The sequence below is a fragment of the Anabrus simplex genome, chromosome 5 (genome assembly GCF_040414725.1).
Source record: "Anabrus simplex isolate iqAnaSimp1 chromosome 5, ASM4041472v1, whole genome shotgun sequence".
NCBI classification, from domain to species: domain Eukaryota; kingdom Metazoa; phylum Arthropoda; class Insecta; order Orthoptera; family Tettigoniidae; genus Anabrus; species Anabrus simplex.
The window spans coordinates 358,931,322-359,219,679 of record NC_090269.1 but is presented as its reverse complement, the minus strand read 5'-3'; the positions used below and the strand labels follow the sequence as shown (position 1 = coordinate 359,219,679).

The 288,358-nt window shown below is 41.4% G+C and overlaps 1 protein-coding gene and 1 long non-coding RNA gene across 2 annotated transcripts; one reads left to right on the top strand and one right to left on the bottom strand.

The window, feature by feature from the left end:
* Positions 1 to 51,682: 51,682 nt before the first annotated feature.
* Positions 51,683 to 52,983, bottom strand: LOC137501050 (uncharacterized). The gene is made up of 3 exons (XR_011018316.1): positions 52,812 to 52,983; positions 52,333 to 52,491; positions 51,683 to 52,045 (listed from the first exon to the last, which is right to left on the bottom strand). It is a non-coding gene; the product is annotated as an uncharacterized lncRNA (long non-coding RNA).
* A 65,992-nt stretch (positions 52,984 to 118,975) lies between these two features.
* LOC136874538 (uncharacterized) lies at positions 118,976 to 268,018 on the top strand. The gene is made up of 14 exons (XM_068227835.1): positions 118,976 to 119,171; positions 126,357 to 126,563; positions 151,196 to 151,423; positions 156,898 to 157,098; positions 161,369 to 161,602; positions 181,154 to 181,354; positions 195,139 to 195,381; positions 202,181 to 202,378; positions 210,367 to 210,517; positions 219,801 to 220,018; positions 237,192 to 237,401; positions 239,972 to 239,995; positions 253,214 to 253,379; positions 267,884 to 268,018. The coding sequence occupies exons 1-13, from the start codon at positions 118,976 to 118,978 to the stop codon at positions 253,375 to 253,377; spliced, it is 2,475 nt and encodes an 824-aa protein (XP_068083936.1). The 3' UTR covers positions 253,378 to 253,379; positions 267,884 to 268,018.
* The last annotated feature ends 20,340 nt before the right edge of the window (positions 268,019 to 288,358 follow it).

Genomic DNA, 288,358 nt, shown 5'->3' with positions numbered 1-288,358 from the left:
ATATGAATAATTACTAGATATACTGCTTAAATTGAGAGGTGGAGGAAAGAAGAAGAAGAAGAAGAAGAAGAAGAAGAAGAAGAACCACTTTTTGTGATAGTAACTGAAAGCAAGGTATAATCTATCTGCTTTTATTTCGCCGTAGGATTTGTTTAGTGAGGAAGTGTAAACTTTATTTTGGCAAAAAATATAGCTTAAACTGTATTCGAGGTGCATTTATTGACTATATACTACTGCGCTTCAGTCATCCACTTCCGTCACTCCACCGAATTCTTCTTCTCCGATCCATCGACCTGTCGGCGTAAGGATCAAAACAGATCTGTAGTTCAATGACTTAATAGTTCACTGAATAAAATAATACTTTAATAAAGGAAAACATATGATGTACTTACAAGGCTGTGATACTTCATGTCCTGTGAACAGAACAAAGATATCTGATTAATTAAAATCAATGTCCTTACTTAATTTATGGGTTTGCGAGACCGTAGGAATGTACCTATTGAGCTGATTGTAAGTACAAAACGGTGGTATTTATGTGAATATCTGCTATTAGAGGCAACAGTATTGAAGGAGGTGTCCTGGCACTTGAAACAGCAGCTTCTCTGAACGAGAAAGAGTTTTGATGGTTTCAAGACTTTTTTTTTGCTAGTTGCTTTACGTCGCACCGACACATACAGGTCTTATGGCGACGATGGGACAGAAAAGGCCTAGGAGTTAGAAGGAAGCGGCCGTGGCCTTAATTAAGGTACAGCCCCAGCATTTGCCTGGTGTGAAAATGGGAAACCACGGAAAACCATCTTCAGGGCTGCCGACAGTGGCGTTCGAACCCACGGTCTCCCGGGTGCAAGCTCACAGCCGCGCGCCTCTAGGCGCACGGCCAACTCGCCCGGTGGTTCCAAGACTGAGCGTACGGCTAAACGAAGGGAAGGGCCATATAAAGGCAGAACAAAAAACATTCCCTAGGTCTCGCAAACCTAATACCGTTAGAGTATGAGAGTACTAGATCTAATTCAGGGAGTCAGGTAGGAAAGATGGATGAGGTTATATTTTTAACATTGCATTAGATCGAAACGTTTCCGGTGATTGTGGGAATGTAAAAACCATAATCAATCGCGGCTCGTCATTTAAGGTTCTAAAGCGGAACCTCCCCTGCAATTATTTTTTTAAATATTTTAATAAAAGTGTGTAGAATTTAAATATACTAGAAACTTTCTAATTAGTTTGTCTAGTCGGTACTATCAATACATTTGGAAACATGCAGGTGTTTGATGTTTTCTATCAGGAGGGTAAACCAATAATGCAAACCTTAAATCAAATCCATGATTAATGACATTAATCCTTAGTAAATTTCAGGTAAGTATGTCCTATTCGACCCATTATATTCACCCAGGCGACACGTCGGTGTAACAGGCTCTGACAGCTAGAGCTTTCAACATACGGTAGTTACCAACCTTTCAAATTTTAACACCCGTGAAATCACAAACTTTAGATCAGGGCCTCTCAAACGCCCAAAATCTCACGCGTGCAAACTGAGGAGCAGAGGTCCTGTGCACAGTGCATCGGTCCCACTCGGCTCGGCTCGGACCAGCGCGTCGTCTCAGGGCGACTCGGCTAAGCTCGGCTCAACTCGTCTCGGATTTGGAGTGCTACGGAGCAAGCGAGGAAGAGTGGTACAGGCGTGGGGAAAGAGAGAGACAGCGCTATTTCTCCAAATCGAGGAGTGGGGTCTGCACTTTGGTCAACCAAGCGAAGTCGCCTTTTGCATTGTACACCGCGCAATGCACTGGTGCGTGCACCCTGAGAGGCCCTGCTTTAGAGTAATGACAAAGGGTTGATGAAATCCTAATACTAAAGCTCTGACTTGAAACATTCTCTCATAATATATATTAACTAGAACAATTAATTAATTGTCAAATGACACCTGCCTTTGCAAACATTTTGCAATATTTTCTGTAGGGAGCAGCACTACACCGTGCTAGCGTTTCAGTCGTAAAAACCATCTAGCGAGATCTTGAATAGCACGAGTGTCAAACGGGGGAAGTTGACGATGATAAGCTTCCATTCAACATTCCTCCGGAATATTACGTGATTTACCCCTTGATGACATGTTTATTACTGCTTACCTTTTTATGCAACAGTTCTACAATGTTGAAAGTTCTTATGGTAATTGTTTCTTCATAAAGTAGTAAAGTTTAATTTTATGTAATTTGTCATCTTGCCCCGTGCCCGGGGTAAGTTGACTAACGTATTGGGCATTCTTCTCAAGTGTTTCAACACGGAACTTCACCGAAATTTTTTACAGGAGCACACTATCAAAACTTGAAGGAACTTAGTTTTAATTAAGTACTACACAAGGTTATACATTTTTAAAGAATATAAATTGTAAAATGATTTTAAAATGCTTGAAATGAATTGAAAATAACTATTAGAAATGTGTGCTAAAATTAATAACTAGGGTCTACTGTACACTACATTGAATACAAGAACTGTGAAGAAAACAGTTTTAAACTGCAATACGCCTATACTCAGCCATATGACCGTCCACTACCTTCTTAACTTGAGCAGTCTCCATGTCACCACACTTTACCGTTATCGCACTGAATCCATTCTTCATTTGGAGGATGAACATACTTTTACTCACACACATGACATGCAGAATTTTCTTGTTGCCGGTTGTTGCCAGATTCGGATATGAAGCCTAACTGCCTAGCTACTTTCTTCTCTAGGTTTTACGTTCCTTCTCTTTCTTCAGCATTTCTTTTTAATGAAGCATGTTCTTCATGGGTGTGCTGGTTATGATGGATGCTGATCTCCTTAGCTCTTTTTCGCGTTGTGACTGGACTTTAAGCTTGGGGTAGCGGTCAAATATCATATATCGATGTCGTTAATCACTACTGATCTGCATTTAGGGCAGTCGCCCAGGTGGCAGATTCCCTATCTGTTGTTTTCATAGCCTTTTCTTAAATGATCGCAAAGAAATTGGAAAATAATTGAACATTTCCCTTGGTAAGTTATTACAATCCCTAACTCCCCTTCCTATAAACGAATATTTGCCCCAATTTGTCCTCTTGAATTCCAACTTTATCTTCATATTGTGATCTTTCCTACTTTTAAAGACACCACTCAAACTTATTCGTCTACTGATGTCCCCCCACGCCATCTCTCCACTGACAGTTCGGAACATACCACTTAATCGAGCAGCTCGTCTCCTTTCTCCCAAGTCTTCCCAGTCCAAACTTTGCAACATTTTTGTAACGCTACTCTTTTGTCGGAAATTGCCCTTAACAAATCGAGCTGCTTTTCTTTGGATTTTTTCCAGTTCTTGAATCAAGTAATCCTGGTGAGGGTCCCATACACTTGAACCATACTCTAGTTGGGGTCTTACCAGAGACTTATACGCCCTCTCCTTTACATCCTTACTACAACCCCTAAATACCCTCATAACCACGTGCAGAGATCTGTACCCTTTATTAACAATCATATTTATGTGATTACCCCAATGAAGGTCTTTTCTTATATTAACACCTAGGTACTTACAATGCTCCCCAAAAGGAACTTTCACCCCATCAACACTAATTATGAGAGGATTTTTTCTATTTGTGAAACTCACAACCTGACTTTTAAGCCCGTTTATCATTATACCATTGCCCACCGTCCATCTCACAACACCATCGAGGTCCGTGCAGCCGCTCACAATCTTGTAACTTATTTATTACTCTGTACAAAATAACATCATTTGCAAACAGCCTAATCTCTGATTCCACTTCTTTACACATATCATTGATATATATAAGAAAACATAAAAGTCCAATAATACTGCCTTGAGGAATTCCCCTCTTAATTATTCCGGGCTGTGGTGATATTGACACTTTACTTTGTAGTGTTTTATCACCGTGATTACTGATTGCTGTATCTTCTTCTGACATTGAAGTATCAGTGACCGAAGGAATATCTGCATGTCGATTACGCTCATCGAATGCTCTTGAGGTAGAAGGTTGGTGCTCTTCTTCATAATCTCTTTCTGTTGTCACTGTTGGAAAGTTATCTTCCTCATCAAATATTTGTGGGGTGAATGGCTCAATTCCACATGCTTCAAATCCTTTAATGGCGTTGCTCATAGTTGCATTACATGACATCTGAGATTCTTTGACAGCATGCATTGCAGCTATCATGCTTATTTCATCCCAGTCCCTTCTATCTGTCTTCCGCTGATAATTTCTAGGAATTTCTGGAATTAGCGTAAGAGTACGGTTGACGAAGTGTACCCTCTACCTGGCCTGGGGTAAGATTACGAATTAGTCATCTTGCCGCCGTCATCTTGCCCCACGCTGCTTAGGAAGCGGTTTGCCCTTATAATCGACAGACGTTTTACAATCAAGACTCAGTTAACACTGAAGTAAGTTGGAAATACAATGATATTTAAAGAAAAGGAAACAGTTAATTCGTATTTGTGCATACACGAGTAGTAGAAGCTTCCTGCTCATACCTCAGATATTTTAGTGCGACAGCGCCAGACAACTCCCTACCACTGCTTGTCTCAGACCGAAAGGAATTTCCTACTATGTATGAGTTATACGTGTGGGATATCGGGCTCAGGGCCATACGGGAGCCAACTTAGTGAACAGAATACTACAAAAGTTATGGTCGATTCGTCACCTTGCTCCGGTTTCCCCTATATTTGTGTTAGAATGTAAATTCGTGTCCTTGGCCGCAGCTCCTTTCAGGCGATTTGCATGCGCTTATTTAACCATGAAATGCCTTGATCCTGCCACTACTTTTATTAGTCCCATGATTATAATACAACTGCAATATGCTTACACATTCCTCGGCGGATGCAAAGTGGGTCTCGGCACACAAGTGCCCACGGCTAGTCCGTGGTCCGACAGCTCTGCACTCTGACCGGACAACCGAGTAGAGGAGAGGTGGCCACGGCCCTACCGTTGTTCTACGCCTCTGTATTCGGTAGACGGCGAGGAGCTAGTCCCCCCTCCCACCGGCTGTCGTGAGAATGGTTTTCCATGGTTTTCCGTTCTCCTGCACTAAGGCGACTGCCAGGACAGTTCATAGTATACGCCACGACGGCCAACACTTTCACCTTCTCCGATACAAATCTCCTGGCGTGAAAGACGGTATTACCGTCTAGGAGGCCCGCCTTCCCCCTTCAGGGGAGGAATGAAAACAATTTAGTAATAGTAGTTACACATTGTAAGGTTAAACCATCATATTGACTTCTTCTATTTCGCTAAGAAATCAAACTGAGAAATGCCCTAACATTCCTTGGAACCCTCCATCTCACTTGCTATCCGAGTCTTCTGTTGAATGATGTGCCCTTAACCAAAATATTACGTATTGTCAGTAATGAGATATGAATTTTACAATGCTGCTGAAAGGAAGGGATGTCTTTATAAAAGTGTTTCAATGATTAATGTTGTACATACCGTATATCGCGCAAACATCTTTGTCCGACTCGTTGGCTGAATGGTCAGCGTACTGGCTCGGGTTCGATTCCCGGCCGGGTTGGGGATTTTAACCTTCATTGGTTAATTCCAATGGCCCTGGGGCTGGGTGCTTTTTTTATTAAATGCTATTCATTCGGGGCGTCGACCTAAGAAGATCTTCTGCCCCTACTTTGCACCATATGTTATGAACCTGCGTGTATGTGGAAATTGCGGAAGTGTGAAGTGTTGAATGTGAGGAAAGGAACATTAAGGACGACATTAACACCCAGTCCCCAGGCCAGGGATATTAATCAAGTACAATTAAAATATCCTGACCCGGCCGGGAATCGAACCCGGGGCCGCCGGGGGCAGAGTGTTTGTGCTGTTCTCAACATCCTTGCAACTCACACACCACACATAACACTATCCTCCACCCCAATAACATGCAGTTACCTACACATGGCAAATGCCGCCCACCCTCATCGAAGGGTCCGTTTTACAAGGGCTGCACTCGGCTAGAAATAGCCACACGAAATAATTATTATTTATTTAAGCAAACATTTGGATCACGAGACGAAAATACGTGTGAAGAGTTTTGGTTCACGCCGTCCTGATTTGAACATCATCGAAGAATAAAAAACAATGCAGATACAGGGCAGGCTATATTCATGGTTTAACACTGTTCAGTCACTACTGATCTGAATTTAGGGCAGTCGCCCAGTTGGCAGATTCCCTGTCTGTTGTTTTCCTCGCCATTACTTAAATGATTTCAAAGAAATTGGAAATTTATTGAATATCTCCCTTCGTAAGTTATTCCAACCCCTAACTCTCCTTCCTATAAAAGAATATTTGCCCCAATTGGTCCTCTTGAATTCCAACTTTATTTTCATATTGTAATCTTTCCTACTTTTAAAGACACCACTCAAACTTATTCGCCTACTAATGTCATTCCACGCCATCTCTCCGCTGACAGCTTGGAACATACCACTTAGTCGAACAGCTCGTCTTCTTTCTCCCAAGTCTTCCCAGCCCAAACTTTGCAACATTTTTGTAACGCTACTATTTTCTCGGTAATCACCCAGAACGCCTTTCTTTGGATTTTTTTTTAGTTCTTGAATCAAGTAATGCTGGTGAGGGTCCCATACACTGGAACCATACTCTAGTTGGGGTCTTACCGGAGACTTGTATGCCCTCTCCTTTACATCCTTACTATAACCCCTGAACACCATCATAACAATGTGCAGAGATCTGTGCCCTTTATTTGCAATTCCATTTGTGTGATTACCCCAATGAAGATTTTTCCTTATATTAACACCTAGATACTTACAATGATTCTCATTAGGAACTGACAGGACTTTTCCTATTTGTGAAACTCACAACCTGAATTTAAACCCCCCTTATCATTTTACCTTTGCGTACTGTCCATCTCACAACATTTTCGATGTCATTTTACAGTTGTTCAAAATCTTGTAACCTATTTCTTATTCTATACAGAATAGCATCATCCGCAAAAAAACTTTTCTTTTATTCCACTTCTTTACTCATATCATTTACATATACAAGAAAAATATCCAATCATACTGCCTTGAAGAATTCCCCTCTTAATTATTACAGGGTCAGATAAAGCTTCACCTACTCTAATTCTCTGAGATCTATTTTCTAGAAATATAGCAAACCATTCAGTCACTCTTTTGTCTAGTCCAATTGCACTCATTTTTGCCAATAGTTTCCCATGGCCTCCCCTATCAAATGCCTTAGTCAGGTCAATCGTGATACAATCCATTTGACCTCCTGAATCCAGGTTATCTGCTACATCTTGCTGGAATCCTACAGGCTGAGCTTCAGTGAGTAGCATGAGCTATGTATGTTCTAAAACAATGGGTGCTGAGTCAGCATTTTCCCACATAGTAAGGCTATGCAGATACGAGAACGAGGTCATTCATCCCTAGTTAGGTAGTAAGGCTGTGTGGGTTCTAGACCATTGAACGCGGAATGACGTCATAAGCTTGCGTACGAGAGCAAGCCTAACCACACAGACACCATTGAGGGGCCTAATTGGTCAGGCCACTTCAAATTTAACCCCTAGGTGAGGTTATGACATCATACCCATATGTACGAGAGCAATGATAACCTCACTGGCCACTTTGGAGGAGCCAAATCGGACGGCCCCCCCTTGGGGGAGCCGAGCCAGAAAGGTCACGGACCCCTTTGGAGGAACCGAATCGATCGGTTGCCCTTGGAGGAGCCACAAATCGGTTAGGTTATCTGCAGATGAGGTTAATATGTCATTATGACGTATTAACCTAACTTTGCGCATGAACGCTAACCTAACCTCACACACAGGCTCCCCATGGAGTATTCCAATTGGTTAGGTGACTGGTAGTTGAGGTTATAACGCCATGATGACGTGTTAACCTAACCTCCCTACGAGGAACGCCAACCTAACCTCAGACAGGCTATTTACGGGATCCCCTCGGAGCCTTGGGCACGAACGGTAACCTAACCTCACACACAGGCTCTTTGTCGTATCCCACTCGGAGTAGTGATGGAGCTGTGACGCAATAAGTGTGGGCGATTTAAAAATGCATGCTTATCTTTACATAAACGAACGCGCATACCTTCTCCTGACAGAACTGTGACGTCACGGCGTGACAAATGACTCAGATCCTGCTACAGATATATCAGTGCGCTCTCGCGGCGACTTTGTGAGTTATGATGATGATGATGATTGTTGTTTGAAGGGGCATAACATCTAGGTCATCGACTCACTTTGTGAGTTACCAGGCGATTTGAAATGCATGCTTATCTTTACACAATCGAACACGCAGGCCTTCTCCTGACAGAGCTGTGACGTCACAGTATGGGTGATTTGAAATGCGGACTGCTGGCTAAGGATGCATGACGTTATAACCTAACGTGTGTCCATTCCTTGTCCCGTTTCTCTACGGTGTTGGGTTTGTGGTGAGATGAATCTGTGAAGATGGATTTTTATAACCGGATGCCCTTCCTGACGTCATCCTCATCAGGGAAGATAATAATATGAAATGAATGACATGATATATGATAGTAGGAAGGGAGAGGGTAAAACCCGGTAGTGGCTCATAGCCTCCTATCGAATAGCATCGAGAGGTCTGCTGAAGGCTTTACGTCTCCATCCGACGGATATTAACCATCAACAGCGTTATATGCCCTCACTACATATGAGCACTGCGGAGAGGACTGGAGTTTAGTCAAAGCTTTTTTTGGGCACACGATCTCTAATTAGAAATTGTATACTAACCACCTACCTTACCCTGCCAGTCTGAATGGCTCAGACGGTTGAGACGCTGGCCTTCCGTCGCAAACTTTGCAGGTTCGATCCTGGCTCAGCTGTATGGGAGGGACGAGAAGTTTATCAACTACACAGGAATGAGTGGGAATTCATTCACCAATTATCCCAACTGATCAGGTAGGAAATTTTCGTCAGAGTTTCCGTCCTGACAAAAGTCACTTTAAGATATCCAAATTTTTTTTGTTAAAACACATCAGTTGATATAGCTCCGGCTCCCGTGTGCCCGTCACGTCACTGAGTTCGCTGCAGTTGAAGTTCGTTACTTTTATGGTAACACGTGACAGCTTTTGTGTCGCATTCCAAAACTTAAACTCGTGCGTCTTAACAGCTGCCCCGCGTCAGTGGATTTCGTACCAAAAAAAGTGATACAGATAACAGTCACGTGCGATAACACTCGACACGCAACTAGTCGGGCCATTGGGTCCTTAACTATAACTCTAAAACGTACACATCAAACAACTGTGCAAGGGTTCGAACTCACCACATTGAGGACATCCTAAAAATCACAAGTCTGGCTTGAAAACATAGTAACGTCACAGTTTCTACAAATTCACATAATTGTGGATAAAATTCAATCTCAGATATTGAGTACGTACGACAAGTGTCTATTAGACGGTTGTTTTTGTGCCTAACGATACTTTTGGCTATTAGCCCTGGTACATGTATATCGATGGCCGAGTTCTAATACCACGTATCTGACAATGCTCTTCCTGTTCATTATTTTCCTTAGGACTGGTGCCACATATCGACTTGCAGTACATCAGAACAATTTTCGTTATGTTCATTTTTCTATGCTAATGTGAAAAGGCAAATAAACCTTAAATACATTATACTGTAGGAGTGCGTAAATATGTCATGCATACAACAATTTCTACAGTACGGTACAGTAAGTTTAATTTTCATTTGCATAATAGCATAGGAAAATGGACACAACCAAAATGGTTCCGGAATTGTGGCTGGAAGGCTTGACCAGTCTTAAGGAAAATAATGGATAGGAAGAACATTGTCAGATACGTGGTATTAGAACTAGGCCATCGATATGAAGAAATTATTAAATTGCGTCATTTAGGGTGAAAAATATACCACCAGAACTTCAAATATGGTACAGTCTTAACATAGTGGAGATGGAAATATACAAGCAAGACGGCAGTCAGATTAGCACCTGTCTACAGCTAGATTTACACTTCAGATCTCCAACCCAACATTACGTCGTCGAGATTCACTTACCACAATAAGGTATTGAACCCACGACCTTTTTTGCACTAAGAATTTTAAGTATGAAAAGCTACTACATGAGGCCCCATGTCAATTGTGATGAGGAGCTTGAACATTTCTTGATGTCACGGGAGTGACACGTGGCACCTTCATTCCCACGCTCTGAGATGTGACGTCATCCGCACGTGTCGAATGTGGAAGGATACAGAAGAAAGTTTATGTTGCATAAATATGATTAAATGAAAGAATTAGTGGTGAACGCAATATAATGATGGTCCTATAAGACAATTGGTCTTTAGTAAGACGGATTTGAGACTGCTAAGCTATTTCTGGGGATTATTTCAGATGGACGCGCGTGTCTAGCTTCCCCACGCTAAGTCGACAAAAAGTAGTGCCTATCAAATGAGGTCATTTAACCAGTTAATTTAATAGGAATACATTTTAAATGCCCAGGAACACTACTGTTAACAATGTAGCAAGTATGTGGTTACATCAAAAACTCTTTTAAATACAGTTCATTTAAGTCGAAAACGTTACGCAAATTTTCTTGGCGGCAAAGGGAAAATGCCTGGAAAGAGGGGGTACTGTCTATAAATATAGAAGGGACGCCATGTTGAAACCCCTGCATTTTGTATCGTGAGGCTGAAGACAGAGGGTTGCATTCTGTAAATCGATCGACAAGTAGACTAAGTCCAACCAACAGATTTTAGCCGATGTGGCTGGGGTCCTGACTCCATGTGGAGAGAGTTTTTCTTTGAGCATAAGTAATTGTATACAAAGGACGGTCAAGATACCGAAGAAATATTTATAAAATTGTTGTGTGGTAAAGAAAGTAATTCGTGTGTGGGTATAAATACTATCAGTCGAGTGTGATCAACAAAATCAACAAGTGAAGGGCATTTCTTTTTTTAATGCTTTGTTTCCAGGAAACAGGAAGAAAAATGCAATGTACAGCCAAAAATGTAAAAATAGCAAAATAAATGAAAAAGGGTCGCCGGTGAGCCCAAAGCTGAACGGTGGCGTGACTTAAGGTAGGTGCATGCCATCTTACCGCCTACTATAACTTGTTTCATGATGTTAGACTTATATGTATTTGAAGTGGGTATTTATGACGCAGTTGGTCACCCACATGTTTTTTGTGAATGTCAGAATATGACGAAAAAGTGTCATCTGTTTCATTTTCTGCTTGGATAAATTTTTAAAGTATTCCGAGTGCCATGTAATGTTGTAAAAAGTTATTAATCAGCGTTTCGAAGTGATATCACGTCCAAAGTAGATCGCCATTTTTCATGTATTTATTGCTTATATTTTTAATGTCAAATTAAGATGTTTATTCGACGTAAAATTTTCAGTTGGGAAAAGGCGAACATCTTGGTGGAATGATGAAGTGAGAGCAGCTTGTAAACGTAAAAAGAAGGCTTATCAGAAATGGCTCCAAACAAGGGCCGAGGCAGACAGGGAGTTGTATGTAGATGAAAGAAACAGAGCGAAACAAATAGTTGTTGAATCCAAAAAGAAGTCATGGGAAGATTTTGGTAACAACCTGGAAAGGCTAGGTCAAGCAGCAGGGAGACCTTTCTGGACAGTAATAAAGAATCTTAGGAAGGGAAGGAAAAAGGAAATGAACAGTGTTTTGAGTAATTCAGGTGAACCCATAATAGATCCCAGGGAATCACTGGCGAGGTGGAGGGAATATTTTGAACATCTTCTCAATGTAAAAGGAAATCATCCTGGTGGTGTTGCAAACAGCCAAGCTCATGGGGAGGAGGAAAATGATGTTGGTGAAATTATGCTTGAGGAAGTGGAAAGGAAGGTAAATAAACTCCATTGTCATAAGGCAGCAGGAATAGATGAAATTAGACCTGAAATGGTGAAGTATAGTGGGAAGGCAGGGATGAAATGGCTTCATAGAGTAGTAAAATTAGCATGGAGTGTTGGTAAGGTACCTTCAGATTGGGCAAAAGCAGTAATCGCACCTATCTATAAGCAAGGAAACAGGAAGGATTGCAACAACTATCGGGGTATCTCACTGATTAGTATACCAGGCAAAGTATTCACTGGCATCCTGGAAAGGAGGGTGCGATCAGTCGTTGAGAGTAAGCTGGATGAAAACCAGTGTGGTTTCAGACCACAGAGAAGCTGCCAGGATCAGATTTTTAGTATGCGCCAGGTAATTGAAAAATGCTACGAGAGGAATAGGCAGTTGTGTTTATGTTTCGTAGATCTAGAGAAAGCATATGACAGGGTACCGAGGGAAAAGATGTTCGCCATACTGGGGGACTGTGGAATTAAAGGCAGATTATTAAAAGCAATCATAGGAATTTATGTTGACAATTAGGCTTCGGTGAAAATTGATGGTAGAATGAGTTCTTGGTTCAGGGTACTTACAGGGGTTAGACAAGGCTGTAATCTTTCACCTTTGCTGTTTGTAGTTTACATGGATCATCTGCTGAAAGGTATAAAATGGCAGGGAGGGATTCAGTTAGGTGGAAATGTTGTAAGCAGTCTGGCCTATGCTGGTCTTAATCGCAGATTGTGCCGAAAGCCTATAGTCTAATATCGTGGAACTTGAAAATAGGTGCAATGAGTATGGTATGAAAATTAGCCTCTCGAAGATTAAATTGATGTCAGTAGGTAAGAAATTCAACAGAATTGAATGTCAGATTGGTGATACGAAGCTAGAACAGGTCGATAATTTCAAGTATTTAGGTTGTGTGTTCTCCCAGGATGGTAATATAGTAAGTGAGATTGAATCAAGGTGTCGTAAAGCTAATGCAGTGAGCTCGCAGCTGCGATCAACAGTGTTCTGTAAGAAGGAAGTCAGCTCCCAGACGAAACTCTTTACATCGGTCTGTTTTCAGACCAACTTTGCTTTACGGGAGGGAAAGCTGGGTGGACTCAGGCTATCTTATTCATAAGTTAGAAGTAACAGACATGAAAGTAGCAAGAATGATTGCTGGTACAAACAGGTGGGAACAATGGCAGGAGGTTACTCGGAATGAGGATATAAAGGCAAATTTAGGAATGAACTCGATGGATGAAGCTGTACGCATAAACCGGCTTCGGTGGTGGGGTCATGTGAGGCGAATGGAGGAGGATAGGTTACCTAGGAGAATAATGGACTCTGCTATAAAGGGTAAGAGAAGTAGAGGGAGACCAAGACGACGATGGCTAGACTCGGTTTCTAACGATTTAAAGATAAGAGGTATAGAACTAAATGAGGCCAAAACACTAGTTGCAAATCGAGGATTGTGGCGACGTTTAGTAAATTCACAGAGGCTTGCAGACTGAACGCTGAAAGGCATAACAGTCTATAATGATAATGTATGTATGTATGTTTTATGGAATTGGTGCAAAGGGATCCGTGGTTACCCATTTTCAATCGGATGGAAGCGCTGTGTGTAGTGTGGAGTAATGCAGATTGGTGAATGTTGTCACGAAGTGTAACGTATTCTATGTCCGTTCAAACCGTGTCTGTGTGAAAATAATAACAGTAAATTTGTCAGTCACTTTCGTGGAAATCCAGTTTTAAAATACCAGATCATTTTATGCGAAGTTGTTCATTATTAAAGCATTGTATGTTATTAGGCGTCGGGGATTCTAGTAAGGATTTTTATTCGAGTTCTTTTGTTAGTGAGAGTCGTCGAGTTTGAGAAACAGAGATTACATTTGTCGTATGAGTTGAGATAGGATTTGTGAATCAGGTGATTAAAAGCCTGTAGATAAAGCCGGGACTTTGTGGGAGCCCGAGGAAGATTTTATAATGTTTGGGAATGGAAAGCAGAGTACGGGAATCCACGCCGGTATTAATTTGCGACGTGTACAATTATTGTGGGACATTTAAAAGTAAATCTATGTGCATATTTGTTTGGTTAGAATATCGTATTTTGTTGTATTCTGTTAAGTCAAAGGGGCTCATTCTTTGAAGCCAGTCATGTATGACGGTAGACATATGTTACATGTCGAAACTAACAGTGAGGGTGGTTTGTGTTCAGTACCGCCCGCTGATCGGAGTTCACCATTCGAAGGTAACGGGGATGGGCGCGTGCTACGTGTTAAAATGAAATCGCATTCTTGGCAACGGAGATAAATAACTACGGGATCTAGTTGAAATTTTCATCCGGGAATAACGTGTATTTGTTTAATTGAGATTGTAATGTATATTTGAAACCCTAAAGTTAGAATATAATGAGCGAGGTTAGCCAATTTCAGGGTTGTCCAAAATATAGAGTGGTGGTAGTGAGGATTGTTTTGTTTGTGAGTGTGCACAAACTTTATGATATGTTATGACAAGATATGACATCGTAAATCGCATTACATTATACGGCGAGTTACTTTTGGTTAGTACTGGATTATTAGGGTTATCCAAGTATTAATAATGGCTAGGTTTAGATTAGATTTAAAGTGTGATGTCATAAAACAAGATAAATACTGGAAATGAATGATGTAAATTTTTCCAGCTACATAATGCCAGATGATAAACATTAAACATGAATTGAATATAACTGCGTCAAACGTTGAGTAGGGACTTGTGAAAGAAACCATTCGTCCGTGGAGATAGTATTGTTGTTCATTGAGATTTCATTAAATCATTTTTTATTTATTTAATTATTAAATTCAGTGGAACTGTATTTGTGAAATAACTTTAAAGCAAGCGAATAACTTGGAGATGCATTCTGAAAATCTTAGTTTATTTTTCTGGGAATATTTAAATGTTAACATAACGATTAAGGGGACATATCCGAAGGTAATGGATTTTACTGCCACAAAGTATTGTGAGCGTTGTTGTTGTTGTTGTTGCATTATTTGACTTTGATTGATTGAGCAGTAAATGTTCTGGGGTTAGTTAAGTGGAAACTTTGGTCATCAACCTATGTAACTTAATTGTGTTTAGCCTTCAGCTTAGAAACTTGGATAGTCATGGGGTCATCAACCTCAGGGACGTAGGTTAGGGCCACATGCCACTGTAGCATCATTTCCCTTGCGGTCATCATCCACAATGACTTTAAAGTAACTTAGAAGTTTAGAGGTCGGTCCATGACATAGTCGCAGGTCACATCGATTCAATTACGGCTCCATGCCGTATAACTACTGTGTGGCACACTCCGACTGGACTGCCTTAATATACCCAGAAGTAGTATAATGGGAGAGTTCTGCCGCCACCGCCACCTCCGGCTCCCAGTGGCCGCCTCCTCCTCAGCCAGTGGCCTCCTCCTCCTCCTCAGCCAGTGGCCTCCCAGTGGCCACCTCCACCTCCACCTCAGCCAGTGGCCTCCCAGTGGCCTCCTCCACCTCAGCCAGAGGCCTCTTCCAGTGCTGCCAACTTAACCTAACTAGCGCGAGATAAACAAAGCCACGTGCTTTTTGACAGACAACAACGCACCGCTAACCTCAGTACTGCCATCTTGACGGGCCTAAACCTCAGTAGTGCCAACTTAACCTCACAAGCGCGAGGTAAACAAAGCCACGTGCTTTTTGACAGCCACGTGCTTTTTGACAGATTTGTAAACAAAGCCACGTGCTTTTTGACAGACAACAACGCATCGCTAACCTCAGTACTGCCATCTTGACGGGCCTAAACCTCAGTAGTGTCAACTTAACCTAACTAGCCCGAGGTAAACAAAGCCACGTGCTTTTTGACAGCCACGTGCTTTTTGACAGCTGTCATCCGCCATCTTTGAGCACCGTGCTACCCTCTTTCGTCACCTGTCATCGGCAGTGCAGCCATCTTGACGGGTCTAAACCTTAGTGCTACCAACTTAACCTCACTAGCTCGAGGTAAACAAATCCGCGTGCAGCTGTCATCCGCCATCTTTGAGCACAGTGCTGCCCTCTTTAGCTACTTACCTTTGAAATGTGGTGGCGGATAATTTGAAAAATGCTTTTTTGACAGCAGCCATCTTTGTGCACCGTGCTGCCCTCTTTAGCTAGATACCTGTGGTGGTAGACAATTCCACGTGACAGCAGCCATCTTTGAGCACCGTGCTGCCCTCTATGTGGTGGCGGCAAATTCCACGTGCTCTTGTTTGGAAACAAACTCACGTGCTTTTTTTGACAGCTACCATCCACCATCTTTAATCAACAGAGCACAGTGCTGTACTCTATGTAGTGGCGGAAAATTCTATGTGCTCTTGTTGGGAAACAAAGCCACGTGCTTTTTTTTTTGACAGCTGTCATCCGCCATCTTTGAGCACTGTGCTGCTATCATGCGGGCAATTTCGTTAGCTGTCATCCGCCATCTTTAATCCAGAGAGAACAGTGCTGCCCTCTATGTGGCGGCGGCAAATTCCACGTGCTCTTGTTTGAAAACATACTCACGTGCTTTTTTGACAGCTGTCATCCGCCATCTTTAATCCAGAGAGAACAGTGCTGCCCTCTATGTAGTGGCGGCAAATTCTATGTGCTCTTGTTTGAAAACATACTCACGTGCTTTTTTGACAGCTGTCATCCGCCATCTTTGAGCACTGTGCTGCTATCATGCGGGCAATTTCGTTAGCTGTCATCCGCCATCTTTAATCCAGAGAGAACAGTGCTGCCCTCTATGTGGTGGCGGCAAATTCCACGTGCTCTTGTTTGAAAACATACTCACGTGCTTTTTTGACAGCTGTCATCCGCCATCTTTAATCCAGAGAGAACAGTGCTGCCCTCTATGTGGTGGCGGCAAATTCCACGTGCTCTTGTTTGAAAACATACTCACGTGCTTTTTTGACAGCTGTCATCCGCCATCTTTAATCTAGAGAGAACAGTGCTGCCCTCTATGTGGTGGCGGCAAATTCTACGTGCTCTTGTTTGAAAACATACTCACGTGTTTTTTTGACAGCTGTCATCCGCCATCTTTAATCCAGAGAGAACAGTGCTGCCCTCTATGTGGTAGCGGCAAATTCCACGTGCTCTTGTTTGAAAACATACTCACGTGCTTTTTTGACAGCTGTCATCCGCCATCTTTAATCCAGAGAGAACAGTGCTGCCCCGGTAGCGGCAAATTCCACGTGCTTTACAAAGCTATGTGCTTTTTTGACAAAAAAAAAATTCTGCTCTCGAGATACTTACCGAACTATACTTACGAAACTGCTCATCACCTTCTTTCTTCTTCTATGAGTAATAAACAAAAACTCTATCTTGCAAATAAGGAGTGGGAGGAAGGTAATACCTAACCTAAAATAAAAGAATATGCCAATTCTACATTATTTATTTACATCTTGTATGTACACGTTTTATCTCGAATCATTTTACCCTAGCGTACTTCTCGATGCAATTCCTGAATGTACAAGTTTAGACTTGCCGTACCAGCGTACCTCTTTGTGATGTAAGACAGCGTAACGTAAGTACACACACCTCTAGCATAATGTTTATGTAAAGTAGTACTTATCAATACTACTATGCCCCCAGGCTAGCGTGTTGGTAGAATTTGGGATGACAAACCGTTTACAATCATCGCTATTAAGGGCTACCTTACTAATTAAATGAGTGTACAACTGGTGCTTCTTGCTTCTAATGACAGACATTTGCTTATGCAAAACAGGTGGATTACTTTTAATGCAATTGTTATAGTTTTCAAAACTTAGCTGATTCTGAACGACATTCTTTTTAACCCCCTTCAATCTCATTATTTGTAATTCATTTAAGAGTTTTATGCAATATGACTTGGATTTAGTACCTACAAATGAATCGATAATATTCCCAGCACATTCATCTTTCATTTTACCTAGAACCTTTTTGTTCACTAGCGGTAGATGATATTGATTATCTGCAGGATAGTTACTCGTATCAAACCTACCCAAGTCTGGCTTTATATCATTGTAATAGTCATCAGTTTTGATTTGATAAATAAACGAATCGGTATCTGTGTAGAGCAATTGCGCATTATGCGCGTACTTCTTCATCATATAATCGTAATGGAATTCATACATGAGTGTTTTAGCTAATTCAAGTACTGTGAAGCCGACGTAGGTAGGTTTGTCATACTTAACCTTGACACGATTCATCTGTATAATAACTAAATTCTCGTGTATGATGGTGCAGCTGTGGAAATTTGGTTTACTTATTAAATAGTTAGCACCATACCTTTTCTTAATATTATCCCAGTTTGTAATCAATTTTACATCAACGCGTTTGTCAACATTCTCCATAGTCTTACCAAACACACTGTTATTCATGAGCTTGTAGAAATCTTTTTCAAACTCGTTAACCGCATTCGTTCTTAAATTATTGTTCAGATCGATATATGGCTTTAGCCACGGTGACTGATTAAATTCTAGTACGCGATGAATTTTGGATAACTTCAAACCATGCTGCAAACACTGTTTTAAATTTCGGTAATGAATGATATACTTAGATTTATCGCATAAATTAGCAATGAGCATTTTCGTCGTTGATGCAATGTACGGGGACTTCATATTTTCAGGGCAGAACGGTAGGTCATTATGAGAAGTGTGTAACTCTTTAGGATACTGTAAGTCAACTTCGAGGAAATAACCTTTACTAGCTTCATCACCTAGGGCGTGTAGCTGTAAAGCATCAATTTCGCACTGCGTCAGCCAGCGGAAACCACTCACCGGTAGATGCTGACTCATCGCCCACCCATACTGATTATTAGCATCGAGGTAAACGATATACCGAGATTCCTGACTGGAATCGAAACTCGGCATGTACTTATTATTAGCACTCGAATACCGGCCGCTGCACTGGCTCAGACCGCCTCGAATGGATGCTTTTATAAAGTGCACCATATCAATATCAGTTAGCAGTTCTAAATTCACACGCGTGTGTTTCAACATCGCGTCCCAACTTAACCCAGGTGCAGTAAAATACTGACATGGGTCAAGACTGTAGGTGTTCATGCAAACACAGCGAAAATTTTCAAAAACATCAGCTAACAAAAGTACATCTGTCTTTAAATATAAATCGGAGTATTCACCCAGCGTTTGAATGTGGAACTGCTCCCAGATATGTTGTGCATGTAAATAGTCATCATCACTAATATCTGCTGAATTCAGCGAGCTGTAAAAGGATTGTTTCGATGGTAAGGCACGTTCTTCGAGGCGGTCTAAGCAGTCGAGATATTCGTAACAAAAAACACCCTTACGCCTAAGTAAATTAAACTGCGTTTCTTCAGGGAAAACGCGTCGAATTTCTGTAAATTGTTCAGGCTGTAAATGACTAGAAAGTTTATCGAGGCTACTCGCCATAAAGCGAAACGAGTCAAGGAATCTCAGTTTTATAGAATGCTCAGCATCTACTTTTACAGACTTTGCAAACGCAATGTACCGCTCTTTATTCTGAGGGATTATATCTACTTTTTCATCCGAAGCTCCAAATTGTGAAATGATGAAATGAGAGTCGTAACCAGATAAGTTATGAAAAATTACAGGGATGAATTTAGGAACTCTATACTTAAGATTACAGCTATAATGAGCGGCACATCTGTAGAAACCAGTTAAATGATCATGATCAAAAACTTTAGGGTCATTTTCGGAAAATTCCCCATCACAAATGCTACACTTTGTAGCACGTTCATGATCATTTAACTGAATGTCGGTGAGTGGCTTCATAGGAATATTACTATTCAGAATACGACCGAGACGAACTGCATCACTTTCAAGTCTTTCTAAAAATACTTTAGCAGCATCATGTCCTCGATACAGCTCTAACTTGTTAAGCGTACTATCGTAACTACACTTGATGTAATACGCGAAGCTATACGGGACATGCATGTGCGTAGTATTAGTGAAAGAGTTGTCAGGATTAGGTGAGCATGTGTTGCATGGCGTGAGGATGGCTTCAAAGTCTGCATAAATCACGAACGGTACCCACATCTGCTTGTGAAAATTTGTAAATTTTAAAACATTATTGCCTGTAGTAGGTATCTCTGTACGTACATGATTGCAGTCATTCTTGGAATGCATCATTAACTGATCTTCGGTTTTAAAATACTGCAAGCATCCATCACATAGCCACTTTTTACCATTACGTTTTGATAACTGACTGCCAACAAGTCTACTCAGATTTTTAATCCAGCAAAAGTGGCTATTCTCACTGTTTTCAATATAGAGTAAATTAACGTGAGTACTCTTCTTATGACATGTATAATACAGAGGACCTACTACAGACTTTTTCTCTACACCATATACATTAATACTAATGTTATTTAGTTCCTCAAAGCGCTTAATATCTTTTAACTGTACAGGAAATTCTATACTATCGAAATTTAGCTGCGTTGAATAGTGTGGATAGGATGATGTTCTATACGCTACATTCGATTTAGCAGGATTTAAAGCCGACATCACCGCCCATGCAAAACATGCTTCGTCATTGTTTTGGATGTTTACAACAGCTTTTCTTTGCTGAATCCATGTCGGCAGCTCAATGTGCGAAGATCCACGCATAGGATTGTACTTATTGATGTTAACTTCTAGATACATTATCTCAACTAAAGCCCACCCTGATTCCTTTTCCTGAAATTCCTCGCTCTTAGTTGAAATAATGTTAGAGACATCCCTAAGTACATCGCCAAAATTAGTCGACTCACTTATGACAAAATTCTTCGTATTAAATGATTTAATGTCCGTTATTTCGGATTCATCCGTGCTTTTAATGTACAAGGCGAAAAGTTCAAAATTAACTTTAAATAAACTATGATTGGACAAAGATTTAGCAAGAAGCTGTTGTACATCCGGTTGAACGCGATTTAAAAAGTTTGAAGTGCTCTGAAACTTTTGACTGGTGCGAATTCGGTAACTAGCAATCCTACTTTTAAATGCTGTATTAATTTCCTCGATGTTTGCGTTACTACCACTTCTACACGCATTATTTTTATGCACATTACTCCGTAAGTGTCCCTGAAAATGCGAAGATGGTACATCAGTGTTACAGTGCTCGCAGTGAATAGTTTGAAGTTCATTTTTCCTAGGTTTTTTACTACTAGTACTTTCTACAGCTACATCAGTAGCTGCACGCTTTTTCCCTACTACTACCTGAGGGCAAGTAGATATTTGATGTACCTCTGCTAAGTGAGCCTGGTATTGCTCTACATTAGCGAAGTACAGCCCGCAAACATCACATAAAGCAGATGTTATGCTAGGGTGTTTTGCTTTTATATGACGTGCGAGGTTATCCTGTCTTGCGAACGTTGCCTTACACTGTTCGCAGGGGAACATAGTAGGGTTATAGTCGCAAGCAGATAGCTGATGATGTTTTGTTTTTACATGGCGTGCAAGGCTGTCACGTCTTGTGAACATTGCCTTACACAGCTCGCATGGGAACATAGTGTCTTCTCTTTCTTCGAATAAAGTGTTTAGGTGAACAGCGTATGCAACAAGTTCTGAAAAGAGAACAACCAATAGAGATTAGCCTAAAGTTGTGATGTTCAACCTATAGAGGTTGGACATGACTGTGAGTTAGGCCTATAGCATGAGGATTGAAGAGAACGACTAAAGTTACGATGTTCGGAAGAAACTAAGTTTAAGCCTGTTGAGGACAGACATAGCTACGTGTGCGTGTTTGAAATTATACCACGTCTATAGTATGTAGATTAAAGAGAACAACTATTTATCAATAGACTAAAGTTACGATGTTCGGAAGAAACCAAGTTTAAGCCTGTTGAGGACGGACATAGCTATGTGTACGTGTTTGAAATTATACCACGTCTATAGTATGTAGATTAAAGAGAACAACTATTTATCAATAGACTAAAGTTATGATGTTCGGAAGAAACCAATTTTCAGCTAGTTGAGGTCAGATATAGCTACGTGTGCGTGTTTGAAATTATACCACGTCTATAGTATGTAGATTAAAGAGAACAACTATTTATCAATAGCTCAAAGTTATAGAAGAAACCAATTTTCAGCCTGTTGAGGATAGACATAGCTATGTGTACGTGTTTGAAATTATACCACGTCTATAGTATGTAGGTTGAAGAGAACAATTATTTATGAATAGCTTAAAGTTACGGAAGAAACCAAGTTTCAGCCTGTTGAGGGCGGACATAGCTATGCACGCACCTCGCGTGAGGATTAAAGAGAACAACTATTTATCAATTGCTTAAAGTTACGATGTTTTAGAAGAAACCAATTTTCAGCCAGTTGAGGTCAGATATAGCTACGTGTGCGTGTTTGAAATTATACCACGTCTATAGTATGTAGATTAAAGAGAACAACTATTTATCAATAGCTCAAAGTTACGATGTTTTAGAAGAAACCAATTTTCAGCCAGTTGAGGACGGACATAGCTATGTGTGCGTGTTTGAAATTATACCACGTCTATAGCGCGAGGATTAAAGAAAACAACTATTTATCAATTGCTTAAAGTTACGATGTTTTAGAAGAAACCAAGTTTCAGCCTGTTGAGGATAGACATAGCTATGTACGCACTACGTCTATAGTATGTAGATTAAAGAGAACAACTATTTATCAATAGCTCAAAGTTATGATGTTCGGAAGAAACCAATTTTCAGCCAGTTGAGGTCAGATATAGCTATGTGTGCGTGTTTGAAATTATACCACGTCTATAGTATGTAGATTAAAGAGAACAACTATTTATCAATAGCTCAAAGTTACGATGTTCGGAAGAAACCAATTTTCAGCTAGTTGAGGACGGACATAGCTATGTGTGCGTGTTTGAAATTATACCACGTCTATAGCGCGAGGATTAAAGAAAACAACTATTTATCAATTGCTTAAAGTTACGATGTTTTAGAAGAAACCAAGTTTCAGCCTGTTGAGGATAGACATAGCTATGTACGCACTACGTCTATAGTATGTAGATTAAAGAGAACAACTATTTATCAATAGCTCAAAGTTACGATGTTTTAGAAGAAACCAATTTTCAGCCAGTTGAGGTCAGATATAGCTATGTGTGCGTGTTTGAAATTATACCACGTCTATAGTATGTAGATTAAAGAGAACAACTATTTATCAATAGCTCAAAGTTATGGAAGAAGCCAATTTTCAGCCTGTTGAGGATAGACATAGCTATGTGTGTGTGTGTGTGTGTGTGTGTGTGTGTGTTTGAAATTATACCACGTCTATAGTATGTAGGTTGAAGAGAACAATTATTTATCAATAGCTCAAAGTTATAGAAGAAACCAATTTTCAGCCTGTTGAGGATAGACATAGCTATGTGTACGTGTTTGAAATTATACCACGTCTATAGTATGTAGGTTGAAGAGAACAATTATTTATGAATAGCTTAAAGTTACGGAAGAAACCAAGTTTCAGCCTGTTGAGGGCAGGCATAGCTATGTACGCACCTCGTCTATAGCGTGAGGATTAAAGAGAACAACTATTTATCAATAGACTAAAGTTACGATGTTTTAGAAAAAACCAAGTTTCAACGAATAGAGGTCAGACATACCTTAAAATCTTCGCGCTGCAAACTGTTACTCTGATGTATAAAATGCGTGCGTTCAAGCCTGAAACTCGAATGATAATATTCTGGTCGTACCTAAAAAAAGAAGAAACATATATGAATGTAGTGTAGGGTACATCATCTAACCTAATTATCTTTACAACTCAAAGTTCGAAAACATACCTTTAAAAAAATGCACGTGCTGCAGGCTGTTACTGGGATGAATAAAATTGTTGCGTACTTTCGAACGGTACCTAAAAAAAGAACAAACATATATGAATGTAGATGTCTAGCGTAGAAGTTGCTTTGCAAATAAAAAAAGGTAATTAACAGTTCTACCTTACCTTAAGATAAAGGCTGAAGAATAATATTCACTGCAGACGGGAGATGTGTACGTGATAAACGCATACAGAGAACTGTGAGCACTTCGCGCAGACTGCTGCGGCTAAATATTCTGCTTGTTACCAAGCGGATATGATAATCGCTGAGCTGACAACTGCGGTACAGTCGGAACGAATGCAAACAAGAGCTCCTACCTGCAGGCTGACGTATTCAAACCTCCTGTTGATACCGAGGTGTCAGAATTTAAGAGTTCGATCCTTGGAAAGTTAGCGTGTGATCCTCGACTTCTCGAGGGTACATACGCGGTATTCCTTACCTGTAGGTATTGAGCTAAAGCTAGATCATGTAATGACGATCGCGCAGGCCCCTCGCCTAGCATTTACGGCTTCCAGTTCGAACCCGCTATCTTCCGAAGTAGCGAGAATGATTGAAGAGTGTTTGAGGGTGATTCATTTGTTGGATGGAGGCGTTAAGCTGCCTTCTTCGGTAGGAGTAGGCTATGTCGGGATATCGATTTAAAATCCTAGTCAGGAAGGGCAGCCGGTCGTATAAAACTATGGTGTGAGGCGGGGTGTGCAAAAAAAAGCTAGCAATAAGTAAGGGCTGTTGATGGGGACGTTAAACCTTGTGCAGACTCCTTCGAAAATGATTTTTTGAGTACATGACTTGACGGTGATTCATTTGTCGGATGGAGGCAATAAGCCTTGTGCAGGCTTCTTCTAGTCGGGAGTAGGCTATGTATCGGTACCGGGATATCTAGTTATAAAACCCGCTACAACAAATTTATCGCGTATACTGCGATTTAAAATCCTAGTCAGGAAGGGCAGCCGGTCGTATGGTGTGAGGCGGGGTGTGCAAAAAAGCCAGCATTAAGTAAGGGCTGTTGATAGGAGGCGTTAACCCATGTGCAAGCTCCTTCACCAGGAGAAGCCTACATGCCGGTACCGTGCAGGTTCTTTCGATAGGAGTAGGCACTGTGTGTGTTTTAACCTCTCCGTACAATCATGATAGTTTACGTTAGGAACTTACATAGGCTAAATGCTACACATTCTATGGCAGAGCCGGGAATCGAACTCGGACCTCCGAGGGTAGCAGCTAACTACTGCACTACAGAGGTGGACTATTTCAGAATATTTTACAACCTTAATTAGTACTATGTTTTACGAGCTTGAATGGTACTCACATAAGAAGACGTTCGCGAGTTACAAGCCGCTTATCAGTGTCTTCGTTCAAGGTCGAGCCGGAAGATACGTATACAATTTCAGCTAACACATGCATTCCACACAACTCGCTCAGAATGACTGTGCCGATACTTCGAGGACTGTAGGACAAATCTATAGCCTACAGTATGCATGCCTCTCACCCGGTAGTCTCGGGTTCGATTCTCTTGGGAATAAAAATGTGTTTAAATCGCATGAATGTGTTGAGTTGTCCTTCCTGATGCAAAACTAGCAGTATCTAACCTCATAGTTTTACGACCGGTTGCCCTTCCTGACAACTCGGATTAAGAATCTGTCGAGAATCGGGGATTTACAGCTAGATCAACTTCTTAGATTTTAAATCACGAACTATTGTTTTACGGCCGGATGCCCTTCCTGACTAAGATTTTAAATCGCAAGAATTTGTTTTTAAGACTAGTCGCCCTCCCTGATGCAAAACTAGCAGTATCTAAGCTCTTGGTTGCCCTTCCTGACAACTCGGATTAAGAATCTGTCGAGAATCGGGGATTTACAGCTAGCTTAGATTTTAAATCACGAACTAACAAGAGCACGTGGAATTTACCGCCGCCGGGGCAGCACTGTTCTCTCTGGATTAAAAGCTTTGTTTCCAAACAAGAGCACGTGGAATTTGCCGTCACCGGGGCAGCACGGTGATTAAAGATGGTGGATGACAGCTCTGTCAGAAAAGCACATGGGTTTGTAAAGCATTTAGAATTTGTCGCCACCACATAGAGTGTAGCACGGTGATTAAAGATGGCGGATGACAGCTGTCAAAAAAGCACATGGCTTTGTTTCTACGTGGAATTTGCCGTCACCGGGCAGCACGGTGATTAAAGATGGCAGATGACAGCTGCACATGGCTTTGTTTCTACGTGGAATTTGCCGTCACCACATAGAGGGCAGCACTGTTCTCAAAGATGGCAGATGACAGCTGTCAAAAAAGCACATAGCTTTGTTTCTACGTGGAATTTTTCAATTTACCGCCACCACATAGAGGGCAGCACTGTTCTCAAAGATGGCGGATGACAGCTGTCAAAAAAGCACGTGAGTATGTTTCTACGTGGAATTTGCCGTCACCACATAGAGGGCAGCACTGTTCTCAAAGATGGCAGATGACAGCTGTCAAAAAAGCACATGGCTTTGTTTCTACGTGGAATTTTTCAATTTGCCGCCACCACATAGAGGGCAGCACTGTTCTCTCTGGATTAAAGATGGCGGATGACAGCTGTCAAAAAAGCACGTGAGTATGTTTTCAAACAAGAGCACGTGGAATTTGCCGCCACCACATAGAGGGCAGCACTGTTCTCTCTGGATTAAAGATGGCGGATGACAGCTAACGAAATTGCCCGCATGATAGCAGCACAGTGCTCAAAGATGGCGGATGACAGCTGTCAAAAAAGCACGTGAGTATGTTTTCAAACAAGAGCACATAGAATTTGCCGCCACTACATAGAGGGCAGCACTGTTCTCTCTGGATTAAAGATGGCGGATGACAGCTGTCAAAAAAGCACGTGAGTATGTTTTCAAACAAGAGCACGTGGAATTTGCCGCCGCCACATAGAGGGCAGCACTGTTCTCTCTGGATTAAAGATGGCGGATGACAGCTAACGAAATTGCCCGCATGATAGCAGCACAGTGCTCAAAGATGGCGGATGACAGCTGTCAAAAAAAAAAAAGCACGTGGCTTTGTTTCCCAACAAGAGCACATAGAATTTTCCGCCACCACATTTCAAAGGTATCTAGCTAAAGAGTACAGCACTGTGCTCTGTTGATTAAAGATGGTGGATGGTAGCTGTCAAAAAAAGCACGTGAGTTTGTTTCCAAACAAGAGCACGTGGAATTTGCCGCCACCACATAGAGGGCAGCACGGTGCTCAAAGATGGCTGCTGTCACGTGGAATTGTCTACCACCACAGGTATCTAGCTAAAGAGGGCAGCACGGTGCACAAAGATGGCTGCTGTCAAAAAAGCATTTTTCAAATTATCCGCCACCACATTTCAAAGGTAAGTAGCTAAAGAGGGCAGCACTGTGCTCAAAGATGGCGGATGACAGCTGCACGCGGATTTGTTTACCTCGAGCTAGTGAGGTTAAGTTGGTAGCACTAAGGTTTAGACCCGTCAAGATAGCTGCACTGCTGATGACAGGTGACGAAAGAGGGTAGCACGGTGCTCAAAGATGGCGGATGACAGCTGTCAAAAAGCACGTGGCTGTCAAAAAGCACGTGGCTTTGTTTACCTCGGGCTAGTTAGGTTAAGTTGACACTACTGAGGTTTAGGCCCGTCAAGATGGCAGTACTGAGGTTAGCGATGCGTTGTTGTCTGTCAAAAAGCACGTGGCTTTGTTTACAAATCTGTCAAAAAGCACGTGGCTGTCAAAAAGCACGTGGCTTTGTTTACCTCGCGCTTGTGAGGTTAAGTTGGCACTACTGAGGTTTAGGCCCGTCAAGATGGCAGTACTGAGGTTAGCGGTGCGTTGTTGTCTGTCAAAAAGCACGTGGCTTTGTTTATCTCGCGCTAGTTAGGTTAAGTTGACAGCACTGGAAGAGGCCTCTGGCTGAGGTGGAGGAGGCCACTGGGAGGCCACTGGCTGAGGTGGAGGTGGAGGTGGCCACTGGGAGGCCACTGGCTGAGGAGGAGGAGGAGGCCACTGGCTGAGGAGGAGGCGGCCACTGGGAGCCGGAGGTGGCGGTGGCGGCAGAACTCTCCCATTATACTACTCCCAGAGTCCAGAGTTCGTGTTACGAGGGCTGTATCATCAAGAATCATTATGATGGTACATGTAGTCTCACACGGAAGCCGAATTTAAAGGATTTACAGACTTTCCTTTCTTTATTGAATAATTGAGACAATGGTTTCTAGTAAGGATGTCCATCAGACAGTTAAGTCAAAGGCTCAAACCAGCGTTCGGCCCCTAAGTGTAAAATGATTGTGATAGAGTGGACAAGAGAGAGTCGGAATTATACATGGATTTCAAATTATTAGTTTCTTCAGTAATTTTTTCCTGAATAAAATACAGATATTTTATGAATAAGACCTTTCATTTGAGTAGATAGATTAGGATTACTGAACCCTACCTTTACCTCAGCAAGTGACGAAGAACCCGATACGACCCAAGAGACAGATCTCATGAAATTTTGCTGATAGGTAAGGAAGGTAGGTATCCTTCAGAGTGAACCAAAGGGTTCAGTATGTAAGTGGACTCTAATACTTTACCACCGTCCGCAAATAAAATAGCCAAGAGTAAAAAATAAATAAAATTTGATAGTTTGTAGCAGAGTAAAGCGAAAGGCCGTCACACATTTCGAAATTCCGCAAAAATATAAAACGTTTTCGTAACTATGTTCTAGAACAGAACAAAATAATATTAATATGCTGGTTTAGAAACTCACCGGAACTGTTCCGTATGAGGGCCCCCATTTCGGTGAGATCTTTGTAGTTTCTCATATTGAAGAAAAGTCTTTCAGAAAGACCCCCATAAGTGCCGGACAGAGAATAACTGGCGCTATAGTCTCTCATGTATCGCCCCTCCTTCCTCACTATGGTGATAGTTACGATGATATTTTTTGCTCTTCTGATCTTCTCCAGGCTTTTATTGTAACTGCCCCCATTACTGAGTCCATCTGTAATGAAGACTTAAAAGACCATACATATAGTTATAAATATATCAAGTTCAGTGTATTTCAATGTCATGAATTTTCTTCTTGCTGGCATATTAATATTCCACAAACTCCGTCCGGGTTTGGACGGCAATGCTATAATAGGAAAGGGACGAGAGATGCTGTGGTGTTTAATAAGGTATACAGAATGTACGAATAAGGCATCGGGAGAGTTGGCCGTGCGGATTGGGGCGCGCAGCTGTGAGCTTGCATCCGGGAGATAGTGGGTTCGAACCCCACTGTCGGCAGCCTTGAAGATGGTTTTGGGGCTGTACCTTAATTTATGCCACGGCGGCTTCCTTCCCACTCCTTGCCTTTTCCTATCCCATCGTCGCCATAAGACCTATCTGTGGCGGTGCGACGTAAATCAACTAGCAACAAAGGAAGAAGAAGAAGAAGAAGAAGGCACGGGAAATAAGTTAGCTGATAGGGCTGTCAAGGAGGCGGTCACATTGCCGCCGTTGCCTTACAGGGTCCCACGTAGTGATATTCGTTCTCAGCTGAGACATTTCGTGATGTTCCATTGGGAGATGAAGTGGCAGGCCACCCCTGTTCTAAATAAACTGAGAGTGATAGAACTACGAAGGTATGAAAGACTTCCCTTCGGGCTTTTCGAAGGGAAGCAGTGGTATTATGTCGTCTTCGGATCGGCCACGGTATAGTAACGCACTCCCACTTACTGAAGGGAGAAGCCCTCCCCCCCCCCCCCCCCGACCAGTGTGTACTTGCGGTTGTCATCTTACCGTGGTACACATCATTACGGAGTGCGTGGACCTGGCCGATATGTGCCATAGTCCGAATAACATCTCCCTCATCTCACGAGATGACGAGCAGTCAGCAGACCTGTCATACGTTTTATGAGGTATCATGGCCTGTTTTATCGCGTATAAAGTGAGTTTTTTATCTGCTTTTAATTATATGTTATTGTTAACTACGTTTTATTCTGTTGACTCTGCTTTAAATTGTTTTGTGTTTCCGTAACTTTTAATTTAGATTATATATAATTATGATAACACGTCAAGGCGAAGCCTTATTCTACCTTGGTCTATTTTCTCTATTATTTTATAACAAAATCATGCATTGCGAATTATATTCACTGAATTATTTTAAATTCAAAATTTTTTCATCGTCATTTGTTTTAAATTCTAGTCAGTGGATATATTTTAAAATTTTAATTATAATTCCATTTCGTTCCATTCGTACCATTTGAGGCCGATGACCTAGATATTAGGCCCCTTTAAACAACAAGTATCATCAGTAATGAGTGGCCAAACATCCAGTACACATTCCTCACACGTAGGAGAAGAAAACATGTTATATGGACATGGGTCCGGAAGTCCGACTCGTTGGCTGAATGGTCAGCGTACAGGCCTTCGGTTCAGAGGGTCCCGGGTTCGATTCTCGGCCGGGCCAAGGATTTTAATCACTTCTAATTAATTCTTCTGGCTCAGGGACTGGATATTTGTGTCCGTCGCAACACTCTCCTATTCATATGTAGACAACAAACAACTCTACCAACCACCACAGAAACACGCAATAGTAATTACATCCCTCCATATAGGGTTGGCATCAGGAAGGGCGTCCGGCCGTAAAACAGGCCCAAATCCACATGTGTGACCCCACAGGTGTGGGAAAAGCGGTAGAAGAAAATGATAAGGAGGACATGGGTCCGGAAATTCCTTACTTCTTCAATGAATTGAAAGTTAAATATTTTAGTAAAATATCTTAAGTTGAATAGCCCTGTGTACCAACTTAGTCCAGAAGAATACATAAATAATTTAAATATCCTAAAATCAAATGAAATACACTTACATATTAAGGTGTTGTTCTTGTTATGTTCAGCTAGATGATACACAGTGGCATTGAAAGCTTCGTCGTAATGAGTAAGGGCCCTTAGGCGCCTGGATTCGTCGTAAGGGAGTTTTCTGATAAACTTACAAGTCTCTGTGGTGTTTATTTCTATCATCACTTGCGATGTTGAAGAGAAAACAATCAGTCCTGCTGAGAAATCGCTGCGCAATCTGGAACAAAAGTACAGAAACGTCTTTTTGAAAATATTAGTTTTTATCGTTGCTGCTAATGCACTTTGCACATTTCGTCTTATTATAACAGTACTGCGCGTCATTCGGCTTTCTGTATGAGTTTCATAATAATAATAATAATAACAATAATAATAATAATAATAATAATAATAATAATAATAATAATAATAATAATAATAATGCGTGAGGCCTCCGGAGAGGTCTGGTGCAAGTCTTTCGAGCTGACGCCTTATAGGCGACCTGCGCATCTGTGATCATGGGGCCCTATCTAGACGGAACACATGCCCAGTCCCCGAGGCATCGGAGTTAATCAATGAAACTTGAACTCTCCGACCCGGCCGGGAATCGAACCTACGACCCCTTGGACCAAAGGCTAACACGCTAACCATTTAGCCGTGGAACATACCGCTGCTCAGCCCGAAGGCCTGCAGACTATGAGGTTTCGTGTGGTCAGCACGACGAATCCTCTCGGCCGTTATTCTTGGCTTTCTAGACCGGGGACACCATCTCACCGACAGATCGCTTCTGAATTGTAATCACGTAGGCTGAGTGGACCTTGCACCAGCCCTCAGATCCAGGTAAAAATTCCTGGCCGTGAATCGAACCCGGGGCCTTCGCGTAAGAGGCAGGCACGCTATCCCTACACCGCAGGGCCGACACATGACTAATATTATACTAAGACACAAAGCTTTGAATGGACCGTTCAGCCTTTTGTGGTAATTACAGCCGAGTCCATTATTCTCCTAGGTAACGTATTATCCTCTCTCTATCTTCCAGTTTATACTTATCTACATATTCAACCATCGAGTTTATTCTAAACTTAGATTGCATCTCTTTACCTGTAATTCTGAACGAGCAATTTAATTACCAAGTACAACTCCCCAGTTCATTGTGAAGCATACCTTTGAAGACTATGTGACTAGAACTGATAAACTAGTAACAATCTATTTTTTAACACTAACACTACTATTTCCAGTTCGTCCGGTCGTACTACTGGGCCGATTTTCTTAATTTTTTAAACTCTGTCCGGAATTACCTGACGGTGAATCATCAGGCATTGATAGGTCACTAAGTTCAGTCAACTTTAGATAATCTAAAATCAAATCACTAAATGGCACTCCAATCAGTTGAGGCAAAAGCTTCATCCTAGCCCGCAATACATTCTATACAGGGAGTTGCACGCGGTTCTTTCTTTCTTTCTTTCTTTCTTTCTTTTTTCTTAATCCATTTGCCCTCCAGAGTTGGTTTTTCCCTCGGAGTCAGCGAGGGATCCCACATCTACCGCCTCAACAGCAATGTCTTGGAGCGTGAGGCTTTCGGTCGGGAATACAACTGGGAAGGAGCACCAGTATCTCGCCCAGGCCGCCTCACCTGCTATGCTGAACAACGGCCTTGTGGGTGCCTTAAGTTAGGTATCATTCCGGAATTTGCTGGAGAAGAAATGGTAAACCACATAAAACCACTTCGAAGATGGCTGAGGTGGAAATCGAATCCCCCTCTACTCAGTTGACCTCCCGAGGCTGAGTGGACCTCGTACCACTTTTAAAATGTCGTGGCAGAGCCGGGAATCGAATCAGAGCCTCCGAGGGTGGCAGCTAATCATACTAACCACTACACCACAGAGGCGGACAAGTTGCAAAGAAGCAATATCTTCACGCAAGAAACGCATAGCCTTGAGGTTCCCTCAGCATACACCAGTACCAGATTAATTCCTGGGAGGAAAGGCGGCCAGGTGCAGAGCTAACCACTCTATTCTATTTAGTAGCGAGATTAGGGGTAGTGGAAGCCTTTATGTTCCACCCCTCCAGGGGCCTTCATGGCCTGTACTGATGTGATTTTTTAAAATAAGAATGGATGAAAACCAAAACGGTATAAGTAGCATTTTGATCATCCAGAGAAAGAGGTATTTAAACATCTTAACACTCGTATAAAGTCGGGTATGGAATAAAACAAAAAAATAAATATTTTACGTTTAATGGACCGCTATCACTTGTATGTCTTTGCTGCTGAAAGGATACATCCTCCCGGAGTTACATCCTGAAATTAACTCATTTAAAAAATAGTCACTTCTTATTATCTTAACGTAAACAGACCGGCTAAGCTAAACGATTAAAATGACAGGCAAACGCGCAATTTCAACCAAATTTGGAACATATATGACTTAATACTGTCTGGAGAAAAATACAATGGGCGTAAGACACCGCTGGTACTCCTAGTGGTGGGGATGAGAAGGGAGTGATATGTACAATTAATAAAGAAACGACCTATATGAGTATTGAATCCATAGTTTTCGGGGTCGTTGAAATGAATTGTGGCACTCTGGATGACATTTAAGTCAAGTTCAGCCCCAGTCGGAACAGGGGTTGAGAATAGATGGAAAAGAGTGTCGAAAATGACAAAGATTATGGATGTATGTTTTTATGTTCCAGCATAGCTCTCAACCAAACTTGGTACACGTATGACTTTCTATCTGAAAACAATACTGTGGGGGTAAGAAATCCCTAGCCTTCCCACGTTTAGAGGTTGAGAGGGAGTGCATGTAAAAATAATCGGAAACGATGATTGTCGAATCCATAGTTTTCGAGGTCGTTGAGGTGAGTTGTGACTAGGGAATTCGATCCCGGCCCTTATTTCTAATCCCGAGATTTTGGGATTACACTTGGTCAGTCCAGGGATTATCCCAGAATTGAACCAAACCAAACCTCATGGCACTACAGCCCTTGAAGGGCCTTGGCCTACCAAGCGATCGCTGCTCAGCCCAAAGGCCTGCAGATTACGAGGTGCCGTGTGGTCAGCACGACGAATCCTCTCGGCCGTTATTCCTGGTTTTCTAGACCGGGGCCGCTATCTCGCCGTCAGATAGCTCCTCAATTCTAATCACGTAGGCTGAGTAGACCTCGAACCAGCCCTCAGGTCCAGGTAAAAATCCCTGACCTGGCCGGGAATCGAACCCGGGGCCTCCGGATAAGAGGCAGGCACGGTACCTCTACACCACGGGGCCGGCTCCCGGAATTGAAGGTTACAAAAAAAGAACATCTTACAGAAATCAGCTGTTTAATTAGCTAATCGAAATTTAGACAAAATCAACATATTTTACGGTATACACCTAGTTAATGTAATCACTCTAACTAATAAGACTTAGGGTCAGACTAACCAGACTTAAAATCACTCAGTCCCTTTGTTAAAATTATTATTTTCCAAGAATCAGTGAGATCTCTTTAAACTTACATAAATTAAAAAACCTTATGTAACAAACTATGCAAATAAGCTTTGGAAATTAACAACAATCTCTCTGAACATAGACTAAATAGACGACTTTCATGTAACAACATAATAAGTGGGTAGAAAGTTTCTTAGCAAAAAGTATTTAAAAATAACATTAATCAGTCACATTTCACATTTCTCGTAAATATAAAGAAAACTAATTTAATGGGAACATTCTAATTTGAATTGCGAAAATATGATCTGAGAAATAACAACGCATCCAATGTCTCATCATCAAGCCTGCTTCTCAATTTGTTGCACATATGTGCAGCTGCTAAGAAAGTGCGTTCAGGTTCAATGGAAGTTGGAGGAATCGTTAGTAAATACTTATAAGCCTACTCTAGGTTACAGCTCCGAGTAGAATTTGAAGACCCGTATAGGTTCATTTCCTTCTTAAAATTTCTGGACAATTCATTTTCATTTAATGCTTGAGGAGACATAATTATCATGTTGTTTTCTATTTCCAGCTGAAGCTTTTCTTTGAGCGTCAAATCATATTTTTCTGTATTTGTTCTTTTGTTCTTCCTCTTCATCATTCGTTTTACCATTTAATCTCTCAATTAAAGAAACAGGACTTTGCTCGGACTTGAAAATGTACGCTTTATTACATCATCGAACGCCAACGCCACATTGTCACTATAAGCATTTTGTAGGTAGCATAATACGCCACTCAACTCATTTATTCGTCGGCCTTTCATGCGCTTTGGAAAATGTATCTTGAATTTAGAAGCCAACTCGGAGTTATTGTTATTTAACTGCTTAAAAAAACTTAAGGGCAGCATCAGCTGTGCATAAATTCGCATCAGTGCGACTGAGTGCTTCTACAGTTAATTTGACTGGAGCCAAAACTTTAATTATTTCATCGATGAGCTCGAAATCGGACTCTTCTAACCGCACTGGATTATTCAAACGCACTGAGAGTTTCGCTACACGCAGTCTATGTTGAAAATTTTTAAAAATGATGTCAATCCCGAAAATCCCGGAATCCGGAAAATTTAATCCCGAAAACTACGGGATTGTAAAGCGGCCGGGATCCCGGGGATCGAATCCTCTAGTTGTAACACACTGGATGCCGCTTAAGTCCAAGTTCAGCCTCCATCGGCATGAGGGTCAGTAGGAATGAAAAAGAAAGTGTTCAAAATGACATAGGCTTGTGTTAAATCCAGAGTTTTCGGGTTCGTTAGGCTGACTGGTTGTAGTCCCAATGATAGCTGGAATCCGGTACGTAATATCTATAGAGCGACGCGAAAATACATACAGTTATCACTTATCATTATTATTTATTAGAGAGGATCAACAACTTCCCAGACAATCTGGGTTGTCACAAGGACAAAATTCCACACGAAACAAAATAACGTAACTTTAAATTAATCATAAAACAATTATTCTAAAAATTCAAAATTTTTCGTAAAACATCAGGCATTCTCACAGTAAAGAATTCTACAAAAATTCACTTCACACAGAATTAACATTTATTGCATATCCTGAAAGTAAACAATCAAATGCACCCTGGCAGAGCATGGAACAATTTTATATCAAGACACATTAATTGGCCTATTATAACGTTTCGCCTAGTTCGCCTAAAAAGCTAATGGAATGTAGTGTAGACTGCTGTTTTTAAAATTTAGTAGTGCGAAGAGTGAGTATGTTTTAATGTGTGTGAATACTTTGCTCCGCATAGGCCCGTCAGATAAACTGTCTAAAGTTACTTAATTGCTAACAGCGGACTTCTATTCATAATTTGTCTCACTTGTTCATAAAAAAGAAATAATTGCATATTAAAGAAGCATTAGAAATTCAACCAAACTAACCTCACTGATCACACCAATAAAAAATCCCCTCTTCACACTATGAAATTTTAAAACGAAACAGTTCTCAATTATTTTTATTTGCTCTTAATAAATCCCACTGCAGGTTACTGTGACGAAAAGTACGTCTGTAATGTGAGTCAGGTTATATTTGTCTGTACTAAATTCAACATTCAGTGAATTTAGGCAGTGGCTTAAAACTTCGACCATTATGCAAGTTACATTTTATCGCTAAAAATAACATCTTAAAAAGTGCTTTTCAATTCTTTAATACGTATTTACTGTAATCCCAACAAGGCTATCACCAAGCTTTCATTCCAGCATACGGCAGGACAATTAACGGTGATCAGGAGGGCACTCTCATGACACCACAGAACAAAGAAGGCATCCTTTCTCCGCACCCCACTCAGACAAAGATGTAAAAAAAAACGCTACACAGAGGCAACTAAACTGGACTCAGTCCAACCCAGTACCGCAGAGGCTGCCAGATAAGTAGAGAAAACTTTCTCAAGGTTACTCATGTGCTAACAGCGGACTTCTATTCATAATTCATCTCACTGATACATAATATCTCCAGTTCACAATCATTTACGCAACGTAAACAATATTTAATATACATCGTTAAAGGTGATTTGATAGAATCTGAGGATAGAACGAAACATTTCATTTCACACTTACCGGTAATTGTCCATTTCTTACAGGCATGTTACGGTGTTCTAAGTGTTTCATTTCGTGTTTCGACAGACGAGAAATCTTTTCTACAAATTTGAAACAGTTCCGTAACAGAGTGCAAGACAGAAAGACTTGGCGCTTTCTTCGCCAAATCTCTACACCACAAGGTAGAATAGAGAAAGTGAGTGAGTGCAGTTCGGGGAAAAGAGGAGCTCCTCTCCAGTAAAGTGATGTCAGGTCATTTAACATGAAATTTCCTCCCCCTTGCTGTCACGGCGAGGTTTTCCGGGGAGAGAAACGCACCGTTAGATTGGAATGAGGCCATACTTCTACTATTTTAAATTTATTTCATGAGGCCGTATCTAAAAATTTGTGACAAACGTTGGGGGATAATTCCTAAGATAAAATCAAGAAAAAATAATCCCTATGAACGTATGCCCTACAATGCGTTGTTACCGAGTTACACGTGACGGAGTTGCAGGACGTATATTCGACACATCGCAGGAGATGTTCAAAGTGGCAAACGTGAGCAGCTTCAGCATGGGCCGGCCTGTCGAATAGCTGCAAAGGCGTTATTACAAGCCGTTGATATGGCATTCACCACACTTTTCATGTGTCCCCACATATAGAAGTCCAGTGGATGAAGGTCAGGAGACCGGGCAGGCCAGTATATTGGACCTCAACGACAGATCCACCGTCGTAGGAAGGTATTGTCCAAACCCCGATGTACATGTGAACCGAAGTGCACTGGAGCTCCGTCGTCACGAATCACGTGTGTGGTGAGCTGCTAGTTCCAGTAGTACAGGCAGCGTGTCCCTCAAGAAGGTCGGATACACTCGTCCCTTTAGTCATCATCGTAGAATAATTACCAAACCAAACCCCACAGCACTTAACGCCCAAATGTCTTCGGCCTGGCCAGCGACTGCTGCTCAGCCCGAAGGTCTGCAGATTACGAGGGGCCGTGTGGTCAGCACGACGCATCCTCTCGGGCGTTATTCTGGACTTTCGAGACCGGGGCTGCCATCTCACCGTCAGATAGCTCCTCAATTATAATCACGTAGACTGAGAGGACCTCAAACCAGCCCTCAGGTCGAGAGAAAAATCCCTGACCTGGCCGGGAATCGAACCCGGGACTACCGAGCGAGAGGCAGGCACACTACCCCTACACCACTGGGCCGGCTCGTAGCTTAATTGAGCATCGATAATACTGCGCCACACATACTGGGTCCAAAGTACTGTTGATGATTAGATACAGTCATACTATGGAGATTTTCAACTGCCCACGTGTGTGTATTATGCAAGTATGTCATTTCTTCTAAATGTGATTTTAATTGGTGAACGAAACGGACGAAGGGCGACAAAATTATCAGTATGTTATTGACCGTGTGCAACACCTCTAACTCGATACTATTGCATTGTAGGGCATAGAGGCGTTTTTTCTTGTTTAGATCCCAGGTTTGTTAAAAGCTTTTAGATACGCCCTGTATACATTTATTTTGGAAAAAAACTCCTTGCAATATTTACAGAACATTTATTTCACCAGTAATCACCGTTATTTCTTATCAAAAACAGAAGATTTTCTTTTCGTTTTGTTTCAGCATTTATTGCCGTCACTATTCATTTATCAAGCAATATAATCGTCAGTATGAAATACATGTTTTTCGGCAGAAAAATGCTTTTAATTATCTGGAAATACGCCTTTATTAATACGAAAATACTAGTAGCTATTTCATTTCTTTCTATGATATAAAATATACTGACCTATACGCAAATGGAAAATATGTAGTTCCACAATCCGAAGTTCCTCATTCTACTGTTTATGTGAAGCAACGCGAGTATCGAACTTTCAAACGAAAATCCCATCTGTGTAGTGTACAGCTGCCAGAACCCACATTTACAAAATGTGGAGAAGTCGAAATCCTTTTTTTTTTTCCAAGAGGATACGGTTATTCATTGGATAAACATGCGTTTACTGACGCAAACGCCTTTGAATTGGAAAAGTCGAAATATCTTTGTCTTTGAGGGTAGATTAGCTCTTGCATAAACTTGCGTTTATAGACGCAAACGCCTATTAATTCTTCCCTTAACCGTAGAATAAGTTTAATTTAACTATGGGGTATGCCTAACAAGAAGAAAATATTTTAGGTTATGTTCCAGTTTAATTAGAATGAAGGAATGACCAACCCAAAATAAACATTTTCCTTGTTAAAGCCTGCGAGTAACTTACGGATAACCTCTGACGACACAGTCTGCGAAATACATCGCTCGTTTATATTCCACTCTATTTACACTCTTGGAGTCGTCGATCAAGAACAGAATGGAGCTCGGCGAGGAATTGTAGAGCTTCTCCATCACCAGCCGCAAGTCGGTGAAGGAATGTTTTAGCGCTGAAAATAAATGGCGCCCTGTTAACGAAGTGTACCACATTTCAATATAAAGCAATTGGTCAAGGAACATCGCAATGATAATTTTCGTTTCATTTTTTTAGACAAGTGAATGCTTCACAGGATAGCACAATAAAAAACCAGTCTGTCCAACATAATGCATAATAAAGGAAGTTCAGAAAATGGAAATAAAAAGAATAGCGTTATTAATTACAGAATGACATGTTTCATCTAAACAAGTGCGTATTTTGAAAGTCTTTAAATCTCGTCAGATAAAAATGAGGTAACCTCTGAATAAATATAACTGTATACACGCGGAGATGCGTTTTACTTTTAAGCCACTTTTCTTTCTCCTCTGGCCTTTTTCCAATTACTTAGGGGTCAGCAGTAAGATCGGTTTATGGATGGATGCCCTTCGTGACGCCAGTCCAATGTGGAGGTATTCACCCTATGGGATAGGTAAAGAGGTCTGTTACGTGTAAATGAAGAGAAGATCATATAAAAACCCATCTCCAGAGTCAGAGGAATTAACCACACAGGGCTAATATCCGTGGCCCGGCCGGAAAACCAACCTACGGCCCTCTCAACCGAAGGCCGCTACGCTGACTACTTAGCCAAGGAGTCGGCCTACGATTCACACTAGTATTGAAAATGAAAACCTACAACCTGTTTTCCAGTCTTTGACCGGGTCAGGGATGTAATGAATGAATCAGCTATAGGCTGTTATTACAATGGGGTCGCCACTCCCAAAGTGATATATATTAATGAGTGATAGATGCTATGAAATGATAATGGAGAGTGTTGCTGGAATGAAAGATGACAGGAAAAACCGGAGTACCTGGAGAAAAACCTGTCCCGCCTCCGCTTTGTCCAGCACAAATCTCACATGGAGTGACCGGGATTTGAACCACGGCATCCAGCGGTGAGCGGCCGACATGCTGCCGTCTGAGCCACGGAGGCTCTTCTCACACTAGTATTATTATTCGTATTACTTGTTTTGTTTAAAAATGGTGTGTAATAATGCCTTTCTTTCCCAGTTAATTTCTAGGTGCATACTATTTGTATTTTAACAGTAACTATTCCATTATTATTATTATTATTATTATTATTATTATTATTATTTACAGCGTTATGCCCATCTGTGGAGCGCGATATAACTTATTTAGCTGATGCTGATTTTTCTTCTCCCAGAATCTCTTCATCTGGGCGGTGAACATTTTCCTCCGTTCTTTACTACATGATTTATTAGTCCTGGTATTCATTTTCCAAGCAGTGACAGGTGACTACTTTTTTTTAAAACTGGAGTTGATCTTGAATATTTTCCTTTGGGATGTCAATTTCCTGAAGGTCTTTTTGTATTTAACTAAGCCAGTTGTTCTCGACTTTCATTGAGAGAGCAAGGTTGAGAATACTTTCGGTGAGCCTGTCATTGTTCATGTGGCCATATAAGTTTAATCGCCGTTTCCTGACGGCGCCGGTGATCTTTTCAAAATAATAAAACACACCCCGCACACACCCACACATACTCATAGGCAGCTGAAAATATCCTTGGTATTGTTGTCGCTAGTCATCAACAGCGCTTTGGATGCAATGTGTCGTGTGATATCCTCCATAATCAACTGATCGGCAAATACATGCTACCCGGACGACTGAATTGACGAGGATATCTGACCTCCTTGAGGGACTCGCTGCAAACCTCTACTGCTGAAACATGTGCCTCTAGCAGTTCACTGCTCCATGTGGTCCATGCTGGGGATCTAGTGCAATTCAGTTTGTATTTGCACTGGTTTTAAGACACCATCTTCCCACGATGCCGGATAGGGGCTTCGAGGTCCAGTGCATTGTGATTCCCGGTCTCGTGACCTTAATCTACTGGACTTTTATCTGTGGGGACACATGGAAAGTGTGATGTACACTACTCTGGTTAACGACATCAGTGACCTAGAACAGCGCATCTACATCGCCTGTGCATCTCTTTGACAGGACGCAGGTTTCATCGACTTCGCCAGTCCACATCGAGGCTGTTCATGGCCAACGCTTTGTGACCAATGTACGTCTTTTAACTCCGTTCCATATAAAGAGAGAATATCCACCTGATAACACCCCTATTAGGAAATCGAAATGTTCGGCCTCCTAAACAGTTCATATGAACAATACCGTGCGAGTCCGCTGCACCTGAGTTCTTCTGTTGTTAGGTTTCCCAACGAACACACTGGTGGTGTGATGGTCGATTCTCCTTTGCCGTATACCAAGCATCCTTAACCACTTACTGCACATAACCTTCGCAAAAACACGTATGCCACAGGTATTTACACAATGCATCAAACTGTCATACGCTTATGTAAAAAGTATGTGCCAATTATAGGCTTCCAGAAGGTTATGAATTGAACGCTAAAAGTAATGGTATACTGACAGAAAATGCGTGTGAATTTGTGAAGGGGAAGTATTTGTCCATCTAGTACACTTTCCGGTAAACTTCTGGCTGGAGTCGCAGTGGTGTCATAGGTTAAGTGGAGTGCTGCAAATACATTTGCAGTTGGTAGGCAGGTTCGAATGCGACTTGAGCACTGTAAATTTATTCGCATTTTGTACTTCGAGAATCATGCACAAAGCCAATGTATCCCAATACTCTCATGTCGTGGGTTATTTATTTATTTATTTATTTATTTATTTATTTATTTATTTATTTATTATATCCTTTCTTTCTTTCTTTCTTTCTTTCTTTCCTAATCCCTTTACCCTCCAGGGTTTGTTTCTCCCCAGGATTCAGCGAAGGATCCCACCTGTACCACCTCAAGGAAAGTGTCATGGAGCGTGAGACTTGGGTTCTGGGATACAACTGAGGAGGAGGACCAGTGTCTCGTCCAGGCGCCAGTAACCTGCTATGCTGAACAGGAGCCTTGTGGGAGGGATAGAACGATCGGAAGGGATAAACAAGGAAGAGCGAAGGAAGTGGTCATGGTCTCAAGTTAGGTACAATCCCGGCATTTGCTGGAGAAATGGAAAACCACAGAAAAACACTTCAAGAATGGCTGAGGTGGGAGTCGAACACCCCTCTACTCAGTTGACCTTCTGAGGCTGAGTGGACGCCGTTTATTTATTTATTTATTTATTTATTTATTTATTTATTTATTTATTTATTTATTTATTGGTTGTCATCTGTGTGGAAATCTTTCGTGGTACAGGCGCTATGCTTCCTGTACGTTCTGTCTTGCTTCACTATAGGTGAGGAGCATGCCAACATACTCATCTGTTGAATACATAGCGAAGAATGACCAGCTCTGCCAGGCTACACCAAGTGGCAGGGCAGTACTCAGTGAACATGCATGCTTGCCCCACTGCAAGTCCTGGAAACTGGATGCTGCAATCAAATATTCCTCTTCACTGCCTTGTATGTATAAGCGCACAGTGTTGCGACATAGGCGAGATTGTTAAAGTAAATTTCGTACTTATGTAATAATGTTATTTGTTTTACGTCCCACTAGCTACTCTTTTACGGTTTTCGGAGACGCCGAGGTGCCGGAATTTAGTCCCGCAGGAGTTATTTTTACGTGCAAGTAAATCTACCGACAGGAGGCTGACGTATTTGAGCACCTTCAAATACCACCGGACTGAGCCAGGATCGAACCTGCCAGGTTGGGGTCAGAAGGCCAGCGCCTTAACCGTCTGAGCCACTCAGCCCGGCAGTACTTATGATATGAGTTCGATCACGAGTAGCCTATTATGGTATGAAAACCCGGTCACAGCAAGTTCATTAGGCAGCTAACTTTCCGCGAACCGCACTAATATGACGAACTTTGTCTACTTCAGGTATCATATACTCACTGCACACGCTCGGGCGAGCTAGTTTATTTCCTGTTTAAAACTTTGTAATTGCTTTGTTTAAGGCACTATGTTATAGGCACATTGTCTCGAGATCCGATACGAGCGACACGCATTCAGCGTCGGTCTTTCAGTCACAAGCTCCCTGCTTCCTCAGCTGTCCTCTCTTTGTAGTAAATGTCCGTTTCTGTTAGAGTCCGGTGCATCCCCGTTCTCTCTACAGACTGTTTTTGTGTGCTTGCCGCGTGCCGTCAACGGCCGTTTGAATTTGAGTGAGGAAACCATTAAGCTGCTTGCTTGTCACCGCAGTGGTGCAAGTAGCTCTCCATAAATTAAACCAATATGTTTTAGTGTTCAATAAATGATAGAACTGACACTTGTATGGAAATAACTTGATCAAATAGCTTGCGGCCAGGCCTGGGTACGTGTAGCTGGCACTACTCGCTTCACGTGACAAATTCAAATCTCTCTGTCACCCTCTCGCGATCTCCTTTCTCTCACTCTCCCGACGGTCTTCGCGAGTAAGTTTGAAATAAAACTTGCTTCCCGTTCGAGGTCTCCACAAGTAATCGCAATGACTGGAGCTTGCGCTATGGGGTCGCCTCTTCCTAAAGCATGGACTTCGGGCTCTGCATGGGGCTATATTTGAATATTCTGTTTATATAAAATGATGCTATTTGGACCGTGATCTGCTGATACGGTACAGTAGAACACATGTCCTCAAGGACATTTTTGACATAAATATGTCTCATGGCTGGGGGGGGGGGGAGGGAGGGAAGGTCATCTGGAAATTTGCGTTACGGAAGTTAGCGTCACAAAATGTGTGACGGAAGTATAACGCTAGGAACCGTGCAGGCTGTGATGTAAGCTATTGACGGATGGTCAGACAATGTTATCCAACAACCGTACAAGCTATGTCATATGACTGGTGGCCATCTGAAATTAACTGCCGTTTGTGAATGGTCATGACCGAGAGACATATTTATTATCATTTGTTTTTTGCCATCGAAAAGTTGAGTTTTTCTTGTCTTGATCTCAGGAACAACCCTCCGATGTATTTTTTTTTTTTACAAATGTTTAGAAGACTTCCTGTATATAGCCTCCTCAGTCCATATGTAGCATATGCTATACATGCGGTTTTGCGTGCTTACAATAATACAATAAATATAAGATAAAGGAATTGTAGGAAAAATCATCTCTGAGTCCTGATGTAGCATTGTGTATATGCTAAGCGTCATAAAACAACCTAGCGAAACATACAAATTTTCTTTGCTGAATATTTTGAAATTATTTTTGGCAAATAAAACACATTGCATGCAGAAAACAGATGCTGGACTAAGGAAGCTAAAGGGAACGTAGTTTTCCACTTGTGTTCAGTCTTTGGACTTTGGAACTAACTTTGTAGATAATCCAAGGAACACCAAAGAAATCGGTGCTGCACACCATTTTTGGATATACGAACAATTTGGACCCTGCGTTTAGTATACTTTTCATTCCATCTTCGATAGAAATTCATTGGGATGATTCGACAGGATAAGATCTGTGTATTTAAGGTACTCACCCAAACAAGATGGCCGTACAGGCTCTACGTCAGTGTCTTTTAGGTACCAGTGAGTAGCATTGCAGTACCACGCAGGCGGTCCTTTCAAAAAGTATCTCAGATCACAGAGTGTAACGCACAGCGACTCCTCCGAAAACATTTTACATATCCATTTGCCGTTGGTTAACGGTGGGTAGTTGGGGAGACAGTCTGCAAATGTTGAAATAAATTAGACACAATTATACTGACTTCACTATTCTCAAAATGAAAAATAACTTTGTTGCTTTATACGATGTAGGAACTCATACTCAGCAAATATACCCTCATCCGAGGAAAGAGCACTGGATGTACTGTATCCAGGAATTTTTTTACAAGTTGCTTTACGACGCACCGTCACAGGTCTTATGGCGACGATGCGGTAGGAAGGGGCTAGGAGTGGGAGGGAAGCAGCCGTGGCCTTAATTAAGGTACAACCTCAGCGTTTGCCTGGTGTGAAAATGGGAAACCACGGAAAATCATTTTCAGCGCTGCCAACAGTGAGGTTCGAACTCACTATCTCCCAAATACTGGATATTGGCCGCACTTAAACGACTGCAGCTATCGATCTGGATCAGGAAAAATTAGCCAAAGTTTCAAAGTACTTTGGCGGAACATATGATAGCACATTTGCATTTGTTAAACAATTACTGGACACAGAGCATGAGCCCACAGGCATTAACATAAGCTTGAAAATTCTCCACATGAGCCCTAACGGATACATTCTTGACACACTCAAACAATGTGAAATATAAACACTAACTGTATCCCACACCACCAACAGTCTAGCATGCTTACGAGCCTATCTTCCTAAAGTAAGCGTTCACTGACCCTGCAACATGGAGGCGGAAGACCATCCGGCTCTCGAGAAAGATCACGCTAACCAACTATGACAGGGAGTTGTCGTTAGTGATGAATCACGCTTATATCTTGTCCGGGATGTTCATTGCAATGGTATAGTGATGTATGGATGTGATACGTGGACCCTACCAAAGAAAGCCGTGAAGAAGATAGATTCCTTCGAAAGGAAAATCCTGAGGAGAATGTATGGACCCATATGCGTACAAGGGGAATGCAGAATTAGATATAACAATGAACTATATTCCCTGTATGGGGAGGCATCCCTGTCGCATGCCATTCGAATTAAGAGACTTAAATGGGCAGGTCATCTAATTAGGATGGGAGAACACCGAATCCCAAAGAAGGTATTCTTAGGAGACTTTGGAGGAGGAAGGCCAGTGGGAAGGCCACATAACAGATGGGAAGATGGTGTACATCAGGACGCAGCACACATCCTCAAGATTTGGAAATGGAAAGTTGCTGCGCGAGATCGACAAGTTTGGCGGAGAGCAACTGGGGAGGCCATGACCCGAAAACGGGCCGTTGCGCCATAGGTACGGTAAGGTCCATTGCAATGAAATGAAATTGCGTATGACTTTTAGTGCCGGGAGTGTCCGAGGACATGTTCATTTTTACAGGTGCAGGTCTTTTGATTTGACACCCTTAGGCGACCTGCGCTTCGTGATGAGGTTGAAATGATGAAGACGACACAGACACCCAGCCCCGTGCCAGCGAAATTAACCAATGGTGGTTAAAATTCCCGAACCTGCCGGTAATCGTACCCGCGACCCCGGTGACCAAAGGCCAGCACGCTAACGATTTAGCCATGGAGCCGGACTTCATTGCAATAGCATCTGACGAGAAGATAATCTCTTCAAAATAACACAACTTTACAATGACCCACCATGTCGTCGGAACTAAATCCTGATGATAAGATGTGGAGTATAATGTGTAGACGACCAAACAACTATCCTTAGCAACCCCGAAACTATGGAACAGCTGACCCTCATGTTGTAGCCAACATAAGTCATAATTCCGTATGAAGCGATCCAGAGTCTCATTGCATCTATGCCGCGAAGAACACAGCAAAGGATTACATCACAATGTGGTCCAACTCTGTACTACATTTTGTGTATATGTTTACACAGAGGAACCAAAAACTCGACTCATTGTATCGCTGTCCAACACCCCGTCCTACAAGCTCAATTGTAGCTATTTTAGGTTTTCAGTAAATCTTCAGGCAGCACTGGCAAACTAAACTGCTGAAGTTAGAGGGGTTTGGGGCGAAATAAGGTCGTAAGATTGTTCCGTAATACAAGCATGCCTTTGCCTGTTGGCAGAGGTGAGGAGGAGGAGGAGTCAGCTGAAGAGAATCTAGTATTGTAAAATCCCAACGTAAACAAATTGCTGCTGTTGTTGCAACATCACGAAAAGGATTGGGATATTTGGACTGGTAGTACTGTGTAGCCTACCTAGTAAGTGTGGAAGTCAGTGATTGATTGATTGATTGATTGATTGATTGATTGATTGATGTTTTCAAGGACAAAATAATTTCGATCATCATCCCCGGTGTGGAAGTCTCTGAAGAATAGCGACCTGGGTGTCTTCGGTTGTGAAAACGCTCCCGATAAATTCGTCCCACCCTTGCTTTATTACATACTGCCTCACCATTTAATTAAAATCATATCGCATATTTCATGATTTGTTGAAGCTATTTAACCTGTACTCAGAGCTCGTCTGTAGATCGCAGTGCACTGGCCTCAAGATACATTGATTAACATTGCGCAGTCTTGGAGGGGAAGGCGACGTGGAGAAATCTTAACTGGTTTGACGTTCTGTTTAACAGAGGGGAAGAAGTATAAAGTTTGTATTGACTTGTCAAACATGTTGAGCGAAGTTTTGTGATTTATTTTCTCTTACACTAATTAAGATAGGAGTAAAAGTTTTGAAGATATTAACTTAGAATACCATCTTCCACCACCAGTTCAAATGACGTTCCTTATTACAATTAAACCTGTATATCTGAGGAGGAAGCGTTAGTTTCATACTGACTTAACAGTTTTAAGTGTACAATACGATGTAAGTCTATTCTATATCCCCCACTCGGAAGAGTTTTACAGTCTAATATCCCACTCGGTGTATTTAAATATATTACACAACGTCATTCTTAGTCATTTTTCGCCGAGTGGTGGTTTTTTTTCTGTCGAAGTCTTTTGTAATCACTCCCTTATTGTACAATTTATTGTAAATGATTTGATTCAATTTGTAAATAAATATATTTGAAAAGTTATGTACTCAATTTCAAGTGAGTAAAACCAAAATATCCTGCAATTTTCTCCACTCACCCCCATTGTCTTCCTTTAAGTCACCTGCTTGGTTATTTGTCTGTTCCTGGAGATCCAAAACAAGAGCGTCCTTTCTTAAACCCTCCTTCGTAGTCTCCGATTTGCAGATTTAGTTGTTTCTCTGCCCTGATTCGTAGGGCTTTCGACAGGACATTGTGCGTAACAGGAACTATTGAGAGTCTCGGTAGTTATTCACGTCTGTTTAATGAACAGGGTGTATTAGAGCTTAAGTCCAGCAATTTGGACGTTTCTCTGTTTTCCAAACTCAGTTGCTTTATCGATCACCTTGTTGCTTGCATATTATTAATTTATACGAAGTTAAATTAATCCCGAAACCCCAGAGTAACTTATAAATACTTTCTTTTAACAGAGCCCTAAAGTTGAGACCGCAGCCAACCGAACAGACACAACTAGCATAAATGAACGCATAAGCGGATGAAATGCTGGTAGACGCTACGCGAGTTGATCACGTTCTGTCAGCTAAATTCTCCCCTCTAGTTCTCAACACCTTACCACACACTCCCCTTCAGTAGCAATCGTAGTCACAGACATTTGTGTACCTTTGTTAGGATAGGTGGGCAGAGGTATGAGTTTCAGTCCTGTGTGACATTTATGCATTGGCGATTGGCTCTCAGGAGCACATGAGCACGTGAACACCCAGTTGTAAAGCATATTCACGCGTTCGTGGACACCGGTAATTCAAAATTGTTTCCTTTTTTCGACCTGATTTCGTCAACCGATCAGCTTACAGTATATCGAAGCTCCGTTACACTGACTGATTCGAGTTCGACTGACAAATGCCAGGGAGCACACTAGAGATTTTGCTATGAACCTTAAGCCCGCTGTCACACAGGGCATCGAACGATCAAGAGCGACCAACTGGCATCGAGTACTAACGACTAAATTCATTTACCTTGTCACACTGCTCATCGATCGAGAGGGATCGACTGCACGGAAACAGCTGATATTCCCGCCCAGTACCGTACAGGCTACAGACGTATTCATATTCACGGGAGAAAAAGAATGTGTTGTGAAAGCGATAATTCTGGTGGAAATATGATTCTAACCTATGAATATATTAGGAGAAAGGAAAGAACCAGACGATCGCAGTGGACAAGGTAAAGAGTCATGGAGAATTCCACCAAAGTGTGCCTTCGTTGTGGAATGACGAAGAAAAATTCAGGAACTAGTACCGAATGTTCATCAATAATTACGGTATAAGGAATTAGAGGAAAAAATGTAGCCACTAATAAATATCAGGCAAACAAATTACAGGAAAAGTATAAGTTCTGAGGAAAGGCTGACACTATCGTTAAATTCAATATTCACAACGATTTTTTTAGGTTTAAAGTCAGAAGTGATGTTCACCTCCGAAACAACTACTGTATGTCCGTGGCAAAATAAGATCAAATAAAGGATTAGTGGCAGGTACATTTCTTTGCATTCTGTAGGATTCTAATAAAGTATTGATAAAAAAGGACTGAAAACGGTTATGTAGCCTACATCAATTTGAATTCATAATTTGAAGGTGCTACAATGACCAGTGGAAATATATTTATTTAGGCCTGCAGGTTTCTGGACATTGGTGACTCATACAGATTTAGGATTGCTCACAATATATCAGTGGATTTGTTCCTATTATATGTGATGCCATTCATAGAGCACTACAGCCAGAATTCTTGACAGGGTCAAAGTTCCAACAAAAGCCTCACAACAGTGGCTCATTGTACTTCAAATATAAGACTAATACCATTTATGCTTATTTGTTTTAATGATGCTGGATCTTGGAGCATAATTACTGTCTTTTCAAATGATATTTTGAGGTGTTTATTAGATGGAGGTTAACAGCTTTTTTTTTTCCATACCACTTGGTGAGATCCCACCTACCAAAACAATAGACATATCAAGAAATGCTTCCAGTCAAAATTTACATTACCTAATGTAGAAATAATGTGTCAAGTTTCATTACAATCCTGTAAATAATTTTGAAAGAAAAAAAAATGCACATATGCTCTGAATATTGTGAAAATGATAAAAGTATTGGAGTTCCTTACACTGTTTCTCTCCCTCATGATCCTCTGCAAATCTCTTGTTGCCTCTCCTCTTCTTTGTTATTGTGCCATGTTCAGAATAGTATCATATTGCTTTCATGACAAGCATGTTGCTGAATTTCTGTAGGCCTACTGTGTTTTGTGCAAAGAATCCAGGTCCATATCCAAACTTTGCAAGAATGACAATCCTGTTTTAATTTATATCATTGAAGACTACGGCAGCTTCAAAAGCAGCTAATTTTACCAAATGGCTGTGAAGAAAGGTTGTCTATGGACATCTCTTCCAAAGTAAATTCTCTTTGGGGTTCTGTGTATTCACATGTGTGTACATTTCTTGAGGAGTTCAGGTGAGGCTAGTGCTCTACACTAGCTTAATAACTATAGGAAAAGCTTCTGGAATATAAGTTGGCAGTGTAATAGACTGATACTTGTCACAACTACATGTAAATTACACACAAGGTCTTGTTTATTACCCTCATCACTAAGCATAAAGTACTGTCCCCCCAAACTTCGCACTGGCAAGCTGCTCTAATTGCTCACTTGACAATAATAAACCAATTAATATAAATCCTGCACTTCCATCCAAGTTACTGGTAAACTCCTTGGTACAGAGTAACAACTTTTTCCGCAAAGGTCTGGTAGGACTCTCTTTCTTACCTCAATGTTGATTTTGCCTTTCTGTGTATTGTTCATATGTAACTTCTTAACTGATATGAACACTACCAAGCATATCTATCCATCCTGAAATACTTTCCTTATGAATCAGTTCAAGGAAAATGAAAACTTTGCCTTCAGTTTAACCCAAAATGAGAACCAAACACTGCAAAAAATAATAGGTGCTAATAACAAGCACCTTGCCTTCTATTTTTAGAAGTGAAGAGTGTGCCTTTCTAACAACTAAATACTATTGCCATCTACAGTAAAATGTTATTTAGGCCTGTTGCTCAGGTGGTAAATGATTTAATTTTGCTATATCTTACATTGCCTGTCAAAACTGTTTGTAAATACCAATTATATAAATTAATGTTTGACAGAGTAGGGTGTATGGGTCTTTTAAGATCTTGGATTGACTTACAGGGTAATTAATCTACTCAACCTTTTATTACAAATATGTAACTGTCATATGGATATACTTTTTATAAATATGTACATGTTCTGCCATCATATCCCCTTAATATCACATCCCACAAAATACAGTTTTTTTAATGTTGTAGATTAAAATCTACAAAACTTTGGTAGAAACACCTGTCAAAATAGTTACAAATTAAGTTTTCATCTTTGTTTTTCATTGTTTATATGGATCTACAGCACAAGAAATAAAATAATCGGTCTACCTTGATGCCCCCTGTAGGCCTATATGTTATTAATAAATTATAAGTACGGTAACAGACATGAAAGTAGCGGTTGCTGGTGCAGACAGGTACCAATGGCAGGAGAGTACTTGGAATGAGGAGATAAAGGCTACCTAAGTTACAAAGGTATAAGGTGGCAGGGAGGGATTCTGTCAGGTATAACTCTAGTAAGAATTTTGTCCTATGCAAACGACTTGGTCTATTGAAACTGTGCAATCTAATATCTTGCAACTTCAAAAAGGATGCAATGAATATGACATGAAAATTAGTCGTTTCAATTCTAAAGTGATGGCAGTAGGGAAGAGTAGTAGAACTGAATGTCAGGTTGAGAATACAAAATTGGAACAGGTAGATAATTTCAAATAGGTATTTAGGATGTGTATTCTTCCAGGATGGCAGTATAGTAGGCAACATTGAATATAGATGCAGTAAACCCAATGCAATGAGCTTGCAGTTGTGTTCAACAGTATTCTGTAAGAAGACAGTTAGCTCCTGGACAAAACTACTCATGTCTTTACACTGGTCTGGTTTCAGACCACCTGTGCTGTACATACCTAATGCAATGAGTTTGCAGTTGTGATCAACAGTATAGGTACCAAAAGAAGGAAGTCAGCTCTTGGACAGAACTATCAATACGCCGGTCTGGTTTCAGACCACCTGTGCTGTACAACTGCTTACTACATACACACAGAAGGGACCTACTACATGTATTTCAAAATACTCCTTTCCTTGTAAACCATACATGTTCTACCACATAAAATATACAAATTAAGATGTTGTAATAATGCTAATAATTTAAAAAAATTGGAGTTAAGGTTCTTTCCCATCAGGTGCTAATACACAACTCACTGAGGATTCAAATAAATATTGATAGATAAGTATAAAAAAACTGATTTAATTAAAAAAGTAGAACATTTCTCAAGAACATAAATTTTATTTGATTCTTTCTTGATCTAACACTGTATACAACAGTTCCTGAATTTTAACTTTGAAAACCCTTCGACCTAGTACACTCATTCTTTCCATGTCATCACAAAGACACTAAAAATAACACTGATCACATTTTCTTTTCAGTTTTCAGTATCTTTTCTAAATATTCACTTAACACATCACTGTCACTGTCACTTTCACATTTCTGTATCTTTTATTTTTAACTGCTGGCAGAGCTGTTTGTGGAAGCAGAAGCCACTGGACTGGAAGTTGAAGTCCCTTCAGTAATTTCTGATCTGTAGGAGTAAGACCCCTCCAACACAAATTATTTCTGCTTCCTCCTCCTCTATTTCAGCTTGGTGAAAAGGCTCTCACACATCAGGTGCCACTTCCATAGATGTGTCTGTTACAGAACTGAAAAAAATGAACAACATATTAATGCAATTCTTCTAAATTGGAGCTATATTTTAGTCTGGACACAAGCCTTCTGCTTAAGAAATTGTTACTTTCAATAATTATTTTAGTAAGATGATTGTTAGGTTGGATTATATTATATTACTTTCAGTTATATCTGATAAATTAATGAACAGATGGGTGGAACTTATGGCCTACAGACTGGATCTTCCCCTCACTCTTTCACAACTATAACACTGGTCTGTAGTGTAGGCCTACTTTTAAAAATAAATATTACAGAATTGTACCTTTTTCCAGCAATGAAGAGTTCCAGAAAGTTGAGAGCATTGAAGTAGACCCATTTTATGTTTTCTGTACAGCAGAAACTGGGAGGAGAGGGAGGATGTTATCTCTCCAAGTTCGATATCCAGCCTTCAGAATTTGCCTTGTTTTGGCACAACTTTTTCCTGAAACAATGAATCAGAATATTGTGACAAAGAAAATATACATGTTAGGCCTACTTATGGCATAGGCCTACACTTATTTGTCATTAAAGCGAACAATGGTAGGCCTATTCATTTCATTAGGTACCGGTACGAGATGGAGGTTAGGAAAGCACTGCTTATGTTTTCCAAACATTTCTTCAATTAAGTTACAAGAATGATAATTACTAGTTCTCCTAGTATAACTTTTTTTAGCAATCTATTCCGTATAATATATTTTATCAATAAATAATCTAAGATAACACTATTCATAAGATAATCGTAAAAATATAATAATTACTTACCAGTTTTTGTCCCAGTTCTCGACGCTATAGAATGCCATACAAAATTCACGGTCTCCCTATTACTATATCCAGGGAGTCTAGGATTATACACCACTTTGTTTTCATACACTAAGCAAATTAATGTTTCGATTTCATCAACAGATGACTATGTTGCGTCCGCCATCATCGAACGACTGCGACTGAAAAACGGCCACGTTTGTTTTCACAAACCAGTCGATCTTCATCGCTCGTAGTTGATCGCTGACGATCGATGCTGTGTGACTGGTGCCACTGCCCTCTGTAGGTTTGTTTTCTTAGTCGGTTGATCGCAGTCGTTCGATCGAGCCTGTGTGACAGCCCCCTAAAAGACTATACTGTACGCATGCGCATGGAGATGTCGTCATGCTTTATGCACAGATATATCCATAAGGTAAGGAATGTGCCTTTCTGTCTACAACCATTCTAAAACCAGAGATAGTATTATAGTTGACCACAAGGTTCCGCCACCTCCCCTGTTATTGTTGGCCACAACTCCCAGAAGTTACTAATACATTACATCGCCGGAAGATTTCGCTAGTACCTAATTCTGAACAGGTTTTCGTAATCACGGGATCAGAAAGCCAGAGCCTCAGCCAAAGTCTGAGCGACTCAGTCCGGCAGACGTAATTTTACTTTTCTTGTACAGTTACAGATTATTCTCGGGAAAATGCATCCTCGATGATAAGGGTTCTACCATATTATGGGTAGAGAAGCAACCGTACAAGGATTTCTTTTTTTGCTAGACGCTTTACGTCGCACCGACACAGAGAGTTCTAATGGCGACGATGGGAGAGGAAAGGCCTAGGAGTTGGAAGGAAGCGGCCGTGGCCTTAATTAAGGTACAGCCGGGTAAATAAATAAATAAATAAATAAATAAATAAATAACCACGGAAACCACGGAAAACCATCTTCAGGGCTGCCAACAGTGGGGTTCAAACCCACTATCTCCCGGATGCAAGCTCACAGCCGCGTGCCCCTGACCACACGGCCAACTCGCCCGGTCAAGGAATTTTTAGCGAAATGATTTAAGTAAGTGATTTTGTACTTATTTGCATTCTACTTTGGTATATTTGAGACGTGAACACAAATTTTGTTGTGAACCCCTTGAAAATTTGGTTACGAGCCGCTGCTGCATTTATCTAGTCCTTATTTATTTATTTATTTATTTATTTACTTACTTACTTATTTATTTAATTTTAAGCGTATGGCTACTCACTAAACATTATTATTTGTAACTGTCTCATAATTTCTTTCTTTCTTTCTTTCTTTCTTTCTTTCTTTCTCTCTTAATCCGTTTACCATACAGGGTTGGAGAGATCTCACCTCTAACTGCCTCAAGGGCAGTGTCCTCGAGCGTGAGACTTTGGGTCAGGAGGTGAAACTGGGTAGGAGGACCAGTACCTCGCCCAGGTGGTCTCACCTGGGCTTGTGGGGGGATGGAAAGATTGGAAGGAAGAGGGAAGGAAGCGGTCGAAGCCTTAAGTTAGGTACCATCCCGGCATTTGCCTGGAGGAGGAGTGGGAAACCACAGAAAACCACTTCGGGAATGGATGAGCAGGAAATTAACCCCCCTCCCCACCTCTACTCAGTTAACAACCCGAGGCTAAGTGGATCCCGTTCCAGTCTCGTACCGCTTTTCAAATTTCATGGCAGAGCAGGGAATCAAACCCGGGTCTCCAGGGATGGCAGCTAATCACACTAACCACTATGTCACAGAGGTGGTCTATCTCATAATTACAAACTAATATCCAGGCCACGAATGTAGTCTATTGGTCCCTCCGTCATAACCAGGATCTCTGTTGGGTCGCCAGGGAAAGTTCTCAGAGGACATTCTTGAACTATTTGGTAAACAGACTATTTTTCAGAATGCAAGTTATTTTGTGTGTTCCTTCATTAAGTGCTGTGTCATGACGTAGGCGAATACGCTTGAGTGGAATTTTTAACGTAGGAATGATCGTAGTATACAGAAATAAATTGGAATTCAAGAGGACAAACGAGGCAAATATTATTTTATAGGAAGAGAAATTAGGGATTGGAATAGTTTCCATAGGAGACGTTCGAAGCATTTCTAACTTCACTGAAATAATTTAAGAAAATAATAGGCAAACAATTCATACGGAATCTGCCCACAGGACAACAGTCCTAAATATAGATAAGTGGTTACTGAAACTGAATTAGTTTACAAGGGCTCAATTTCAATTCGGGTTCGAGTCCCTCCTAAGCCATCCTTGAAATGGTTTTCCGTGGTTTCCCACTTCTCCTCCAGGTAAATGCCGGGATGGTACGTAATATAAGGCCACGGCCGCTTTCTTCTCCGTTCCTTGTCTATACCTTCCAATCTTCCCATCTCCCGTAAGGCCCCTGTACAGGTACTGGCACTGGTCCTCCCCCAATTGTATCTCCGACCCAAAGTCTGACTCTCCAGGACACTGCCCTTGAGGCGGTAGAGGTGGGATCCCTCGCTGAGTCCAGGGGGGGAAAACCAAATCTGGATGTATGTTTTATTGCTTTTTATATACAGTATGGGTATGTATGTGTCAATCTATTTACTTTTTATTTATTACGACTACCAAGACAGCTCTATTGCATATAGTTTTCACCACATATATTTTGTTGAAATATTTGTAGAATGATTTTAATTACTCTCGAAACTCAAATATAAAACTACCCGATGTACTGTGCTTCTTAATGCTAGTTGATCTGCCACAAAACAGTCCTCACACAAGAGGGTAAGACATCATTTTGCTTAATATCCGTAAATCATTTGTAATTACATTAGTCTGTAGCAGTCTACACCAGGGGTGAAAGTATCTTACTTATATTTAAAATCGACTCACAGTGAGGGATGTATGCGTTGTCCCTTGTGCGACTCATCTCCGTGACGGGTGTGTTGATGGTTTCTGAAAGAGAATTACATTGCTTAGCAACAACACATGTCCTTGATCTTTATACGATTTCATCGTACAATTGAATCGTTGAGTGCGAAAAAGTCACCTCCGTCAAAAAATAAAAATAGGAATGAAATGGCGTATGACTTAATGCTCACCAGGTGCAGGTCTTTCGATTTGACTCCCGTAAGCGACCTGCGCGATGTAATGACGATGAAATGAAAATGAAGACGACACATACACCCATCTCTCGTGCCAGCGGAATTAATCAGTGATGGTTAAAATTTCCGACCCTGCCGGGAATCTAACCCGGGACCCCTGTGACCAAAGGCTAGCGCGCTAACCTCTTAGCCACGGAGCCGGCCACCTCCGTCAAAATTTAACAGAAAGGAAATGAACTCCAGTAGCTTTCTGTACGGAAGATATTATCGAAGGTTTGTAACAGTATTTCTTACCTACTGCTGACTTTAGTGCTGAACTGTAGAAGTATTGTAAAGTAAGGAATAGAATTAATTAATTTAATAGATATACAGTGTGAACCCGAACTTCTCAGACAAACTTTCGGACCTTGTTCAGATCTGAGTATATTGGAATAAGGGACCTGTGGTCTCCGGTGCTTCATTACAGAGTAATTACATTACAGCACATAAATTTCATTTTGGTTCCGTATTGACATATAACGTTAATAAGCTTCAATTCTTTAAACGAATCTGTTAAACAGATCAACCTTCAGCTAGCTGAAAGCTGAAGGTGGCAAAACGAAAGGCCGAAGCATGTCCTAGAAGTTTAAAATTAACTTATAGTCTTTACGACAATTACTGAATATTTGGATCTGTTTAATAAATTATTTTCAAGAATTAAATCTCATTAGAGTAATTCCATTTCGTTTGGTTTGTTGCTCCAATTAACTTTGTGTATGTATTGCAAAATAATAATAATTATAAGTACTGGTATGGCAATGTATGTTCTAAATCACTTGCGTCAGCATTTTACGTGCTGAGTCAGCACCCGAGGTTATTAACCGCTAGTAGTATACCTATGGGGGTTCTGATCCGAGGTCATTTGCCCCCTAGTATAGTAGTAGGGCTATGGGGATTCGCGGATTTTTCGCACATGAGCAAGCCTAACCTCACAGACGCCATCTTGAAGAGGTCTAACCCCACTTTTACGGCCAGATGTCCTTCCTGACGCCAAGGGCGTAGTTTTACGGCATATGTCCTTCCCGACACCATCTTGGAGGGGCCTAACTACACAGCGCTCAGTTTTATGGACAGAGGCCTTTCCTGTCGCCATTTTAGAGGGACCAAACTGCACAGGGCCCAGTTTTACGCTCACATGCCCTTCCCGTCGCCATTCTGATCCTCTCACCAGAGGGGGCACATAGGGCCTAACCTAGTTTTACTGCCAGATGCCCTTCCCGACACCATCTTGGAGGGCGCCCTTCCCGTCACATCTTGGAGAGGCCTAACTACACAGGGCCTAGTTTTACGACAGATGCCCCTTACCGGCGCCATTTTGAGGGGCCTAACTACACCTTCGCCCTCTTTGGACCAGTTTTTCGGTCAGATGCCCATTCCCGTCACCATTTTGTAGGTCTCCCCTGTCTATTAGCATCGAGAGGTCGGCTCAATGTTTTACGTCTCCATCCGACGGAGAAATAACTATGAACACTCCTCCTCCTTCTCCTAAACGCATCTCTACTTAGTTGATCATCTGTGTTATCGTGAGGTGTGCTCAAGGCTTTACGTCTCCATCCGACAGATAGATGACCTCCTCATGGTCTGGCACAGTTTTAAGGATAGATGCCCTTTTCTCCTCCTCTTCCTCCTCACCATCATCGTCATCATCATCATCATCATCATCATCATCATCATCATCATCGGCTGACCCAGTTTTACGGATAGATGCACTTCCCTCCTCCTCCTCCTCCTCCTGGTCTGGCCCAGTTTTACAGTCAGTTACCCTTCTCTCTTCCTCATCTGGCGCATTATTTAAGCTAAGCTGTTATATATCTATCCTTCCCCATGGCCAACTCTTGTAGGACACTTGATTTCCGAGGTGTTGGAGGGGTCTAGCAGAGTAAAGCTCCTCGAGTTCTGTGTAAAATATGATTTGACATGAGTTCAAATGTTTATATCATAACAGTAGCATTTTAAAGGTAAATGAAATTAAATGGCGTATGGCTTTAGTCCCGGGACTGTCCGAGGACATTTTCGGCTCGCTAGGTCCCGTACGCGACCTGAGCGTCGTGATGAGGATGAAATGATGATGAAGGCGACACATACACCCAGCCCCCGTGCCAGCGAAATTAACCAATGATGGTTAAAATTCCCGACCCCGCCGGGAATCGAATCAGGGACTCCTATGACCAAAGGCCAGCACGCTAACCATGGAGCCGGACATTTGAAAAGGTATATGCTTGTAAGTCAATCAGGACGTTAGAAGGTAGAAAACTGCCATTAATATCACTGCGAGGATTGTAGCCCCGTCTGACCGAAGTGTAGCAAGTTTCTCTACATCCCTCTGTGAGGGGTTGCAAACATCGACCGATCAAAGCTCACATTTACAAATACACACACTACTATAGACACCGCAATTATTTAATCTTGAAGTTTTATAAAGTTGTTGTTGCTTTATGTATATGTTTGATATATGGTAGTCATCATCCTCGTGTATGTGTATGTGTGTACACATGTGTGTATGTCCGCGAATCCCCATAGCCCTACTACTATACTAGGGGTCAATGATCTCGAGTGCTGACTCAGCACAAAAAATGCTGACGCAAGTGATTTAGAACATACATTGTCCTATTACTATATTAATAATAATAATAATAATAATAATAATAATAATACGGGCGACTTTACCATGCGGTCAGGGGCGCGCATCTGTGAGCTTATATCCAGGAGATAGTGGGTTCGAATCTCACTGTCGTCAGCCCTTATGTTTTCCGTGGTTTCCCATTTTCGCACCACGGAAATACTAGGGTTGTACCTTTTTTAAGGCCATGGCCGCTTCCTGCACATTCTTAGGTTTTCCTATCCCATCGTCACCATAAGACCTATCTGTGTCGGTGCGACGTAAAGCAAATTGTAAATGTTAGTTATTGATAGACGCCGGAGTGTCGAAATTTTTTCCCGCAGGAGTTCTTTAATTCTTTAACGTGCCAGAATCCAACGACACTGAGTTGTTACCTTTAAAACACCCTTTACAGGCACATTGCAGGCTTTCTCACTGTTGTGAAGGTATTTTCACACAAGAAATGATGAAGAAATGAAGTGGCGTATGGCTTTTAGTGCCGGGATGTGTCCGAGGACTTCGGCTCGCCAGGTGCAGGTCTTTTGATTTGACTCCCGTACGCGACCTGTGCGTTGTGATGAGGATAAAATGATGATGAAGACGACACATACACCCAGTCCCCGTGCCGGGGGAATTAACCAATTGTGGTTAAAATTCCCGACCCTGCCGGGAATCGCACCCGGGACCCCTGTGGCCAAAGGCCAGCACGCTATTTAGCCATGGAGCCGGACACGAGCAATGGTGATTGGGCTAAAATACAGAATAAATCATCATTACATTATTAATCTGTAATGAGTCACCGGGGACCACGGGTTCCCGATGCCAATATACTCAGAACTTATCCCTGAACAATATCCGAAAGTTTTTCGGTGGAATTTGGGTTCATCCTCTATATTTACCAGATATTGTAATAGGAGTTGAATCGTGGCTGAGAAGTGATATTATGGATGCGGAAATTTTCTCACGGAACTGGAGTTTTTATCGTAGAGACAGGATAGGAACGGTAGGACGGGGAGTATTAATTCTGGTGAAAGAAGAATTTGTAAGCTAAGAACACTTAAGGATGAGAAGCATGAAATCTAGGCGTGAGGCTCATCTCTAACGATAATAAGCAATTTGATGTTTTTGGTGTGGAAGGGGTGAGGCTGGCACGGAATTATTTCATAAAATAATCAGCTATGTGGGGAATGACGCAGAAAAGAACGTTATTATAGCAGGTGACTTCAATTTGCCGAATGTTAACAGTTAAGGCAATGCGAATTAAAGCATGACCAAGAAATGGTAAGTAAATTAATCTGGGAAGGACAGCTAAATCAGAAAATGGTGGAGTCAACTAGAACAGGGTTGGATAGAGCCGGTCTGTGCCAAGGCGGCTGTGTGAAAGTATTGTTGCACGTTATATGACCGTTATATGACAAAGTTGGGGGGAGAAATACTGACCCGCAGCGCACGTATCACTTAGAGCGAAAATTTGTTGAGGTACGGTAGTCCAAGGAATACTGAACCTTACATCACAGAACATTTCTGCTCAGACTTCTAAACTGAAATATTCTCCATGGCTAAATGGTTAGCGTGCTCGCCTTTGGTCACAGGGGTCTCGGGTTCGATTCCCGGTAGGGTTGGGAATTTTAACCATAATTGGTTAATTTCGCTGGCACGGAGGCTGGGTATATGTGTCGTCTTCATCATCATTTCATCTCATCACGACGCGCAGGTCTCCTACGGGCGTCAAATTTAAAGACCTGTATCTGGCTAGCCGAACTTGTCCTTGGACACTCCCATCACTAAAAGCCATATGCCATTTCATTTCATACTGAAATATTATAGCATAGCGAATTTTCTAGGCGCAACGACGGTATACAAGCCTGCCGAACCCAAATGTCGTGATGTCTGGTCAGTACTTTGCTGTACGAGATGAATGCGTGTAGCAGAATCAGAATAGACACCGGAAGGAGAGCAGCAACATTCGAAGCAAAGACACGGCAAAAATAATTAAGCAAATTAACGAAAGAATGCTTGAAAGAAATAGATGGCAGAAAGGAAAGACTATCCGGATGGTGGATTAGACGACGAGAATATTACAACCGAAACGGCTTGTCACCAGAAGAATCCGGAAGGAGGTGGGGACAAGACGAAGACGTACAGCAGCAAGTCAGATTCAATAAATTTGAGGGAGCCCAGTGCTGCCAAATATACAAAAATATTAGAACAAGGGAGATACTGCAATAGCTACGCAGAAGAGGACACAAGCAAGACCAAATCATCATTGCCTGATTTAGCTGCGGGAACAAACCTCTGGCTAAAAGGTATTGGGCTAAAGAAGATAAAAGGAAATGCAGAATCTTCGGAGGAATTGAAGAAACATTGAGACACCTATAATACGAGCGTACATGGATAAATAGGAAAGAAGAATTCGATAGGAGGGCATATTGAACCAAAGAGGGAATGGAGAAATGTGGATGAAAGAAATCTCAATCCAAGGGAAGAAATCATAAATTATTTCAATTTTTGCATATCCCCTTATAAGCATAACTTATTAGTTAAAGATTAAAAGTGCTGGATTTTATTCAGTACATTATCTGTTAACATTGCAGTTGGAATATTTTTAATGCCAAAAGGCTAAAAATACTACTACTTTTGTGTGTGTACAATTTGCGTTTCGTCTCAGCGGCACAGAAAGTTCTTATGGCAACGATGGGATAGGGAAGGACTAGGGGTGGGAAGGAAGTGTCCGTGGCCTTAACTAAGGTACAGCCCCAGCATTTGCCTGGTGTGAAAATTGAAAACCATAGATAACCATATTCAGGGCTGCCGACAGTGGGGTTCGAACCCGCTAACTCCCGAATGCAAGCTGATAGCCACGTTGCCTAAACCGCGCAGCAACTTGCTCGGTAATTAAACTGCTACTACATGTAGCGGAACAGAGCGAAGACCAAGATTGCAATTTTACACTCTCTGGCAGAGCGAGTTACTCCTTACTAGTCATTCTGTTCATTGTTTCGTGTGTAGTAGATTACTTACAACAATACAATGATTCCAATTAGAACGTCATCATACGACGTATCACGTTATTCAATATGGTACAACCGTGAAATTCCTTTTAAGAGATTACATGCAGAAAAAGCTCTGACTGATGTATTTATAATGCACGCGGTTAACACTATGATATTTCATTGCAATTAATATCACGGATATTTAAATTAGCTCCAGCTACCTTAATACATATCGTTATTATAGGATATTAATGCTTAACCGCTCGATGCAGTTCTTCGCGACAGTCATGAAGTTGCTGCAATTACTGCTCGATTCCTTGTCCTTTTAGCGGTGTGAATTTGTGACACAGTTTTTGTCATCAGTGATGAATCATTTCTGCCCGAAAATGACCCAGACATTTGAATTCATGAATCATTCTCGACATACAATCGCACGGAGCTGTGAATATCTTACGGACGATTTAGAAGGCGTCGTCAGATTGTTTATAACACTGTCACTCACCCTCTATGAGAGCAATGGTATGTCAGACGTATTTCTCAACTTGCGATTTTTATTCGAGGAGTTGATGGAAATTTGGAAGTGAAGGAGAAATTGCTGTACTGTATCTTGTTCTAATGATAGGAACAAGTACTGGTGATGACACATTGCAAGCTGTTGATGGGGCTCCAGCTATGACCGGCACGAATGTTAGATTTTTAGGACGCTGAAAGCTAAACTAGCAACTTCGGTAGTACGTTTATTACGATACACTGCATTATACGTAATAAAAGTATTTGTGCAAAACGTTTGCGAATAGAGTAATGATGGTTGTAAAAAAAATTCTGTCAAGGACTCATGTCCTGAACCACAGTGATTCGGCTTGCCACTATACTGACACTCCATAATTCACGACGTTCTTCGGCTCAGCTCAGCCGTGAAGCAGTGTTAAGCCAATTTTATGATTTGTCAGGTGATATTGTTATGTTCATGGGGATGAAAGATCGCCACGTTCCAAACAATATTAATGACCTTGGATTTTTATGTGAAACTGTGCACATGAAAGCACTTAATCTTCAGCTTGTCCCGCCAGCAACCGGCACGGCTCCATGGCTACATGGTTAGCGTGCTGGCCTTTGGTTACCGGGGTCCCGGGTTTGATTTCCGACAGGGTCAGGAATTTTAACCATCATTGGTTAATTTCGCTGGCACGGGCACTGGGTGTGTGTGTGTCGTCCTCATCATCATTTCAACCTCATCATGACGCGCAGGTTGCCTAAGGGAGTCAAATCAAAAGACCTGCACCTAGCGAGCCGAACATGTCCTCGGACACTTCCGGCACTAAAAGCCATACGCCATTTCATTCTTACTACAGCTAGTATTAAATAAATTTAACAAATTCTTGCAGTACTAGACCACAACTTAAATACTGTAATTTCTACTATGTTTACTTCTAGTTGGTAAATACTGATATTATTAATTCAATCGAATTATTGATACACACTCTTAAATAAGATTAAAAACACATTTCGAGAGAGAAAGAGCTTAATCATTCTAGGTACAGAAGCGAATTACATATTTCAACTAATTTTCTACTACCATATTAACTTAATATTTTTTATAACTGTACATTAATCTCATAATAGACTATAATTTTCACACACAATCACACGTTCGACTCGTACAAGTACCTTGCTGGAAGCACTTAACGTGGAACTGCTGGTAAGAAGTTTTAAATGTACTTTTTGATCCAGGATCGTTTATGTATTTTGGGGAAAGCATTCCACCATCCCAAGGCGGTGACAGTGAATGATTGATGATAAACGGTTGTTCAGTGACAGGTATTTCTAGGAGGAATACAATGAGCGAGTATTATGGGGATATAACGAACCAAGATGACGAAAACTGCTGAAGATCTACTATGAGTTCACCTAATTTCTACCCAGTACACTATTCATTTTCCTTTTCCCTTCCAAGATTCTTTATTAATGTCCAGAAAGGTTAACTCCTATCTGTGTTATTTCCCACCGACAGATAATTTTTGTGGGAACAATGGGATAAGACAGAGCTCGGAACGGGAAGGAAGCGACCATTGCCTTAATTAAAGTACAGCCTGGAGTGAAAATCGGAAACCATTGAAAACCATCTTCAGTAGTGCCGATGATGGGATTCCAACACATCATTTACTGAATCTAAGCTCAAAGCTGCGTGACCCTTACCACGCGAACAACTCGCTCGGTTCCAGAAAGATTTCCCCTGCCGCTTGACCAAGCTTTTCCTGGTTACTGCCGAATTCTTCACACTATTTCTTCTTGGTATTTGACTCCACAATGATTTGTTTCACTCTTTTTCTTTCAGCTATATCAATACCTATCTGCATCAGTTCTTGTTTGAAGCTCTTCTTTTCTTCCACCAAGATGTTCTCTTTTTCCCATCTTTACGCACAGTTGTTCTTAGGCATTCCCTAGCCCCGTTCCTTCTACAGCATTAATGTTTGCCACATCTCTTTTTATATACTGGGTATACTGACTATCTATTCTTTGGAACTTTTCCCAAATCGTATCCGGGTACTTCTTTGTAACACTTGTACAGTAAGAAAAAGCAGTTTAAAAATATTTTTTTTTACATGTGTAACTGGTTGCTTACCGTGAGTACAGGTTTGGATTCGAGGTGATATCGATTTGATTTAGCCGCCTTGTACCGAACAATCCTATCATATCTGATTATAGGTTTCGAACAGAAGATGTTACTTTCGTTACTGAAAGAAGTTTCACACACATGTCGAACTAAAAATGCATAAAACTTCGCCGGTTACATTATAAAGCACTTGAAAACGTATTGAATGTGCTTATTACGCAATTCTGATTCACAACAAGCGCTCTACCTCTCCACGTTTACATCCTAGCAGGCCAGTCCTGCTGACTGCCTTCTGTGCCAGGAGCACGGAGCGCTCTCAGAGCGTGGATAGCCAGATACCCATCACTGGTCTAGGGCACTGATGTGCAACAAGGTTTGACATGCAAGTAACTCATTTCCAGCTGACAGCTCTCAAGCAAGAGGAAACTGTATGCTACACACGGATATAATTTAGTTCATACATCAAGCACGCATAGAAATGAAAACCATATAATATTCAGCTTTAAGCTTACAAAATATCTTGTTCATTTTGAGATATGATTTCAAGGAATTGAGTACATGAGATTTCTTCCTATCTCCTGAGAAAATACACAGGTATAAAATGAAGACTCAACACCGAGAAGACATTAGTTTAGGGGAATGCAATTTAAGCTGAGCAATTGTCTAGGTAACATATTTATTTGATTCAAGCTTCCATGTCACAGGTTCAAGTACACGCAAGAAGACATGTGGCTTGGTGGTGCATTAATAATCACGGTAGTCGCCACGATTTTTAATGAAAGCATATAACGTGTGTTATTTTTTGCGATGGATTTCCACACCTGTTGCACTTGATCAATGAAATCAGCAACAACTAATGCTGGTGTTAGATGACGCTGGATTTGTCGTTCTATAATGTTCCATACGTGCTCTATTAGCGAAAGGTCTAGTGATCTCGCATGGCACCTAAAACTTAACCCAGAAAAAACCCAGTCCATCCTCTTCAGGCGTTGACGGGGAAAAACCAGTATATCCCGTAACCCAGACAATCTCCAACTCCGAATCCGTAGATCCCCCATTCGTACACAACCCACCCTAAAATACCTTGGTATCCTCTTCGATCAACACCTCACCTTCCGCCCCCATTTCCAACACCTAAAAACCAAGACTGCCGCCCGGGCTCGGCTAGTGCACCGCCTAGCCGGGACCAGGTGGGGTCTAAAATCCTCACTACTCCTCCTCACCTACAAAGCCTTCGTACGCCCCGCAATCACCTACGGCCTCATCACCTGGGCGGCCGCTGCAAACTCCCACCCGAACCTGTATCAACCTTTACTATCAATTGAACGCCGCACAGTCCGTCACGCCCTCCGACTCCCCTTCCGATACCCCACGACCGACTTACTAGCAATATTCCCTTTCCCACCCTTAGACTCCTATGTCCTCACACAGTTCCAGCGATCCTACCGCCGAGCCCTAGACCGAGACAACCCAACCCTTAACCAACTCCTCCGAGGAGACCTACCACCCAACCCCCACTTCACCCAAACCCCGTTCCATCTCTACCGGTCCCTCCCCCCACCCGATGAGGGTACCACATAAGAAAAGGAAGCTGTGGCGAGAAAACCCCACCCATAAGCCCCTAACCCCGTAAAATCCCACCCCCTCCCACCACAGGTAAAGCAACCCCAACACCTAAAGAACCCCTGGCGACCTCCCCCCCCCAACACCAGAACATATGTCAAATGTATTAATGAAACCCTTCTATGTTTCAGAAGCAGTACATTCCAGCTACAACCAAGATAATATTGTAAAACATCAAGCAACAATACATGTAAATTTGCTAACCAATAATTGTAAATACCCACTCTGTAAATACACCGATCAACTTGTAAATAATTCCATAATGGACTACAAATAACTATGTAAATCAAGACAATGTACTGTAAATAACAACGTATTGTAAATAACCAAGTACTGTAAATAATCAACTGTAAATAGCCAAGTTCTGTAAATAACCAAGTGTAAATATCCCATAGTTAAACAGTTGTAAATATCCTAATAACCCCCCATTAAAAAAAAGAGGGGGGAAAGGGATATATTAAAAACACGGTAGGCATCACAAATAAACAAGGAACAACAAAATGTTACAACACAAGAAGAACAATCTTAATATAAAAACCCAAAAATTGTAAAATTGTAAAAAGTATAACCAAACTGTACATATTGAAAAGATCAATAAATACTTAGTCAAGAGGTCGAGACCCCCTCCCAACTCCTTCAACTTAGCAAATCTCCATCCTTCTCTACCAATCCCATCAAATCCCCAAACCCCGCCAAATCTCCTGGCCAGAGAGAAGGCGTACCCTTCTAGGTGGCCCGCCCCTTCCCTTCGGGAAGGGGAATGAAAACTTCCCCCTTGGTCCTTGATCTCGAAGGCCTTATCAACTGATCGACACTGTGTAGAGCACGTTGGGTGACAGCAGCGGTATGAGGACGAGCGTTATCATGTTGGAAAACAACTCCTTTTAATGCTGCGAACGAATGGCAGAACAACCGGTACAGCCGCCAGTCTGACGTACAAATCCACTGTCAAGGTTCTTGGGATAACAACGAGAGTACTCCTGCTGTCAAAAAAATCGCACGCCAGACCATAACTCCTGGTCTAAGTCCAGTGTGTTGACGACGCAGACAGCTTGGCTCCTAACGCTCATATGGCCTCCTCCTTACCAGCCTACGATCATCACTGGCACCAAGATAGAACCGACTCTCATCTGAGAACACGATAGGTCTCTACTCCATCCTTACCTGAGCTCTACCGACCTCGATAGCTGCAGTCGCTTAAGTGAGGCCAGTATCCAGTATTCGGGAGAGAGTAGGTTCGAACCCCTGAAAATGGTTTTCCGTGGTTTCCCATTTTCACACCAGGCAAATGCTGGGGCTGTACCTTAATTAAGGCCACGGCCGCTTCCTTCCAACTCCTAGCCCTTTCCCGTCCCATCGTCGTCATAAGACCTATCTGTGTCGGTGCGACGTAAAGCAACTAGCAAAAAAATGAGCCCTAGCTTGACACCACTGAAGTCGCTGATGGCAGTGATTCGGAGTTAGTGGCATGAACGGTACAGGATGTCTGGATCGGAGCTGTCCCTTAAGCAATGGATTTGTTACAGTTTGCTGTCACTCTGTTGCCAAAAAGCTCTAATGGCTGCTATAGAACACCACAGAAATGGGGCGAATACAGCGGCCTTACCGATCCTTTGTGGCCCATGTACGACCGGACTCCGATTTCCTTGAGACAGTGCCATCCCATGACTATAGCTGCCAATACCGATGCACTGTGGATACATCCCTGCCATGTCTTTGTACACTATCACGGAAAGAACATTCACCTTCTCGTAGCCCTCTTATATGACCTTGTTCCAACTCATTAATCTCCTGATATTGCCTTCTTCGTCTACTTAAAGGCATGCTTAACTCACACCTACCTCATAACGTCAACATCGGACGATGACTAACACTCACGAAGTGTACGGCGGGTATTTAAAGCAAACTTACTTTGCAAGGTCATAGTGGCGTTACTAGCACCACTCTTCGTCGACTAGCATGCAAATCGGAATAGGCGTCATCTTTCAGATGTGCAAACACGCCTCCCGAATTTCGTTTATATAGCTCAACTCTTTCTAGGTGTTGGAATTTCATTATCCGGCAGTGTAGAAATCTTGCTTAGGAGATTTTGAGATTTGTATTTGTATATCAGGAACACACCGCGTAACTTACATAACAGTGTGAATACAATTTGATTCAATTCACAATACAACGCCTTGAAAATATTCTGACACTTCATACCAAGCAAGAGAAAATACCATACCTGACGTTGTCTTGAAAGAGACTGTACTCGTGTCTGGTTCGGAAGGCTCGGAGTAGAACTCGCATAACACGGAGCTAGTTAGGCCGCATGGAGCTCCTAACATAATGGGGTGGAATTTGTTTGATCGACTAATGGCCAAACAAGGTCTGGAAGGGCTCGGGTCTGTGTTGCACCAGGGATAAATGAAGCCTCCTTCTTGAATTATCGGACTGCCGTTAGGCATCCATATCCACGTACCATTTTGTAGCCGACCTCCAACCCATGCTTGTGTTATCTCTAGAAACAAATAAAGTTTAAATAAATAAATAAATAAATAAATAAATAAATAAATAAATAAATAAATAATATCAAAACACACCACAAAAACTTCGGAAGAAATTCGGGGACATCAGGCGAGCAGGAAAAATTAAGTGCCTGGGTGAGATCATCATGAAAAGTGAAAAAAAAAGAAGGAACAAATACGCAAACTTGAAATAGCCTACCAAAAGTCACGCACCATCTACAGCAAAAAATGCCTTTCCAAAAACACTAAGATACGTCACTATGAAACAGTTCTGAAACCAGTAGTTATGTATGAAGCCGAAACCTTGTCCCTAAATGTCAATAAAGGACTCCTCGAAGAACTGAAGAAAACGGAGCGCAGAATAATTAGGGTAATCATGGGATCCAACTACAACAATGGCATCCACCAAAAAAACAATAAGGAAGTCTATAACAAAATAGAGAAAATTATAAACACGATCCGCAAAAAGACGCGCTCTTTTCACGGTCACCTCAAACGAATGGACGGAAACAGGTTGACCAAACAGATCTTTCACTTGTTTGATTCAAAACCTAAAACCACGAAGCCTTGGTTTAAAAACACTAAAGAAGACCTTCAAGTGCTACAGATCAACCAGGAAGACGCCTTTGACAGAGCTCTTTTCCGATAGTGACGGACGGGCTGAACCGAGACGAACAACCGAAAAGAAGGCACGGTCTACCAAGCGACCGCTACTCAGCACGAAGACCTGCATATTACGGGGCGTCGTGGGGTCGCCATCTCACCCTCATATAGCTCCTCGATTTTAATGTAATCACGTAGGCTGAGTGAACCTCGAACCAGCCGTAAGATCTAGGTAAAAATCTCTGAGGTGGCCGGGAATCGAACCCGGGGCCTCCGGGTAAGAGGCAGACATGCTACTCCTACACCGCAGCGTGACGCGTAAATACATACAGTCATCACTTACCTTTTTTATGTATTTTAAAGGATCAACAACTTCCCAAACAATCTGGGCCGCCACAAGGACAAAGTTCCACGAGAAACAAAATTATCTAAAACTTTAAATTAAACACACAACAATAACTCTAAAACAGCACAGTAGTTCGTGAAACATCAATTCACTTCACAATAAAGAAATATTCAAAAATTAACTGCACTCATAATTAACCCTGGAACCGTACACCGGGGCACTGAGTACCCCACAAGAGAAACACGTATTTTATACTTCAAACGATTTATTTTGAAATTTATGAAATCAGACAAATGGATAATTTTCAAAGCGTGAATATTGATATTGTCCGCCTCTGTAGTGTAGTGGTTAGTGTGATTAGCTGCCACCCCTGGAGGCCTGGGTCCGATTCCCGACACTGCCACGAAATTTGAAAAGGCTGGAACGGGGTCCACTCAGCCTCGGGAGGTCAACTGAGTAAAGGTGGGTTCGATTCCCACCTCAGCCATTCTGGAAGTAGTTTCCCGTGGTTTCCCACTTCTCCTCCAGGCAAATGCCGGAATGGTACCTAACTTAAGGCCACGGCTGCTTCCTTCCCTCTTCCTTGTGCATCCCTTCCAATATTCCCATCCCCCCTCAAGGCCCCTGTTCAGCATAGCAGGTGAGGCCGCCTGGGCGAGGTACTGGTCATTCTCCCCAGTTGTATCCCGTCTCACAGTCTGAAACTCCAGGACACTGCCCTTGAGGCGGTAGAGGTGGGATCCCTCGCTGAGTCCAAGAGGAAAACCAACCCTCGACGGTAAATAGATTAAGAAAGGCGGAAAGAATATTTATATTTGCATATTAGAACAACACTGTAATCGATGGTAATGATGAAATAAAGTAAAAAGGTCATTTTAAAAAATCTACCTTTTGGTTTTTGGTACTTCTGTAAGTGCGACTTTGCAAAATTAGGGCACAACTCCAGCATATGATATTTGCATACGAATATCTTACATTCATTGCAAGTAATTTGGCCAGTCGTTACATATTCCAGACCTGAGACTGACTGGTGTTGGCTGAATGTTCTTTTACGCAGCAGATACCAGATTTCTTTGCGTGTTGATGGGATTTCCAGTCCTCGTCATACCGAGTATCTCATCCATTCTTCTGCTAACGTGAAAATAAGTTCATCTGAAGCACGAGAGAAAATATTTATTCTATCACATCATTTTCTTCAACAACGTTTATTTCCTTCGTCATCTGGAGCATGGTCGAAATCATCAAGGATATCGTCCGGCTCCATGGCTAAATAGTTAGCGTCCTGGCCTTTGATCACAGGGGTCCCGGGTTCGATTCCCGATTCCCGATAGTATGTCAAGCGGGAGCTGACGACACTATTAAGCTCAAATTAAGGTGTTCCATCACACCGTGTGTACGTGAGAAATAACAGAGGGGACATCAGATGAATCAGGGACCATAATTGGTTAATTCCCCTGGCATGGGAACTGTGTGTGTGTCTCGTCTTCATCATCACTTCCTCATCACGACGCGCAAGTCACCAACGGGAGTTAAATCAAAAGACCTGCATACATACATACATACATACATACATACATACATACATACATACATACATACATACATACATACATACATACATACATACATACATACATACATACATACATACATACATACATACATACATACATATCTTTATTACGCACCCTAGTATACACCATCGGCTTACAGGTAATAAAGACAGAACAGAAAATATTTGCCACTACATCTCTCTTAACCCTCTACTGCATACTGTTGCCATTAGGCAACAAATAACTTTTCACCTGTATACATGGATAAATATTGTAGGCAGAGATAGTTTTACGTCACACCTTCAACTGTACAATCAATTAAACATATATTCCAGTGATGCCTTGTTTTTTTTTTTTACATAACTTAAGACAAAACAGCCCTACAACCAAAGGTACTCCTTCCACCCCGTCAACATCCACGCATACCAACCACCGTTTATTTTACGTGGGCCCTCCCCATCATATTACCACAGGCTTCAGGAGTACCTCTGGTTCAACCTCAAAGACATTACCGACCTACGGTCGTGCAAGTATACTTGCGCCCTGCAATACGTACCCATGGCCAGTAGGCACTACGAACTACCCTAATCATCTACTCCTACCCACCACCTAAAATTTTAGTAGTCTGATCGCTGCGTCAACCCCAGTATGGAACACAAGCCCACGAACCCTTTGACGCAGCCACCAGCATCGCCACGTAGGAACTGATACCATATCTCACCTAAACTTCCTGACCATGTGTTCCTTCGCTATCTTGCGTGACAAGCTACCTGTGTCTGAAACCAGACCCAGCAGACGACTTGCCAAGCTCTTCCTCTGTGTACGACACACCTACTCTGATCCATTGTCAGCGCATTGCCTTCCCTTTCCTTTTTCTTCACGTGCAAACATGCTTAAGCCTAACTTCCTTGGGATGGGTCAAGTCCCCACCCCTCCCTCTTCCCTTGATACGTCACTCTCACATACTTTCACAATTTTCATTTTATCAAGCCTTTCTACTGTACTACATTACCCACTTCGACTCTCATAATTTTCTATTCCATACACATTCACTTACATCACCCTCTTAACACATATACTCCTAAACAAAAAACAATTTGTACCACACCGCATTTACACACAAACAAATAGTTTGCCATTTCAAGTCAATACGTTCACTCAGTCTTCTCACAGTTATTCTCATCTTGTTTATCTTATGGTTCTCACCTAGGCAAACCAGTAATCTACAGCATCACACTTACATCAAACCGATTTCTTACCCAACCAGTTTGTTCACTCATACTTTCGCATTTCTTTCCATATTATTAAATTTAAGACTTAAACATCAACTCTCCATCATTTTACATCACTCATAACACGTCTACAGCAATTTAACTTTTTATTTGACAGTATTACCTACTTTCACAGTTTCCAAACTGACAATATTTTCTCCTTAACTACAGTTCCACTTAATATACCTTAATTAATATTACATACACATACTTAATCCTCCCTCTTCTCACATATACCCTTGAACAATCCATTTTTTCACACTTCACTTACACACAGACTAACAGTTTTCAAATCCAAGTCCATTTTCTTGTTGATGATGCTTGTTGTTGAAAGGGGCCTAACATCGAGGTCATCGGCCCAGTCCATTTTCTCCTGTACTACATTACCCACTTCGACTCTCATCATTTTCTATTCCATACACATTCACTTACATCACCTCCTCAGTTCTTCCTTCTCACAACTTCTTTTTTTTACTAGCTTCTAACTAAGCACCATTCCAGCCATCAACGATAAACTTCAACTATATACCAACTTAAAATTATACTACCCTCAGAGTCTACTCAACCTCCCTTTATCTCCACTCCTGCCTAATTTACTCAGGTTTTTCTTTGTTACAAACTCTTTTCATAAACACATCTAATATCTTATTCCTCATGCCTTAAATATACTACACCCTCCCATACTACTACTCGTTGATCTACTTCCCAACAACTTGCTCCTGGCTGATCACCATTCCGCAGGGCAAGGTGCTCCCCCACCCCCCTTACCCTAAAACTACAGACCCCTCTTCTGATATCACGGTCACCATGATACCCTTACTGAAACTGCTCAGGGCGGATATCCATTCCTCTGAGCAGAATCCCTTCCTCATTCCCCCCTCAGCATGAACCACTTTATCTGAACAACTCCTGTTTTTACCTCAATTTCTTTTGAAATCTCGCTCTAGCCACATTTAAGAATTTCTCTATATTCGTTCCTTTCTCCCACTCTCTGCATAACCAAGATGTCATATTGTAGCGTTTTCCTACCCTATCCACCTCCTTCTTAGTAGCTTAATCTTTATCTCCTCCAAGGCTCGACACTCATTGAAAATATGCAGGTCCGTCCATCTCTCTCTATATAACACACATCTAACTTTATTCTCACTTCCTACCCATCCCCTGTTTCTCGGAACTTCCAATACCCACCAATACAAACCTCTCTTATCCCTTCTACCCTCGAACTCAGTTTTCGGGTTTATTATTTCCACCAATTTATTTAATACTGACAAAGATACTCTCTCTCTCTCTCTCTCTCTCTCTCTCTCTCTCTCTCTTTGCATTCCCTTATCAAACGCTGTCTTTCTATATCAGGTAGTCTTCCCTTTATCCTCTCCCATACCTATTTATTCCTACCTCCCACCCAACTATCTCCATATACCCCCAGTCCAATCTGTTGTAACCATTTTTTGCACTAATTCACCCAATAACCTTCATTCGTCATACCTTTCTGAAAATTAAACTTTTCTTGTAATAATAACCCACCCGTCCCTTCCTCTAATCTAATCCAATACTTAAACACCCTCTTAGCTATTTCAATCTCCATCGATTCTTTACACACTAATCTGGCACCGGCATTGGCTGAACAGTTTGGGACGCCCATCATGATCTTACTAAATTTCGCCACTACCTGGTTTAGTTAAAAGACCTGCACCAGGCGTCTCCGGAGGCCACACGCCATTATCATAAAGGATATCAGGCTCAAGTATATATGATTCTGGTAAAATCTATTCATCGCTTTCATGGAAATCGATTTCAAATTCTCGTAGCATAAAGCACAAGGTTACATACTTAAAAAGTATGAAAACCCAAACTGGCTACAAAGAAATAAAGTATCATTAACCGTACATCGCTGAACTGTGTGCCCCAAACATATATTTTGATAAACAAGCAGTAGTCACTCGTTAGAATTATTGCATGAACTGAGAAAGTACGAAAGCCAAAGAAAAGTCCCGGAGACTATAGGAGTTGCGAACGCCAAATTACTGAGAATGAAAAAGTCCCTGGGACTCAGTGTCACAGTGTACGGTAGGGTTGGGCAGAACGGAACAGTTAGCGGTTCCGAAACATTAGGAGCGTGAGGTGGAGTGTTTCGGTACACTGTGCCGGGACACGACACACGGAACTGTAACTGTGCGGAAGGCAGCATGGCATGTTTCGCGTCAGCGAGAAAGTGTATTGGATGTTCTGTGTGCAGTTACGGCCAGCGTAAAGCTGCACGGAACGTGAAGGAACAGTCGGAACACTGAAATTCGCTCCCAGTAAGCACGATTAAAGGCTGCTATTAGGTGAAGACTTTACAGTCAGTATGAAATACACATGTCACGGTTACAGCGACAGTACAGGTGTTTAAAAGTAACTATTCCAAGGATATTTTTCACCTATTGAAATGTATCGGCCTGTATTGTGAGTAATTAGGACCAAGATAGAGTTTAACGGCATGTGAAAAAGCAGTCAGAATTCTAAAATACGTGCCCAAAAATATCTTGTTTAAATGTTGCTTTTAGGATAAGAATGTTTCCGTTCATTCTTAAATACACCTGTCACAATTACACCGACAGTAGATGTGTTTACAAATATCACAAACAGATTTCCGATGTGACATTCTGCAAAGTTTACCGTTACTAGTCTCCATTGGAAACATTCTTACAGAACAGTTCAGAACAAAACAGAACACATCCAAAATAAGGTTCCCAGAAGGAAACCATAATTTAATTTCATCGACTGCAAATGTTAAACACATTTAAGCTCTTTAGGCTTTTTAAATCGTGAAATTACCAGCGTTTCGTCCGAGTGTAGCAGTGGGTTCATCAGTTGGATTGCTACACCTTTCTAAGACGCTGGCGGCTAGTACGCCCTTGAGACACCACTGCAAGCCTCTTATGTAGGACAATGCAGTGACGGTGCACTAGGGGAAGCATGTTTCCTCCACTTGTATAAATGCCTGTCTTTGGCCTTTATATCAAAGAGGCTTGCAGTGGTTTCTGAACGGCGCACTAGCCGCCTGCATCTTGGAAATGTGTAGCAATCCAACAGATGAGCCCACTGCTGCACTGGGGCGAAATGCTGGTAATTTCACGTTTAAAAACAGAACACATTAAGTGATTCGCAAGTACCGAAAGCTAGTGGCCGGTGCAACAAGACTCAGAGAACAAAGAGAATATGACAGAACACTCCAGCACGTGGGGGCACACAGTCAGGTAGTACGCGAAGGGCAGTGCATTGTGGCGCTTCTGACGGGACAGCGAGTCACTGTCTCGATCTCTCTTGAGAATGTTTTGAAGCAACTCACACTTGGTGTTTCGGAACAACGGAACATAACTGTGCACCGGCACAGTGTGCCGAAACAGGTACATAGTGCCCAACCCTAGTGTACGGTTCCAGGGTTAAATGGTAGTCTAATACAAATCCTAAAAGCAAATATTAAATAAAGTACCCGGGTAGAGCATGGAGCAATTTCATATCAAGACATGTTACCTGACCTATGCGGAGCATAGTTTAAATTATTATACCTTCATCCGGTTCGGCCATAAGATCAATGAAGGCGCTGAAGCACGCCTCTGTGTCGGGTGCTGCTATCTGATGACCTCGTTCAAGACATTCCACGTTCCCATCATCCCACGAATACAGTCCTGGAAGCAGGATCAGGGTTTTGTCCCCGCAGCTGATGAAGTATTCTCCTGGATGCTCTGTATTTTCTGTAATACGACAGTGTTGCAGTTATATCCTTAGCTACATAAACATTGTTTACACTTCATTAAGTGAAGGGCAAGGATGGGTTAACGAGGGCGATAAGCAGCTGGAAAGATTTGTTAAATAAATGAACATGTCGTAATCAAGCAAAGGAGGTATCTCGCAAAGAGAATCAATTGAAACAGATTAGATTCTAACAAAAGTTTATATTATCGTAGACATGATATGGGCTTTTGGTTTAGACTATACCGTGTCAAGAAAACAAGGTGAACACTTTACGACTTGCAAAGAACTTCGCCCCGTGTCTTCAGAAGAAAATCTCCACTGTTCACGAGGAAGACTTCTATAATAATGAGGGTTTGAATTTAAGAATGCTTTACCGTTGGAGCTGCAGTGGTACGCTCATTCATCACCAGGTGGCTGGCTCTAGGTTGACACAGCGCTAGTATGTCAAGAGGGAGCTGACGACGATATTAAGCTCAAATTAAGGTGGTCCTTCACACCGTGCGTACGTGAGAAGTAACAGAGGAGACATCAGACGAGTCAGGGACGAATGTGGTAGAAGAAATAAATAGACGCTATTAAAACAAAATAAAATCCACACACTTTCTTTCCATTATTCAGCTCTTTTCTATTCTATCTGCAGTAGATCATTTTTGGAATTGCATCTCCATGGGGAGAATATACAGTATTTCTGGAAACAGACAACTCACTTCTCCTTTGACAGGTTAGCAATCCCTATTTGCTAACACGGCGGGACCACGCAGTTGGTCTGCCACTGCTAAGCAGAGTCTTGGAGGGGCGTGCCAATCCAACTTATGAGCCCAAATGGCACCTCTGGGCGATACTCTGGAACAGTACATGGCCTAACCAACCAAGAGATGGTTCTATTTCTGTGATTTTTTAGGTCTGCGGTCGTGAAAGCCTTTTTTGTGATTTGTACCGAGAGGTACACCTCTACGCCGCATATTTAAATGTTGCGCCCAAATAAACTCCTCTACCGGACGAACCGTGAACTTTGAACTAGACCTACTTAAAACTTTACTCTGAAGATGCCACCACTAAAATCTGACATAATTTTGTTATTGTGAAGTTTCCTGTACTGTGTGAATTTCTACTTGTTTTGTTTTCTCTTCATCAAGAAGTTTGGACATTCTTCCATAGATGTCACGGCTGAAAAACTATGATCATGCACCCTGGTGCGAAGTGATTGAACTTTTGATTTAAAGAAGTTTTGTATCCATAAGTTTTTTTACTAATTGATGCTCATTTATTTTTGGGCTGGCAATATTTATCTTTTCTTTCCGCTAGTTTTTATTGTCGCCAATTCCAAATTTCTGTAATCAATTTTCCTCCTATCACAGCTTTCTTCTTCGATTTTGAGTGTAACCTTTAAAGCAACCAATAATTGAGAGGGTGTGGCTGGTTTATTCGTGAAAGGTCTCGAACCTTCCCCGAGGGTTTATAAACTGCGGATAACCATGTCTCTTGGCCAATTGATCGTCATCTGAACTAGTGTGTGTGTGTCAAGCAGGAGGCGGGAGGCGCCTCTTTCATCAGGCAGCAGTACACCGACAAGTTAATGGCCACTTAACATCTTCATTTCTTGCTAGCTCCACAGTTTAACCTGAGGGAAAGGTTCAAAACTTTAACTATGTAACCAGCTTCTCTAAAATGTAAATCTCCTTTCGGCTTATGTAAAAATTTCATAAATCTTTAACTGTAAACCGGGGATAGAGAGTGATATACCCTCTCGAGCTCCCCTTCATCTTGGTTTGAGGTGCCACGTTTTTTTTTTTCCAATGTATAAACGTGATTTCCATCCGAGCAACCTCAGTAGTTTGGGATTAGCCCCTGTTTCGTCGGCCAAGTGCCCTATAGGTCCTTAAATTTCTTTTTGGAGTTCAATTTTCGACTCCATTCAAGTTGTACTCGGGCTATTTATTTAACCTGTTCCTTTTCACTAAGGCCCTGTTGGTTGGGTACTAGATACCTTTGTGTAATAAAATTTCTATTTGTAAATATTGCCTTGTAAGGCCAGTGTTTATTAGATTTTCATGTTATGTCGCCTTGAGTAGGCTGAGAATACTGTGAGCACCTTAGCTCTTTTTCAAGTGTTGTAAAAGTGCCTCTGGGAGGCCTGATATTGTAGTTTAAGGAGCAAGTGCTCCATGTATCAGGGGATTTCTGCCCTTGCGTAAATTTGTGAGCTTTGTAAATTTGAGCTAGGAGCTGAAGAAATGTAAAGCTATGGGCTTAAAGCGCAAGATGTTAAGATTGTCCTTTTGTGTCAGGAAATACAACCTTCACCTTAAATTTTAAATTCTTTTCTTGACATTGTAGTTAGACCCATTCATCCCGGCACCTTCATTCACCTCTGCGTTCCACGGGTAATACCCGTAACATAATTTACTAAAGTTCCCAAGTTTAATTGATAAGGTTTCAGATATACAGGTACAAAAACGGCAATTTTATAGCAGCAACATAGACAATTCCAAGTTGCTGTAAAAGCATGTATTTATTATATGATGAAGCTGATGATTTAAGTTAAATCGTCATTTCACTTTATATTATTTGTTCTTTCAAGAGGATAAATAGTCAAATAGATAAATATTTCAAATTGGCTGATTCAGTTATTTATACGCACCGGTAGAACAAATGAACCCATATTTCGCACTACAGTCGAAGAATGTGATCGGAAGTTTGGATTCTTCATATTCACTCTCTGTGACTACAGGGCAGAGGGAGTCATTCAGCCTGGTCAGGGAGGTCACCTCCTTAATCCACAAGTAGGGAAACACTGGAACATACATTCACCGGACATTACTCATTAAATCAAATTTTGTCTTAGCTTAACACATTATAATATTAATATTATATTATATTATATTATATTATATTATATTATATTATATTATATTATATTATATTATATTATATTATATTATATTATATTATATTATATTATATATTATATATATAAATATTATATTAATAATATTTGTTTAAACTCGTCAGTTAATTAAAATAATTGTGTACCTGCTATACAGTGTGTTCGGAAAAACGTTAACCGGGTATATGTGCGTTAGAGGGTTGGTCATACTGATACATAATTTGAAAAAAAAAATCGATATCTCGCGCCATAGTCATTTAAGGTGCAACGAAATGAAAGTTAAAAATTCATAATGTCAGACTACAATTTTAAACAAATGATGATGAAAATGAAATAAAAACGATCAGTGGATCCAATTTACAATGTCTAAATTACTGGGATAATGCTTATTAGTTAAAACGGTCCAAAATCCAGGTCATCGGCCCCTCATAATGGTACTTATCGCTAGGAAAGTAGAACCATGGTATTTGTCATGTTGCGGTACTAATGAAAAGTAGCGCAGAGTCGCGGTATTCCACACATAATGGGACTACTCACAGGTAATGTAATACGCGCATGTAACACAGACCTATGGTGTTTCACACATTGCGGCATAATTTACAGGCAACGCAAACCTATGGTGTTCCTCACATAAGTGTACTAATTACAGGGACTCGTGTCTGGCTCCGTGGTTAAATGGTTAGCGTGCTGGCCTTTAGTCACAGGGGACCCGGGTTCGATTCCCGGCAGGGTCGGGAATTTTAACCATCATTGGTTAATTCCGCTGGCACGGGGGCTGGGTGTATGTGTCGTCTTCGTCATCATTTCATACTCATCACGACGCCCAGGTCGCCTAACGGAGTCAAATCAAAAGACCTGCACCTGGCGAGCCGAACATGTCCTCAGACAATCCCGGCATTAAAAGCCATACGTCATTTCATTTTTTTCACAGGGACTCGTACTATCCCGTGGTGTTCCTCACATAGTGGGTACTAACTATAGGCAAGGCACACCCACGGTGTCACTCACCCATGGTGTCGCTCATATAGTGGTACTATTCACAAGTACCCGGTACTGTAAAACCCACCCTGATTCACACACTGTCGCTACTAATCACAAACCTATTGCGTACCTAACATAGTGGTACTACGCGCAAGTAAAAGCGACCCATGGTATTCCCAGCGTGGTGGTAGCCTATTAATCACAAGTAGTCTCATGGTTCTAAATCGATCATACCTTGGTCGCCCCTCTTAGTCGCCTCATACGACAGGCAGGGGATACCGTAGGTGTATTCTTCGCCTGCGTCCCCCACCCACAGGAGGATGTGTGTTTGGTCCGCGAGAGCTAATTTATTTCGCTCAAGTCCGCCGACAAGCCGGTGAGGACCCCCCTATCCGCCACCTGGGACGCGCCATATGGAAGTTTCAGCTCTCTCCCTGCTACGCCAGCCTAGGCTAGTAGGTTCGTGGAACAAGTGATGTCAAAGTGACGGAACAAGTGCCTCCTATCTTACAAATCGAATCTGATCTGGGTTTAACATCCCTATGTGTAACAGTCACAATGCATACTGTTAAACAGATTTTGAGGTATCATGACATACTCTAAACCTTGTGCAGTCGTAACCTCTTTCTAGTACTGTAGGAATGTGGTTTATCCATGTGAAAAGTATAGAAGAAGATAGAATCCCAGGAAAAGTTTGGAAGCATGCAAGGTTGTAGTTTTACGTAACTGTTAATTTCGTGATGTTACCAATAGGAGCTTCAGTTTTAGGAAGAGTTCAAATTTCTAACATGGATTGGCCAAGATTTGAACGCAGCCGGCTTAGTGAAGAGCCAGTGACAATACCGCCCGGTTATCATATCCCCAGAGGTTTGGGAGGGAGAGGTCAAGGAGGGAACCGAAATGAGATGAGAGGTCCAGATTCAGAACGATATTGGCAGACGGCATTTGAAAGTGAGAAAACTGTACAGAGGTAGGCAAGGCAGAAATGAAGTCACTGATCCACTGACAGACCCAAGGAATTCTCTGACGGAGGTAACGCAATGGTTCATCATCACAATGAGTTATACTCTGAAAATGTCCCGTTCCCTCAGTCCCATCCAAACAGGACTTCACTGCAGTCACTTTTTTTTGGACATAAAAATAGAAACCTGCTTAACTCTATGGTACTTACCAAGTTCATTTCTAGCCACAGCTCGACTTGCAATCTTTACGTCGAAAGCATCCCTCAGTGTTGCTAGTTTCATATAATGTTTCTTGCAGTAACTTTCAGCCATATCATATGAGAAGGATGCAGCGTGGAGAAGAAATGTCGTGCTTTGTCGGGATACCTTTTCAATAACTTTAGGTTCGGGCACATGGAATGGAGCTGAAATTTATAACAATTTTAAGAATTATTAATTTCCTTGAAATAATCTGCTTCCTCTGTCAAGAGGATACCCTAGAATTACCATTAGAAAGTAAAAAATGTGTAGAAAAAAGAATGAGCTTAAGATAAAAAATCTACAATGTGCTATACTAATGAACTACAGGCTATAAGTTGTTCGGGATCTCTGGTAACAAGTTTGAAGGCCGCTGGTGGCGCTGTAATAAACTTTATCACGTCAAAACGGGGAGTGATGATTCACGTCAATACTGAGAACGTGTGGGTAAGTTTCGTGGCATTAGCTGCAACGATGCCGAAGCAGACTGACCCTTACTGGGAGGACTACATAAGAGACCTTTCCCATGATAAATATAGCTATTCTGTAATTCAATGAATGTGCAGGAAGTATTATTTCTTGATATAAAAGAACGGAATCAGTGCTGTATGGAATAAAAAAGAGCAAAGTTCGATTGGTCTTAATTTCAGAGGGGGAAAAACAGGCAAATCCACGACCAGTCACCAGCCGTACACCAAAAGTGGTGAGGAAAGCGAATGCCCTTGTCTCAGATGGCAACCCTGCCCCCCAAGGGACTACCGCATTTAAGTTGGGGATGTCTGTTTCAACAGTTAATACCATAATCAACAAGGACCTGCAATTATAAAAGCGGCATAAGCGCCGAGTTCACAAGCTGTTGCCTCGTCACATTTCGGAACGTCGTACTAACGCAAGAAAGCTGTATGAGGGCTATTGGTCAGGGGACAGATGGAAAAATGTGGTGACATTAGACGAAGTATATGTGTATTTTAGTGGCTGTAACAAGCCCCGCTCGATTTACTACCACTCTAGAGACAACAAGAAATTATCAAATATTGTACAAAAATGCCAGGAAAAGTTTCCAAGGGGTTTCGCGATCATCGCTGGATACTGCTACAATGGCAAGTTAACCATTCTCCGTGTCACTAATAATGTGAAAGTGAACTCTATATTCTTTCAGCAAGAGGTTTTAACAACCATTTACAACACAGATATTCCAGCACTGTATGGGAGGACGAGAAATCAGGTACGGGTACATCAAGATAAGACATCCAGCCACACCTCTCGTTCGCCTCGTCTGTTCTTAGAGAGAATTGAGGTTGAAATGGAATCCGTGCAATTCCTTTTACTGACATTCCGGTGAAGATACCCGATGGGTCAACCATTGACTTCTGTGTATTCGGACTCATAAAAAGGCCTCAGAAAATAGACGTCCATCGACTATCAATGGCCTCTGGAAAGCCTCGCAGGAGGAGTCGGATAAGATAGACATGATAACTCTACGAAAATGTCTGTTGCGGTGAAAATTACGTTGTCGGACTATAGATAGAAACACTGCCTTTCCAACTGAGCATGATATTTGGTGGATACATAGCTTTTCATAAGCTAATTACCCTTCAAACATTGCCCTCAAAGATCCCGAACGACCTGACGTACGTTATACGAATGGAGAGAGCTCAAAATATTAGCGACCATCAACTGTGTATAATTTCAATATCACAATATTACATTTGTTTGACGTAAAACAAAGTAGCTTTATATCGTAATCTCATTCCTGAAACAAACGTGAATATCACAGCTACACTCGATCGTCCTTCTCAGGTGACAGTGATACCACCGGTGATAGCCCAAGCATCCGTCTCCAGACGAGTGTGCGACAAGTATGAGATATAATTCAGCCTTTCCATGCGAACCGAAAGAGCGGATGGGCCCAAGAAATTTTGATTGAATTTTAAATGAAAAAATTTACATATGAAAACCCATTATGCAAATAAGCATTTAATCATTTAGGGAAGAAAAGGAAAAGGAAGGAAAAATGTATTTGTAGATCTTATGTTTATTTAAGAAGTGATTCTCAATGAACATTATCTCAACATTGAATATTTTATGTAATAGTAATTTCCTAATGTACGACTAATATTTATTTTTCATTGATAAATAAATTGTGATATATTAGCTCTTTAAATTTAGGCTAAACAAATTAAAATTGTTATAGTGTTTTTTACTCTTTGATGCTGTAATTAAGTTAGACTTTGATGATCGCTGATGGAGATAATATATGATGTTCTCGAAACATGTTTGATGAATAAATAGTTTCAATAAGAAAAGTGTGTTGACAAGTCGGATTCAACCATGTTACTATTTTTAATCGTTTTGAATAGGTTATAACGGTACAAGGTCTTTTTTTTATAAACACCGACCGAGCGCACGGTGTTTCAACTCGGCCCAAATTACGTCGTTCACGGCTTATATGAAATCTTACCTTATAAAAGATGCTGGAGGTGTCATCCTTTATAATGAGGGGCTTCATAAACACAATTAGGATGTTCTGCACACAAATAGCTTTGTCTGACCCTGTAATAGTTGAGAGGGGAGTTCCTCAGGGCAGTGTTATCGGACCTTTATGTTTTCTTATATATATAAATGATATGAGTAAAGGAGTGGAATCGGAGGTAAGGCTTTTTGCGGCTGTTGTTATTCTCTATAGAGTGATAAATAAGTTACAAGATTGTGAGCAACTGCAAGGTGACCTCGAAAATGTTGTGAGATGGACAGCAGGCAATGGTATGTTGATAAACGGGGCTAAAAGTCAGGTTGTGAGTTTCACAAATAGGAAAAGTCCTCTCAGTTTTAATTACTGCGTTGATGGGGTGAGAGTTCCTTTTGGGGATCATTGTAAGTATCTAGGTGTTAATATAAGGAAAGATCTTCATTGGGGTAATCACATAAATGGGATTGTAAATAAAGGGTACAGATCTCTGCACATGGTTATGAGGGTGTTTAGGGGTTGTAGTAAGGATGTAAAGGAGAGGGCATATAAGTCTCTGGTAAGACCCCAACTAGAGTATGGTTCCAGTGTATGGGACCCTCACCAGGATTACCTGATTCAAGAACTGGAAAAAATCCAAAGAAAAGCAGCTCGATTTGTTCTGGGTGATTTCCGACAAAAGAGTAGCGTTACAAAAATGTTGCAATGTTTGGGTTGGGAAGAATTGAGAGAAAGAAGAAGAGCTGCTCGACTAAGTGGTATGTTCCGAGCTGTCAGCGGAGAGTTGGCGTGGAATGTTATTAGTAGACGAATAGGTTTGAATGGCGTCTATAAAAGTAGGGAAGATCACAATATGAAGATAAAGTTGGAATTCAAGACGACAAACTGGGGCAAATATTCATTTATAGGAAGGGGAGTTAGTGATTGGAATAACTTACCAAGGGAGATGTTCAATAAATTTCCAATTTCTTTGAAATCATTTCGGAAAAGGCTAGGAAAGCAATAGATAGGGAATCTGCCACCTGGGCGACTGCCCTAAATGCAGATCAGTATTGATTGATTGATAGCGAGAGTTATGACTGTTTACACGACCATTAAGATGAAACCAGGTCTGATCCGTACAGAACACAAACTGTGAGTCGAACAAACGATCATTCAATGACACAAGATACAATGATGCAATGATAACTGTCTCACCATGTTAACAGCTGAGATTCAGACTGGCTATTGATGCTAGGTCGAATACGTGCACGCTACTTGCAAGGTCAAGAACTATGCGCGCGCCTCCCGTAGATCTGCTTAGATCTCGGAGAGTGGAAACGCCGCTGGACGGTCTGAGTTTGTAAGAGAGACTCTGTAAGGCTTCGGCCACAGTGCAGGCGGCGAGCGGAGCGTTGCCGCTGTCGAAAAGTTGAAGAGTGGGGAGGAGAGAGCGCCTGTGTGGACATCTAGCGAGAGTCAGTAAGCGGCGCGGTGTCTCCCCTGCACGAGGTGATTAGATAATGGCAGTTTCAAAGGTTTCTCGTTTGTCTCTGCTTTTAGAATATTTTTTTTATCTAAACTGAAGAATTCGACGCAGGACTAAGAGAGAATTTCGTAATCATCCAGTAGGTAAATAAATAACGTGAAATGCCTGGGGAATTTTATCATTTATATGGAGAACTGAATTGATTTCCTGCTAAGATTTTTCAAATATATAACTTCTATGTCCATTCAAACTTTTGACTTCTTTGTAAAACGTAAAGCGCGATTGCAGAAGCAAGTCACCAACTTCCAGAGACCCATAAAAGTCAGATGTAATGACGAACACAAGTTTTCATATCGGCAATATATTACAATGGATAATAATATTAATTAAACAATAAGAATAGGACGTAAAATAATAATAATAATAATAATAATAATAATAATAATAATAATAATAATAATAATAATAATAATAATATGATGCATTAAAGACAATATTGTTTATGTCCATAACCGTGATTAATTTTTAACTGAATTTATCTGGTACATTTAAGATCGTTCCAATCTCTTTACAGGCTTCCCTTGTCGCTGTTAGGTTTTCGAAGTTGTTCTCTCTGTCATTCCATAGGAAAGTTCAGGTTTGAACTTCAGAAATTAACACTTTCATCTCCTCTCCTGTTAACTCACGAACAGTCATTGCGAGCGGCGCAGCTGAAATCTCAAACAGGAGTGAGCGGCTAGCGGCATGCAGCGTTGTCCTTGAGCCCCTCCAAAATGACGCGCCGCTGGCACTATGGCCACATGCATTTGCTAATGCAGGTTTGAGTCTTATCTTTGCCGCCACACAACGCAACGCTCCGCTCGCCGGCTGCACTGTGGCCGAAGCCTAAGTGCTCATAGTTTGCCTTCATTGCACGTTCCTCACGTCAGGCGACAGCAGACGGTTTGACTCACAAGTCGGGTCATACGCACGTGGCCGCGACCTTAACAAATGCTGCCTGCCCACTTTAGGAGTTCATGCCAACTTGCACCTCTACTGGATCACACAAAATTTGTTATTCCAATTACCATACGAGTAGCAGTTGCCCCTACACATCCAAGTTATGTACACTGCCAAACTTTGTAGTCTTCACTCGTTTGTAAGCATCTGGCAGAAGCACTACATTGGAGTGCTTACACATCGGAAACGCACGTTTAAAACTGGATCATCAAACCGATGTCCGGCTCCATGGCTAAATGGTTAGCGTACTGGCCTTTTGCCACAGGGGTCACGGGTTCGATTCCCGGCAGGGTCGGGAATTTTAACCTTAATTGGTTAATTTCGCTGGCACATGGGCTGGGTGTAAATGTCGTCTTCATCATTTCATCCTCATGACAACGCGCAGGTCGCCTACGGGTGTCAAATCAAAAGACCTGCATCTGGCGAGCCGAACGTGTCCTCGGACACTCCCGGCACTAAAAGCACTACGCCATTTCATCAAACCGATGTTGAACTGTTGTTTTTGAAAAATAATTATTAAATATCAATAATGTGGGAGTTCACATGATCATGTGATCTTACACACGAGACGCTACTGTGAGGAAGGTCTAGGAGATAACTGAGAACTGAGCGACTTGCCTACATGGTTCGGGCCATGTAGTTTTTAGGTTGCATTTCGGGAGATGGTGGGTTCGAACCCCACTGTCGGCAACCAGGATAATGCCGGTACCGTACCTTAATTAAGACCACGGTTACTTCCTTCCCAGTTCTAGCCTTATCCTATTCCATCGTCTTAATACGATTTTAAAAGAAAGGTATTTCTGTATCGGTCGTGTCCACAGTAACAAAGAAATGCACTTCTTACTTTTCCGTGATGTCTGTCTGTCCGTCTGTCTGTCCGCCCGTCTGTCTGTATGTACACGCATCACTAGAAAACGGCTGAAGAGAATTTAATGAAAATCGGTATGTAAAGTCTGGGAATGAGCAACTATAATCTAGCTATAAATCATTTTATTCATACTGAGTGAAATGGTAGTTTAGGGGCAGGCCTAAAATTTAATTTTCAAATATTTATGTTATTAGTGGTCCTATCGATAAATACTCCATAACTAAAGTTATATAGAATTAAATTTCCGATCATTTATGTCTGATACATTTTTACCGTACCGGCTATGATAACAGAGATATTCATGAATTTGTATTTTTGTTGCTAAGTTCATATCAATGCCGAGCCACGAGAAAATGGGTGAACAGAATTTAATAAAAATCGGTATATAGAGTCTCGGAATAATAAACTACAGTCTATGCTATAAACAATTTTTTGCACCCTGGATGAAATGGTAGTTTAGAGGAAGGCGTCTAAAATTTAATTTATAAATACACTACTATGTTATTGGTCCTATCGAAAAACACTACATAACAGAATTGATAGAGAATACAATTTCCGATCATTTATGTTTTATTCAGTTTTACAGTACCGACTATGTTAAGAGTGGTACGTGAAAGTCGGAAGAAAACTAAGTGTGAAGGCCTACAATATCGAAAGTTCATAAAATTTATCAACAACAACATTACGTTGACCATTGTTTGTTGTGATGTTCTTTGTCTCTTATGCTGCCACTCAACTCCGATAGATGGGATTACTGCTGCGTACCGAATATAACAGCCTGCCTGAGTATTGGAGGGAAATAGCAGGGGAGTTGGATAACTCTCTTCTCTAGCACACGATTCCTCTGATTTATACATTTTCTGATACTGCTGCTACGTAACACACTGGTTCGTCATGGCATTCCAGCCATTCAATCCCTACTCTGAGGCACTGATCGGAATGAGCAGTGTGTACGTTCAACAGAATAATGGCAGAGCAGTGTTCAGGGCTGTCTGCGGCCTGGTCATTCCAGCCCTAGAACTTTGGACTGTTAGATCGGCAGCGTAGTACGATTCGTTAAAGTGAGAAAATGTATGGTTTTCCATTTGATCGAATACTTCATATGATAGCATCCTGTCGTTCATTGTCATTTAATTTTGCTGATATCAGTGGCGCATTTCATATCATTTTGTCCGCCTCTGTGGTGTAGTGGTTAGCGTGATTAGCTGCCACCCCCGGAGGCCCGGGTTCGATTCCCGGCTCTGCCACGAAATTTGAAAAATGGTACGAGGGCTGGAACGGGGTCCACTCAGCCTCGGGAGGTCAACTGAGTAGAGGTGGGTTCGATTCCCACCTCAGCCATCCTCGAAGTGGTTTTCCGTGGTTTCCCACTTCTCCTCCAGGCAAATGCCGGGATGGTACCTAACTTAAGGCCACGGCCGCTTCCTTCCCTCTTCCTTGCCTATCCCTTCCAATCTTCCCATCCCTCCACAAGGCCCCTGTTCAGCATAGCAGGTGAGGCCGCTTTGGCGAGGTACAGGTCATACTCCCCAGTTGTATCCCCCAACCAAGAGTCTGAAGCTCCAGGACACTGCCCTTGAGGCGGTAGAGGTGGGATCCCTCGCTAAGTCCGAGGGAAAAACCGAACCTGGAGGGTAAACAGATGATGATGATGATGATTTCATATCATTTTACTTTGTCATACCGCATTTAATTTTGCCATTATATTCTAACAATTTAATTTTGCCTGTCTGTAAATAAGTGTGCCGTTACTGCCGTAATGCAATGGCCATTGGATCTCCGGAAAGGAGTTGTGCATGGCCATTTATCAGCATTTGTTGTTACATCATTTTAGTTTAAATATGGCTGTAGGTTTTACATTGTTATTTTTCTCATTTATCGGATCAAAAGAGTATTTGTTTACTGTAGATCTCGAGAAAAATAATAAACATGAATAAACATAAACATATGATAGCATCGCTTTCAATCGCGACATTCCTACTGGTGTCATTGTAGTGACCTATGTTGATTTTGGTTGGGAAAACCACTAAGGCAGTCTTTCTGAGGATGTAAAAAGGCAGGTGAAGAGTGATAGTCTGCCATTATAATGAAAATTCCCCAACTTGATTGTGACTGATGGTATGCAATGGAAATTCCCTAACCCAGTCTTCACATAAACAAAGATGTATGGTGACTTCCCCGTTGAATTTCTAGGGTAACGTTAAGAGCAATGCAATCTTACAACGTGTACACTACCTAACCTAGAATTCTGTATACAATGTAGAATTCCTTGGCGAAGCACGGGTACATCAGCTAGTATTAAAATAAATACACTTCGATAAAATGGAAGTTCGTCATTAATGTTAACGATATTTCGGGAAAAGCACAAAGAATTCTTAAATTTTCCAGGACTTACAACTGCTCCTTTGTAGTCACTGCTGACATTAGACATTTGCGTTCTCGTAGGAGATTTAAGATGGATTGCCAGAATCACTTGCTGAATGCTTCTAGCTGACTTGTATGGTGAGTGAAGCGTGAATGAGGATATTTTTATAAAAATTACAATGTAGTTGTTAGTTATAGCTTTTTACTGCATTTCCTTATTGTATTATCACTATTGTTTATCTTGATTTATATTGTCATGTTGTACATCCTATAGTTATTTGCTATCTCCGTATTTACTTTTAGTACTACTATGTTACTTTTTAAAATTATTTGTTGTATTTTTTTTACATTTCTGTTATATAACTTTTTTAATGTTGTGGTTAAGTGTAAGAGAGGGCCTTGAGCCCTAACTTCGCCACGAATAAAGATGACTTACTTACTTACTTACTTACTTACTTACTTACTTACTAATGTCATCGAAAAATGCCAATCACGTGGTTTCTTCTTAAGCCGTCGTCTCCAAACGGAGGTAGACGATCCACACGGCCAGCTCCGATCTTGACGTTGCAGCCATGCCATGTGGATTTATTGGAATATCTCTCAGGATCTTTAATGTAGTGGTTTCCCGTTGCCTTCTGCATCCTAATGCCGTTGACCAAACTGGTTCCTCCGCCTTTGGGAACAGTTTCTTGTCCCCAGGACAATAGAGTGCCCTTACCCATACCCGCTCATCCACTCTCAAAGAGACTGTTGGCACTTGGTATAGGGGATCTCCTTATACCGGGAGATAATCGGTCCCTTCATTCGTTAGTCGCCTGCATGTAAAATATTATTTTTATATGCAGTCGTTGCTCCCCCTCTACCGCGGGGAGGTGAATGTCACCGTCATTGAAACAAGGACCAAATGGCATTTCCTTATTTCTCTGGTTCTTTAGAGAGGAATCACGTGGTTTAATAATATAAAAAGAGCATATTTCTATATCATTTGCCTGTATTTTGATGTACTATTAAACATTTATTTGTTTCTTCTGTAAAACTCTCTTTCTGTGACCTACCTGCTTTCTCCCCATTCATGTAGCTTTATGCTATAGATCTATATCCTATCCTTATAAGAATAATTTTATTCTCAGCGATACTCACAACGTCTTCCAGAGATGCGGCTCATATCCGTGTAGCAAATAGCCAGCCGGTTCTTGTCACAACGCAGAGGTCTCATTCCAAGGACACGGTTCTGAGCCTTCGTTACCACGAGACATCCCTTATTTTCGCTGACTGACGGCCACTGCAACCACGGAGGAAATGAGTTGTTAGGAGCCGGGATCTTCGTTCCGGAGTCAACCCATTCCCATTGGTCCTGGTTTAATCTGCCACCGACCCACACATCTTCTTCATCTGGACAATACGTCAAGAGATATCAAGCAAATGCTAGGTTTATGTGACTGCCGATATCGTGATCATAGCCATATTACTTAAAACTTGAAGATATTGTTTTGGTTAAGTTTTTCTGTGAGGCAGCCTTTAAGTTAAGGAAGCAGTTCAAATAAAATAAGATAAAATATAATAATAATAATAATAATAATAATAATAATAATAATAATAATAATAATAATAATAATAATATTTTAGCCGGGCTGAGTGGCTCCGATGGTTGAACGTTGGCCTTCTGACCCCGGCTTAGGAGGTTTGATCCTGACTCAGGCCCGTGGTATTTGAAGATGCTGAAATACGTCAGCCTCGTGTCGGTAGATTTACTGGCACGTAAAAGAACTCCTGCGGGACAACATTCCGGCACCTCAGTGTCTCCGTAAACCATCAAAAACGTAAATTTAAGATTATTTCTATTGATTTTACAGTCCACTAATTACTTTTTACGGTTTTCGGAGACAGCGAGGTGCTGGAATTTTGTCCCGAAGAAGTTTCTTAACGTACCAGTAAATCTACTGACACGAGGCTGACGAATTTGGGCACCTTCAAATACCACCGTACTGAGCCAGGATCGAACAGTCAGAAGGCCAGCGCTCTGCTGTCCGACCTTCTCAGCCCAGCAATAAAATTAGACTTTCCATTTCTAAACTTTCCCGCTGTATTGAACTTTGGTGAGTAATCAGTAATCTTTATTATTTTCCTACAGATCTACAGTACAATTACCCATTTGGTCTGTTAAATGAGAAAAATAACAATGTCCAGCCTATGTGCCAGAATAATTTAAAGTGAAATGAACAACTGGTACTGATATATGGCCCATGAACAACTCCTTATCGGAGATACTTTGGTGAGTACGGAGCAAAAGTGGCATTTTTTCGTCATTGTTCCATTTATGAGCTATGGAAAAAAATCTTATACTTGGTATACACATAATTTCTCTCTTATCTTGTGTATGAACTAAAATATTTACAATAAAGTTGTACTGAACTAGACCTCCGGCATAATTTCATTGTTTCTCTCCAGAAGTGTGGGAGAAAATGAAGTGAAGTCACAGTCAAGATGTCCACCAAAGGTAACCGTGTCCCGAGACTGGACGATCTAGCTCCAAGTCTTCAGAAAAGACTGATGATGCTTGTTGTTTTAAGGGGCCTAACATCGAAGGTCATCGGCCCACCAGAAAAGACTTACGCGTTAGACTTTCTGAAGTTCTCTTCACAAGTTATATTATTTCTTTCGTGCCAGGGTTAAAGATTGTAAGTCAAAAATAGTTGCATTTCAGGACAGAAGTTTGAAGTTAAAACCAGAGACAGTATTCACTGTAGAGGGTTTGAAATGAACAGACCTTCATCAGTACATTTCAAAAAAAAACATTCACAATCGTTTTCTTCTGTTAACTGTTGAAAGTTTAATCAGTATCTTGTGGTATGAGGGCCCGATATAACATGACTTATGCTATTACTCCCTGAAACGAAAGATTTATTGGAAAGTATTACTTTTCCGTTTCCAACTCTATCACCTCAATATTTCCTACTCTGTCCGTCCTCGATATGCGTGGTATTCAGCAGTAGAACACACTGCAAAAACTTGTAGATTATCAGGCAAGATCTGGGTTGAGATCCATTCTTCCTACAGCAGCATCGGTAACTAGGGCTCGGGTATTGAGGAGATATTATTTTCCTGTCTACCCTTTTGCATATTCTTTGGAATTAAGCACGTTTCTGAGCATATTTATCCTTGTTTATAGGGTATATAAATACATATTATTACTACTTTTTATTATTTAGGTCCTATTTCTTTCATTTTGGTTGTTTAAGGTCATATTTCGGTAATATTTTTCTCGGAAAATGTACTGCACTTTGATAGTGATTCCGATGCTGCTTGTGTAAATGTGTTTGTGGCATTGTGATGGAACTGGAACCTCGGGCTTGAAAGCTGAATAGGTGACACTTATTGTATCTCGTCTGAGTTTATCTCACTAGTATTAGAATAACATCCTTTAGAGTAAGACTTGCAGTGTGGGTCCACTGGAATGTCACCCTTGTTAGGAGGCAAGGAAATACCACAAGGGCTTCTCTTCTTATATGCCCTAGCACTTGTGGGCCGTGACCATTTCAGGTAGTGTATAAGTTACCTTTCTCTCCTCACCGTTCTTAACATTTTCAACGGAGACAGTTTTCAAGACTTCATATAATAATTATCCTATGAGGGGCTACCTAGTCGAACTGATACAGGTGTCGTCGCTCCACTCGGAAGGACGTGGGTCCGATTCCCGGTCAGAAATCGAAAGATTTAAGAAACGAGATTTTCACTTCTAGAGGGGTCCATGGCCCTGAGGTTCACTCAACCTGCACTAAAAATGAGTACCAGGTTAATTCCTGGAGGCAAAGGTGGTCGGGCGCAGTGTTAGCCACTCTATCCCACCTACTGTAGTGTCAGGGTTACGAGTAATAGTCCTCCCTGTGGGTGGCGGTGGTAGAATAACACCCACGGTATCCCCTGTCGTAAAAGGAGACTGAAACGGTCCCCCCGAGCTCATAACTTGGTAGTATGATTAGGCGACCACCAAGCCGTTAGCTGAGTCCTGGAATTGCTTCCACTTACTTGTGCCAGGTTTCCCACTTTCATCTATTCTATGCGACCTCCCTCCGTCAACTCTTGTTCTTTTCCGAACACGACTGTATTAGCTTACCGTGGCCCAGGGAGATTTTTCTTTTCATGGCCTTCATTGCCCTTGTCTTTCTTTGGCCGATATCTTCATTTTTCGAAGTTTCGGATTCCGTCTGTCTTTTCCCTCTAATGTAGTTTTAATAGAGGATGGTTGCCCGGTTGTACTTCCTCTTAAAACAATAATCACCAGGACCACTACCACCTTACCCCTCTTAGAGCATTCGTGATCTGTATGGAGGTGGCTTTGCATTGCTTTGCCGTGCCTACACCGTTCTACTGAAATATCCCATTTACAACGGTCGTCATCAGAGGGACAACCACTGAGTTGACAAATCATGTCCACATACTCGTGTCAACATCTACTGTATAACACCGCAAATGTGCACAGTGGACGGGTGCGAGGCAATGGTGCAATGAGAACACTTTCAGGAGAGTCTGTGTGCAAACGTGGACACAGATCAGTGCAGGATGTGTTTTCATTGCTGAATCCTGTGGAGTATGTAATCAATAATGGCCTGGATCACACGTGCTGGGAACTAGAGTCCATGGTCGCTGCACCGCGAAGGCCTGTTCGTGGACAGTTCGAGGTGACTGAGGGGAGTTGTGCAGGCATCTTCCCGCCACACTGTAAAAGTATAAGGTGCCTGCAGTGTGAGGGTAGGAATTTCCCTGTTGAAACGTCCCATTTGCAAGATCCGCCCTCAGTGGGCCAACTATTGAGTTGCTACTTTGCGAGTGGCTTTACGTCGCACCGACACAGATAGGTCTTATGGCGACGACGGGATATGAAAAGCCTAGGAGTTGGAAGGAAGCGGCCGTGGCATTAATTGAGGTACAGCCCCAGCATTCCTGGTGTGAAAATAGGAAACCGCAAAAAACCATCTTCAAGGCTGCAGACAGTGGGATTCGAACCCACTATCTCCCAGATACAAGCTCACAGCCGCGCGCCCCTAACCTCACGGCCAACTCGCCCGGTACTACTGAGTTGACTACCTTGTTCACATACCGTTAAGTATTCATTGTGCCCTCAACGATCATTAACGACAATTTCACATGAAAGCCAAAAGCTCTCCAGACTAATGTCTCGATGTCTAAACACCTATAAATTTGACATTTGGAACCTTAGCGGGTTTTTTAAACGCCACTCATTGTATGATAGAGTGGAGAAAAAGCAGGAATTCGTTAAGTTCCACATATAGACAGAAATAAACATAAATATTTCCAAATATTGAGTGTGACCTGATAGAATCTGATTGTGTTTTATAAGAATGAAACATGTCATATTTTGTTTAATAGTGTGTTTTTACACATATGTTATAGTGTAATATTTATATTGAACCTGTGTGTTTGACTGACTGTATAGCTTTTCAGTTACATTTAATTAAAACCCTGTAAAAACTGTCAATGTTTTTACATTGAACAATTTGGAAGAGGATTTGACATTTGATTTCAAGAACACTTTGCAGCACTTCGACTATATAAACATGAGAAATCAGCAGTTGCTGCACCTCCACATGAAATATAGAATACACTACTGTTCTCATTATTTTACACACACATCCAAAAGGGATACAATTGAAAATTTTGGACATTTTAGACCTTTAAGAAATTTATAGACATCGGTTGATAGATCCTCAACACAGGTTCAATGATAAAATTGAAAATTAATATGTAAATAACAACTAGAGGACCCGTGCTGCTCGACTATGTTCGTTGTAAATATGTCAGATAACGCGTCTTGATATGAAATTGCTCCATGCACTATCCGGATGCCTTTAAAATATCTACTTTTAGGGTTTGTATTACCTCTTAATTATATCTCAAGTAACTTTTTGTAGATTTCTTTATTGCGACGTTGATTGATATTTTAGGAAATACTTTGTAGTTTTATGTTCAATTAAAAGTTTTAGATTATTGTGTTTCGAGTGGACCTTTGTCCCATATTGTCTGGGGAGAAGTTGAGCCCTTCAAATAAATAATAAAAATAAGTGATAACTTTATTTATTTATTTATTTATTTATTTATTTATTTATTTATTTATTTATTTATTTATTTATTTATTTATTTATTTATTTATTTATGTGTCGTATATGATGTACACGATTCAAGCTGCCATTGAGACTCTTCAATCAGCCTCGCGAACTCCAAAACTGGGGATTCAACACTAATATCGATCATTTTAGACATTTGTTTTCACACATTCACACCCCTATTTTGATGATGGTTGAACATGGACTTGAATGTCATTCGGATTGTCACTATTTATCTCAGCGACCGCGAAAATTATGAATTCAACACCAATATAGGTTGTTTTCGATCATTTTTACTTATCCCTTTCGCCTCCGACCCGTCTAACCTTAGGGGAGCTACGCATGTCTTACTTCCTCGTATTTCTATCCAGATAGTGCTAAGTCATATGTGTACAATGTTTGGTTGAAAATGAAAGTTTGCCAATAGTCGCCTGTCATTTTTAATCATTTAAATTTGCCGATATCTTTATGTAAATATATTGCTCCTTAACTTCATGCAACCCGACAATGTTTGGTTGAAAATGAAGGTTTGCCTGTCATTTTTAATCATTTAAATTTGCCGATATCTTTATGCAAACATATTGCTCCTTAACTTCATGCAACCCGCTAAGTACAGCATGTATTGCGGGCTAGGCTAATCCTTCGCTTGCTGTTACTGGAGTGCGCATTTAGCGACTTGATTTTAGGATTACTCAAATTTGAATAAACTTATAGACCTATCCCTGCCTCAGGATTCACCGATGGGTAATTCCAGAAATATAAAACAAAAATGAAGCAAATCAGTCCAGAAGAACGAACTGACAGACTGGACAAAGTTGTTTATAGTAAACTTTTTAATACATATATACATTAAACTTCAGCAGAAAGTGCATATTTCTGAGACGACACATACACACACACCTGTAACTGACCCAACACAGATGTATGAATTCATAATGCACATATCCCCTGCTTTTAAATGAAAACAATTGTGCATCAGGTACAGTAGTAATTGTCATCACTTCACCACCTGACGATGGAGCCTAGACTCTGAAATGCGCTGTGGAGTAAAACATAAAAATTGTGACTGGTAACAGTTTTAATTTTACTTAGTAAAATCAGTTGTATATAGTGTAAGTTACCTATCTACTGAAAATGGTTAATGAACGAAGTTCAAACTGCTCATTGGCACAGACTCACCTAGGTTGTGTTGGGATAGGATTCTGCTCACTTGGATCACCTGAATCGGGCTGATGATTTCCACAAGATGCCCGTTGAAAGTCCTACAGACATAGTGGCTCTCCATCCATGTTAACTTTCTATGGATTAATATAAACTCATTTCCTGACACTTCAAAGGTTTTGGATATTTTAAAATCTGAAAAGAAATAAGAGAATGCGCTGTGTACAGGCGCTACAATTTCCTTAAGCTGAAACATACATTTTAATGAAGGAAGTGTTACCCTATGACTGCTACAACGTTTGGACGTCACTTTTATGATGATCGTGATGGTGGTGGCTATTGTTGTTTAAGGGGCTTTTTATCTCAGTTATCGACCTTTGTGCAATATTACGGATTTACGTCCCATTAACTACTTTTATGATTTTCGGAGAATCGAGGTGCCGGAATATTGTCCCTCATATCAATTCCAATGCAAATTTGAGCACTTCAAATACCACTGGACTGAGTCGTGATTAACTTGGGATCAGAAAGCCAGCGCTCTACCGTCTAAGCAAGAAAAGAGAGATCCTTCACTCTCGAAGAATGATAATCTACAGCCGCGGTATGAATTGGTTAAAGCACCAGTGGGTGACGTGGGTGTAAGTCTCGAAAGAGTTGTACATTTTAGTTCGTTCGACCGGCTTTAAGAAATTTGTCGTACGGAACCAAGAACTTAAAACTTAAGTTGGAACGTTCTGAATAGCGTGCGTTGCTCCATCGTCAAGCGATGTCACATTTAGAGGATTATTGCCTAGATGAACTTCCCTTTAAAATAATAATCACCACCACCACTACTACAACCACGGAATCGCAGTTATTTAGTTTCTTCACAGTCAACTAAACAATACAAAATATTCTCTGTTATCGATCCTTCATCATTGCAAGGGAGTCATCCAAAGTTAGGAATTGAGCTGCTAAATGAATCATATTATACTACTACAGTCAATAAGTTCGTGGCCTGGCGCCTATGGTGTAGACAACACGGTGTGCAGGTATAGAGTGTAAAATTATACCGACATATAGAGTTGTTAAGCAAGCATGCTGCTATTTTTTATGGATTAGTATTTTTGCATCTGTTTCCTGGCATAGACCAGAGTAAAATATAGCTTCCAGTGAAGTCTCAGTGACAATATTTCTTTTTTTGCTAGGGGCTTTACGTCGCACCGACACAGATAGGTCTTATGGCGACGATGGGATAGGAAAGGCCTGGGAGTTGGAAGGAAGCGGCCGTGGCCTTAATTAAGGTACAGCCCCAGCATTTGCCTGGTGTGAAAATGGGAAACCACGGAAAACCATCTTCAGGGCTGCCGATAGTGGGATTCGAACCTACTATCTCCCGGATGCAAGCTCACAGCCGCGCGCCTCTACGCGCACGGCCAACTCGCCCGGTCAGTGACAATATGGTATCTGCTGAAGAATGGGTGGGGGCCGATGACCTTCGATGTTAGGCCCCTCAACAAGCAAGCATCAAGAATGGGTGGTGCTGAGTAATGACATTCGGAGCACGACCAGTGTGTCTAGATGTTCTTATAGGGCTAGTCGTGCTGCAGGAGCACTGTCTGACGCAGTGAGGAAAGCAATTGTTAACTTAACCTCAATCCTCATCATGCCTAGTACTCCCTCATATGACGCCGCAATCCGTTTTTGCAGTTTTCCTACAATAGCATAACGTTTGCTATATGAGGATCCAACGACCCTTTGCACTGAAGATCTAACAGGAAAACAGATTTCTCCATGCATATGAGAAACTAATATCTACAGAAGTTGCATTTTCTTGAAGTAATAAGGGCATTAATCTTCTCATTGCACCCTTAAATAATTTTTCTTCACATTGCAAATTATTTCCACATAATCAATAGGAACGTAGGTTCTAAAACAACAATTAGCTTTACGTCGCACTGACACAGTTAGGTCTTATAGCGACAATGGGACAGTAAAGTGCTAAGAGGGGTAAGGGAGCGGCCGTGGCTTAAAGTACAGCCCCCAGCCTTTGCCTGATGCGAAAATTGAAAACCACGTACAACCATCATGAGGGCTGCCGACAGTGCGGTTCAAACCCACTATCTCCAGAATGCAAGCTCACAGCTGCGCGCCCCTAACCGCACGGCCAACTTTCTCGGTTGAGGTAAGGTTCTATAAAGAACAAACGGTTTATACACGACCAATTCTGAAGGCATACTCATCTTACGATACCTCACCGCCACCGTTGGTCGTGTTCCATTCGACCACCCATCACTGTGGACTATCGTACAACATCGAAGTTTCTGTTAAAGTAAATTCTGTCGGAACTATGGCATAGACCATCCAGGGTACAAGGACCGAGAAGTTGGATACATCTTTTCAACAGTCCAAATGACCGAGCGTGTGGCCTCCTAAGACGCCCTATACTCCTCCTAAGAAGTTAAAGAAAATAAGTATGTCAAAGGTGACCAGGGTGGTAAAGTCCTAAATGGTCGCTACTGTAAGCATTAAGATAGTTTAACTTTATCGCTCCTTCACACTTACCCATTGACGTCGTCCTCACAAAAGATAGCAAGAACAAGAAAGCAGCTGAAGCTTGCATACTAGGCAAGTGCTTTCAACTCGTAAGTACCCAGTCCGGAATAAGAATTCATCATGCGTTCAAGCCGGATGTTGGTAGCACTGTTAAGGTAATGCATGTCTTCCGGCTATTTGTGCATATATAATTGCAGTGAGCTACTATTGTTTGGTATATTATAGCAACCTGAGTGGGATGAAGAGAACTTAATGTTCCATTATACTAATATTAACTCGCCTTGCTAAATGTCGGATCGTGAGTTACCTACAAAACATTTAAAGAGATGAATGAAGAATCTGTGGCTGTTATTGCCACTGTCACTGTGTTGACTGCATTTGTCAATAGGTACATGCATTATTGTCACAATAAGAATTCTGTCTGATAGGCACAAATTACAAGAGCGTCCGTGGCTTAGGAGGCAACGCCCCGGCCAGGTACATGTACTCCGGTCACTCTGTGTGAGATTTGTGCTGGACATTATCGAGCCACTGAGTAACAAAAAAGTCTGAAAATGCGGTAACTATGTCTGACTGTGGTGTCTCTGACGCGATTACCAGCCGGACTTCATCAATGCAATCCGGGGGTATTAACGCCAATGCTGCACACATTTCGCAAAACCGTTGAACCTCCATGTTTTCCTTGTACTCTAGTGTCAGTCCGATCTCCTGGATCTTCCTCCAAAGGCACTGATTAAAATGAAAATTGCAGCCGTATAATGTTGCAGTCGGAAAGACGCCTCGTAAAATGTACGGCCAGATGCCCTTCCCGACGTCAAATTTTGCATAACAGAGAAAACCTGACCTCACAGTCGCCATATTGGAGGGGCCTAAACTCACTTTTACGGCCAGATGCCCGACCCGACGCTATCTGGCCATATGCCTTTCCGCACGCCATCTTGGAGGAGCCTAACCTCACATGGTCTAGTTTTACGGTCAGATGCGCTTCCCGTCACCATTTTGGAGGGGCTTAACTACACAGGGATCAGTTTAACGGTCAGATGACCTTCTCGTCGCCAATTTGATCCTCCCACCAGAGGGGGCACATATAGCCTAACCTAGTTTTACGTTCACATGCCCTTCCCGACGAATTATTTCAGGGTAATCTTACAGAGCCTAGTTTCACGGTCATACCCATCCCGTTGCCATTTACGAGGGACCTAACTACACCGCCGCCATCTTGGGCGCAGTTTTACGGGCAGATGTCCTTTCCGTCACCATTTTAGGCTACTAAATACACAGTCGCAATCATGGCCCAGTTTTACGGTCAGATGCCCTTCCCGTCACCATTTTGAAGAGCCTAATTGCACCGTAGCCATCTTGGCTCAGTTTTATGGTCAGATGCCCTTCCGTCCTCACATGCGTCATTTTGGAGAGGCCTAACTACACAGTCGCCATCCTGGACCCAGTTTTACGGTCAGATGCCCACCCAACTCATTACTCCTCCCGATCATTCCCAGTTTTACGGTCAGATGACCTTCCCTCCTACTCATCTGGCATAGCTTTAGGCTAGATACCTTCCCCCTCACAGTCGCCATTTTGGAGGGGAACATCACACTGGCTCTTTGTCGTCTCCCCCTCTTGGAGTACTGACAGAGCTATGACGTAATACGCGCGGGAGATTAAAAAATTCCGTTTTAACATGCAGCGATTACGTCGACATGGTTATACATGTTTAGACTTGTTCGTTATTAAGCTCACTCCCTAGTAAACTTAAGCCTTTATAGATGGTATAACTGTGAATTTTTCTTTAGTCTCTGAGATACTGTGATAGAGAGTAGAGCACTTTTATTCCATCATGACAAGAACATTAATAGTTGATGTACAAGGCTTTAAAGTGAACATCAACAAATGTGTGTTCAAGGAGGTGTCTGTGTTGGATTGCACTGTGTTGTGAGCGCCAAAACTCGTCAGTTTAGGATTTAGCCCGCCTTTCCCTTACTCTTTGCAAACAGATGAAGACAAAAAGCAGATACAATTGATAGAAACAAAATTTAGGTCTGCAGTGGGAAGGAAAATAAATACCTTATCACTTTCTATTTTTGATCATGAACGCTCACTTTTAAAGAGCAGATCTTGTTTTTAAAAGGGCTGTGGAAAGAAGGAATGGTTGCGTGAGTATCTACCATCAACATATGGAATTATCGACATGCATACATTACGATGTCCATCATTTAAAACTCTTCACAAGGAGCGTAGTGGAGAAACAATTACACAGTCTTTACGCCATGTGTGCATACAATTCGATTGGTTGTGTTGCAGTGCAAGCCGGGAGGTAAACAACATATGTAAATTGCAGTGTCGAAATGACGTCAGTGTGAAAGAATCATTTGTAGAGTGAAGAAATCATGTCATTTCTATCTGATACTAAGTGTAACGCAGTTGAAAAGGCAAAAAGAAACTAAGCACTTTTACTGATGAAGAGTTAAATGCATTACAACAGTAATTTTAGTCAATGTAGCTGCGAATGTTGTAAGGAAGATCTGGGATAAGGTGTTTCGTGAATGGACTCTAGAACCTGTTTTTTTTTCAGAGCTTCAAACCTGTAGTGTACACCATGAACAAGTAAGTTTACCTAGGAGACCTTCAGTGAGACAGTGCCGTACATGACAACTCATTAAACTGTATTAAGGACCTAAAACTAACGAGCTGTCTTCGCTTATAAACACTTGTCATGGCTGCGAGAAGAGCCAGCAAAAGGTGAAGAAACATCCTGGGAGAAAGGTGAGGAAGCATTCTGTGCATGGACTCATCAATAAAGCGATTGATCTCCCTTTTTGAGCTTAATCTTCCTAGTTACCAGTACCGCGGCCATAGAATTCGACTTGACGTCCGCTTGAAACGTGGTGATACTGGTATTAATAATAATATATCGCTGCCTACAAAGAGCACGACATTGCTTATCGTCAAAACAATCCTGAACTAAGACGTGTAGCTGATGAAAATCTGTATCGTAAAGCTATGCAGCGTGTGCCGTCACCTAAGGCTACAGTTGCTGAGAAGATAGCAGAACTTGTCGTTGCCGGCATAATGAAAGGAAAACTGTTACTGGGTGGTGGCAATAAGCAGCGAAGACAGTAGAAAAATCTATGTAAGAAAGGACAGAATAGATTTACTTGAAGAAAGAAAAGTGTATAAAAATAAATAAGAATTGTGAAACATATTGCAGGTGTTGTTAATTTTTTAATATTAATCCTACCCTACAGCATGTCCTAAAATAACTAGTAGTAATAATGTTTAATCTTGTCTTACGCCATAGAAGAAAAGAGAGGTAAAGGTTAGAGAATTTTAAAAACTCTTTTAAAGTACATCATATTTATTAATCCATGAATTGAAGTTGTTATTAAAACCAAGCCATTTGACATACAGTTTATTTCCACAACGTCGAATACCACGTTCGATTAGATAGTGATCAGGATATTTTGTTTCCTGCAGTTCTTCGATGTATAATCCTCCTTCAATAGGCTGTCCGGTGAGATCGCGAAGTAAATACGCAACTGGATTAAGAAGCTTAACATTCCTGATTTAAAACATTTCTGTGCTTCAGTTAGGGGTGCATCCTTTTGCAAAGATAGACTTGTGTTTGCTGATGCGAACGAAATCACCTTTTTTGAAGCGATGGTGGCACGGATCAGTCGTTTTCATTGAAAGATGAATAGCATCTAAGCGTGGTGTATTCTTAGTAATAAGACGTGGCTTTGTGCTGATAATGCGACGAGGTGTATCGTTGTAGGTAGACACGAGTCAAGGTAGCAGTTCAATCCAACGATAAGAACTTTGAGCTGTAAATTCTCGCCACATCATCGTTTTGAGTGTACGATTAAAACGTTCTGCAACACTTTCCTTGAGATTGCTGTACGTAGATTACTGATGAATTGCAAGTAACTTGAAGTAAGAAGAAAACTCCTTGTTGTAAAACTTTTTACCTTGATGGGTTTGAAGAAGCCTTGAGCAGCGTTTCGATTGTACAAAAATATGTTTAAATGAGTTTTTGACTTGAGCTGCTGTCTTAGAACGCACATGTTGAGCAAACGCAGACTAAGAGTACACATCGATGACAGTAAGTAGATACTTATACCCCTATTGCTAGAGGCATATTGAATCATTTCTACTAAGTCTGCTTGCCAGAGATAATATTTTGCGCGTGTAATAACGAGTCTACGACAGTAAGTCTGACGTTCTGGTTTATGTAACTCGTGTGCGATGTTTATCTTTACAGGCGAGGTGTTATCTTGACGAGCCATTGCTGAATAATACCCGCATGACGTAATTACTCTCTTTTTTAGAATTTCTGATTCGTTGCCTGTGTGACCAGGATCTTGCGAAGCTCTTATAAGTTGTAATCGTTCAACGAGTAAGTTAGGATAAGTCCAGTATCTTATGTCTACATACGACAACAAAAGCATGTAGATAACATTAAGACTACGTGCAGTCGGTTGATGTGACAGAAGCAGCTTAGAAAAAAACTCTCGATATTTGTGAATCTTATTTGCATTTACAGCTTCTGTCCTCTTGTAATTACTTGGTGTTGTGTCAGTAGCGAAAAGTATTGCTTTATATTATTTAGTCACCTTGTAAAATTATATCATTGTGAGGTATTCGTGAGAAAAGAAGTTCTAACAGTCCTTTAGTAGGTTTATAGGTAACACCTTTTACGATTTGCATTACCTATCCAGAAACAGTCGTTTTCATAGAGAATACCGCAGGTTGTGTCAGTTTGTCCTGTAAATAGTTTTTCTATATAAGGAGCAGTGATATTTCCATAGGTATTTCAAATAAAAGTCTGAAACTGATTACGATACTCTGGCGTGATCATAACATCAGACAAAGAAGGTGGATCTTGTGCTGATGTAGTAGGTTCCTCAGCAATAACATCTGTATTTAAAAACTTAACACGCTTAGATGATGAAGTATCGTTACGTTCTTCTTCCTCATCCTCTTCTTCATCTCCATCCTGCTTTTCCACTTCCACATCCCGTTTCTCTTCTTCATGCTTTTCTTGTTCGTGCTTCTGTTTATTATAAGATGATTGCATAGAAACAAAACTTTTAGTAGACTGGGGCGATGAAGTAGAAATAAAAATTTCTCTCAGTGGTGTATCTAGTCGCGTTTTCAAAATTAAATCAGAGTCTGCTTGAATACGTTTAAGCTATTTAAATTTTCGTCGAATGATGTTTCGAGCACGGATTATATGTTTTGTAATCTCTTTGCTGGATGTTGACATGATGGTGGTTTTGAACAAGTGGTGACTGTATCTCTATGCTGATGCATATAAAATGATCAAACCCCATGCGATATCGTGCAAAATGAACATCACTTTCTTTATCAATAACTAAAAAGCTGTAACGATGTGATGACCAGCATGTAGCACACATAATTTTAAAGACATTGAATGTCATATCAGTGTTGACAAGATCATCATAAACATGCCGTATGTTGCGCTCATCTTGCCGAAAAAGCACAATGATATTTGCGATGTCGCGTATCAACTGCTTAGGCACACGAGAATAGGTTTGACACAAATAGACGCAATATAAATATTTATGTCGCCCCGCACTAAAATATGCACGAATAACGTTTTGCTGTTCTGTTGCGACATCGTCAAAGATCATAAGATAAATGGGAAGCACATCATCTGGTGATGGCACTTGCTCATGTGAAATAAATTGAAAAAATTTCAATCCATCTTTAACCAGATCGTGCATTACAATTTGTAGAATAGTATATAGTGGTTGATAGAATGACTTAGCGAAAAATGTAAGTGTTCTCGAAGCGTATGCCATTTAAAGAGGTAATGAATGTAAGTAAAGGATTTGTCTTCCCACATCCCGATGGGCCTGGTATAATACATCGAACAGTAAAAGGAAACAACGTTCCATGTCGTCTTTTTGTAGTTGCACCAGAACGAGGTAAGAGATGTGGCACCATGTCACTAACAGGTAGTGTGTCTTGCTGCTTTATAACCTTCATGGTAAAAAAATAATAAAGCAGGCAATATATATATCAAACGAACAACAGGGAACTCTCAGTTAGTAATTCGCGCTTGACGAATAATATCGTGTACGGAATGGTGAAACAACGATATCCAAACTTTATGAAGAAGAATACTAAAACAGTTGTATGGAAAGAAGTTGTAAAGGCTACACGAAAAGCTATACGAGAGGAATACAACTCGCGTGTAGCTATTACTAAGGCACTACACGCAGCAAGAGCGAGAATTTCTTCAAAGTGCAGAGCAATGTTTTGTAAACATGCACGAATTATTCCTGTACCAAAACGAGGAGGACTTTTTCCTGCTCTGTTTGCTGGAATAGCAGGGTAGCTGTAGCAAGAACGTTTAAAGCTCTAGAAGAAGTGAAGCAACAGTTGAGAGAGAGTGAAAGTCATAACAAGACAATGGAGGCAATTACATTACGAGGAAAAGGCGTATATATGAAGCTAGCGACATACAAAAAAGGGCTTGGCATTGAAACAGGAACGCCCGTACTTCAGTTTTGCGGAGAGCATGGATAATGCCAAGGCGTGTACGGTTTATGCGTTAGAGAGTACGAGAGAAGGGTAGTGAAATAAGTTCATATTTAAAGTGGAACTTGAAGTGTATTTAAAAAATGCATAGAAATTATATCACATTTTACAGACGAATAGTTTGAATGTCCTTGAAGATGTGGAGAAGGCGTCATTCTGCGGTGTCGGCGTCGTCTGCCGTCGTCGGCGCCGGCGTCGTCCCACGTCGTCGAAGTCGTCCCACGTTGTCGGTGTCGACCCACCGCCATTGTTGGCCCTTGATGTTGAAGGGGACTCGAACCTGGGGCGGTCGTCTGATGATAGTGCAGCGTGGAATAGTTGTTGAGTTTTGTATTCCACTAAGTCCCTTGAAAGGAGCAGAGAAATGTAAAACTTTCGCACAGAATGTCAATGGAATCTGATACGACACTTCTCTACCGCACTGCACTGCAAATTAAGGCGAGACACTGTTTCCTGGCCGAATAGGTTCCACTATAAATGGTGTTGGACGCACATTTGAGAGAAAAAGATGAATTCAAAGTCACAGTTCTGTGAGAATAATTAATATTGTTCGTGCAATAGTTACTATCGAACTTGAAGTGATAAGCAATGAAAATAATCTGGAACTTTCTGAGATACGATGGTTTATCACTTCACTCAATCTCAGTGCAAAAGAAAATAAAGTCCTTCGGACACAGTTTCTGCACTGTTTGTAATGAGTACATGCAATGTCCTAGCACACACTCTCGTAGAAATAAATTAAAGTTTCTGCAAATACAGAAAGAAACAGTTTATGACAGTCTTGTGAAAGAGAACCAAGTTCTCTTACGACTCAGTCTTAACAAAAATCACGTAATTTCTCAGAGGTAAAATTTTCACTGAGTCACAATATTACACGCAAATTTAAAGACAGTCTTGATGAGGGAAATTAACATAGTCCCTTCAAAAGAAATAAAGGTACCGTATTCCACGAATCAGCACTGTCCTTGAAAGGGAATATCGGCACAGTTTTATGAAAGTAAATGTTAGCACAGTTCTGTGAAATGGATTGACACAGTCTTTTAAAAATGAAGGTTGGCACAGATTTATGAAAAGAAAATGTCGACACTGTTTTTCTCACGGAGTGATTGATACAGTCTTTGAAAGAAAAGTAGGCCCTGTTCTTTACGAAACAAAGTGACACTGTCGATAAAAAAAATTGTTCTTTCACCAGGGCACAATTTTTACGAAATAGCTTAACACAGTCTCTTGTAGAGGAAACAACTAAAGCACAATCTTTATGCCCTGAGTCCTTTAAGCACAGCTTCAAAATGTACAGTCCCTTCAGTTACACAATTCACAAAACGAAATGATGTTACACGGTTCGACAGAGCGATATTATCATTGAATAAGCTTTCGCTTACACGCGAAGTTAGACTCCACAGAGAAGGCTTTCAACACTAGTATTACGTACTTTCGAACCCCGGTCCTAAGCCGGACAGAGTAACAAACCGTATCACATAGCGAGGCGACTGGTTCACGACGATGTGCTCGCTCGCACACACACTGACACATTCAGTGACACACTGGCACACTCTAGGCTGGCGACCTCCTTTTATTGCCCAAGGTCTGACGGCGAGACTGAAAATGTGAGCATCTTAAAAAATTTATATCTCGGCCATCCTTCCTCCGATTTTAATGCAATTTTGGGTAGTAGGATTTGTTGCCCAGGCCTACAAGGTGACGTTCTCGAAATTACGATATAACCTTCCGTTCGTGATGAAATGCCATAGAATCGAACAGAACTTTCGGTGTGACGTCACTTGGCCTTGGCTGGCACTCAGTAGCAGCGCTTGCTTGCATGCTGTCCCCCTCAATGCCTGCGCGCTCGGCGCTTGTTTTGGATCCATACAGCCGGGTGTTCGCGAGTTCTCCTCAAGAAATACATGAACGCGAATGCTCGCAGGGCATTCCCGTTTCAGCATCTACAAATCTCCAAAAGCATCTACTGAATGCACTACCACATCGAGCTCAGTCCCACGAAGAAGTTTTTACGTTTGATAAACAATTGGAAATTCATTATTTTTGAGGTGTGTATATGCGCGATCAACTACCAGCACGCCCACGTGAACGTGAGACTGCTGTAATTAACTTAGACAACAGTCGCGGACCTGGATCTCATAACGTTGCCTACGTAAAACGTAAATCTAAAATATGGCCTTTCGATAGCTATGGAGACTTACCTATTCCATTTGAGCTGATATGTTATTTCGGAAGCAGTGCAGACATTGTTTACAATATAAACCGTGTGCAAAAATTAATACACGCATGTGCGGGCGATTATGTCTTATGTTCTTATATCAAACCAAGAGAGTATACAAAGAGCAACAGTGTACGCGTGATGGCCAACGGTGAAAGAACGTTCGCTGTACGCAGAGAAGGACCTGAAACAACCGTCTACTTTAATCCACCGATCGAACTCGGTCATCAGCTACATAGTCTTGGACTTGCGTCGTTTGAAAGCTACAATAACATCCATAATGTGCGTGATGGCGTAAAGAAGTTCTATTAGGATGAGTATCTGCTAACGCTACCATCAGGCAGTTATTCAGTAGACGATATTCATGACTACATTTAAAGTACGTTAATTGAACAGTTTAGAGAAGAGAGTTTTAGTAATCATAATTACAAGTTCTCAATTACTGTAAGCAACCTCACATATAAATGTGTTATTGAGTCACCATTCAAGATTGACTTCAAATCACAACCTGATTCGATTGGACCATTGCTTGGATTTTCACCAAGAGAGCTCATGCCGAGCGTACGTTACGAGTCTGATCAACCTGTGATACTTTCCGGTGATCATCATGTAAACATTACTTGTAATATAATTACAGACTTGAGCAGTAATCAACAACCTTTACACGTTCTGCACGACTTTATTATTACAGAGGAAAGTGGCTATACTATTCGTGAGAAGCCGCCAGTAGTTCTTTATCATCCTGTGTCTGTAAAACACATTAGTAACACACTCTTAGGCTTGTGAATAAAAATAATCAGCTTATTAATTTAGAACGACACACGTACGTAGCTTACAAACTTCACCTAAAAACAGTATGAAACAAATCAATAAAACACCGTGTACATTCCGGAGACATACTACATGTTTGCGAAGACTCAACGAGTTAACAGATGCCCATAAGCAGATTCTCCAATGTTAAGGTTATACGCTACTACAACAAAATGGAAGAAATGCTAGACATTATGAACACAGTAGAAACACATGAAGGTGCAGTACTAAGTGAGCTTCATTCGTATCGACCTTTTACGTTTGGACTCAAAATCAATGATGAAATTCGCTTTATCGTTAATCAGGAAGATGTATACACCCCACTACACGAAAGCTACCTCTGTATTGATGGACTCCTAGATAAGGCTGATGGAGGTGGACCAAGCACATCTCAACTAAACGAACATGGTCTAGCTTTTCTCTTCTCTAAAGCGCGTTATGAAGTAAATAATGCGGAAATAGATAGATCGAAGAATGTTGGTATTATAAGTGCAATGAAATTCTACCCTTCTTATAGTGATGAAGAAAGTAATCTTTTTCGGTCGGAAGGGTGGTGTCTGAAAGCTAATAACAACTGGATGATTAATCAGGAAGGTACTTTTTCTGATATGTTACCATTAAAACATGTTCTCCGCTTTGCAGACGATTTTAGAGGTATTATAATCAATGCACAACAAGAGCTAATTATAATCCGTGATCGAACTGATAACAATTCTCTTAAAGCAGAAGATACACCAGTGGAATCGAAAAACTCACTTCATCGTATATTGTGGATGATACCACATGTAACATTATCTGATCTAGAAAAACTTCGGTTGCTCAAGATTGTAGAAAATGATACACCATTTCCTATACGTTTTCGAAGTTTGGAGCTGCATGAATATCCTGTGTTACCACCTACAAACAAGCATAGCTGGACTGTTAAAACGTCACGTTTTACTGGAAAGCCATTGTATATTATTTTTGGATTTCAAACCCATCATAAATTCAACCATGAAAGAGATAGCTCAGGTTTGACCACTGTAAATTAAGAAATACACTGACTGACAGTGACAATGCAACACCAAGGAGGAGTGGTTCGAAAGGGATGAAAGTTGGGGAAAAAACAGAGACGGCACGGACGAATAATCGATGTTTATTTCAAACCGATATGCAGGTTACACAATGCGCACGGCATCGACTCAGTAGGATGTAGGACCACCGCGAGCGGCGATGCACGCAGAAACACGTCGAGGAACAGAGTCAATAAGAGTGCGGATGGTGTCCTGAGGGATGGTTCTCCATTCTCTGTCAACCATTTGCCACAGTTGGTCGTCCGTACGAGGCTGGGGCAGAGTTTGCAAACGGCGTCCAATGAGATCCCACACGTGTTCGATTGGTGAGAGATCCGGAGAGTACGCTGGCCACGGAAGCATCTGTACACCTCGTAGAGCCTGTTGGGAGATGCGAGCAGTGTGTGGGCGGGCATTATCCTGCTGAAACAGAGCATTGGGCAGCCCCTGAAGGTACGGGAGTGCCACCGGCCGCAGCACATGCTGCACGTAGCGGTGGGCATTTAACGTGCATTGAATACGCACTAGAGGTGACGTGGAATACGCAATAGCGCCCCAAACCATGATGCCGCGTTGTCTAGCGGTAGGGCGCTCCACAGTTACTGCCGGATTTGACCTTTCTCCACGCCGATGCCACACTCGTCTGCGGTGACTATCACTGACAGAACAGAAGCGTGACTCATCGGAGAACACGACGTTCCGCCATTCCCTCATCCAAGTCGCTCTAGCCCGGCACCATGCCAGGCGTGCACGTCTATGCTGTGGAGTCAATGGTAGTCTTCTGAGCGGACGCCGGGAGTGCAGGCCTCCTTCAACCAATCGACGGGAAATTGTTCTGGTCGATATTGGAACAGCCAGGGTGTCTTGCACATGCTGAAGAATGGCGGTTGACGTGGCGTGCGGGGCTGCCACCGTCTGGCGGCGGATGCGCCGATCCTCGCGTGCTGACGTCACTCGGGCTGCGCCTGGACCCCTCGCAGTGCCACATGTCCCTGCGCCAACCATCTTCGCCACAGGCGCTGCACCGTGGACACATCCCTATGGGTATCGGCTGCGATTTGACGAAGCGACCAACCTGCCCTTCTCAGCCCGATCACCATACCCCTCGTAAAGTCGTCTGTCTGCTGGAAATGCCTCCGTTGACGGCGGCCTGGCATTCTTAGCTATACACGTGTCCTGTGGCACACGACAACACGTTCTACAATGACTGTCGGCTTAGAAATCACGGTACGAAGTGGGCCATTCGCCAACGCCGTGTCCCATTTATCGTTCGCTACGTGCGCAGCACAGCGGCGCATTTCACCTCATGAGCATACCTCAGTGACGTCAGTCTACCCTGCAATTGGCATAAAGTTCTGACCACTCCTTCTTGGTGTTGCATTTGCTCTGTCAGTCAGTGTATATATAATGTATACTTTTTGTAATTTTTACATTACAATATATACGGTAAGTTCATTTTTTAATCTCTGTTTTACTTAGAAACAACAGAATGCGCGAAGATCTTTACGCCGTTATCTTTTTGATCTCATATAGTTCGTAAAGAGAAATCATCTCAAAAGGAAAATAACTCTCCCATAAAGATAGTCGAACCTCATTGTCGGCAGCCCTGAATATGGTTTTCCGTGGTTTCCCATTTTCACAACAGGCAAATGCTGGTCCTGTACCTGAATTAATGCCACAGTCGTTTCCTTCCCACTCCTAGCCTTTTCCTATCCCATCGTTGCCATAAGACCTGTCTGTGTCGGTGCGACGTAAAGCAAATTGGAAAAAGTAAAATAAAGGAATAAATAAAGATAATCGTACTCCAAACTTCCGACTGTCAACAGCAAAAAAATGACATAAAAAGCGAATAAATGACCTAAAACTAAGATACTTACAAAAATTACGATAAAAAGGAATAAATACGCATTTTTGTAATCTGGGGACACGAAGAAGATTGGTATATAAATTAGTAAAAACTTTGATACACCAATTAAAAAAGACATGTCAGCAAAACCAGAGTCCTGGTGATTACATCAGCTGCAAAGGACTGGGGTCTTACATCTTTTTGCAGAGAGTTGTTCATCTTCCATAGCAGTAAGGTATACGCCCATTTCTGTATAGCAGTCTGTCCGCTGACGACATCAGCATTTCTGTGTTGAAATTATTTTAAAATACGTGTGCCAATAAATATAAAAATTTCATCTCCAGCATAATGCCAGATCATGTTTGATGATTCTATAGATATTATTAGGGTGTCAAAAATTTAAAAAATGTGCGGGGAAGTGTATAAAATTTACGTACAAATGAAAAATGGAGCTCAATCGAAGTCTCAATATCGGGTACCCATTGTGCAGTCCCTTTTTGATAAGTGTCACCGTTTAACTAAAATAAACATCCAAAGAAAGTGTGCATCGAGGGAAAAATTTGAATCATTTGAACTTTTTGGAAATATTCGTCGATTACATCGTTTTACATTTGTCGAATTTCAAGATTATCATCTGGAACATTGTTTTCAAAATTTTGATCTTTTCGGGGATAAGAAATTACATATTTGAACTTATTTGGAATTTTTCCGTTGGTTACAGGCTAAAACCTCAATTCTGACAAATTTCAAATTTTTACCTCATCTGGATGTGGGTAAACATATCAGTCATTTAGCCATGTGGGTTTATATTATATAGATAAATATGTATTCCTGTGTTAAAGTGCTTAGATGAAAGGTGGTTTTCGGCCCTTGCGAGGACTGAAACATTTATGATTATCTCAAACGAATTGACGTCTGGTCCTTCTTGTTGTGCATGGCACTGAAAATAGTTTAACTGTGTATTTGGATAATGAAGCTCTCATAAGCAAATTTCGCCGCTGCGCGAGCAAAACCTCGTTTCCTACAATACTCGTTCTAGCCATTATTTTCCTTACGACTGGTCAAGCCTCTCAGCTACATACGGATACGCAGTCTACCAAAAAAGTTTTCGTTGTGTTCTTTTACCTATATTTACCTGTATAGGAAAATGAGCCTTATCGTACCGTATACTGTAGGAACGTATGCTGCACTATACAGTACAACATAATGTAGGCCTATTTAAGATTCATCTCCTAGCATTATGAAAGGAGAATTAACACAACGAAATTGTTCTGTTGGACTGCTTATCCATATGTAGCTGGGAGGCGTGGCAAGTCTTAATGAAAAAAATGGATAGTGTAACCTTTCATGAGGTGCTAACTCGGGGTTCGAAAAAATTGATTATTATGATATGCCTCGGCTGGTGTCAACGGAGATTATAAAATTCCACTCATGGGCGTGCAAGTTCTACGAGTATCGGTCACAGTTTACACCATTTAATTACTGAGCTATTAAGGACGTCTAAAATGTATATCTTACAACTATCTGAACTATTCTAAATCTTAGTTTATAAATAAGAATATCGAGAATTATTATCTTTTGGAAGGATGTTCCGTTTATTAAAAATCATCTTTCTAACGAATTATTAATTGACAAGTTAATCGAAGTAGCAACATGACTGGATGGCAAGCAAAATTGAATATTAATTAAGATAATTAATCAACGGTCCCTGCACTTTTGTTAGTTATAATAAACCGTACCAAGATATCCCAATATAATATAATTAGTCATGAAAATATTCTTGATAATTATACTCGTATTCACATTAAGTCATGTCCCAAGTACTTCATCAAAACCAAAATAATAGTGCTGAAGCTTAAACATTAAGTTATACTTAATTATTTACATTATTCATTTCTTTATCAACCAAATCAAATTATTGGGATATTTATCCGTTGGTATCTGTCCTTTGTTGACCTAAACTCATGTCTTTCTGTATTCTGTTATTTTCGTAATTCATCGTGCCATTTAAAAAATCTAATTAACAACATGAATATTCCGCCAGGCTGCATTCAACGTCGTAATATCTCTATTAACAGCATGACCTTAAATAATTTTAAGATAAATCATGGCTCATCTCAAAATAATATAAATGAGGTTGTAAAATTGAAGACTGCATTGCCTGGAATCCTGTGATTGCTGCATCTAGATGACTAAGTGTCTAAGTATTAACATCATTAAGAAACAGTAAATGATTTAGAATTACGATGATTCCACAGCATCTGGCTTCGTACATGGCTCCTGTAATGTCTACATTCCTAGTATAAAATGCAAATTCTATGTGCTACTGGAAACAACTACTCATCAGGAAAATTACTGAACTATGCATTACAATAGATGACACTAAGATACTTCCAATCACAATACGGTTCACACTTCTAAATGGTGTCACTTGGTATCGAATATTCTAGTAAACTGCTTACACATACGCAGGAAATTCGCTTAAAATCACATCATGGATTATCGCAATTAACGATTATTCATACTACCCACATCAATATTCTTCGGGAAAATATTATTTGAATATCAACCATCAAACTTTAGAAATGATTGCCTATTCTCAGCATCATTAAATCATACGCATGACGAACATCAAATCGAATTTCTTTCAACCTTATATCATCGGGATTCACGAAGATTGCATTACCTTATCTAATGCTCAATTCCCAATGAACTATTACATCACAAACATCACACCTTATTCTTTTACTTCATCGACGACCCTATTTCCAATATTCATCCATCACATGTGCATCATGCTCATTCCTAATTCACCTCCTAAAATATATAAACATATATCGCCGAAGAATATCTCATTCTTAAAATACGTATGAAAATCGCCACATCAACGCGGTAAATATGACTATCGTTCTCGCGAAGATCTACGTATATAACGTGGAGTTATTATATTAGAAGAATTCAACCTTGACACATATTAATTACGTTATGGTTATTCCAAATAAAGTATACTTATGCAATAAATGGTACATTAAGTTTCAATTTACGATGACAATATGTCATGAAATAAGACCGACACCTTCCGATTAAATTCCTGCATAACACTTGAATATATACTAGAAGTTAAATGAATAAGACATCTAAAAATCAGGATTCCAACTAAGCCATTCTTAAAAGAAATTCACCGCACTCCACTGTTATCATGGACTTATTTAATGACGATCCTACCGTATCACTCAAGTTGTTATATCAAATATGTCACATTCTGACACCATGAAATAATCTACTCTACTTTAAAAAAACAGCTACCTAATAGAATAAAGGAAAGACATTCATCTGGGTATTAATAATGCTGATGGAATCGCAAAGTCAGCATCTCCAACACCTCGGCTGTTATATTTTTACGATTTGGTTTCCTTCCAACAGTATTCCAGACCCTCCAGGATTTAGGCCTGCATGTTATTTGACATCATACAACGACAATCCATTAAATGGGCCAGCTTCATGATTTCATGGTTTCTAGGTATTTGAAGAGGTTCATGGCTTAGGGGACAACGGAAGCCACAGAAGGATTGACATCATTGCTTTCAAGAATAAGAAGAGAGGTTACATCATCGACCCCACAATTCGCTTTGAAAGCCATAAGTCGCAGCCCTCAGATGTTAACCTAGAGAAAAGGAATATGTACTTACCAACAATTCCCTACTACAGGGAGAAATACCAGATAGAGGAAATCGACATAGTAGGTCTAATGATTGGAGCAAGGGGAACTATTCCCGCTTTTGCCGCTAATTTCTGGAAAAAGATGTCTCTGCCAATTACGGGAGATTGCCATCATAGCCTTAAGGGGCTCACTGATAATTCTAAGAAATCACTGTTACAATTAGGTTACCTTCAACATTTCTCAAGTACAGTATATCTATTTCTCTTCTAAAAATAAATGTAAAAGTATACTTTGTCGCAAGGCAGCCTCTGCATGAGAGGAAGTATTTCATAAAATAAAATAAGTACAATGTTGTACACTATAACTAAATCCACTAGCGTTTTGAATTAACACTCGCCTTATTGTATTATAGTAAAAACCTATATCCTCTCTTTACAATTAAAATCTCGTATCTTATATACGATAGCTATTCGGATCTTAAAAGTTTCTGACTAGCTTCCTTCTCGTTTGTATGCAATAGTTTTATTCGATATTCATAATCTTTCTTTCATTATAATCACATTGTTTTTTGCGAAACAAAACCTTATTTTAACTGACAATAATAGTATCAGCTGGCGTTTCATAGTCCACCATAAATCATTGGTCTGTAATCTCCTTCCCATATGACTTTAACATTTGAGAACTAATTTCCTTGATATAGAACGCTCTTATGATCAGTAATCCAGGTAAAGGAATATGTTTAACAATCCATCGTCTTCTCAAATGATGTATTAATCGATTACTTTACACTGGTTTCTCGATTGCTCGAACTTATTTCGTAATAGCTATATAATGCATGACCAGCGTATGCAAAATTGCACTTGACCTGTATCGTTTAATCTATTCCATGGCCTCCGTCGTATCTCTCGTTATTGAAGTTAAACGCCATTACATTGCTACTTATTTCACTTCCGTTGAAATATAACATTTCATTTAATATTTCTGCTTGTACAAGGGCATTACTTAATGAACGTAACTCATTTGAATACCACGGGGTTCTGAGCTTATGTATTCTCTATATCTCCAATTTCCGTTAGAATTATTATTTAACTGAGCGAGTTATTTCAACTTACTCTGCATCTGGACGTGTAACAGTTGGACGAATACCTTCATGTAATCTTCATTAATTTCTCAATTACCATAAACTTTCAATGGTTCCTTTCTTTCCAATCTGGAAACATTGGAAGGTTATAATTGGAAGGGCATTGTAAGATACGAGGTTTTGCTCACGCAGCGACGATGTGCTGTAAGCAACGCGGAAACCGCTAAGCTGCTGGTTACTCTCATTTTCAGGTACCCCCCCCCCCACCATGGCACTACAGCCCTTGAAGGGCCTTGGCCTACCAAGCGACTGCTGCTTAGCCCGAAGGCCTGCAGATTACGAGATGTCGTGTGGTCAGCACGACGAATCCCCTCGGCCGTTATTCTTGGCTTTCTAGACCGGGGCCGCTATCTCACCGTCAGATAGCTCCTCAATTCTAATGACACGTAGGCTGAGTGGACCTCGAACCAGCCCTCAGGTCCAGGTAAAAATCCCTGACATGGCCGGGAATCGAACCCGGGGCCTCCGGGTAAGAGCTGACCCATACACCACGGGTCGGCTTTTCAGGTACCCACATACCCAAATTTGGGAAATAGGGTAGGAAAGAAAAATGTCTTGGACTCGTGGGCCTTAAATTCGTCCTTGCATTTATAATAGTGAAATATAATCGACTGACAGTTGAATCCTGGTTGAGTGCTAGTAATAGTCTTTTGTTCCTTGTTTCCAGCGCACGAACAGTGTGATAGCAGAGGAATGTAAACAAGTTCCCTGGTACGGGTCTTGTTTTCACGCTGTTGACTACGAGCTAGTCGAGAGCTGAGCCAGTGTATCACCATGACAGGACGGTGGTTCTTGCTCGTGATTCTTTCTGTTTCTAGAGGGGACATTAACACAGGTAAATACTGCTTGTTATTCTGAGCAAAAACCGAACAATTGGCTGTGCACTCTGGGTCACGTAGCTATCAGCTTGCATTAGGGAGATAGTGGGTTCGAACCCCTCAGTCTTCAGCCCTGAAAATGGTTTTCCGTGGTTTCCCATTTTCACACCAGGCAAATGTTGGGGCTGTAAAGCCACGATCGCTTGCTTCCTTCCCACTTTCCTATCCCATCGTTGCCATGATACCTTTCTGTGTTGGGCTGAGTGGCTCAGACGGTTGAGGCACTGGCCTTCTGACCCCAGCTTGGAAGGTTCTATCCTGGCTCAGTCCGGTGGTATTTTAATGTGCTGAAATACGTCAGCCTTGTGTCGGTAGATTTACTGGCACATAAAAGAACTCCTGCGGGACTAACTTCCGGCACCTCGGCGTCTCCGAAAACTGTAAAAGTAGTTAGTGGGACGTAACGCCAATAACGTTATTATTATTATTATTATTATTATTATTATTATTATTATTATTATTATTATTATTATTATTAGACCTAACTGTGTCGGTGCGACGTAAAGCAGATCCTGTTTTTCAAAAATCTCAGCAAAAGTGAACAACCTTCCAGTTTTACACGACTGAGTAAGTATTGGAAACAGTGGTGGTTTGTTTGTTTTTCTTTTTTGTTTTTTGTAAACTCGTAACCATGGGAATGACTCTTGCCAATCCCATTAATTTATTCGCCTTCACTGAACTGGCTTCGAAGGGCAAACAAATTCTTGAGAAGATAGTGACTTTCTTTCTAACTCTCAGAATATTCTACTTGCTTGAATGTTACTGCGGCGATTTGATTTAAGCGGTATTAACAGGTTCCTTACCATTCTTGAACGAGAATCAGTTACGAGTGCTGTAACAAAACATGAGCCATGCTGAGCGTGAGTGGCTCATGTGGGAGAGTGCTGGTTTTCAGAGCCCAAGGTGGCAGGTTCCATCCAGGCTATGTTCGGTGGTATTTGAGTCCTGAAACACGACAGTCACGTATCACTTGCTTTATGTACAAACCTGTAAAAGCACGTGAAAGAGGTTATGAGGGACAGAATTTCCAGTACCTCCGCTTCTGGAAAATTCGCACAAGTAGCTATCCGGACATAAAATATAAAGAAAAAAACATTATATATTTATAGTTTACATAATGTAGTTATAGCAGCTGAGGAGCACGACTGATCTTATTTATAAGATGTGCCTCCTTTTTTCTTTTACCTAAATCCAAACCAAACCCAAACCTCATGGCTCTACAGCCCTTGAAGGGCCTTGGCCTACCAGCGACCGCTGCTCAGCCCGAAGGCCTGCAGATTACGAGATGTCGTGTGGTCAGCACGACGAATCCTCTCGGCCGTTATTCTTGGCTTTCTAGACCGGGGCCGCTATCTCACCGTCAGATAGCTTCTCAATTCTAATCACGTAGGCTGAGTGGACCTCGAACCAGCCCTCAAGTCCAGGTAAAAATCCCTGACCTGGCCGGGAATCGAACCCGGGGCCTCCGGGTAAGAGGCAGGCACGCTACCCCTACACCACTTTTTACCTAAATACCTTCATCTTTTGCCCAGGTTTAGTTAATTGTACGAGGGATGTAAATAAGTTAGTGCCAAATCTGATAGAACGCAATATTTAATGAACTAGCAACTACAACTGCATTACACCCCTTCAATACAGTCACCCGCAGAGTCTTTGCCAAAAGTCGGGAGGCCCTAGGGGACCCTCGGTAAGGCGTTCTCTGTTGACGAGAGCGACGGAGCACCCTACTGCGCGGAGTACAGGTGAAACGTCAGGAAATCGGCGGCCTCGGCGGGGTTCCTTCAACTTTGGTAACAGGTCGAGTCAGACGTACGAATGTCTAGTAAGTGCGGAGTGTGTCCAAGGACTTCCCAATGCCATCGTTGCAATAAGAGCTTGACATTGTTTGTGACATGACAGCTGGCAACACGATAGGGCGATCGTCTCGCAATAAATGTGGACGTTTGTTCTTCAGGCACAGCATGTGCAAATATAACACTCTCGTAGTCGTATGACACAATCAGCAAAGGCTTCATCCGACTGGATTCCTGTCGAAATTTCAGTGGTGAACGTGGGTGACCCCATTCATTCGATTGACACTTATTCTCAGGCTCGTGCCTACGTCTCATCAATGCCGACAAAACGCTGCAGAAATGCGTCTCCTTCGTTGCGGTATCTGTCCAAGTGGATGCAATTTCTGTACGTCGGTGAGTTGATGTGGAACTCAACGGAACGAATTTTCTTCATGTTAAGACATTTCGTCAGCATGTGCCACTTCGTCTGATGACTGAGGACAGGACAGTCCTTCGATGGTCTACGGAAACGAGACCACTCACGATGTCAATCTGATCTTGAGGAATGGATGGCCGACCTGTGCGGTGCAAATCCACAGTCTCATTCCTACCCGCACGAAATGCCTTGACCCATCGTGCAATCACACCATACGAAAATGCATTCTCACCACAGGCTTCACGTAATCTCCGACAACATTCTGATGCATTTTTGTCACGGGAAACCTCGATTTTAATCCACGAACGCTGGTCACCTTTTAAAAACATGGTTTAGAGCGGTGAAATCGACACTCTTCACTTCATCGTCACACAGCAACAACATGCCCTACTGGATGTCCGTCAAATGCACGCTACACATCGACAACAAAGCTTCCACATTCTTTTTGCGCATGCCCAATCTCCTGCGAGTGTCTGGACTACGTTGCCACTACTTTATTTACACCGGGCGAGTTGGCCGTGTGGTTAGAGGCGCGCGGCTGTGATACTGCATCCGAGAGATAGTAGGTTCGAATCACTCTGTCAGCAGCCCTGAAAATGGTTTTCACTGGTTTCCCATTTTCACACCAGGCAAATGCTGGGGCTGTACCTTAATTAAGGCCACGGCCACTTCCTTCCAACTCCTAGACCTTTCCTATCCCATCGTCGCCATAAGACCTATCTGTGTCGGTGCGACGTAAAACCACTAGCAAACTTTATTTACAGCCCTCGCAATTTTGTGTTTCTCCGCAAAATGGTAATGAAATGGCGTATGGCATTTATTGCCGGGAGTGTCCGAGGACAAGTTCGGCTCGCCAGGTGCAGGTCTTTTGAATTGATGGCTGTATGCGACCTGCGCATCGTGATGAGAATGAAATGATGAAATCGACACATACACCCAGCCCCCGTGCCAGCGGAATTAACCAATGATGGTTAAAATTCCCGACCCTGCCGGGAGTAGAACCCGGGACCCCTATGGCCAAAGGCTAACCATTTAGCCATGGAGCCGGACTCAGAAAAATGGTGATTGTCGACTAGTGTTCTATTTTATAATTTGCTTTACGTCGCACCGATACAAATGGATCGTATGACGACGATGGGATAGGAAAGGCCTAGGAGTTGGAAGGAAGCGGCCGTGGCCTTAATTAAGGTACAGCCTCGGCATTTGCCTGGTGTGAAAGTTGGAAACCATGAAAAGCCATTTTCAGGGTTACTGACAGAGGTGTTTGAACCCACTACCTCCCGAATGCAAGCTGATAGCTACGTGATCCAAAGCGTATAGCAACTTGCTTGGTACGAGTGTTCTGAATGTACATATGTTCTGGACAGTTTCTCCTGTGGTGCTGAGTTCCTGGAGGTCTATTACAGTTTCAATTAAAAAATTAACTTTCATTGAGAGGGCAAGGTTGAGTGTTCTTTTGCTCAGTCTATCATCATTCATTCTGAAAATGTGACCGTGGAATTTCAATCGCCTTTTCAATCGCCTCCTTAGTCGGGCTGAGTAGCTCAGACGATAGAGTGCTGACCTTCTGAGCTCAAGATTGCGGGTTCCATCCCGGTTCAGTCCGGTGGTATTTGAAGGTGCTCAAATAAGTCATCCTCGTGTCGGTAGATTTACTGGCGCGTTAACGAGTCCCAGTGGAACAAAATTATGGCACCTCGGTGTTTCCGAAAGCCGAAAAAATAGTTAGTGGGGCGTAAAACCAATAACATTATCATTAAAGGGCGGATGTTTATGAGAATGGTCAATGAAATGCTTACATTTATGGGAAAATGTTATCAAATAAGTTAATTTTTAAAATATGTGACTAAACTGAATTACTGTGACAGTGTACAATGGTTTTACAAGTAATATATCGTTGTTCTATTCACTGCTCAGTTCTTATTTTTACATACCGGTAAATAATTATCTCCTAATTTCCTTGGAAATGTACATAAATATGGGCATAATGATATGTTGGAACCTGGGAACACCTGTTGTTATTCGCACTCGTTACAGCTTTCAGATGATTTTCTCTTTTAATGTGCTGTTGTACAACAAAGCTCCTTTCCGCACTCACATGGACAGTGCACCATTTATAAAATAAAACACGCTCATCTGTTGTAAACATGTATTTTCCAAATTCATTCACTGCCTAAATTAAAAAATAACTTTGTGATAGTTCTTTTGGCATGTTTCTTACACAGACATACTTGGAAGGAAAGCGAAAGTAATTATTTATAATCGCTTCTCGCTGCTATTTGTTCTTGGCCGCGAGGTACAAGGCGATGAATGACCAGCTTTAGGGGCGGTTGAGAAGACTGGTGCATCGCTTTTGTTTAGGAAATACTTTCTCGTAATTATCAGAGTTCTGTATTGTCTTCTTGCGCATAATCTTGGAACAGAATACTCACAGGTAAAAATTCTCTCATTACCTTCTCTTGGTCACCAGCAACTACTGATCAGTTTGATCATATTTAGCGACTTTCACCATATGTGTCCGCTTGTGTGGTGCAGTGGTGTGTAGTAATTGGTGTTACTAGCTACCACCGCCGGTGGCCCGGGTTCGATTCCCGGCTCTGTCACGAAATCGGGAAAGTGGTACGAGGACGGGAACGGAGTCTGCTCAGCTCCGGGAGGACAACTGAGTAGATTCCCACCTCAGCCATCCTCGAAGTGGTTTTCCGCGGTTTCCAACTTCTTCTCTAGGTAAATGCCGGGATGGTACCTAACTTAAAGTCACGGCCCCTCCTTTCTCTCTTCCTTGTCTATCCCTTCGAAACTTCCCGTCTCCTACAAGGCCCCTGCTCAGCATAGCCGGTGAGGCTACCTGGGCGAAGTACTGGTCCTGCTCTCAAATTGTATCCCCGACCAAGTGTCTCACACTCCAGGAGACTGCACATGAGCTGGTAGTTGTGGCATCCCCCGCTGAATCCGAGGGAAAAATCAACCCTGGACGATAAACTGATTTAATAATAATAATATCAGGAATCAAAGTGGCCGACATCGCTAACCGAATCTGCTACAGAACGAAAATCAACAAGTGGTAAGTAGAGTCAGAGAGAAACCACAAGAAGAAGACAGGAGCTAAGTAGACAGAAGAACGAAGAACCACGATGAGAGAAAAACTGAAGGCTGCCTGGCAAAGAAGGAAATGCACAACTTCTAAGTGAGCTTTGCGTGATCAGTTTTCTGGTCTTTTTCGCATCTAATAATAATAATAATAATAATAATAATAATAATAATAATAATAATAATAATAATAATAATAATAATAATGACAATAATAATTTTAGTAAACATAATTATACATAATTTTTTATGTTGTCTCACAATCAGTAATACATGCATACATTAAAAAAATGATCTAAACATTCTTAAGAAACACCCTTGAAAGTTGAAATAATGTCTGTATATCCCAAATCGGCAAAAAGTGCAAAAGAACCTTGTTATTATTGTTTGGTCGCAGAATGAATTTCTATACTACTGATCAACGTCCTAATGCACCGAGCTCGATAGCTGCAGTCGCTTAAGTGCGGCCAGTATCCAGTAATCGGAAGATAGTGGGTTCGAGCCCCACTGTCGGCAGCTCTGAAGATGGTTTTCCGTGCGTGGTTTTCCGTTTTTACACCAGGCAAATGCCGGGGCTGTACCTTAATTAAGGCCACGGCCGCTTCCTTCCCATTCCTAGGCCGTTACTATCCCATCGTCGCCGTAGGAACCTTCTGTGTCGCTGCGACGTAAAGCAAATAGCAAAAAATAAAATAAAAATAGCATCCTAATGCAAAGGGAGAAAATACGACATTTCAGAAACATCCGCCCCCTTTTATGATTAGTGTTCTGTAGTAGTGTTTTCCCTTTCAGGTATGCACTGAGCTTCCGTTCTATCCCATAGAGGTACAAGTCGAACGAAGGGGAGCCCATCTACTATACCGTGCCTGAGTAAGTCAAGCTGGGGTTCTTTCGTTGCCCACGGGCCGTCCTGTACAAATATCCTAGCTGCAGTTTTGTCTTATTAAGGAGCACCTCACCCGTCCTTGACAAACGCCGCACACTTCCAGGTCCCATTGCACTATATTGGCCTTCAAAATGCTCAGTTTTGCAGATAAGACAGTTCCGTACCGTGCTCCGTACCTTGCAGTAGCTCCAAACGTACAGTGAGATATACTTTCGTGTACACGCATGTACAGAAATAGTGTCCCGACATCAACAATCAACACTGTCCCACTCTAGCATTGAAAAGGAGGGGAGTGAGTGAAGGTGTGGTGTTGAAGACCACTTCATTTCTGAAAATGAGGGGAAGGGAGAGAACGGTTAGTGCTGAAGGTACTGTGTGTGTATTGCTATGCATCCACCACTGTGCCCATTTCAATCACAACAGTCCTGTAGCGGGCTGTCTACCTGCAGCAATAAGTTAAGCGAGGAGACGAAGGGACGCCATGCTTTGTTTACATCTGGACACCATTTCCGTGCATGCGTGTACATTCTAGTCTAAAGTTACCAATAAGCTGTAAATACGATAATGAAGGCATCCACCGTTAGTCAGTGACAGCTGGTGGTTTTGTGTATAGGTAGTGCCAGCAAATTAGAAAATTGTAAGGCATCTTTCAAAGTTACAAGTACGGACAATGCATACGTGTTTTTTTTTTTTTTTGCTAGTGGCTTTACGTCGCACAGACACAGACAGATCTTATGGCGGCGATGAGATAGGAAAGGCCTAGGAGTTGGAAGGAAGCGGCCAAGGCCTCAATTAAGGTACAGCCCCAGCATTTACCTGGTGTGAAAATGGGAAACCACGGAAAACCATCTTCAGGGCTGCCGACAGTGGGATTCGAACCCACTATCTGCCGGAAGCAAGCTCACAGCCACGCGCCTCTAACCGCACGACCAACTCTCCGGTACGCTGTAAGTTACATGAAATCATATTAACTGTGCTATTATACAAGACCACTTATTTAATGAATTATCAATTGAAACGAATTTATAAATTGTGAAATTAATATAAATATTTAATCCACATGCATTTTTCTTTAAAAATCCAATTTTAAGGAAATTGTGAACAAATTAAAACCTCTAAGAAAAATATGAAGAAAACATATGCTTGGCCTTCTCACCGAACGCATTTGTTCAAGTGAACTAAACAAAACGGATTGAAAGTTCTTTTTTTTACCAATTTTCTTTACGTCGCACCGACACAGGTAGGTTTTATGGTGACGATGGGATGGGAAAGAGCTACGAGTGGGAAGGAAGCGACAGTGGCCCTAACTAAGTTACAGCTCCAGCATTTGCCAGGTGTGAAAATGGGAAACCACGGAAAACCATCTTCAGGGCTGCCGACAGTAGGCTTCGATCCCACTATCTCCCGAATGCAAGCTGACAGCTACGTGACCCAAACCGCGCGGTCACTTGCTCGGCAGTACTGAAAGTAACATGTACTTGCCTCACATAGGAATGTACAATCATAGCTATCACCGACAACCCCGGGCGCACAAATAATTGATCACTATTTTAGTTGCCGCAAAACTGAACTTTACAAAATGCCTTACCTTCAACTTCAAGGCTACTTTACAGACATGTATAAATTTAGAGCGGATATCCGCTACACCCTATAGTATTACACATAAAAATAATTTAACGACGCTATTCGTAAACACACAAAATACAGTAAACACCAGAATAGTTAGCAATTTTCATATTTCGTGCTTGTGTTCGGATAGAAAAAGGTAACTGTGTCGCCGACTTACATTAATGAAACGGAGTAAAATGCACCGCTAGAGAAATATACAAATAGAGAAAGATGTATTTCTGTCGCTAGTACGGGTTAAAAAAATAAGTCGCTAGGTGCCTATTTTAACACGAGAGAGCGAAAAATATCTTGTCAATAAAAGATTTAGTAATCGTCAGATACACTGACAAAATCGCCATATTTATTAAACTGTGTGTTGTGTACGTTGCACTTGCCATATGCTGCATTCTAGTCACCTAGTGGTTGAAATATAAAGCAGTCGTGACATTCTTTTTAGATGTTCCACTCTAGTGGATGTAATTGAAGCATTGTGTCACGCAGCCACTGGCACACTCTCAGCCCTTACCAACACACATAAAATCAACATGCCCAAGTCAAACCCTCTTTTTTTACAGTATCTTATGTTCGGAAGGGGTGCCCATGAGATCTGGCTCACATACTCAGACCAGCGCTGTCAGAACGCATGTCAGTTTACGGGCTCGTTCAAATGAAGGCAGAATAAGATTTGCATACAATTTCTTGAAATTTGATTTTAAAAAATTGCTCTTGAGAAGAAAATTACCTCATATTCTTTCTTTTTTACACTGGTGGTGCCACGGCTAAACGGAACTACCTCTCGACCCACTCCTGCCTTTACTTGAGGTCTACAAAACTGTTCGTAATCGCGGTCTATGAGGGACATTTTGCCTGGCTGTATTACAATACCCAAGAACTTTGCCACTCCGTAAGGACGTATACACGCATTGCACATAAATGGTGTGATATAAACAAAGCATCGCGCTTAACTCATTGCTATGGGTAGACAGCCCGCTACAAGACAGTTGTGATTGAAATGGGCACAGTGGTCGATGCATAGCAATACATACACTGTGCCTTTAGCATTACCCGTTCACTCTCTTCTCCTTTTCGATACTGGAGTGGCCTTCAACACTACCCGTTTCCTCCCTCCCCTCCTTTTCAACACTGGAGTGGTCTTCAACACTACCCGTTCACTCCTTCCCCTCCTTTTCAATAATGGAGTGGCCTTCAACACTACCCGTTCACTCCCTCCCCTCCTTGTCAATACAGGAGTGTCCTTCAACACTACCCGTTCACTCCTTTTCTTCCTTTTCAATACTGGAGTGGCCTTCAGCACTACCCGTTCACTCCCTCTGCTCCTTTTCAATACTGGAGTGGCCTTCAGCACTATCCATTCACTCCCTCCCCTCCTTGTCAATACTGGAGTGGTCTTCAACACTACCCGTTCACTTCCTTTCTTCCTTTTCAGAACTGGACTGGGGCAGTGTTGATTGTTTATGTCAGGACACCGTTTCTGTCCATGCGTATGCCACGGTCGCATGATCTTTCATACGTGTTGATAGACATGTGAGTGATTTACTGTCTACTCTTTTACCTTCAGCAGATTTGGAGGGAACCAGCGAAGAACCATCCAACCCACTGACAGAGACGTACGTGTACCAGGACAACCACATAATCGTCTTCGCCCAGCGAGTCACGTGGGATGAGGCGGAAACCATGTGTTCCTCATATCACGCCAGGTTGGTCGTGCTGGATTCTCCTGATAAAGCTAGCTTCCTGGCGCAAACTATGAGCGAGTCAAATATAGGTAAGAATTTAATGTTAATAGGTAAAAAAATATAACGTCGGTGATCTAATCCTCAATTTAACAATGAGAAAAACAAAGTTTTGTAAATGTCACAGAATATAATATTAACAGTATCGTCACTTCTATTTTAATTTCGTACAAATTACACATCCCAAAGTAGTTATAAGATTAAAAAATATTGTAATGGAATATTTACTTGTCCGCCTCTGTGGTGTAGTGGTTAGCGTGATTAGCTGCCACCCCCGGAGGCCCGGGTTCGATTCCGGGCTCTGCCACGCAATTTGAAAAGTGGTACGAGGGCTGGAACGGGGTCCACTCAGCCTCGGGAGGTCAACTGAGTAGAGGTGGGTTCGATTCCCACCTCAGCCATCCTCGAAGTGGTTTTCCGTGGTTTCCCACTTCACCTCCAGGCGAATGCCGGGATGGTACCTAACTTAAGGCCACGGCCGCTACCTTCCCTCATCCTTGCCTATCCCTTCCAATCTTCTCATCCCCCTACAAGGCCCCTGTTCACCATAGCAGGTGAGGCCGCCTGGGTGAGGTACTGGTCATACTCCCCAGTTGTATCCCCCGACCAAGAGTCTGAAGCTCCAGGACACTGCCCTTGAGGCGGTAGAGGTGGGATCCCTCGCTGAGTCCGAGGGAAAAGCCGAACCTGGAGGGTAAACAGATGATGATGATGATGATGATGATGATATTTACTTAAATATTAATGATCAGGCTACTCTTTATTGCCTTTCAATTCATAACCATAACAGTTTGGATATCAGCTCAATTTTTTTTTTTTTCAAGGCACCTGAGCTTAAGACTACTGTTATGCAGTACATTCTAATATTATCATGGCTACAGAGTATTTGTAAAATAAAGTAATACACTCCATTAATATAAGGGACTGCCTGGATGACGCGGTAACGGCGTGCTCAGTTCACCTGGATGGACGTGGTTTCGATTCCCCGTCAGGATGTCGTAAAATCTAAGAAACGAGATTTCCACTTCCGGAGGTGCACAAGGTCCTGAGGTTCATTCAGCCTACACAAAAAAATGAATAACAGATTCATTCCTGGGGGTAAAGGCGACCAGGCGTAGAGCTAACAACTCTACCCCATCAATTGCCGAGGTTACGGATAGTGGAAGCCTTTACCTTCCACCCCTCCAGGGGCCTTCATGGCCTGCACAGAGACGACTTCGCTTTGCTTTTGAGTAGTATAATACAGGGATTCTGCGGCCTCCTCCCGCGGGAAATTTGAATTCTGGCGGGAAATTTGAATTTTGGCGGGAGATTTGAATTTTTGCGAGAGACTTGAATTTGTAAACAAAGCCACGTGCTTCTTGACAGCTGTCATCGACAACAACGCATCGCTAACCTCACTGCTGCCATCTTGACGGGCCTAAACCTCAGTAGTGCCAACTTAACATAACTAGCGCGAGGTAAACAAAGCCACGTGTTTTTTGACAGCCACGTGCTTCTTGACAGACAACAACGCATCGCTAACCTCAGTACTGCCATCTTGACGGGCCTAAACCTCAGTAGTGCCAACTTAACCCAACTAGCGCGAGGTAAACAAAGCCACGTGTTTTTTGACAGCCACGTGCTTTTTGACAGACAACAACGCATCGCTAACCTCAGTACTGCAATCTTGACGGGCCTAAACCTCAGTAGTACCAACTTAACCTAACTAGCGCGTGGTAAACAAAGCCACGTGCTTTTTTCACAGCTGTCATCCGCCATCTTTAATCCAGAGAGCACCGTGCTGCCCTCTTTAGCTACTTACCTTTGAAATGTGGTACCTCACAGCTGTCATCCGCCATCTTGCATCGCAAACCTCAGTCCTGCACTCTTTAGTTTGAAATGTGGTGGCGGCAAATTCCACGTGCTCTTGTTTGGAAACAAAGCCACGTGCAGCTGTCAACCACCATCTTTAATCTAGAGAGCACCGTGCTGCCCTCTTTAGCTACTTACCTTTGAAATGTGGTACGTCACAGCTGTCATCCGCCATCTTGCATCGCAAACCTCAGTGCTGCACTCTTTAGCTAGATACCTTTGAAATGTAGTGGCGGCAATTTGAAAAATTCTTTATGCTCCTGTTTGGAAACAAAGCCACGTGCAGCTATCATCCGCCATCTTTAATCTAGAGAGCACTGTGCTGCCCTCTATGTGGTGGTGGTAAATTCTACGTGCTCTTGTTTGGAAACAAACCCATGTGCTTTTCTGACAGCTGTCAACCACCAGAGAGCACCGTGCTGCCCTCTTTGTGCCGGTGACAAATTCCACGTGCTTTTTGATAGCTGTCATCCGCCATCTTGCATCACAAACCTCAGTGCAGTACTCTTTAGCTAGATACCTTTGAAATGTGGTGGCGGCAAATTCCACGTGCTCCTGTTTAGTAAATAAAGCCACGTGCTTTTTTGACAGCTGTCGTCCGCCAACTTTAATCAACAGAGCACTGTGCTGCGGGTAATTTCGTCAGCTGTCATCCGCCATCTTTAATCCACAGAGCACCGTGCTGCTCTCTGTAGTAGCGGGTAATTTGAAACGTTCTGTTAGCTGTCATCCGCCATCTTTAATCAAGAGAGCACCGTGTTGCCATCTTTAGTTGAACTGTGGTGGCGGCAAATTCCACGTGCTCTTGTTTAGTAAACAAACTCACGCGCTTTTTGTCAGCTGTCGTCCGCCATCTTACATCGCAAACCTCAGTGCTACACTCTTTAGTTGAAAAATGGTGGCGAATAATTTAAAAAGAAAAATTCTACAGCAGCCACCTCTCGACGCTAATTGCACAAGATGGTGGCTATACATGACTCCTTAAAGGTGCTTATGCGAGATGATCGCTATACATAGTATCTTATGAGACGCCCTTGGGATGCTTGCTCAAGATGGCGGTTATACAAGGCTCCTTATGAGACACCCTAGGGATGCTTGCGCAAGATGGTGGTTGCTCTTATGAGGCGGCTTAAGGATCCTTGCACAAGATGGCTAGAGACGCCCCCACCCCTAAGGATGCTTGCGCAAGATGGCGGACGCAAGATGGCAGTTATACATAGCTCCTTATGAGACAGCCAGTACTCGATACAACATGTGATCAGAACATTGATTGATGTGTTCAGAACACAAAATAAGTGATCAAGACTAGAATCGAACACTGTACTCGATGTCGTTAACTTCAACATGTGATTAAAACATTGTTTGGTGTGTTCAGAACACTACATAAGTAGAATCGAACGCTGTACAACATGTTAGGGGATACCTTTGTTCTAAGAAGATCAGATTGAAACATAACAAGACTAGAATTGAACACTGCACTCGATGTCGTTAACCTTAACATGTGAACAGAACATTGATTGATGTGTTCAGAGTAGTATAATACAGGGATTCGGCGGCCACCTCCACCTCAGGCTCCCAGTGGCCACCTCCACCTCCACCTCAGCCAGAGGCCTCCCAGATGCCTCCTCCACCTCCACCTCAGCCAGAGGCCTCCCAGAGGTCTCCTCCACCTCCCGCGGGAAATTTGAATTTGTAAACAAAGCCACGTGCTTTTTGACAGCTGTCATCGACAACAACGCATCGCTAACCTCAGTACTGCCATCTTGACGGGCCTAAACCTCAGTAGTGCCAACTTAACCTCACTAGCGCGAGGTAAACAAAGCCACGTGTTTTTGACAGCCACGTGCTTTTTGACAGATTTGTAAACAAAGCCACGTGCTTTTTGACAGCTCTCATCAACAACAACGCATCGCAAACCTCAGTACTACCATCTTGACGGGCCTAAACCTTAGTGGTACCAACTTAACCTAACTAGCATGAGGTAAACAAAGCCACGTGTTTTTTTGACAGCCACGTGCTTTTCGACAGATTTGTAAACAAAGCCACGTGCTTTTTGACAGACAACAACGCATCGCTAACCCCAGTACTACCATCTTGACGGGCCTAAACCTCAGTAGTACCAACTTAACCTAACTAGCGCGAGATAAACAAAGCCACGTGCTTTTTGACAGCCACGTGCTTTTTTGACAGCCGTCATCCGCCATCTTTAAACTACAGAGCACCGTGCTGCCCTCTTTCGTCACCTGTCATCGGCAGTGCTGCCATCTTGACGGGCCTAAACCTTAGTGCTACCAACTTAACCTCACTAGCTCGAGATAAACAAATCCACGTGCTTTTTGACAGCTACGTGCTTTTTTGATAGCTGTCATCCGCCATCTTTAATCTATAGAGTACAGTGCTGCCCTCTTTAGCTACTTACCTTTGAAATGTGGTGGCGGATATTTTGAAAAATGCTTTTCGACAAGCAGCCATCTTTAATCCAGAGAGAACAGTGCTGCCCTCTATGTGGTGGCGGCAAATTGAAAAATTCCACGTGCTCTTGTTTGAAAACAAACTCACGTGCTTTTTTGACAGCTGTCATCTGCCATCTTTAATCACAGTGCTGCCCTCTTTAGTTTGAAATGTGGTGGTGGTAAATTCCACGTGCTCTTGTTTGGAAACAAAGCCACGTGCAGCTGTCATCCGCCATCTTTAATCAACAGAGCACTGTGCTACTATCATGCGGGCAATTTCATCACCTGTCATCCGCCATCTTTAATCCACAGAACACCGTGCTGCCCTCTTTATGGCTACTACCTTAAGCACGTAGTAGCGGACAATTTGAAAAGTTCTGTTAGCTATCATCCGCCATCTTTAATCAAGAGAGCACCGTGCTGCCATCTTTAGCTAGATACCTTTGAAATGTGGTGGCGGCAAATTGAAAAATTCCACGTGCTCTTGTTTGGAAACAAACTCACGTGCTTTTTCGACAGCTACCATCCGCCATCTTTAATCAACAGAGCATAGTGCTGCCCTCTTTAGTTTGAAATGTGATGGCGGCAAATTCCACGTGCTCTTGTTTGGTAAACATAGCCATGTGCTTTTTTGACAGCTGTCATCCGCCATCTTTAATACAGAGAGCACCGTGCTGCCCTCTTTATCGTAGTAGATGTAAATTCGTCACCTGTCATCCGCAGTGCTGCCATCTTTAGCTAGATACCTTTGAAATGTGGTGGCGGATAATTTAAAAAGAAAAATTCTACAGCAGCCCTCTCTCGACGCTAATTGCATAAGATGGCGGCTATACATGACTCCTTAAGGGTGCTTACGCAAGATGGCTGCTATACACAGGTTCTTATGAGACACCCTTGGGATGCTTGCGCAAGATGGCAGTTATACATGGCTCCTTATGAGATACCCTAGGGATGCTTGCGCAAGATAGCGGCTGATCTTATGGGACGGCTTAAGGGTCCTTGGACAAGATGGCTTGAGACGCCCTAAGGATGATTGCGCAAGATGGCGGACACAAGATGGCAGCTATACATAACTCCTTATGAGACGCTTTAAGGGTGCTTGCGCAAGATAGTTGCTACTCTTAGCTTAGAGGCTAACGTGTCATGCTAGTTCGATTCATTAAATTTGGGGCTTAAATGCAAAATGTTAAATATATCGAAAACGGTGCACCGTAGAGCAAAACGGACAAAATTTTTCTACCTAATACCTCGGTTCGCAGTATGAGGAACAAGAAAAACATAGTCTAATGATGAGATCAACGGTTCGGTTCCTACTTAGGCCCTTTGGCATTCACTCTGTTTTAGCTTGTATTGAAGCGAGTCTTCGTAACATGATCAGGTTTAGCTATGGTAGAGAGTATAACGTGCCGTGCAGGTTCGATTCATTAAATTTGGGGCTTAAATGCAAAATGTTAAATATCTCGAAAACGATGCATCGTAGAGCAAAACGGACAAAATTTTTCCGCCTAATACGTAGGTTCGTAGTATCAGGAACAAGAAAAAACATAGTCTAATGATGAGATCAACGGTTCGATTCCTACTTAAGCCCTTTGGCATTCGCAGCTATCTATTTCCACAAGATGGTGGCTGCTCTTATGAGAAACAAGATGCCTTGAGACGTCCTAGGGATGCTTACGCAAGATAGCAGACACAAAATGGTGACTATACATAGCTCCTTATGAGACGGCCTAGGGGTGCTCGCACAAGATGGTGGCTACTCTTATGAAGAAAGCTAGCTTAGAGGCTACTGCGCAAGATAACAGCTGCTGTTATGCATGTGGTGGAGGGCAATTTGAAATTCTATGTGCTTAATCAACAGAGCACCCTGCTGCCCTCTTTAGCTGAAATGTGGTGGTGGATAATTTGAAAAATTCTTTTGACAGCTATCATCTTTAAAAACAATGGCGACTATACATAGGCTGTTAAGGTCTTATCATTCTCCTCCTCCTCCTCCTCCTCCTCCTCCTCCTCCTCCTCCTCCTCCTCCCCCTCCTCCTTCTCTACCTCCTCCTCCGCCTCTTATGTCAAGGCATAGCATTATATCGAACAAGTTTAAACCTGCATCGCGAAGGCAAGTGTGTGCAGCGATAACATTATTATGCATGTTTAGACTTTCGAAACATAAGAAGAGTAGAATCAAACGCTGTACTCGATACGACATGTGATCAGAACATTGATTGATGCGTTCAGAAAAACAAAATAAGTGATCAAGACTAGAATCGAACAATGTACTCAATACATCATGTGTTTAGAATATGTCAGGGGATACGCTTGTTCTAAGAAGATCAGATTGAAACATAACAAGACTAGAATAGAACACTGTAATCGATGTTGTTAACTTCAACATGTGATCAGAACATTGATTGATGTGTTCAGAACACAAAATAAGTGATCATGACTAGAATCGAACACTGTACTCGATACAACATGTGATCAGAACATTGATCGATGTGTTCAGAACACGAAATAAGTGATCAAGACTAGAATCGAACACTGTACTCAATACAACATGTGTTTAGAACATGTTAGGGGGTACCCTTGTTCTAAGAAGATCAGAATGAAACATAACAAGACTAGAATCGAACACTGTAATCGATGTTGTTAACCTCAACATATGATCAGAACATTGTTTGATGTGTTCAGAGCAAAAGTACAATTTTGATGATTTGCTTAGTGTAAAATCAAAAACTATGGAAACACACTGTGCACATATCGCGTAGCTAACTCGCTCAGTAAGCAATATTGCAAAACTACAACTTCAATGATTTGCATAGTGTAAAAATCAAAAACACACTGTACCCATACTGCGCAGCTAACTCGCTCGGTAAACGATATAGCCAAAGTATAACTTCAAATTATTTACCTTCCATCATTCGTCTTGTGTGTAAAAATCAGTCGAACAAGTTACCGCATAAACATGGCTGAAAAAAAATCGTGATAGGGTATGGAACCCAGGGGTTACATCTTATCAGAAGGGCAAAAAGGATGAAAGGACTCTTCCTCCTCCTTACCGCACATTCCTTGAAGGGCTAATTGGCTGAAGGGCTAATAGGCAAAAGGGCTAAAGGGCTAAAGGGCTAATGGGCTAAAGGGCTAATGGGCTAAAGGGCTAAAGGAGCAACAACCTCGTCGATCGCTATCAGCAAGAACGCTTGTACTTTGTTAAGTGTAGAAAATTAATCTTTATTTGTAAATGGTTTCATGTTCAGAACAAGGAATGGAACCTAGGGGTTACGTCTTACGTAATAAAATCCCCGAGGTGCGATGAGTTACGTTTTTCGAACTAGTGTTTGGAACACTGAACTTTTCAAGATGATAGCAGAGGGTTTAGCAATGTTCTGTTGTTGGATTTTAAATTCCGCGCTACAACATGCATAAGGTGGTAGCCTTGAGGTTTACCGCCGTAAAGATGGCAAGAGTGAGGTTAACAATGTTCTGTTGTTGGATTTTAAATTCCGCGCTATAACATGCATAAGGTGGCAGCCTTGAGGTTTACCGCCGTAAAGATGGCAGCAGTGAGGTTAGCGACGCTCTATTGTCCTTCAAAGTGAGGTTAGGGTTCGTCAAGAAGACAGCTGTCAAAAAAGCACGTGGCTATGTTTACCAAACAAGAGCACGTGGTCGTGACGTCACGGTCACGTAGTATGTTGCCTCAGCATGTAAAGTTCAATGTCTACACCTACGTAGTTAACACTCTGCTATGTTCACAAGATTTTTTACACATAACTATTCTTTATGCTTTAAGTTCATGCACATAGGCTATGCTAAGATAGCAGTACAAACACATGCGAACTTTGTACATTCTAATGGAATAAGTTTAGTACTGTGTGCATCATGGATACATGATGTGTGCACGCATTTAATCTTGACTATACGTAATGCTGCTGCTTTGTTTACAAAATTTTTATACATTGCTATTCTTTATGCTTTATGTTCGTGCACACACACACAAGCGATACTCGTACGCTCTAGCAGGAGAAGTTTAGTACGATATTCGATACATACATTATCGATAGGTGATGTGTACACGCTTTAGAACATAGCTCATCTTTATGCTTTAAGTTCGTGCACATGGGTTTGGGATACACAAAAGCGATTGCTACATGCTCTAGCGGAAGAAGTCTAGTACGATAGTCGATGCATGTAAAATCGATAGGTTGTGCTAAGATAGCAGCACACTTACATGATTTTAGCATAATCTAGTGGAAAAAGTTTAGTATGATAGTCGTTTCGTGCAAAATCATTAGGTAATGTGTAAACGCTTTGAAACAAGGCTATTCTTTGTACTTTAAGTTCATGCGTACAGGTTATGCTAACATAGCAGCACAATCTAGCGCAAGAAGTTTAGTACGAGACATGCAAAATCGATAGGTGACGTTTACACGCTTTGAAGCATGGCTATTCTTTGTACTTTAAGTTCATGGGTATAAGTTATGTTAAGATAACAGCACAATCTAGCGGAAGAAGTTTAGTACGAGATTCGATGCATGCAAAATCGATAGGTGATGTGTACACACTTTGAAGCATAGCTATTCTTTGTACTTTAAGTTCATGTGTATGAGTTATGCTAAGATAGCAGCACAACCTAGCGGAAGAAGTTTTGTACGAGAGTCGATACATGCAAAGTCGATTGGTAATGTGTACACGCTTTGAAACATGGCTATTCTTTGTACCTTAAAGTCATGCGTACAGGTTATGCTAAGATAGCAGCACAATCTAGCGGAAGAAGTTTAGTACGATATTCGATACATACATTATCGATAGGTAATGTGTACACGCTTTGAAACAAGGCTATTCTTTGTACTTTAAGTTCATGCGTCTTAGTTATGCTAAGATAGCAGCACAATCTACCTGAAGAAATTTTGCACGAGATTCGATACATGCAAAATCGATAGTTGATGCGTACACGCTTTGAAACATGACTATTCATTGTACTTTAAGTTCATGGGTATAGGTTATGCTAAGATAGCAGCACAATCTAGCGGAAGAAATTTAGTACGAGATTCGATGAATGCAAAATCAATAAGTAATGTGTACACGCTTTGAAACATGGCTATTCTTCATACTTTAAGTTCATGTGTATAAGTTATGCTAAGATAGCAGCACAACCTAGCAGAAGAAGTTTAGTACGATATTTGTTGCATGCAAAGTCGATAGGTAATGTGTACACGCTTTGAAACATGGCTATTCTTTGTACCTTAAGGTCATGCGTATAGGTTACGCTAAGATAGCAGCACAATCTAGCGGAAGAAGTTTAGTACGAGAGTCGATGCTTGCAAAATCGATAGGTAATGTGTACACGTTTTGAGACATAGCTATTCTTTGTTCTTTAAGTTCATGCATCTTAGTTATGCTGAGATAGCAGCACAATCTACCTGCAGAAGTTTAGTACGAGAGTCGATACATGCAAATTCGATAGTTGATGTGTACACGCTTTGAAACATGACTATTCATTGTACTTTAAGTTCATGGGTATAGGTTATGCTAAGATAGCATCACAATCTAGCGGAAGAAATTTAGTACGATATTTGATGCATGCAAAATCAATAAGTAATGTGTACCCGCTTTGAAACATGGCTATTCTTTGTACTTTAAGTTCATGTGTATAAGTTATGCTAAGATAGCAGCACAACCTAGCGGAAGAAGTTTAGTACGATATTTGTTGCATGCAAAGTCGATAGGTAATGTGTACACGCTTTGAAACATGGCTATTCTTTGTACCTTAAGGTCACGCGTATAGGTTATGCTAAGATAGCAGCACAATCTAGCGGAAGAAGTTTAGTACAAGAGTCGATGTGTGCAAAATCGATAGGTGATGTGTACACGCTTTGAAACATGGCTATTCATTGTACTTTAATTTTATGGGTATAGGTTATGCTAAGATAGCAGCACGATCTAGCGGGTGAAGTTTAGTTCGATGGTCGATGCATGTAAAATCGATAGGTCATGTGTGCACGCTTTGAAACATAGCAATTCATACTGCTGCTCTGTTCCCAAGACTTTTAAGCATAGCTAACCCTAATACTGCTCTTAACGACGTCGAGCTAAGGATTGATTACGTGACCGTGACGTCACGACCACGTGCTCTTGTTTGGTAAACATAGCCACGTGCTTTTTTGACAGCTGTCTTCTTGACGAACCCTAACCTCACTTTGAAGGACAATAGAGCGTCGCTAACCTCACTGCTGCCATCTTTACGGCGGTAAACCTCAAGGCTGCCACCTTATGCATGTTATAGCGCGGAATTTAAAATCCAACAACAGAACATTGTTAACCTCACTCTTGCCATCTTTACGGCGGTAAACCTCAAGGCTACCACCTTATGCATGTTGTAGCGCGGAATTTAAAATCCAACAACAGAACATTGCTAAACTCTCTGCTGTCATCTTGAAAAGTTCAGTGTTCCAAACACTAGTTCGAAAAACGTAACTCATCGCACCTCGGGGATTTTATTACGTAAGACGTAACCCCTAGGTTCCATTCCTTGTTCTGAACATGAAACCATTTACAAATAAAGATTAATTTTCTACACTTAACAAAGTACAAGCGTTCTTGCTGATAGCGATCGACGAGGTTGTTGCTCCTTTAGCCCTTTAGCCCATTAGCCCTTTAGCCCATTAGCCCTTTAGCCCTTTAGCCCTTTTGCCTATTAGCCCTTCAGCCAATTAGCCCTTCAAGGAATGTGCGGTAAGGAGGAGGAAGAGTCCTTTCATCCTTTTTGCCCTTCTGATAAGATGTAACCCCTGGGTTCCATACCCTATCACGATTTTTTTTCAGCCATGTTTATGCGATAACTTGTTCGACTGATTTTTACACACAAGACGAATGATGGAAGGTAAATAATTTGAAGTTATACTTTGGCTATATCGTTTACCGAGCGAGTTAGCTGCGCAGTATGGGTACAGTGTGTTTTTGATTTTTACACTATGCAAATCATTGAAGTTGTAGTTTTGCAATATTGCTTACTGAGCGAGTTAGCTACGCGATATGTGCACAGTGTGTTTCCATAGTTTTTGATTTTACACTAAGCAAATCATCAAAATTGTACTTTTGCTCTGAACACATCAAACAATGTTCTGATCATATGTTGAGGTTAACAACATCGATTACAGTGTTCGATTCTAGTCTTGTTATGTTTCATTCTGATCTTCTTAGAACAAGGGTACCCCCTAACATGTTCTAAACACATGTTGTATTGAGTACAGTGTTCGATTCTAGTCTTGATCACTTATTTCGTGTTCTGAACACATCGATCAATGTTCTGATCACATGTTGTATCGAGTACAGTGTTCGATTCTAGTCATGATCACTTATTTTGTGTTCTGAACACATCAATCAATGTTCTGATCACATGTTGAAGTTAACAACATCGATTACAGTGTTCTATTCTAGTCTTGTTATGTTTCAATCTGATCTTCTTAGAACAAGCGTATCCCCTGACATATTCTAAACACATGATGTATTGAGTACATTGTTCGATTCTAGTCTTGATCACTTATTTTGTTTTTCTGAACGCATCAATCAATGTTCTGATCACATGTCGTATCGAGTACAGCGTTTGATTCTACTCTTCTCATGTTTCGAAAGTCTAAACATGCATAATAATGTTATCGCTGCACACGCTTGCCTTCGCGATGCAGGTTTAAACTTGTTCGATATAAAGCTATGCCTTGACATAAGAGGCGGAGGAGGAGGTAGAGAAGGAGGAGGGGGAGGAGGAGGAGGAGGAGGAGGAGAATGATAAGACCTTAACAGCCTATGTATAGTCGCCATTGTTTTTAAAGATGATAGCTGTCAAAAGAATTTTTCAAATTATCCACCACCACATTTCAGCTAAAGAGGGCAGCAGGGTGCTCTGTTGATTAAGCACATAGAATTTCAAATTGCCCTCCACCACATGCATAACAGCAGCTGTTATCTTGCGCAGTAGCCTCTAAGCTAGCTTTCTTCATAAGAGTAGCCAGCATCTTGTGCGAGCACCCCTAGGCCGTCTCATAAGGAGCTATGTATAGTCACCATTTTGTGTCTGCCATCTTGCGTAAGCATCCCTAGGACGTCTCAAGGCATCTTGTTTCTCATAAGAGCAGCCACCATCTTGTGGAAATAGATAGCTGCGAATGCCAAAGGGCTTAAGTAGGAATCGAACCGTTGATCTCATCATTAGACTATGTTTTTTCTTGTTCCTGATACTACGAACCTACGTATTAGGCGGAAAAATTTTGTCCGTTTTGCTCTACGATGCATCGTTTTCGAGATATTTAACATTTTGCATTTAAGCCCCAAATTTAATGAATCGAACCTGCACGGCACGTTATACTCTCTACCATAGCTAAACCTGATCATGTTACGAAGACTCGCTTCAATACAAGCTAAAACAGAGTGAATGCCAAAGGGCCTAAGTAGGAACCGAACCGTTGATCTCATCATTAGACTATGTTTTTCTTGTTCCTCATACTGCGAACCGAGGTATTAGGTAGAAAAATTTTGTCCGTTTTGCTCTACGGTGCACCGTTTTCGATATATTTAACATTTTGCATTTAAGCCCCAAATTTAATGAATCGAACTAGCATGACACGTTAGCCTCTAAGCTAAGAGTAGCAACTATCTTGCGCAAGCACCCTTAAAGCGTCTCATAAGGAGTTATGTATAGCTGCCATCTTGTGTCCGCCATCTTGCGCAAGCATCCTTATGGCGTCTCAAGCCATCTTGTCCAAGGACCCTTAAGCCGTCCCATAAGATCAGCCGCTATCTTGCGCAAGCATCCCTAGGGTATCTCATAAGGAGCCATGTATAACTGCCATCTTGCGCAAGCATCCCAAGGGTGTCTCATAAGAACCTGTGTATAGCAGCCATCTTGCGTAAGCACCCTTAAGGAGTCATGTATAGCCGCCATCTTATGCAATTAGCGTCGAGAGAGGGCTGCTGTAGAATTTTTCTTTTTAAATTATCCGCCACCACATTTCAAAGGTATCTAGCTAAAGATGGCAGCACTGCGGATGACAGGTGACGAATTTACATCTACTACGATAAAGAGGGCAGCACGGTGCTCTCTGTATTAAAGATGGCGGATGACAGCTGTCAAAAAAGCACATGGCTATGTTTACCAAACAAGAGCACGTGGAATTTGCCGCCATCACATTTCAAACCAAAGAGGGCAGCACTATGCTCTGTTGATTAAAGATGGCGGATGGTAGCTGTCGAAAAAGCACGTGAGTTTGTTTCCAAACAAGAGCACGTGGAATTTTTCAATTTGCCGCCACCACATTTCAAAGGTATCTAGCTAAAGATGGCAGCACGGTGCTCTCTTGATTAAAGATGGCGGATGATAGCTAACAGAACTTTTCAAATTGTCCGCTACTACGTGCTTAAGGTAGTAGCCATAAAGAGGGCAGCACGGTGTTCTGTGGATTAAAGATGGCGGATGACAGGTGATGAAATTGCCCGCATGATAGTAGCACAGTGCTCTGTTGATTAAAGATGGCGGATGACAGCTGCACGTGGCTTTGTTTCCAAACAAGAGCACGTGGAATTTACCACCACCACATTTCAAACTAAAGAGGGCAGCACTGTGATTAAAGATGGCAGATGACAGCTGTCAAAAAAGCACGTGAGTTTGTTTTCAAACAAGAGCACGTGGAATTTTTCAATTTGCCGCCACCACATAGAGGGCAGCACTGTTCTCTCTGGATTAAAGATGGCTGCTTGTCGAAAAGCAATTTTCAAATTATCCGCCACCACATTTCAAAGGTAAGTAGCTAAAGAGGGCAGCACTGTACTCTATAGATTAAAGATGGCGGATGACAGCTATCAAAAAAGCACGTAGCTGTCAAAAAGCACGTGGATTTGTTTATCTCGAGCTAGTGAGGTTAAGTTGGTAGCACTAAGGTTTAGGCCCGTCAAGATGGCAGCACTGCCGATGACAGGTGACGAAAGAGGGCAGCACGGTGCTCTGTAGTTTAAAGATGGCGGATGACGGCTGTCAAAAAAGCACGTGGCTGTCAAAAAGCACGTGGCTTTGTTTATCTCGCGCTAGTTAGGTTAAGTTGGTACTACTGAGGTTTAGGCCCGTCAAGATGGTAGTACTGGGGTTAGCGATGCGTTGTTGTCTGTCAAAAAGCACGTGGCTTTGTTTACAAATCTGTCGAAAAGCACGTGGCTGTCAAAAAAACACGTGGCTTTGTTTACCTCATGCTAGTTAGGTTAAGTTGGTACCACTAAGGTTTAGGCCCGTCAAGATGGTAGTACTGAGGTTTGCGATGCGTTGTTGTTGATGAGAGCTGTCAAAAAGCACGTGGCTTTGTTTACAAATCTGTCAAAAAGCACGTGGCTGTCAAAAAACACGTGGCTTTGTTTACCTCGCGCTAGTGAGGTTAAGTTGGCACTACTGAGGTTTAGGCCCGTCAAGATGGCAGTACTGAGGTTAGCGATGCGTTGTTGTCGATGACAGCTGTCAAAAAGCACGTGGCTTTGTTTACAAATTCAAATTTCCCGCGGGAGGTGGAGGAGACCTCTGGGAGGCCTCTGGCTGAGGTGGAGGTGGAGGAGGCATCTGGGAGGCCTCTGGCTGAGGTGGAGGTGGAGGTGGCCACTGGGAGCCTGAGGTGGAGGTGGCCGCCGAATCCCTGTATTATACTACTGTTCAGATCACTAAACAAGTAGAACCGAACACTGTACAACATGTTAGGGGATACCTTTGTTCTAAGAAAATTAGATTGAAACATAACAAGACTAGAATTGAACACAGCACTCGATGTCGTTAACCTTAACATGTGATCAGAACATTGATTGATGTGTTCAGATCACTAAACAAGTAGAACCGAACACTGTACAACATGTTAGGGGATACCTTTGTTCTAAGAAGATCAGATTGAAACATAACAAGACTAGAATTGAACACTGCACTCGATGCAACATGTGATCAGAACATTGATTGATGTGTTCAGATCACTAAACAAGTAGAACCGAACACTGTACAACATGTTAGGGGATACCTTCGTTCTAAGAAAATTAGATTGAAACATAACAAGACTAGAATCGAACACTGCACTCGATGTCGTTAACCTTAACATGTGATCCGATACAACATGTTAGGGGATACCTTTGTTCTAAGAAAATTAGATTGAAGCATAGCAAGACTAGAATCGAACACTGTAAGAACATTGTTTGATGTGTTCAGAGCAAAAGTACAACTTCAATGATTTACCTAGTGTACAACACACTGTGCACATATCGCATAGCTATCTCGCCTATCACTTGCCTAGTATGAAAATCAAAAACACACTGTGCACATATCGCATAGCTAACTCGGCAACACTTCAAATGATTTGCTTAGTACGAAAATAAAAAATCTATACCGCGTAGCTAACTCGTTCATCGCACTGCTAAGACGCTTAGTAATTGCAAATACACTGATATATGTCATACGAAAATCAAGAAAGCACACTGCGTAGCCAACTCGCTCGGGTCACTCGCTTAGTAATTGCAACACGACTAGAACACTGATACACACACGGATAAGAATGTTGCGAGATACTACATACTTAAATGTTTTTTTAAAAAAAATTATGGGGGGTGAAAGATCATAAATTATATGTACACATGTTGTCTCCTCCAAGTTGTAAGACGAAATAGACGCAGTACTGCGAGTTTCCGCTATAGCTGGCGAACGGAAGTAGCATGATATCTCAGCAAAAAAAAAAAAAAAATACGCGTGAGCTTGCATACATGCAAGTCAGACACAATGATGGATACCGCGATTCAAATCCTGGCAACTTATGCCGCCAGGAAGGGCATCCGGCGAGCATCTAGCTGTAAATCCCCGATTCTCGTGTTAGAAATGGTAACTAGTTGAAAAACAGATTCTTAATCCGAGTTCCTTGACGTCAGGAAGGGCAACCGGTCGAAAACAATAGTGTATGATGTAAGAGGCTAGATACTGCTAGTTTTGCGTCAGGAAGGGCAACTAGTCTTAAAACAAATTCTTGCGATTTAAAATCTTAGTTTTGCGTCAGGAAGGGCATCCGGCTGTAAAACAATAGTTCGTGATACAGTTATTTAAAATCTAAGAAGAGCATCTAGCTGTAAAACACCGATTCTCGTGTTAGAAGTTGTAAAACAGATTCTTAATCCGAGTTCTTTGACGTCAGGAAGGGCAACCGGTCGAAAACAATAGTGTCTGATGTAAGAGGCTAGATACTGCCAGTTTTGCGTCAGGAAGGGTAACTAGTCTTAAAACAAATTCTTGCGATTTAAAATCTTAGTTTTGCGTCAGGAAGGGCATCCGGCTGTAAAACAATAGTTCGTGATACAGCGATTTAAAATCTAAGAAGTGCATCTAGCTGTAAAACCCCGATTCTCGTGTTAGAAGTTGTAAAACAGATTCTTAATCCGAGTTCTTTGACGTCAGGAAGGGCAACCGGTCGAAAACAATAGTGTATGATGTAAGAGGCTAGATACTGCCAGTTTTGCGTCAGGAAGGGCAACTAGTCTTAAAACAAATTCTTGCGATTTAAAATCTTAGTTTTGCGTCAGGAAGGGCATCCGGTTGTAAAACAATAGTTCACGATACAGCGATTTAAAATCTAAGAAGTGCATCTAGCTGTAAAACCCCGATTCTCGTGTTAAAAAGAGCATCTAGTTGTAAAACATTCTTAATCCTAGTTCTTTGACGTCAGGAAGGGCAACCGGTCGAAAACAATAGTGTATGATGTAAGAGGCTAGATACTGCCAGTTTTGCGTCAGGAAGGGCATCTAGTCTTAAAACAAATTCTTGCGATTTAAAATCTTAGTTTTGCGTCAGGAAGGGCATCCGGCTGTAAAACAATAGTTCACGATACAGCGATTTAAAATCTAAGAAGAGCATCTAGCTGTAAATTCCCGATTCTCGTGTTAAAAAGAGCATCTAGTTGTAAAAGAGATTCTTAATCCAAGTTCTTTGACGTCAGGAAGGGCAACCGGTCGAAAACAATAGAGTATGATGTAAGAGGCTAGATACTGCCAGTTTTGCGTCAGGAAGGGCATCTAGTCTTAAAACAAATTCTTGCGATTTAAAATCTTAGTTTTGCGTCAGGAAGGGCATCCGGCTGTAAAACAATAGTTCGTGATACAGCGATTTAAAATCTAAGAAGTGCATCTAGCTGTAAAACCCCGATTCTCGTGTTAAAAAGAACATCTAGTTGTAAAAGAGATTCTTAATCCAAGTTCTTTGACGTCAGGAAGGGCAACCGGTCGAAAACAATAGCGTATGATGTAAGAGGCTAGATACTGCTTTTTAAAATCCTAGAAGGGCATCCTGTTGTAAAACGGATTCTTGTGATTTAAAATCTCGCTTCAGGAAGGGCAACCGGTCGTAAAACAAATTCTTGCGATTTAAACTCCTGCGTCAGGAGGAGGCACTCGGCTTTGAAACATATTTTAATCCCGGCCCTGCTACGTTAGGAGCCACATCTAGCTGTAAAAACAGGAGCTTCAAACATTTACAGTTTTAAGCTTCAGGAACGGGTTATGGGTTGCATTTTTTGTTCTACTGCATAGAACACTACCTTTGAAGTTGTATCGGCGCAGTCATTCAGAGCGAGGTATGGAATGCATGTGTTGGCTGAAATTGTACACTCTGCTTCCGGCTGTAGTAACCTTGAACGAAGACACTGCAAGCTGATGAGCGACTTGTAACTCACGTAGCCCGTGTAAGCTCCTAACATAAATTATCATGATTGTACGGAGAGGTTAAAACACACAGTGCTAGCATATAGCCCCCCTCCTATCGAAATAGCCTGCACGGCGCCGGCATGTAGGCTACTCCTGTTGAAGGAGCCTGTACAAGGTTTAACACCCCTCTATCAACAGCCCTTACTTAATACTAGCTTTTTTTGCACACCCTCGAAACTGCCTAAGAGTGTAATATACTACCGTAGGGAGAGGGTAAAACTCGGTGCCAGGACATAGCCTACTCCTACCGAAGAAGCCTGCACACAGCTTAACGCCTCCATCCGACAAATGAATCATCCTTAACACTCTTGTACTCACAATCAGTTTCGGGGAAGCCTGCACAAGGTTTAACACCCCCATCAACAGCCCTTACTTAATGCTGGCTTTCTGCACGCCCTCAGCCTGCACACAGCTTATCACCTCCATCCGACAGATGAATCACTATCAAGATCTTGTACTCACAATCATTTTCGAAGGAGTCTGCAAAAGGTTTAACGTCCCCATCAACAGCCCTTACTTAATGCTGGCTCTTTGCACGCCCTCGAAACTACCTGAGAATGTAACATGCAACAGTAGGATCACCCCCATTCGACAAATGAATCACCCTCAACACGGGTTTTACAGCTAGATGCACTTCTTAGATTTTAAATCGCTGTATCACGAACTATTGTTTTACAGCCGGATGCCCTTCCTGACGCAAAACTAAGATTTTAAATCGCAAGAATTTGTTTTAAGACTAGTTGCCCTTCCTGATGCAAAACTGGCAGTATCTAGCCTCTTACATCATACGCTATTGTTTTCGACCGGTTGCCCTTCCTGACGTCAAAGAACTTAAATTACGAACCTCTTTTACAACTAGATGCTCTTTTTAACACGAGAATCGGGGTTTTACAGCTAGATGACTTCTTAGATTTTAAATCGCTGTATCGTGAACTATTGTTTTACAGCCGGATGCCCTTCCTGACGCAAAACTAAAATTTTAAATCGCAAGAATTTGTTTTAAGACTAGTTGCCCTTCCTGACGCAAAACTGGCAGTATCTAGCCTCTTACATCATCGTTTTCGACCGGTTGCATTCCTGACGTCAAAGAACTTGGATTAAGAATCTCTTTTACAACTAGATGCTCTTTTTAACACGAGAATCGGGGATTTACAGCTAGATGCTCTTCTTAGATTTTAAATCGCTGTATCGTGAACTATTGTTTTACAGCCGGATGCCCTTCCTGACGCAAAACTAAGATTTTAAATCGCAAGAATTTGTTTTAAGACTAGATGCCCTTCCTGACGCAAAACTAGCAGTATCTAGCCTCTTACATCATACACTATTGTTTTCGACCGGTTGCCCTTCCTGACGTCAAAGAACTTGGATTAAGAATCTCTTTTACAACTAGATGCTTTTTTCTAGCACGAGAATCGGGATTTTACAGCTAGATGCACTTCTTAGATTTTAAATCGCTGTATCGTGAACTATTGTTTTACAGCCGGATGCCCTTCCTGACGCAAAACTAAGATTTTAAATCGCAAGAATTTGTTTTAAGACTAGTTGCCCTTCCTGACGCAAAACTAGCAGTATCTAGCCTCTTACATCATACACTATTGTTTTTGACCGGTTGCCCTTCCTGACGTCAAAGAACTAGGATTAAGAATGTTTTAAAACTAGATGCTCTTTTAACACGAGAATCGGGGTTTTACAGCTAGATGCACTTCTTAGATTTTAAATCGCTGTATCGTGAACTATTGTTTAACAACCGGATGCCCTTCCTGACGTAAAACTAAGATTTTAAATCGCAAGAATTTGTTTTAAGACTAGTTGCCCTTCCTGACGCAAAACTGGCAGTATCTAGCCTCTTACATCATACACTATTGTTTTCGACCGGTTGCCCTTCCTGACGTCAAAGAACTCGGATTAAGAATCTGTTTTACATCTTCTAACAAGAGAATCGGGGTTTTACAGCTAGATGCACTTCTTAGATTTTAAATCGCTGTATCACGAACTATTGTTTTACAGCCGGATGCCCTTCCTGACGCAAAACTAAGATTTTAAATCGCAAGAATTTGTTTTAAGACTAGTTGCCCTTCCTGGCGCAAAACTAGCAGTATCTAGCCTCTTACATCATACACTATTGTTTTCGACCGGTTGCCCTTCCTGACGCCAAAGAACTCGGATTAAGAATCTGTTTTTCAACTAGTTACCCTTTCTACACGAGAATCGGGGATTTACAGCTAGATGCTCTTCTTAGATTTTAAATCGCTGTATCATGAACTATTGTTTTACAGCCGGATGCCCTTCCTGACGCAAAACTAACATTTCAAATCAGAAGAATTTGTTTTAAGACTAGTTGCCCTTCCTGACGCAAAACTAGCAGTATCTAGTCTCTTACATCATACACTATTGTTTTCGACCGGTTGCCCTTCCTGAGGTCAAAGAACTGGGATTAAGAATGTTTTACAACAAGTTGCTCTTTCTAACATGAGAATCGGGGATTTACAGCTAGATGCTCGCCGGATGCCCTTCCTGACGGCATAAGTTGCCAGGATTTGAATCGCGGTATCCATCATTGTGTCTGACTTGCATGTATGCAAGCTCACGCGTATTTTTTTTTTTTTTTTTTTTTTTTTTTGCTGAGATATCATGCTACTTCCGTTCGCCAGCTATAGCGGAAACTCGCAGTACTGCGTCTATTTCGTCTTACAACTTGGAGGAGACAACATGTGTACATATAATTTATGATCTTTCACCCCCAATAATTTTTTTAAAAAAAAACATTTAAGTATGTAGTATCTCGCAACATTATTATCCGTGTGTGTATCAGTGTTCTAGTCGTGTTGCAATTACTAAGCGAGTGACCCGAGCGAGTTGGCTACGCAGTGTGCTTTCTTGATTTTCGTATGACATATATCAGTGTATTTGCAATTACTAAGCGTCTTAGCAGTGCGATGAACGAGTTAGCTACGCGGTATAGATTTTTTATTTTCGTACTAAGCAAATCATTTGAAGTGTTGCCAAGTTAGCTATGCGATATGTGCACAGTGTGTTTTTGATTTTCATACTAGGCAAGTGATAGGCGAGATAGCTATGCGATATGTGCACAGTGTGTGTTTTACACTAGGTAAATCATTAAAGTTGTACTTTTGCTCTGAACACATCAAACAATGTTCTTACAGTGTTCGATTCTAGTCTTGCTATGCTTCAATCTAATTTTCTTAGAACAAAGGTATCCCCTAACATGTTGTATCGGATCACATGTTAAGGTTAACGACATCGAGTGCAGTGTTCGATTCTAGTCTTGTTATGTTTCAATCTAATTTTCTTAGAACAAAGGTATCCCCTAACATGTTGTACAGTGTTCGGTTCTACTTGTTTAGTGATCTGAACACATCAATCAATGTTCTGATCACATGTTGCATCGAGTGCAGTGTTCAGTTCTAGTCTTGTTAGTTTCAATCTGATATTCTTAGAACAAAGGTATCCCCTAACATGTTGTACAGTGTTCGGTTCTACTTGTTTAGTGATCTGAACACATCAATCAATGTTCTGATCACATGTTAAGGTTAACGACATCGAGTGCTGTGTTCAATTCTAGTCTTGTTATGTTTCAATCTAATTTTCTTAGAACAAAGGTATCCCCTAACATGTTGTACAGTGTTCGGTTCTACTTGTTTAGTGATCTGAACACATCAATCTATGTTATGTCACATGTTAAGGTTAACGACATCGAGTGCAGTGTTCAATTCTAGTCTTGTTATGTTTCAATCTGATCTTCTTAGAACAAAGGTATCCCCTAACATGTTGTACAGCGTTCGATTCTACTTATGTAGTGTTCTGAACACACCAAACAATGTTTTAATCACATGTTGAAGTTAACGACATCGAGTACAGTGTTCGATTCTAGTCTTGATCTCTTATTTTGTGTTCTGAACACATCAATCATTGTTCTGATCACATGTTGTATCGAGTACTGGCTGTCTCATAAGGAGCTATGTATAACCGCCATCTTGTGTCCGCCATCTTGTGCAAGCATCGTTAGGGGTGGGGGGCGTCTCTAGCCATCTTGTGCAAGGATGTTAAGCCGCCTCATAAGAGCAACCACCATCTTGCGCAAGCATCCCTAGGGTGTCTCATAAGGAGCCTTGTATAACCGCCATCTTGCGCAAGCATCCCAAGGGCGTCTCATAAGATACTATGTATAGCGATCATCTCGCATAAGCACCTTTAAGGAGTCATGTATAGCCACCATCTTGTGCAATTAGCGTCGAGAGATGGCTGCTGTAGAATTTTTCTTTTTAAATTATCCGCCACCATTTTTCAACTAAAGAGTGTAGCACTGAGGTTTGCGATGTAAGATGGCGGATGACTGCTGACAAAAAGCGCGTGAGTTTGTTTACTAAACAAGAGCACGTGGAATTTGCCGCCACCACAGTTCAACTAAAGATGGCAACACGGTGCTCTCTTGATTAAAGATGGCGGATGACAGCTAACAGAACTTTTCAAATTACCCGCTACTACAGAGAGCAGCACGGTGCTCTGTGGATTAAGGATGGCGGATGACAGCTGACGAAATTACCCTAAGCACAGTGCTCTATTGATTAAAGATGGCGGACGACAGCTGTCAAAAAAGCACGTGGCTTTGTTTACTAAACAAGAGCACGTGGAATTTGCCGCCACCACATTTCAAAGGTATCTAGCTAAAGAGTACAGCACTGAGGTTTGTGATGCAAGATGGCGGATGACAGCTGTCAGAAAAGCACATGGGTTTGTTTCCAAACAAGAGCACGTAGAATTTACCACCACCACGTAGAGGGCAGCACGGTGCTCTCTAGATTAAAGATGGCGGATGATAGCTGCACGTGGCTTTGTTTCCAAACAGGAGCATAAAGAATTTTTCAAATTGCCGCCACTACATTTCAAAGGTATCTAGCTAAAGAGTGCAGCACTGAGGTTTGCGATGCAAGATGGCGGATGACAGCTGTGACGTACCACATTTCAAAGGTAAGTAGCTAAAGAGGGCAGCACGGTGCTCTCTGGATTAAAGATGGTGGTTGACAGCTGCACGTGGCTTTGTTTCCAAACAAGAGCACGTGGAATTTGCCGCCACTACATTTCAAAGGTATCTAGCTAAAGAGTGCAGCACTGAGGTTTGCGATGCAAGATGGCGGATGACAGCTGTGACGTACCACATTTCAAAGGTAAGTAGCTAAAGAGGGCAGGACGGTGCTCTCTGGATTAAAGATGGCGGATGACAGCTGCACGTGGCTTTGTTTCCAAACAAGAGCACGTGGAATTTGCCGCCACCACATTTCAAATTAAAGAGTGCAGCACTGAGGTTTGCGATGCAAGATGGCGGATGACAGCTGTGACGTACCACATTTCAAAGTAAGTAGCTAAAGAGGGCAGCACTGTGCTCTATATATTAAAGATGGCGGATGACAGCTGCACGTGGATTTGTTTATCTCACGCTAGTGAGGTTAAGTTGGTAGCAGTAAGGTTTAGGCCCACCAAGATGGCAGCACTGCCGATGACAGGTGACGAATTTTACATCTACTACGATAAAGAGGGCAGCACAGTGCTCTGTGGTTTAAATATGGCGGATGACAGCTGTCAGAAAAGCACGTGGCTTTGTTTACCACGCGCTAGTTAGGTTAAGTCGGTACTACTGAGGTTTAGGCCCGTCAAGATGGCAGTACTGAGGTTAGCGATGCGTTGTTGTCTGTCAAAAAGCACGTGGCTGTCAAAAAACACGTGGCTTTGTTTACCTCGCGCTAGTTAGGTTAAGTTGGCACTACTGAGGTTTAGGCCCGTCAAGATGGCAGTACTGAGGTTAGCGATGCGTTGTTGTCTGTCAAAAAGCACGTGGCTGTCAAAAAGCACGTGGCTTTGTTTACCTCGCGCTAGTTAGGTTAAGTTTGCACTACTGAGGTTTAGGCCCGTCAAGATGGCAGCAGTGAGGTTAGCGATGCGTTGTTGTCGATGACAGCTGTCAAAAAGCACGTGGCTTTGTTTACAAATTCAAATCTCCCGCCAAAATTCAAATCTCCCGACAAAATTCAAATTTCCTACCAGAATTCAAATTTCCCGCGGGAGGAGGCCGCAGAATCCCTGTATTATACTACTCTTTTGCAGTAATATTTTGTAATATAAAATCAATTTAACGATAATTTTGGTTACATGAATAAATCCAAGTACTACATATCACACATAATTATATTAATATCATCAAATATTAACATATCATAGAAACAATCTGTATATGTTTTGTTTTATATAATTTAATTATTTCATACTGATACACTGTAAGAGCAAACAAGCAGGCAAACAAACAACTTTTTAAAATCACAATCATTAATTTATAGTTGATGATATATATATTGTGACCTAAGGCCTTTGTTGTTTCTTTTATAAGAATATAGAATATAGACGTCTCCAATTAAAGAGTAATTATGAATATTTAGTAACTTGTTATTACGTAGGTTAACGCCTGCCTTTACTCAAAGAATGCTGGAAATGGTTGTCAAATGTAGACCATCATATTTATCAGACACTCACTTTTTTTTTCAAGGGAATCCTTTCCAGCTTTTCTTTCCTAGATTTATACTGATCTCATGTTCCAATAGAAATGGATGACATTTGGATCGGAGGCCGATCTTCACGCGGTAGCTGGTGGTGGTCTCCTACTGGAGATCTTATTCCTCTAGAGGCTGGACCAGACAACTTCCCTCCATGGGCACGGTTAGCCACGCATCGCTCCAAGCAGTGTCTTGCCATGGGACGACACGGACATGAAAACCCGCTTTTTGTCGATCTGGACTGTCGCCTGCTGAAATCCTTCGTGTGTGAAAAGAGTTAGTAACCTCTCATTTTTCATCAACAGTTTTATTCGACTAAGCCTTAAAATAGTTTATATTCGAGAATAATTGTAATTCAGAAAATACAGAGAACTCAATAACTTTCGGAATTGGGAATATTTTGGAAAGATTGTTACGTCAAACAGAATTTATCAATGCATGCCAAGATACAGTTCAACATAATATCTTTTTATGTCATCCGTTCTGCAACACTAAACATATTAAGCTTTTAAATTTCCGACTCTCAGTAATAATTTGATTTCACATAATTAACCACGTGTAAGGACAAAAGGTTTTATTAGCTAGCTTACAGAAGGAAATTTCAAAATGTTCGGTGACGGCACAGTTTCACATTGCTGTATCAGATTGCAGGCATTCAAGTGGAAACCTGTAAAATGCCTTATCATTCCCTATAAATGTTCTACGAGAACTTCCCTAGTTATTTGAATAACGTTGAGATTGAAGGAAAGTTTCACGAAGTTGTCGCAATTACAAACTCGCAGCCGGAATTGAGCGAGCTTGTTTGGAAAAGAAGGTCAGCAAATTATCTGGAGAAAAGAAAGTAGAGAATTGTATTTTCCGATGTATCAAGCTTCGTTTTAAACGAACGCAATGAACATATTCTTGTCAGACAGCAATCTACTGAGTGGCATCATTAGGACCCTTGCTATCTCTGTAGATCAGTCGTAAAGTTTTGGGCTACGGATACCACGATCATGTCAATCCTGCCGAAGTAGTCAGATTTTGAAACGCGAAAATGTCAACTGCGTACTCCATGTCGCACGATGTCCTCGTTTCTTGTGACACATTTAATGTTTACACAAAATGAATCATTAAAACTCAGCCGTAGATCGTCCAATAGGTTTCTGGTTTCTGTGTCATCATTGGTTGAAATAAACAAAACGTCCAAAACCGAAAACAGCCAGCCTAAATGGCTTCCAATTGGATTAGCTGCACTCGGTACCTGACGTCATTACTATATTATTATTATTATTATTATTATTATTATTATTATTATTATTATTATTATTATTATTATTATTATTATTATTATTATTCGTAGGAGGGTAGCAGGTAAATAAATACACGACTGGTAGCGTTTGCTCTAAAATTTATTAGCTAACTCTAAGAACTTACACAACAACACGCACACAACCTCCCTAATTCCTGCTCTCTCTCTCTCTCCCTATCTCTCTCTCTCTCTCTCTCTCTCTCTCTCTCTCTCTGTCTCTTTTTGTCTCTCTCTTTTAAGTCATACAAGTTATTCAGTCGAACACATGCGAGTTAGATAATTACGCTACACACGCTACTGTAAATGTCACTTGGATCCTAGGGCAGTTCACTATTAAATTCGTTGTTCAACGATTGCGGTCGCACTGTCAATCAATCAATCAATCAATCAATCAATCAATCAATCAATCAATCAATCAGCTCGATAGCTGCAGTCGCTTAAGTGCGGCCAGTATCCAGTAATCGGGAGATAGTGGGATCGAGCCCCACTGTCGGCACCCCTGAAGATGGTTTTCCGTGGTTTCCCGTTTTCACACCAGGCAAATGCCGGGGCTGTACCTTAATTAAGGCCACGGCCGCTTCCTTCCACTTCCTAGGCCTTTCCTATCCCATCGTCGCCAAAGACCTATCTGTGTCGGTGCGACGTAAAACAAATATCAATCAATCAATCAATCAATCAATCAATCTGCAGGTGGCAGATTCCCTATCAATTCTCCACCTGGCTTTTCCTTAAACGTTTTCAAAGAACTTCGAAATTTATCGAATATTTCCCTTGATAATGTATTCCAATTCCTTATTTCTCGTCCTATAAATGAATATTTGCCCCCAATATGTCCTCTTGAATTCCAACTTTATATTTTGATTCTTCCTACTTTTAAAAACTCCGCTCAAGCTTCTTCGTCTACTAATGTCACTCCACGCCATCTCTCCACTGAGAGCTCTAAACATATCAGATAGTTGAGCTTCTCGTCTCCTTACTCCCAGGTCTTCCCAGCCCAAAGTTCACAACATTTTAATTTTTACTCCTTTGTCGGAAATCACCCAGAACAAATCGTACTGCTTTACTTTGGATCTTTTCCACTTCTCGTATCAAGTAGTCCTGGTGTGTTCCCATACACTGAAATCATACTCTAATTGGGATCTTACCAGAGACTTATACACTGTTCACATGTTTTCGTTCTTTACAGTCCCACGTCACTCAGCTGCACTGTTCCGCCTTAGCCGTTATATCTGTAGACCAGGGCCTCTCAAACGCCCAAAATCTCACGCGTGCAGATCTAGGCGCAAGAGCTCCGTGCACTGTGCATCGCTGCCGCTCGGCATGGCTCGGATCAACGCTTCGTCTCTGGGCTACTCGGCTAAGCTCGGCTCAACTCGCCTATACTCGGCTCAAGTATCAGCCCGGATTTGGAGCGCTACGGCGCAAGTGGGGCAGAGGGAGACAGGCGGAGCGAGCGAGACAGGCGTGAAGAAAGAGAGAGTAAGCGCTATTGCTCCAAATCGAGGAGTGGGGGGTCTGCACTCTGGTCAACCAAGCCAAGTCGTCTTTTGCACCGTGCACAGTGCATGCACCACGCGCATGCACCCTGAGAGGCCCTGCTGTAGACTGTAGCACGCTGATCCAGTATTCCACAGCTGTACACACACGTCACTGACTGTCTTGATTACTAGCAGAACTGAGCCCAAATTGAACCATCGAAATCTATTCTGTCCCGTCTTTTATAGAGAGGCTGGCCCTTGCATATTCTTCGGATAAGGAGAAATCTATGGATCTCTCGGGAAATTGAAAGCTCTAGTTACACCTTCTGGCTGTTTCTGTCGCGCTGTCGTGGAGACCTGCGCCGAGATCATGTAGTGACGTCATTAGAGGGGACAAGATACTCACTTGATTCGTTTCTGCTAGGTTGCCTGCGGTAACGACGGGGTGGGACCCTAACTCGGTTATGTCGCCCACCGATGGGGGCCAGGATGACTTGCTCTACCCAAGGGCGCATGTTGGCAGACAACTTCACTTTATTATTAATATTATTATTATTATTATTATTATTATTATTATTATTATTATTATTATTATTACCGCTTTTTTGTGGTAGGTAGAGGTGAAAGAAGGTGCGGGTGTGAACGGGTCTCAAACTACGAAATTAAAGTTAATGTAAAATTTAACAAGGTTATATTCTCTTTCCAAAATTCAGAAATAACACGAAAGACAGGTACAGAGTAGCAAGGCAATAAAAGTACAATATTACAATATTTACAGGATTTGGGCTTCGAGCCCCAACCTCATAATTCTTGAGCAATTAGCCCAGTTTTACCCCAAACACAAGTTTCAACAGAGGGGAAGAAAACCCCATTCATGCCTAGGAGCACTTGCTCCAAATTACACAGTAAGGCCTCCTTGAGGCGCGCAGAAAACAAAATTTTCAAGAAAGAGCAACTTGCTCTCAAATTCTAGGCCTGTCAACGGCCACACCTAAACCTTCAAGCTGTCCTCTAAGGACATATACACAGGGGTAAAATACCCAACCTACTGAGGTCTATTAAATGAGAAGAAGGTTAATTACATGACCTCTAAAATAACAATTTGAGAGGAGGCGATCTGCACTCCTAATGCATTTGTTTTAAAAACTAATCTGGCTCTAGGCCACTAATGCAAGGGCTAATCCCATACTAATGAGGTGACTTTAGAAAAGAACAATTTACATTACATTAAGGAAGAATCGGTTGTGAGAAATAAGTTCACCTCAAAACAAAATGAGTGGGAGCTCGAGAGGGTTAAGCACTCTTTATCCCAATATGTAGCTTTAAAAGATAATAGATGCTAAGAGTAGTTACATTTTAGGAAAAGGTTACATGGTAGAAACGCTTCGGACCCGCCCCGAGAGTTAAACTGCTGAGCTAGCAAGAAAAGAAGTTATTAAAAGGCCATTACCTTGGTGTAGAACTGCTCCCCGAAGAAAGAGGCGCTTCCCGCCCCCTGCTATGTACTTTACACACTGAAAGATGGTACAGAAGTGGCGCAGAGACCCTAAAATCAGCAGTTTATATACTCTCGCGGAAAGTTCGAGGCGTTTCAGGAAGGAAAACACCCGCCCACAATCATTTTATTGGTGGATAAAGAAAACCCCTACACAATATGAAGAAGAAACACATTATTGGTGGAAAATTAATTAAAGAAATTCGGGATTGGCTAGATTCAAAACAAGGGGAAAGAAAGGGTTAATATTGCCAACTTAAACAATGACTGAAAGAAATTTAGCAAAGAACAAACTTTTGAAATTGAATTTTCTCCAAAAAAACAGTTCTTTCACTTCGCACTAGGGTGCACCGTTGTAGTTCTTCAATAGTGTCCTCTAGAAGAGAAAGTTCAAACTTCTTACTACAAGCAAAACAAAATTACATCGAAAACAACACAGTTCAGAAACTTCAAAATTTCCAAGTAGTGGCATCTTCAGGGTAACTTAAAAATTAACACATAAGACAAAGTTCAGACTTCTTCCAGTAGAGGAGTTTCAACTGGCGCCAAGTTTAAATAAGCAGCGTGGAGGTGTACCGCCCGGTACAATTATTATTATTATTATTATTATTATTATTATTATTATTATTATTATTATTATTATTGTTATTATTATTATTATATTTATTACTATTATTATTATTATTATTATTATTATTATTATTATTATTATTATTATTATTATTTTGCATCGGTCTGTTTTCACACCAACTTTGCTTTATGACAGTGAAATCTGGGAGGACTCAGGTTATCTTATTCATAAGTTAGAAGTAACAGACATGAAAGTAGCGAGAACGATTGCTGGTACAAACAGATAGGAACAATGGCAGGAGGGTTGTCCGAATGAGGCGATAAAAGCTAAGTTAGGGATGAACTCGATGGATGAAGCTCTACGCATAAACGGCTTCGGTGGCTGCGTCAATTGAATTGAAAGGAGGAAGATAGGTTACCTAGGAGAATAATAGAATCTGTTACGGAGGGTAAGAGAAGTAGAGGGAGACCAAGACAATGATGATTAGACTCATTTTCTAACGCTTTAAAGATAAGAACTAAACGAAGCCACAGGACTAGTTACTAGTTACAGACAGAGGATTGTGGCGGCGTTTAGTAAATTCACAGGTGTTTGCAGACTGATTGATGAAAAGCATAACTGTCTATAATGAAAATGTATATTATTATATAACATTATATATTATTATATTATTATATAACATTTCCTCCATCAAAAGACTTCATTCGACTGCAATCTAATACTGTTGTTTTGGATTTATTTGTTTTTATCTGTTACTTCTCCTCCAAGTCTGTGTCTATACCATTCAGCAATTCGTGAACATCAGACAAATATCATTAGAACTTCACGACGTTCAGATAGTTATGAATTGCAGTACATCTGTATAATTCCATGTATTTCAATATTTATCACATATATGTTGTGAAACCTCTATAGGTAAGAAAGTTGAGCTCGCCAGGCCCGTACCTACCAAGTGGGTCAAAGTGAACGGAACTTCACTGCTAATTCTATACCATGGTAGAGTAAGCTGGATGGATGCAGTAGCCTATTGCCGTCAACAAGGACATCGCTTAGCAGTGATCCCTGGACCTCATGTCGTGGACCTGCTCGACCATGCCATGAAACACGCCCGACCAGGTAAGTGACAGTTCTTCTTCTTCTTCCTGGCCCATTTCTCAATAAATTGGGTTTGGTACAACGTGGATTTGGCGCTACCGACGAATCACCTTTTATCTCTCTCTCGAACAGTCGGAAATTTACATTTAGGACATACAGAAGAACCAAAAACCATACAGAATGGCCATGGTAAGCAATTCCTAACAAATATACAGGGGAAAATTTATTACAAAATCTTCCCACAACAGCTGCAGGTTGCACAAGGACAAATAGTAGGCCTACCTGAGTACCGTAACAACAATAGATATAGACGAACGGATTAGCCCTACACGAGGCAGTATGAAGTTACGTAACGGTAGGCAAAAGAGTGAGGCATGCCAAACATTTATCTGAGGTCTGCAAGCATGGTTCTTGAAGATCATGATTGACTTCCAAGAAGTAGTAAGGCGATGTTATTATGTAGATGAAAACTCTATTCAGCCCAAAGGCATTGCAAACCAGACAACAAATTAGGAATGGTTCCTCTAGCACCTAATATAAAGCCCATTACATAGATGGATGATTCTTTTTTTGCTAGGGGCTTTACGTCGCACCGACACAGATAGGTCTTATGGCGACGATGGGATAGGAAAGGCCTAGGAGTTGGAAGGAAGCGGCCGTGGCCTTAATTAAGGTACAGCCCCAGCATTTGCCTGGTGTGAAAATGGGAAACCACAGAAAACCATCTTCAGGGCTGCCGATAGTGGGATTCGAACCTACTATCTCCCGGATGCAAGCTCACAGCCGCGCGCCTCTACGCGCACGGCCAACTCGCCCGGTCATAGATGGATGAGAGCTTGTACTTTTGCTTATAGTAATCTCGTAAAGGGGCGTGCCTATAACACCCCAAATGTGCACGGCTGACAGGTGAGAGACAGTGATGCGATGTATGCACGTGTGAGACTGGGCATTACAAAGCATGTCCACCCCGAGCTTTAATGCATAGCCGTATCCTGCGCGGTATGGAGTTACAAGGCTCTGAATCACACAGCGTCGAATTGCGAACTATGCTTGTTGCACCAATAGGATTCTCCAGGGTGAATGAGGGGAGTTGTGTAGGCATCTATCTATCATGCCTCATACATACTCAATAGGACTTAGGTCCTGGGAGCTGGCGGACCTACGTAAAATCGTGATATCTTTGAGAGCTTCCCTAGAGATGCCTGCAGTATGAGGGCCGGATTTTCCTGCTGAAACATTCCATTTGCAGCGGTCATCATGAGAGGGACAACCAGTGGATTGGCAACCCTGTCCACATACTGTCGAGCTGTCATTGATACTCAGCAATCACAAATGGTGATTTTACAGACTGCAATGCGTAGGGTTGACCCCGTGTGGCTCTTGATGATAAGATCGGGTTGGTCCCTCTGGCAATACGCCGTCAGACACAATTACGACGATCAATGTGGCCAAGACAAAAGCGCGATTAATCGCTCAAAACGACACTATGCCATTTATCAGTCAATTGTAGCCGTTATTGACTCTAAGATAACTTCATATGTAGATATTGTGCGGTCAGTGGAATACTACCTGCAGGGACACGGAATCGTAAGCCAATTGTTTGGGCCGAATTCATAGTCAGCACTTATACATAAGTGGAACCCTTAAGTAATAAGGGATCACTTATAATAAGTATTCACTTATATGAGTTTACATTTCATAGACAACACTTAAAGAGCACATTCAATGTTACAGTAAGTATCACTGGAGATGTGGCAATGCTGTATATTATGCTCATGCTTCCTGGATCGTGTAGTTCTGGCTACCGAATAGAGGGATGATCTATTGTGTTTTGTTTATCAAAGGACATCACGTGCGACATTTTTGAGGTTAAAACATCGTCTATATTGTATTTGTTTATCAGAATGGATAACAAAACAGGGAGCTGAGACGGCACTTGCAAGAACTTGTGTCGAAGTACAGTACACGCACATAATATAGAACAAGCAGACCGATGCAGTTTCTCATCAGAATATGAATGACGAGGGAAAAACTTGTTGTGGACAATGCAAACTACGAAAATGCCCAGAGTCTAATTTCCTTCTTAATATAATATGTTTATAGTTATCCAGGTACTCAAACCTATACAAATATTCATCCAAATGTAGAATATTTAGCCTTACAACGCTTTTAATGATTTGACAAATATATCCGTAGCTGTTACGTTGTAATAGGCCTAATTACTTCCCCAATAAAATGTAAATAACATGTTTTGATATGCGATGCCATAATTTCAGAAACATCTGATATAATCCGGCAAACGATTGGTGGACTAACCTGATATAATTAGCACAAGTCAGCCTTAAAATAAATGGTGGTTGTACAAACACGTTCATTTTTCTTATAACTCAATATAGTTCTTTACTATTCCATAGGCCTACAGTCTTGATAACTTATCAACTTGTAACACGTTTCCAATTAATTAAGCGAAATACCTGTAATGATGATGGTTATAATAATAATAATAATAATAATAATAATAATAATAATAATAATAATAATAATAATAATAATAATAATAATAGTAATAGTAACCAGAAATTAAAAGGTTGCATAAAATCTCAAAACAATATATTCATTAATGGTGAAATAATGAGTCCTCTAGAGGTTATGTTCACTCTTTCACACAAAGGAACAGGAATATTCATAACTGTCACTTTACTAAAACGAAACCACCTTTAAATTGTTGTCACATTACATTTCGAGAGGATTTTCCATCTCTACTGTGTACACGGAAAGCATTCTGTGAATGAAATGCAACATATTCAGCAAAATCATTATCCTCCATCTTGCTGAACATAAGTGAAACACTTAAGTGTGTGTGGGAGGTCCACTTATAGCAATAAGTGGGACACTTAAGTAGATAATATGAAATGAAACCTGGCTTATAAGATGCACTTATATATAAGTGCTGTCTATGAATTCGGCCCTTTGTCTCGTAAGGTATGTTTGCTCGGGAGTCTGCCTAGAACATCCGAATGACACGGAGATCCTCCTGCACTGTTGTTCATCGGGTTGGTCTTCTCCCAGGTGTCCGAGTATGTGTCCCTACATTTGATCACAACTGTCATACAGGTTTCTCTTCGGTCAACACGCGTAGCTACAGCTCGCACTGATAACACACTCACGCAGACTCGTTAACCAAGCCCATTCAAACGGTGATATTGTCGAATTCCTGCTGAAACCCGTTTGCAGGCATGTTTTACAAGGGAAAACTTCACTTTACTACACATCATAGAGAACACTTCAATTAATAATTAGCTTAACTGGACTTCACATACAGGTGGTGGTTTGTCCGTGACCAGATGGAGAGACCCGTATTAACAAATTTGATTGGCCTAAAACCGCTATCGTTTACGCACTATCTGCGCACTTTTTAGCTATAGATTTGTGTACGGGTTTGAGGAGTAAGAAGGGAACGCTTCCGGTTCCGTAAATACTGCCAACTGAATGGAAATGAAATCTGGTATGAATCGATAATATGATCGATCGATATGAATTTTCTAAATCTTTGTTATTTTAAGCCAATAACTGTGTCACACACACATTATATAACATTATATAAGATTTCTCGATGCGAATTTATTCCTAGAGTGAATTCTATAGTTTGGCTTTGCTGTGTAAATAACAACAGTACTAGTACGTAAAGTGTACGCCAGACGTCGCACAGCGATGCATAAGCGATTCATAGTTTGTGTTTCAAAGAATGCTCTAGGGTGTAAATCTATCGCTAAAAAGTGCGCAGATAGTACCTAGCTGATATTCCACATCTCCATATCAACACAAGTGAACTAATTCCTTCGTAGAGTTCCATTTTCTCCATTGTACTATATCTCAGTTCTCTCCATGCATACTGTTTACTTTCTGACCCTAGTCTGAATTTGGCACACATCACCATTCGAATCGAGCGCAACTTCTCGCTGTGGTCACTCATGAACTCAACTGAAGCCGATACTTTGTGCCATATAATTTAAATCATTCTGTAGTCCATATAGCTCTTACCTGGATTTAAGCCTGCCAGGACGATGATGTACAGCCAATGGCCGATAAATATTCGTGGCGAAACGACTTCTTAGGCTGTATTTATAACTAGGATTGCTGCATTTCATTTCGTTCAGTTCCTTAGTTCTACAGTTCTCAGTTAGTTGGACCACATTCCAAATCCTAGACTAGGATATGCATGATATTTCATAAATAAGCACGTAAACGTTTAGGTTTTTCTTCTCAGTCCCATTGTATTGGATTTTTACAGATTTTGAGAACCTTTGGATTGGAGGCGCACACCGCTACGACAGCTGGTTGTGGGTACCTACAGGCGAACCGATCATATCACACCCGGATGACTCCAACTTCCCACCCTGGAGGCTGAACATCTCCCGCACAGACCACGAGAGAGGCTGCCTTGTATTGGACCGTCATACATATGACCACCCCGTCTTCCTCGAGACAAGTTGTGACCGTAGGAGGGACTTCGTCTGCGAGGAGTGTAAGTAAATAAATTGTTGTAGGAGGTTGGGTAAGGGCTTCAGTCGTCCGGCCCCGCGTTGTAGGTGGAAACGTGTCCGCCGTCACCCGGCGGCCCCGGGTTCGATTCCCGGCCGGGTCAATGGTTCTTAATTGTAAATGATTAATGTCCCTGGCCTGGGGACTGGGTGTTTGTGCCGTCCTTAACGTTCCTTATCTCACATTAAACACCCTACACTTCCGGAATTCCACTTAAACGCAGGTTCAAGTTATATAGTGAAGGTTAAGTGGCAAAAGATCTACAGAGGTCGACGCTACGAACAAATGTCATTTAAAAAACGGGGGGGGAGGCTTCATTCACACTCTGACGGTATCCTTTCTAGTAGCAACTTTTCTTGAACACAAGTTCTCGATTGTGGTTAGAATATTGCTTGCAAAAAGCTCTTCTGCGCTTCCACACTAACCGTCTTCATTTCTTGATTTAAAATTTTCGGACTGAAAATTATGTCATGGTTTCGCAAATTTCAACTAATGTTCAATCAGTATATAATAAAATACTAATTTTATTACCAGGGCTCTTATTTATTAAGATTTAAAAGTGAAAAGAAGCAGGTCTATTTTGAGAAAATACAGGGCGATCAGAAACAATGCGAACCACGCATATGAGTCTTAGAGGGTTGGTCATGCTGATAAATAATTTTAAAATCATAATTAGATATCCCGCGCCGCTGTCATTTTATCAGTTGCTGAATTTAGCCAACCAGATCGCTTCGTGGGAGAATTCAAATAGGCTTTGTTAGAGAGAGACGGGGTGCCTGGGGTGCTGGATTCCAGCGCACGGGTGCTTGTAATCAAACAGAATGGTGAGGATATAGGTTTGTCAACTGTGTAGAGGGCCGGACCTGCCGTTCCAGGAAGGGCGGCTCCTTTCTTCCTCACCAGGGGTGGACGGCACGGCCGGTCAGTAAGGTAGTTATAAGGGTGGCGCTCACATGTGGATAGGTTTCCCGACCATGTAAGCGTCCACATAGTAGATTTAGTTTATTTTTATGTTTAAAGGGTGGCACTTGCTTGTGGCCCGGTTATCTGCCCATGTGAGAGTCCATATTGTAGAAATTGTTTATTTTTATTTTGCGTCCACGTGGCAGATTTAGTTCATATGTTTTTGTCTTTTTCTCTTTGTAACGAGAACATGTATTTGGGCCGAAAGCCTGTAATGTTCTTCAATAAATACTATACAATACACAAGTAGGCTTTGCGTGGCATTGTTGCTAAATCTGCGCATGATTTAAGACCGGCTTGAGAGCCAAGCACAGAAATCAGCATAAACACAAACACACCGCTGGTTTCAGCTGGTGTCACCGTAGTGTAACCTACTTGCTACGGTGCGTTCCTGTTAGCTCCGAGGTCTGTATGCAAATCCCTGACCGGGTAAAGATTTATTCTTCGACTGGTGCTATCATGCCAGTTTTAAGCCACGTGCAGATTTAGCAACACCGCCGTGAAAAAGTCCATTTGAATTCGCCCGCGAAGCGATCTGATTGGTTGAATTCAGCAGCTGATAAAATGACAACAGTGCGAGATATTGAATTAGTTTCCTCAAATTACTGATCAGTATTACCAACCCTCTAAAACTCACATACCCGCTTCACGTTGTTTCCGAGCACACTGTATATTTTACTGAAGTTTCTCTGAACATTTTTTATACCTTCGTGAGAATCTTGAACAACATTATCCATAAGCGCCAGTCCGTGAGGTCAGGAAGAAGTCAGCGGAAATTCTTGAACAGAACCACGGGAGAATATATGTACAGAAATCGAAAGACATTTAGAACAGTTATATAAATTGCACTGCACCCCTCTGCAAAGAATCGTACACTGTTTTCGATGCTGAAGGATGTAATGCATTTAATTAACATTCTTGAGACACATGTCCGCCTCTGTGGTGCAGTGGTTAGTGTGATTAGCTGCCACCCCCGGAGGCCCGGGTTCGATTTCCGGCTCTGCCACGAAATTTGAAAAGTGTTACGAGGGCTGGAACGGGGTCATCTCAGCCGCGGGAAGTCAACTGAGTAGAGGTGGGTTTGATTCCCACCTCAGCCATCCTGGAAGTGGTTTTCCGTGGTTTCCCATTTCTCCTCCAGGAAAATTCTGGGATGGTACCTAACTTCAGGCCACGGCCGCTTTCTTCCCTCTTCCTTGCCCATCCCTTCCAATCTTCCCATTCCCCTGCAAGGCCTGTGTTCAGCTTAGCAGGTGAAGCCGCTTGGGCGAGATACTGGTCATCCTCCTCAATTATATCCCGACCCAGAGTCTGAAGCTCCAGGACACTGCCCTTGAGGCGGTAGAGGTGGGGTCTCGAGGGAAAAACCGACTCTGGAGGGTAAACAGATAAGGAATAAGAAGAAGAAGAAGAGATACATTAGATACTGGTACAAAACTCTCGCTGGTAAGTGGAATATGCATAAATAGATTACTTTTCTCTAGAAAATAATGCTATGCAGTTTTCATATATATTAATTTTGTACTGCGATATCTTGGGAATCCAATCAAACTTTATTATCTCGTGTTAGAGAAGAATTAGGTGTATACCCATGCATTGAAATCACCTAACAACTATTACCATTATAATGGTGTTCAACGTCCGGCTCCAGGGCTAAATGCCTAGCTTGCTGGCCTTTTGCTCAAGGGGTCCCGAGTTCAATTTCCGGCCGGGTCGGGGAGTTTAATCTTCATTGGTTAATTCTGATGGCTCGCCAGCTGGGTGCATATGCATTCTTCAGCATTATAATTCATCATGGATAGGGCCCCAACCTCAGAGAGGCACAGGTCGCCTATGAGGCGTCAACTCAAATGACCTGAACCAGGTGTCTCCGCAGGCCACATGCCATTATTATAACAATGATCAACAATAAAGGCCACATTCTTCATACCTCTGTGGCTGAGGGACGCAGATGAAGAAAACACCCACAGTATGACCTGCCTGTCATAAGAGGTGAATTAAAAGGGCGACCAAGCGATGATACTTTTAAACCATGATACATTCTGTGATTAATACCATTACGCGATGAACACCATGGGACGAATTTGCTTGCCATTAGTACTACTACATGTGCCTGGTTGTTCTCTCTCTGAGAGCAATAATCACTACTACCTGAAGAACTCGTACCGCTACTGCTTCCAACTGAGTTTGTGATTAGCATCGTTGGGGGAGGATTACTATGGGAGTAGTACCATTATGTGAAAAACACCGTGGGTCTCTGTTGCCTGTGGGTGGTGTGATACACCACGGGTCTACATTGCCTATGATTTGTACCACTATGTGAGCAACACCATGAGCATACGTAGCCTGTGATGAGTATCACTATGCCAGCAACACCATGAGTATACGTAGGCTGTGATGAGTACCACTATGTGAGAAATACCATGAGTATACGTAGCCTGTGATGAGTACCACTATGCGAGCAACACCATGAGCATACGTAGCCTGTGATGAGTACCACTATGCGAGCAACACCATGAGCATACGTAGCCTGTAATGAGTACCACTATGCGAGCAACACCATGAGTATACGTAGCCTGTAATGAGTACCACTATGCGAGCAACACCATGAGTATACGTAGCCTGTGATGAGTACCACTATGCGAGCAACACCATGAGCATACGTAGCCTGTGATGAGTACCACTATGCGAGCAACACCATGAGCATACGTAGCCTGTGATGAGTACCACTATGCGAGCAACACCATGAGCATACGTAGCCTGTAATGAGTACCACTATGCGAGCAACACCATGAGCATACGTAGCCTGTGATGAGTACCACTATGCGAGCAACACCATGAGCATACGTAGCCTGTGATGAGTACTACTATGCGAGCAACACCATGAGCATACGTAGCCTGTGATGAGTACTACTATGCGAGCAACACCATGAGTATACGTAGCCTGTGATGAGTACCACTATGCGAGCAACACCATGAGTATACGTAGCCTGTGATGAGTACTACTATGCGAGCAACACCATGAGTATACGTAGCCTGTGATGAGTACCACTATGCGAGCAACACCATGAGCATACGTAGCCTGTGATGAGTACTACTATGCGAGCAACACCATGAGTATACGTAGCCTGTGATGAGTACCACTATGCGAGCAACACCATGAGTATACGTAGCCTGTGATGAGTACCACTATGCGAGCAACACCATGAGCATACGTAGCCTGTGATGAGTACCACTATGCGAGCAACACCATGAGTATACGTAGCCTGTGATGAGTACCACTATGCGAGCAACACCATGAGCACACGTATCCTGTAATGAGTACCACTATGCGAGCAACACCATGAGTATACTGAACCCGACAGGGGCATGATCCAAGGACCTTGGGTTGATATCGATCTCAGTAATTACGCACGCAATGCTATTAAAGGGAAAGAACGCTGAAAATGATTAATATTCATATCATTAATAGAGGTCATACCGAAACTAATTAATATTCATACCATTGAGATAGATAAATTGTGTATTTTAAAATTATTTTATGAGATTTCTTTGTCTGCGACTTATTGCGCAGTATTATCCTTTGTGTAGCGGGGGCCCCGCAGATGAAACCAAGCCAACTTAGACCCGGGAGGGGTTATGAATGGGGATTCCCTATGACATCACTCGAGAGAAGACATCCCTCCTCAAGGCTCACAGAATGAGGGGAAACTAACTTTTTCGAAACGGAATATAGGAGCCATCTTGGAATCGGACTGGCCAACTTAATTACCGACGAGGTAGAAAATTAATAAAACTCGAATTAGGGGATCATCTCCCGATTTAAAAGGGATGAATCCTACTGGGACATTTATTTAGAGTGTTTAATGTCCTCTTCCGTGATAACTTTCAGCAGGAGAAAGAATACTGTGTTGTTTCTGCGTGGAAAAGTACTGGGGCCATCTGGTTAGTGTCATGACAGCTCCTCGAGACCGGGACTTCACCCCGTGTGGTGGGGGAAGCAGAACATATTTTAATTAATTTAAAGAGATTCACCGAAGGATAATTGAGTGGTTATGTCTCAATCGCACCAACTAGATACTGGTCACCGACCAATCGTACTATTTTACCTCGAGTACGCCGGGAATAGGCGATACGCAAATTAGTGGAAGGGGTATCGCTCCCTAGTAAAAACTACTGCAGAAGGGGAGAAGCGTCAGTCGGGATTTGTGGCTTACAGGCGGCGAAGCTACGTGTTGTCGAGCTTCCAGTGATCTTTTGGTTTGAGTGAATTTCAATTTAATTTACAAGTGAAATCGCGTACTGTGCGTAAATATTGCAGAGATTGGATAGACGTGATGCTAGGGTCTAAACTTGAAAGATCAGAGACGTGTCGCGAACATTAAATATAATTTGTAATAATATTATTATTATTATTACTACGGCGCTACTGTGTCGAGTAGTGACAAAGGTACGCGGAATCCGATACTGAATCGCGGATTGCGGAGTGAGGTCCGGTATCGTGGCTGGACGTTCACACCGAATGTAACTAAATAAATCTTGGAATAAATAGTGACGTGTTGTGTGCCTCAGGAATATTGCCAGCGGTTTCGTCAACCTAGAACAATGGACTCCCAGTTGGAAAGAAGAATGGTGCCTCCAGTAACTGCTGTGGTGCTTATGGGTCAGCACTAAACCCACAATGGACTCCCTGAGCTGACAACGGGTCATCGAGATGGAGATGAGTATAAATCATAATTAATATGACGTAATCAGATTGGGCGGGGAACAGTTATCATTACCTGACGCTATAATGTTAAAGATTGTAACTTCAGTAATGTAGATGTGCTACCATGATACACGTAGCTTCTATTTACTTTATTTAATTAGTAACACGTCTGAGCAATCAATTGTAAATAAAGGGGTAACACGATAAGTTTGCATGCAGTAATAGATTGACTTAATCATTTTATTTGGGAAAACTTGTAATTATTGATGCGTCAGGAGACTAATTTTTAGTAATTCAGAGTAATTCAAGTTAGGTTGTAGTTAGTCCAGCGAGGATATTGCATGGCTGGTAAATAGTGTAATTTTATTCCGTGAGCACCCAGAGCTACGAGATATGACTTCGGAACTGACATCCCAGGCCTCCAATGACATATATTTAGATAGGAAGTGTACAATTTTAATTGGCAGGCTTATCACCATTTAAGTGCAAATTGAGGAATATTTAATTCATAATTGTATTACCGTGTGACGATTTATCAGAAATCACGATTTAGATATGGATTAATTACACCGTCATTAAGAGGAAGTTAATTATGATCACGCAGTATGGTCTAATTTCCAGGTAAGTCGTGTAGGGAGATGATGTAATGATGAACCCAATAATAATAATAATAATAATAATAATAATAATAATAATAATAATAATAATAATAATAATAATAAATTGTAGTTATGGTAATCAAACAAGTATTGGTATCATAGAAACCGGTGTCGCGTCGCGGGATCATGATATTGTAAACGAATGTGTGTGTTGAATTGAAGTGAAGTATTGAGAGCCGATGTAATTTTGTTTAAGGAACAATGAGGCTCAGTTTATTAGTGAACGATCCCCGAGATGGGGTGTTTTGTTAAGAAAGGGCGTTATGCCTGTGAAGGCCGAGGCCAATGACCACCCGCCGTGTGGGGGCTGGGGGCAGTTGACCTACTGAGGAGAAGTGTCGGTTTTTTGTGTATTCTCGTCCGCTCGTGTAAGAGGGAGCCTTGAGTTGAAGTGAATGAGGGCGAAAGAATCGCTTAATAATGAAATATTCAACACGCCAGACTGATGTAGTCGCTAATAAATGACACGGCGATTGTTACCAGTACTTGTTAGTTTACTGCCATTACACACTTGAGTATAACGTAGTTTAGGGTTTTCAGAGTCCCACTTCCATCCCAACGGGTGTCAGTTCAGTTCCCGACAGCGGCATTGGTACCCCAATGCTCAACCGAAGGCTGGATGTCTCACGTGTTTACTGTATATAATTTGTGTTCTTTAAGGGTTTATGTATCTTGTTGTGATTATAATTGAGTTACCGATGGTGTTGACCATCGGGGTGGTGAAATTTTTACAAGTGAGGGTCGGTTCAAACCCGGGCGTTTGTTCCACATTTTTATGAGTTCCTTCGTGGTACTTCGTTGGGGAATAGCTGTGTGTTTAGTATAGGGATTGCTCAGATTCGTTGTATGCATGTTAATCCTATTGGTCAATGATATCACATAGCCTCAGTGTCTATGATAAGTGTTTTCCCGTTCGAATCTCGTCATAATGGATCGCTCTGCGATAGATAATACTCGGATCCATCACAAACGACTGAAAGTCGATAACAAACAACAACAATTGATAATAATCCATGTAATTCATTTGTATATAAATGCGTCATTACCATCATCATCATTAAGGCCTAATAAACCACGTGTATTAATCTAAACTTTAACCCGAATGTGTTCTCATTGTAATTAGGTATGACCCGTCTCCTACCCTGTATGCCCTTAAGCTTAGTCGAGTTAAGCGCCCATTTGTTTTATTCCAACCCGTTAACGCCCTGTAGACATCATGCCGGAGCCATTAGGTGTAGGGACGGGTGCATACTTAAGATGGCGCATCCAAAGTGGGGCGAGATAAAAGGGCGTAAGTGAACTGTGGGGGCTCGATATGTCCGTAAATAAGGGCTACCCAGATTTAGGAAATTTAGCGCCATATAGAATGACATCCAATGTCTGGCTATATAAATACGGCCCAAGGTGGGACATATTCTACGGTTTAATAGGCGTATTTTGATGTTTAATAGGCGCATAATTATCCCACCTATTGCATACCATTAATGTAAAGATAGGGGCGTGGTGTGTTGTGTATTAGGCAAGGCATACTTGTGCGGCTTCCAGGAGTGGGCACGATTATTTTGGTAACCCATGTCTGCTTCTGACATTTCCACGCGAGGCCCAGTTCATTATGATTGAATAAGTGATACCTTGATGTCAATATTAAATCGTTTTATGAATGAGAACACAGTCATGGTCCAATGATATGAGCAGAGCCATGACATTCGAGTAAGCAGGGGCGTATCCAAAATTTAAGGGAATTAGTTCGAATCCCGGGAAACAATAAAATGAATTTCCCATAAGTGAGGTTTGAAGTGAATAGTGGCTTTCTCTTAGTGCATATCTATTCACGGATATTAGCCAGTGGTGCGTGTTTCGTCACCAAACAACCTGCTATTAGGAAATATATTGTACGTTAGTATAACCGTGGATGAGAAGAGGTAACCTCACGCCTACTTTTCTTTTTCGAGTGGCAGTAGGTTGATTTCATGGGTTCAGTTTGAGATTCTGATGACTTTGTGTGTTTGAAGGACCTCAATGCTGAGGGCATGGGTTGATTTACTGGCACTATACCACATGTGTTGGTATTTAAAATCGAGCCCAATTTTAGAATCACAGGTAAACCGGCAACTTTATTAACTGAATTTGAGGGCTAATATTATAATCATTTTCGGAAATTTCCCGTTGCCTTCTTATATAAATTTCATGAACCTTAATGATGTTAGGCGGTTAGGCAGCTTCAATGATAGCCGTTTTGAGGCTTAATTTGCAATGATGATTAAAGTAAAAATTATTTGAAGCTGGAAGAACGTAAAGTTTGGATAGAGGAATCCTTTCCTTTAAAATAAATAATAATTATATATTGTTGTGGTTTGTTGACGCCGACGTTAGCGAGGGGGGTCCTGTCATCTCAAAGGATAGCGACATGGATAGTGAAGCCATGCGGGCTTTGATGGAGGAGATTATGGTCAGCGTGAAGGACGATTTAAAGAGAAGTATTGAGGAGAACAGTGCGCGGAGTAGGGCACTTGAAAATAAGATGGAAGAGAACAGTGCGCGGAGTAGGGCACTTGAGAATAAGATGGATGAGACTAGTGCGCAGATTAGGGACAGCGTGAAGGACGATATTAAGACGCTTGAAAAGGAATGCAAGCAGGGGCGCGCGGAGGTCAGAGAACAACTAGAGAACTTTGGCGGTAAATTAACACATTTTGAGGTTAAATTGGAAGAAAACCGAACCGAGACTAGTAAGATGATTGAGGAGAAATGCAGTAGTTTAATGAACAAAATTCAGGAGGTTCAACAACAATGCGAAAAGGGGGCTAAGGAACTAAGCGATAAAATAGACGCGGTTTCTCAGCTCAATGCCGTTGTTGAAATAAAGGTCGAGGGAATAGTTGAGCGGCTTGGTCAGGTTGAGACCGGTATCGAGAGAGACATAACTCGCGTGAATGGCGAAATCGTGGATGTTAAAGAGGAAATCGATCGGCTGAATGGTGAGATGGAACAGGTCAGGTCCAAAGCGAATGACTGCGACACGAAGATCGAAGAGATAGTGGAGCAGGTCAAGGACAACCAGATAAATATCAGGACCGTTGAAGAAAGGACGGAGAAAGCCTTGGCGGTAATTGAGGCCCTAGACGAAAGGATTACGTCAGTATCGCAAGCAGCGCAGTCCGATACGAAACTAACGTTTGCCAGGTTACGGAAGGAAGTGTCAGGACAAATAGTAGGAGAGACTGCTAAACAGATCCACGAATGGAGCGAAGAGAAAGGCTCGAAAATGATGGTGAAATTGGAGATCCACGAAGAACAAATTAACGCGCTTCGCGAAGAAATAGAGGGAATGAAGAAATTAGACATCCGGGATGAACCACATTTCAAAATGGAAACGGCAGGAATGAAGAAAATGGAATTAGGTAGCGGATCACATCAAATGGGCTACAGTCTGTTCAAGGAGCAACTACCCGGCAATGAAGAGTATAAATTACCGACGATGGACGAGAGAACGTCGACCTTGCTTGGCCAAAATTCAATACCGATGTATAGCCTCTTACGTTCGGCGGATGATAAGCCAAAGAAATTCAAACCAGGCACTAGGACTACGCCAAAAAGTTTCCTCCGCGAGGTAGATGATTATATGGCAGATCATCGGGTACCAGCGGATAGGAAGTTACGTGTAGTTGAAAAATTTTTGGAAGACCAGGCTCTCGAATGGTTTAAAGCGTTCCGCTACTGTTTTGATAGCTATGAAGGCTTTAAGAAGCTATTTTTGGAAAAATACTGGGGTTTGGACACGCAGCAAGGACTTAGGTTAGAGCTTTACTCGAGGAGGTACGCTTCGGGAGGACCCACAAGGTTCTGCGATTATTTCACGTCCCAGCTGGTGAAGATGCGCGAACTGGACAGCCCGCCGACTGAAAGTGAATTAATAACCGCCATCACAAAGCAATTCCCCGCTGACGTCCAGCGCATGTTGATTGCGGCAAATATCCGTACGGCAGTGGAAGCCGAGCACGTGTTAAGACAGTTGGATCAGACATCTCATGTCGGGCACGGCCGAGCTAGAAACGTAGAAGCCATCAACACGTTAAACGTTCGAGAGGGGGATCAGTCGGTAAACCGGAGTACTCAGGTGACAAGTACCCAGACTGATGCTCAGATAGGCAACCAGAACAGGAATAATAGGGATTGGAGGTCTCCGAAGTGGGAAAACCACCAATGGAAGTGTCGAAATGACCAGGGTAGGAGTCAATGGTATCAGTCAGGGAGGTACAACCACGGACAGAGCGGCGCACGAGGGCGACGACCTTACGAGAGAACACCCAATTCCTACTGGGGTAACCGGGGTCGACAGAACAACAGACCGCGAGAATACTATCGGGGTGACCTCAACGACAGAAGGAATGAGTCACGCCGTTACGTCAGAGATCTGCAAGATACCCAGGCCGGAAACGATCGGTGGAATGATTCGATGCAGCAGTTTGCTAAGTCGGATGAGTGTCGAGGGGCAGAGAGCCTCGAACTACAGGCACATAATGCTGCAAACCGTGCCAGTAATCTTGATCCCCGCGCACCACCATATTCAAGTGGAGGCGGAGGTCAGCTAAAAAAAAATTAGGAAAACCGAGTGAGGAGATAGTCGGATTTTCGAGGACTACCGACGCGAAGGGGGAACCGTGGACGTCCGTGACCATCGCATCATGGATAGTTCAGCCCGATGACCTCGTTGAAGATCCCGTTCAGGCATGTCCAAAACCAATCAGAGCGTTACCCGTCATTTATGTCCGTGTTAACCAGTTGCTGGTTCGTTGCCTTGTAGACACAGGCGCGAGCGTCAGCGTGGTATCTAAAGTATTAGTCAAAGAACTGGAATCGAAGCAATGTATTCCAATCATTCCGATTTCCAATATTAAGGTTAGAGGAATAATTCCGGACCGCACAACTACATGCAATAGCCAGGCCTATCTAGATTTGGAAATTGGGAACAACCTCATATCACATCCATTTATAATTTTGACTAGAATGGAATATAATATCATCATTGGAGCTGATTTTCTGCGGGAATTCAAAGCGGTCATTGACATGGACAAGAATGAAATTAGATTCAGGAACGATTCAATTCAGGGAGATGTAAGATTAAACGACTTCGAGGGACAACACGGGGAGGAGAAAATTTGGACCATGGAGATAGAACAATTGAAACATGAAGGAGGAGATTGCTTCCCAAACTGGGATGCCTATCGGGACGAGATGATCAAGGAGTTTGAAGGGATGATTTTCAAGTTAGAAGCGGAGAATGAAGGACCATCATTGGCGGAGGTAGTCCAAGAAAAGATCGACGAAGCGAAGATAGGGGAGGAAGACAAAGGCGCATTACAGAGAGTCATAGAGAGACACGAAAATGTATTTGGTTCACGTCCAGGGAAAATTCCAAATTTCAAATATTCCTTAGTCGTCAACAATTGGGAACCATTTCGGCAAAGACCATACCCGATATTTGAAAAGTTTCACGCTGGGGTGAAGAAAATTATACAGGAGATGGAGGATAACGGAATTATATCAAAATCACCCACACCATTTTTGAATCCCTTGGTCGTGGTGGAGAAGGGCAACGGTTCGTTGCGGGTTTGCCTCGACGCGCGAGCAATAAACCAGCGATTAATCCCAGAGTATGACCAGGCCCCGTGTATAAAAGAGGTCCTTAAGAAATTCCGGGGAATGAAATTATTTAGTGGAGTTGATCTGACATCATCCTTTCATCACGTGGAACTTGACCCAGCCACCAAAATTTTGACCGGGTTTCTGTTTGATGGGCAAACCTACGTTTTTAACCGGTTACCCTTTGGATTGAAAACAGCAGGGTCAGCGCTCATTAGGGCACTAGATCGTAACCTCAGTGACGAAGTTAAACAGTTTACGGTGAGGTACGTGGATGACATCCTTATTGCATCTGAAACTTTGCCAGAGCACCTGGAGAAACTTGACAAACTATTAGCTGATTTAGAAAGGAACAACTTCAAGGTAAACCTACCCAAGTCTAATTTCTGCCAAAGGAGTATCCTATTTTTAGGTCATGTGATCGACTCAGAAGGAATCATGCCCAATCCTGTTAAATTAAAGGCAATTCAAAATTTTCCAAAGCCGACGAAGGTGAAACATGTCAGGCAATTTTTAGGAGTTTGTAACTTTTTCGCGGATCATTGTCCGAACTATACCAGTATAGTTGCACCATTACAAGATCTCCTCAAGAAAAACAATAGGTGGAAATGGGATCTTGCATGCGATGAAGCATTTGCTAAAGCAAAGGATCTGTTGGCCCATAGTGTGAAATTAGGATATCCGAACTATGCACAAAAGTTTATTGTGCAAACTGATGCGTCGATTATAGGAGTCGGGGCAGTACTGTATCAAGAGACGCCCGAACACGAACAGAGGATCACCTATTTGGCTTTCATGAGTCGCAAATTAAGATCGCATGAGTTGAAATACACCGTGACCGAACTAGAGATGCTCGCGATCGTGACCGCTCTTAACCATTGGAAGAAATACATTTATGGGTACCCAATTGTGTTGAGAACGGATCACAAAGCTCTGACGTTCATGATGAAATCTGCGTTAACAAGCGAGAGAGTCAGCCGGTGGTGCTTGTTTGTGCAGCAATTCGACATTACAGTCGAGCACTGCGCCGGAAAGGCAAATGTAATTGCAGACGCCCTCAGTAGAAATCCAGATCCGGAACCTATCGTGGTTAACCAAATACAGTTGATAGAACAAGGGGACCGCGAAATCATAGAAAGGCTGCGGACTATTGGTGAAGAACAGCAGAAATGTCCGGAAATGAAGAAGTTGATCGATTTCCTCCAACGTAGAATACAGCCAGGGACGGATGAATACCGTGAACTTCAGAAAAGATCCGAGAAGTACCAATTTTTTAATGGTATGCTGCATAAATTCGTGGACGAGGACCACACGCAATTCAGGATTGTGGTTCCAACGACGTTGCAGGTTGATTTAGTTTGGCTCGCTCATCACGTTACAGGTCACGCAGGGAGAGATAAAGTGATTGCTACACTTCGGGAAACTTTTATCTGGAAAAATTTGAGGAAAATTTTTCAGCAGGTACTCCTTACTTGCGACATTTGCCAACGGGTAAAACCCAATCCATACCTACTTAAGCAAAAACCGAAGCCGTTGTTGCCAAGTAAACCTCGGGAACTGTTCGCTTTAGACTTTTACGGACCACTTCCCAAGGGAAAGAGAGAGCTTCAATACATTTTGGTATGCGTGGATGTGTTTTCAAAATTTGTCACTCTCTGTCCAATCCAGAAGGCAAATACTAGAGCCGTTATAAATCAGTTGAAGACTAAAATCATACCACGTATGGGCAAGCCCGAATGTGTTCTCACGGATCATGGGTCGCAGTTCACATCGGGAACTTCAAGCGAGACATCGAAAACTTAAACATCAAACATCATCTAAGTTCAATTAGGCATCCGGAGTCGAATCCCGCAGAGCGGATAATGCGAGAAATCGCAAAGTTTTGCCGTATCTACTGTCCTAGACAACATTGGCGTTGGGTGGACGTGATTCCTGTTATCACAGAAAGTATCAACGGCACTATCCACGAATCCACCGGGCAAATTCCGTCAGTGATTCATTTCAACAGTTTTCCAAAGAGACCATGGCACGAGGTCTTAAAATGTCCGCAGGATCCTAGACTATCGGTTGAGCTATGCATACAAGAGACAGCAAAACATTTGAAGGCCCAAGCAGAACGAAGATTACGTCGTCTCCGTAACAAGAGGTACCATCGACCACTGCGCGTAGGGGAACTTGTTCTCGTTAAACGACCAACAGTATCCGATCCACCTAACAAGTTCTACCACAAGTTCGCTGAACTGTACATCGGTCCTTACCGAGTCATCCAGAACCTCGACAACAACGCGTACAAGGTGCAAAGCATGGACGGCGCGACCGAAACCATATACAACGCGGCAAATCTGAAGTTGTACCATACGTCCGGAGGCAACTTAGAAGACGTGGACAACGCTGAAGAACTTGGAGCAACGGATGAAGAAGAGGATGAGGATGACGGAGAAGAAGATCGACGTGACGTGTCAGATGAAGAGTCGGGACCAAATGAGGAAGCCGAAGAAGTCAATTATTTGGAGAATTTGTTTTCACAGAGAGATCTTGGGGATGAAGAATGTCCAGAATGTCAGTACCTGGAGAACTACAGAGAAGCATTGCGTCAGATAGCCTATTATTTGGAAAGAGAGAACCAGGAACTTCGCCAGAAAGCAAAGGTTTGGAAACAGTTGTGAATCGATATTGCCAATTGAATATTTAGCGACGAAATGTGTCCAGTGCCTGTACCCATTTCTTCTCGGGGAGAGGGGAATATGAACCCGACAGGGGCATGATCCAAGGACCTTGGGTTGATATCGATCTCAGTAATTACGCACGCAATGCTATTAAAGGGAAAGAACGCTGAAAATGATTAATATTCATATCATTAATAGAGGTCATACCGAAACTAATTAATATTCATACCATTGAGATAGATAAATTGTGTATTTTAAAATTATTTTATGAGATTTCTTTGTCTGCGACTTATTGCGCAGTATTATCCTTTGTGTAGCGGGGGCCCCGCAGATGAAACCAAGCCAACTTAGACCCGGGAGGGGTTATGAATGGGGATTCCCTATGACATCACTCGAGAGAAGACATCCCTCCTCAAGGCTCACAGAATGAGGGGAAACTAACTTTTTCGAAACGGAATATAGGAGCCATCTTGGAATCGGACTGGCCAACTTAATTACCGACGAGGTAGAAAATTAATAAAACTCGAATTAGGGGATCATCTCCCGATTTAAAAGGGATGAATCCTACTGGGACATTTATTTAGAGTGTTTAATGTCCTCTTCCGTGATAACTTTCAGCAGGAGAAAGAATACTGTGTTGTTTCTGCGTGGAAAAGTACTGGGGCCATCTGGTTAGTGTCATGACAGCTCCTCGAGACCGGGACTTCACCCCGTGTGGTGGGGGAAGCAGAACATATTTTAATTAATTTAAAGAGATTCACCGAAGGATAATTGAGTGGTTATGTCTCAATCGCACCAACTAGATACTGGTCACCGACCAATCGTACTATTTTACCTCGAGTACGCCGGGAATAGGCGATACGCAAATTAGTGGAAGGGGTATCGCTCCCTAGTAAAAACTACTGCAGAAGGGGAGAAGCGTCAGTCGGGATTTGTGGCTTACAGGCGGCGAAGCTACGTGTTGTCGAGCTTCCAGTGATCTTTTGGTTTGAGTGAATTTCAATTTAATTTACAAGTGAAATCGCGTACTGTGCGTAAATATTGCAGAGATTGGATAGACGTGATGCTAGGGTCTAAACTTGAAAGATCAGAGACGTGTCGCGAACATTAAATATAATTTGTAATAATATTATTATTATTATTACTACGGCGCTACTGTGTCGAGTAGTGACAAAGGTACGCGGAATCCGATACTGAATCGCGGATTGCGGAGTGAGGTCCGGTATCGTGGCTGGACGTTCACACCGAATGTAACTAAATAAATCTTGGAATAAATAGTGACGTGTTGTGTGCCTCAGGAATATTGCCAGCGGTTTCGTCAACCTAGAACAATGGACTCCCAGTTGGAAAGAAGAATGGTGCCTCCAGTAACTGCTGTGGTGCTTATGGGTCAGCACTAAACCCACAATGGACTCCCTGAGCTGACAACGGGTCATCGAGATGGAGATGAGTATAAATCATAATTAATATGACGTAATCAGATTGGGCGGGGAACAGTTATCATTACCTGACGCTATAATGTTAAAGATTGTAACTTCAGTAATGTAGATGTGCTACCATGATACACGTAGCTTCTATTTACTTTATTTAATTAGTAACACGTCTGAGCAATCAATTGTAAATAAAGGGGTAACACGATAAGTTTGCATGCAGTAATAGATTGACTTAATCATTTTATTTGGGAAAACTTGTAATTATTGATGCGTCAGGAGACTAATTTTTAGTAATTCAGAGTAATTCAAGTTAGGTTGTAGTTAGTCCAGCGAGGATATTGCATGGCTGGTAAATAGTGTAATTTTATTCCGTGAGCACCCAGAGCTACGAGATATGACTTCGGAACTGACATCCCAGGCCTCCAATGACATATATTTAGATAGGAAGTGTACAATTTTAATTGGCAGGCTTATCACCATTTAAGTGCAAATTGAGGAATATTTAATTCATAATTGTATTACCGTGTGACGATTTATCAGAAATCACGATTTAGATATGGATTAATTACACCGTCATTAAGAGGAAGTTAATTATGATCACGCAGTATGGTCTAATTTCCAGGTAAGTCGTGTAGGGAGATGATGTAATGATGAACCCAATAATAATAATAATAATAATAATAATAATAATAATAATAATAATAATAATAATAATAATAATAATAATAAATTGTAGTTATGGTAATCAAACAAGTATTGGTATCATAGAAACCGGTGTCGCGTCGCGGGATCATGATATTGTAAACGAATGTGTGTGTTGAATTGAAGTGAAGTATTGAGAGCCGATGTAATTTTGTTTAAGGAACAATGAGGCTCAGTTTATTAGTGAACGATCCCCGAGATGGGGTGTTTTGTTAAGAAAGGGCGTTATGCCTGTGAAGGCCGAGGCCAATGACCACCCGCCGTGTGGGGGCTGGGGGCAGTTGACCTACTGAGGAGAAGTGTCGGTTTTTTGTGTATTCTCGTCCGCTCGTGTAAGAGGGAGCCTTGAGTTGAAGTGAATGAGGGCGAAAGAATCGCTTAATAATGAAATATTCAACACGCCAGACTGATGTAGTCGCTAATAAATGACACGGCGATTGTTACCAGTACTTGTTAGTTTACTGCCATTACACACTTGAGTATAACGTAGTTTAGGGTTTTCAGAGTCCCACTTCCATCCCAACGGGTGTCAGTTCAGTTCCCGACAGCGGCATTGGTACCCCAATGCTCAACCGAAGGCTGGATGTCTCACGTGTTTACTGTATATAATTTGTGTTCTTTAAGGGTTTATGTATCTTGTTGTGATTATAATTGAGTTACCGATGGTGTTGACCATCGGGGTGGTGAAATTTTTACAAGTGAGGGTCGGTTCAAACCCGGGCGTTTGTTCCACATTTTTATGAGTTCCTTCGTGGTACTTCGTTGGGGAATAGCTGTGTGTTTAGTATAGGGATTGCTCAGATTCGTTGTATGCATGTTAATCCTATTGGTCAATGATATCACATAGCCTCAGTGTCTATGATAAGTGTTTTCCCGTTCGAATCTCGTCATAATGGATCGCTCTGCGATAGATAATACTCGGATCCATCACAAACGACTGAAAGTCGATAACAAACAACAACAATTGATAATAATCCATGTAATTCATTTGTATATAAATGCGTCATTACCATCATCATCATTAAGGCCTAATAAACCACGTGTATTAATCTAAACTTTAACCCGAATGTGTTCTCATTGTAATTAGGTATGACCCGTCTCCTACCCTGTATGCCCTTAAGCTTAGTCGAGTTAAGCGCCCATTTGTTTTATTCCAACCCGTTAACGCCCTGTAGACATCATGCCGGAGCCATTAGGTGTAGGGACGGGTGCATACTTAAGATGGCGCATCCAAAGTGGGGCGAGATAAAAGGGCGTAAGTGAACTGTGGGGGCTCGATATGTCCGTAAATAAGGGCTACCCAGATTTAGGAAATTTAGCGCCATATAGAATGACATCCAATGTCTGGCTATATAAATACGGCCCAAGGTGGGACATATTCTACGGTTTAATAGGCGTATTTTGATGTTTAATAGGCGCATAATTATCCCACCTATTGCATACCATTAATGTAAAGATAGGGGCGTGGTGTGTTGTGTATTAGGCAAGGCATACTTGTGCGGCTTCCAGGAGTGGGCACGATTATTTTGGTAACCCATGTCTGCTTCTGACATTTCCACGCGAGGCCCAGTTCATTATGATTGAATAAGTGATACCTTGATGTCAATATTAAATCGTTTTATGAATGAGAACACAGTCATGGTCCAATGATATGAGCAGAGCCATGACATTCGAGTAAGCAGGGGCGTATCCAAAATTTAAGGGAATTAGTTCGAATCCCGGGAAACAATAAAATGAATTTCCCATAAGTGAGGTTTGAAGTGAATAGTGGCTTTCTCTTAGTGCATATCTATTCACGGATATTAGCCAGTGGTGCGTGTTTCGTCACCAAACAACCTGCTATTAGGAAATATATTGTACGTTAGTATAACCGTGGATGAGAAGAGGTAACCTCACGCCTACTTTTCTTTTTCGAGTGGCAGTAGGTTGATTTCATGGGTTCAGTTTGAGATTCTGATGACTTTGTGTGTTTGAAGGACCTCAATGCTGAGGGCATGGGTTGATTTACTGGCACTATACCACATGTGTTGGTATTTAAAATCGAGCCCAATTTTAGAATCACAGGTAAACCGGCAACTTTATTAACTGAATTTGAGGGCTAATATTATAATCATTTTCGGAAATTTCCCGTTGCCTTCTTATATAAATTTCATGAACCTTAATGATGTTAGGCGGTTAGGCAGCTTCAATGATAGCCGTTTTGAGGCTTAATTTGCAATGATGATTAAAGTAAAAATTATTTGAAGCTGGAAGAACGTAAAGTTTGGATAGAGGAATCCTTTCCTTTAAAATAAATAATAATTATATATTGTTGTGGTTTGTTGACGCCGACGTTAGCGAGGGGGGTCCTGTCATCTCAAAGGATAGCGACATGGATAGTGAAGCCATGCGGGCTTTGATGGAGGAGATTATGGTCAGCGTGAAGGACGATTTAAAGAGAAGTATTGAGGAGAACAGTGCGCGGAGTAGGGCACTTGAAAATAAGATGGAAGAGAACAGTGCGCGGAGTAGGGCACTTGAGAATAAGATGGATGAGACTAGTGCGCAGATTAGGGACAGCGTGAAGGACGATATTAAGACGCTTGAAAAGGAATGCAAGCAGGGGCGCGCGGAGGTCAGAGAACAACTAGAGAACTTTGGCGGTAAATTAACACATTTTGAGGTTAAATTGGAAGAAAACCTGTATAGCTCTCGTCTCTAGAAGTTTTGACGAAAATCGAGTCACTGCAGCTCCATTTCGCACGTACTATCTTATTGCAGATAAAGGCCAGAACGAGAGCACGTGGACGCCAGCAGAGGTGAAGTTCGTACACAGAGGACGCCACATGATACTCCACATGCAGGACAAGTCGTGGAACGCTGCTTCCGACATCTGTTGGTCGGCTGGAAGTCGTTTGGTAACTCTGGAAGACTCTTCCACTGTTCGAGACATTATGGAGGCTATGGCTGAACATCCGAATGGTAATGTTTACAATCCGTTCTCATAAAATACAACAAGTACACGTAAGTGTTGTAACCAAGGTTGAGATTTACAAAACACAACTTTATTATTCGCTTCAAATGCAAAATACACTATTTACACAAATAAAACTGAAATTTAACTTGAAGCAAAATGAATTAGGAATCTTGAGAAAGAGTCTATCTTTTGTACACTATATACAAGTTTACAGTATTTACATCCACTTCTATCTCGAAAAGATAGTCCTTGTGATCTGAAAAGTTGATAGTCGAAAACTATCAGAAGTACTGACATAAATGTTTTGGAAAGTCCTTCGTTGCTGAGTTCATAAAAGCAAGTTCAATGTAGGAAGAATTCTTACTTGGCGAAACCAAGGGAGCTTGCATTAATTAGGGAAATATTACGGTATGTAATAGTATGACTGGATATGGGCAGCGGAAGAGGAGCGGTGACCAGAGGTGAGACCTCGTACTGCCAGAAATTCAGTCCACCTGGCCGAAGCACATTTTCAAGAGGAGTAGCCTCCGTGCTCGACGTAGGGTGTATTCTGGAGCTGGACACCGGGGCAAGTGGGCATCTGGACAGGCTGGGAGTTCCTCTTTATAGTACACACACGACAGTTCAGGCACGCGCACTGAGAGCTGCGCGTCGAGGCTAGAAGAATGACACACTGGCGCGCGTGTAGCTGGCTGGCGGAGCGAGAAGGGAGCGCCGGACATACAACAGTAAGATATTTTTTTTTTTTGCTAGTGGCTTTACATCACACCGACACAGTTAGATCTTATGGTGACGATGGGTTAGGAAAGGCCTAGGAGTTGGAAGGAAGCGGCCGTGGCCTTAATTAAGGTACAGCCCCAGTATTTGCCCGGCGTGAAAATGGGAAACCACGGAAATTCACATTCAGGGCTGGCGACAGTGGGATTCGAACCCACTATCTCCCGCATGCAAGCTCACAGCCGCGCGCCCTAACCGCACGGCCAACTCGTCCGGTCGTAAGGAATTTACAACGCAACTACACCTGTTACACTCGTTAGTCAAGCACTGGTGACGACTTCTGCGTAGAAACGGTTGATCTGAACCTCAGCGAAGAAGACGAAGAAGAAGAAGAAGAAGAAGAAGAAGTCGTGAATGATGCTTTTCAGTAATGGTTGTAGAGCAAGAAGTCTCCACACTGCCGTTATTTCTGCTCACTCTGGTCAAGAATCTGTAATGGAATTGTACCCTCAACCATGCTCTACACACAGGGTGAAGCCGAGCTCCACCGACAAACGTTTGGAGATTGTTCAGGGATACATTCTAAGTGTATTGGTACAAGGGACCCGTTGTCTCCGGTGGCTGGTTACAGAGTTGTCATCATCATCATCATCATCTGTTTACCCTCCAGGTTCGGTTTTTCCCTCGGACTTAGCGAGGGATCCCACCTCTACCGCCTCAAGGGCAGTGTCCTGGAGCTTCAGACTCTTGGTCGGGGATACAACTGGGGAGTATGACCAGTACCTCGCCCAGGCGGCCTCACCTGCTATGCTGAATAGGGGCCTTGTGGAGGGATGGGAAGATGGGAAGGGATGGGCAAGGAAGAGAGAAGGAAGCGGCCGTGGCCTTAAGTTAGGTACCATCCCGGCATTCGCCTGGAGGAGAAGTGGGAAACCACGGAAAACCACTTCCAGGATGGCTGAGGTGGGAATCGAACCCACCTCTACTCAGTTGACCTCCCGAGGCTGAGTGGACCCCGTTCCAGCCCTCGTACCACTTTTCAAATTTCGTGGCAGAGCCGGGAATCGAACCCGGGCCTCCGGGGGTGGCAGCTAATCACGCTAACCACTACACCACAGAGGCGGACTACAGAGTTGTAATTACGATTTATTCGGTTTGTTACCTATTCATCCTTGTTTCTGTGAAAATACCTTCATATCAGTTAAAAAGCTTGTAATATCCAATGGCCAACACGAACAACGCGAAATGCAGAGTAATGCAAAGCCCGTAATATGCAATAACCAAACTGTACAATACAAAACACAGAGTAATGCAACAACTCTCAGACGAAACACGTAAACGTTTGTCACAGTGTGTTCAATCTGTTCTGTCAGTACAGTACGTAACAAATGCAGAACTGTTTCCTTACAGGTATCGTTCAAAATGTCAACCACAATGATCACGGCATCGTTGGCTTCCGGCACGCTAAAGAACTCTTGCGGGACAGAATTACTGCTCCCCTGGGTGGGAATAAGAGAGTAGCGCATATGTTACAAGAGAAACGTGGGCGGATGCCATGGAGATAAGCCTGCTGGCCGGCTCGTGTTGCTTCGAGTTGTCAAACCTCTCGCTTCTGAGTTGCTTGCAGCAGAACAGAGCGATCTGAACGAAGGAACAAGTGAGCCAGAAGCGAAGGGAAGGAGAAAGAAAGGTAGAAATGCGACACCATTCAGTGGCACGTGCAATGATCGTCCCCCCCCCCCCCCCCGCAGCCCTATCTATCGGAATGCAGCACAAAGGCGTGCAGATTACGGAGGTGTCGTGTGGTCAGCACGACGAATCCTCTCGGTCGTTATTCTTGGCTTTCGAGACCGGGGCCGCCATCTGACCGTCAGATACCTCCTCAATTTTAATCACGTAGGCTGAGTGGACCTCGAACCAGCCCTCAGGTCCAGGCCGGGAATCGAACCCGGGGCCTCCAGGTAAGAGGCAGGCACGCTACCCCTACACCACGGGGCCGGCGGTCAAACTATAATATACAATAAATAAATACTTTGTTTCTAGGGATTTTTTTTAAATTGGCTTTACGTCGCACCGACACAGATATGTCTTATGGAGACGATGGGACAGGAAAGGGCTAGGACTGGGAAGGAAGTGGCCGTGGCCTTAATTAAGGTACAGCCGACAGTGGGGTTCGAACCTATTATCTCCCGAATACTGGATACTGGCCGCACTTACGCGACTGCAGCTATCGAGCTCGGATTCTAGGAATTAAATGCGATGGCAGGTTGAAGCATATATCAATGATAACAGAGGGCATTTTGAACATTTCATGTGACGGAACGTTCTGTTCTTGTGTTTCCCATGATGAATGTACTATGTAGAGTTGTAGAAAATGAATTCTCACATAGAAAAGTTTCGGACCAATGTCCATATACAGTCGAACCTCAATATCTCGAACCTCCATTACACGAATTTTCAGTAACTAGAAGCAACTTCAATTTCCTGGCCTCTAGTCCCATTCTTCACCTCTATTCCTTTATTACGCAAAATTCAATTACGCGATGTTTTTGATTTCTCGAAACGAAAGTTTCCTAACTGTAAGTCGCCACTGCCACCGCGATATTTCCCAGTTGCGATGTATTTGTTAATAATACGATGATACAAGAAGAAGAAGAAGAAGAAGAAGAAGAAGAAGAAGAAAGAAAATATTCTATAATTAGATTTTTTCAACATTATCTGTGCAATACAGCATTTATTGTAAGGCAGTGCATCTTCCCGTCCGAGCTGAGCTTGCTTATATAGCGGCTTACCTGTTTATCCCTGATGTCCTGACCATAAGCAGTTGTTTGAGCCTTGTCCTGTACATCCAACCACAAAAGGCGTTGCTGTTCTTCGATTGTAAATGATAGTGTTTTCATTGCAATGACTGTTGTTGAAAACTATGTGAAAGAAGGGAAGTTTAACAGTAAAAAAAGAAGCAAGATGGTGTTAACAGAGGTTTCACGATCCTCTACTCTACGTATTATGTCTTCAACGAGTTGATATATAATAAGTTTATTAACATGATAAAGTACTTTGAAGTTGTTTTATATGGTTAACTAATAACACCAGATACATGATTCGATGATGTGCTACACATGCTCAAAAAGGGGAATACCCCATATCTCGAAATTTTGATAACTCGAAATAAAATTTGTCTCCCCAGGTGATTCGGGATATCGAGGTTCGGCTGTATCAGGTGTATGCATAAGTTTTTGCCAGTTTTTGTGGTAAATGAAACGCATAATTTTCAAGGGAAATACAATTTATGTTTATTCAAAACATTGACCATCGGCTTCTTCACACTTTGCCCATCTTTCATGTAACTTATGAATACTGCTTGTCTTTTTCGGCAAACCATTCGTCGAGCCATTTTCCAACTTCCTCGAAATGTCTGAAGTGCTGCTCTGCGAGCACATGCCGCATTGATGCGAAGAGGTGATAGTCAGATGGCGTCAGATCGGGGCAGTACGATGGGTGCGGAAAGATGTCCAACCCAAGCGATTTCAGGGTGTCTTTCACTGGTTTTGCTGTGTGAGACGGCGCATTGTCGTGTAACAAAATCACTTTGACGTGTCTGCTGGCCCATTCTGGTCGTCTTTCGATCAATGCGTGATTTAAATTAATCATTTGTTGGCGATAGCGTTGAGTTTGATTTGGGTCATCATCCACTAACGCCTGAAATAGCTCGTCTTCGTACTTTGGTGGCCTACCAGAGCGCACCGTCTTTCACATTGAAATCACCATGTTTAAATCGTCGAAACCATGTCTCACATTTTCTAATCGATGGAGCTTGTTCGCCATATGTTTCTACCAGCAAACGATGACTTTCCACAGCCTTTTTCTTTTTGATTAAATAAGAAAATCAATGCATGCCGCAAATGTTCTTTTTCAGGCACAAACGTCTACATGATCACTGAACGATACAACACAGACGCTAGTGTTTGGCGGACTCAACTTGTGTGTGTTGGTAGGTTAATGTCAGACGAACAATCTGACGTATGTGTCAAATTCATACACTGCGTACTGTTCGCTGGCGCCATCTCTTAGTGAAACCGGAAAATACTTATGCACACACCTGGTAACATTTTCTTGTTCTACGTGCAAGGAATGTGTCCTGAAAGTCTGACTAACCTTATTGTTACACCCTATGTATAAAAAAGATGTGACATAGAATTACAAATAACGCTCAACAACAAACCCAATAACTTCTTCTTCTTCTTCTTCTTCTTCTTCTTCTTCTTCGTCTTCTCCTTCTTCTTCTTCTTCTCAGTTTGTTTGGGTCAGCACTGCATATGAATTTGTCCCAGTTTTACGGCTGGTTGCCTTAAAACCGAATGCCAGTATTCTTACAACTCAGCAAAGGAGCCAGATTATTATTATTTTTATTATTATTATTCATTCAACTTCGCTAATCGGCCAACTAGGAACCACGATAAGCCTCACTTTTTCAATCTGGCATTTGTTCATTTTTCGCTTGATCCACATCGTCTTCATTAGCTCACTGTGTTTAGCACGACGTTCTTCTGTCCATTTAGCACCAGTTGCCCGTTTTTCGTCCCGTAAAGCCCCAAAAATCTTGATGGCTGCTCTGAAAAGATTTCGGTTTTGTGCATATTCTGCTTGTAGGCCCAGTTCTTCAAGATCTTTCTTGACATTAACGTACCAAGGCATTGCCGTTTTTGGTTTTGAGTCAAATATACTGAGGATACGTTTCGTCCTTCGAGAGTGGATCATCCGTCGTATTTGACCGTATAAGCGAACTCTGCCTTTACGCATTGTGTCTGTGATCTTCTCTATCTTAGAGTATACTTCTTGCTGGATTTTCTAATGTAGATGCCATTTTTGTAGTTTGGGCCAAATATGGTGTGTAGATCTTTCTTTTTTTCCTCTCTAAATCCGCAAGCAAACATTTCTCGGACAGGATAAGGCATTCAGATACATACAGCGATACTGGTTTGATGACTGTGTTGTAGTGACGAATGTTTGTGTTCAGGGAAAAGCGCGTTTTGTTGTAAATGTTGCGGGTGGTTTGCAAAGCAACTTCCATTTTCTTGATTCTTGCTGCTATGGCCTCTTTGTCAAGTTCATTTTGCTGAATCCATTTCCCAAGATATTTAAATTTACTAACATGGTTTATTGTTCCATATTTGGTGTTTAGTTGTTCCGTATCATCGTTGATATTCGACATTACTTCTGTCTTTTGAAAGGAAATCTGTAACCCTGTTTGTTCTGCTACTTCCTTCAACACATTGATCTGTTCTGCTGTACTTTCGAAATTTTCTGTCATCAGGGCTATATCATCAGCGAACGCTAAGAAATCTATTTCCACTCCGTTTTTCTCTGTCCCAATCCTTATGGATTTGTAAAGGTTTCTTTCTTTTAACGTCTTTCGCCACTCCTGTATTACCTTCACAAGTACGCAGTTGAACAAAAGACGTGACAGCCCATCTCCCTATCGAACGCCTCTCTTGATCTCAAAAGGTTCAGAGAGTCATCCTTGGAATTTTACTTTGGATTTCGTATTAGTTAGTGTTGTCCCTATTATCACCAGCAGTTTGTCATCGACTCCCATTTCTGCAAGGATGTTAAGCAACACATCACGGTCGATGGAGTCGTATGCCTTCCTGAAGTCTACAAATGTAGATACTGCACCCGTCCATCTCCCGAGTCCCAGACTAGCATTTATCTCAGGGGTGTCGGTTCATTATTTAAGTCATCAAATATAAATATAGCGGCATAAATGAACACGGGAATGAACGGAGCAATTTAAATTTAAAATGGGGAAAACTCGATTGTAAACTTGAATTTAAGGACTCCATGATAGGACTAGGAAGTGACTGTTAACTTTAAAAAGGGTACCATCTAACTACAATAAAAAGATTATGAGAATGGTTTCCTTTGAAATAATTTGCCAGAAAGAGCAGTTTATTACGCCATCCGACGTACGAAACTTTGATACATTCGGCAACGATATTTAAATTCCCACACATGTTACATAAATAAATCACTTGCTATACCGCAAGTGGTATCAATATCTTGCTGGGTTGCTTCTGAAAGAAATTACAAGTGGAGTATAACTTACGGATCGATTCCATTTGAATCGAACCGTTATTCAAGGATATAGCTTCCTTCTATCGGGAGCCCGAGCATAACCCATGTTACGGTCGGCTTCCCGATTTAACTCAGATGATGTACTCCGGCTATATACATTTTTCCGAGACCGGTACTCGGACTGGGTAATATTTCTCGTGAATTACGAAAAATGGATTACACGGACAGTTCCTATCTTACGATGTCCAGCTGATGCCATACCACTGAATTAGCATTTATATTTTATTTACACATGATTTGAGACGTGACAAAGTAGCCTCAGTAGACTACTGCCATAGATGAGATAACGAGAAGCGGTGGGAAATACCGTGGCAATGACCTCCCCTCGCATCGCGGGCGAAGTAAACAAACACACCAAGTATTACTGTAACTCCTCCCGTGCGGAAACCGTACAATAACGAGGTAACAAAATGACTATAATATTATCACTCTTATTATTCAACATAAGAGTAGAGGGATGTTGTCACCAAATAATTAAATCCACTATCGTTAGAATATTCATTTATCCACGAAGTTATCATCATTGAAATTATTATTATTATTATCATTATTATTATTATTATTATTATTATTATTATTATTATTATTATTATTATTCAACGGTTGCTGGCACTGTCACGTTTGATTAATATCGTCATTATTATGCGGGACGCAAACACAGATGGTTATTACTGTTATGATTATTATATCCCTCTTGTGGTTATTATTATAATAATTATTATTAATCTGACCGCGATGATTTAACATCGTCCTTACATTGTTATTATTATTATCGGTTGCATATTATCATTTAGATTCCCGTTTAACATCTTTATCAACGCTCATTTACTTAAGGCGGTCCAATCATTTATCTGCAATATTATTATTATTATTGTTACCGTGTTTTTGCGGTAGGTAGAGGTGAAAGAAGGTGCGGGCTTGAACGGGTCTCAAACTACGGAATCAAAGTTAATGTAAAATTTAACAAGGTTATATTTTCTTTCCAAAATTAAGAAATAACAAGTACGGTAGGTACAGAGTAGCAAGGCAACAAAAGGTGCAATTACAGTATTTACAGTATTTGGGCTTCGAGCCCCGAATTCACACTTCTGGGGCAATTAGCCCAACCTTACTCCAAAATAAGTTTACCAGAGGGGCAGAAAACCCCATTCACGTTCAGGAGCACTTGCTCCAAATTACACAGAAAAGCCTCCTCGAGGCATACAACACTCAATTTTCAAGAAAGAGCCACACGCGCTCAAACTTTAAGCCTCTCAAAAGCCACACCAAACTCCACCTTCAAGTTGTCCTCTCAGGACATAGACACAGGGGTAACATACCCAACCTACTGAGATCTATTAAATGAAAAAGGTTAATTACATGATCTCTAAAATAACAATTTGAGAGGAGGCGATCTGCACTCCTAATGTATTTGTTTCAAAACCTAATTTGGCTCTAGGCCACTGATGCAAGGGCTAATCCCATATTACAGAGGTGACTTTAGAAAAGAACAATTTACATTACATTAAGGAAGAATCGGTTGTGAGAAATAAGTTCACCTCAAAGCAATATGAGTGGGAGCTCGAGAGGGTTAAGCACTCTCTGTCCCAATATGTAGCTTTAAAAGAGAATAGACGCTAAGAGTAGTTACATTTTAGGAAAGGTTACATGGTGGAAACTCTTCGGACCCGCCCCGAGAGTTAAACTGCTGAGCTAGCAAGAAAAGAAGATATTAAAAGGCCATTACCTGGTTATTGAGCTGCTGCCCGAAGAAAGAGGCGCTTCCCGCCCCCTGCTATGTACTTTACACACTAAAAGTTGGAACAGAAGTGGCACCGAGACCCTGAAATCAGCAGTTTATATACTCTCGCGGAAAGTTCGAGGCGTTTCAGGGAAGAAAACACCCGCCCACAATCACTTTATTGGTTAGGGATAAGCAGCATATTCAAGTTGGGGGAAGATACATCAGATTGGTCAGAAATTAATTAAAGAAATTCGGGATTGGCTAAATACAAAACAAGGGGAAAGAGAGGGGTATACAGCCAACTTAAACAATAACAGACAGAAATTTAACAAGAAACAAACTTTTGAAATAAAAATTTCTCCAAATAGCAGTTCTTTCACATGGCACTAGGGTGCAGCATAGTAGTTTTTCAGTAGTGTCCTCTAGAAGAGAAAGTTCACACTTCTTACCACCGGTAAAACAAAAATACATCAAAAGTGACACAGTTCAAAAACTCCAAAATTTCCAAGTAGTGACATCTTCTGAGAAACTTGAAAATTAATACCGTCGATAAATTTCGGACTTCCTCCAGCAGAGGAGTTTCAACTGGCGCAAATTTTAACTTAGCGGCGTGGAGGTGTACCGCCCGGTACAATTATTATCACGACATCATGATTGTCATCGCTCGTCATTACAATGATTACAATATACGATCATTTATGTGGATTCTGAACTCTCATTATCCTTAAATCCGTAGTATCTCGACGAATAGCTGTGCAGTCTATTTATTTCGTACATGCTGTCACGGGTCCGAATTCTACCCGCTACGTAACTCAGTATTTCTCTGTGACACTGCCCGTACATTTTACACTCATTTCAATATCCTAAGTGTCTCTCGTACGGAATTTATATCCCTTTCTATCTCAATATTCCTTAATTCATTTATTTCTCACAGAATTATCAACTGACTTATTTATTTACTTCTGACATCATACGACCTTTTATTATCTGACTGCAGATTCTTTAACATTTTTCTATCTCATTTTGATCTACGCCTTAGTTCATTCTCCACAAATAATCGTAACATCTTGAAATTATATTTACCAAAATTTGACAATCATGGTTTCGTAATATTAGTCCTACGTGTTCCGGCTACTGAATTGCAACTTTAAGACACGACATTTATACGTAAAAATATATTGGACCGTAATTTAAACCACACGTTCATTAACATGTACGGATTATTAGCACCGATCTACATTTCAATATTATTAATTGATCAAATTGAATTACCACACACTTTAATTCCGAATTAAAAACGACATCCCGTCATTAAATGATTTCCGACAAACACAACGCCTGATCACTTAAATTTTATTATTACGCACTGATCACTAAAAATTCCAATATGTCATGAATTATTATTATATCCAAATTAAATTTTAAAAAAATTCTTCAAAAAAAAGTAGTTTTATTTTTTTATTTATTATTATTAATTAAAAAAATTTAATATCGCCTGTTACACGGTAGTCCACTCTTAATATGTTTAACGCATAACCCCTTTTACAATTTCGATTTATTCTGGCACTAATCAACTCCAGATACGATTTACTTGGAATATTATTATTATAATCGCTTCTCCCAAATTTAACAACTTCACTTTGAAACCGTGAACATACTAATCAACAACAAAACACAACTGGTATGACGAAGCTGGACCTTCCTTCAATGTCATTACATAGCTCGTTAAAATGACAAACAGAAAAACACATATCGGGTCTATTTAACTATAATAACCAAAATCAAATGTAAAGAAAATTTTTCTTGACTACAAAGAAATTATGAATGCATGCATGACTTAACGTACTACCCTATATCTACAAAATTTACATCTCCAACAAACTGAATACATAAAAAGACCCGATTATTTACATTGTTATTATTTACTACTGTCCGTGCTACAAATTTAGGATGGGGTCGTTAAGCGACTCATCTTGTTACAGAAGGTAACCAAGTCTAATCAAATTATTCCCATTTTTCCCATCACGATAACATTTCCCAAATATTATTTACAGTTTAGTACTCATTTTAGTTATCGGTATTCCATTACAGCTTTGCAGATGAGAGGCTCTTTTCGGCCCCTCTCTGCATTTTACTCCTCCATTCTTGATGGCGTAGTTCCACAAAAGATTTCCTGGCACATTACCATTTTACACTAATACCTTAATTATCACAAAACTTCACCATTGACAACGTTAACACTGAACACTTAAACTTTTATACAACAAATTAATATTCTAGACCCAAAAATTTAATATTTTACACTATTTTAATCTTCGTCCAATTACCGCACAATGGACCTGGACACGTACGACGAGGTGTCAACTTTTACGCCCGTCGCGATTTATGTCGTCCGACGCGATACGCCCGTTTCATACGGCCTTCTTGAAGTGTTCATGATAGCGGTTCGATATTGCAAAGTACAGGCTATTATTCCCTTAAAGTACTGTCCGTCACACAGTATGTTATTTACGTACTTATTGTGGTACAATTTATATTACTCTCTTACAGTGCAATTAATTTACTTCACTGATATTTATAACTGGCAAACACTGTCCTACGTTAACTATTTCCAGTTCATGTTGCTTGAGCGCGATCACATTTTATAAACACTGGCGGATGCTCGCGCCATTAAATGTTGAGTTACTGTACGCCCGTAGAATTTGAAGTTAGCCGCGACCGATGGTTCACCTCCAGAGATTCATTTCAAGTGAGTTGGCGAGGATCCCTTGTCCCGTATATATGGATGAAGCTTTCCCTCGCGGATTCATTGACGTCATACCCCTGAGGGAGGGGGTGGAATTTTAATATCGGTACTTGCACTCCGCATTGGACGTTAAAATTTACATCAAATTAATCCACTCCGCTAGCATATTTGCTGGATTAAATATGAACTCCTGGTGATCACAGATTTAGGAGATACGGGTGGATTTAGCTCCTCACATTTCGCGCCTTCGGAAGCATCCCTTACAACGTGGTCTTCGTCCAGCCAATGAGATTCAAGCTGTCTGGTTTCCAAGAAATCCAGCCTTCAATTTATTTAATTTGCCAATAATTATTGATTATTTTTCCATGCGTGACATCTAATAAATTCATTACATCGATCCGTGTACTCACAATAATTTATTACTAATTACTTTTGAAGTTACGAGAATATCTCATCCATCATTCCTTAAGATGGTATCCCTGAGTCTTACATCAAATTTTTACGATTGGCCGGCAAGCGGTCACGTGATTTAAATCTCCACCTGCCCGAACCTAGGCTAGCGAATGTCCTCGCAGCCGCTGTAGCTTTCCATGACGTCACGGAATTTCCGTCCTGCCAAAAATATCCCAGTGCATTACTCATGTTGCGAGTTTCCTTTGTATCACCTATCCCCTTTCTCTTTCTGACCAAGACTTATTTGTGGACTCTGTATTTCCTTGTTCGCCAACTAATGAGATCCCCTGCTGTGAAGTAGCTAAATATTGTTGTGTCGAGCTAATCCGTCAGGCTCCAGTCTGTCGTCCTTCCTCGCTCATATTTCGACACAGATGAAATATTTTCAACTACACTTCTGTATTTCAATAAATGTACCATATATTATTTTATCAACCAAATCATGATTGACTTTGGGCCTAAGTCACTCGGGTTCAATACATAGGTTCGAACTCTCAGCATATGGTATCTTATTATGGTTTCTAGGTTAAGTATTTGTTCTACACTTGATCGGCCTTTCCGAAAACCTGCTTTGTATTCCCCGAGTTTGCGTTCAACTTGTTCTTCTAGTCTTTCAAGTATGGATAGTGACAGGATCTTGTAGGCTACTGACAGAAGAGAAATTCCACGGTAATTGTTCACATCACTTATATTTCCTTTCTTGTGTAAAGAATGGATCAAAGCTAGCTTCCAGTCCTCTGGTAGTTGTTCTTTTTCCAATATATCTAAACGGTTTGGTGTAGGATGTCAATTGTTTCTTCCAGGGCATGTTTCCCAGTTCCGCAATCATGGAATCTTCACCAGGAGCCTTGTTATTTTTCAGTCTCTTTATGTGGCGTTTGATTTCATCGCGATTTAGCAGGTTTTGGCTCACAGATTTGTTTGTTTTGATGGGGTTGGCTGGCGTTTCACAGTTTAGAAGGTCGTTAAAATACTTAGCTAAGATTTCGCAGTTTTCTTCATTTGATGTTGCAAGAGTTCCATCTTTCCTTAGAAAGCAAAGGGAAGGTGCCTTGTATCCTTGTACCTTCTTTTCAAAATTTCTGAAGTATTCACGCGTCTCACCTCTATGAAAGCCTTGTTCAATTTTGTCCAGTAGTTCCTTTTCATACTTGCGTTTCTCACTGCGTATTATTTTTGCTGTTTGTGCTTGTTGTGTTTTGTACATATTCCAATCTTCTTCTTTTTTCGAGGTGTAATAATTTTTCCAGGCATTCAGACGATCTCCTAAGGTCTTCTCGCAATTATCGTTCCACCACTTGTGCTTCTTCCTCTTCTTGATTTCGGGCACTCCTTTGGCAGCTTGTATCATCTGCTTTCTCGTGCTGTTGAAGTTGTTTTCCACTGGCTGGGCAAGTTCTTTAAATTCATTCTGTCTTTCCCTGAGCTTTTTTGTGTCAACGCGATTATGGTAGGTTCTTTCTTATTTTTGTTGAAAGGGATTGGCCCAAGACTTAGGATACTGGAAACTTTGTTCACATTGGGTCCCAACAATGGTGACTGATGATCAAAAGACTCAGCGAATGGCGTCAGCGTTCTCATGCGTTACCATAGTGATTCGGAAGAGTTTTTAAAGAGTTTGTGTCGTCTGTGATGTATGACACTCCAGAAACAGTCTAAACAGTGGATACATCTCTCTTCTCCAAACAAGCCAAAAATGTTTAAACTGACGCTGAGGAACAGGAAAACAATAGCTGCCGTTTTTTGGGACTATAAAGGTGTCTTGTTGGTGGACTTTATGGAGCAGGAGACTATCGAGACGCACATTGCCTCCCTGGCGGCAGCCTTCTTTGCAGAGGGCATCGTAAAGCTGGTGTCACGATATGACAAATGCCTACATCGTTTTGGTGAGTATGTGGAAAAATAAGTATGAAACTACTAAAGTTTTAGTGATGAAATCATTTTTATGCCAATGTGTCTTTTCTATAGCCCACCGGAGTTTGAGAAACTTATACCTTTTATAAATATCGTTCCAGAGCCAACGCACGTATGGATTGGTGGAGAACTACGCAATGACACTTGGCGATGGAGTAAGTCTGGAGAAGAGATCCCATCCGCCGATGGCCACGAGCCAGACCTTCACAAAAAATTCCCTCCGTGGTGTGAATGGGACAAGGATCCGGAAGCATCTTGCCTCAATCTCGACCGCAGGGAACACAGCAAGCCGATGATGTACGGACTCGGCTGTCGGAACAAGCAGCCGTTCATCTGTGAAGTGGGTAAATACAGTCATGAAACTTCTTAAAACAGTATCAAGATGATGTACTTCGTTTGTAAAGTGGGTCTTTATTCATCTGAATGGCTCAACACGTAGTACGATGCAGATGGTCACGAGATCATCTTCAACGGAACAGCTATGACAAATGCGAGATGTGTTCAAAATGAAACCGAACTTTTGCTATGGCATCTTTATTGGACAACATTTTAATCACTGCCCCCCCCCCTCAAAGTAGCCACCTCTACTGCCAGTACAATGTTTATATAGTCTCTTAAATTTTTGGAAAGCGTCCTAGAACACACTTTCTGAGATAGGGCGAGGTACCTTGTCGCATTGTCCTGAATCTCGTCTATGGTTTGAAAACGACATCCTTTCAACGTGGGGCGATGACCTAGATGTTAGATCCCTTTAAACAACAAGCAAGCCTTTCAACGTAATCTTAAGTTTTGGAAACAGGAAAAGGTCTGCTGAGGCTAAGTTCAGAAAATACGGTAAATGGGGCACGACGGCAGTGTGATGTTTTGCTACATAGCTGCTGACAAGGAACGACACGTGAGCCAGTGCATTGTCATGATGCAACATCCAAGTCTAATTTTCCCACAATTCAGGCCTCTTCCTGCACACAGCGACCCCTAAGCACTTTAGAATTTTTTCCTTTACGTCGCACCGACACAGACAGATCTTATGGCGACGATGGGACAGGAAAGGCTTAGGAATGGGGAGGAAGTGGCCGTGGCCTTAATTAAGGTACAACCCCAGCATTTGCCTGGTGTGAAAATGGGAAACCACGGAAAACCATCTTCAGGGCTGCCGACAGTGGGGTTCGAACCCACTATCTCCCGGATGTGAACTCACAGCCTAGAATTTCCTGGCAGACTTCCTTGTTTACCATCTGACCACGTGGTACGAATTTCTGATGGACAGTGCCTCTGGAGTCATAAAACACAACCAACATCACCTTAATCATTGACTGACTTTTTTTTTTAGGGCGAGGAGACCCTTTTCCCATCAAATGCGAAAGTTTTTCCAAGTTTGTAGCAAAAAATCACTTACACACACACACATACACGCACGCGTGCCTTCACGCGATGAGTTTGTGCATGTGCTCACTTCAGCGTCTGCAGCTCGCTCGCCCGCCAGCTAATAGAGCGAAACACAGTAAATGGCAGTTTGCTATCTTAACCTACCGCTACGTGCACTCAGTAGTCGTAGCGCTCCCCATGCCGGTTGACGCGCTACTTCAAAAATTTCTTTTTCTTTTTGAACACACCTCGTACATGCTCTCAGAATAGGTTATTAAATGGAAGAAAGTAATAGAAATAAAATTGTCCGACTAAGTGAATCAGACGGTCGAGTGCTGGCTTTCTGAGGTCCAGTTGGCGGGTTTAATCCCGGCTCAGTCCAGTGGTATTTGAGGTGCTCAGATACGACAGTTTCGAGTCGGTAGATTTAGAAAAAGCAGACAGACATCTCTAAGAAAGAAAATCATAATGAAAAGTCATGACACATAGATTCCAGAGAACTCCTTCAATACAAAACTCCAACTTTTCAGCTTTTCTGAAATTCATAAAAGTATTTAGTGTGACGTAAAACCATTATTATTATTATTATTATTATTATTATTATTATTATTATTATTATTATTATTATTATTATTATTATTATTATTATTATTATTATTATTATTATTATTATTATAGTTGCATGAAGTAAGAAGGGACAGGTGCACCTTATGGGCTTAGCATAGTAGTTCCCTATTCGTTGGTACGCGTTCAATTGACTTCTCAGTTCATACCTTCACCATTCTTTTGAGTACCGGGCGAATTGCCCGTGCGGTTAGGAGCGCGCAGCTGTGAGATTGCATCAGGGAGATAGTGGATTCGAACCCCACTGTCGGCAGCCCTGAAGATGGTTTTCAATGGTTTCCCATTTTCACACCAGGCAAATGCTGGGGCTGTAACTTAATTAAGGTCACGGCCGATTCCTTCCCATTCCTAGGCCTTTCGTATCCCATCGTCGCCATAAGACCTGTCTGTGTCGGTGCGACGTAAAACAAATAGCGAAAAATTCTCTTGAGTGGTCTGGAGCGGACTGTACACATCATCGTGTAGACCAATGCTGAGTAGCGCTGTAGATTTTAACCAATAATTAGATAAAATAAGTGACGTCTTTCCCATTGCTATAGATTTTAAGTGAGGCCTGTGTGTCGGAATTCTGTCCCGTAGGAATTCTTAAATGTCCTGGATTCTCCAACACGGTGTTGTAGCATTTAAACACCCTCAAATGCTACCGACCTCATCCGAGATTAAAACCCCTGTCTTGGGAACAGAACGGACAACGAGTAACCGACTATGCTTCTGAGATCAGCGGTGAAAATCACACTATCTGTCAGTCTGGAAATAATTTTACGTTGCTGTCCACTCATTTTTTGTACCAGCACTATAATAATAATAATAATAATAATAATAATAATAATAATAATAATAATAATATTCTTTTTACGTCCAACTAACTACTACGGTTTTCTGAGATGCCGGGGTGCCGGAATTTAGTCTCGTCTGGGTTCCTTTACGTGCAAGTAATTCTACCCACACGAGACTGACGTATTTGAGCACCTTCGAATACCAGTGGACTGAGCCAGGATCGAAGATTCCAGGTTGACTCCTTTGTACTGAAATGAAATGGATAAAGCTGTAGATGGTGACTATTTGATTGCTTTCTGCTGAGATGAAAATTCTGCATTTAATTTCAAAAAAAAAATTCTAGGAAGGATATTATTTAATAATGAATGGATTTAGGAAATGGTAAACCACACTAAAAGAGGCCACATACTTTTTAGGGTTGGTTCCTTTCTACTTAATGCCGTCCAATTAGCGACATTAAAACTGAAAAATCGATGCTACAGACGGGACAATCTCAGAAATACAAAAGAAGAACATGCATCCATATTTTGATAGTCGACGAGATATCTGAGATCCAGTACAACCAACAAGTGATATCGACACTCATGGCATGTTATTTGATATCGATAACAGCAATACGTTGATAAAATTAACCATAATAAGTACTTGATTTGATCCCGTATTGACTTGTCTAAATCTATTTAAAAAACTATTTACACCATTACACTCGATAAAATCTAATGCGCCTGACGATGGTTAAAGATTATTTAATATTCGATTTCTCAGCGCCTTCCGTTCCAACATTTTTATATTTCTAATACGTGTGTAGATTCTTGTCCGCCTCTGTGGTGTAGTGGTTAGTGTGATTAGCTGCCACCCCCGGAAGCCCAGGTTCGATTCCCGGCTCTGCCACGAAATTCGAAACGTGGTACGAAGGCTGGAATGGGGTCAACTCAGCCTCTGGAGGTTAACTGAGTAGAGGTGGGCTCGATTCCCACCTCAGCCATGCTGGAAGTAGTTTTCTGTGGTTTCCCACTTCTCCTCCAGGCAAATACCGGGATGGTACCTAACTTAAGGCCATGGCAGCTTCCTTCCCTCTTCCTTGTCTATCCCTTCCAATCTTCCCATCCCCCTGCAAGGGCCCTGTTCAGCATAGCAGGTGAGCCCGCCTGGGCGAGATACTGGTCATCCTCCCCAGTTGTATCCCCCGACCCAGATTATGAAGCTCCAGGACACTGCCCTTGAGGCGGTAGAGGTGGAATCCCCCGCTGAGTCCGAGTGAAGAACCGACCCTGGATGGTAACGAGATAAAGAAGAAGGAGAAGAAGAAGAAGTGTAGATTCTTATGAAACGAAAGGGAATAATTCACACTAAAGGTATTGATTATCTGTCTTGATGTGAGTAAATAAACAAAATAGGGTAGATATATAAGCTACCATGCAAGTAGATGACGATACGTTCCTAAGCTTATAAATTCAAAAATGCCTTTTCTTAAAAGATTATGATGACGCTTGTTGTTTAAAGGGTCCTAACATCTAGGTCATCGGTCCCTAATGGTGCGAAATGAGACGAAATGTAATGACAATTTAAAAGTCCAAAATCATCCACTGACCGGAATTCAAAACGTGATGATGAAGAATGAATGGGTGAATATGAATTTAAGACAATCAGTGGATCTGACCCGCAATGCCCCACCTTACCAGAAACTACCTTAAATACTAGTTAGCTTATATTATTGATATTATTATATTTTATTTATTTATTATTTATTTTGTTTCTTAATATTAAAGGGAGACGATGGACGTGGCATGGGGGACTGAGGATGACTGCCGTGGTGACGCTCCCTTGGGAGTGTCACGTTTCCGGAGTATCTGACGGGCCCCATGGCATGCCCAAGGAGTCTCGTGTTTCTTTTCGTTTGGTTGTCTGTGCATGGAAATGGGCTGTGTAAACATGTATCGGGGCTAATCGCCTGTTATATTTAAATAAATACTATACTAAATACTATACCATACCTTAAATACTATCTTAAAAGTATCTTATTACTGACCAAGGGACAGCTTGTAGAGCAAAATCCTGATTCGAGGATGCTTGTTGTCTAAAGGGGTACAAAATCCAGGTCAACGGCCCCTCGTAATGGTACTTATCGCTAGTACAGTAGAACCATGGTATTTCTCATCTTTCGATACTAATCAATAGTAGCGTAGACTGACGGTGTCTCACACATTATGGTACTACTCACAAGAATTGTACGTCCCACAAGTAACGAAAACCTAGGGTGTTTCTCACATAATGGCGCCACTCATAGACAACGCAAACCCATGGTGTTTCTCACCTAGGTGTACTAGGTAGAGAGAGAAAAAAAAAGAAAAGGAAAAAGGGATCCGTCACTTCGAATGAAGTAACGGAGGAAGAAAGGCAAGGGCTACGAAGGGCGTGAAAATGAAAGTCTCCTTAGGCTCGAGTGCTCTAATACCATCGGGGTAGGAAAAGAACAAGAGTTGACCAAGTGAGGTCGGACAGGATAGATGAAAGTGGAAGAAATGCCAGAACTCGGCTAAGGGCCCCGTGGTCACCGACCCACGTTCCCAAGTTGAGAGCCCCTGGGGTCCCTTTTAGTTACCTCTTACGGCAGGCAGGGGATACCGTGTGTGTATTGTTCATCTGCGTCCCCTACCCACAGGGGTTTCTATAAAAGAACTGCCTGCCACTACACGACTCTAACAGCACCAATCTCCAAGATACCTGGGTGTTCTTAGTTCTCAGCGAACCAGTTCATATGCACATCAGTACACGCATTGATAAGAAACTGCCTCACCGAGGCGGTAAAGGCGTGGTTGATTCACCTGGAAGGACGTGGGTTCGATCCCCCGTCGGGAAGTCGAAACTATTAAGAAACGAGATTTCCACTTTCGGAAGTGCACATGGTCCCGAGGTTCACCCATTCATTCTCCATCATCACGTTTTGAATTCCGGTCAGTGGACGATTTTGGACTTTTAAATTGTCATTACATTTCGTCTCATTTCGCACCTTTAGGGGCCGACGACCTAGATGTTAGGACCCTTTAAACACAGAGTCATCATAATCTCTTATAGAAAAGACAGTTTTCAATTTATAAGCTTAGGAACGTATCATCATCTACTTGCTTGGTAGCTTATACATCTACCCAATTTTGTTTATTTACTCACATCAAGACAGGAAATACAATACCTTTAATGTAAATTATTCCCTTGCGTTACATAAGAATCTACACTTCTTCTTCTTTATCTGGTTACCCTCTAGCGTCGGTTTTTCCCTCGGATTCAGCGGGGGATCCCCCTTCTACCACCTCAAGGGCAGTGTCCTGGAGCTTCAGAATCTGGGTCGGGGATACAACTGGGGAGAATGACCAGTACCTCGCCCAGGTGGCCTCACCTGCTATGCTGAACAGGGGCCTTGTGGGAGCTGGGGAGATTGGAAGCTATAGACAAGGAAGAGGGAAGGAAGCGGCCGTGGCCTTATGTTAGGTACCATCCCGGCATTTGCCTGGAGAAGAAGTGGGAAACCACGGAAAACTAGTTCCAGGATGGTTGAGGTGGGAATCGAAACCACCTCTACTCATTTGACCTCCCGAGGCTGTGTGTAACCGTGTTCCAGCCCTTGTACCACTTTTCAAATTTCGTGGCAGAGCCGGGAATCGAACCCGGGCCTCCAGAGGGTGGCAGTTAATCACACTAACCACTACACCACAGCGGCGGACATGTTTAAATTTTGACCTCCGAAAAATATCTAAATGTGGAAGCAATTTTCATGACGGTGCCGACCACGATTCGAGGTATTTTTTGTGGCTAAACGGTGATTTGTATCGCAAAACGGATACCACATTCGGCACCAATCATGATGAGATCTGCAACTTTGGTCCTATGATTTTAGTCGTATCTCGATTCCTTATGTACGTCAATTTTGTACTTTTTCCATAATTAATTTTACTGTTTGGCAAACTTATGAGTAATGAAATTCGGCAGGCTCATTGGCACGTCCGTGGGCCATATGCAAGCCAAATTGCATGATTCTAGCTGCCGTGTATATGTAGGAAAACGAAAGAAATATTTGGGGACTGTATTCAAAGTACAGTACCTGTACCTAAGTTTCTAAACCAAACTAAGGTGTAACCGATACAGATACGGCGAAACTTCACAGAACTGAAATTGAAGGCAATTTGTTTCATACGGGAAAAATGAGTCAATGATGTTATCAAGTGTAACTGAAGCGGACAAATATCGATAGCTTTTGTTTGTAAAACTATATGCCAGTGTGTGTGTATAAATATTTAAAATGTATTTTATCTTTAAAATTCAGTAATATAATTTAATCTCCGTAAAGATGATCATACCCTAATTGAATTTCTTTAATTGTAGATTGTAGGGATCCCGGCTTGGTACCCCACGGTAACTGGACGTGTAGCAGTGAGATAGCACCTGTAGTTTTGAGCCCAGAGCCAGCTTGTGAACTGGAGTGTGATCCAAACTACGTGCTGGTGGGAAGTAACGTCGTTCAGTGTCTCCCTCAGGGCTGGGTGGGACATGACAACAGTACCTCCTTTCCAAGGTGTCTCTGTGAGTATTTCAACGTTATTATTATAGTTTTCCCTCAAGGTGTCTCCGCATTAAAACTAATTAAGGGGAATTTGTACAATATTAAAGCGCTTTACCACAGATTCTTCATATTAAAATTCTCCCCTGTGATTGGTAGCGTTAAATATTGATATCTTGCAAGGTGTCGGTGAAGAATAACAGTTCCCCGCGATGTTTGTCTACATTATTGTGACTACAGCTTCTTCATCAGGTATTTACGTATTAAAATATTCCCGGAGTGCCTTCACAATAATGAAATACCATACCAGGTTGTGTATCTGTCCATTATACCTTTAGTCGATTCCCAACTGTGTATTTGTACTAAACCTACAGACCTTTCTCCAGGTTTGTCCACATTATATCTATAGTCCCTTCTCCAGGTTTGTCTTCATTATATCTATAGTCGCTTCTCCAGGCGTGTCTATATTATAGCTATAGTCCCTTCTCCAGGTTTGTCTGGATAGTCCCATTTTTAGGTGTGTCTACGCTATAAGTTAGTCTCCTCTCTAGGTATGTCCCTTCTCGAGGTGTATCTACATAATAACCGCGGTAATCTGTGTTCTGACTATAGTCACTTCTCTTTCATGGTGCATCTGTACGTTGTGCCTATAGTCCATCTGTGTGTGTGCATGTTTATGTGACAAATGTCTACACATATAAATACATGACTTACCTTAAGGCAAGTTCCTAAATCATAAACAGATATTTCGTCTGATAGAACGTGAATTTAAGGTAAGTTATCTACTTCTTTCTAATAGCCTTTCAATTCCTTAGACATTTCTTGAAACTTGATATCGATTAACTTTAGATACGGAAGGGGAGGTAAAGCATCTGCCAGTTTTCTCTGCGTCTCGTACCTTCTATGGAAGAGTTCTCTATTCTTCGAAGTAACATATCCCCCTTCACAACTCAACCAAAGCAATTATATTCATTCAGCTTCATTCAACACGTTTAGGACGATCTCCTCTTCTTCATTGTTAATACTCTGCTACCATTTTCCCTCCTGTTACTACCTGGAATAGTTTACACTACTTTCATATCTGTTGATACCAGATTATGAATAATAATAATAATAATAATAATAATAATAATAATAATAATAATAATAATAATAATAATAATAATAATAATAATAATAATTTCGTGTGGCTATTTCTAGCCGAGTGCAGCCCTTGAGGGTGGGCGGCATCTGCCATGTGTAGGTAACTGCGTGTTATTGTGGTGGAGGATAGTGTTATGTGTGGTGTATGAGTTGCAGGGATGTTGGGGACAGCACAAACACCCAGCCCCCGGGCCATTGGAATTAACCAATGAAGGTTAAAATCCCCGACCCGGCCGGGAAGCGAACCCGGGACCCTCTGAACCGAAGGCCAGTACGCTGACCATTCAGCCAACGAGTCGGACAGATTATGAATAAAATATTGGGAACGTAATAGCTGAGCGAGATCGTTATTAGGTTCTCGTTAAGACAGTCACTGCTCAAACTCCTGCCAACACTTAATTCCACACGAGGTTTTATAACTATAATCACTAGGGAGATAGAATAAGCTGCATTTATATTCGTCTAGTACTAACGGTCCGGCAAACAAATTATATAGGGAGAGTCGCATGAGTTTGCAAAGAATTGAAAGGCTCTGCCCCTGATGTTTATGCAACTCGTTTAACACAAGCGCTGTGCGGTCTAAGCTAATCTTCCTTATTGTTCATTAGTTAGGCCTACTGTACCGTTGTTAAAAACGTTGTTAAAAATCTGGCCAGATGGCAGATATCCTATCAGTTGTTTACCTAGTTTTCTCGTTGAACCTGTTATTGCGTCACCTGATCTGAACTTTCACGCTTGCACTCTGTGTGTTCTGGTAGCATTTTAACTTCCTCTAACTGCCCTACTGCATAGATATCCGCTCTTTAAACATCCAAGTAGAACTACAAACTGGTTTGTTTTTATGATACGTAAAATGTTTTATTGGTCAGATGATTCCGGTCAGATGATTCCTGTAGTTTTTTATTCCCCACTTCCATTATTTATGTCACAATAACTCTTCACAAATGGTCGTATAAGAAACAACTTCTGACAATTGACAGTTGCGAGACATGAGAAAATTTCCTTAATTTCATTCTTAAAGGCGTCTCCACAATTCAGCGGTTGCCTTGTGGTCCTCTTCTCCATTAATCATGTATTTCCAAAATCCTGTCCGGTTCCATGGCTAAATTGTTAGCGTGCTGGCCTTTGGCCGAAGGGGTCCCGGGTTCGATTCCCGGCAGGGTCGGGAATGTTAACCACAATTGGTTAATCCCGCTGGCTCTGGGACTGGGTATATGTGTCGTCTTCATCATCAGTTCATCCTCATCATGACGCGCGGGTCGCTTACGGGTGTCAAATCAAAAGACCTGCATCTGGCGAGCCGAACTTGTCCTTGGACACTCCCGGCATTAAAAAAGCCATACGCCATTTCATTTTCCAAAATCCTTCTTGAAGACCTCTGGTACTGATTCTTCTTCCTACCGAGCGAGATGGCCGTGCGGTTAGGGTAACGAAGCTTTGAGATGTTGGGTGCGAATCCCAACGTCGCACAGTGTGCCGAATCCCCGATCTAGGTGGAAAAAATTAATAACGTCGTTAATAGTCCTGGGATCCTATTAAAAGTTGGCACTATACCGTTTTCGAGGTCGCTGAATTCATATCTGGCATCGTCTAAAGTGTACGATGTTCGGGGGTAAATATATAGGGGTGAGGGGCAAGGGGAGATTGAAAAAATGACCGAAAGCAACAAAAGAATCGTCCATTTACGGGAGTAAAAACACGATTTGGATGTGTATATTATAGTTTATAACAGTGGTAAACATACTATTGAAAACTGGATAAAATATGAATAACAATGAGAATTTCAGTCCAGTATTCTTGTTACACCTTATTTGAGGGAATAGACGAAGGCATTGTATGTAAATTCTTCCAGATTGAAAACGTATTTTAAATACGTAGTTTTAGTAAAACATACCTTACACACGAAAACAATATTATATATATTATATTTCCATATAAAAAAGGTTAAGATTACACTCAGAAACATTTCATAAAAAACGTGAAAGGGTCATGTTACAGTATTTGCAAGTAATTGCCTCATCAATCTCATCATGTTCATAATAACAACAACATGTCCAATGTTCAATCGTCCCCTGATTCGTCTGTAGAGTCCAGAGAATCGTAGTCGTTGCTATACTGGTCTTCTTCATTTGATGTGAAAGGATCTTGGGAGTCAGTAAGTAACTCAATAGCTTCCATAGGTAGATTACCAGGAGTTTTACGTGGCATTGTTCGGTACTTGTTTATTAAGGGATTTGATGTAATCAACAACATCTTAAGCTGCTACATTTTTGAGTATGAAGTTCACGAAACCTCCGACAATCTTTATTTCTAGCTTCTTGAGCTTCTTCAGATAAAGTTCCTATTGGCACAAGAAAATGTTTAATTACTTGAGTAATGTGTACTAATATGGTATGCACAGTTACGGGCATATAATTCCATGGATATAGTTTGACATACAAAGCCGCAGTTTGCGCACGAAATTCTTTGAATTTATTCACATTTATTTCAGAGCCAGAAGAAAGAGCAGCTAGTAATACACGATATCTTTTTATTAAGCCTTCATCTTTTCCCGCTTGATCGAAAAGAATCTTCAGCAGCAAACGCGACTTCCTCCAAACTATGCGATTCGGTAATATCTCAAACATTTTGCTTCTTCGTCTTTATGGAAGAGTCCTTAAATTCCTTAGGGTGACGGCCGGCTTTGTTAGGTACACAACTTGTTTTTGGATCATACGCTGGATCAATGTCGTCTTGTTCACTTAACACGATGAAATCCGTCACATTTCCCTAATCACCGAATTTTTCTCGGAATCGTTGTTCTCTTCTTCCTGCACTCTCCCATTTTTGTTGATATTACGGGATATCAATTTAATGTTGTTTCTTACCTCCAGAAATTGAGTGTCAGTAAGATTTGTAGGCTCTAATTTATCCATAACATATTAAAATATGATTTCTAAATGCCCCTTTTTACGACATGACCGCCACGCGTTGAAATATTCTTCTCGCGGTAACGCCCACATAGGCACTGAAAATAAGAAAATAAACCATCATGCACATTCGTGCGCAACCAAACCACTACAGATCCTGAATCTACATTAAATTTCCCATCGAATGACGTTTAAAGTAAAGTGGCACTATGAGGCACTCATAAAGTTTTTTTCGAGCAAACCGTAAAAACAATCTAATTTTCTACAACTGCTTCCTTTTACAACGCACTGTAAATAACTTGTTTACTGCAGAACGCTTGTATTATGCTTAAAATGAGAACACATACCTCTTTTCACTATTCCATGAACCACAGAATACAACACCTCGTTGAACTTACTAGAAACACAAGGTTCGGTTCTCTCCGACACCTCCTATCAACTCAGTTGATAACTGCAAGGAAGATGTTTCAGAACCTGTCCCCTCCATCCTACGTACCAGAAAGCGAAAAGAAAGACTGAAGGTCAACATCTGGTTTGTTTACTATCGAATGAGCCAGGTTGCGCTTTGATTGGCGACAGTGAATTTTTTCCACCTAGATATGGGATTCGACACACTGTGCGTCGGCAGCCCTGGCTTCCCATTTTCACACCAAGCCAATATTGGGGTTGAACTTTAATTAAAACCATGGCCGCTACCTTCTCAATCCTAGTCCTTCCCCATTCTTATATAGCCAACAAACTTCAATGGGTTCCTGCGACCTTAAACCACTAGAAAAAAAAATCTTCCTCTCCATACTGACCGAGGGTGGCCGTTTTTCTTTTTCTTTATTTTATTTTTATTTTTGCTACCTGGTTAACGTCGCACTAACACATCGAAGGTTTTCGGCGACGGAGGGATAGGGAAGGGCTAGGATTGGGAAGGCAACGTCCGTGGCCTTAATTAAACTACAGCTCCAGCACTGATGCCCGCACATTTGTCACCACAAATCACGGACATTTGCAGTCAATGAGATGTGTTTGTGCCCGGGTTGTGTCGGCCGAGGTGCGAGAAGTAACTGTCTCCGGAGAAGTACGGTCATCCTCATCACTCTAGTCGACCAAAATATTCTGTGTACTCAAGTTTGGAGGTTGTTTATGAAATAAGCAATAGGCTTGCAGAAAATTCAGTAACACCACCAGATTCCTCGTTTCATTTCACGTTAGGTCATGTGGATTTGGAATGTGTAATTTACATTTTAATATTTTGTTATCGTAATTGGAACGCAATGAGTGCCCGTTTCTAAGCGCATTTCAACTTTAAGACATTGTTTCCCTAAATAATGCGCGCGAGAGAATAATGTTGTTCTCGAAGCGAGCGGGCAGGAGCCCAGGCAGGTTAGCGGGGATGACCCAAAATTAAGCTAAGGAGCCCCAACCCTTGCTGAAGTGACCTCAAATGAATCGTTTATTTCAGAAACCACCTAAGTGACACTTTTATCAAAATTGAGTTTTTGACTGGATAGTACTATTCGGAGATAAATACATTGTTTTTAGCAGAAACAACTCAGTTTCCATATAAACAATGCTGTCAGGCAGCTGTGTAAATAATGTGTTTATTTCAGAAAGAACCTAATCGCCGTCGCTTAGGTTCTTTCTGCGGTAAATTTATTCCTCTACTCATGACGGTTGGTGGTCCTGTTAGGATAACCTGTTTTGTGATTCGCAGAATCACACAGTTGTGCAGTTCATATTGAATTTCTGTGACAGAGATCGGTTTGAGATGATTACGTATAACTTCCCTGTCCGTGTGCACTCTTTATCGCCTTGTGACAGGGATTTCGGAAGTATTAAACGGCTCTTGAGGAAGGTGGACAGAATCTATACTGCAGATGAGTACGCTGAGCTCATGTTAAAGGCAAGTGTGTCTGGACGTTTTTCCGTTTATCATCTTACCTCGAACAATATCTTCAGTTTTAAACATTGGTGGCCTACATCGTACAAGAAAATAACAAACTCTAATGAAACATCAGGCAGGGAAGTACCAAGAGCACCTAAGGAGCCATTCAGGGTTTCTAGTTACAGTTTCTGTACTCTAAAGGTACTCCAGGACAAGTTGTGGCAAAGGCGTTCATTGGAGGACTTTCATCTACTACTAAAAACTGACAGCCCATCTGAGCTACCTTCCTTATTCTTTGGGAAAGGTAAGTTGATTACAATAATATTAATAAAGGGATATAAATTATTATTAAAGGGATATAAAATTATTGAGCAAGTAAAAATATTTTTTGGCCTATAATAACTTTATAAATTTTACTGGGTTCTGCACAGTGCAGTTTTTTATTTCATGTTGCAATCAACAAAAAGTAGAAGACATGAGCATATTAATGGACTACACCGTTGGTTATGAAGACTTTTATGACAGTATCATTCAATGGCCAACAACCGAGAGAGAACCTGCTGAGGATATGCCAGAGGCTGAATAAAGCCGGAAAGGGTTTTATTGTTCTAATTTGTATTTTGTGGTTCATTAACTAATGTCTATTAAATTTTAATGAATAGAACGGTGTTATTTACGTAACCTTTCATCTTAAAACTTGCATAGATTAATCAATTCGCTGTTTTTTAAACAATTGCTACAAAAATTAACAGGAAAAGTTGTTTATTTCAGAAACAACCCACGTGCAACGTTATTTTTAAATTGTTTATGGCATTTAAAAAATGTTAAATCTTATTTCATGTTTAGTACACTTTTCTAGCACATTACAGTTTAATTTTAAAAATTTAGGAGATCAGACTTCAACTTATACACCCACACAGTTTTTTTCATTTTCCCAACAGTTTGAAAAAGTGCACTTAGGTGGTTTGTGCAATTAGCGATTCAAATATCCTGTGAGTGCTGGGAAATGTCTGTCCGTGGGCACAAGTATATCTCAATGACTGCAAATTTCAGATGACCGCGTATCTCCTCGACTGCTAATATCCGGCAACCCCAGTATTTACCTGGTGTGAAAATGGGAAACCACGGAAAACCATCTTCAGGGCTGCTGAAGGTGGGATTCGAACCTACTATCTCCCAAATGCAAGCTTTCAGCTGCATGAACCTAACCGCACGGGTAACTCACTCGGTTATTTCTTCCTTCCTTCCTTCCTTCCTTCCTTCCTTCCTTCCTTCCTTCCTTCTTTCTGGTTGGAGATGAGTTCATAACATTTTAAACCATCTCCAAAGAGGCATCCTTTGAACAGGTCCATACCACTTTGTTGGCCAATATTTTAGGCAGTCCAAAATATCCTCCCTTAGATTTTACTACTCCAATAACACATTCATACTTGGAGAGAAATATGCTGACTCGTCGAATACCATTCATCTCCAATCCTCTACACTATTAAAAAGCTAGGGGCAAGCGTTAAAGGCATATGAGAAGTATCCAACGCGTTGTGCGGCGTTGTCCGACTAGATAGGTAGCCGTGTAGAAGCGTGAGTCCAGTACGCAAGAACAAGGTTAAAATCATGCAGATTATTTTTATTATTATTTTTCTACTTGCTTTACCACACAGATAGGTCTTATGGCGACGATGGGATAGGAAAGGCTTAGGAATGGGAAGGAAGCAATTGGTTTTTTTGTTTGCAAGTTGCTTTACGTCGCACCGACACAGATAGGTCTTATGGCGACGATGGGACAGGAAAGGGCTAGGAGTGGGAAGGAAGCGACCGTGGCCTTAATTAAGGTACAGCCCCAGTATTTGCCTGGTGTGAAAATAGGAAACCACGGAGAACCATCTTCAGGGCTGCCGACAGTGGGGTGTGAACTCACCATCTCCCGAATGCAAGATCACAGCTTCGCGCCCCTAAACTCACGGCCAACTCGTCCGGTAAAATAATGCAGGTAATAATCTTATCTTGTGGGTGTTGGTTCTTAAATTGTTTAAACTCTTGCACCTAGTATTATTTAAGTGATATCAATGGACTCCTTACGTCCCAGGTGCTCGAGTAGTTGCTCGCAGTATGATCCGCAACCTGCAGGCGTACGGGAGTAAGGGGCTGCTCTTCGTGTTGGATAATCTACGACGAGGTGATGGACAGCGTCTACCTGCAGCTCTCCAATTCATCAGTGGCATCGTCAGAGCTTTCCCGTAAGTATCATTCTTACTTCTAACAGAATGATGGAATTTCGTAAATACGTCGGAAACAACGTGGACCGGGCATGTGAGTGTTAAAGAGTTGGTTATACTGATCAATAATTTGAAAAAATTAAATCGATATCTCGCGTTGTAGTCATTTTATCAGTCGCTGAAGTTAGCCAATCAGATCACTCCGCGGGTGAATTCAAATGGGCTATGCGAGCCTGTGTTGCTAAATCGCGTGGCTTGAGATCGGCTTTAGAGGACCCGTCGAAGAAAAAGAACATCGCTAGTGGAGGGATTTAAACATGGTCCTCCGAGGTGGTGGTGGTGGTGGTGATTATTGTTTTAATAGGAAGTACAACTAGGCAACCATCCTCTATATAACACTAATCTAAGAGAAAAATGGAAGGGAACCAACACTTCGAAAAATAAAGGTATCGGCTAAAGAAAGACAAGGGCCACAAAGGGCGCGGAAATGAAAGACCTCCTAGTCCTCGGAAACCTAATAGCATCAGAGTCGGAAAAACAAGAGTTGCACAAGGGAGGTCGGGTAGAATAGATGAAAGTGGGGAGCCTGGCACAAGTAAGTGGAAGCAATAGCAGGACTCAGCTAAGGGTCGCCAACCCACGCTCCAAAGTTCAGAACCCCTGGGGCCCCTATGTCGCCTCTTACGACAGGCAATTCTACCACCCCCACCCACAGAGGGAACGGACCTCCGAGCTAACAGGATGGTGCCATAGTAGCAAGCACGCTACATGACACTAGCTGAAACCCACGACAATTGGATTCGGGAGTTTCTACTATATCGGCAGGCTTACTTGGCAACCACCATTCCCAGTAGAGATGGGGAATTTTCATTATAAAGACAGGTCTCTTTTCCTAATGCCAGTCACAATCGCGTTGAGGATATTCGATTATACTCGAGAAATGCAAAGTTATTTAACGTATCAACAATCGAGACACAACAATAGGTCACAGGACCAAAATTTTAGATCTCTCCAAATTGAACGGCGATTGTGCTATCTGTTTTTTAATACGATTTACCGTTTAGCCACCAACTACCCCGAAACGAAGGTCTTGGTATGGCTCTCAAGCCGGTCTAAGCCACTGGCAAATTTAGCAACACCACCTCGCAGATCCCATTTGAATTTGCTAGCGAAACGATCTCATTCGTTAAATTCAGCAGCTGATAAAATGACAACGGTGCGAGATATCGAATTATTTTTTCAAATTATTTATTAGTATGACCAACCCTCTGACTCTCTTCTTATACACGGTTCACGTTGTTTCCAAAGCCCCCTGTACAATTCTCTCATACTATGACAGCAAATCGAGAAATATTAGTGTGATTGAGTAACAGAAGTATATATTCAGTACAATAGGTTATGCTTGGAGCGGACCAGCATTAACTCTCGCTGCTCCGTGTCACGGCGCCACTGTCGGTCAGTGAAAATGGCTGGTGTTCTCAACACGTTTATGTCGTACTAGTAAATGTGCCCGTACTTCGCTAAGGCATTCTATATCGTACACGGATTTCTCCTTAAATTACTGTAAAGTTAGTGAGTAAGGTTACATTAAATTGCATGTCTCCTAGCGGTATCAGAGAAACAAAACAGGAAGGACGCCACACGTGGTTTTCGTTGTAAGGTAGGCATTGGGGAAGTTTTGTTGATAATGGTAGGCCACACTTAGGCCTATTCCTGGCAATAACAATAGAGTTCGGGAGTTTCTACTATAACGGCAGGCTCACTCGGCAACCGACATTCCCAGTAGAGATGGAGAGTTTTCATTATAAAGATAGGTATCTTTTCCTAATGCCAGTCACAGTCGCGTTGGGGATATTTGATTATACTCGAGAAATGCAAAGCTATTTAACGTATCAATAATCGAGACACGACACCGTCATTAAAATGCATCCATATTTCGATATTTTCCGGGACCAGAAGTTATACATTTGAACAGCTTGAAATTTTTTCTCAAACAAAAGACTGTCCCGGTTTCGGGATTAAAACTCGCATACACACAGATTAATTAACGAAGAAAATAATACAGTTAAGAAAGTGGAAATTAACAGAAAATAGAATTATAACTGAGGACAGACGGATAGGACAAATATGTAAATATCAAGTGAATGTATTGGAAAAATGCCCCGCATGAAATTGTGATGGTATAAGTTACGGATATAAGAAGGAGGTAGCAGAGGAAACATTTAGGGGCAGGGATTCTTGGGTAAACAGATAAGAAGACGACTTACGGCGTTATTAAGCCTAAAGGAGCAAGGCAGAGGCAAGAAATTAAAGCGAAAAACAGAAGTAGGATAGAAATAGAGTAAAAATTATAGCACATGCCAGATAATACCTTACGGTGTGAAATAATGGGTTACACTCCGCTGTACTCTTCAAATACCAACAACGCCCCTTAGTGCTATACGAAGACAATTGTAACCTCCAACGGTATTCCGCCGATATCCCGCAGAATGGCCGACGACGTCTCTCTTGCTTTCTACCCAAGGAACAACCACGAGTTTACGTGAATGATGACGAAAATGGCGATACGTTAAGCCCCAGCTGGCAAGCAGTCAGGAGACGTTGCCATGGTAACCTGTAGGTTCGTTGTCGGTCTGTCGGTCACTCAATGCAGAGCATGAGACACGCAAAAAATAGTAATTTTCTCCTTCACTTGAAGAGTAACCGAAATTATGTACACAACAAAAGTTATTTATAGTGAAGGGACGTTTCACATATAGTCTACGGATTTTACATAAAATCTATAGTATAAGAGAAAATGTAATAAAACTTTTCTTGTTTTTCTGTAAACTCCCCGTCTATTCAGAGATTTTTAGGTCATACGCATATCAAAACCTTCCTCGGGATGATTATACTCTAAATGTGAAGTTTGGTCTAGATCTATCCGGCCGTTTCGCCGTGATGATGGAACAGACATGAAAATTAAAAACCACTGATACGGTCTTAAGTTGACCTAAAACGGATAAATATCTGAAAAGTTTGCAAACAAACTAAATTAAAGACAGCGGACCTCCCTACTTCATTTATATGGATAAGCAGCGACGTGTTATTCGTTTTCTGTGCAACAAGGGAGGAATGCACATCGAAATTCATAAGTAAATGCAGCCGACATACGGGGCCTCTCTTATAAATCCAGACTGAGCGCATGGTGTTTATACTCTGCGTTATAGCAGCTGCCCCAGACCAACTTATGTCGCATGCGGCCGCTCTGCTTTAAGCGTGTATACAATCTTACATGAAATCTCACCTTATAAAAGATACCAGGGACTTCATAAATACCATCAGGATTTTCTGCACACCAATAATGAGAGTTATGACTGTTCATACGACCATTACGCTGAAACCAGGTAAGTCGAACAAACGATCATTAAATGATGCAAGATACCACTGACAATATCTCACTCCGGTGGCTGGATCAGCAGGTTTTAAGAAACAGGCCCGTGTAAACCTGTACAGATTGATGTGTAACAGTTTTGTAACTCTGCGTGCAGAAGACACTCAAATCCCTACTTGTTGTGCTAATTTTGTGATTGGTTTATTCGGTGACCGTTCAAGATTCGTACCAATGTCATCTAGCTGTTCCTCTGTTAAAACTGTTCATGTGCGCGCATGTGTTTTTATTGAGTAATGAGCCGGTAGTTTCAAATGTATTTACAATTACGTGAATCTGTGCTCATGAAGGTGGCACTTCACAAGGAAATTGCTGAACAAATGCATCACGTACCCGTCGAGCTGACCCGTACTTTTGCATACGAAAATACGGTGTTGCAATGATAACTGCCTCGCCATGTTAACAGCTGAGACTCAGACTGGCTGTTGATGCTAGGTCGAATACGTGCGCACTCCGTACAAGGTCAAGAACTATGCGCGCACCTTCCGTACAGCTGCCCAGCTCTGGGAGAATAAAAACGCCGCTGGAAGGTCTAGGTTTTTAAGAGAGTGTATAGGAAGACTAGCTGATGTACCCGTGCTTCGCTACGGAATTCTGCATTGCATACGGATTTCTAGTGTACACGTTGCGAGCAAGATTGTATTAAATTGTATAGCTCTTAACGTTACCCTGGAAACGCGACAGGGAAGTCGCCAAACATCTTTTCTGATATGAAGACTGAGTTAGGGAATTTTTTTTCACTGTAATGGTAGACCCGCTTGCCTACCATCAGTCACAATCAGGTTGGGGAGTTTTCATTATAATTGTAGACACTCACTCTCCACCTGCCTTTTTACATCGTCTGAAAGAATGTCTTAGTGGTTTTCCCAACTGAAATGAACATATATTACAATGACGTCAGTAGGAATGGCGCAACTAAAAGCAAAGCAATCTATGCCCTTTTACTAATCTGTTTCCTACGAGTACCCAATGAGTCGGAAAATATCAATTCACTACACTGGCGGCGGAAAAATATATCTGACTTGGAGGCAAATTTCTTCTCCAAGCCAGAGGAGAAACCCCTCTTCACTGATAATTTGGAATAAAATGAATGTAGAATTTAATAAACGTGAAGAGGAAGAAGCTTTTTATCGGCTCTTTCCATGGTTGAATTTTGAGTTAAGTGAATTGTGGTGCTATAATTTGGAATAGGTCTAAATTGTTATTCTAGACCAGGTCATACTACTACTACTACTACTACTACTACTACTACTACTACTACTACTACTACTACTACTACTACTACTAAGTCAGCCTCTGCCTTAAGTATGCACACTGCTCATTCAAAACAGTGCGTCAGAGTAGGGATCGAATAACTGGAACACCGTACTGTGAAGAAACAGTGTGTTACGTACCAGCTGTATCAGAAAATGTCTGAAACAGAGGAATGGCATGCTGAAGAAGAAAGTTTTCTAACTCCCCGGCTATTTCCCGCCAATATTCAGTCAGGCTTTTTTACTCGATACGCAGCAGTAATCCCATCTATCGGAGTTGAGAGGCAGCATAAGGGACAAATAACATCACAACAAACAATGGTCAATGAAATGTTATTGTTGATCAATGTTATGCCCCTTCAATATTGTAGGCCTTCACATTTAGTTTTCTTCCGACTCTGAAATACCACTCACCATAGTCGGTACAGTAAAACTGAACAAAACATAAATGATCGGAAATTGTATTCTTTGTAACTTTTGTTATCTAGCACTTTTCAATAGGACCAAAAACATAGGTATTTAAAAATTAAAATTTAGGCGCCTTCCCCTAAACTACAATTTCATCCAGGGTGAATAACATTGTTTATAGCTTAGACTGTAGTTTCTTATTCCCCGACTCTCTATACTGATTTTCATTAAATTCTGTCAACCCATTTCCTCGTGGCTCGGCGTCGTTATGGACTTAGCAAAAAAATACAAATTCATGAATATCTGTGTTATCATAGCCGGTACGGTAAAAATGTATAAGACATAAATGATCGGAAATTTAATTCTATAAAACTTTGATTATGTTGTATTTATCGATACGATCACTAATAATATAAATATTTGAGAATTAAATTTTAGGCCTTCCCCTAAACTACCATTTACTTCAGCGTGAATACAATAATGTATAGCTTGGGTTATAGTGGCTCATTCTCCGACTCTGTATACCAGTTTTCAATGAGATAGGACCACTAATGACGTAAATATTTAAGAATTAAATTTTAGGTCTTCCCCTAAAATACCATTTGACTCAGTGTAAATACAATTATTTACAGCCTAGGTTATAGCAACTTATTTTCTGACTTCGCATACCAATTTTTATTAAGATAGGACTACTAATAATGTAAATATTTGAAAATTAAATTTTAGGCCTTCCCCTAAACTACAATTTCTAAGAGCGTGAATAAAATTATGTATAGCTTAGATTGTAGCGGCTTATTCCTCGACTTTGCATACCGATTTTCATTAAATTATCTTTAGCTGTTTTCTAGTGATGCGTGTACATACATAGGCTTACATACATACATACATACATACATACATACAGACAGACAGACAGACAGACAGACAGACAGAAATTACGGAAAAGTAAAAAGTGCATTTCCTTGTTAGTGTGGACATGACCGATACAGAAATACCATCCTTTTCAAATTCTGAGCAATGTACAGACAAAACTCTTATTTTATATAGAAGTGTGTGGTGGTGATGGTGATGCGAGTTCACTAATGTCCGAGAAGACCTACAACCTGTCAGTGACCGGGTCAGTGATGGGATGAATGAAGCCCCCATCTAGCGGCGAGGATATGAATTGTACCGGCTGCCAAAGCCTCTCGCACTCCTCTGCGCCAATTATTAATGACTGACAGATGAAATGATATTCGAGGGAGTTTCTGGAATGAAAGATGACAGGAAAAACCGGAGTACCCGGAGAAAAACCTGTCCCGTTTGCGCTTTGTCCAGCTCAAATCTCACATGGAGTGACGGGGATTTGAACCACTCTATGCAGTGGTGAGAGGCCGGTGCGCTGCCGCCTGAGCCACGGAGGCTCAAACTGCGCTGTTGCAGAGTGTAAAAATATGGTATGTAAAACTGAGAATATAATTTATCACGGCTTACCAAATAAATTGCCAGCCCCGCGGTGTAGGGGTAGCGTGTCAGCCTCTTACCCGTGGGCCCTGAGTTCGATTCCCAGTCAGGTCAGGAATTTTTACCTGGATGTGAGGGCTGGTTCGAGGTGTATTCAGCCTACGTGATTGCAATTGAGGAGCTATCCGACGGTGAGATGGCGACCCCTGTCTAGGAAGCCAAGAATAACGGCCGAGAGAATTTGTCGTGCTGACTATACCTCATAATCTGCAGGCTTTCGGTCTGAGCAGCGGTCGCTTGGTAGGCCATGGCCCTTTCTTTCTTTTGAAGCTGTGATAATTATCTATAGTAAGTTTGATACTAACTGTCCTTTATGTTAAATTTAAAGTGTTGAATTCAATGTTTACCTCATTTATATGCCTATTAGTTCGAGTACTTCATAAAAGGATATTTTTCTCAATTTCGCAATCGCCGCTGTGACTGTATGTGTATCATTAGAGCTACAGATGTGAGGCCGCTATACTTTCGTATTAATTTTAAATGATAAATGGTATGTTCTCTGAAGATACATGACTAATAAGTGGAGTGTAATTAAAATATCTAACAAGATTAAAAACTCTCTCAGCTAACTGTACCCTTTAACACATAACGCATTGAATCTGGCGGTAGCACTACCCTCGGAGTGACGTCATGCGCACCATTGACAGAAACCTATGGGCGACTCTTAACTGCAGCTTTCTCCGGTAGGCGGCTAAGTGACCTCCCATGTGTTGCTACTGTGCTGAAGTGCTATCGTTCACAGATCCAAGCAAGACTGCCAGATCACCACCCAACTGAATGAGTATCGATCTTTGGCTCGATAACAATACACTCATCGCTCATCGCTGTATATTAAATCTATCATTCTGGTGGTTCTGCAGCTCTTCAGATCGTATTATGAAGCCGCGCCTGCTGAAGAGCATTGCGTACAAGACTAGTATTAGAACAATCCTCCTCTATAGCTTAAATTTGAAATCGATGGAAGAAATACAAACAACAACTGCGCGTGGTAGAGATGTCTATGCTGCAATGGTTAATCGATTCCACTGGGATGGCTCGGATTCGAAACGTGTAGTTTAGTTACATCTGCACATAAGATACTAAAGGAAAAATAAGATGGTGTCATGTGCGATAAGCAGATGCTCGCGAGACTTAAGAACAAGGTGTCCGAAACTGGCATTAGGCCAGCCCTTATGAACAGTTCAGAATACTGGACTCGGTGGAAGAAAAAAGCAGAAATTGCCGCTGGTAGAAACAAGTATTCTGCAGTGATTAGCTAGTTTTACTCAGATATTGCAAATTCGGAACATATATGTACAAGGAACGTTTAAAGTTGCACTTGACTTTGTATATTGTGTAAACTCTGTGTCTATGCCTTTCTGCATTTTAAAGAAATTCAGTGGGGAGAAAAATTCTGACACCGATAATAAAAACAATTGTAGGGACGTTAAACAAATAATAACACGAGTATTATTAAGGGTTTGATATTCATGTTCTTACACTCCTGAAATTCTCAGAAATGCTGAGAATAATATTGCAGTAACAGTATCATAATAAGCAATAATAAACTCAAAAGAGATGTTACAGTCTTCACTCTGTAGTTTTGACGTGATTAAGCGAGAGAGAAACTGATACCATCGCATGTTAAGCAATCACGCGATGTTTTCAGATCATTTCACTGCTAATATATTTTCAGGTCAATATTTTGTAATAATAATAATAATAATAATAATAATAATAATAATAATAATAATAATAATAATAATAATAATAAAGTGTGACCTCCGGAGAGGACTGGTGCACATCTTTCGAGATGACGCTAAATGGGGGCCCCTACCTATGATGAATGTTAACGCTGAACATGGCACAAACATCTAGACCCCGAGCTACGGGAATTAATCTGTGAAAGATAAAACTCCTTGCCCGACTGAGAATCGAACCCGGGATCCCTTGGGCCAAAGTCCAGCATGTTAACCATTTACTGTAATCATAGAGCTGGACAATTTTTTGAAAGAAACCATGGTTATGGGGCAGTTACCTCCGAGAATGTTCTTACAAACTTTCATGAATTTCTGCCGAGTGGTTTAAATGTGATGTCGTTTCTTAAATCAGAAAGGTGGCATTTGTTCTTTGTATGCTGTATGTAGAAACATGTGTGTATGTATGTATGTATGTATGTATGTATGTATGTATGTATGTATGTATGTATGTATGTATGTATGTATGTATGTATGTTTAGTCCTCAGCCGAAATGCTGGTTGGTTCCTCAATAGTTCCATCATTAGCTGTCATAGATGGCCTAGGCTTCAGTGAAAAGGCGTTCTAGGGAAATGAAGAGTAAGGTAGTTTCCCGTTGCTCTCCTCACTGAGCCAGAAGTTGCTATTACATAACAGCCTGCCAAGCCCACTGAAATGCATGCACCAACCGACCCTATGAGCAACATTTTCGCACCTTTCATAGCAAGTACTGACTGCAAAAGGAATGGCATTACTAGCGTCGCTCATACCTCAGTCACTTTCAAATTGTCAAAGCCAAGGATAAGACAGAGACAGATCAATGAAAGTAACAAAATTGCTCTAGCTCATACCAGAAGACATAGTGCATATAGAAACATCTTGTACTTATTTTAATTATTACCGTAATTCTATCAAGTTATTTCGTTTCGATTTTGATTTCATTTTAATTCACTTAGTCTATGTATTAAAAGTATTTTCACATGGTATGTTCCAGGTTATCAAGCAGTAGGCCGTTCGGTCTCATCTCTTTCCCCGCCAAGAAGTCAGTTCTACTGCCTTACACACAGACAGACACATGTGAGGTCCTTCGGAAATTAACAACCGTAGATCTCTCCATCAGCAAGATGAAGAGAGCCTTGGCCTTCGAACAGGGCATGAAACTGGCCTATGAGCAGATCACTGACAATCAGGGTGGCAACCAAACATTAGTTTGTAAGTAGCTTCTCACTTTTATTGAGATTTTCTATTTCTTCCTTTCACTCATTTCTGTTTAGCGTTGCATATTATGTGCGACACTGAAGAATGATACCGTAACAGCAAACTTAGACAACGGTGTAGCTGAACTGTACCAACCATGCAGCCATATTTAAATACTGGAATTCTTCAGATTTCTGAAGTTAAGCAACATTGGGCGTGATAATCACTGGACGACTATTCCATGTGCTATTGTCTAATAGGGGAACCGAAAGGTACTGGCCATGCTACGACGTACAATACACTCCCTGATCACTGAAAAGCTGGGATTTCTATGTAATTAGATATTCTGTTTCTTGCTATTTGAACTCTGGGAAAATAAAAATTTCCACAAAATACACATTACGATTATTATAACTGGATTTCATTTTAGAGATATTTCATGCTAGCATGTGCCTCCGTGGCTTAGGTGGCAGCGCGCCGGTCTCTCACCGCTGGGTTCCGTGATTCAGATCCCGGTCAGTCCATGTGAAATTTGTGCAGGACAAAGCGGAGGCGGGACAGGTTTTTCTCAGAGTACTCCGGTTTTCCCTGTCATCTTTCATTGCAGCAAAACTCTCCAATATCATTCCATTCCATCTGTCATCCATTAATCATTGCCCCAGAGGAGTGCGACAGGCTTCGACAGCCGGCACACTTCGTATCCTCGCCGCTAGATGGGGGCTTCATTCATTCCATTCCTGACCCGGTCGAATGACTAGAAACAGGAGTGGATTTTCATTTCATACTAGCATGTACCCGCGGCTTCGCCCGCGTTTATAAATTCAACCGCTAGGTGTTGTAAACCATTTACTTAAAAACAAAATAAATATATTAGAGTACATTTACACAAATGGTTTTTACATAAATTGTATTAATTACATTATTTTTAATTATACTGTTACTTTCACTGCTTAAGAAACCGACTTGGTGGGTGGTACAAATAATATTAAAACAATATAAAAGACAATAACAAACTCATTTTCCCTTATAGAGCTTTCGGATAAACTATATTAAGTGTCCTTCCATTTGGAACTAAGGCGTATAGAGCGTTTGCCTTTCCAACTCTTGAACAACCAACGTACATTCGATCAAGGGAGAAGTATGGTTTCCTAATATCGAGTCCTACAACTTTAAGCGATTGTCCTTGTGCCTTGTTGATGCCCATAACGAAACCCAAACGAACGGGGAACTGCGGACGTCTAAATTGAAATGGTATATCCGAAGGATGCCTTTGCTGGCGGGACCTAGTGTTTACAGTGCACTATGTCTTCTGGTATGGGCTAGAGCAATTTTGTTACTTTCATTGATCTGTCTCTGTCTTATCCTTGGCATTGACAATATGAAAGTAACTGAGGTATGAGCGATGCTAGTAATGCCATTCCTTGTGCAGTCAGTCCCTGCTATGAATGGTGTGAAAATGATGCTCATAGGGTCGGTTGGTGTATGCATGTCAGTGGGCTTGGCAGACTGATATGTAATAGCAACTCTGGCTCGGTGAGGAAACCAACGGGAAACTACCTCACTCCTCATTTCCTAGTATGCCTCTTCAGTGATGCCTAGGCCATCTATGACAGCTGATGGCAGAGCTGTTGAGGATCCCACCAGCGGCATCGCTGACGGACTGAACATACATACATATATACATACATACATATCCGAAGGGGTGATTTGAATCCCAGGAATGAATACCAACTCACCCGCGTCATGTCCAGCCATGATGGTGTGTTCAATAATAATCGGCATCAGTTTCTTGACAGAGTGGTGTCCCATAGTTGAAACAATAAAAATAATAAAATGATTAATGAAGAATTAGCCTTTATTAACAATGCCAGATCTCTGCTTTTCGTAGTGTTGGCTGGGCATCGCGCGCACACACACACACGCGCGCGCGCGTAAAAGCTGCCTGTTGATGACGTTTACAGCTTCATTTCTCGAAGCAAGAATTGCTTTTTGACACAGCCATGCGTGAACATTTTAAATGAATGAAATGAATATCAAGTAAATATTGAGGCTTGCTCTTACATGCAATTCGAAGTGTTTATTTGCAGTGTCGTTGCAACTAAAAGATAAGTGAATGAAATGAATATCGGGTAAATACGAAATAAATAATTGAAACGATAAGAAATACTTAAATATTGAAGGCAAGTCTTTACCTGTATAAAAATTCATCTAAGAATACGCCTCTGTTAACAACTTCAGATATCTGCTTGCTATACATTTTTCTGGTCATCGCACACATACGCACAAACAATTTCGGATATTAGATACTGAATATGGCTCCTCGTGTCGGGGACCGAAAATGGCTTCCTACGCCATGGACTTAAAATGGCTCCTTGACTTGTGTTCTCTACCCTACCGTATGGACGTTGCATAGCGACAGTGAATCTGTGCATTTAATCCTGGTGACAGCACGTTGGATTGTCATATCCCAACACAGGTTTTCCGTCAGTTTTTCGTTTATAACTCACCAACGAAAGCGAAAACCAGCAAAGCAGAGCATCTTAGATGGAACCTATAACGCCTTGGCGATTCCATACACGGACTTCATACCATTACTGCGCAGCAAATCTCACAATAACTGGTAGAATAACCGGAACATAACGCAGGAGATTAAAGGACGACATTACGCTGCTCATCAGCCTCAAATTCCAACAAGACCCTGGTTTGACAAATTACGTCTTAGTAGGCGCCATCTCACCTCCATCATACGCATCCGTCTCGGTCATGGCTGCTGCCCAAATCATCTGCGTCGCATTAAAGTAGTGGATTCTCCTGTGTGCGAAAAGGACCAAGAGGAAATTGCCGATCTTAACCAAACCATTCCGCCGCCCCCATAGCACTGCAGCCCCTGAAGGGCCTTGGCTTACCAAACGACCGCTGCTCAGTCCGAAGGCCTGCAGATTACGATGTGTCGTGTGGTCAGCGAATCCTCTCGGCCGTTATTCGTTTTCTAGACCGGGATCTCTATCTCACCGTCAGATAGCTCCTCAATTCTAATCACGTAGGCTGAGTGGACCTCGAGTCAGCCCTCAGATCCAGGTAAAAATCCATGACCTGGCCGGGAATCGAACCCGGGGCCTCCGGGTAAGAGGCAGGCAAGCTACTCCTATACCACGAGGCCGGCTACATCATTCCCGGTTGCAGTAAATGTATGGAAACCTGACCGTTATTCATGTCCCTTTTCCTACCAGTGTAATACGCTTACTAAAAAGATCTGATACCAACATTTACCTAGCACTTGCCCAATTTTTACACATTACTGATCTGAAGATCTGAATGCGACGTTTATCGCCGAAGGTTCTTTTGCGTTGCCGTGAAGTGAATAAAATGATTTGTGTTTCTTTTGTGTTGAGATATTTCATCTGTTGCTTGTATTTTTAGATGTAATGTTCTTTAATATATGGTATGTACTTTATGTTTCTGTACATTATGTTTGTGCCGGCTGAATGGCGAATGCCAAATCAGTTATTTAAAAAAAGCGAAAACTAAAAATCCGGTTTCGAGGTGCATTGGGACCCCCTTCCGTGTACCTATGTTAAAAATTTCAGATATGCGTGCCGTATATTTGGCTGGGCATCGCGCACACATAGACTGACAGACACTCCCTGTTATTATTATTTATTATTATTGTTATTATTTTTGTTATTATTATACATTACATAGGCATATTTAGGAAACTTTTCGAACGGAGTTCTCTACAACAAGAAAATATCCGATTATCTCAAGAGAAAAGTGTATAAATTAACTGGTTAGACCAGTTGCACTCTATGGGTCAGAATGCTAGCCAGCCTCAATAAGACATGAGCAAGCCCTCCATGAAAGGATATGAAAATGCTCCGTTGGTCGTTAGGAAATATGAAACCAGACTACGACAGAAATGACCATGTCAGACAACGGATGAGAGTTGCACTAATTTCGGACAAGATGCAGGAAGTTCGCCTCAGGCGGTATGGACATGTCATGAGAAGAGAAGATAGATCAATTACTAAGAAAACTGTGCAGTACAACCAGGAGGAAATCGACCACGTGCCCATTCCAAGAAACGGTGGTTTGATCGACTCAAGGAAGTCCTGAAGAACGTGGGTGTCAGACCTGACGATGACCTTAACAGGACCAAATGGAGAATGACGTGCAAAGTAGCTGACCCTGCAGTGTCGCGGGAAAGATTATAGGAGGAAGAACATATTTAAACGTATGTAAATAGCCGTGCTGAAGTTCGAAACTACAGCGTGGCATATTTTCACTTGCCACTAGGATGACCAACTGTTGAAGGAAGGGATGAGGGACAAGGGATATATTCCACAATTTTGGGAGACAGCTACACCTTTAGCTATAAATTTTCAACGACACTTCAAAAGCATTGTATTGCTATTCTCCCTCGTTTTTGACCAAGAGTACTCTTACTGAGGTAATAACATAGAAAAATACAGTTCACTCATCATGATTTTACTATTTCTTTTCCAGTTTGTGCGTTGAAGAACCTTCATCCATGAGAAGCATTGAAAGTCTTCTTGCAAAATTTACAAAACGCCTTGTGGACGTTTCTTCAATCAGGAAATAAGTATGGCGCGTTAGTTTCCCACTTGGCAATGTTGCACATACAAGTTTATGTTTCCCTTTTACCTTCTGGCGTTTAAACGATGGCTTTCTTTTTTGTGACAAAGTAGAAGTGCAGTCATCACTATCCGACGCCAAATCTATTTCAAAACTAATAAAAACTTTAAGAAAAACTCGTTAATACAACACGTTGATGCCCTTCGTGCTACAGAATGGCCACTCGGTAACTCGGAAGTCGGAAGCTACATCCGGAACGCTTCTCCAAAGATGCTATGACCTGCTTCCTTGCACTTTCAAAGATCATACTGTTAGCAACGGTTACACTCTGTTTAGTTGAAGCTAGATGGCAGAACAGTTGAGTACTGTGAAAATTTCAAAATTCATTCAGATAAAGAACGAAACAATTGCGACACAAGTGACGTTCCGAGCGGGGACATTTTCAAGATAACTTAAAATGTGGGACGGTTAGTCACCCTACTTGCCACCGTAAGTGGATTGAGATGACTGACAGGTATCTGAAATAATCCACAATTTTGACCATTTTGTCCCAATTGGTCTGTATTCACTGTTACAATTAGTGTTTCTTTTCCTTTTATTGAATCCGCCCTGTCAGTACCTAAATATACAATCACAAGAATAGTGTTGTTTATATTAATTCTAAGAGTACATGCTTCGAGAAGCTTCAGTTCCCTTCATCAGCTCACAAATTCAAAGAACTCTTCACATATCTTTAAAATTACATAATCATGAAAGTTAAAAATACAAAATCTATGGTTGTAAGGTTCTCTTGGTTCTTACGCTTCACAAACACAAAGAATCACAAATTTGAGGAACTGTGTGTGATGATCTTACAGAAAGTTATAATAGTATCTTAAAAACACAGGTATGTCTGTTCACAAACAATGAATCACCAGTTTGGTGTACAAATACAACGTGATGATCTTCATATTTCTATGTCCCATTTATGATTTACTTTACAATTAAAAACGAACAACTCTATTTGTGCAGTCTAAAAATATCCGTAACATCCATCCTATCCATGTTTGAATTATATAGTGCCTCGAAAGTCCATTTTTGGACTAATTTGGCTAATGACATTGTTTGTGTTGGTAATAAACAACCGAGCTCGATAGTTGCAGTCGCTTAAGTGCGGCCAGTATCTAGTAGTCGGGAGACAGTGGGTTCGAACGCCACTGTCGGCAGCCCTGAAGATGGTTTTCCGTGGTTTCCCATTTTCACACCAGGAAAATGCTGGGGCTGTACCTTAACTAAGGTCACGGACGCTTCCTTCCCATTCCTAGGCCTTTCCTGTCCCATCGTCGCCATAAGATATATCTGTGTCGGTGCGACATAAAAATATAAAAAATAGGTAATAAACAAAGCATATCCAATAACGTTCCAGTATTGCTCATAGTGTTTATGCCTGCCAGAATGTGTTAAATTCCTCTGTTTCTACAAAAGAAGGAAACTAGAATGAGAGAATATTTAGCTGGTAAGTAAAAACACAGGCATGAAGTAAATGTTAACTTACATGTTTGAATGAGGCGGCTGTTGTGAGTCGTTTGGCAGACAGCACGGTAATGATTGAAATTACAAAATACATCCTATTGGGGTGTAAATTCCCAGTTTTACGTGGGACTGCTCCTTTCTACATAGTTACATAAAAATCAGTACCCTGAAAAACATTGCTGCAATAAATACAGACGAAGAGGATTTCGAGGCAAACACTCAGAAATTTAAACTGACATACACAGTACAATGAATCCTACTTAGGCATATCTACCAAATATCACAGCGCTATTCCCACGTGAAACAAAATGCCAAGCAAACAGGAATTTGACAGCCCGACTCTTGGATGAATGAGCAACGTTGACGTTTTCGGCTGAGAAGGTCCGGGTTCGATTTCCGGCCGGATCGGGAATTTTAATCGCATCTGATTGAAACTTCTGGCTTGGGGACTGGCTCTTTGTGTTCCTTTTTCAGACAACACACCACACTAATAACCAACACAGAAACACGCTATAGTGATTACATCCCTTCACATAGGGTTGCCATCTGGTCGTAAAACAGGGCTAAATCCACATATGCGACACAGTTTGCACCAGCAACCCCACAGGTCTGAGAGAAGCGGTGGAGGAAGAAGAAGAACAAGTCTATAGACAGCGACCGCTATCAAAAAAGTGGTATACCTTGAGGAAGCCTAATAATTCCTACAAATAATAAGACATGAGAAATGACAAGAAAAAACAACTGCCCAAACTCACCTCACCTCACCTCACCTCACCTCACTCACTCTTGTATCTTGCGGTGTCGAGGTTTGGCAGAGAGACCGCCAGGTTTTCTTATCTTGTGTCAACTGTTGAGTTTCCCTCCACAGGATACCTCTGGTTTCTAGGCTGCACTTGATATCTTTCCTCTTAATGCGGGGTCGTCCTCTCCCTCTAGGTCCTTCACTCCGGGCTTCCCACACTCTGCGTGGCAGTCGTGTTTCTGACATCCTCATCACATGTCCAAAACCAACGTAATTGTGCTCCTTCTATGGTATCTTTCAATGGTGTTAGTCCCAATGTCTTCCTAATGTCTTCCTAATATTGCGATTTTTGCAAAATCTCCCAGGGATCTTCAATACAATCTAGATATTTGGAATCGAGCAATGAAAAAGCGGAGCATGGATGTAAACCCAGGCAATACAAAAGTGATGGCTGTCACAAGAAAGAAAAGAGAGATAAAAATCAAGGTCTATGACACAGAATTGGAACAGGTAAGAATATTCAAGAACCTGGGGGCCATCGTGAGTGAAAGATGGGAGGATTAATGATGAACTTAACAATCGAATTGCCTCTGCTGTGCGCCTATCTCTCTCTCCCTCTCGCAGCTTTGTCAATAAGAAAGAAGTGAGTTAAAGGACCAAAGTGCCCAATATTACAGAGTTTAAGGCCAAACTACATTGTGACGTAAGAACTAGAGAGAGAGCGAGCCGAAAATAGGAGTTGAAAGAAATTTAGAAAAGTCCCAGTACAAGAGAGAGAGTCGATTTCGTCGTAAATATTCTCAATTCATCTCTACTAAATATCATCTATACATTCACTAAACATCAAGTTTCACACACACACACACACACACACACACACACACACACACACACACACACACACACACACCGAGCGAGTTGGCAGCCCAGAGAATCGTTTTCTGTGATTTCCCATTTCCATACCAGGCAAATGCTGGGGCTGTACTTTAATTGAGGCCACGGACACTGCCTTCCCATTCCTAGACCTTTCCTATACCATCGTTGCTATGAAACCCAAGGTACGTAGAATACAAGGTAGGGATCACGAGAGAGGTGCGCAGTGGCAAAGCAGAGCTGTGACGTCACGATGGACCCTCGCGTTGAATCTGCTCTGAATGAGGTAGAGGTAGTTCGAATAAGAATCGCTGTGCACGCAGAAGCTAGGAGCTAATAATACACGATAGTAACATATCTGTGGTGTATAAGAAACCGTGTGTGTTTATTTTATGAGATAAAACGTAAAAAGCAGTAATAGTGTACACTTTTCAGTATGCTTTGTCATGCCATTGCAGGCTGCACAAATCATAGCAGGCACGCGAAGGAACGAAACATACACTTTCATGTATTCCCTAAAACCACTGACGTAAATAAATGGTGACAGAATTAATCAAGACATTATTGAAAGCTATCTTTCTCAGCTTCGAGGGTTCGGAAGGCTTTATGACGATCCTCTTCCGACAGCTGTGACGCGAAAGGTGAAATCATTGCTTCTAGCCTCAATGCTTCCGAGGCGATAAGAAATTCCAACTGTTCTCCGGAAGATTATGAAATATTACGCCCAAATATGTACTGCTGAACTCGATCAAAACTCGGATATCGTGTGCCAGTCTAAGGCCAGCGTTGAGCCCACAACATCCTATTTTTTATCGGAGGATGAACAAGGGTTCGTTAAAGCACTTGAAGATCTAGTAAAACAGCTCGAGGACAGTTGTGAAACCAAGGAGCTGCTTGAAGACTTCACTGGCTACATAGCTTTTAGGATAAAGAAGAAGAACCTCGATAAAGAAAGTAATTACGGAGAGAAAACAGGTCAAACTACAAGGGGTGGAAATTAAATTTCAGAAAGAGTCCCAATTTTTTTCCAAGTTGCTTTAGGTCACACCGACACAGACAGGTCTTACGGCGACGATGGGACATGGAAGGGCTAGGAGTGGGAAGTAAGCGTCCGTGGCCTTAATTAAGGTACAGCCCCAGCATTTGCTTGGTGTGAAAATGGAAAACCACGGAAAACCATCTTCAGGGCTGCCGACAGTGGGGTTCGAATCCAATCTCCCGAATACTGGATACTGGCCGCACTTAAGCGACTACAGCTATCGAGCTCGGTAGTTTAAATTTTACCACGGGAAAGAACTGAAAGAGGGTTCTAACATCATCACAAACCTTACGGATATCCTGAAAAAGAAATTCCCCGAAATTTATGAGCTTGGAAGTTGCTTCGTGAGAAGCCGTTCTTTTATTCGAATTGACGCTTTAAACAAAAGTAAGACATTCAAGAGACCGGGTTTCATTTAATACAACACCGATAAAGAAAGAAGAAAAACAAAGAAATTCCACTGATGCTATGGATAAGTGTGTTTGATATTCTTTTTTTTTTAATATCAGCATTATCCTTTGTGTATAACATACCTGTTATTTTTTTATGAAAGGCAATTTATTATGTTGTATATGAAACCAGTGCTAAGAATATTAATATACAGGCTCATTAATATGGCCTATCTAATGTTAACGTAGAATTTGTCATTTCCTGGCACTTGGAGAACATTTACTGTACTGTTTGTGTTGTCGACAGTTTCCGAACATTTGCTATTTGTGTTGTTGACAGTGTATATAGTTTCCCAATACTGCTTGTAACAACCGACGTATTTCTTGCAGTCATTAAGCTTTAATGTTCGAGTCTGTAACAATTAGAGCCGCTTGTTATTGTTAGGTGTTGAGAACATGAACATATGGAATGGCCATTCCACTGCGATCACAGTCTTAGCATTGTTACAACCTTTTATACAGATCGAAATAGGTACTTCAGAAACGCTGCTGGATTCACACTGTATTTGATCTCCTTATTATTACTCTACTGTAATAGTGAAGTGGAATGCATTTTCTTAGGTGATGTTAAAATGTCTATGAAGTTCTCTTATCTCTAACTTGTGGCTAAAACAGAATAGCTTACAGCTGTGTATTAGCCTACCTCATACAGAAGACACGGCGCTGAGGGTTCACGTTGACGTCATCGACGGCCAAGCGTGGTGGGGAGACCTGCGCGTGATCTCTACCTCTTACTCTAACTACCTTGATGAAACCTATGTGTGTCGGTAAGACGTAAAGCCACTTGTTAAAACAAAAGTTTCACACAAACACTTCGCCACCATTCAAACTACCAATTGGCCATTCCATGGAAAATTATTACTGAATTTCCAAAAATGACGTTTTTAAAATATCTTACCTCCAAAAGAATATTATATAATTAGGTTAAAATCTTAAAGTAAACACTTTCCCTCACCGGGAGGGATGATCCGTGGTGTTTGGCCTTGACATGCCGTGTCCACTAGCTCGAGTTACGTGAACGTGTCGATCAACTACCACACAATAATGACTCCACAGCCAGCTGGCTGACGAGCAAGGTCCCAAGAGTATCGCCACATATTTTTACAGGGTTTCCAAAGCCAATTATAAAAAGTTGTGGTCAGTTCAGATAGTCTGTACCAGCTGGCAAGGCTGCCGAGTCAATATTTCTTTGCAGACTTAGGAAAAGCAATTCTTCTCTACTAAATATCATCAATACATTCACTAAACATCAAGTTTCACACACACACACACACACACACACACACACACACACACACCGAGCTAGTCACATCAACCATATTATGAATGAGTTGCACAATTTAAAGAATATCTAGTATTTTTCTAGAATTTTCTATTATTTCTTAATCTTGCATTAGTGTCGACAGAGCGGAAAACTTAAAGGTTACAAATTATGATAATTACAACGAGTCCATTGAACAGACAAATAATTGCCAGAGTTTTCATTCAAATTTCAAACCGCACTGTTAAAATCCTCGCTCTAATTTATACGAATGTGCTGAAGCAGTGAAAATGGTTCACAGAAACTCCGTTATCAAGTTGAAGAGAACAAAAGCACTTGAAGTAAGACAACCCAAATGGTGTAATATTCCTTCTCAGAAAATGAGTTCAAACATAAGAGGAATGATAACACAATTGGAACTACAGTTCGCGAAACTTTTAGTAATACCTAGGCTCCCTAGTGCTGAATCAGTGGACCTCGATTATCGTCAAGATTCGTATTGGCAACCTTTGAAACACAAACCATGAATCGCCGTGAGTCATCTGGTGTACACTTTACGTACTAGTACTGTTGTAGTTTACACAGCAAAGCCAAAATACAGAATTCATGCTAGGAACAAGATTCACATCGAAAAATCTTATATAATGTTATATAATGTGTGAGCGACACAGTTATTGGCTCAAGATAATAAAGGTTTAGAAAATTCATATTGATCGATCATACTATAGATTCAATTCACATTTCATTTCCATTCAGTTGGCAGTATTACCGGAACCGGGAGAGCTCCCTCCTTACTCCTCAAGCCGGTAAAATCAGGTATCACTAAAAATTTCGCATACTGTAGTGAAATACGATAACAAACTTTCAAGTTTCGTCGACCTAGCAAGAAAAATCAACTACACATTTGTTATGCCACGACGAGACCAAACTAATGGTCACACGTAAGACAAGTGATTAAAACATGTTTAACCACACTAGTTCAGATTTATCTGATCAACATACAGGACACTAGCGTATCATTAGCTTTTAAAATATAAAAAATCAAAATGTTGAAAAATCGGTCGTTAAGAAAATGCAATATACAGATTAAACTCGTATATCCATTTTGGTTTTTACATTCATTTAAAGAAATGTGCATCACTCAGGAAATTGAAATATATAAATTAATTAAAATTTTATTTCATAAAAATAAATTAACAAATTTGTTTAGGGAAATTTCTGTAAATGTGGATATTGCAAATATGTTAAAATACTATTGAAATATTTCAAATAATAACATTTTTTATTAGTGTAAAATGTGATGCTAATTGAAATGCTCGATGTTACGCGCAGACCAAACAGAATATCCCGCTTCGCTAACTTGCAACAACGCATGTTATTATACGACAAAATAATTATCTCTCGTCGAATGATTAAGGCATTTAAATGACGACAAATTCAGTAACTTTCCTCTTATAAAATTTGACTTAAAATAGAAATGTATTTATTCTTGAAAAAGAAACAAGTAAGTTTGCGTCCCGTGAAAGGTTTACAAGGGATATCGGACATTTTCTCAAATATAAAGTTGTCCCTAAAAATACGGGAAGTCTGGCAACTCTGGTCCTAAGTCTGGAAGAAAGTGGCAAGGAACTCAATCTCTTTATGCTTTCCTATCAGGCGCAATGGTTGTCGAATTTTACATTTTACATAAGAAAGGATAGTTAATGTTTACAGTACGTCGCAATTTGTATACCTTATTTTGTCTAATCTACAGTATGATTAGGTTGCAATTTACAACCCCAATAAGAACAATAATAATACTAATACAATCCACTCTACGTCGCACAGACCGGGCGAGTTGGCCGTGCGGTTAGGGGCGCGCAGCTGTGAGCTTGCATTCGGGAGATAAGTTAGTGGGTTTGAGCCCCACTGTCGGCAGCCCAGATGATGGTTTTCCGTGGTTTACCATTTTCACACCAGGCAAATGCTGGAGTTGTACCTTAATTAAGGCCACGGCCGCTTCCTTCCCACTCCTAAGCCTTTCCTATCCCATCGTCGCCATAAGATCTATCTGTGTCGGTGCGACGTAAAACAAATTGTACAACAAACGTCGCACAGATAGGTCTTACGGCGACGATGAGAGAGGATAGGGCTAGAAGTGGGAAGTACGCGGCCTTGGCCTTAATTAAGGTACAGCCACAGCGTTTGGCTGGTTTGAAAATGGCAAACCACGGAAAACCATCTTCAGGGCTGCCGACATTGGGGTTCGAATCCATTATCTCCCGAATGCAAGCTCAAAACTGCGCGCCTCTAACCACACGACCAACTCGCTAATTCTAGGATGACCCAGTTAGCACACACACACACTTGTTTGTATCAACCCTGAATGATCACACTCCACCGTCTCTGTTCTCTTCGCAGCAGGTAATCCGGCTCGGTGGTATTACCTGGAAGGCGGTAATCGTGACTGACAACACACATTTCACTTTCGCTCACGCGTCCAGTCACTCCGCATAGCAGCTGCAGACAGACTGATACGGACACAGGGCTACTGATCACCACAACCAGGGTTGCCAACTCCTAGATACTCATTATCACCAGATATGGATTTGAAAAACACCAGAAATCTCCAGATCTGGATTTGAAAACTCTATAAATTCTCCAGATGTAGTAAGATAATGCATTAAATTTACACTTACCTCCTTTCAGTTGTGCTGTTCTGCCTCTAAAGTTTAATAAGTCTAATGGTGTCCTCTTGTAAAGATAGGTCTAGCCTATATTATAGCCATATGATCAATTGAATACAAGTCACACTCAAACACTAGCACTATTATAATAATAAAATGTTCACTGCGTGTTATCAATTGTCGTAATCCTAACATAAGTGTATTTAATTGCAAACTATATACACAAATTAAAACCTGTACTATATTTATTTATTTATGGCTGATCTGTATAAGTTGAGGGTACTTGACCCGGATAGTTGTATGACTCTAATGTGCCTATTTTCTGCAGTACTTCTTTCGGTAGATCGTATGTATAACAGCATTTCCCTGTCCTATTCAATCCAAATTTTACACACAAGACCGAATGGAGAGTTTGTATTGACATTCTATTTCTCAGTTTATTTTTAGTTATATTGACTTGGCTGAACACTCGTTCTACATCCGCATTAGAATGAGGAAGTACGAGAGTCGACATAGCTAAATTTGCAAGTTCGCTGAAAGGGTTTTCACCAGTTGAATCCCTATACATATCAACTTCTGCCCAAAATTTCACAGTGTCCTTAACTTCAGTCCACTGGATATGATGCAGATTTCTCCACTGGTTTTCTACTTTCGCAATAACATTATTGTCAGCATAAAAGAGTTGTGCTATATCAATAATTTGCAACTTAAAAGGCCTTAAACAATTTTCGGGTGAAAAGAGAGACATTTTTTCAAGGATCCCTAAATTTTCAGGTAATCTTTGCCTCAATTGTTGGATAAGTTCAACAATGAGTTGCACGTATCTATCGCGTAGTTGTTTCTGTTGGTCTTCAGAAAGCGAGGACGATGATACTTTAGTTTCGAAATCATAACCTAGATAGGGCTTTGGGTCCAGATGATTATTAATTTCTGTTTTCAGGACATCTACTTTGACAGTGGGCAGTAGAACCTTGGTGCATAATGACTTAATGAGAAGGATTAGGTCACCTAATAATTTTGTAGGATCTTGGTTTCGACTTTCGAACTTCTTATTTACGGTCTGCACTTCAACCAAAATTGGCTTCAGAAAAGACAAGTACAAGTAATTCTGAGGGTCGCTATACATTGAATATAAAATATCGGCTGTATAACAGCGATCTTTAAGACGAGCGATTTCAAAGTGTGTTTTTAACTCGGTCCACTGTTGCATTATTCTTGTCACTGCACTTTCGATGAACAGCCACCGAGTTTGGCTTAACTGTACTAATTTCAGGGGAGAGTCGCCTTCATTTATTGTCTCGTATAGTTCTTTGTATAAAACCTGCCGTAGAGATGATTGTGAAAACCAATTGTAACTTTCCCTTATGAGGAAATCTAAGTTCCTCGGTAAACACCCTGATGCATGTGAAACTGCCAATTGTAGAGAGTGACAAACGCATCTGATTAATTGTAGATTAGGCACTTTAGCCTTTAACTTTACATACACGCCATGATTTATGCTTACCGTAACAGACGCATTGTCTGTTCCTATTGCTTGTAATTTAGTCAAATCCAAACCTTTATTACACAGATATTTCTCCAAAGCCTCAACTATAGCATCAGCTGTACATTCTGACAACTCTACTAACTGTAGATATGTCACGACAATCTCTCTTTTTCTTTTTGAATCGTATCTTATAACAATGCCCAGTAACTTGCTAACTGAAATATCATTCGTTTCATCCAACAACAAACTATAACCGTTTTCACTTTCACGTAAATCATCTATCAAGTCTTTTTCAAAATGAGGAGCTAACACGTTTTGTATTATAGCAGTGCATTTTGTACGATGCAACTTCAAATTATTAATCCCTTTGCTATCGGGAAAATTCACTTTACACAACTCGCTAAGATGGTCAACCATTTGAATCGAACAATGTTCTGCTATGAAAAGTGCCGTTCTACCTTCCACTAAATTTGTCTCAATATTAACTGGTTTAAAATTTAAAGTTTTCTGCCTATTAGAACTAAAGGGTTCGGCTGCCTTGAGGTGTTTAGCAGTGTTCCTATGTTTTTCAATATCTCCTAATTTAGCAGCTGGTTGAGTTTTACAGTATTTGCAAAAGCCTTTTGTGGCATTTCCTTCTACTTTTAGTAACCACTTATTATACCTATCATCCTTAAGCCATTCCTCTCTAAATCGCTGTTTATACTGAGGCTTCCCCATGGTTCCCAACAACACTAACTCTGTAATTAACACATTTAACATAAATTAAGAAGTAGACACTATCACACAATCACAACTCAAATGTCCAGCGCACTATCTTTAGTCACACAGCGACATTGGCACTGGAGCTGGGCTCCTTGCATGATTCATTCTAACTTTTCCAGTTACAACTGTTACAAGTAAGAATGATGTCGACCGCGCTATTATTCACCTTAATAATAAGATCAATAATGCACGGAAATACAACACTGATGCTGTTAAAAATCCAGCGCTCTTGCTCACACGCGACAATGGCGAGTCGCTTACGTAAACATGTTAAGATCATATTGTATATGATAGGTCATAATATTTTACTAAGTTATACGTCTCATGACCGTAGTTCCTTTTTAAATTGACATTTTATTATAAAATCACCATATATGTCACCAAATTTTAAAGAAAAACACCATATTTTCGACTTGTCGCAAAATTCAAATTTTGTCACCATACGCCTTCCTGAAAACACCAGATCTGGTGACAAAATCACCAGATTGGCAACCCTGACCACAACACTCAACTGTTCCTTGGCTCGACTCCAGAGACAGTCCACCACTCTCATGCTCAACACAGTGAACTACTTAACACTGACTCCTTAACAGTGACAGCTCAATAATGCTAGTCAGCACTACAATATTCCTCACAACAAAGACAGTTAACACTGCTCCTCGCGGCAGCTGTTCCACACACTGACTCCACGGCGGTCTACAGTTCTCGGTAGCACACACACAGTACTCTGTAGTACGCTCAGCACACGACGATACTTAGACTCCAGTGGGACACTGACGACAGCCAACAATAACTACGGTACTCCTAGTTTTTTCGGGGAGGAGGGGGAGGGGGTGGTAAGCCCTCTCTACCCCCACGTGGCGATCAGCACAATCCACATCGCCTGCGACATGCGGTTAATTCTAAGAAGAGAAGGAGATAGCAGAGACGATTGGGAGGAAGTGATACTAAAGGAAGTATCTGCCTGTTCCCATGCTCCGGATGCCACCAGGCCAGATATGGTGATAAGGTGGTCGCCCTGCATTTATATCTAGGTCATAAAGTACTGGAAGCTTCGCGGTGCCGCTAGTACGGGAGGGTACTCGTTGCCCTTCCCAGATGGCCCACCAGGAAACCAGACGAAAGCACAATATAATTAAAGGCCGGCTGGGTAATCACCGATCTGACTCACTAATCCCTTCCGGGAAATACCGAAGGGGGCTCTGACAGGGCTGACGGTCAGTTGAGCACATGATATTTTAAATCTCTAGCAGAGCCAGGAATCGGACCCAGGGTTTTCTGAACCACAGCTTCAAAATGTTCACAAAGAACACAAAGGTGGCATTGAAAAGAAATATACAATATCAATGTAATTATGCTTCTACAGTCATTCCGTCAGTTCCTTTCAGTGATGTGTGGTATAATATTCCATTAGTGCTTCGCCGGTCTGCGTGATCAAATGATAAAGTTCTGAGTCCAGGCTCAGTCCAGTGGTATGTGAAGGTGGCCAAATATGTCACCCTCGCGTCAGTAGGTTTGGTGGCAGATAAGAGAACTCCTGCGGTATATAATTTCCGAGATCTCAGCATCCTCAAAAAACAATAAAATTATCATATATTTACTAGAAACTTACCCTAACTACTTGCACTATACAATATGTCTTAAGACATCAGCGCAAAGAAGTCCGAAAACACAAATATTGACACTTGCACGTTCAAGATGCACAGTTTGTAACATTTCTTGTAACAATAATATTTAATATTCACTCCTGATAATTTGGATTAGAGAAATGTCCATAATTCGGTCCTGTGTATATATCCTAGTTTTCATCACTGACCGAAAGTATGTCGGCCAATACAAGAAGATTGTGAAGTTGCTCAAGGATGAGGATCACGTGATCATTGTCATCAATATAGGCAACGATGACTTCAGCTACCTGCCAGCCGTGGCCAGCACTGGCATGAGAAATCAACTCTACTTCTATGGCTACACCGAACTGCAAGTCTTCACCGAAACAGCGCTGCATGTCACAGGTAACTACACTTACTGTCCTTGACAGAGTACTTACGTACTTTCTTTTCATTTTAAATTTATTTTAAACAGAAGTTTTATTTACACGGTTGTCTTTCTTTACATAACTTATCTTTACACGGTGGTATTTATTTATATAACGGTTATATGAACGAATCTGATCCACGATATGTCACTATAATATTTGTCCCAAATGGAAGATAATAATTGCTTTTACTCAAATAAAGTCTAAAATCTGAGGTAAATTAACAAATACCGTCCTTACTAGAGAAATTTCTGGAGAAATATGTATACGTACTTACCGGCTGTAGACAGGACTCCATTACGTTGCATTCCGCTGCTCGCGCCGTCTTTTGTTTCTTTCTTGAGGTCCATACCTAGCATCAACGAATGGAAGTGCTATGTCTGTGAATTATTATGTTTGTCCATATGTCTAGCGCGGGCAGTTCAAACAGCAAAATAGTAATCAAACATGGTTGCATGCAATTAGATTAATAACGATTAAAATCGCATAATTATATCATAATATTAATGGTAATCGCTTAGCAACGCGCTAAGTACAGAATGTACTGCGGGCTAGGATAAGCCTTCGCCTGCAATGTATTATTAGAGTGGTCATTTAGTGATTTGGCTTGAAAATTACTCAAAGCTTACTGAACTTAAGAGACATATAAATGTCTGATGATTCATCGGCAGGTAATTCCGGAGATAATAAGAACAAAGAAAGAAGCATTCCATCCAGTAGAACGCCCGCACGGACTGGACAAAACTGTTTTTAGTAAATTTTTAAATGCAATTTTTAAGTAGAGTATGCTATTGATGATTAGTACCATTAACTATTTTATCAGTTACATCCATCGTTGTAAGTTGTCGTTTTAAATGATTGTCATCTTCGTTACATGTCACGAGGATCTGATGATTTGGTATTTGGCCCCTTAAAAGAACGATGATGGATCATCATCATCATCATAATCATCAGCATCACCATCAGTACTTCATATTAATGTATAAATTATGTGTTTTACTTGGTTAACTTATTTTATTTTTTGATTTAACATATGTTTACGATTTATTTTCTTATTTATTTTTATATCCACTTAGTTCTATTTGTATTAAATGTTTGATGACATAATAATAAAAAGGAATCTTCATTTTCTTCATTTCAATATAGGCACCTGAGCAAAGGCTCCTCTTGGTGCAATAGAGATGAATTACAATAATGACTATATTCACAATATAATTACAAAACAAACTAGAGTATATATATAAAATGTAACATGATGTAATAGATAAGAAAGGAGGCAAAATTTCATGAACATAATTACCATACAACTTTTAGTATTTAGTTACATTACTCATGAAAATAGATAAAGTTGGTAAAATGTTTATAATTTTGGAAGTACGTAGTTATAGAAAAATACCATAGAGAATTTTGATCATTTTCTACTTCTAAAACTTTTCCCCATACCTTTGTGTGGTCACGGGTGTGAACTGTGTCGTACCTACTGATTTTGCCATCTGCCTCGGAGTCTTGGATTCAATTTCCGGCCAGCTCAAGGAATTACAATCGTGGACTTGTATTGTTAGTGTTGTCCCCAACATTCCTGCAACTTCCGCACCAGATTCAGCACTAAAAATTAGACTTACGGTTATTACATTGTAGGTCGGGAAGTGAAAAGGATGCAACAAAGAATTAAAAGAGAAAAGTTACTTTAGTATAATTCGTCCATTATTAGAATATGCAAATAGTGCTTGGGATCCTCACCAGGAATACCTATTAAAAGAAATAGATGGAGTGCAGAGGAAAGCAGGAAGGATTGTAGCAGGGGATTTCAGGAGAAAATGTAGTGTATCGGAAATGTTAGAGAAACTTGGGTGAGAAACTTTAAGTAAGAGAATGGAGAAAACTAGACTTATAGAATTATATACAGCATATACAGGAGACGAAGCATGGGGGAAGTCCGTGAGAGGCTTCAGTTGGAAAATAATTACATCGGCAGGGCTGACTAGGCCTACAAGTGTAAAATTAGAAGGGATTTTAGCACAAGCGATTGGGGTTAGATTTGAATTCACTGGGAAGGGATGCACGAGTGGAACAGTTTGATGCTTTTACAAAATCTGTACAGATATTCAAGAAAAGAATACAGCAACGAAGAAAAGAAATGTTAGAGGGCATTCGACCTGTGCAGGTTATTGTAAATAAAGAATTTTTTGTGAATAAATGAATTCTATCCCCTGGTCTATGGAGACTGGACAGCCGAAATAGGGGACTGCCTCTAGGGTGAAGTGCAGTGAGAAATTCGAAAGTAATCGCACACACTGTATATGAGTAGAATTTTGTAAATAATATAAATTTATTAAGGATGAGCTGTGTGTTTAATAGAAAAATTCTTAGTGTAAATTGTATAATGCTGTGTTTTAGGAAAAGGTTTTCTCTCGTTAATTTAAAATTTAGTGCTTGATAATAATGTATTTTTGTATACCATTTGCCACCGAGGTAAATACCTCATTTGCAAATAAAGTGGTTTTGATTTGATTTGAAGTTATTGATTCAATTTTTATTCTGTTACAGCCGAGAGTTTTCTTTCAACAAATTGTAAGTATTATGTTAACTACACTAATGGTGAAATTACACTGACTGACAGAGCAAATGCAACACCAAGAAGGAGTGGTTCGAAAGGGATGAAAGTTGGGGAAAAAACAGAGACGGCACGGACGAATAATTTATGTTTATTTCAAACCGATATGCAGGTTACACAATGCGCACGGCATCGACTCAGTAGGATGTAGGACCACCGCGAGCGGCGATGCACTCAGAAACACGTCGAGGTACAGAGTCAATAAGAGTGCGGATGGTGTCCTGAGGGATGGTTCTCCATTCTCTGTCAACCATTTGCCACAGTTGGTCGTCCGTACGAGGCTGGGGCAGAGTTTGCAAACGGCGTCCAATGAGATCCCACACGTGTTCGATTGGTGAGAGATCCGGAGAGTACGCTGGCCACGGAAGCATCTGTACACCTCGTAGAGCCTGTTGGGAGATGCGAGCAGTGTGTGGGCGGGCATTATCCTGCTGAAACAGAGCATTGGGCAGCCCCTGAAGGTACGGGAGTGCCACCGGCCGCAGCACATGCTGCACGTAGCGGTGGGCATTTAACGTGCCTTGAATACGCACTAGAGGTGATGTGGAATCATACGCAATAGCGCCCCAAACCATGATGCCGCGTTGTCTAGCGGTAGGGCGATCCACAGTTACTGCCGGATTTGACCTTTCTCCACGCCGACGCCACACTCGTCTGCGGTGACTATCACTGACAGAACAGAAGCGTGACTCATCGGAGAACACGACGTTCCGCCATTTCCTCATCCAAGTCGCTCTAGCCCGGCACCATGCCAGGCGTGCACGTCTATGCTGTGGAGTCAATGGTAGTCTTCTGAGCGGACGCCGGGAGTGCAGGCCTCCTTCAACCAATCGACGGGAAATTGTTCTGGTCGATATTGGAACAGCCAGGGTGTCTTGCACATGCTGAAGAATGGCGGTTGACGTGGCGTGCGCGGCTGCCACCGCTTGGCGGCAGATGCGCCGATCCTCGCGTGCTGACGTCACTCGGGCTGCGCCTGGACCCCTCGCACGTGCCACATGTCCCTGCGCCAACCATCTTCGCCACAGGCGCTGCACCGTGGACACATCCCTATGGGTATCGGCTGCGATTTGACGAAGCGACCAACCTGCCCTTCTCAGCTCGATCACCATACCCCTCGTAAAGTCGTCTGTCTGCTGGAAATGCCTCCGTTGACGGCGGCCTGGCATTCTTATCTATACACGTGTCCTGTGGCACACGACAACACGTTCTACAATGACTGTCGGCTGAGAAATCACGGTACGAAGTGGGCCATTCGCCAACGCCGTGTCCCATTTATCGTTCGCTACGTGCGCAGCACAGCGGCGCATTTCACATCATGAGCATTCCTCAGTGACGTCAGTCTACCCTGCAATTGGCATAAAGTTCTGACCACTCCTTCTTGGTGTTGCATTTGCTCTGTCAGTCAGTGTATTTTTTGTTTTTATGTCCGTATGTGTAGACTCTCAAAAAATGAGCACATAGTATTAAACTCTCATAAGTACACCTTAACAGAAATAATGACCCTGTAGATATTACGTTTGTGTGGGTATTCACAGGGTTTTTATCTGCATGGGAGGTGAAGTATACTTCAATAATCATTAAAACGTTTAATAAAATATCAAGTGCGAGGAACATGCACTATTTAAATTTAGAGTTTGCTATACATTAGAATTTTTTTGCTAGTGGCTTTACGTCGCACCGACACAGATAGGTCTTATGGCGACTATGGGATAGGAAAGGGCTAGGAGTGGGAAGGAAGCGGCCGTCGCCTTCATTAAGGTACAGCCCCAGCATTTGCCTGGTGTGAAAATGGGAAACCACGGAAAACCATCTTCAGGAAAGCCGACAGTGGGGTTCGCACCCAGTATTTTTCGAATTGATAGTTACATGAGCCATGCCACGCGGCCACTTGCTCGGTCTGGCAATTTCTTCTAATCCCAACACACTAATTTCAAAACTCCAAAATAAGTTCACGCAGAATTTAGATATCACTCCTGAAGCACCGAACAGCAGCCCAATCACCTCCCAATTTCGAAACGGGATATTTTATTTCTCCTCCAGATGTTTAAAGCAAGGTTCATAGTGGCTCATCTTATCAGCATCAACCTCGTCTGCTTGTATGTTTCCTCCTTTAAGCCTCATAGCTGGAGCGATAACGAAGCTGACGTTGTTCCTTCTGTCGATCGCTATTATAGCTCTTATTTGTTCTAAATATCGCACTCACTGAATTAGGTTTCAAATTAAAACCTCACGCAGAGCAACTAGGAATCCCTAGAGCCAAAAACTGATACGAATATTGTTATATATAATAATTTCGTGTACCTATTTGTAGCCGGGTGCAGCCCTTGTAAGCCAGACCCTCCAATGAGGGTGAGCGGCATTTGCCATGTGTAGGTTACTGCATGTTATTGTGGTGGAAGATACTGTTATGTGTGGTGTGTGAGTTGCAGGGATGTTGGGGACAGCACAAATACCCAGCCTCCGAGCCATTAGAATTAACAAATTAAGGTTAAAATCCCCGACCCGGCCGGGAATCGAACACGGGACAATATTGTTATTAGAGGCTTGTATAAACGCTTAGACTCGATTTGGCTTCCACTGGTCAGCAGACATGTGACGGTTGTATACGCATGCACAAAAATGGTGTCCAGATATAAGCAAAGCATGGCGTCCCCCTACTTCCTCGTTTAACTCACTGCTGCAGGTAGACAGCCCGCTACACGACTGTTATGATTGAAATGGGCACAGTGGCGGATGTATAGCAATACACACAATGTGCTTTCAGCACTACCCGTTCACTCCCTTCCCCTCCTTTTCAGTACTGTAGTGGGGCAGTGTTGATTTCGTATGTTGGGACACCATTTTTGTGCATGCGTGTACTAGGCCAGACATTTTACAGTGGACTAGACTTGCTCCGTGAGTATACCAGAGGTTACGAAACCATAGAATACAGTGAAATGCGGTGGTTCATCATCGTGTATCTAACTTTTACATATAGACCCTACGTATAGAAATCGAATTCAGTTGTATTTCTTGTATCACTTTAACATCTTAAAAACGGTTTTGGCTACGAAGGTAAGAGAAGTAATGGCAGAAAAAGTTAACGATGGTCAGACCGAGTACACAGTAAACTACAGTAAACGCAACCAAAGAGTTATTTGCAGATAGGAGATATTTATAATAAGATACAAAAGATCAAAACTAGAAAAGCAGCTGGATTTGATAAGATTTCTGGGTATATGTTACAGGCAGGGGCGAAGCGTCCGGGGAGACAGGGTTGACAGCGTTTATCCTTAACATTTTGTGAACGAAATATTGTCTAGTTAATTCAATTATTCTTTAGAACATGAATTATTTCCACATACATGACATTTCTATATTCCCCCGCTTTACTTATTTTCTTCTCATTTCTGCAAAGCTAGGGCTCGTGTCAGTTACACGAAGCAAGTAGGCGAAAGTAGACGCTGCCCATTCAGTGTATGTTCCCTTTGATTTTCAAAGCTTCTAGATAGAACAACACTAACGCTATTTGTAGGTGCTGACTGTGGAACTATGACTTTCCTATAGCGAGATTTCTCCGCCCACTAGACAGACTTACCAGCGTCTCTTCTTGCTCTCATTGGCTAGTATTTGGATCTCGGTTATAAAGGTGGTCTTATTGGCTACCATCTCAGACGTGCTTATAATGCAATTAGTTTGAATTTACTTTATTTTAAGACACGTCTAAAATAATATTAACGTACGAAGCATAGCAAACTTACACTTAATAAATGAATGATAGCATCAAAACCCTTCAAGTACATGCAGTTTCTTGCCCGCCAATATTAGTTACTTTATTATCATTATTAATTATATACAGTCGTATCAGCACACACTTTTTAAAACTGTTTTAAACTGTTTTAAACTGTTTTAAAATACCGAAGATACCTCTTAAACTATGCAGATAGGGTTTAATTAGTTTCAGAGTCATTAATATGATATTGAAATACAGGTCTGTATGCCTCGAAAACAAAATTCCATGTATAATATGATTAAAATAGCTTAAAGAAATCTTTGCCTACCCCCTTACTTAGTTCACGCGTCGCCGCTGGTTACAGGCAATTGGTTGTGATATAGCACCATACTTGAAGTACTTACTTCATTACTGTTTGCATGAAGGAGCTATAAAATGAATGGATAGATGTTATAGTAGCCCTTGTGTACAAAGGAAACGGTGATAAATATACTGTAAAAGTGGATGATTACAGGCAGTCAGTAAGCTTTAGGAAAGCATTATTTCTCATTATATTATACAATTTTGAGAAATTACTAATTAGTTTGATAGAAGGTTTAGGAAATGTTATTCCTGTGAGGCTCAGCTTATAGGATTTCAGCAAGATATAGCAGATATTTTAGATTCAGGAGGCCAAGTGGACTATATCGCTCTTGACCTCTCCAAGGCTTTTGATCATAGTGTACGATCATGGGAGATTACCGACAAAAATGAGTGCACTTGAACTAGAGAAAAGAGTGACTAAGTTGGTGGCTAGATCTCTAGAAAATAGAACTCAGAAAATTAGAGTAGGTGAAGCATTATCTGATCCTGTAATGATTACGAGGGCAGTTCCGCAAGGCAGTATTAATTTTTTTCTTTATTTGCTAGTGGCTTTACGTCGCACCGACACAGATAGGTCTTATGGCGACGGTGGAATAGAAAAGGCCTAGGAGTTGGAAGGAAGCGGCCGTGGCCTTGCCTGGTGTGAAGATGGGAAACCACGGAAAACCATCTTCAGGGTTGCCGACAGTGGGATTCGAACCCACTATCTCCCGGATGCAAGCTCACAGCCGCGCGCTCCTAAGCGCATGGCCAACGCTCCCGGTGGCAGTATTAATGGACCTTTATATTTTCTTATATATGCGTAAAGATCTGGAATCAGAGATAAGGCTTTTTGCGGATGATAGAATATTAAATAAGTTACAGGATTATGAGCCACAATGAGCTCGACGATGTCGTGATATGGACAACAGGAAAGTTTATGATGGTAAATGGGCTGAAAAGTCAGGTTATGAGTTTCACCAAGAGGAAAAGTCCTGTCGGGTTTAATTATTGCATTTAGGGTGTGAAAGTACCTCATGGAGGTCGCTGTAAGTACATAGGTGTTAATATAAGGAAAGATTTTCATTGGGGTAATCACATAACCGGGATTGTCAATACAGGTTATACATCTTTTCACATATAATTATGAGGTATTTAGGGCTTGTAAAAGAGAAGGCATATAAGTCTCTGGTAATACCACAATTAGAGTATGGGACGCTCACCAGGATTAATTGGTTCGAGAACTGTAAAACGTTCGAAGCAGATCAGCACTACATGTTCTGGGTGATTTCCGACGAAATAGTTGTGTTGCAAAACTTTGGGCTGGGAAGACTTGGGAGAAAGCAGACGAGCTGTTCGACTAAGTGGTATGTTCCGAGCTGTCCGTGGAGGGACACCGTCGAGTGAGATTAGCAGAAGAATAAAAGGGTGATGTTTCTAAAAGTATGAAAGATCACAACATGAAGATAATTTTGGAATTCAAGAGGAACTGGTGCAAATATGCGTTTATGGGAAGGGGATTTAATGGATGAAATAATATACCAAGAGAGATGTTCAATAAATTTCCAAGTTCTTTGAAATGACTTAAGAAAATAATAGGGAATCTGCCACTTGGATGCAGATCAGTGGTGATTGATTGATTGATTGATTGATTGATTGATTGATTGATTGATTGATTGATTGATTGATTGATTGATTGATTGATTGATTGATTGATTGATTGATTGATTGATTGATTGATTGATTGAGGAGGCTCTTAGTTAATTTACAGAGGCTTGCTGAGTGAACGGTAGAAAGCGTAACAGTCTCTCTCTGTAATATTTTAATTTACTATGTACCGAGCTCGATAGCTGCAGTCGCTTAAGTGCGGCCAGTATCCAGTATTCGGGAGATAGTAGGTTCGAACCCCACTGTCGGCAGCCCTGAAAATGGTCTTCCGTGGTTTCCCATTTTCACACTGCACCGTACCCAGGGGTAAATACTCTCTAGGACGATGCCCCCATTCCTGTATGAACATCCGACTAACTCAGGGTTGGGCAGAGTGTGGGTAGGTTGTCGGTTGGGTCAGGATAAAAAGTCGAAGTTCTACTCTAAAATATCTATCAATGACAGGAAATGGAGGTATAACACGAATGAGAAACAACCATAGGGGTAAGATGGATTTATTGATAAATATCCCCGATCATATTACGAGAAAACACTAAAATCAAGAAAAAATAATATGTCAAAGTGAACTCAAAAATGTAGAAAATAAATGGAAATCAAAACGTTACTTGAATGATAAGACAAAATTTGAAATTAAAAATCAAGTTCAACAAAGAACATTATATACATCAAAACTGAGCTGCTTCTTATAGTCCATTGTTCATATTGTCTGGCAACAAGTGTACGCAAACACTGACATGTGGTATTTCCGTATGGAGTTACACACTATCGCATCACAACAATACGGTTTCCAAATTTAAGTTAAATCCGAGAGTCGTCGAAATACTACCGTTAAATAAAAGTTGCATTATAAAGAAAAGTTACGACGAAAAGGAAAATAATTAAGACGCAATGGACGCTATGTAAGTTATGCAAAATACTAGGGGCATATCCTACGCTATATTTACAACAATTCAAATAAACAAACTAAACACATCTATATACATCGGATATCGAGTAAAGTCTTAAATGCTACACAGATTCTAATGTGAAAACCGGTTCACTGCAAAAGATCTAGACAGAACTAGATAAACCATCAATACTTCAGCACTCGGGCTGTTCCCTTTTAAAACAACGAGACAAGGTATACAATCACAAATAACAATGTAAAACATCATCCTGTAAGGGAAAGACATATAAATAACCCTTGATATCATGAAGAAAGCAATGGGCAACATTACCTCCTTCTGCTGCATTTGAACGCTCAACAGCGCGGTCATCCGTCATGTACTTCCGGGTAGATTATGAGCTGAAAAGAAATGTTGAACTCAACACTATGCTAAAGTTTGGATTCTGTCTCCCGGGGCGGTCACAAGGAAGTCTCGTCTCCTTCACACCTAGAGATAAACACAGGCCAGAAATCAGCTTGCCATGAGATAACGCCTTTCGCCGGCTACACGGAAACTCACGTATATTCATTCGTTCTTAACATGCTTTTACCATTGAATATCATCAGACTCAATAGTCTGGAATTAATACTGTCCATTCTGATCACCATGTACACTCAGAAGACACTTAGCAGGCACACACATCTGCACAATATTCTTTCTCTTGTCAGGCATACAATCATCCTTCATCAATATATTATAATTCAGCATGCAATTTATATCTCATTATTTCTCATAAATCCCATTGGCCTTCCACATTATGAGACTCAGTTCGTGTCCTTTACAGACCATCAGGTAAAACAGAATCCAACTTCACTCAAAGATCATATTTTAACAATGACGTTCTGCAGCTCCTTCAGTCAGCTTCCGTAAAATCATGCGTCATGCAGAATATCTATACCTGTCTTTCTGAATAACCGAAATGAAATGAACTAATACGTATTGAACGTTGTATAAAGATGAACCTGTCAATCTAGCCCTTCTAGCATATATATAAGGAAAACTCGGAATACCCTATACTAAGTAACATACGTAAATAAACAACAACTAATCCTATCAATCCCTCATTTTCCCAATCATCTAATCATAAAGCAAAATGAAAATAAAATAAACATGCATTATTCTCGTATCCGAATCTATCATATTAACAAAATCAAACAAACACGTGCCGTCGGGCTTACTTTACATGAAGTTAAATATTCTATCTACACTGCCCTAGTACCTTAACATAATTTACATATCATGCCATAAATAACACGTGCGTCTTAACTGAATTCCATCCGACGACTCTCGAGATACCAGGATAGCAGCTTACATCCCCGCTGATTTAGGGATTTACTCCATGTTAATCACAGCATTAACATGTGGGAATGCACTCCCTTCTTCTGCATGCATGGCCATCATCTTGCTTGAAAATAATCCACTGGAACACAGAAGACTATGGTTGACAATATCTTCGCTGCTTAATGCTACGAGCCGAAATACCCTTTCTCTTTACAAGATCAGCTAAACACACTGATATAATTATAATACACTTCACTTAAAGGGTGAGAATACAGTTTGAAGAGCAGCACACGGTTCGCTACGGAAATTCCTCGCGAAACGCGCCCGTCGCGAAGTAGTGAAACAATAGCACGTTTCCACTACACTTGTTACACAGCGGTCACTAAGCACCGTCTTTATATATTGAAAGTAAACTCTGCTAAAATATACTATTCCATTTACTCAAGAACAGTAAAATCTTCCAACTGCACAATTTAAAATATCATTTAGAACCAGATACTGTTACTGGAATCACGATCACCAATTCAGAATTTGTGCTTCCGCACTATCCAAGCATTTAACACAGAGTGACGCTCTCCAGAGCTAGGGTTACTGATGAGGCTTCGGTGACGCCATATTAATAATGGGGTTCCCGGTTGTCTGAACCAACCACCAATCAGAATATTCGTCGTATATGATGACACAATATTATTTGTAATATATTTACAAAACACAGCTCAAGCACTAGCAAATCGCTTACACCAATTTTTTATATTACTTTTCCAAATATATCTGACTTCTGAAACTGTAGAAAACCGATTACTGACAGAAACTGACTTTAGCAACTGAGCACGTTGGTCATTCTGGAATTAAGATTTGGCGCGGTGTGGCCTCCATGTTTTCCAAGTCCTTAATTTCCATTGGCTGAAATATATTGCTTGGTCAGCATCTAATACACGTGTCGATCCTTGCCAGCGCTTGTTTACGCCACCCTTTCTCACGGTCATACGGAAATATGAAGCAATGTCCAGCGACTCAGAGTCTTGCTCAACATCCGGTATCAACTATCTTGGGATACGATGCTTTAACATGTTAGACTGTGTACCATTACGTTACATTAGCGGCCGTAAATGTCATGGAAACAGTGGACAAAAATGGCGCACAATAGCTTCAGGTGCAAGTACACAGAGTAGAGATCTAATAAATCGATATCGGCCGGCCGCAAGGAAAAAGAATCTAAAGAATTAAATAATGATGGACTGAAAAATTTGAATGAGAACGATTCTTGACTACCTTGAGAAGAAAGAGTTACAAGTTGAAGGGAAGCAGCACGGCTTACAGAAAGATTTAAAAAGGATCAACGCAACGTTAAATACGAAAGCATTAATATACAAACAGCAGAGAAGACTATATCTGCAAGAACATAAGGCAGAAAAGGAGTAGATTTGAAGGAAATATTCGTTACTGTAACACCTAAACTCAGAAACGAAAGGAAACTTCAGCCGAGTTATACATTGCCGAAATTAGTACCATAGCGGCATAATTTATTGTTTCCAGGAGGGAGACAATATCTGTTTAAGCAAAAGAAATAGCAAGAAGTAGGCCGAAATAGAGAAAAATCTAAAAATTAAGAAAAGAATATTCTCGTCCATTACGAGTTTCTGAAAACAAATATTACGCATTGAGTAGCCTACTATTCACCAGTATACTATGAATTCTACTATGTATTTGTTCTTTTATGATTGCATGAGAACTGGTGACAAGATGGACTCAGCTTAAACAGAGAGAAATGTTCGCTCAAGACTGAATAGCTCAAGCCAAGACCCCAGCCGGAGCCGCAGATGACGTAATCTTTGGATCGCAGGAGCCGCCTACTCCAAGATGCCGTAGTCGGTAAAACTTTACTTCTCGCAGCCCAACGTTTATAACATTATAGGGAAGTGAAAATAATGTAAATCTTACTTGGAATTCCTTTTAGAGGAGAGATGTGTTCATTGCCATGTCTAGGAACCCACCAGCCCGCCCCGAGAAATATATTTACTTTTATAACCTAATAAAGAACAGTAGCCGCCATCGTCCATGGCTCAAGTAGTTTCTTGCATTCTCATTGGTCATGGTGAACGGAATGTGACGTCATTGCCATCAATGCTGATAAATACATTGCATTACCAACCCCGGATGAATAAAAGCACAAACAAAAAAACACCATGTAAAATTACAATGCGGCTTTAACCGTCCGGACCAATGGTCTTGTCCAGGTCTTATCCTAACCGTCCGCACGGCAAGAACCAGTCCAGACCAATCGTGTTTCCACATGAAACTAGAGGCGTAGGGCCGCTTCGCGGCTTCTAACCGTCCAGACCAATGGCCTTGTCCACGGCAAGAATCCTAACCGTCCAGACCAATCGTTTTGTCCACGGCAAGAATCCTAACCGTCCAGACCAATCGTGTTTCCACATGAAACTAGGGGCCTAACGCCGCTTCGCGGCTTCTAACCGTCCAGACCAATGGTCTTGTCCACGGCAAGAATCCTAACCGTCCAGACCAATCGTCTTGTCCACGGCAAGAATCCTAACCGTCCAGACCAATCATGTTTTCACATGAAACTAGGGGCCTAAGGCCGCTTCGCGGCTTCTAACCGTCCAGACCAATGGTCTTGTCCACAGCAATAATCCTAACCGTCCAGACCAATCGTCTTGTCCACGGCAAGAATCCTAACCGTCCAGACTAATCGTCTTGTCCACGGCAAGAATCCTAACCGTCCAGACTAATCGTCTTGCCACTAGCTATCGAAGCACCTCACTCATTAGTTCCTCCGTACAGAGGTTGGCAGCTCTGAGCATAGCTTCACAACATCCTTCCCGAGAAGGCCGCGAGCGTGTAAACTAACGACAGTCGTTCCGCGCGCAGCTGAATGTAGCGAGTGCTGGGCTGCGAGAAGTAAAGCATTGATGCCGTAGTCCAGCAGAGATCCAGCAGCAAAATCCCGTTACGAGATAAGTATTATGAATTGCATCATAATGAATTTCAAATCAATTGATGAAAAATATTTATAGGTGTACAGGAGTGCTAGATGTAAGAGATGAAGTGCCAATGAAAGGATATATGAATATAAATGCCAATTATTAGCCGATGAAATGCGCCAATTTATGCTATATAACTACAGTGCTAATGTGATAATTTTAAGGTTATTGGAAACTAGATCTGATTGAGTATTTGTGCATGTTTAGTGCCAATCAATACGTGTAGACCGTGAAGCGTTTAACCAGTAGAGATTGTGAAAAATGCAGGCAAAATACGAGAGGTAACCTAAAACTTCAGGTCAATATGTGTACCAATCATGGCCAGTACGATAATAGCATTGTAAGGAAGTATTTGAGATATTACGAAGTTGCAGTGTATTAGAGAATAATCAGGTTATTAAGTATTGCTACCGTAACACAGAGGTTATTTTAGTGGAATTGAATGATGATATTTTTAAAAATGGAGGTATATTTATATATATGAAGGAAATAGAATGTTAATATGGCATGTTGTAATTAGAGTGAGGAGATATGTTTCTGTTCGTTGTTTAAGAATGGGATAGATGATTGAATTGCGAATTCCTGTGTTACATATTATATTTATATTTGGATTAGCACTGCAGGTGAAGGATTTAGGCCATGTTGAGTTGAATGTATGTCTCGAATCAAGCATAATGTGTCTCGTTGTAACTTTCAGCGGTAGATATGGAGAGGTTACGTGTTTGTTGCACATTACGTAATATATATATTTGGGAATAGAGTGGAGTCTCGCATATTTACGTATTTGAAGGTCAGCACGTTAACGCTTATATGAAGTACGGTTTACTTTAACAAAACCATGGCACAGCGAGGAGATATTTGAGAATATGTAAATATATTGGCACATGACTAGGACTGCATGGCACGATTTTCGCAGGTTAGACTGACGTACTATCAAATCTATGGCACTCTGTACTAAAATTGTTTGGTTTATTTTGTACATATGGTGATGTACTGATTTAATTTATTCATTTGGGTTATGATAGGAATATTAATATCGGCATGGGTGTTTTGAACCCATATTTAAACATGGAAATGCTTATCTCGTAACGTGGTGAGTCACAAACAAGAATCCAAACAAGAATCCAAACATGTATCCAAGTAAATGTGTCAAATAGACCGAAAAGCAAGTTGAAACTTAAATGATGCCCCGAAGAAAATCCAAAACAACATTAAATGAAAGATATTCCACTCCTCCTTGGTTTAATAAAGTTGTGGTCCCTATTTTTCCCCTTGTATCAATTTAAACATGGAAGATATGGTATATTTTGATACTTAACGAGAATGTAAGCAAATATGTTGATGACTTAAAGATCTTTCAAATATGTTTATCTCGGAAACCAAGCATTTTGAGAATGATATTTGTAATTTCACGATTTTCATTTCTTTATTGCCAATGAATGCATATTATTCAATTTTATTACACATTAGCATGCTAATAAATTAGATATAGATTTGATTTCGCATTTCTATTCCTTAGGTAACTTGTAGTATAAAGTAATATGATAATATACGGATCTATTGAGTTAGTTTACGCTAAATATTAAGTGATGATCAGATAATTTCCTTGACATAAGGATACGGTATGATTGTTTCAACGGACATCTACTCTTCAACGGAATCCGCGATTTATTTAAAGCATATGGGAATAATGAAGCGAATTTTACCCTGAGAAGCGATTATGCACCATGTTGTTGGAGCTCATATTCATAAATTATATTTCAGTTCAGAGTCTAGGTAAGATTTACGACCCGATGCTTAAAATTATTTGGCCGGAGCAATGTTTACACATGTGTATATTCAGTTAATGCTCCAACACAGCGTAATAAAGGAAGTCACCGCGGGAACATTAATAAACTAACAGGTGCAACTGTAACTTTTATGAATAAATTTTACATATTGGGTCAAATAATACTCTAATTATTATTATGGGCCGGCAGGATACGGCTCAACACTGCACCTTAATTAAGGCCACGGCCGCTTCCTTCCCACTCCTAGCCCTTCCCTGTCCCATCGTCGCCATAAGACCTATCTGTGTCGGTGCGACGTAAAGCAACTAGCAAAAAGAAAAAAAATTACTATGTTGGTATGGATTTCGAAATACAACAGGTTATGTAAGTAAAGTTAATAGATGACAGCTTCTTATCCTGAGGCTCTCAGCAATTACATCGCACAAATTAGAACATGAATTTTCTCCTGTAGGTACTGTGGACCCTGTCCTCCCTGATCTGGAGCTGGAAGGTGTGGAGATTCCTAAACTGTTGGAGCCCTTCCTACCTACGACTGCAGCAACACCTTTAGTGACCGCAGGAATGTCAGGAAGAACTACCGGACAACCAGTATTAAGGAGGAGTAAACGCACCTAAAGGTGATTATTATTATTATTATTATTATTATTATTATCATTATTATTATTATTATTATTATTATTGTTACCGTGTTTTGTGGTAGTTAGAGGTGAAAGAAGGTGCGGGGTGGTGAATAGGTCTCAAGCTACGAAAGAAAATTAATTTAAAATTTAACAAGGTTATATTTTCTTTTCAAACTCAGAAATAACAAGAATGGCAGGTACAGAGTAGCAAGGCAACAAAGAGCAACAATAGTATTTACAGGTTTTGGGCTTCGGGCCCCGAACTTCCAATTCTCGAGCAGTTAGCCCGAATTTACATGTACATATGGTTTAGCAAAGGGGCAGAAAACCCCAATCATGCCCAGGAGCACTAGCTCCGAATTACACAGTAATACCTCCTAGAGGCACGCAGAAACAAATTGCAAAAGAGCGATCCGCTCTCAAAGTTTTAAGCCTATCACAAGGCCACACCTAACTCTACTTTCAACTGTCCTCTAAGGACGTAAGCACAGGGGTAAAATACCCAACATACTGAGGTCTATTAAGCGATAAAAGGATAATTACATGACCTCTAAAATACCAAGTTGAGAGGAGGCGAACTGCCCTCCTAATACATTTGCTTTTAAAACCTAATCTGGCTCTAGGCCACAAATGCAAGGGCTAATCCCATACTAAAGAGGTGACTTTAGAAAGAAACAAATTTACATAATGTTAAGGAAGAATAGGTTGAGAAAATAAGTTCACCTCAAAACAATATGAGTGGGAGCTCGAGAGGGTTAAGCACTCTCTATCCCAATCTGTAGTTTAAAAGATAGAATAGATACAAGTTTCTTTACTTTTTAAGGAAGGTTACATAATGGAAAAACTTCGGACCCGCCCCGAGAGTTAAACTGCTGAGCAAGCAAGAAAAGAAGTAATTAATCGGCCATTACCTGGTTGTTGACTGCCGCCGAAGAAAGAGGCGCTTCCCGCCCCCTGCTATGTACTTTCCACACGAAAATATGGAACAGAAGTGGCGCAGAGACCCTAAAATCAGCAGTTTATATACACTCTCGCGGAAAGTTCGAGGCGTTTTAGGAAGGAAAACACCCGCCCACAGTCTTTTATTGGTGGTTAAAGAAAACCCCTACACAAGATGAAGAAGAAACACATCATTGGTGGAAAATTAATTTAAGAAATTCGGGATTGGCTAAATTCAAAACAAGGGGAAAGAAAGAGTTAATATTGCCAACTTAAACAATGACTGAAAGAAATTTAGCAAAGAACAAACTTTTGAAATTAAATTTTCTCCAAAGAAAACAGTTCTTTCACTCCGCACTAGGGTGCACTATTGTTGATCTTCAGTAGTGTCCTCTAGAAGAGAAAGTTCACACTTCTTACTACAAGCAAAACAAAAATACGTCGAAAATGACACAGTTCAAAAACTCCAAAATTTCCAGGTAAATCTTCTGAGAAAGTAGAAAATTAATACCGTAGATAAAGTTCAGACTTCCTCCAGCAGAGGAGTTTCAACTGGCGCAAATTTTAAATAAGCGGCGTGGAGGTGTACCGCCCGGTACAGACCTCCCCCCCCCCCCAAAGGTTCCTCCAGGGGTGACACATGAAATTTGTTTGAAAACAAGGTCCAAGTTATGATGTGGATATGAAGATTGATTGCAGAAGTATTTATCGAAATGGGTGAAATTTAGTTTGATTCAGTTTCAAAAATTCTTGTAGTAACAGCGGAAGTACTGTCTTAATGTTTGTAGAAGGTTGAATTGAGAAGGAAAACTTTAGTTTTAAAGTTGAGAAAAAAATTTTCTAAGTCCACCAGATATTGTTGTTGAATTCTCAGGTGTAGTAATTGCTGATAGTAATTGTCCATGTAGTTAATTAAATTGGATGGCCAGACCGGCCGCTGCAGCTTGTGTCCAGAGGAGGCCGCTCGGACCCCTCAAGTACCCTGAGATACCGCTCGCCCGCACTATCAGAGGAGTAGAAGTGTTGAAGCACGCCGCGCCCGCGGTGAACATATACAGGCTGCGGCCCAGTAGCAGGTCGTGCGCCGCACATCAGCCTTGGCCGGGAGGAGGGCTCCGGCTCGCCGTGCACATGTCGTCCTGGCTGGGGAAGAGGGGGCCCTTCCTCTATCCCAGTCGCAGCACGGCGCCGCGCGGCTGCGGGGGCACTGAAACATTAAAGCTAGGCGGCAGAATTGTTGGACCATCATCATTTTTTTGAGGGCACAGGCTTTGTGGAGAGGTTGAGGGGCCAGCGGCGTGCAGAAATTCATTTCAGATGCGAGCCACTGTGTGTAGTGGAGCAGGAGACGGGAGCGTGGTAATGGCCGTGGCAAGGATAGGATGGCAGTTTAACCGTGCGGGGAAGGTTTACAAAAAACTTACATATGAAACAAAATATTATAGAAGGGGCAGAATGCCTTAAAAGTGAAAACTCAAAAAAATATAACCTTCATATTCCTTTCACGATTATATGAAGCAAGTTAACCCAGAAATTACACCGGTTTCACCTGTGACAGGTGAACCCTAAATATCCTCTCGGTGGCTGGATTGCTTAATAATAATGTGACCGGCGTACGGAAATCTAGAATGATACACGGCCCATGAAATCTGGGGGCAAGCTTGCCCGCGGGAACAAAATTCTTGACCATCACCTGGTCACCTACCTTGAAATGGGTGGGTCTCCGTCCACGATCATATCTTTCCCTAACCTTTTCATGAGAGACTTTAAGATTGGCTTTAGCCTTCTTCCAAAGATCTTTAATATTATCCGGATCTATTGTCTCGGGTAGAATGTCACTCAGAGACCAGAGGTTAGAGAGCGGCGTGTTGGGAACGAACTTGAACATCAAAGAAGCTGGAGTAAACTTGTGAGATTCATGAACCGCCGAATTCAAAGCAAAAGCTAACCAATGCAGGGACGTGTCCCACCTGGAATGATCTTCATGATGATAGGCAATAAGCGCGGACCTGAGATTACGATTAACCCGTTCAGCCAGAGATGGTTGAGGGTAATAAGCAGAAGTAGTTACATGAGAGATGGACAAGTCAAAACAGAATTTACAAAAAAGATTTGATGTGAACGCCTTTGCATTATCAGACACAATATATTGGCACGGACCAAAAGAAGCAAAAATAGAATTTAGGCAAGTAATGGTGGACTGAGCGGTAGCCAGCTTAGTCGGAAATAACCAGGAAAATCTAGTAAAGCCATCTACGCATACAAAGATAAACTTGTTAGCATTTCCCTTAGACTGGGGGAAGGGTCCTACATAATCAATATACAGGCGTTCCATGGGGCGCGACGCTTGATGAGAAGACAAAAGGCCTACCTTGGTGGACATGGTTGGTTTACTAAGCAAACAGGATTTACAAGCCTTCACTAGTTCACGGATTTCACCGTCCATACCTTTCCAGATGAACATTTCACGAATCTTCTCACGAGTTTTAAAGATACCAAGATGCCCTCCTAATGGGGTCTCATGATAATACTTGAAGATCATAGGTACAAGAACAGCTGGAACGACAACTTTCATCATCTTATCATGCCTCGATGGGCAACGTAAAACACCATTCCTCAGAACATAAGGGACCACATGTTCCCCTGAAGAAAGGGTTTCCATTATCGGAGCCAGCGTCGGATCTTCACGTTGGTATTTCTCGATATCCCTAAAGAGCATGGGAGCATCTGTTAAGATGGCATTAACATCAGATAGTATGGACTCGGAAGGTGATGAACTGTCGACCAGTCCATGGGTCTCGACGTCGTTGGAAAACATACGGCTGAGTCCATCAGCAACAACATTTTCGGTGCCTCGGATATGCCTGACATCGAATTGGAAGGCAGAAATACGGATGGCCCAATGGGCTATACGGCCAGTACGACGCGGCCTACCTAAGACCCAGCTTAAGGCTTGATTATCTGTCTCCAGGTCGAATTTGACATGTTCAAGATAGAGACGGAACTTTTCTAAGGCAAATAAGACTGCCAAACCTCCAAGCTCATAGATAGAATACTTGGCTTCTTGAGCCGACAAGGTCCTAGATGCATAGGCGATGGGTCGCCTCCCTAGTTCAGTCTCTTGAAGAAGGACTGCAGCTACTGCTGACGACGACGCGTCGGTTTGGACAATGAATTTCTTTGAGAAATCAGGCATAGCAAGGACAGGGACATTACAGAGAGCTAATTTAAGATCTTCAAAAGCGGCTTGTTGAGAAGGTCCCCACTCGAATTTGATGCCTTTCCTACGAAGAAGGTTGAAGGGCGCCGCTCTATTAGCAAAGTTAGGAATGAACTTCCTGAAGAAATTCACCATTCCAATGAACCTGGCGATACCTTTGATGTCCTTAGGGGGTTTAAAATCACGGATGGCCTGTGTTCTCGAATGATCGACTGCAACACCATCAGGTGACACAATATGCCCTAGGAATGACATAGAGGGCTTAGCAAAGGCAACCTTGGACAACTTGACAGTTAACCCAGCCTTACGAAGGCGATCGAGAACTTCTCGCAGATGATCTAGATGTTCTTCAAAAGTCTCTGAAAATACGACGACATCATCCAAGTAGTGGTACAAGTACTCAAATTTGATGTCGGAGAAGACCCTATCTAGCAACCTAGTGAGTACAGCTGCTCCCGTGGGGAGCCCGAAAGGCACGCGGTTGTATTCGTATAAATTCCAGTCCGTGGCAAACGCTGTAAGATGTTTAGACTCTTCGGCTAGAGGAATTTGATTGTAGGCCTGATTCAAGTCCAAGATGGTGAAGAACTTGGCCTTACGGAACCATGAAAAACAAGAATGAAGGTCGGGAAGGGGCACAGATTGTAACACCACCTTCCGATTGAGAGCCCTATAATCAATGACAGGCCTGAAGCCCCCCTGGGGTTTCGGGACTAGAAAAATAGGCGACGAATACGCCGACTTAGAGGGCCTAATAATACCATCCTTCAACATCTGATCGATGATTTCTTTCAGAGCCTTCATTTTAGGTGGAGATAGCCTATAAGGTGGAAAACGGACAGGAATCGAATCCGTGACCTCAATTTTGTATTCGATAAGGTCAGTAACACCAAGAGTATCAGAGAACACCTCTGGAAACGACTGACACAACTTACGAATACTATCAGCCTGCTCCTCAGGTAGATGTCTAAGGTCTAACAACATCTCATCCTGGGTAGGCGAAATAGATGAACATGGTACAGAATTACATTTCAATAATGGGATTATACAATTAAACGCAAATTTGAAAGAGCACGACCTACTCTGGAGATCGAGCACAAGACCAGTGTAGGAAATGAAGTCAGCTCCCAATATAATGGGGCAAGACAAGTGCTTGGCCACCAACAATTTGATTTTCCATGTAAATTTAAAAATACGATTTTTGACCTGTAAAGAACCTAGAATTTCTAATGGGGATGAATTAGCCGAAACATATTGAACAGGAGATGAGTCATAGTCAGGTAGTTTACAGATTTCAATTTTGCATACCATTCGGCCGAAATAATAGAACAAACACTGCCTGAATCTAATAGAGCTGTTATAGGTTCGTTATTTACCTCAATTTTGAGAAAGGGGACCGGTGCGGGGGTATCCGCCGCAATCCTAAGACACTCTTTAGGGCATTCAAAAGATGAATTTGAAGACTGATCGTTCCCTGAATTTTCGACCTGTTTACCAGGGGCTGAGCCTCGGGAAGAAGGATTAGTCGACTCAGCCGAAGCCACTAGTCATTTTTTATTATTGGCATTGGTGGAATTTACACCGGAAGTTGAGCAGGAGGGGGTGCTATTTGAATTTGGGCAATTCTTGGCGATATGTGAGAAAGCCCCACATTTAAAACAGCCTTGTGATGAACCAGCTCCATTATTTGCCCTACTAGATTTGATCAATGGACACTTGTTCCGCAGATGGTCAGGCGACCCGCAAGCGTAACATTTACGAGGAGTGACTGATCAGCGAGGTGGAGGCCGAGTATTACTGAAGGAAGGTGGGGGTTCTTTCGCGACACGCAAGGAATCGGCGTATCTAACCCCTTCCGCTGAAACGGCCAATGCTTCAAGTTCCGAGAAGGTTTGCGGGCACGCCGCGAAACACAAATATGACCTATAGGATGGTGAAATTCCTTCTACAATAGCCTGTACAATCTGGTCTTCAGGAAAATGAAGAGCAAACGCCCTAGTATAGAATTTAATATATTGGATAAAGTCTGCCAAGTTTTCATCCAAACGCTGTACACGATAATAGTACTTCTGAATAAGGGAGGACCTGGCCCTAGCCGGGATGAAGTTAGCTAGCAAGTGGGCGTGGAAATCCTCAATAGATGATTGCTCGGCAATGGCTCTTACTATTTTGTCGGAGAGAATGCCAATTACATAGGGATAGATAATTTGCAAAATCTGACATGGGGAAAGAGAAAACACAAGGGCATGATCCTGAAATTCAACTAAAAATCTTAAAAAGGATATTACTTCACTGGTGGTATTAACGGAAAACTTAGAGATACCTCTGAGCAACATTGCCAATGGATGAGGCAAACTGCTGAACCCGGGTGACATAGTAGGTAAAGGTTTCAGTGGCAAGGAAGTTAATTCTGAACGTACATTATTTAATGAGTTACGGCGTTCAGACTCGTCCAATGGGGCAGAGGTTGTTTGAGCAGCGATGGTTTTCCTATTTACTTCTCCCTTAGGAGGCTCTTCCTCGCTACCTACATTCACAGTGGTGGGTAGATCGCTTCTGGGAGGAACCTCCCCAGTTAACAATTGAGTGACCTTGCTAGCTAATTCAGAAATATTTTCAAGCAGCGTACTAGCTTCCTTCTTCTGAACGTCATTCAACTTTAGAGACAACAGATCGTTAACTCTATTTGAAAAATGAAACAGCCTGGCTTGCACACGCTTAATTTGATTAGGAGAAGGATCATTTTCATAAAAAACTAACTACAGATGCTAGCCCAGTAATATTCTCGACGATCGTGGAAAGAGAGTCGTCAATTTCTTTCTCTCCCAAGGTGGGGATGGAAATGGGCAAATCAAGGGACTCTCTAAGCTTATTTGTGTCTACTGCAACCGTGCCTCCAGATTGCACATTTCTGATAGTTAACTCATAGATCAACTCCTCTTTGCGCAAATAGTTAAGATTGAGAACATCGCGAGGGCCGGGCATGATGACAGAACAATTTTGAAAAACTCAAAAAATTCCAGCAACTGAGAAAATGGTTAGAGTTCGGAACAAAACAATGTTTAGCCGTCAAAAGGGGCTAAATTGAGACCCATTCAACCACGCTCTGCTACCACTTGTTACCGTGTTTTTGTGGTAGTTAGAGGTGAAAGAAGGTGCGGGGTGGTGAACAGGTCTCAAGCTACGAAAGAAAATTAATTTAAAATTTAACAAGGTTATATTTTCTTTTCAAACTCAGAAATAACAAGAATGGCAGGTACAGAGTAGCAAGGCAACAAAGAGCAACAATAGTATTTACAGGTTTTGGGCTTCGGGCCCCGAACTTCCAATTCTCGAGCAGTTAGCCCGAATTTACGTGTACATATGGTTTAGCAAAGGGGCAGAAAACCCCAATCATGCCCAGGAGCACTAGCTCCGAATTACACAGTAATACCTCCTAGAGGCACGCAGAAACAAATTGCAAAAGAGCGATCCGCTCTCAAAGTTTTAAGCCTATCACAAGGCCACACCTAACTCTACTTTCAACTGTCCTCTAAGGACGTAAGCACAGGGGTAAAATACCCAACATACTGAGGTCTATTAAGCGATAAAAGGATAATTACATGACCTCTAAAATACCAAGTTGAGAGGAGGCGAACTGCCCTCCTAATACATTTGCTTTTAAAACCTAATCTGGCTCTAGGCCACAAATGCAAGGGCTAATCCCATACTAAAGAGGTGACTTTAGAAAGAAACAAATTTACATAATGTTAAGGAAGAATAGGTTGAGAAAATAAGTTCACCTCAAAACAATATGAGTGGGAGCTCGAGAGGGTTAAGCACTCTCTATCCCAATCTGTAGTTTAAAAGATAGAATAGATACAAGTTTCTTTACATTTTAAGGAAGGTTACATAATGGAAAAACTTCGGACCCGCCCCGAGAGTTAAACTGCTGAGCAAGCAAGAAAAGAAGTAATTCATCGGCCATTACCTGGTTGTTGACTGCCGCCGAAGAAAGAGGCGCTTCCCGCCCCCTGCTATGTACTTTACACACGAAAATATGGAACAGAAGTGGCGCAGAGACCCTAAAATCAGCAGTTTATATACTCTCGCGGAAAGTTCGAGGCGTTTTAGGAAGGAAAACACCCGCCCACAATCTTTTATTGGTGGTTAAAGAAAACCCCTACACAAGATGAAGAAGAAACACATCATTGGTGGAAAATTAATTTAAGAAATTCGGGATTGGCTAAATTCAAAACAAGGGGAAAGAAAGGGTTAATATTGCCAACTTAAACAATGACTGAAAGAAATTTAGCAAAGAACAAACTTTTGAAATTAAATTTTCTCCAAAGAAAACAGTTCTTTCACTCCGCACTAGGGTGCACTATTGTTGATCTTCAGTAGTGTCCTCTAGAAGAGAAAGTTCACACTTCTTACTACAAGCAAAACAAAAATACGTCGAAAATGACACAGTTCAAAAACTCCAAAATTTCCAGGTAGTGACATCTTCTGAGAAAGTAGAAAATTAATACCGTAGATAAAGTTCAGACTTCCTCCAGCAGAGGAGTTTCAACTGGCGCAAATTTTAAATAAGCGGCGTGGAGGTGTACCGCCCGGTACAATTATTATTATTATTATTATTATTATTATTATTATTATTATTATTATTATAAGAAGAAGAAGTTGCAGAGAGTGTGAACCGAGCACGCCTTACCGCCTCGGCCAGGCAACTCCTGAATGGGGTATAGTTGTTGATTGTACCTTGTTCTTGGCATTATTCCCGTTTGTGTTCTTGGGCCTGTCGTTTTGCAGCTCGCCCTCCACTTAATTCGATCGACTGCGTAGGGAGGATGGAGATCTACAGTGGACATTATTATCATTCTTTCCACTGTCTCTTTATAAATATATAACATACATATTTATAGGCATTAATTGTGGATTAGATCCTGAAGAAGTGAAAATAGCATTATATGGCCATCCTTTGATTAATATTTAGTTAAAATTAATAAGACTTAAATACTTACCGTAAATGTAATATTGAACATAATTTGAAGGTATATGCAACTTCACTCATTTCGAATTAGCATTCATTATCTGATCGAAAGTAACCGAGCTCCTCTCTGTAACAGTAAACTGAAACCTAGATAGTAGTGATGCCGCTCTTAAGGTATAAAAAGTGGAAGACAGGAAGAGAGAATTTCCTTAAAAAGAAATAGCCATCTCAATGATAGGAAGCTCAGTGACTTCGAATGGGATACAGCTATTGGTCATAACAATCGTAATAAATCTGTCGGAGACATTTCAACCCTTCTGAAATGCGTGTAGTCATTTTTTTGTTATGGAATTGTGAATTGTAAATGTGAACGCACACCTAGAACTAAACATATCCAGGTACAACATATTTAATGAGATGGCGAACATCGGCCGTTGAAGAAAGTGATTCGTGAAAACCATCTGACGTAGAGTGGAACAATCAGTCGCACTTTCCGCAGAGCTACTAATTGTCCAACCAAAGCAATGACTGTGCGTATACATTTAGGAGAAACTGGGTTCTGTAGTCAGCATCAGACGTTTGACAACTTCTCTTTTCTTTACCTTTTTTTTTTTTTTTTTTTTTTTTTTTGCGACTAAGTAATAATAATGTTATTTGCTTTATGTCCCACTAACTACTTTTACGATTTTCGGAGACGCCGAGGTGCCAGAATTTAGTCTCGCAGGCGTTATTTTACGTGCCAGTAAATCTACCGACACGAAGCTGACGTATTTGAGCACCTTTAAATACCATCGGACTGGGCCAGGATCGAACCTGCCAAGTTGGGGTCAGAAGGCCAGCGCCTCAACCGTCTGAGCCACTCAGCGCGGCATCGAAGGGCTACGATTGGGAAGAAGTGGCCGTGGCTACAATTAAAGTACAGCTCCAACATTCGCCTGCTGTGAAAATGGGAAACCAGAGTAAAGCATATTCAGGGCTGCCGACGGTAGGATTCGAGCCCACTATCTTCCGAATGCAAGCTCACAGCTATGTGACCTTAACCACACGCCCAATTCGATCTGTCGTTGGATAACTGGAAACAAGTGCTTTAATTGGTAAATCACATTATACCACGTGACGGTCCGATAAAGTGTATAGGTGGGACAAATATCTGGAGGAAGGTACCTCTCATCATGAGTACACTAACATTGTAATTTGGTGGAGGTGGGAGGCTTGGTCCACTCTGAATGCTGCACGATATCTAAACGCGAAATTTTACAAGGACTTCGCTTTACACCTAGTGTACTGATCACGGTGATGAATATCGTCTCCATCAGCATTACAATGTTCCCCGTCATAAAGCAGAAATAGCTAATGGACAGTAAGGAATATGAAATGACTGAGAAAAGGCAGCGCGGTCTGGGCCACGTAGCTTACAGCTTACATTCGAGAGAGAGTGGGTTCGAACCCCACTCAAGGTGGTTTCCCAATTTCACACCAGGCAAATGCTGGAGCTGTACCGTAATTAAGGCCACGGTTGCTTCCTTCTCATTCCAAGCTCTTCCATATCCCATCTTCGCCATAAGACCTATCTGTGTCGGTGCGATGTAAAGCAAATTGTGAAGATCCTGAAATGGATTGGACTGCCTGTCCCAGAGTTATGACCCGAATCCCATCTACACCTTTGGAATGAATCAGACTGTTGATTCACTCCGAACCCGAACAACCCGCATCACAAACAGCAACGGCTACAACACTTCAGAGAGAAGCAAGAAACCTTGTAGTTTTACGTGAATGTTGGTATCAAGAACTCCAGTTCTATATGAAATCCGAATCATGGCGACATGAATTTTCAAATTAAAAACTCTATATGCATTGGCCGGGATTCGAAATATGGCCGTTTTGGTGAGAAGCTAGAGATAATACCATTAGGCTAGCACACCCGTGTTCAACAAATATGTTCTGTCCCGAAGTTGAATGTCTCCTTCGGAGACTTATAGCTATGTTACCAATCATGTACCAAACAAAACCAAAACTCCATGCCACAACAGCCCCATGGCCTTATAAGCGACCGCTGCTCAGCCAGAAGGCCTGCAGATTACGAGGTATCGTGTGGTCAGCACGACGGAACCAGCCTTCAGATCCATGTAAAAATCCCTGAACTGGCCAGGAATCTAACCCGCGACCTCCGGGTAAAAGGCAGGCACGCTATCCCTACACCGCATTTACGGCAGGTGAAAATTCGTCCCACTTCCCATTTTTTGGAAAATTTGTCAGACGGACAATTTTATTACAGTTTTCTGATAGGTGTTCGAATACGTTTGATCAGATATTTCACAAATCAAATATTTAAGGAGTTAGACAATTTAAACATGTAGTTACTATTAAAAGGCTTGGACCTTCTCTAGTCATCAGTGTTATGCCTTGTGTGTGAACTGTAAAAACTGACAACTTCTTTTACCACCTTTTAGAGAGTGTGGGCCGTATTAAACATTTCCATGGCTCTCACAGCCCACTAAGGTAGACTGCGGTATTTATAATTGTAAAAGACTCCCCAGATTCACAAGATACGTTGACATTTGATATTTTACATGAAATCCTATAAAAATAAACAAACTCAAATTTAAGAGAACAGTTAGGACTCCAATCAGCACGCCTGGTAGTCATAATCTACACGGTCTGACACCGTGGTTAGCCGGTTCAAGTCCCGTTGGTCGAAAAAATGTTCACCATCAGAATGCTGGTCGGCAGGGTAGGGGAGGTGGTGATATACAGTTTTTCTAAGCACTAGATTGCGTGACAAACGCCTGGATTAAATTCCAAACATCTCCGCAGTGCTCATATGGAGTGAGGGCATATTACGCTGTTGATAGTGATTCGTCCGTCGGATGGGAACGTTAAGCCTTGAGCAGTCCCTTGGTGCTATTCGACAGGAGTGATGATGATGATGATGATGATGATGATGATGATGATGATGATGATGATGATGATGATGATGATTGTTGCTTAAAGGAGCCTAACATCTAGTCATAGGCCCCTAGTGGTATAATATGTAATGACAATTTAATATTCCAAAAATTAATCCACTGATCAGAATTCAAAACGTGATGATGAAGAATGAATGGATGAATATCAGTTTAAAATAATCAGCACCGGGCGAGTTGGCCGTGCGCGTAGAGGCGCGCGGCTGTGAGCTTGGATCCGGGAGATAGTAGGTTCGAATCCCACTATCGGCAGCCCTGAAAATGGTTTTCCGTGGTTTCCCATTTTCACACCAGGCAAATGCTGGGGCTGTACCTTAATTAAGGCCACGGCCGCTTCCTTCCAACTCCTTGTCCTTTCCTATCCCATCGTCGCCATAAGACCTATCTGTGTTGGTGCGACGTAAAGCCCCTAGCAAAAAAAAATAATCAGCAGATCGAACTCACGATAATGAAAGTTAAAAATCGATCCACTGACTAGAATTGACGATGGACAATGATTATGAATTTAAAACAATCGGTGGATCCGACCCGCAATGCGCCACCTACCCCAGAAACTATCTTAAAACAATAGTTTTACTGACCAAGGGACTGCTTCCAAAGTACAATCCTGAATCAATGATGCTTGTTGTCTAAAGGGGTCCAAAATCCAGGTCGATGGCCCCTCAAAATGGCACGTATCGCTAGTAAAGTAGAACCATGGTATTTCTCATGTTGCGGTACTAATCAAAAGTAGCGTAAACTCACGGCGTTCCACACATTATGGTACTATTCAGGTAACGCAGACCTATGGTGTTTCTCACATAATGGCGCCATTCATAGAAAACGCAAACCCGTGGTGTTCCTCACATAGGTATACTAATCGCGGACGCCGGTATTCTCGTGGTGTTCCTCACTTAGTGGGTACTAATCACACGCAATGTAAACCCGTGGTGTTCCGCATATAGTGGTACTAATCACAGGTACTGTAAACCCACAATAAACCACTCTCTGCTGCTACTAATCACAAACCTAACATAGCGGTACTACTTGCAAGTAAAGGTGACCCGTGGTGTTCCCCGCCTGTTGGTACTAATCGCAAGTAGTTTCATGCTTCTAATTTCATCATCGCTTGGTCGCCCCTTCTAGTCGCCTCTTACGATAGGCAGGGGATACCGTGGGTGTATTCTTCGTCTGCGTCTTCCACCCACAGGGATTACGACAGGAGTAGGCTATGTGCCGGCACCGGCTTCTCCCTTCCTACTGTCATATATCGCGTCATTCATTTTATCTCATTAACTCCTCTGATGAGGTTGACGTCAGGAAGAGCATCTAGTCATAAAAACCCGTCACGACAGATCCATCTCACCTCATACCCGATCCCGCAGAGAAACGGGACAAGGGTTGGACAAATAAACAATTAGAACTCTGATCATGATAAATAAATAGGTGTGATTATTTAAGTTAGGTAATTTAATGAAGAGAGTATTCTTGATTACTAAATACAATTCATATTTGAAAACACAATGCACGATAATTATGAAAACGTTCTCTGTAACTTTCAATGGGAAACTTGGCTATGTTTCTGCTTGACCAGCTTGATTCTGGCATCAATGTTGGAAGTATCTATGCACAGAGTATTCTCCTGATTTTGGTCCGTAATCACTAATCAGAGTTCTTGTCTTGTTCTGCACTTCACATGCTTCATTCAGGATAAGAACTGCTCACATAAGTATGTGCTTTCTCTGCGGGCCATGCGATAAAGTCACATGACACAGGATCTGTAGTAGCGTGTCAAGCAGTAATTATTTGTACTTTTTATCAAGTTATGTGCTCCTGGACTTAATCAGATGAAATGAAATGAAATGGCGAATGGCTTTTAGTGCCGGAAGTGTCCGAGGACACTGCGTGTCGTGATGAGGATGAAATAATGGTGTTATTTATATCATTTTTATAGTCATTTTTCACTGGGTTAGCTGATACCTACTTTTAACATATCGCCTTCCCTTATGTGAGATTTATCGTCTTTAATTCTTTATTTAGTACTTATTTCAACAATATTCACCACACGTACGTAAGTTTACTTTTTATAATTCTGTTTCATAACTCTTTTGTCACTTTTCACATTTTACTTGAACCACCGTCTTTCCATCCCTTTCCAATCAGTTCTGGATCGCGCTGTCCTGATCCAGTGTGGTCGTAGGAGCTGCCTGAAGTCGTTTGCCCAACTTCTTGGTCTCTCACTGCTTCTCTTGCTTGTCTAGGGATCCCACATGGTTGTCCTCTGTGACTATGAATGAGATTTCATTTCGAATAACTTATGCATGTATTACCTGATAATGTTTGAATTACTTTGTGTTGCAATGAAATTCGCACCTCTCTGTAGTATCTCTATTGTAGAAACTCACTAGCATCTGTTTCCATTTTGCAGATAAGCCGAAAGTGCTGTTCGTCCTTCCAGAGCCCTTTGAAGAGCTATTTGTTTTTTTACAATCATAGTTACATAATGAGGCGATTGTATTGTCCATGAAGTATTTTTTCAAGGAGCAAATAAAAATGTTGCGTGTGTAATAATTTACTTTTGTACCTAAGGCATACATCAGAATCCATGGAATGTTATCAGAGCCCTTTAAGGTCGGAAAAGGAGTCAGACAGGAATGCGTTTTGTCATCAGGCTTATTCAACATCTATGAGGAATGAATCATCAAGAAAGTCGCAAAGAACTAGAAAAGTAGGGGTTCAAATAGATGACAAGACAATCTCCCTCAGCTACGCAGATGACAGTAAACTCTTGGCAAGTTTGGAGGAAGAGCTGGAAAAACTTCTATAACGCACTGAAGAGTTCAGTGAAGAAGCAAGCCTTGAATCAAGGCAAACTAAGTGTTACTGGATGGTAGTGGACAGACCATTACCTCGTCCTTTCGAACTTATATAGGATATAGATCTAAAGGAAGAAATCGTTGCTGTTCGGTCTGAAGGTCATATCTCCCAGTGCTCTTCCTATCCATTATGTTCCTTAAGACTGGTCACGCCTCCCAGTCAAATACGGATATTTAGTCAATCATAACATTGTGAGATGTGACCTTTCGCTCGAACAGCCACGAAATAGTCTACTTAGGAGTTCGTATTTTCAGTAAACGAAACAGTGAAAGTGAAACTGAAAATAAAAGGTACGATATGGCTAAGAATGTACTATCTGGTCTACCAAAAATATGGAAAATTATCATATTACTAAGGAAGCAAAAAAGGGTCTGTTTCAAGTTCTGGTATATTTTTCTATCGCTACAATAAGGCTCCGTGTGCTGTTGCATGTCGTAGGAGAATCGAGGCCTTCGAGATGACGTGTTGTCGAAGAATGTTATGAGTAGCACGGATAGCAAGAGAGACGAATGACTCCATTCTGAAGGAACTAACTATTGTCCCTAACAAACGCCTACTTCCACGAATGCAAATACAAGTATTAAAATTACTAGTTGATAACCGGCGTGCGCTGCTACGCCTCAATAAGTGGAATGGCGTATGGGTTTTAATGCCGGGAGTGCCCGAAGAAAAGTTCGGCTCGCGAGATGCAGGGCTTTTGATTTGCCGCCCGTAGACGACCCGCGCGTCATGATGAAGATGAAATGATGATGGAGACGACACATACACGCAGTCCCCGTGCCAGCGGAATCAACCAATTATGGTTAAAATTCCCGACCCTTCCGGGAATCAAACCCGGGACCCCTGTGACCAAAGGCCAGCACGCTAACCATTTAGCCATGGAGCCAGACGCCTCAATAAATAAAATGTACTTTTTAATTAATTGTAGTTTATATAATTTTATCAACATCTTCCTTAATTACTTTTAGTTGCTTTTTATTTATATTTTTCTTGATATATTTATATGCAATTTCACTTACAAAACAAAGAAATAATTACTGTATATATGATCTATTTTCTAGATTCCTATGTCTGTTAATTTGATCGAACTACTTCTATTTGCTTACATAAATAACGATTGATTTGCATGATGCATTATGTGCATTGCAACGTGAGTACCTATTGATTTTCTTTTTGGTGGCGTTTTTGTAACTTTTCTCAAAATTCTGAAAAATCGAAAAAATATTCACATAAAAATACAACAGCATGATGAAAGGATTCTGATTGTATCGTTGAAAAACAATTTTCTAATGACGAAGGAAGGAGAAAATACAATTGTAATGAAAATGTATGCCAATTACCAAGATTTATTTGGACGCACGACACATGTATTCATGTTGTTTAAAAAACCGACAATGAGCTGCCTAGTTACATGAAAGTATATCTCGATCACGGAATGTTTGGATTGCTATTTCCAAATAACAGGCAATGAGTTGCCTAGTTACATGAACCTCCTAGCAAGAAAGGTACTTCATAAAACATGGCGGCGTGTTCCCATCCTTCTATATACAGCATTTCTTACCGTACTGTCATGATGAGTAAGTCGCTGTTGCTTAGTGACAATCTGTCCATGAAGGTCGATCAGCCTTGGTGCGGCTTTGTGATTAAATGAATTAAATACAGTTACTCAACATAAAGAACTGCCTATCTGATTTCGTCCAAATCACTTCCTAAACGCTCTCAGGAGTAATAAGAACAAATTACAAAATTTTCAGCGAAATCGGTCAAGTAGTTTGAATGTTGAAAATATTTCTTAACAGACAACAAAAAATGTCAAATTAAACAATTTCCTCAATTGTGCCGAAATTTGAAGGGCTAAAGGGCTCAAAAAGGTTTCAAGTTGTGAGTCTTGGATACTTCCGTCAAACTAAAACTTACAAATTTCGAAAATCACTTCCGGCCTAAATGCCGCTCCGTAAAAGGAGCCTAAAATCGCTTGTTTATATACTCGTTTTCCTTTCTATGCAAATCCTAGCCAAATTAACTTATTTACATAATTCTTTCTGTAACGTGTTCCTTTGTTCAGTACCCTCAGGCGTTTTCGTTTATATTTTTCGAAAAATATCCACACGGAATATAGTTATAAGTGCTTAAGTGAAACTCTGCATTGACTCACATTAGCGTCCGTAGTGGCAGAAAAAGGCAAACTGCTAATCTAGTCGACCGGATAACGATGATTAAGACAAGGATTATCATTTTTAGGAATAAATAAAGAATATATATTCTCATACTTTATTATATTTTATTTACCTAAAATTCGTAGCTCATATCCCTGGGACGCTTCCAACATTGAGTAGCTTGTCTGAAGGGCTAGAACTGAGGATTTTTAAGTCTATTCGGGTTAAGCAATCCAACAAACAAACATAGTTTCACTTATATAGATAAATAGATTTCAACCATGTCATCCGGCGAGAAACATCGAGAAGCATCTGATCCAGGGCATAGTTGATGAAAAACGGAAGATATGGCGTGCTCCGAACCGGTATATTGACCATAAAGAGTTCCATGAATCTTCCACTTGACATAATAATGTACTCAGCGGATAACCGCGGAATACGTCGCTGTATTGTATGCAGAATTTCGAGAAGGGTCATGTCACGATGTTCGGAATCCAATTGCAACCAAGGATATGACTCAGGACTTTTCCATTATATCCTTCTAACCTGACTATAAAATATTCAATACGGCTACTGAAACGGAGTTTCCGGACATAATTTTAGTAAAATTGAGAATTTATCCGCTTTAGGAACAAAAAAAGTTATTTCCTTTGAGTGAGGGCCAACAAACCTCTCGCATAAGGAACACACCCTACTCCGATATCAGGAAAATACAATATTATTGATGCAATGTCCGGCTCCATGGCTAAATGGTTTGCGTGCTGGCCTTTGGTCACAGGGGTCCCAGGTTCGATTACCGGCAGGGTCGGGAATTTTAACCTTAATTGGTTAATTTCGCTGGCAACGGGGGCTACTTGTATGTGTCGTCTTCATCATCATTTCATCCTCATCACGACGCGCAGGTCGCCTACGGGAGTCAAATCGAAAGACCTGCATCTGGCGAGCCGAACTTGTCCTCGGACACTCTCGGCACTAGAAGCCATACGCCATTTCATTTCATTGATGTAATTATTGCAAGCGCCGCACAACAGCTAGTTCGCACGCGCGATGGTAGTTGCTAATGGAAAGCCTTGTTCACAAGAGAACAGTGAAAAGTTTATCCTTGGATGGCCGTCCCCATGGCTAAAATGGTTAGGGTTCTGGTCTTTGGGTTAGGAGGTCCCGAGTTCAATTCCCGGCCGGGACGGGGATTTTAACCTTGATTGGTTAATTCCGATGGCTCGGGGCTGGGTGTGTGTGCCGTCCTTATCATAAGAATTCATATGTATGGTCTATACCTGCACCAGGCCTCTTCGGAGGCCACACGCCATTATTACCTTGGGATGATGTGATAAATACCTTTGGATAAGAAGATTTTCTATAGGAATTACATTTCACGTCCACCTCTGTGGTATAGTGGTTAGTGTGATTAGCTGCCGCCCCCGGAGGTCCGGGTTCAATTCCCGGCTCTGCCACGAAATTTGAAAAGTGGTGCGAGGGCTGGAGCAAGGTCCACACAGCCTCGGGAGGTCATCTGGCTAGAGGTGGATTCCCACCTCAGCCATCCTCGAAGTGGTTTTCCGTGGTTTCCCATTTCTCCTCCAGGCAAATGCCGGGACGTTACCTAAGGTAAGACCACAGCTGCTTCTTTCCCTCTTCCTTGCCTGTCCTTTCCAATCTTCCCATCCCTCCACAAGGCCCCTGTTCAGCATAACAGGTGAGGCCAGCTGGGCCAGGTACTGGTCATCCTCTCCAGATGTATCCCCCGGCCCGAAGTCTGGCGCTCCAGGACACTACCCTTGAAGCGGTAGAGGTGGCATCCCTCGCCGAGTCCGAGGGGAAAACCGACCCTGGAGGGTAAACAGATTAAGAAGAAAAATACATTTCACAACGTAGTCATCGTCAGAGTTCACAAATATATCAAAGCAGAGAGAATTGATGTTATGAGTAAATACTAAAGGACGACTCAGCGCACTGATCCTTACAGTTCACTCCGTGTCGGATTGAGTGGCTCAGACGGTAGAGCACTAATCCGGCAGTATTTCAAGGTGCTCAAATACTCCAGTCTCGTGTCGGCAGATTTAACGCGTTATTAAATAACAGCTACGGATAAAAAATTTTCGACACCTTGCCGTTGTAACCGTACAACAGGGTTACAGATTCCATTCAGTATTTATTATTATTATTATTATTATTATTATTATTATTATTATTACTATTATTATTATTATTATTATTATTATTATTATTATTATTAACCCGATTCATTAGATTTTATATATTCTGTTTCTCATCATTTAGACTGTAATAATTAGGTATCACGTATATTATTGTATTTAATCATAGGTTAAGTGAAATTTGTTTGTAATTATTCTGTATTGTAGTAAATGAGATTTGTTGGTTTCATATTGTCATGCTGTGGCTTGTAACTCTGGCTGGATGAGCTGGCATAGTATTTTGCAATCAAGGCTATGTTTAACTGTGCAAGTAGATTTTCCGGTGACGCATTCAGCTTAGTCATTCTCAATCCGCTTGGGTACGCTTAGACAACACTTGACTGATGACATCAGTGCGTGGGCACGTGATTGCGACCAAGTGTCAGTATTCGCCAGCTACTGTATGTTGAAGTGGAAGGGATGGACAGTGAGTAGGGAGATGAGTCGTCATCGCGAGGTTTTATATAAGTCGAGGCGACGGTGGGGAGAGGTATTCTGTTCATATTCAGTTCATATTATTCGAATGATACCTATCAGATAATATGTAACAGTCAGATGTATCAAATGGAAGAAGTGGTCTTCGAGTGATGGTCAGAGCTAAGAGTTGTGTTTGAAGAAGTAATAATCGAGGAAGGCTACAAGTGGTGGTTGTATCCGAGCAGAGACGGGTACTATGCTGATAAAGAAACATCATCTTCTTGTGAGGATGGACTTCACAAGATGTTGCAATAATATTTTCCAATTACTTATAATATATTGAGTGGACGTAATTACATTGGAGCTCCCTACACGCGAACATGGTATGTAGGCCAACTCCTTGTTATATAAGAAGATAACAGCAGACGGCTCCCGACTTCAGCTCAGAGGTTTTCCCAAGAATTTCAAGTTCAACAGCGGTGTATGCCGACATCAGGTAATTAAAGCATCAGACATGTTATGCATTCATAACATGAAGAAGAATGTAATCAGCGGCGATATCACATCTCACTTCAAGTTCATGCCAATAGCTTTTTTTGTTTAAATTAAATTTTCCTTTTATTAGTACCGCAAATCTCACGATATATTTTTTTTGTTAAATTAAAAGACGTCAATGATTGTTCATTGTGACGTAAATTATAGTCATAAAGTCAGTTTTATTTTAATTATAATAAGTGATTCCAGCTCCATGTACAATCCTCAATTGTGGAAATGCAACAGTAAGTTAATATTGCCCTGATCCATATCCCTGTATATTGCCAAATATGTGAGTTTATCACCTCACGCCTTGAGATAATTGATATAAGAGTTATGCTCTACCGAATTTTGTTGTTTTTCTTAAAAAAGCAACTGGCGCTCAAACAAATGTTATTTATATTGTGTGGAAGATATGAAGGTATAAGAGTAGTGGTTGGAGTAGCCACAACGTGTCGCCAGCAACGTGGGACTCGAAAGGTTCAGAAAAAGTGTTTCTGAATGGCAATATACATGGATCAGTTCTTTTTAATGAGTACGCACATGTTAAATTCACCGAGTAATGTTAGGAAGGTCATTTTGTTGAAGTTTGTATTTAAGGGGTAATGTCAGAGGAAGTGCAAGGGGAAATAGCTTTGAGATCGCGAAAATTTAGTAGGAAACCGAAGATGGACAAGGATAGCAATATGCAGTCAGGTGATGAGGCTGAGGTTATTGTGTCCAAGGAAATCCAAGGTGGTAACATAAATAGGAAGTTGGTGACTAAGGTGGGACCTACTGAAAGTCAGAAAATAGTAGAAACTGAGGAAAACGCTGTCACGCAAGATCAAAGTAAAGGGGTGATTGACCTTGGTTTATTTAATTTGCTGATGTCCAAAATGACTGAGCAGAATAATATCATTAGTGAGAAAATTGAATCTCAGAATAATATTATTAGTGAGAAAATTGAATCTCAGAATAATATTATGAGTGAGAAAATTGAAACGGTTATTAGTGAGAAAATTGAATCTCAGAATAATATTATGAGTGAGAAAATTGAATCTCAGAATAATATTATGAGTGGGAAAATTGAAGCTCAGAGTAATGTCATAAATAGTATTAATAAGAAGATTGATGATGTTAGTAATAAGATAGATCATAAGGTGTTAGAAATAAGTAAGCAAATTAATAATTTAGAAAGTAAGGTAAATAGGGAGTGTAGTGACATCAGAGCTGAGATGGAATTGGGTCGGAGCAATCTCCATACTGAAATCGAGCAAGTTAGTGAGACATGCATCAAACAAGGGTATAAGATTGATGAATTAGGCGCCAAGATCGAGTCTAATAAAGGAGAAATCAATGAGTTAGTAGAAGAAAGGTTTGAAAAGATAACCAATACAGTGGGGCAAGAAACTAGGAAATGTATTAGTAGGGTAGAACATGTGGAAAGAAAACTTGGAGAAGTAGGTGATCTAGAGAGTGAACAAAAATCATTATCACAGAAGGTGAGAGAATCGGAAGAAAAATGACAGGAGGAATTAAGAAAAATTCAAGAAAAGGCTGAGGAAACAGTGTAAGAAAAATTTCTGAGTTGCCAGAGAGTACTCCAGCAAGAAGTGCGTGATAGTAAGAATGTACGTGAGATAATTGTAAATAATGGTTTAATCACCAGAGATCATGATATACCTAAGTTTTCTGGGAAAGAATTTAACCCGATGGAATTTATGAGAGTAGTAGAGAAGAAATTTGCTGTTCAATTAAGAGACAATATGATTAGCTGGGAAACTGTATTGGAGATCTTATCTAATGCTTTCGTAGGAGAGACTAAGTCTTGGTTTCAAGTATATAAAAGCTCGATGTCTAGTCTAACTGAATTTAAGGAGAAATTCATGGCTAAATTTTGGAGTGAAGGTGTTCAGAGTAGAGAGAGAGAGAGAGAGAGAGTAATGTTTGGCAGGTATAATTCTAACGAGGGTGTAAGAATGACAGAATATTTTTTAGCTCATGTTTTGGTGTGGAGAAATTTAGAATGTATTGGACCTGAGGCTGATATAGTTAGGCTTATGGCTAAGCACTATCCCGATAGAATAAGAGAAGCTGTTTGTATGCAAAGAGTGGAGACTATTAAGGAAATGGAGATTTTGTTGGAAAGTTTTGATGCTTTAGGTAGTAGCTTGAATAATAGTAGGACACTAAATAGGAATGTAGAAGGAAGGGGTAACCAATCTAATAATCAGGACACGACTATGAATAATCGTAACTACAGAAGAGAATATCAGGAGAGACCTAATAATAATTTCCACAGGGAGAGAAATTATCAAAATAGTTCGGAAAATTGCAGGACTGGGAGGCGTGATTATGGTAATCAACCAGAAGCTGGGAGGCGGGAGAATATAGGCCATAATAATAATAATAATCATGACGCTAGAGGAAATAGGCAACAGGGGAGGCCGACTGAGGTGTGTAACCAACAAGTCGTAACCGAACCAAGTACTTTAAACGCGCAACGGACTGTATAAACAGGTCACTGAGACAGTCCGTAAATGGTGAGTTCACGTATAAGGTAGATAAGTATGTTAATGTCGACCAGCCTATAGTTGTAAGTGAACATGATTGTGACCTAAGTAGCAATAATTCAAATGTTTTAAGTGACGACTTAATCGTAGACAATAAATTTTATAAGTGTAATTTAAATTTAGATATAAGGCAAGATTTGTTAAGTGATCTTATATTATGTAATGAGGATAATTTAAGTAGTGTTACTGTTACACCGACGATTGAACTGCTGATATGGGGCAGAAAAGTTAAGATTTTGTTGGACTCTGGTAGTGAGAAGTCATGTGTAAATTCCAAGCTGTATGAGGAAGTTTTGAGAGAGAAGTATGAGGTAGCGGAAATTCCAGTGAGGAATACGTTCATTGTAACAGCTGTTGGAAACAAGTCTCGCAGAGTGAATAAACAAATAGCTGTCCCCATTAAAATAAGTGGAGAATGTATTTTCCAACCATTCTTAGTGGTGCCTAATTTAGTTTATGCCGTTATTTTAGGTACTGACTGGTTAACGTGTCATAAGGCTAAATTAAATTTTGATCTGTGTAATGTCAATCTTATTTGGGGAAAGAGTAGCAGGGAAGTCAGGTTACCATATGATGTTTTGTCAGAAATTAGTGCGAATAAAGTGTGTTCTAGTACGGAAGGATCTTGTGAAATTCCTAATATTAGGAAAAATATTGATGTCTGTCATGTGTCTATACAGAGAGATTCTAGAGATGAATTGTATGAGACAGTGGAGAAATGTAATTTAGCGGAGAGTCAGAGGGACGAATTGTGTGAATTATTGATATCACAGAGTGATGTTTTTAGTGACCGGCCTGGTAGAACACATCTTTACGAACACAAATTTAATGTTCTTGATAACTCAACTTTTGTAGGACCGAAATATCCCATTCCGTTAAAATACGCTAGCGCTGTTGAAGAGCAGATTGACATTATGCTAGATTATAATATAATTGAACCATCATGTGGTCCTAATTTGAATCCACTTGTTATTATACCTAAGAAGGATAACACGGTAAGATTGTGCATGATAATTTTTGTAAGACTATATTGGATGAATTTGAACTTGGTGACAAGGTTTTACTCAGAGTGCCACTCCAGTCATCAGCAGAAGCTGGTCAATTTTCTAAGTTTTTCTTGTTATATCAGGGATACTTCACTGTAGTGAAACGGATTGGGAAATGTGCTTATTCATTAGAAGACAAGGAAGGAAATATCGTAGACACATACAATATAAGAAATCTTAAGAAATATATCATGTGAGTTTGTTGATTAATTTTCATTATTATGTTAATTCACCATGTTTTATGAAGCTGGCATTGCGAACAGGACTTCAGTGAAATTAGCGTGTGTTGTGATAATAAGTGAAGCACGGCAGTGCAATAAACTCCAGTGCTTGGAGACAGTGTATATAATGAAATGTCTTCGAGAATTACTTTTGAACACTCAATGAACGTTTGAAACGACAGAAGTGAGAAAGAAATGTAATCTGTATATAAATAATACTGTATAATCAAAGTGAAAATGATAATTGATCAATGTTTTATATGTGTAACAACGAACATCCAGATGGATGATACTATGTACCCAATTTGTAAAGGGCATTTTTATACATGTAGATATGGTGTACTCGATTTCAGGTGATTATGTATATGTTTCATGAATCAATCGATTCATTTAATCGATTATTTCATGAGGGAGGCGTTCTGTAACCGTACAACAGGGTTACAGATTCCATTCAGTATTTATTATTATTATTATTATTATTATTAACCCGATTCATTAGATTTTATATATTCTGTTTCTCATCATTTAGACTGTAATAATTAGGTATCACGTATATTATTGTATTTAATCATAGGTTAAGTGAAATTTGTTTGTAATTATTCTGTATTGTAGTAAGTGAGATTTGTTGGTTTCATATTGTCATGCTGTGGCTTGTAACTCTGGCTGGATGAGCTGGCATAGTATTTTGCAATCGAGGCTATGTTTAACTGTGCAAGTAGATTTTCCTGTGACGCATTCAGCTTAGTCATTCTCAATCCGCTTGGGTACGCTTAGACAACACTTGACTGATGACATCAGTGCGTGGGCACGTGATTGCGACCAAGTGTCAGTATTCGCCAGCTACTGTATGTTGAAGTGGAAGGGATGGACAGTGAGTAGGGAGATGAGTCGTCATCGCGAGGTTTTATATAAGTCGAGGCGACGGTGGGGAGAGGTATTCTGTTCATATTCAGTTCATATTATTCGAATGATATCTATCAGATAATATGTAACAGTCAGATGTATCAAATGGAAGAAGTGGTCTTCGAGTGATGGTCAGAGCTAAGAGTTGTGTTTGAAGAAGTAATAATCGAGGAAGTCTACAAGTGGTGGTTGTATCCGAGCAGAGACGGGTACTATGCTGATAAAGAAACATCATCTTCTTGTGAGGATGGACTTCACAAGATGTTGCAATAATATTTTCCAATTACTTATAATATATTGAGTGGACGTAATTACATTGGAGCTCCCTACACGCGTACATGGTATGTAGGCCAACTCCTTGTTATATAAGAAGATAACAGCAGACGGCTCCCGACTTCAGCTCAGAGGTTTTCCCAAGAATTTCAAGTTCAACAGCGGTGTATGCCGTCATCAGGTAATTAAAGCATCAGACATGTTATGCATTCATAACATGAAGAAGAATGTAATCAGCGGCGATATCACATCTCACTTCAAGTTCATGCCAATAGCTTTTTTTGTTTAAATTAAATTTTCCTTTTATTAGTACCGCAAATCTCACGATATATTTTTTTTGTTAAATTAAAAGACGACAATGATTGTTCATTGTGACGTAAATTATAGTCATAAAGTCAGTTTTATTTTAATTATAATAAGTGATTCCAGCTCCATGTACAATCCTCAATTGTGGAAATGCAACAGTAAGTTAATATTGCCCTGATCCATATCCCTGTATATTGCCAAATATGTGAGTTTATCACCTCACGCCTTGAGATAATTGATATAAGAGTTATGCTCTACCGAATTTTGTTGTTTTTCTTAAAAAAGCAACTGGCGCTCAAACAAATGTTATTTATATTGTGTGGAAGATATGAAGGTATAAGAGTAGTGGTTGGAGTAGCCACAACGTCTCTGAAAGCTATGAAAACAGTCGATCTTTTTCTTTAAGTCGTATTGACACAGATAGGTCTTATGGTGACGAAAGGATAGAAAAGGGCTAGGAGTGGAAAGGAACCGACCGTGGCCTTAAGGTACAGACCCAACATTTGTCTCGTGTAAAATGGGAAACCACGGAAAATCATCTTTAGGGCTGCCGACAGTGGGGTTCGACCCACTATCTGCCGAATGCAAGCTCACAGCTATATTATTATTATTATTATTATTATTATTATTATTATTATTATTATTATTATTATTATTATTATTATTATTATTGTGACGGCAGAGGTGAGATTTTAAAGGAGCGACAGGGCCTCAGGTTTGGACGAGGTAGTTACGAGAAAAATCAAGCCTAGTATTTAGTAACTTTGACTCATTCTTTTCTTTTTTACAAACCAAATACGTATATATATGGCAATCAATTACATGCATAATCAAAAAAGTAAAATGAGTTCAAAATAAGGATATGTTTTTATATAAATAACAAATAATTAACAAAAAGTGCCAAAATTAGAAAATCGATTTTTAACATAAAATTTTGAAAAGTATTAAACAATATTCGTACTCTCAAAGTACTGATAGATTTCTAAGGAGAATGTGTGCTCACAAATTTGGATTTATAGTCCCATTTTACCAGTTAGACCTGGTACAATCACGTTTCGTAAAGGAGGTTCGAGTACCATCACACACTGTGTATTTCCTAAAGGAAACTATGAAACACGTTCCAGCACAAATGAATTCTAATTGGGATTTTACACCCAATAAAAATAATAGCTCATCTCATTCTACATTACAGACCCTAGGAAAATTCAGAACCAATTGAAAAAATAGTCTTAAAAATATAAAGGAGAGGTGTTCAGTACCATATGAAATCCCCGAAGACTGTCATGGGAAAATCAGCTAATGGGGAGAAGTGCCTAATTGTATCAGAGGATAAGTCGAATCTACGCTGCGACTTGGGGGAGGGGAAGGTAAAGTCCAAAACTGAATGAAATTTAAAATTTTAAAAATGCCTCATTTAGCCATATCGATCTTATCTCACCAATTCGATTCAATATCTCTTCATTCGTGATTCGGTCGATCCATCTCACCTTCAGCATTCTTCCGTAATACCACATTTCAAAAGCTTCTATTCTCTTTCTTTCTGACTTAGTTATCGTCCACGTTTCACTTCCATACGAAATAATACGAAAGTCTTCAAAAACATATTTCTGATTCATATATCAATGTTCGAAGTGAGCAAATTTCTCGTCCTATATTTCACTAAATGACAATTATTTCCTACATGATATAGCTGAAAAACCCTAGGTCCAAACTCATATAAAATGTCTCGCTCAACCAGGACGTGAACGTCGAAGGTGAATAGCGGGTTGTAAGTGAAATGTCCTACGACTGCCACCAAAATCGAAAAGCAATATATTGTTGGAAAATCCGCTGACGAAAGAGAAAATTGGTCGTTAGAAATATTCATTGGATCCAAAGACGTGTAAGTATCTCTCTCTTTCAACTGGGGACAATCACGAAGGGCATCAGGCGAACGTTCATACCTACGAATAATTGCAGCCAACGTTAATTACATCATCTTATCTTAACAAGCGTTCATCGGCACACACATCTAGACTAGAACAATGAGCGAATGAATAGGACTGTAGAAAACTGATTCACCTTTTTGAGGACTCTTTAGATATCTTATTAGATATCCCGTAATAGTGCATTTATCACTGAAACTTAGTAGTCAAGTGAAATAATGTATAGGCCTATTACATATAGTCTGGTGATGATGACCTAACAGACATAAGGTCCATATTGAGCGGTTTTAAACCTGTGCGTTTATGAGCGATGACCATAGAAAGCTTGGGATTGGGAGACATGATTAATACATAAGTAGTATAATAGGCGGGTTCTGCGGCCGCCTCCGCCTCAGGGCTCCCAGAGGCCCCCTCCGCCTCCGCCTCACCGGTGGTCCTCCCAGAGGCCTCCTCCGCCTCCGCCTCCCGAGGGGCCTTCCCAGAGGCCTCCTCCGCCTCCCGCGGGAAATTTGAATTGGTAAACAAAGCCACGTGCTTTTTGACAGCTGTCATCGACAACAACGCATCGCTAACCTCACTGCTGCCATCTTGACGGGCCTAAACCTCAGTGGTACCAACTTAACCTAACTAGCGCGAGATTTGAATAGGTAAACAAAGCCACGTGCTTTTTGACAGACAACAACGTATCGCTAACCTCAGTACTACCATCTTGACGGGCCTAAACCTTAGTAGTACCAACTTAACCTCACTAGCGCGAGATTTGAATCGGTAATTAATCCACGTGCTTTTTGACAGCTGTCATCCGCCATCTTTAAACTACAGAGCACCGTGCTGCCCTCTTTATCGCAGTAGCTGCAAATTCGTCACCTGTCATCCGCAGTGCGCCATCTTAACGGGCCTAAACCTTAGTGCTACCAACTTAACCTTACTAGCGCGAGATTTGAATCGGTAAACAAATCCACGTGCTTTTTTGACAGCTGTCATCCACCATCTTTAATCCATAGAGCACAGTGGTGCCCTCTTTAGCCACTTACCTTTGAAATGTGGTGGCGGATAATTTGAAAAATGCTTTTTGATAGCAGCCATCTTTAATCCAGAGAGCACCGTGCTGCCCTCTTTAGCTAGATACCTGTGGTGGCAGGAAATTCCACGTGACAGCAGCCATCTTTAATCAAGAGGGCACCGTGCAGCCCTCTTTGTGGCGGTGGCAAATTCCACGTACTCTTGTTTGGAAACAAACTCACGTGCTTTTTTCTGACAGGTCATGCGTATCGGTTATGCTAAGATAGCAGCACGATCTAGCGGAAGAAGTTTAGTACGACGGTCGATGCATGTAAAATCGATAGGTGATATGTACACGCTTTGAAACATGGCTATTCTTTGTACTGTAAGTTCATACGTATAGGTTATGCTAAGATAGCGGCACGATCTAGCGGAAGAAGTTTAGTACGAGGGTCGATGCATGTAAAATCGATAGGTGATGGGTACACGCTTTGAAACATGGCTATTCATACTGCTGCTCTGTTCCCAAGATTTTTAAACATAGCTAATCCTAATGCTGCTCTTAACGACGTAGAGCTAAGGATTGATTACGTGACCGTGACGTCACAGCCACGTGCTCTTGTTTAGTAAACCAAGCCACGTGCTTTTTTGACAGCTGTCTTCTTGACGGACCCTAACCTCACATTGAAGGACAAAAGAGCGTCGCTAACCTCACTGCTGCCATCTTTACGGCGGTAAACCTCAAGGCTGCCACCTTATGCATGTTATAGCGCGGAATTTAAAATCCAACAACAGAACGTCGCTAACCTCACTCTTGCCATCTTGATGGGCTTAAACATTACTGTTGCTACCTTGGTTATACGCTTTTGTGTTAGTTTACTGTTAATCGCTATGCTGTTCGCATCATCGAAGTAGAGAGTAACAAATGTCAAGTAGATTTAAAGAAGAATCTGTTAGCAGAAGATAAAAGTCCGTCATGGAAAAACCTATTTCTAGGTATATTTGCGAAGAGTGTGGAAAAGCATTTTCCCGAAGCTATCACAGGAGACGTCATGAGATATCATGTAGGACAATTTTTCAATGCAAACGTTGTAGAAGAGAGTTCAAGAACGCATACAACGCTCAACGTCATGAAGCCGCGTGTAATGTAGCTTCATCGGGAACAAAATACAAAGAGCTCAACCATATTCCAGCGAACACTGATTTATGTTTAAAAAGCACACCTCTGCGAGAGATTTTTAATTCTCCCTTGTTGTCTAGACCTGCTGCAAGTTCTGTTACTAAGCACAAACTTCAAGATAAAGAGAGGCAAGATCATGATTATGATAATAAGGATAATGATGTTGATCGAAACAGTAGTAAAGGGAAAGTAGAAGAAGAAGAAAATCTTAATGTTTCATTGCCATTACAGCTTGATGATTTTACTTCATTTCCTAAGCCTACTACACGTTCTGTCGCAGTGCAAACATCTCAAGAAGAGATGCAAGGTAAAGAAGAAGGAAATTTCAACGCTTCATCGCTATCGAAACAAGTTAAGTTTGTACCTAGAAACGCTACTGCTGAAGCACGTATTACATCAAAACAAGTCCCTACACATCAACTGTCTGCATATAGACTCAAAGTTCACAACAAGCCCCTGTTACCCTATGTAGATATAAGATACTGTAAAGACCCCAACGTATTCGTAAAACGTTTACAACTGCTAAGAGCCTATCATGATGCTGGTTACACACAGTACAAAGAAGATATTTTTGAAATAGAGCATGAATTACGTCGTATAGGTATTATTAAGTAAGCGCTTATCCTCACCTAAGTCATCCATCTGTAGTACACTGACTGACAGAGCAAATGCAACACCAAGAAGGAGTGGTCAGAACTTTATGCCAATTGCAGGGTAGACTGACGTCACTGAGGTATGCTCATGATGTGAAATGCGCCGCTGTGCTGCGCACGTAGCGAACGATAAATGGGACACGGCGTTGGCGAATGGCCCACTTCGTACCGTGATTTCTCAGCCGACAGTCATTGTAGAACTTCTTGTCGTGTGCCACAGGACACGTGTATAGCTAAGAATGCCAGGCCGCCGTCAACGGAGGCATTTCCAGCAGACAGACGACTTTACGAGGGGTATGGTGATCGGGCTGAGAAGGGCAGGTTGGTCGCTTCGTCAAATCGCAGCCGATACCCATAGGGATGTGTCCACGGTGCAGCGCCTGTGGCGAAGATGGTTGGCGCAGGGACATGTGGCACGTGCGAGGGGTCCAGGCGCAGCCCGAGTGACGTCAGCACGCGAGGATCGGCGCATCCGCCGCCAAGCGGTGGCAGCCCCGCACGCCACGTCAACCGCCATTCTTCAGCATGTGCAAGACGCCCTGGCTGTTCCAATATCGACCAGAACAATTTCCTGTCGATTGGTTGAAGGAGGCCTGCACTCCCGGCGTCCGCTCAGAAGACTACCATTTACTCCACAGCATAGACGTGCACGCCTGGCATGGTGCCGGGCTAGAGCGACTTGGATGAGGGAATGGCGGAACGTCGTGTTCTCCGATGAGTCACGCTTCTGTTCTGTCAGTGATAGTCACCGCAGACGAGTGTGGCGTCGGCGTGGAGAAAAGTCAAATCCGGCAGTAACTGTGGAGCGCCCTACCGCTAGACAACGCGGCATCATGGTTTGGGGCGCTATTGCGTATGATTCCACGTCACCTCTAGTGCGTATTCAAGGCACGTTAAATCCCCACCGCTACGTGCAGCATGTGCTGCATCCGGTGGCACTCCCGTACCTTCAGGGACTGCCCAATGCTCTGTTTCAGCAGGATAATGCCCGCCCACACACTGCTCGCATCTCCCAACAGGCTCTACGAGGTGTACAGATGCTTCCGTGGCCAGCGTACTCTCCGGATCTCTCACCAATCGATCACGTGTGGGATCTCATTGGACGCCGTTTGCAAACTCTGCCCCAGCCTCGTACGGACGACCAACTGTGGCAAATGGTTGACAGAGAATGGAGAACCATCCCTCAGGACACCATCCGCACTCTTATTGACTCTGTACCTCGACGTGTTTCTGAGTGCATCGCCGCTCGCGGTGGTCCTACATCCTACTGAGTCGATGCCGTGCGCATTGTGTAACCTGCAACCACCAATGAAAATCAAATCGAGATAATAACTGTGGAACTCAGTAACTGCACCGTTTCGGGCATCTACAAACCACCAAATGTAGATTTCTCCTTTAAAATTCCAGATAATTACTTCAAGCAAAAGACAAACTTTGTGGTTGGAGACTTCAACAGCCATAACAGTGCATGGGGATATACAGATGATGATAATAATAGAGAAGCTGTATTAGAATGGGCTGATGATTACCAATTACAACTTATTCATGACCCCAAACTACCTCCATCCTTTAACAGCAGTAGATGGCGACGAGGCTTCAACCCAGACCTGATATTTGTGAGTGAACACGTGGCACAGCAATGTGTGAAATCAATGTGCAATCCTATTCCAAATACCCAGCATCGGCCTGTAATGTGTCAACTTTTCTCTGCAATTCAACCAATAAAGGTTCCGTTTCGAAGGAGATATAATTTCAAAAAAGCAGATTGGGAGAAGTTCAGCTCAACCCTTGATAAAATAATATCAGATATCCACCCAACACCAGAGTTTTATGATCAGTTTGTTGAAGCTGTGAAGAAAGCTTCCCGCGCTTCCATACCACGAGGATGCAGAGTTAACTATATACAAGGTCTAACTTCAGACACAGCTGCCCAAATGAACACATATATTTCACTGTTTCAGGAAGATCCACTAAGTGAAGACACTATCTCAGCTGGAAGGAAACTGCTTTCCTCAATTGCAGAGGCAAAGAAAGATGCTTGGATCAAACTTATGGAGGAAACTGACATGTCAAGGGATAGCCGAAAGGCTTGGAAGCTTCTCAAACGACTTAGCAACGATCCAACAAAGGGACCAGTCCATGCAAATGTTACGGCAAACCAAATCGCAAATCAGCTTGCCATCAATGGGAAAACAAATCACCCAATAAGGAAGATGGAACATAATATCCTAAAAAGCGAGGTAATGAAGTCCAGTAACCTATCCCGGCCATTTGAAATAACGGAATTACAGAAAGCGATTCAATGCGCCAAAAATGGAAAAGCGGCAGGATTAGATGATATCACAATAGAACAAATAAAACACTTCAGTTCAACCACACAGGCATGGCTTTTAAAATTCTTCAACAACTGCTTTACTTCCCTAAAAATTCCAAAAATATGGAGAAAATCCAAGGTGATCGCATTTCTGAAACCTGGAAAGGAACCTTCGAACCCTAAAAATTTCAGACCAATCTCCTTACTCTGCCACCTATACAAAATAATGGAAAGAATGCTGCTCAATCGCTTAATGGGAGTAGTAGACCAAGTCCTAATCCCTCAGCAATGTGGCTTCCGCCCAGGAAAGAGTTGCACAGCACAGGTTTTACATCTAACCCAGCATATCGAGGACGGGTTTGAAATGAAGAAGATTACTGGTGTGGCTTTTGTGGACCTCTCAGCCGCCTACGATACAGTAAATCACAGGATATTATTACACAAACTTTATAGAATGATTACAGACATCAAGGTAACCAAGATGATAGCTACTCTCCTGGAAAATCGTCGCTTTTTTGTCGAATTCCAAGGACGCCGAAGCAGATGGAGGAATCAAAGGAATGGACTACCTCAAGGCAGTGTACTGGCTCCTGTTCTTTTCAACATCTACACTAATGACCAGCCATTACCAGAAAATACTAAAAGCTTTATCTATGCCGATGACCTTGCACTTACTACTCAAACTGATACCTTTGATGAAGCAGAGATCTCTTTAACTGCTGCATTAGAAGAGCTAGGTAACTATTATGAGAAAAACCAACTCAAACCAAATCCAGCTAAGACTCAAATCTGTGCGTTCCATCTGCGGCATGCGCAGGCCTCTCAGAAACTCAAAGTACTATGGAAGGGGAACTTACTGGAACACTGCTTTACGCCAAAGTACCTGGGAGTTATGCTGGATCGCACATTAACATATAAGAAACATTGCCAAAACCTGAAACAAAAGATAGCTGCCAGAAACAACATTCTACGAAAGTTATCAGGAACAAGTTGGGGAACACAACCACAAACAATTAGAACATCAGCTCTAGCTCTATGCTATTCTGCAGGAGAATATGCCTCCCCAGTTTGGTACAGGTCAGCTCATACGAAGCAGGTCGACATAGCTTTAAACGAAAGCTGCAGGATCATCACTGGATGTTTGAAACCTACACCCATTGAGAAGGTCCAACTTTTAGCTGGTATTGCTCCCGGTGAGATTCGTAGGGAGGTAGCAGCTAACAAAGAAAGGCTCCAGGCATCTTCTTCAGAAGCACATCCTCTCTATGGATACCAACCAGCCACACAGAGGCTAAAATCTAGGAAAACTTTTCTCCGCACATCAGTCAACCTTGAGGGGAAAGCAGAGAATGCTAGAGTCACAATGTGGAAAGAAAGAATCCACCACCTTTCCAACTGGATAGAGCCAAAGGAAAGTCTTCCATGTGGACACCAGGAGAAGTGGACAGTATGGAAAGCCCTTAACAGACTCCGTACAGAAGTCGGCAGAACCAAAGTAAACTTGCGGAAGTGGGGCTTCTCAAGTGATTCATCACTTTGTGATTGCGGAGAGCAGCAGACGATCCAACATCTATGTCAGTGTGTTTTATGTCCTTCAATGTGCACTATGAAAGACTTAATTGCAGCCTCCCCCAACGCTATTGACGTCGCCCAATACTGGGCAAGCATCATCTAGCTCTTGAATATTGTTGCTCTATCTGTGATTGTATAATAGACTTGTATATTTGTATAGTAGAAATGTAGATGTTGCTTTTTGTTAAATATCTATAAGTTGATACTTCTGACACGAATAAAGAATAAAGAAAGACCTGTATATCGGTTTGAAATAAACATCAATTATTCGTCCGTGCCGTCTCTGTTTTTTCCCCAACTTTCATCCCTTTCGAACCACTCCTTCTTTGTGTTGCATTTGCTCTGTCAGTCAGTGTATATAGTCGATCGAGTAGCTATATTCGTATAGATTATTTCCCAACATTCTTCCTTCCTTAGGGTGTTAACTTCGCCTCTAGTTGTAGAGCCGGTCTCAAGCCCGGATAAAGAGAGGAGAGGCACCCTAGCCCTTTAGCCCTTTAGCCCATTAGCCCTTTAGCCCTTTTGCCCATTAACCCTTTAGCCTATTAGCCCTACAAGGAATGTGCGGTAACCTAATCTTCTTAGAACAAAGGTATCCCCTGACATGTTCTAAACACATGTATCGAGTACAGTGTTCGTTTCTACTTATTTGGTGTTCTAAACACTTCAATCAATGTTCCGATCACATGATAAAGTTAACGGCATAGAGCGCAGTGTTCGATTCTAGTCTTGTTATGTTTCTTTAGTGATTTTCAAGTCTAAACATGCATAATG

Excerpts from the sequence above, each read along its gene's own strand:
- LOC136874538 (XM_068227835.1), top strand. The coding sequence starts at position 118,976 with ATGACACAATCAGCAAAGGCTTCATCCGACTGGATTCCTGTCGAAATT. Across the intron at positions 119,172-126,356 it reads GATGCAATTTCTGTACGTCG|CAGATTTGGAGGGAACCAGC; the intron begins GTGAGTTGATGT and ends TTTTACCTTCAG. Across the intron at positions 237,402-239,971 it reads AACAGCGCTGCATGTCACAG|CCGAGAGTTTTCTTTCAACA; the intron begins GTAACTACACTT and ends ATTCTGTTACAG.